Source organism: Delphinus delphis, chromosome 3, assembly GCF_949987515.2.
Source record: "Delphinus delphis chromosome 3, mDelDel1.2, whole genome shotgun sequence".
In the NCBI taxonomy this organism is placed as follows: Eukaryota; Metazoa; Chordata; class Mammalia; order Artiodactyla; family Delphinidae; genus Delphinus; species Delphinus delphis.
This window is the reverse complement of record NC_082685.1, coordinates 59,874,127-60,162,484: the sequence shown is the minus strand read 5'-3', so window position 1 is coordinate 60,162,484 and position 288,358 is coordinate 59,874,127. Positions and strand designations below refer to the sequence as shown.

General features: G+C 42.7%; 3 protein-coding genes and 2 pseudogenes across 10 annotated transcripts; 1 reads left to right on the top strand and 4 right to left on the bottom strand.

Moving 5' to 3' along the window:
* The first annotated feature begins 4,901 nt into the window (after positions 1-4,901).
* On the top strand, positions 4,902-58,758 carry SMAD5 (SMAD family member 5). Of its 5 annotated transcripts, none has more exons than XR_009518958.1 (9): positions 4,902-5,001; positions 24,558-25,111; positions 31,680-31,931; positions 35,288-35,407; positions 46,795-47,016; positions 48,781-49,037; positions 50,480-52,455; positions 52,789-52,827; positions 58,602-58,758. XR_009518958.1 is itself a non-coding variant. In XM_060008795.1 (7 exons), the coding sequence occupies exons 2-7, from the start codon at positions 24,709-24,711 to the stop codon at positions 50,621-50,623; spliced, it is 1,398 nt and encodes a 465-aa protein (XP_059864778.1). In that variant the 5' UTR covers positions 4,902-5,001; positions 24,558-24,708; the 3' UTR covers positions 50,624-55,538. The 5 variants fall into 5 exon arrangements, 1 of the variants encoding a protein (XP_059864778.1); XR_009518959.1 differs by lacking the exon at positions 58,602-58,758 and adding an exon at positions 55,377-55,538; XR_009518957.1 differs by having other exon boundaries at positions 50,480-52,827.
* A 4,927-nt stretch (positions 58,759-63,685) lies between these two features.
* On the bottom strand, positions 63,686-65,368 carry SMIM32 (small integral membrane protein 32). Its single transcript, XM_060006928.1, has one exon. It carries the CDS (start codon positions 64,773-64,775, stop codon positions 64,464-64,466), a length of 312 nt encoding a protein of 103 aa, XP_059862911.1. The 5' UTR covers positions 64,776-65,368; the 3' UTR covers positions 63,686-64,463.
* An 18,776-nt stretch (positions 65,369-84,144) lies between these two features.
* TRPC7 (transient receptor potential cation channel subfamily C member 7) lies at positions 84,145-206,725 on the bottom strand. 4 transcript variants are annotated; one of them, XM_060006924.1, is made up of 11 exons: positions 205,955-206,725; positions 174,356-174,538; positions 141,358-141,522; positions 135,849-136,065; positions 120,757-120,990; positions 115,144-115,408; positions 99,666-99,861; positions 94,145-94,366; positions 93,420-93,500; positions 86,285-86,360; positions 84,145-84,314 (listed from the first exon to the last, which is right to left on the bottom strand). In XM_060006924.1, exons 1-11 carry the CDS (start codon positions 206,705-206,707, stop codon positions 84,145-84,147), a joined length of 2,562 nt encoding a protein of 853 aa, XP_059862907.1. In that variant the 5' UTR covers positions 206,708-206,725. The 4 variants fall into 4 exon arrangements, with proteins under 4 accessions (XP_059862907.1, XP_059862908.1, XP_059862909.1 ...); XM_060006925.1 differs by lacking the exon at positions 141,358-141,522 and having other exon boundaries at positions 205,955-206,719; XM_060006926.1 differs by lacking the exon at positions 174,356-174,538 and having other exon boundaries at positions 205,955-206,719.
* Positions 179,922-180,426, bottom strand: LOC132421614 (small ribosomal subunit protein eS4-like; annotated as a pseudogene).
* A 10,303-nt stretch (positions 206,726-217,028) lies between the features above and the next one.
* Positions 217,029-217,605, bottom strand: LOC132422081 (neuronal vesicle trafficking-associated protein 1 pseudogene; annotated as a pseudogene).
* Between the last annotated feature and the right edge of the window lie 70,753 nt (positions 217,606-288,358).

The window sequence follows — 288,358 nt, the reverse complement described above, 5'->3', positions numbered from 1 at the left end:
TTTTGAATTATGGTTTTCTCTGGGTATATGCCCAGTAGTGGGATTGCTGGGTCATATGGTAATTCTATTTTTAGTTTTTTAAGGAACCTCCATACTGTTCTGCATAGTGGCTGTATCATTTTACGTTCCCACCAAAAGTGCAAGAGGGTTCCCTTTTCTCCACACCCTCTCCAGCATTTATTGTTTGTAGACTTTTTGATCATGGCCATTCTGACCGGTGTGAGGTGATACTTCATTGTAGTTTTGATTTGCATTTCTCTAATGATTAATGATGTTGAGCCTCTTTTCCTGTGTTTTGGCCATCTGTATGAAAATATATGTTTTTAAAATAAGTGCTTAAATATCACTTACTACGTGCCAGGCACTGTTCTAAGTCCCTAACAAGTCTCTATTCATTTAATCCAAATAATAATCCTATTAAGTTAATTTTACTGTTACCTCATTTTACAGATGCCAAGACCGCGAGGCAAAGATTGGGTAAGAAACCTGTTCAAGGTCACACACGTAGTAAGCAAGAGAGTCTATGTTCAAACCGGAAGTCTAGCTTTGGAATGCTCACCACTACGGTTTTATCTAGTTTAAGGGCATCCTGGAGAACGAGAAGTTTCTGCCTCCTTCCCCTCTCCCCAGTTCCACAACACTTCCAGATTTTCACCTGCTGCTCTGGATTTGCAACGGAGTGCACATGTGGTTTGGCTCATCAGAGACTATGTGTCTGAGGATGAAAACTGAGAATGTAGAAGCGGGGAGGTCAGTTGAGTTAACTCAGAGGGTGTTTGCCATCAGGAGGGACAGATGCTGTTTAAGTCAGGAAGAAATGAGCGTTCGCTCCAAGTCTTGCTTTAGAAAGCCTCTTTGTTTTATGACTCTGGGTGCATGCAACCCTTTTAATTTTGTGTTTTGGATTCCAGCCATAGCAGGCCTTCTTTAATGTAACAGATGGCTGGAGACGGGCAAGCGGGTTCCTACTCTCTACATGAAGCAACCTTCCCTAGAGAGGAATCTCGCAATTATGTTGCTCTGCAAAAGAGAGGAGAAGAAAAGATTAAAATGGACACATTAAATTTACACCACACGTAAAGTAACCACTGCTTTAGGCATCTGCAGACATTTGGAGGTCAGGAAAACTTTTGAAAATCTGATGAAAGCTACAGACCTTTTCTGCAGAAACTTTGTACATAGGTATATATACAGAAACGTGCATGTTCATTCCAGGGGGGCTCCTGGAGGCTCTGATGTCTATCCCTGAAGCTTCAGGGAGTCTCTGGCCCCAAGATTCCTGTGCTTCCAGGGGAGACAGCTGTTACTCTTTTACTTTACTTTTCCTTTTTTCGATACATTAAGATTCTCAAGTTCTGTGTTGTGAAAATAAAGGACCTGTGGACTATTAAGGGATCATTTCACACCAGGACACTCACATTTTACTGGAAAAAAATCCTGTCAAGTATTGGATAAAGTCACTTCAGTGTATTCTCTGGTTGGCACAGAACCTTGGCTCATTCTGTTAAAAACTAACGAAGTTTCTTTTGAAAATTGTAACATGATTTTTTTCTCTCTGGGATCGTGGGGTATGTCTTTGCAGATCATTTCTTTGGGACTTCACTCTTCTCAGAACTTTTCTCAGTTTAGCTCTGCCTTCTACACCGTTTCCAATATTAAGGATGTGGGGTGGGGCTAGTTTGTCAGTTGAAGAGCACAGAATTTTCAGAACTTGGAAAGGTGGCTTTATTGTTTCCTGGACAATGTCCAGAGGAGTCACACAAACTTAGACATTTCTTCTTTTGATGTCCACTTGCCACGACTGTGTGAGGAAGTGAGAGGTTTCTTAGGTGGCTACCAGGACCCTTTATGGATCTCTGTGATGTCATTCACTGATACTTCCACACTGGGTGACCCCTCTGAACATCACCACGTCCTTCCACTTCTACTGGGTGTGCACTGGTCATTTAGGGAGAATCTTCTGAGCTATAGCAAAGGGTCGGAGTGAGATCTATATTAAATATATGGAAACCAAACCCAATTCGCCTCAATTACCCTACATTTAAAAATAAAAGTTTAAAAATATGGAAAGACTGAGTTAATTATTCCAGTTCTTCTTTTTCCATATATACTCCCACATTTCCTGAAAATTATCTCCATATTGGATCTGCAAAATTCAGGGTGGGAGTAGGTCATTGACCAAACATTTAGGCTGGTTCTTTACATCAAATGAATAAATAACACAGTTATTGGAAAAATTCAAAGAAAGGGCTCATTTTCTCCCTAAACATCAACTCAACTAGAGGGAAACTGTTTTGGGCTTAAATCAGGGTTTGTGAACCTCAGCACGATTGATATTCTGGACTGGATAACTCTTGGTAGAAGGAGGCTGTCCTGTGTATCGTAGAACGTTTAGCAGCATCCCTGGCCTCTACCCAGTAGATGTCACTAGCACCACCCTCCTAGATGTGACAACCAAGATTGTTTTCAAATATCGTCATATGTTCCTTGGGGGCCACAGTCACCCCTGCTTGAGAAGCATTGGCCTAAATTATCCAGAATTAGGTTTCTCTGTAAGTAATATAAAATTGAGTACTGAAGCTGCTTCTGTTTGATCTTTCTGATCAGGTGAATGCTAAACTGAAAAAGCAGATTGTCTATTTTGATGCCGCACTAACTATATGTATCTGTTCAGGTCATCCTGTTCTGCATTTGCTTTTAGATCCCATTTGATTGCCCAAAACAGGGACTTCCTTACTCCTTTCCTATGGCTCTGACAGGCCTGTTCATTTGCTGTTTGATAATCTTTTTCACTATACAGATCTTTAATGAGCTGTCTGATTTTTTTATGCCCTTTGAGGTCTGGGTAATGTCTCAGTTCTTTGGAACTGAGTTTGCCTTTGGAAGGAGTTTGCCTTCCTGTCTTCTATGTTATCATCTGTTCCGATTTAAGACCTTAGCTGAGCCTACACAGCAACTTGGAGAAGTTGGTGTCTCTGGTTGATTTGATCAGTATTTGGACACATAGTTCAGGAAGCAAAACTGTTGGCTTTGAGATCAACATGTGATTGTCAGAAGGAATCCCGTAATCACAAATTGTTCTCTCCATATGTGGGTGCAGTGACTGCAAGACAGCAAACAGTTTGTTTTGGGAAGGATTTTACTGGCTGTTTGAAGGCAGGAGTGGCTGAAACATACAAAATATTTAAACCAAATTTTTATGTCTTATAATGTTCAACAAAGCTCTCTGCAAACATCAGTTCTGGGAAAAAAATAAAAAAGGCATCCTCCAAGGCAGGGTTGTGGGCACTTTTGGGAGTTGTAAAGCCATGCAGGCTCCAGAAATATGTGCTTTCCAAGGGCTGGAAACTTCTGAATTAACAACAAGTAATCAGTGAATGTGACAAAGAGTTAAAGTACACAGACTTTACTTTCACAAAGTTTATGATGTAGTAAAGAGTTTTAAGACGTAGACCTGAGATTGCAAACTGATGGCCAGCAGGCTAAATTGGGACCATGGATTTGTTTTACTTGGCTTGTACAGGGTTGGCCTCTTGAATGTCTAAGAAAGAAAAAAGAGTAAAAGAAGTTGCTAAACTGAGATTTTTGTATTAAAATCTGGATTTCCAGCTGTTTTTGAAAAATCAGAAGATCTGCCAACACTGGGTCCTTATTCCCACATTTCCCCATGGTGACATTTGGCTGGAGTGAAATAGCAGCTGCTCTCTCTAGTTCCCCACCCTGGCGCACTACATTCCCTCACCAGGCCTCTGTCCCTATCTGAGATGACTACCATTAATGCAGAGACTCGGACAACATTCACCACGCCTCTTCACTGTGGAAACAAACTGCTAAAGCCTGGAGCAAAATAGCAGATTCCCATTTGTTTCAGGAGAGATGACCCTGGCTCAGGCCACCTTGGTGGCACTAGAGGCAGTGAGCAGCGGTCAGATTTGGGATATATTTTGAACATGGCATTGGTAAGATTTCGTGATAGTTTGGTTTAGGGAATGAGAGAGAGGATTTGAAAATGACTCCAATTTTGATTTTTATTTAGATTAATTTATTTCAAAAGCAAACCTACAGTGGAATATTGGAAAACCAGGATTGAACTTTTAAAATGAAAACAAAATTATTTAAAAGTTTTTCTTCACTAGTACTCTCCGAATTGGGTGCCCTAGATGGTACTATTACCCTTTTCTGGGAAATGCTGACACTTTGGGGAAGAGCCCCAGTAACTACAAAAAGAGAATTCGGCTCTTGCCCCCAGAGACGGAGTAGACGGACATCAGTCTATGGATGGCCTCTGTGCACCTCAGTGTCCCCACCTGTCCAGGACGGTGTATCTTGAACTACTGGGGTGTCAGTACGTGGGCAGGCCTACTTCAGGGAGCAGTGGGGGATGGTAGAGGCTCCAAGATTTCCACGTGGGAGGGGGCTTAGGGCATCCAGTAAGAAGCTGCAAGATGTTCAGAAGCTTGTTTTGAAGCTACTTTTTCACAAAAAGAGGACTCTCTTCTCTCAGATTTATATTACAAATCATTAAGAGTAGCAAAGTTGCATCCGAAGATGTTTTTATTTACACTTTATACGTGACTGGGAAAATCTCCAACTGTCCATGTCGAGGACAATTATTTTATAATGTGGGTTGATTTGGTTAGTGGAGACTACTAGTGGCTATCAGGACGGTGGGAACTAGCCGACTGCCATTTCTGGGGCTGGCCATGGACGAGAGAAGCCTCCGGCAGATCGGAAGCCAGAGTTTGCGGGCACCGAGCCAAGCGCGGTGGCTTCCTTCAGCCGCTGTAGCTAGGAGGCCCTTCCCTCGGTGGGTCCCACAGCGGTCACTCGGCGGCTTGCGCGCATGCGCCGACCCCGCGGCGTCCTCCCCGGCTCCTTCCCTCCTTCATCCGGGTCCTGGGCGAGCGGGCGCCGTGCGCGTGTCCCGCGGCCAAGCTGCTAATAAAGTTGCGCTGTGGGCAAGCGCAGCTACGGCGCCGGGAGAGCGCGCGTCGCCGGCCCGTGAGTGAACGTGGGGTCCCGGGAGGGGCGGGCGAGGGGGACCGGGGTTGCAGGCTGTACCCGGACGCGGCTCAGCCCTAGCGGCCGGACTCGGGCCGAGGCGGGGGCGTGCGGCCGCGGGCGGAGCGGAAACCACCCGCCTGAGGGGCGGGAGGTAGGCCGAGTCCCGGCCTGCCGGGGTCCAGGCGGGCGGCGGTGGTGCGGCCCGTCTGGCTGCGGAGGCCTCGCCTGCCCCGGGGCGTCCCCGGACTGTGGCGGGAGGCGTTCGGGACGCCCTCGCGGGGATCCCCGGCCCCCCTTCTGTCCGGAGAAGCGGTTTGTTCTCCCTCATCCAAGCGCCACCCTCAGTACACACCCCTGGTAGAATTGCCGAGCTCGGCGGAGCAGCCTGGTCGGCTACATTGCAAAGCCGTCCAGTGGCTTGATGAATCCGTGCCGCCGTCGCTTTGTGTTTCAAAGATAAGGATCTACGCTTATCGGTGGAAATTACACTCTGGGCAGTTGTGACCTGCTGCTGCGCTCAGCTGGTAGTTAGACCCGGTTTCTGCCACTTGCCATGCCAGTTTTCATTATTGCAAAGATTTCTTCTACTTTATGTAAACTTTAGCTGCAAGGAAAACGACTAGCGAGGTCTGTTTGCCTTCACCATATTCACCCCCTACTGGGGTCCTTTACTTCAGTGTCTGTACTCATATTCCGGTCTGTCCCCCTCCCCCTCCCTCTTTCCTGCCTTCCCCTTTCAGCTGCTGTTATTACGTGGAGTTTGGAGCCTAAGCTTTGAAAACTCCCATGTGGCGCCTGTCTTAAGTCGGAGCATGCTCAGTAGCCAAAACAGATTTTGGTTGCAAAAAGAACTGGGGCGAGGATAGTCGATTATTTGGACGTTTGCCCGCTTCCTAACAAAATGTTCCAATTCTGGTTTGGATGGCATTGGAGAGTGGAGCTGTAGGCCAGCCTAGAGGTGAGGAATGCCTGAACACCCTGGGCCAGATCTCTATCTTGATTGTAGAGACATTGTTTCCTGACCAGCTGGAGGTTTAGAGAGAGACTGGGGGGCCGGGGGAAGCATTCCTGGCTGCCTGTGAGTTTATATGGGTGTGGCACTCCCTGTATCTTGTTTACCTTATCTTTCTGTGGAAAAAGTTTTGAAGTCTGGTTGGGTTTGTCACATCATGCCTGTTGCCTAGCACCACCAAAAGTGTTCTTATCTAACAACGAAGACTGGATAGGTGGAAGGTTGTGGGTTGGCCTCACAGAAGTTGAGGGGAAGGGATACTTGAGTTGCTGTTTTTTAAATTCTTATTTATTTATTTATTTGTTGATTTGGCAGGTGAGTTGTTATAAATTCTTTTTTAAATTCTGTTTTTAAACGGGAGTAGTTAAATTTCCTTAGAGTACCTGAATTGCCCAGAATGAATTAGTTTTTAACTTTAATTCGAAAGCTGAAAGGTTGAAAACCTTAATCCCAATAGATTAGTAACTTTCCAAGCAGTTTAAAGTTGCTGCTAGATGCCAGTTTTGTGCGGAAGACAGTACCTAGACATGATGTGAACATTTATTGATCTGAATATTTTTATGCAATTAGTGTGTTCCAGATTCAGTAAATAGGAATTATTTATAGATCTGAACAAATTATTTTATATTCTTCCTTTTACCGCTACTTTGGTAACTTTTTTCCTCTAAGGTGAATCAGAGGTTACAAGAATATGAAACAGTTCTTAAGAAACAAGTTAACAAAGTGTAACCTTCATAAAGGTTGTATTTATTATATTTAGATTTTTTAAATTTAACCTTTGCATAATTGTCTCTATAGCATCCTCCGTTCTTCCCTCTCTACCTTGCTGCTCCCTTAGTCAGTGTGCCTTTCCTTTTCACATAGCTGCTGTTATCGCATACACTTTACCCCTTTATTTTTGTTAATAAAATCGATTTGTCATTTGTGCTTCCATTCTTTTCCAATCACAACTGAAATAGGCAATAAAAGTTTGATGAACCTTCCCAACTAACTTTCCTCTTAGATTTTTAAATGCATCCATATGATATGGTCTAGTTAAAAGAAGAGAACAGTGAACGGGAAGAGAAAAGAATAAAATATTTTGTAGGTTCTGTGCAGATTTGATGGAATTATCTACTTGTCTGGTTCACTGCGATAGGCTCCACAAAAATGGGTTTGTTGATGTGTGTTGCATTTCTTTCCCCTCTGGCAAAGTCAGTTATTAATTTCAGAGGGAGACAGTGGCAGAATGTTGTTACTAATGAGGTTTGAATCAGATTGACTGGTTATGTAACATGTTGCTGGGAGTATTATTAAAAGTTGCCTTCTGTAGCAAGGTAGAGGCAAGTAAATTCTGCTTACCCTCTTCACTGGGTTTTAATTCTTGGCTGAACCTGAAGGCGCATTAGACTATAACCATAATTATACCTGGGCAGCCTGTCTGTTTCCTGTTTTCATCATGAACCCAAACATGATTTGCAGTGATGATCTTTTTTGTCCCTTGCATTAAGCAGAGGCAGTATGTTTTCGCCTGCTCCTGAAAACAGATTTGTAACTTGGTCAAATCAAAGATACTGGCTTCTTAGTGTTTTGAAGACTAGGCAGTAAAATATCAAAGTTTTTAATTTCTTTGTAACTTGAAATGCTATCTTAAAAAATCTGTTTCACACATATTGTTTAATTGTAAATTTTAATGTTACCAGTAGTTTGTAGAGTCTTTGAGTAAGAAAGCCCTTTTTGTTTATGACTTACCAGTGTTTATTATTAACCAGATGTATATGTTGATTCAGGCAGTGAGCCACGCATTTGGGTGAATTTCATAGCTGACTTGAGTACTCTTCAGGATATAGCTGCCTTTATTCCCCTGGTTTATCAGTCTTCCCTGTTCGCTTTACTTCTAGAGGGTCTATGTTCTTTGTCTCTCTTTTTTTGTGCTTCATACTAAGCACAAAAAAGAGACTGAAATAGTTTCTTTACTTCAAATGTTACAGGTGCTGTATACCCTGTGGGTTTGCCAGTGTATTGATAAGGTCAAAGACATTGGAGAAGATTTCCTTTTGTTAGGGACAGTCTTATTAAAGGAAATCTTATAAACAGCCTGGGGGATGATTCTTATTTCTACCGGTCTGGATATTTTGGAGAAAAGAACATCTGGGAGGATAGGACCCAAGAAGACTGTACAGAGATAGTACGCATTCTCCACCAAAGATGATGATGAATGACCTCACAAAGTCTCTCCATGTTTTTTTACACCTTGTTTTTCTACTTCCAAAGTTAATAGAATAAAAGTAATTGAAATTCTTAGTGCTGGATTATCCAGTTCATTGCCATTACCTAGATCTCTGAATCTGAGAGGTACATTTACTACTTGGAAGGTTAAGATATAAAATTCTCTTTGAAGAATTGTTAAAAACTAGATTGTTGTTAGGACCAGCTAGTTTTTTAGTCTCATATTCTAACAGCTTTTATTGTTTCACAACTTTGAAAAGATGGCATAATTACAGAGTTACTAGGTTTTTCATAAATAATCAGCTAGTTCTAGGCTCTGTAGTTTTGATACTTTTTTGCCTTGGGCAGCTAGGTGGGAGATTTTTGTTCCTTTTCTAGTAGAGAGGTGGTTTTAGTGACTTTTCTTATTGTATCCCTAACTTGGTTATGATAGTATTTTAGAAGAAGGAATTCTTTATTAGATGGTTCTGTGTGTGCAATACTATAGTTGTAATTCACTATTGGAAGATGGTTGCTAAAGTACATATTTTGTAAATAGGGTTTGCTCTTGAATTCTTTGGTACACCAGTCTCTGCTTATTTTATATATATATACGTATATATATACATATGTATATACATATATATATTCATATATATACGTATATATATATATAAAATTTACAGACCGTTATACTTTGGAAATTTGAAAATGGCCTTATCTGTTGTGAGATTTAACTGGATTTTTCTTTTTGGTTTCCGTTTATGTTGTTTCGTTATTACTGAAAATAATAGTCAGAAAAAAACTAGTGTCACCTTCCCACCTTTCTTTGAGCATAGCAGCTGGAGTCCTGTGAACAGTCTTACACTTTTCAAATTTAACTATGATCTCAGAATATGGCTGGTACTTTCAAGGCAAGTTTTGTTCTGTTCACTTCTGTTTTCATGATGTGTTAGGATTTGCCTAGCATCCTATCTGGTAGGCTGTATAACTTGAGATCTAGTTATTCTGGTTTGTGTATTTCCAGGAAAAGGGAGGTGCTGCAGAACTTTTTCAAAGCTAGTCTTTTGTTGTCTTTCCCCTTCTTCACATCATTCTGCCCACTTAGGTGAGTAGGTGACTTGACCTCTGGGGTACACATGAGGTATCTGGAAAACATCTTCATAAAGCATTGGAATATATGTTATGTACACAAGTTAGCACTTTGTACTCCAGAGACACATTTTATAATGTAATGATTTGGTATCTGCCCTTGATGATTTTATAATTTAAAGGAAAGCACTATAAAGATTGACCAGCTCTGTGTCTATTCCTGTGCCTACAAGCCTCTACAGGTATACTCAGACACATCTGGCAGCAATGTCAGAAATCTTGCAGGCTCTGGCGGTGAGTGATACATCTAGATCAGGCTCTGCTTAATTAGAGGACTTAGAGGAGCAGGCGAGGTTTAAGGAGTGATTAAAAACTGGGAAACAAAAGTCTGGATGTAGGAGATAAAAAAGTAGAGACTTGTGTAGTCACAGAGAGAGACTAGGCGAGAGTATTATGGTGTGAGAAGTGTCAGGGATCATGAGTTCAGCTCCTGAATGGCTTTGAAATCCACTGTGAGAACTTTGGATGTCTTTGGAAATTGGGAGCCACAATTGGGAAAAGTGGTGATTTAAGTGTTTCTCTAGGAAAATGATTTTGATTTTACGATTGTGAGTGTATTTCCTCCTCTTTGTAGATGTTCCAATAAAGAATAGGATTTCTGAATCCAGGAGAGTTTTGGAGCCAACGTGCTCTTGGTTTCTTTCTGTTACTTGAGTGTAGTCATGGATGTGGCTTACGTGCTTTATAGTAATTGTATACCTAGATCTAGGATTGGTTTGACAGTGGTGGTGGGGTGTCTACTTTTGCTGATACTTGGTGACTAAGGATGTTAGAACCACAGGGGTAAGACATTTTTAAAGCTTTACCCCTGCCAACCACAAAATGTTATCTTTGAATGTATATAGGCAAGTGACTTTCTCCCATTGCAGATGGTCCTAAGGGCCTTGGTTCTCAAACCTACTGCAGAACCTGGGACGCTTGTTAAAAATATGGGAGGTAGGGCCCTACTCTCAAACCTAATGAATCTGAATTCTGTGGAATGGTTATGAGGAATTTGCTTCTTTAAAGCCCGCACCTGTAATTCTTCTGTGTAGGTTTGCCTGAGACGATGGTGGCTTGTGACCCATATGCACATTTATTTGCATGGGTTGATGTGTTCAGGAGATTGCCTTTTGGCTAACAGTGTTGGGTGAAATTTTTGGATTGGTTTGCTTGCCTTTTATTTTGGATTGAAGCAATTAGAGAGATGTCGGAACAGAAAGTGAAGGAGCTGTTTCTATGAATTTACCACTGAAGTCTGGGCATGAGCAGTGTGTGTCTATGTGTCTGTCTGTCTGTTTGGGGGAGACTGTTGAGGGAAGTTTGTGTGTGTGTTTATGGCAGGTCGGAGGTTCTACTCAGGTAGTTTGAAGTAAGAACAAGACTTTTGGTTTTTTGACTTTAATAAAAATTCATTTGAATGGAAGCCTGGTAAAGTTTAACAACATTTTATTCATGCACTTAATGTATGTAAAATGTAACTCCAGATCATCCTTTAGCTTCCCTATCAGCCTTTCCCAGACCATTTGATGACAAATCCTATTCTTTGGGTAGCCCAGGCTGACGCCTTGTAATCATTATTGACTCCTCTGTTCTCACATTCCCCGTTCTCTTCCATCAGGAAACCTTTTGTCTCCCAAAACATGTGAAATTGTCCATTTCTTACCACCCCACTGCTGTCACCCTGTTCTGAGCCATGATCATCTCTTACCTAAATTGCTTCAACTCTGAACTGATCTCCCCGCTTTTTAGCCCTGCTGCCCACCCCGCCCCCATTATTCTTAACATGTGGACCAGAGTGATTCTTTAAAATAATAAAAGTCTGAAAATGTCATGTCTTCACTCAGAGTTCTCAAATGGGTCCACATTTCACTTACCATAAAAACCAAAGCTCTTATCATATCCAGCATGGCTCTCTTACCTATTTGATCCCATTCCTTGTTTTCCGCTTCTTGTTTACTTATTCTCAGGCTTCATGGTCTTGCAGTTAACTTGAGTGTGCCAGGCGTGCTCCCTCCTTGGGTTTTTCACATTGCCTGTTGCCTTTGCCTGTACTAGTTTTCCCCTAGGTATCTGCCTGGCTTACTCTTATTTCCTTAAAGTATTGACTCAGTTGGTACCTTCTCAGAGAGGCTCAGCCCAGCCACCTTAAAATTACACCTCCCCCACAGTGCTGCCCATCCACCTTCCTCTAATTTATTTTTCTCCATACCATTTTTCACCTAACAAACTATACTGTATCACTTACTTATTGTCTTTTGTCTGTCTCCCTCCACTGGAATGTAAGCTACATGAGGACAAGGATTTTGGCCCCCTTTATTCACTTGTATATTCCAAGCTCCTAGAATTCTAATTCAATAAATAGACTTTTGAATGAATAACTTGAATCAATTTAACAAGTTCTCTGAATATGCTTAGTACTGTTTTTTAAAAATTACATTCTAGTGGGAGAGACAAAAATCAAGTAAACCAACGAATAATTACAAATTGGTAGTACAGTGAAGGAAATGAATATAGTATTGGATTAGAGATTAGGGAAAACCTACTTTATATAGAGTTAGATGATCAGGGAAGGTCTCTGGGATGATAGCTAAAGCTGAAGCCTCAGCAATGAGAGAGCTAGAAATTAGTGGTTGGAGCTTGAGGAAAGTGGTCCAGGCAGAGAATGGCATTTGTAAAATCTGTGAGGAATCTGTATGGTACAAATGCCATACAGATCCAGTACAGGAAGGTAAATGCTTTTGAAAAATAAATTCTTACTATTATTTATTGGAAGCAGAAAGTATTTGCCCCTAGTTTTTGATTGACTCTTAAATTTCAGCCTCCAAATTTAATTCATGTTTATTTTAAGATGTACAGAATCGCATGAAGCAGAAAGTAAAAAGTACCCTGAACCCCACCCTACCCCCATGGCTAATATCTTTTCAAATGCTTTGTATTCACGTTCTCTTTCATTCATTAGACAAATATTTATTGAGCATATGTATCACTAGGCTTACAGTGATGAGTGAGACAGATATGGCTCTTCTCATTTACATTCTTGCCAGGTTGTACAGGTAAATGTAAAAACATAGATATGTTAAGTGCTACGAAATAGAGGTATGTGAAGGAGTAAGTGTGTATAATAGGGGAATTTCACCTAGGCAAGGTAGTCTGGGAAGGCTTCCCTGAAGAAGGGATGCTTGAGCTGAAATAGAAGTAAAGTGTGTGTGTGTGTGTGTGTGTGTGTGTGTGTGTGAGTGTGTGTATGTTTTGTAATGTGATAGATTCTTTTGTAATGAATGATATCTCTTAATTTTATAAGATTTTCATTTATGGTTGAGATGCCAGTCTTTTTCTTTGGATTTCCAAGGTACTGCTCTGTATTGTTATTGTCCAGTTGATAGTTGCAGTTTTTCAGAAGAATTTCAGGGAACCTAATACACACAGGGATTTCTGAAGCTCATAATTAAATCCCAGTTTTCTTTCTAGCTGTCTGAAATGACAAAACACATTAGTGAAAGAGTCATCTAGTTAGGTCTTCGTAAACCAGAGGTGAACTATAAAAAGCCAAGGTAGGGCTTCCCTGGTGGCGCAGTGGTTGAGAGTCCACCTGCCGATGCAGGCGACGCCGGTTCGTGCCCCGGTCCAGGAAGATCCCACGTGCCGCGGAGCGGCTGGGCCCGTGAGCCATGGCCACTGAGCCTGCGCGTCGGGAGCCTGTGCTCCGCAACGGGAGAGGCCACAACAGTGAGAGAGGCCCGCGTACCGCAAAAAAAAAAAAGCCAAGGTAATAGCAGATAATCTATGTGTTCACAGTTTTCTTAAGTCCCTCCAAGTTCTGATGTACGAAGTAGCACACATTCCTATCTACTCAGTTACTGGCCTTCTGTGCTTGCTGTATGTATTTTTTACTCTGTTTTAATACCCCATCTCTATTGAGTATCGTATGGAAATCTATAGTAAAACTAAGTGATGTGCTAAACAGCATGTGAAGCTCTTCATAACATCTTCTCTTTTTCCCATTATTCTTTATGATCATTGAGATTACAGATAGTATCTTTTAAGCCTCAGTTCCTAGCACAGAGTATTCCTGGCTTACTAGGCACCCAATAAATTTGAATAAATCAAATTCAACTCTTCTCTTTGTATCATCCTCCAAATTTTTATATTCATTCCTCCTGTCTTGAGCTTTAAGTGTCACATCTGCTTGGACTTGGATCAGTACTTGCTTCCTTATACCCCTCCACCATCACCTTTTTGCTTCATCTTGGCAATAACTAGAATTCCCCTTTTTGGGTGAGCGGTGTCTAATTCTTTCAGCTATTAAACCTTTACTTGCTTTTTTTTTTTTGGCTGTGTATGTGGAGTCTTAGTTCCCCGACCAGGGATCGAATCCGCGCCCCTTACATTGGAAGCGCAGAGTCTTACCGCTGGACTGCCAGGAAAGTCCTCAACCTTTACCTTTCTTGACTGCCCCGTTTCTCTTCTTGGTGGTCAGCAAGTCCTATGGATTGTTTATCTGTAATGTCCCTCATAACTCTTCCTTTTCTATCTCTACTACCGTCACTACCTGGTCTGTGTACCACCACCCTGGTGCGGCTTCCTCTCATAGTTGGATTACATGTTTTCCATTTACCCTCTCTGCCCCTTTTGCTTAAGTCTTTACTTGGCTATGTGCTATTGCCATTTTTGTCTTCTCAAAATGGCTCTTTGAATATGTCTTTCTGCTTAGATAGAACTCTGTACTGCATATAGGATTACTTCTAGCAGCCTGACTCCTTTGCCTTATATTGTCTTTCTTTGTTTGGCTCTCATTCTGTGGTAGTATCTTTCCCTTTAGCTTCACGATCTAGCTGATTGTCTCCTCCTAGTCTTTCTTGCCTCATTTGGCTTAATGATACTTGGTTTTCCTTATTCTTTTCCTTTATTACCAACTGGATCATGAATTACAGATTGTCATATTCCTTTTTGGATCTTGTGATAGTCATTCCTAAAATCTGTGCTAATATCATGAGCAATTATCCACACCTAATCATTAAGGCTTTTTTTTTTTTTTTTTTTGCGATACGCGGGCCTCTCACTGTTGTGGCCTCTCCCGTTGTGGAGCACAGGCTCCGGATGTGCAGGCTCAGGGCCATGGCTCACGGGCCCAGCCGCTCCACGGCATGTGGGATCCTCCCGGACCGGGGCACGAACCCGCGTCCCCTGCATCGGCAGGCTGACTCTCAACCACTGCGCCACTAGGGAAGCACATTAAGGCTTTTATTCACTTAAGTGGTGTGTGTGTGTGTGTGTGTGTGTGTGTGTGTGTGTGTGTGTTTGGGTGGGGGGAACAGGGAGCCTGTCAGAGCTAGGTTATTGTACATTTGCTGAGCCCTCCCCTTTTTGCTGTCACCAGCCATTTGAAGCACAGTTAATTCCTTCTTAAGCAATCGTATTCATAAGTGTGTAATCTTTTCACCTTTTCCTCCCTTGTTTTCCAGTTATATTGGCATAATTCCTCTTCCTTTCTGTTTTTATGGTTCCCCTAAATAGGTAGAAGTTTGAAAGTGATCACTAGATATCATTATATTCACTCAAACTGCAATACTGATGAGAATTGACTTACTTTACACAGATTATCCTGTGTATTTCCTAATGGGATATTAGATTTTGGGGGATTCTCTGGGTTTTAAGCTAGAAATAGAAATTCTCTGAAAGATATCTTGGGCATTGTTCAATTTAGTTTGTGAAATTTGTTTGTTTGTTTTATTGACTTCTTTGTTAGCCTCCTGTGCATTGTTTTAAGAAGACTTGGCTTTTAAGAAGGCTCAGTTAATATTTAGCATTCAAAAAGGTTGGGTTAGTATGACTCCAGAAGAGCAAAAAGAAAACAGAATTTGTCTTCTGTGCCCAATTATGCTATTGAAATATGGCTTTAACATTTATAAATAATAACTATTTTGAAAGAGCTTCTCGTGGAGGTTTATTGCAAAAGAAAATAATTCCATGATTTAAGTTCCTTGAAGCCTACTGATATTTTGGTTTTTGTAGGAACGAAATAAGTCACCTTTAAAGAGTAATAACAAATATTTTACTCCCAATGGTGTACTTTAGGAAAGCTTCAATGTATTAGGTGGCCCAGGATGAGGATGACAGAGGCACAAATAGAATTTGCTCAGAAGCCAGATTTTCATGTAGGGTATTGTCTTACATATCTGGGCTGTTAAATGCATCTTCTCTTCTACTTAGAAGAAAACTCGGAGGTAAGCAAGCCCTGGAGCACTTGAAAGTACCAGAGGTACAAAATACGTACCCTGTGCTAAGTAGGTCCTTTTGGAGTTAGAAGAAAAGTTCATTTTCCTTAGGTAGTTTATACATCATTAGGTAGTAGCCAAGCTTCTCCAAAATCAACACTCAGGAATGTGGGAGAAGCTGTGAGGAATGGAGAAAGGGGAGGCAAGAAAGGAGAATGAGAATAAGAAAGAAGGGAGAGCAGTAGTACTGGTGGGAAGTGATGGGGAACATCAGAAAAGACTTTGGGACAGGAGGAAAGAAAAAGCTGCCTTATTTCTTCTAGATATGCATTTTTCCCAGCTCATAATATCTCTGAAATTGGTATGTGTCTTATAGCCGATGGCATCTGAATATTGGTTTCGGCTAGGTGGCAGTTTTGATGTTGTCATTGCCCGTGCATGATGTCTGCCTTTGCTGTTTTCATTGCTGTCATTTCTTTCATTTACACCCTCTGGGAAGATCAAGGAAGCAGCAGTATCAAAACTTGCAGGATGGGTGTCAGTGGCTTGAACAACAATCCTGGAGTAATATTGGAACACTCTTCAGACCTACAGTCTTGATGGCAGAAGGATGATATTATGAAGAAAAAAATCTAAGCGATGAGAAAGCATGGTGTGATAGTTTAATTTGTAGCCTTTTCTTCCTTCAAGGTTCATAAAATAATGGAACCTCTTAAGTAGATGGCTTTGTATATTTGATGAAGTAAAGTAGCCCAGGGCTTCCCTGGTGGCGCAGTGGTTGAGAGTCCGCCTGCTGATGCTGGGGACACAGATTCGTGCCCTGGTCCGGGAAGATCCTGCATGCCGCGGAGTGGCTGGGCCCGTGAGCCATGGCAGCTGAGCCTGCACGTCCGGAGCCTGTGCTCCGCAACGGGAGAGGCCACAACAGTGAGAGGCCCGCGTACCGAAAAAGAAAAAAAAAAAAAAAAAAAGTAGCCCAGCTGTGTATTTAAAATCCTGAGCCTGATGTCAAAAAATTTCATGATTATTGCAATAATAATGACTGCAGTTTCCCTTTGCTCAATATGTACTATGCCAGGCATTAAGTGTGTATCTCATTTAATTCTCAGAACTGATACTCATTATACAAAATAGGAAAAATGGATATTTAGGTGTGTTAGATTCAGAATTTGAACCCTAGTTCATTAGACTTCAAATCTGGTGTTTCTGTTTGTTACATTACGTATATTAATATTCCTGTGTAGATTAGCCTTATTGTATGTATCTAGTCAGTTTTCTTGTTCTACCACCTATGTTCCAGCAAACTGAACTGTAGTTTTTCCCCGTCCTGGTAGATAAAAACTCTGATTTTATGTCTTTATCAGAATAGCATTTATGCCTAAGATATAGCTACTTCATGCTTTTTGTCTCCTTCCACTCCCTTCCCCCAAGGGCCATCCCCTGAATTTCTTTTAGCATCCTATACACCCTAGGGGATCTGCCATTCTCCATGGTGTATTGCAGATAGGAATGGGCACATCTTAGTTGATTATTAATTTGTAATTCTTACAGTTAAGGTCTGGACCTGATTTATCTTTTAACCCTTTAGCATCTAGTTGAGTGGCTTGCCCTTTTTAGGTACACTCAGTAAGTGTGTGTTGTATAAATAAGAGTATAAGTCTGCTCTTGAGTTTAGCATGGGTGGTATATACTTGTGCCTCAGTAGACCCTGAAAGCATTGTAGAAAGGGAGTACAGAGGACCAAATTTAACTACCCAGCAATCTGTAACCTCTAACGGCTGAAGTTAGTGAATATAGCCTTTTTGGACTTCTCTATTACTGGGATAAGTTTAGAGATAATATAGAAGAGTATTGTTGTTGGTTGTGAACACAATCAGCTGTTTGAATTGAGGGTGGGTGTTCTCCATGTTTCTAAATTCATTTTATTTAGTGAAAGGCAAAGGGGGTGCGAAAAATTGAACCAACTTTTCAATAAGAGATTTAAAATTAAACCTTTTGGTTACTCGAAAACCTAATCATACTCTTATTTTCAAAGGTATTGCAAGTTCACTTGGGACTCATATTACATATGCTAGTATTTGCAAATCAAAAAAATTATTATTTTACTCTATTTTTTGTATACGTAATGAAAAAATTCTATCGTAATGGAGGACTTTTGTGAGGGTAGTAAAATAAATCTATTGCTCTATCCCAAGCACTCTGATACTTTTATTTCAATTTGTGGACCAATATCTGATTTTAAATATATATTTTACAGAAAAGATGACAGGAGAAAATTGATCTATCACATGGGTACCATAAAACAGTTTTACCGGGACTTCCCTGGTGGCACAGTGGTTAAGAATCCGCCTGCCAATGCAGGGTACATGGGTTCGAGCCCTGGTCCGGGAAGATCCCACATGCCGCGGAGCAAGTAAGCCCGTGCGCCACAACTACTGAGCCTGCGTGCCACAACTGCTGAAGACCATGCACCTAGAGCCCGTGCTCCACAACAAGAGAAGCCACCACAGTGAGAAGCCCACGCATCGCAACAAAGAGCAGCCCCCGCTCGTCGCAACTAGAGAAAGCCCATGTGCAGCAATGAAGACTCAATGCAGCCATAAATAAATAAATAAAATTTAAAATTAAAAAAAAAAAGAAAAGCTTATGCTATATTTAGGTCTTCATGAGCCAATGATAGTTGGTTCAGGAAAACACCCATTCAAAATGAAACCACTTAAAATGCAGACCAGTATTTCATACTGAATTGTGAATAAAAGGTCTGATTCGGACTTTATCTTAAAAACTTAAAATTTTGGAAAATCATTAGATTATAATTGTAAACATGCATTAAGTTTTATAACGAACAAAGACTGAATTGAGTATGGATAGGCTTAATTTTTCTCACAAAACAATTTAGTAGCATGATATGACATCCTTCATGTTTGACATTTGTGGTACTAATATTAAGAGCATTTTTATTTTTGTGAAAATATTCATTAAAATATTTATGGATTTTCCCATGGACTTCTGTTAATCCGTTGACAGTGAAGTTATTATTGCTTACTGATAACTATAAAAATGGTGAATTTTCCAAACTCACTGTTCATCATAAGTGCAAACCACTGCAGGAGTACTGTCCATCTGGGTCATATTGCAATATTCCTGTGGGTCTCAGCGGCAAAGGGAACCGTACATCTGACGCTTACGTTGCTTGATGGGCCATGATTAATAAAGGAGTCTCATGTTCTTTGACAGTATGCATGAAACAACAATAGACTTATTTGTTTATAGGATAGTAAGGTAAAATTAAATCCCAGACCTTGCATCTTTTGCTCTCATTTTAATAAACTTTATGAAATGTCACACTTTTTGCAGAATTTGCAGTTTCATTTGTGGTTTAGAAGCTGTTACAGTAAGGGAGATGCTAGTGAACTAATTATAAGTGATCAGTACACTAGTAAATTTTTAAAAGATTTTTTAAATTGAAGTATATCTTAAAGTATACAAATCTTATGTGTATAGCTCAGTGAACTTTTATGTATGTGTACATCTATACCACCATCACCCAGATCAAGATATAGAAATTTTCTAGCTCCCCAGAAGGCTGTCTTGTCCCCTCTTAGTAATATTCTTGCCTCTGATGCCATAGGTTAGTTTTGCCTGTTTTTGAATGTCATGTAGTTGGAATGATAAAATGTGTAATCTTTTGTATCTGACTTCTTCAGTATATCAGTGAGATTCATGCATGTTTTACATGTGTGTGTTCTTTTTCATTGCTGTGAAGTATTCTGTTGTATGAATTTATTACTGTGGTTTATCTACCCACTCTACTGTTGATGAATATTTGGGTTATTTCCAATTTGGGACTATTACAAATAAAGTTGTTATGAACATGTACTTGCCTTCGGGTTGACATAGCACTTGTTTCTGTTGGATATATACCTAGGAATGGAATTGCTGGGTCATAGGGACCTATGTTTAGCATTAGTAGATGTTGTCAAACAATTTTCCAAAGTGGTTGGGCTAGTTTATATTTTTGCTAGCAATATGTAAGAATTGTTCTGATTGTCATGAACACCTTCTCTCTCTCTCTCTCTTTTTTTTTTTTTTTAAGTCTAGCTATTCTGGTAGATGTGTGATATCTCACTGTCTTTTTTTAAAATTTTTAAAATTTCTTTGATAACTAATGCTGTTGAGTCCATTTTACCATCTAATGGCAATTTTGATATCTTTTGTGAAGTGCCTGATCAGGTCTTTTACTTATTAATTAGTGAATTTTTATGATCAATTTTGCTCCCTTTTTTAACTTTAGATAACAAGTACTTGGATTACTTGCGCATACCAGTTATGCAGTTTGGAAAGTTATAAAACATTTTTAGAAAGAATTCAATTAAACATGTTTAAAATTTTTAATCATTCCATATTTAAAGAAGTGAGTGCAAAGTTTGTCCCTTCCCCTTTCCCAGTGCTAGAAGTTCATGTGTGAATAGCATGTTTGAGTTTATAAAGCATCTATTACATGTATGTATATGTGTGTTTTCAATACTTCAGGCACACATTATTTTATTACTTCATCATTTTAATGACTTGGGAACCATCATCCCTATTTTATAGAAAAATTAATAGGCTTAGAAAGAGTGATACCTGGTCATGGTCATATGCCTAGTAAAGGACAGAATCTGATCCTCTTCTGTTTTCATTACATTGATAATACTTAAATTAAAAATAGTGCATTTTTGAGTTATAAAATATTTAAATGTAGAAAAGTAGAGAAAATACTATATGTGATGATTTGTCAGATTTTCTTCAAATCTAGTTTTAAAAGAAACACAGCTAAAGCTTTTCCATGTGTTCTTCCACCTTCTTTCTTCTTTCACCAGAGATAGTCAGTATTCAGTATCCTGAGGTTGGTATGTATCATTTCCATGCATACTTTTATTCTCTTACTATATCTGTGCATGTCCATAAAGAACTCCTTTTTTTTGTTTTAAATTTTACACAGTTGCTCTTATAAAGGTATATATGTTTTTACAAATTGCTTTTTTTCAACTCTCTACTCACTCACTTATTTAATAAATAAGCACTATTCTAGGTCCAAGGGAATATGATGATGGATAAAGAAGACAAGACTACCTGCCTTCTAACATTTCTGTGGGGAAGGCATGTAGTTAATAAATAAAATTGATATGATATCAGATTATTATAAATGTCATGAAAGAAAATTGAACAGGACCAGGGGATAGAGAATGATGCAGGAGTGGGATGTATGCTATTTTAGATAAAGTGGTCAGGGAAGTCCTTTTTCAGAAGGTGACTTTTGAGCAGCTGAATTAATTGAGAGAGAAAGCCATGTTAAGATCTGGGAGTGGAGAATTCCATGGGAGGGAACATCAAGTGCAAAGGCCTTGAGGTAGAAATGACTTTGGAGCATTTGAGAAATGGAAAGCCTTCAAGTGTGGTTGTGTGCAAAGTTAGCTAGGAGAATGCTAAAAATGAGTTTGGAGGAGAAGCCAGAGGCTGGATCATGTAGGTCCTATAAAGTAATGTTAAAGAATTTGGATATTGAGTGTAATGGGAAACTGCTGGATGATCTTTGAGCAGAGAAATGACGTAGTTTGATGTACTCTTAAAAGATTACTTTTACACTGGAATTCTGTGTATTAGAAAAGAATATGGAAGCTGTTTCTATATAGGTATGGAGAGATCTTGAAGATAACGTTTATACATTTTTCTGTACCTTGCTTTTTTTCTTTTCAATATACCACTATTTGTGTGCAAAAAAGGTTATGATTATTTATATATCTGTATTTGTGTAAAATTTCTCTGGAAAGACATAAAAGACAATACAAGAGGGATTGCCTGTGAGAAGGGGACCTGAAGATGGGCAAAACATAGGAAGGAAGCTGACCACTCTGCACTTTACATAACAGGAAAATATTTTTAAATTGTTAACAGAAAGTGTGTACATCTTCAGTATTCAGCCAGCCAAATTTTCACAAAGTGACTCTCTCATAAAATCACCCAGAGCAAGATGAACTTTACCAGGATGGCAGAAATCCTCAAGCTCCCTTCCAGTCAATACCCCCACTCTTCCCTTTAAAGGGTAACCACCATCCTGAGTTCTAGTAGCATGCATGAGTTTCACCGGTTTTTTTGTACTAGCACTCTTAACTCCATTCTGTTCTATAGTAGATAATAGATTCTCTCCTATTTTATTTATTTCTTTAATTTATTTGGCTGCATCGGGTCTTAGCTGTGGCACTTGGGATATTTGTTGCGGCACGTGGGATCTTTCCCTGCGGGGCACAGGCTCTCTAGTTGTGGCACGTGGGCTCCAGAGCACGCAGGCTCAGTAGTTGTGGCTCACGGGCTCTAGAGCGTGTGGGCTTAGTTGCCCCGCAGCATGTGGGATCTTAGTTCCCTGACCAGGGATCGAACCCGCGTCTCCTGCATTGGAAGGCGGATTCTTAACCCCTGGACCACCAGGGAAGTCCTTCTACTATTTTTATCTTAGAATTATGCCTTTGTTAAAAGGTTAAAAAAATACAGAAGCATATAGAACAAATCATGCAGGACCCCTTTCTATTTTGCTTGTCTTCCATTCCATGCCTCTCCCCAGAGGTAACTGCAATGAATAATTTAGTATGTAGCCTTTTAGTCCTTGTTTTGGGTTTATATACACAAATAACTTTCCCCTTTTTTCTTGTTAGTACATAATATGGTTAGTATTTAATAGTAATAGTGATACTAGGTTAGTAGTTAACATTTATTAAGCACTTTCTGGTGGTTAACTACTAATCTAGTATCTGGTCTTAAAGCTCCTCTGCTTTTGTCTCTCCGTTCTTCAACATATCATTGCTCATACATCTCTCTCTCATACACATGCACTACTCTGTTTAGCTTCTGTTATATTCTAGTATTACAGAATAAGGTCTCAGTCAGCCAGGCCTATCTGCTCTCTATCCTAGGAAATGCTCTCTTCATATCTGCCTATGGATTTTTTTACTTGTGCCCCTTTTCCTTTGAAATTTTCCTTCTCATCTCAGACAACCAAACCATGCCTTTACTTTCGGACCCAGATGGCTTATCTTATATCCTTAATGTTGCTACAACTGAAATAAGCCTTTCTTACAGTTTGTTTAACTCATAACACTTTATACTCTGTGACCTGTTACTGAAAAACGTGCTTTCATCTTTTTGTTGTATTTCTTTGGTTTAAGGTAGGCAGTTTTGCTTACCTGATGAAAATTATCCTGTGTAGCATTGGGAAAGATGTCCTGCATAGGGTTAGGCATATCCATCCATACATAAGGAGTATACCTTCACTTCCCTGTACCCTTCCTCCCATGGTTCCAGCATGGCAGTCTGGATAGCCAGTACTGAGCATCTGAGCACATGTGACTTCCCAGTGGCAGCAGGTTGAGTGGAATTTGAGTTTAGTGAAACAGGGTGTAAGTTGTTCTCTGCACTCTGTATAGTCTGGCCTTGCAAGTAGGGAGAAGTCAGTCTAATTGAAGATTGTGCAGTTCCTAGTGACAGGTGCCAAGAGGTTATGATACAGGTTTCTTGGGTGTGGTGTACAGTGTGAATAAATGCTTGCAGCTCTTAGCCCTTTTTGATCAATTAAGCACTTTTTAAAGGAGGAACCGTAATGTTCCATAGCTCTACATGTAACCCTTTTCTCCTAAAGAGGAGTCAGTCAGTGCTCCTATACTTTTCCTTTTCTGGATCAGCACCTAGAACAGTGCCTGGCACTTAGTAGGCTCTTACTAAGCACATATTGAAAGAATGAATCAGTTGGCTCTTAAGATGAAATTATTTGGTATATGACTTCTTTTTTTTTTTTTAAAGTACCATCATGGCTGTTCACAGTACATGGCGACAAGCAATCAATACATATTTGTTGAATTTAACTCTGTTTTATTTTACTTTATGTTTACCTGAGTTTTAACTGAGCACATGTGTTCTTTCCTGGGAAGATGCACCCCAATCCAGAATAGGCTTGATGCTAGAATTTGCTAGTATTTGTCAAAGACAGAGCGTCAGCATTATTTGGCAATTTTAGGCATAAGAAAGGAAGCATCTTTTGTTACTGACATCCTTTTTCCAAACATTACTCCTGCTATTTCACTAGCTATTCATTGTCTGTGGTTGGCTGTATAGTGACCACAGGGGATTGTACCACTCTTATTGGTGGAGTACCACTGCATATTGCTTCCTCTTGTCACCATCACCAAGGGCTTCTTCAGGGTGTAGAATGGTGGTCTGTCTGGAGCAGGTTCATTAACTTAACATGCTTAAAATATCAGAGAAGGCAATAGGAATTATGAAATTATAAACTATCTTTTTTGGGATTAAACTTTGAATTTATTCTCTTTAAATCTAGCATTCTTCATTTTAAAAGTAGATACCTCCCATTTTTCTGGCAGTTAAGTATGTTATAATTTAGTTGAGGGTTTGGTACATCTTACGACAACTTCTAATAAAATTTGCATCTATAATAATAATGTGACTTGAGTACTACTATGACTTTTGCCCAAATCTTACAAGTCTGTGGAACATTTTAAAGAGAATAATGACCCTAGGGAAGAGCTAGATTTCTCTTAAGACTTTTGTTCAAATCAGGATAATATCATGTTCAAAACTGACACAGCACATAACCTGGATATCAATGAAGAAAAGTACATTAGAATCAAACCTTAGATTTGGGGGCTTCTGACCGAAAGAAATAAAGGTCTAGAGGCTGTTTTTTTTTTTTGGTTGGGGGATAATACATAGAAAGTAGAGCACCCTACTTTGCTTTTGGTTATCATTTGGCATTGCCAGTGAATTACTTGTTCATATTATGAAGAAGGAAGTGAGTGGTCACAGGACTAAGAAAATTTCTCTTTCTAGACGTAGGTTTTTTGTTTTACTTTGTAATCCTTTTCTGCTGTTATTTAAAAGTAATATGCTTTTCAAATTATATTGATTTAAATGTATGTTAATTGCATTCATTTAAATTTTCCCCCTTTCTCTTTCAGGACTTGAACCAATGAAAGAAGCTTATGGCACTTATGAAGATAAATGTCACTCCTCCCTTTTTAATTGGAACTTTTCTTTAGGACTTGTATATGACTTTTCGCTTGTGATCTGACTTTGAGTTGCAGGAAGGTTTCTGAAGAGTTAAATCAAATGACGTCAATGGCCAGCTTGTTTTCTTTTACTAGTCCAGCAGTAAAGCGATTGTTGGGCTGGAAGCAAGGTGATGAAGAGGAGAAATGGGCAGAGAAGGCAGTCGATGCTTTGGTAAAAAAGCTAAAAAAGAAAAAGGGTGCCATGGAGGAACTGGAGAAAGCCTTGAGCAGTCCAGGACAGCCAAGCAAATGTGTCACTATTCCCAGATCTTTAGATGGACGCCTGCAGGTTTCTCACAGAAAAGGCTTGCCCCATGTTATATATTGTCGTGTTTGGCGCTGGCCTGATTTGCAGAGTCATCACGAGCTAAAGCCATTGGATATTTGTGAATTTCCTTTTGGATCTAAACAAAAGGAAGTTTGTATCAACCCATACCACTATAAGAGAGTGGAGAGTCCAGGTAGGTTTTAACTCCTCTGGGAAAAATTATAAAAACTTTTCTCTTTCTGATTTGCATTTGACTGAATTTAGTAATTAAGAAGGTTGTTTTAGCTTTATGTTTCCTTCTTAAAGATTTTAATCTTGGGAGGAGTACTGGATTTTAAATTGAGCTTAATATATGGATGATACAGCTCCCAAGTGGCTTGTTCTAATTCATTGTTCGCTGTAAGCAGCCAGTCGTATATACACTCTGCCATTCCTCTATTTTATCTGAAGTCTAAGTTCTATGTGTGTACTACATCCCACTCCTTTTTGTTTATTTTTTATTTATTCCAGCATTGTATTTTCCCTCTCTGCTAGACTTTTTCTGAAAGCATACAAGCATGTCATGATACAGCCCAACTTCAAATAAAAGTTAAGAAAGAATTTCTGTCTTGACCTCAAGAATATGCCCCCACCTTCAGTCTACCTTTTATAGTAGTCTCCATGTTTATTATCTCCACATTACTTTCTTCCTGTTCTTTCTTGATACCCCTCTAGTTAGTCTTCCTTCCCTACCATTTGACTTGTCAAATTCACTAATGACTGCCTTGTTACAGATAGAGGGGTCATTCATTCTCAGTCCTCATCTTACCTGCCCCATCAACGTCATTTGATACAGTTGCTCTTTTTCCCTCCCGCTCAAAACTTTTTTATATTGGCTTCTGAAACATTACACTCTCCTAGTTCTCCTACCTCACTGGCTGTTTTTGCTTAGTCTCTTTGTTGGCTGTTTTCCTGTTTTTACAGGAGTCAGTCCCTGGACTTTTTCTCCATCTATATTTTTCCTCTGTGTACTTTTATGTTATCACATGTCCTAAAACTATCTATAAGCTTATGTGCACATTTTGAACTCCAGAGTCAGCTTCTCCTGACTCTGTATCCAGTTGCCTACTTAACATCTCCACCGGAATGTCTAATAAACATCAGATTTAATATGTCTAGATAGGACTTTGGATTTGTTTTTCCCACTAAGTCTTTTATTTCCTCCAGTTTTCCCAGTTGAAGTACATGGCACTAGCATTCATGTAATTGCTCCCTAGAAGTCATCTTTTATTTCTCTCTTAGGTTCTGTGTTTGAGCTATGAGCAAATGCTGTTTGCTGTACCTTCAAAATATATCTTGAGCATATCATCTCACCATCTCTAACACCACTACTCTAGTACAGACCATCATCATCTTTCACCTTAAGTAGTCTCCTAATTGGTCTCTCTGTCTTTTTTCTTTCCCTCAACCCATTCTGTTTTCTATTATAGCATCCAGAGTGATCTTTAGAAAATATATATCAAATCATGTCAGTCCCTGCCCAAAACACTTTAAAGGCTTTCTGTCACATTTAGAGCAGATTTCTACAAGGGCTTACATAAACTATCCTCAAACTTCCTCTGTTCCTTGGACTTGCCATATTCCTGCATCCAGGCTTTTTTCCAATGCTGTTTCCTCTACTTAGAGTACTCTCCCCCCAGGATCTTTTCGTGTCACATTTTCTCATTTCATTTAGTCCTTGCTCAAATGCCCCCATCACTTCTTGACTCTATTAGGTATTTATTTTTTTTATTGACTGATGTGAGAAGTACCTTCCTCTGGCTCATTCTGTACTGCATTCCCAGTGCCTAGAATAGTATTATTAACTTGAACTTAGTAGGGAGTGCTCAGTAAATTTTTTTTTGTATTGACTGAATTATATAAGCTGAGATACTAGCTGGGTACATTAGTTATCTATTGCTGCATAACAAAGTACCACAAGGTAAGTGGCTTAATACATGTTAATTATCTCACAGTTTCTGTCAGTCAGGAGTCCAGGCATGGCTTAACTGGGTCCTTTGCAAGGCTGTACTCTAGGTATTGGTCAGGGCTTGGGTCTTACCAGAGGCTCACCTGAGAAAGGAGCTCCTTCCCAGCTCATGTGATTATTATCAGGATTCAGTTCCTTGCAGGCTGTTGGACTCTGTCTGGTTGTTGACTGGAGGCTGCCTTCATTTGCTTGCCATGGGACCTTCTTCATAAGTAGCTCACATTCATGGCCACTTAATTCTTCAGAGCCAGTAAGAAAGTGTCTTCTTGCCAGAAGGAACATTGTATTCTTGTGGAATGTTATCACGTACATCCTGTCACTTTTGCCATATGCTCTTGGTTAGAAGCAAGTCACAGATAATATACTCAGAGGGTGGGGGATTACTCCAGGGGTAAATACCCAGAGGCAGGAATCAGGGTAGCAACCTTAGTCTGCGGGCCTCGCTGGATTTCACTGAAGATAATATAAGAGCCCAGTATGGTAAAAAAGCTATAAAAATAACATTGATTGTGGAGACTAGCAAAAAAAAAACAAAAATAGTAGTAATGGTGCTGTCAGGGAAAGTTCATTTTAAGGGCTTTAGAGCTGCCAGGTGGTATTTGAGGTGATTCTCAGTTTCTTGTTGAATCCAAGGAGAGCTGTAGCCTGAGGAATTGATGAGGAAAGGAAGATGTGAGGATTTAATAGAGAAGTGTAGTTTGAAAAATTCCCAGGCTTGATATTTGCTAGAAGTTGTTGGAAAGAAAGTCAAGGAATTTAGTGTATTCCCCCATAGCTAGGGTGTGTCCAATAATCAGTCAATAGAAATGTCTTATTTTTGTAATATGTTTTTCTCAGGTGTGATTCATTCTGTAGAAAAGACTGGGGCTTAGGCCTGGTATGCTTAAGCAAGTTAAGCAGCTGTGGCACAGGATGGATCACTTTATAGTATCAGTATTAATAAAGTCATAATTATAGTAACAGTAATAGTAATAGTAATGAACATTTATTGAGCACTTAAGGACGAGACACTTTCCTAATACTATGAGGTTATTCCTTCATAGGGTTAGAAAATGGTACTAACATTTTACAGCACTCTAAGTTTACCAGTAAGTTTACAGATAAGGAAACCAAAACTTAATAGGGAAGTACCTTATATAAGATCACATAGTTACTTATAGGGAAGTAACTTATATAAGATCACATATAGTGGAGCCAGAAAGTATTGCAGAATGGTAAAAAAAAAAAAAGGATGGAAAATAGTTGGAAAGTGCTAAAAGAAAAATAGAGGGCCAACCCAAGTGATCCAGTGTTTAATAGGCAGTATTGTCTACTGGTTAAGACTATGTTCTGGAACCAGACTTTCTGGATTTGAATCCTGACTTTACCAATGCTATCAGTGTGACCACAGGCAAATTAATTAGCCTTTCTGTGACTTTGTTTCCTCATCTGTAAAGTGGGAATAATAATATGTACTTCAGGTTAGTTACGAGAATTAGATGAGTTAATGCATGAAAAGTGCTTAGATAAAACATTAACTGGCTCAGAATAAGTTTCAAATTAAATATTCCAATAAAATAATACATTCTAGAAATCAAGCATTGGAGAAAATGGGAAGGAGAAAATTATCAAAGAAATCATACTAGAACAGTTCCCAGAACTGAAAATTGAAAGGGCCCAGTGACTGAGTAACCAGAACAAGGGGCAGAAAAAAGACCCACACATGAAATTTTAGCATATCATGGATAAAAAGAAGATTTTGAAAGCTCTCAGAGAGAAAAGTCAGGGCACACAGAAAAGACTGGGAATGAGAATACTGGATTTCTCAATGCAGTTTTAGATTCTAGAAGAAAATGAAGCAGTGCCCCCCAAATTCAGAGAGAAAAAGTTATCTATTCTGGAATCTGTCTGCAGATAAACATAAGACAAGATATTTTCATATAGGCCAGGGCTCAAAATTTCTCTTGCTTACATCCTTCCGTAGGAAGCTAATAGAGAATGAGGTCCAGGAAATGGGATCCAACAGGAGAGAAGAGAAGGGGAAGTCCAAGGACCTCAGATTTGTAGGAGACTTAAGCAGCAGCCAGTCTAGATTATAGCAAAGGATGGAGGATCAGGGGAGAAAGTGGAATCAATAGATTATTTGTATATTTGTGGGATCTGGAAAATAATATTGATGGGAATTTGATAGATCTGTTGGACTTCTGGAAATTAGTGGTACAGACTTGAGATTAAGCAAATGAAGGACCAGGGCAATAATTAATAAAAACATTGTTCAAGGAAAAATATAATCATAATATATACTTGTATTTATTATTTATACATAATAAATACAATTCAGCAGTGAATTGTATTTATATAATTTGTATAACATATAAAATATAAACCCTGGATATTGATTTAACCAAAATTTTTTATGTGACTTTATTGTGGGGAAGGGCAAGGGGAGTGGGATAGAATGGTTTAAGAAAGCTACTTCATTTGCCACAAAAGCAAGTCTACGAATAATGTCTTGACCAACCAATAACAACAGTATAAGCATATTACTTAGTAGTGCACAAAGTGAATGTTAGAAGAAATGGCTAAGAGTTTAAATTTGTTGTCTCTGGAAGCAGTATAGGAGGAGGCTTAGAAATTGTTCTTTTTGTTTATAATCTCTTGTAGCATCTATTTTTTTAAACTATCCATGTATTATTTTTGAATGAAAATTAAATAATTTCTAAAAAAAAGATGTGTATAGATAATATACAAGTAAGAGAGAAATCAGTGATTTTAGTTCTGCCTCAAAAAAAAAAAAAGTAAAGAAATCCTTACTGGATTGAACTCCTAAGTAGTTATTTCACTAAGTCTTTCAGATTACTAGCCAGCTACACATAGACATTCTTACTGTCTCATGCCCTACTGTCCAGTGGCATCTGTCCCATCATTTTGTAAGGGGAACAGCAGTTAGTAATACACTGTAGAACAAAGCGATTGTAATCAGATGTTAACTACATAATCACAACACTAATTCAGTAAAATGAAAAGAGATAAAAAAACAGTACAAATTACAGAGCTTCTGATTCCTCAGGTTCATTCTTACTTCAGGGAGGGGAAGTGTGACCCAGTTAACTTAAAAACAGATTGATTTTGTTCCTGCTGACTGATGTCAGAGTCAAAGTGAGATTTTCGGAAGTGAAATTACACTGACAAATATAGGAAAGTTATAAAAGAGATGAATTAGTACCGTAAGAGTTTAGAGAAATCAGGTTTGTTTCAATTTCCTGTAGGGAAAGGTGATCAGATATTTGTATGTGGTTGACACTTGGGTCTTTAGAGAAATTGAATATTTGAATAAAGTGAATGTGCTAAGAAAAAGTATATCTCTTAAAATGTTTAGGCTTTCTTGTATATATTTTCATTATTTTCATTGTGGTCGTGTTTAGAAAATATGGTTATATTTTCATTATGGTCGTGTTTAGAAAAATTATTTTGAATGGAAGACCTCTACCTAGGAATTGTTAACTGTTTTCAGTTGGGAAAACTTTACTGAAGAACATAAAATGCAAGATCTCTCAAAGAAAGAAAGGTAAAATGTCCAAAATTGGAAACATGGAGGCTTTCAGGGCATGTGCATAGCTAATCTCAACTTTATTCTCTAGTCTTACCTCCCAGTTCAGTGCTTAGGCCACCTGACTGTTCTTATCCATCTCCTCCTTTACATTCTTTACACTCTCCACCCCTAGCACTTCCGTGTGAAATGCTTCCAGGTCTTTAAGGTCCAATCAGATGTTGTCTTTTCCATGGTATTTTGTTTGATTCCTTGCTAGCTGGGAATACTTACCTCTGTTCAACTCCCAGTGCATTAAGTTCTCTGTATTATTGTTGTTTTTATCTATTTTTTAATTTAAAAAAAATTTTATGTTATATTAATCCATTATTTTATTTCAAATTAATATTAGCTTCTTATTTCATTAAAAGCATCCACAGTCTTGAATGGTAAAGAGCAAACATGCAAAGCAGTAATGTCATGGAAATAGCTACCTTGGTTGCAAACTAAGAGATGATACTTTTGTGCACACGGTTCAGGATGTGTTCCCTGTTGCATGTAGACAAAGCAAGACCAACAGCAGTAACATCTAAGGAGATGATGGCATATTTACCTTTTTTTTTTTTTTTTGGCGGTATGCAGGCCTCTCACTGTTGTGGCCTCTCCCGTTGCGGAGCACAGGTTCCGGACGCGCAGGCTCAGCGGCCATGGCTCACGGGCCTAGCCGCTCTGCGGCATGTGGGATCTTCCTGGGCTGGGGCATGACCCGTGTCCCCTGCATTGGCAGGCGGACTCTCAACCACTGCGCCACCAGGGAAGCCCCCCTTTTTTTTATAGGTATAGTTGATGTACAGTATTATATAAGTTTCAGGTGTACAACATGGTGATTCACAATTTTTAAAGGTTATACTCCATTTATAGTTTTTATAAAATATTGGCTATATTCCCTGTGTTGTAATTATGGTTGTTCTTAAATGTGCTTGATCTCTTATAGAATAGGAGTGATATCTTCTCTGCTTTGGATGTTCTGTCTTCTAGAGTATTTTATATAGGCTGAGTACTTAGAGAATTTTTGGTTTAGTTATTTTGTAAATATAGATTCAAGGTTCTACAAAGCAGCCCTTCCTAAAAATAAATTGTTTTAAAAGGTTTACAGTCTTCCCTGAAGACTTTCTGTCTTTCCCTTCATGTGTATGAGATGTTTTAGTCGTTGCTGACAGATGACTTTTGATTTTTGTCTTTCAGTCTTACCTCCAGTATTAGTGCCTCGTCATAATGAATTCAACCCACAACACAGCCTTCTGGTTCAGTTTAGAAACTTAAGCCACAATGAACCTCACATGCCACAAAATGCAACGTTTCCAGATTCTTTCCATCAGCCCAACAACACTCCTTTTCCCTTATCTCCAAATAGTCCCTACCCTCCTTCCCCTGCTAGCAGCACATATCCCAACTCCCCAGCAAGTTCTGGACCAGGAAGTCCATTTCAGCTCCCAGGTAAGATTATTTGTTTTATTGATACAAAAAAATAATTCCTAAGAGTTAGCAGTTGTTCTAATACTGCTGATCCTCTGGGTGAACTGTTAATATGCCAAGAGCCAACTATTTTTGACTATTCTTTGGTAATTGTTTGACTTCCAGAAGAGTTTGGAATTTTATTTTGCCAAGTACCATAAGTTTAAAAAAATGTAAGTAGACATTTTTCACAAAATATAGAAACAATCCTGAAATTTGTATAGAACCATAAAAGACCCCGAATAGCCAAAGCAGTTTTCAGAAAGAAGGACAAAGCAGAAGGCATCACACTCCCTGATTTCAAACTGTATTACAAAGCTGTAATAATCAAAATAATATAATATTGGCATAAAAACAGACACATAGATCATTGGAACAGAATAGAGAGTCCAGAAATAAACTCATGCAAAAATGGTCAATTATTGGGTGGGCCAAAAGGTTTGTTCAGTTTTTTCCATAAGATGGCTCTAGTAGCACTTAGTTGTCTTTAACTTCAGTTGGAAGAGTTTTGTTAGATTGTATTTGACAGCCGTCATATCAGCATGCATTTAAAAAGAGACTTATCAAAATTGGTCAGTTTTTGTGCAGTCATTTTAATATTGAAGATGGAAGGAAAAAAGCAACATTTTCAGCATATTATGCTTTATTATTTTGAGATAGGTAGAAATGCAACTGCAACGCGTTGGAAGTGACAAGTGTTGGTGAGGATCTGGAGATATGGGAACTCTTGTGCACTGTTGGTGGGAATGTAAATTAGTACAGCCACTTTTGTATGGAGTTTCCTCAAAAAATCAAAAATAGAACTACCATGTGATTCTGCAGTTCTACTTCTGGATATTTATCCAAAGAAAACAAAAACACTAACTCAGAAAGATATCTACCCCCACCATGTTCATTGCAGCATTATTTACAGTAGACATGATTTGGAAGCAACCTAAGTGTTCACTGATAGATGAATGGATAAAGAAGATATGATAACACACATACACACGCAGTGGAATATTATCCAGCCATAAAAAAAGAATGAAATCTTGCCATTTGTGACAACATGGGTGAACCTTGACAGCATTATGCTAGATGAAATAAGACTGAGAAAGACAAATACTATATGGTCTCTCTCAAGTAAGATATGTGGAATCTTAAAAAATAAATAAGAAACGAAGCTCACAGATACAGAGGACAGATGGGTGGTTGCCAGAGGTGGTGGGGGAAGTGGATGAACTGTTTTTATTTTTTTTAGTTTAAATAAATTGAATTTTTTAAAAAAGCAAACACAATTTGGGGGAGATCAGAGATTACCCTTTAAGAATAATGACAATAAAATAAGATAGAATTTAAAAATTGCACTCCCTCCTCCCAACCCACCTTCCCTCTCTCATTGCTTGATCTTTCTCTATAGCATGTATTACAATCCAGTATAGTATATATTGTCTTTATTTACAGTCTGCCTTTCCCCAGCCTCCCCCGTCTTGACTATAAACTCCATGAAAACAGGGATTTTATAGCATCTTTTGTTTATTGCTACATACCCAGTACCTATATCAGAATCTAGTATGCAGTAGATCCTCAATAAATATTTGTTAAATGAATAGACAAAGTTATAGCAACACATAAATACATTTACTGCTAACTATAGATATAACCATGTGTCAAGTGGTTGCCAGTGCAGCTTGAGAGATTGAAGCCAAATGGTGTTAATTTGAAAGGTTTCATAGAGAGGAGTCCTATATACAGTAAAGGCAGTGTGTAGTAAAAGCTTATCAAAAACATAAAGACAAAATGACTGATGAATGTGAAGTAAAGTAGCTAATCTGGAAACAAAATGTTGTTAGATGTCAATTGACCATTTATTGGACCAAATTACTAAATCCATATATACCATCAGGCATTAAAATTAAGTTCTACCAAAACAAGAGCAGCAACAAAGGAAGTAGCTATATTTGACGTAAAGTTAAATATTTTCGTATAATTTATAATACCAAGTACCATTTATCAGGTGCCTTTTATGTAACTAATACTGTGATGAAAGATACCACATTAAATTTAATCTTCAGAACAACCAAGTGAGATAGATTTTTTTTGTTTTATGGATGGAAAACGAAACTGGTATTAACCCCAAGAGCTTAAATACCTTGCGTAAGGTCGCACAGCTAGTAAGTGGGGTTCAGGCCCACGTTTCTCTGACTCTAAAGTGTGTGCTTTTTTAACTTTGCTACATTGCTTGTCAAATCATTTTGTACTTCGGTAGGTTAAAATGAACCCCAGTTATCTTTAATTAGGTAACTGATGCACCGATTTGCCTGAAGAAGGATCATAAGTGGATTTTTAAAGTTGCTAAATTTTGGTAATGGCATGCCTGTCTTATGTGAGTAAATCGTGAGGTCACTGTGTCAAGAAATATTGGGATGCCTACTGTTGTAAGTAGGGTCATATGTAAATATATACTTTGTAGTTTCTTTACTGCAGTGAAGTAGCAATTGATGAAGTTGTATTTTGTTGTGTTGTGTTTCTTTGAAGAGGATTTCAGTTCCAACTGTTTAACTTGCTGTTAGGTGTTTGTTCAAAAACTAATTTTCATCCTTTGTCCTAGATTCAGTGCTGACTGTAGCTCTGTCTCAAAATACATCTTATACAAACGTTGAGGTGAAAAACAAGTTATATTCAGTATTTACAGTATGAGACAAATAAGTATAGCTGTAGCTTTTATAAAGGTTTTCAACCACAAATGTTGGAACTCAAAAGATATTCTAGTTAACTTTCAGTTTCCTAAGAGCCACTTAATAGGATTTAGCCATTTAATAGGACAGAGCAACCATTTTAAGACATTGCAGAAGAATTAGACAGCTGCTGTTAGTGTTGGCAAATTTTGAAAGAGCATGGTTTTATTTTCCAGTTTTAAATAACCATACAGTATGTGATGATCTTGATAATTCAGAAATGTCTCTGTAGATATCTATCTAAACAAGGATAATCTGTGGCCTTCAGATTGACCTGTAGTAGTTGCAGTTTCTCTGAGCATATGATTCTAAGCAAATGGAGGCAAAATTCTTGACCCTGAATTCTATTTTAGTGAATTTTAGCACTGATCTTACTATCCTGGATTGAAACAAATTCATGTGGACCTGCAGTAGGTTTCTGGTAGCTAATGGGTGTGCTGTCTTTTCTCCTTTTCCCTTGCCCTAAGGTAGCATCCTACATTTTTGTGTGTCTCTGATGTTTAGTAATGAATCCTGCTGGTAATCTTAAGAATTTACAGATGCGTTTAGATTAACTTTGAGCAGGATGAAGATTTTAACTATTCTTTTGGGACTTAACTTGTCTCATTTTCTTCCTCTTAGCTGATACTCCTCCTCCTGCATATATGCCACCAGATGATCAGATGGGTCAAGATAATTCCCAGCCCATGGATACAAGCAATAATTTGATTCCTCAGATTATGCCCAGTATATCCAGCAGAGGTAAGAGAAATACAATACTTTGTTGTTGCTCTTTTTTTTTTAACTTCTTAGCCACTTTTAACAACCAGCTTTATTGAGGTGCAGTAATTTATTTTTTAAATTTATTTTTTATACAGCAGGTTCTTATAAGTTATCTATTTTATACATATTAGTGTATACATGTCAATCCCAGTCTCCCAGTTCATCCCACCACCCCCCCACACACACCCCCACCGCTTTCCTCCCTTGGTGTCCATACGTTTGTTCTCTACATCTGTGTCTCAATTTCTGCCCTGCAAACTGGTTCATCAGTACCATTTTTCTAGGTTCCACATACATGCAATAATATACGATATTTGTTTTTCTCTTTCTGACTTACTTCACTCTGTATGACAGTCTCTAGATCCATCCACGTCTCTACAAATTACCCAATTTCGTTCCTTTTCATGGCTGAGTAATATTCCATTGTATATATGTACTACCTCTTCTTTATTCATTCGTCTGTCGATGGGGATTTAGGTTGCTTCCATGACCTGGCTATTGTAAATAGTGCTGCATTGAACATTGGGGTTCATGTGTCTTTTTTTTTTTTTTTTTGTGGTATGCGGGCCTGTCACTGTTGTGACCTCTCCCGTTGTGGAGCACAGGCTCCGGATGCGCATGCTCAGCGGCCATGGCTCATGGGCCCAACTGCTCCGTGGCATGTGGGATCTTCCCGGACCGGGGCACGAACCCGTGTCCCCTGCATCAGCAGGCGGACTCTCAACCACTGCGCCACCAGGGAAGCACTCATGTGTCTTTTTGAATTATGGTTTTCTCTGGGTATGTGCCCAGTAATGGGATTGCTGCGTCATATGGTAATTCTATTTTTAGTTTTTTAAGGAATCTCCATACTGTTCTCCATAGTGGCTGTACCAATTTATATTCCCACCAGCAGTGCAAGAGTGTTCCCTTTTCTCCATACCCTCTCCAGCATTTGTTGTTTGTAGATTTTCTGATGATGCCCATTCTAACTGGTGTGAGGTGATACCTCACTGTAGTTTTGATTTGCATTTCTCTGATAATAAGTGATGTTGAGCAGCTTTTCATGTGCTTCTTGGCTGTATGTCTTCTTTGTTTTTCTTTTATTTTTTAAATTAAAAAAAATTTTTAACATCTTTATTGCAGTATAATTGCTTTACAGTGGTGTGTTAGTTTCTGCTTTATAACAAAGTGAATCAGCTATACATATACATATATCCCCATATCCCCTCCTCTTGTGTCTCCCTCCCTCCCTCTCTCCCTATCCCACCCCTCTAGGTGGTCACAAAGCACCGAGCTGATCTCCCTGTGCTATGTGGCTGCTTCCCACTAGCTATCTATCTTACATTTGGTAGTATATATACGTCCATGCCACTCTCTCACTCTGTCCCAGCTTACCCTTCCCCCTCCGCTTGTCCTCAAGTCCATTCTTTATGTCTGCGTCTTTATTCCTGTCCTGCCCCTAGGTTCTTCAGAACCATTTTTTTTAAAATTCCAGATATATGTGTTATCATACTATATTTGTTTTTCTCTTTCTGACTTACCTCACTCTGCATGACAGACTCTAGGTCCATCCACCTCACTACAAGTAATTCAATTTTGTTTCTTTTTTTGGCTGAGTAATATTCCATTGTATATATGTGGCACTCTTCTTTATCCATTTATCTGTCGATGGACACTTCCATGTCCTGGCTGTTGTAAATAGAGCTGCAGTGAACATTGTGGTACATGACTCTTTGAATTATGGTTTTCTCAGTGTATATGCCCAGTAGTGGGATTGCTGGGTCATATGGTAGTTGTATTTTTAGTTTCTTAAGGAACCTCCATACTGTTCTCCATAGTGGTTGTATCAATTTACATTCCCACCAACAGTGCAAGAGGGTTCCCTTTTCTCCACACCCTCCCCAGCATTTACTGTTTGTAGATTTTCTGATGATGGCCATTCTGACTGGTGTGAGATGATATCTCATTGTAGTTTTGATTTGCATTTCTCTAATAATTAATGATGTTGAACATTCTTTCGTGTGTTTGTTGGCAGTCTGTATATCTTCTTTGGAGAAATGTCTATTTAGGTCTTCTGCCCATTTTTGGATTGGGTTGTTTGTTTTTTTGATATTGAGCTGCATGAGCTGCTTATAATTTTGGAGATTAATCCTTTGTCAGTTGCTTCATTTGCAAATATTTTCTCCCATTCTGAGGGTTGTCTTTTCATCTTGTTTATGGTTTCCTTTGCTGTGCAAAACCTTTTAAGTTTCATTAGGTCCCATTTGTTTATTTTTGTTTTTATTTCCATTCCTCTAGGAGGTGAGTCAAAAAAGATCTTGCTGTGATTTATGTCATAGAGTGTTCTGCCGATGTTTTCCTCTAAGAGTTTTAGTGTCTGGTCTTACATTTAGGTCTTTAATCCATTTTGAATTTATTTTTGTGTATTGTGTTAGGGAGTGTTCTAATTTCCTTCTTTTACATGTAGCTGTCCAGTTTTCCTAGCACCACTTACTGAAGAGGCTGTCTTTTCTCCATCGTATATTCTTGCCTCCTTTATCAGAAATAAGGTGACCATATGTATGTGGGTTTATCTCTGGGCTTTCTTTCCTGTTCCATTGATCTATATTTCTGTTTTTGTGCCAGTACCATACTCTCTTGATTACTGTGGCTTTGTAGTATAGTCTGAAGTCAGGGAGCCTTATTCCTCCAGCTCCGTTTTTCTTTCTCAAGATTGCTTTGGCTATTCGGGGTCTTTTGTGTTTCCATACAAATTGTGGAATTTTTTGTTCTAGTTCTGTGAAAAATGCCATTGGTATTTTGATAGAGATTGCATTGAATCTGTTGATTGCTTTGGGTGGTAGAGTCATTTTCACAATGTTGATTCTTCCAATCCAAGAACATGGTGTATCTCTCCATCTGTTTATATCATCTTTAATATCTTTCATCAGTGTCTTATTGATTCCTTCTAGTGTATTTTTCATTTCAGTTATTGTATTGTTCATCTATGTTTGTTTGTTCTTTAATTCTTCTAGGTCTTTGTTAAACATTTCTTGCATCTTCTCGATCTTTGCCTCCATTCTTTTTCCCAGGTCCTGGATCATCTTCACTATCATTATTCTGATTTCTTTCTCTGGAAGGTTGCCTATCTCCACTTCATTTAGTTGTTTTTCTGAGGTTTTATCTTGTTCCTTCATCTGGTACAAAGTCTTTACCTTTTCATTTTGTCTGTATTTCGGTGAGTGTGGTTTTCCTTTCACAGGCTGAAGAATTGTAGTTCTTCTTGCTTCTGCTGTCTGCCTTCTGGTGGATGAGGCTATCAAAGAGGCTTGTGCAAGTTTCCTGATGGGAGGGACTGGTGGTGGGTAGAGCTGGTTGTTGCTCTGGTGGGCAGAGCTCAGTAACACTTTAATCTGCTTGTCTACTGATGGGTGGGGCTGGGTTCCCTCCGTTGGTTATTTAGCCTGAGGTGACCCAGCACTGTAGCCTACCTGGGTCTTTGGTGGGGCTAATGGCGGACTCTAGGAGGGCTCACACCAACGAGTACTTCCCAGAACTTCTGCTACCAGTGTCCTTGTCCCCATGGTGAACCACAGCCACCCCCCCGCCTCTGCAGGAGACCCTCCAACACTAGCAGGCAGGTCTGGTTCAGTCTCCTCTGGGGTCACTGCTCCTTCCCCTGGGTCCCGATGCGCACACTACTTTGTGTGTGCCCTCCAAGAGTGGAGTCTCTGTTTCCCCCAGTCCTGTCAAAGTCCTGCAATCAAATCCCACTAGCCATCAAAGTCTGATTCTCTAGGAATTCCTCCTCCCGTTGTCGGACCCCCAGGTTGGGAAGCCTGATATGGGGCTCAGAACCTTCACTCCAGTGGGTGGACTTCTGTGGTATAAATGTTTTCCAGTTTGTGAGTCACCCACCCAGGAGTTATGGGATTTGATTTTACTGTGATTGCGCCCCTCCTACCTTCTCATCGTGGCTTCTCCTTTGTCTTTGGATGTGGGGTATCTTTTTTGGTGAATTCCAGTGTCTTCCTGTCAATGATTGTTCAGCAGTTAGTTGTGATTCCGGTGCTCTCGCAAGAGGGAGTGAGAGCACGTCCTTCTACTCTGCCATCTTGAACCAGTAATAATTTATATACCATAAAATTTATCCATTTTAACTGTATGATTCGATGATTTTTAGTAAATGTGTAAAATTTTACACCATCACCGCAATCTAGTTTTGGAACATTTTCATAACCCTTTAAAAATATCCCTTGTGCCTATTTGCAGTCTATCCCCTCCTGTCCCCAGCTCCAGGAACCTTCTAATCTGTTTTCTGTACCTGTAGATTTGCCTTTTCCAAACTTTTCATAAAAATAGAATCACAAATTGTGTTGTTTTCAAGATTCATCCATGTCGCACCATGTATCAATAATGTTCTTATTGCTGAACAGTATTTTATTTTATGGATATACCACATTTTGTTTACCCATTTGTCTGTCGATGGACATTTGAATTGTTTCTAGTTTTTGGCTAGCATGAACAATGCTGTAATCAACATTTGCAGATAGGTCTTTTTTTTATTTTTCTGCGTCACAGGGTAAATTTAAGTATTTACGAGAAACTACAAAATTACTGTAAAGTGAAAGCACCATTTTACATTTTTACCAGTACCATATAAGGGTTCTAGTTTCTCCATATCCTCCTAAGACTTGTTATTATTTATCTTTTTGATTATAGTTATTCTGATGGGTGTGAAGTGGTATCTCGTTTGTTTTAATTGTATTTCCCTAATGAGTAATGATTTTGAACATTTTTAATGTACCTAGCCATTCATGTATCTTCTTTGGCTTATTTAAATCTTTTGCCTTATTTTTTTAATTGGGTTGTTTGTCTTATTGTTGAGTTGTAAGAGTGCTGTGTATATTTTAGATAGAAGTCCTTTGTTTGTCTTATTATTGAGTTTTAAGAGTTCTGTATATATTTTGAATAGAAGTCCTTTTTCAGATATGTGATATGCAAATGTTTTCTCTCAATCTCTGGATTGTCTTTTCATTTTCTTAATGGTGTCTTTTGAAGCACAAAAGTTTTTAATTTTGATGAAGTTATCAATTTTTTTCTGGATTATGCTTTTGGTGTTACATCTAAAAAATCTATGTCTATCCCAAGGTCATAAAAATTATTCTCCTGTGTGTTCTCCTAGAAGTTCTTTAGCTCTTATATTTATGTCTATGATTCATTTTGAGTTAAGGTTTTTGTATGTTAACGGTCTAAATTCATCTTTGCGCAAGTAGACATCCAGTTGGTTCTAGCACTATTTGTTGAAAAGAGTATCATTTCTCTACTGAATTGTCTTGGCATCTTTTTCAGAAATCAGTTGACTATAAATTTAAGAGTTTATTTCAGGACTCTCAATTTTGTTAAGAGTTTATTTCAGGACTCTTAATTTTTTGTTGCTCAAAAAATTGATCTGTATGTCTGTACTCACCATCTTGATTACTAAAGTTTTATAGTAAGTTTTGAAAACAAGAAGTGTTAGTCCTCCAACTTTGTTCTTCTTTTTAAAAATTGTTTGGCAATTCTGCATTCTTTGCATATTTTTATATCATTTTAGTATCAGTTTGTCAATTTCTGTCCCCCACCAAAACTCTTCCTTGGACTTTGATAGAGGTCACATTGACTCTTTAAATCAACTTGGGGAGATTTGCTGTCCCCTTCTAGTACACAGACATGGAATGTTTCTCTTTTCTTTTTAAATTTATTGCTAGGTGTGTGGAAGAATTTTTTAATTTCGAGTTTGGATTCTTCATTGGTAGATAGAAATAAAATTGATTGGATGAAGGCAGTCAAAAGGCACATACTTCCAGTTATAAGATAAAGAAGTACTAGGGATATAACGTACAACATGATAAATGTAGTTAACACTGCTGTATGTTATATACGAAGCTGTTAAGAGAGTAAATCCTAAGAGTTCTCATCACTAGGAAAAAGTTTTTTTCTGTTTCTTTAATTTTGTGTCTATATGAGATGATGGGTGTTCACTAAATTGATCATGATAATCGTTTCATGATGTATGTAAGACAGATCATTATGCTGTATACCTTAAACTTGTACAGTGCCATATGTCAATTGTATCTCAGTAAAACTGTATGAAAAAGACTTAAAAAAAGACTTGCATCACCTGCATCTTTGATTGCTTTGCCAGTTTGAGCTGTAATTTTAGACATAATTTTTGCTACAAAGATTTAAAATATAAGAGCATTTTAACCACTCTAAAGTTTAGAAATAGGAACTTGAGACAAATTAGATTTTTCTAATAGAAATATTCTGAGCCTAAAGCCCTAAAGGAGAGTAAGGAAACCAATTAACTTTAATTTAAATAATCATGTCTTAAGTAGTGAATGAACCAAGGTCTGTTGTTAAAGAACAACTGTATTAAATCCCTGAAAGGTTAGTTTCAAAATGGCATTAATGCAGTGGTTTCAGGTCTAACTAATGAAATAAATTTCTGTTGGTCACTATAAAAAAAATTTTTTTTAATTAAAAACATACAGTTGATTTTTGTATATTAATCTTGTAACCTGAAATCTTCTGAATTCATTTATTAGTTCTAGTGGTAGGTTTTTTGTGTGTGCATATGTGGATTCCTTAAGGTCTTTTAAATATAGGAGCATGTCATCCATGAATAAAAAATAGTATTTTTTTTTTCTATGCAATCTGAATGCGTTTAACTTCTCCTTCTCTCTTCTTATTAAAGGGCATATATGAAAAACCTATAGCTATCATAATTAATGATAGAAAACTGAATTACTTTCCACCTATAATTGGGAGTAAGACAATGATGTCGGCTTTTATTACTTCTGATCAGTATTGTTCTAGAGAGTCTAGCCAGCAAATTGTTAGTTCTCTTCTATTCCTAGATTGAGAATTTTTATCATGAATGAATGTTGGATTTTGTCAAAAGCTTTTTCTGTATCTACTGAGATGATCATGTGAGTTTTTTGTTCTTTTTTTCTAGTAATAAGGTGTATTACATGAATTGATTTTCTGATGTTAAACCAACCTTGTATTCCTAGGATAAAACCCATGTGGTCATGGTGTATAATCCTTTTTTATATATTGCTTGGCCAGGTTTACTAATATCTTGTTGAGTATTTTTGCTTGTATATTCATGAAGGATATTGGTCTGTAATTTTCTTGTGATGTCTTTGTTTGGTATTGCTGTCAGGTAATAATGGCCTCACAGAATGAGTTGGGAAGTGTTCCCTCCAATTTTTGGAAGAGTTTTTGAAGTATTAGTATTATTTCTTCTTTAAATATGTGGTAGAATTTACCAGTGAAGCCATTTCGGCTTGGACTTCTATTTGTGGGAAGATTTTAAATAATCGATTCAGTTTCTTTAGTTATTATATTGGTCTATTCAGAGTTTGTTTTTTCTTGAGTCAATTTTGGTAATTTGTGTCTTTCTGGGAATTTGTCCATTTCATCTAAATTATCTAATTTGACAAAGTTTTTGGTAGTATCCTTTATAATCTCTCTAATTTCTGTAGGAGTTGGTAGTGATGTATTAATTCCTGATTTTGGTAGTTTGTGTCATGTTATTTTTTTCTCGTTGGTTTAGTTAAGGGATTGTCAATTTTGTTTACCTTATTTATTTATTTTTTTTTTGCGGTACGCGGGCCTCACTGTTGTGGCCTCTCCTGTTGCGGAGCACAGGCTCCGGATGTGCAGGCTCAGCGGCCACGGCTCACGGGCCCAGCCGCTCCGCGGCATGTGGGTTCTTCCCGGACTGGGGCACGAACCCGTGTTCCCTGCATCAGCAGGCACACTGTCAACCACTGCGCCACCAGGGAAGCCCTTTGTTTATCTTTTGAATGACAACTTTTCCCTCTTCCATTGAATTCCACTCTAATCTTTATTTCCTTCATTTTTCTTGCTTTGAAGAATGCAAGTTTACTTTTAGTTTACTTTTCTTTTTGTAGTTTCTGAATCTTACATTATTAATTTGAGTTGTTTCTTTTCTAATATGGGTGTTAAAAACTATTTCTTTCCCTCTAATCACACTTTTAACTGCATCCCATGAATTTTTATTTTTGTTTGTCTTTATTTTTATTCAGTTGAAAATATTTTAAAATTTCCGTTGCGGTTTCTTCTTTGACCCATGGATTATTTAGTAGCATGTTTATCAAGTTCCAAATATTTCAAGATTTCCCAAATTTCTTTTTGTTGTTGATTCCTAATTTAATTCTGTTGTGTGCTTTGAACATATTTAGTATGATTTCAGTTCTTTAAATTTGTTGAGACTTGTTTTATGCTTGTTTTTGTATAGCCTGTGACCTAAGAATGGTTTCTAGATTATTAAAGAATTGTTAAGAAGAAGAAGAATATATGACAGATAGTACGTGGCCTGCAAAACCTAAGGTATTGCATCCCACTTGGTCATGGTGTATAATCCTTTTTATATGTTGCTGGATTTGCCCATTTGGGTGGGTAGAAAAGGTTTGCCAACCCTTGGCAAAACATATAGTCTCTTTTAGGCAATACTCCATGTGCCTTTGAAAAAATTGTATATTCTGATGTCGTAGGGTGTCATAGGATCTCTGGATTTCAGTTAGATGAAGCTGGTCAGTAGTGTTCAGATCATCTGTATCCTTGCTTATTTTCTTTCTAATTGTTCTATCAATTATTGAGAGTAGGAGATTGAAGTCCCCAGCTACTACCGTTGAATATTTATTTCCACTTCTAGTTCTGTTAGTTTTTGCTTCTTGTACTTTGGGGGCTCTGTTGTGTACAATTCAGTAGCATTGAGTACATCCACAGTATTCAGCAAACCATCACTCCTATCCATTTTCAGAACTTTTTCATCATTTCAAATAGAACTCTGTACCTATTAAATAATGACTCCCCATTCCCCCTCACCTTACCCCCTTGGTAACTACCATTCTGTAATTTACATTAGGATTCATTTTTTGTACTAACATTCTTTGGGTTGTAACAAATGAATAATGACATGTAGCCATCATTATATTACCATATAGAATAGTTTCACTTCCCTAAAAATCCTCTGTGCTCTGCCTGTTCATCCCTCCCTCTCTCCTAACCCCTGGCAACCACTGATCTTTTTATTGTCTCCATAGTTTTGCCTTTTCCAGATGTCTTGTAATCGGAATCTTACAGTATGTAGCCTTTTCAGATTGGCTTCTTCACTTAGTAATATACATTTAAGTCCCCCACCAACCATGTCTTTTCATGGCTTGATAGCTCATTTCTTTTTAGTGTTGAATAATATTCCATTGTCTGGTGTACCACAGTTTATTTATCCATTCACCTCTTGAAGGATATCTTGGTTGCTTTCAAGTTTTAGCAGTTATGAATAAAGCTTCTATAAACATCTCTCTGCAGTTTTTGTGTGGACATAAGTTTTTGACTCCTTTAGGTAAATACCGAGGAACACATGTGCTGGATTGTATGGTAAAAGTTTGTTTAGTTTTGTAAGAGGTCAACAGACTGTCTTCCAAAGTGGCTGTACCATTTTACATTCTCACCGGCAGTGAATGAGAGTTTCTGTTGCTCCTCTTCTTCACCAGCATTTGGTGTTGTCAGTGCTTTGGATTTTGGTCATTCTAATGGTTGTGTAGTAGTGTCTCTTTGCAATTTTAATTTGCATTTTCCTGATGACATGTAATGTGGAGCGTTTTTTTATATGTTTATTTGCCATGTGTATATCTTCTTCAGTGAGGTGTCTGTTCATGTCTTTGACAAGTTTTTCTCATTACCTTGTTCATTTTCTTGTTGAGTTTTAAGAGTTCTTTGTATATTTTGTGTAACAGTCCTTTAACCAAATGTGTCTTTTGCAAATATATTTTCCCATTCTGTGGCTTGTCTTCTCATTCTTTTGATGGTGCCTTGGTGTTGTATCTAAAAAGCCATCACCCTATCCAAGGTCATCTAGATATTCTCCTCTGCTATCTTCTAGAGTTTTATAGTTTTGTATCATAGGTCTGTGATCCATTTTTGAGGTAATTTTCATGAATAGTGTAAGATGTTGTGTCTAGATTCATTTTTTTGGCTGTGAATGTCAGTTGTTCTTATACTATTTGTTGGAAAGACTATCTTGTATCTATTATTGGGGAAGTAACCAAGATCCTTCATCAAAGATCAGTTAACTATATTTATGTGGATCTATTTCTGGGCTCTCTATTCTGTTCCTTTGATCTCTGTTCTTTTGCCAATACCACACTGTCTTGATTCCTATAGCTTTATAGTGAGTCTTTAAGTTGGATAGTGTTAGTCTTGCAGTTTTGTTTTTCAATATTGTGTTGGTTGTTCTGGGTCTTTTGCCTCCTCATGTAAACTTTAGGATCAGTTTATCAATATCCACAAGATGATTTGTTGGGATTTTTATTGGGATTTCATTGACTCTGTAGATCATGTTGGGAAGAACTGACATCTTAAGAATATAGAGGCTTCCTACACATGAACATGGACTATATATCTCTGTTTAGTTTTTCTTTGAATTCTTTCTTTAGAGTTTCATAGTTTCCTCATATAGATTTTATATCTATTTTGTTTGGTTTTTACCTAAATATTTAATTTTTTGAGTGCTGATATAAATGGTAATGAATTTTTCATTTCAAATTCTACTTGTTCATTGCTGGTATAGGAAAGTGATTGACTTTAGTATATTAGCCTTACAACTTGCAGCCTTGCTATAAGTGCTTATCAGTTCTGGGAGTTTTTTTGTCAGTCATTTCAGATTTTCTGCATAGACAATCTTGTCGTTTGAGAACAGACAGTTTTATGTCTTCCTTCTCAATCTGTATACCTTTTATTTCCTTTTCTTGTCTTAGTGCCTCAGCTAGGATTTCCAGTGTGTTGTTGTAAAGGAGTGGTGAGCACATCCTTGTCTTGTTACTGATCTTAGCAGAAAAGCTTCTAGTTTTTCACCATTAAGTATGACGTTAGCTGTAAGTTTTTTGTAAATGTTCTTTATCTCAAGTTGAAGAAGTTCCCCTCTATTCCTAGTTTGCTAAGAGCCTTACTTAGTTTTTTAGTTCAAATTTTTGTTTAAAATAATTTTACAGATACTGGTATAGTTAAGTCTTTCAGTTTGCTGAAACAGAGGTTTGTCATCTCAAATTTAAACCTGGATTAGATTCTGCTAGAAAAATAACTTAAAATGTGATGTTGCCTATCCGTGTAGATGTATAATTTTGAAAATTGTTATGATCAAGGCATTTCTGATGTTTGTTTTTTTGAAAACAAACATACAAACAGACTGAAAGTCAGGAAGGACAGTGAGACTAAAGTGAAATATCTGAAAATTTTCTTTTTCATATAGTGCTTGGGTTGGGTTAAAGGAAACACAGAGCCTGGAGTTTCTGATAATCATTAAACATTTTTTCTGTCTGGTTTGTTCACAGATGTTCAGCCTGTTGCCTATGAAGAGCCCAAACATTGGTGTTCAATTGTCTACTATGAATTAAACAATCGTGTTGGGGAAGCTTTTCATGCATCTTCTACTAGTGTGTTAGTAGATGGATTCACAGACCCTTCAAATAACAAAAGTAGATTCTGCTTGGGATTGTTGTCAAATGTTAATCGTAATTCAACAATTGAAAACACCAGACGACATATTGGAAAAGGTACTTTTGTCATTTTCCTACATTCAGTTGAATTCAGTCATTTGTTGTGCTTGCTGTGTAGTCTGCATTGTGTAAGGTTCTGGGGCATACAAAGAAGCTTAAGGCATGGTCCTGCCCTCAAGTTGGAGATGTTGAAGAATGTATTAAGTAAAGACAGACTTCTTTTCTTTATCCTACCTATTTTTTCTTCATAGTACTTAGGGTCTGAAATCATACTATTCTGTGTTTATTTTTTTAATTTTCAGTCTTTTTGACTGAAATACAAGCTGTACAGAAATTTGCATTGTTCACAACAATATCTTCAGCAACTAGAATGCTGCCTGGCTCATAGTACATACACAAGAAATATTTGTAGAATATATGAATGCTAGTGAAGGATTAAAATTTTTAAATTATGGTATTTGTGGAATATTTTGGGTTGAAGACTTGAAAGAATTTCCATTATGTTAGAGGAACAGGGTTACTGGTAGGATATCCAGTTTGAATGACGTAAGTCTTCAATGGCTTCACTGCCACTTCTCCCACCTTTTAAATTCAGGTAACAGGGTTTTATTTATAATTCATCCTGCAAGATAGTTGCCACAGCAAACAAGGAACTTTTCACATTGCAGTGAAATGTCTCATGCATCAAGTGGTCAGAAAGGAAACCTATCCCAGGTAGAGCTGTTTGCCTCTCTTTTAAGAAGTTTTGTTTTTACCATTTGCTACCTTTTGCTTCTTTGACTTGAGGAAGTCTTGGTCCAAATTAGGAACAAAAGGTAAATAACTTTAATTGTAAAATGATTTCTTATAGAAGAGATTCAGAAAAATACTATGTCCAAAAATAAGTTGGAAAGAAAGTTTCCATTCTTTTTTGACAGAACTGTCAACTTGCCATGATTTTTTTAGGTAAAATGCCTCACTTCTATGCATTGATTTTTCATTCTGCAGTAGAATAATTTAAGAGAAATCTACTTGGTGAATTCTTAAATTCTAGAATCATTTTCCTCTTTTTTCCCAGTATACAGTTCTAGGATCCTTTCTTCCATGGCTCATTTTTATTTGCCCAGAAGCAAAACTAGTTTTTAATGTCATAGCCTGAAACTAGTCTGTGACTCACATGTGTGTACTATGATGGTCTTTTTAGTACTATTTGCAGTAGAGAAAAGTTGGGAACAACTTCAGCTCTAGCTATATAATTTGAATTTTTAAATATTGAACATTCATATATTATTTATATATATTTTAAATACCCAAAACATCTTTTTAAAGGAAAGTAAAATACATCTGCCATTTAAAGGCTTTTCCTATGACCTGAAATTACATATGTGACTTAGCTTCTTTTTTTTTAAATGCTGCAGACCTTTCCATTAGCAAAAAGAGTGCAAAACTTTTTGCCAAACAGCTATTCATGATACTTGATAGCACTAAGAATTCCTTTGAAAGGACTCATCATAAGGTGCTTTTTGGGGATTTTTTTTTTTGCCATTGCTTTCTTTCATAGAGATGATAAATGATTGTTGGAAAAGGAAAAAAAAAACCTGAGAACTGATAACCTAATATGCTGCCAACTTGAGGCTTAAGTCTTAGTTATTTGAGGATCATTTTAGATTTAGGCACATTAACCTCTTGATTATCTTTGGCAGCATAAGGCCATCTAGTGGTAGCTCCTGTCTGAAGACTTGCTATAGTGTAGTGGTTATTCTTGGTTGCACCTCATACAACTTCCTCGATTTCATTATACTGCTTTGTTAAGTTTACTCTTGTAATGCCTGTCTTTTTAAGGTGTTCATCTGTACTATGTTGGTGGAGAGGTGTATGCAGAGTGCCTCAGTGACAGCAGCATATTTGTACAGAGTAGGAACTGCAACTTTCATCATGGCTTTCATCCTACCACTGTCTGTAAGATTCCCAGCAGCTGCAGCCTCAAAATTTTTAACAATCAGGAGTTTGCCCAGCTTCTGGCTCAGTCTGTCAACCATGGATTTGAGGCAGTATATGAGCTTACCAAAATGTGTACCATTCGAATGAGTTTTGTCAAGGTGAGTGGGTTGTGACCTGTAGTTTAATTTGAGTCACTGTAAATATGTATATTATATGTCTGTAGGTTATAATTTTAAAAAGTCTTTGTTAAATGAAAGGTAGTAACTATTTTTTACCTGATTTAATAGGTTTTTAAATAAAATTCTTGAATTTATAACTTAAACCACATGATTGGTCTAAGATTTTATTTTATAATCCAGACATTATAAAGTGCTCAGTATTGATATTGATATTGAATAGGGGCTGAGTTTATAAAAGAATTTCAGTTAAAGGCTAAATTGCTAGAAAGCATTTAATATTAAAATTGCTTTTTAAGTTTCTTAGCTTCAGCAGTTTCAATCATTATTGGATCCCATTAGGTTGATGTAAAGAATTCTTTACCATACTAAAATTATTTTCCTTGTTTTAAGCTCTGTTATTAAGGATTTGAAAAGTTCAAAGAACTTTTCAAATTTATCATTTGCTCTTGGCCTAATTTTATTGGTATTCCAAATGATGGTGCATAAGCAAAATTTAGAAAGAATTTTGGTGTTATATTTCAGCAACCTGTCCTGTACCTGCTTGTTCCTTAAGGATTTAGCCAAAGAAGAGCAATTGTCAAATGCTCTGTGTACGTTTTTTTTCTTTTTGGCCCACAGCCCCACAGCCCAGTGTTTTCTTGCTATAGGCTTTGTTATAGGCCTGTTTATGCAGCAGTTTATCAATAGCCCTGAAGGCATTTCCCTTGCCTTCTATAGAAACATGGCTTTTGCATATTCAATTTAGTCTCCCAATCCACCCTCATCACAGCTGCTTACTTTTCCTGGGCCAGGACTACTGTAAGCAGTAAAGCAGAGAGCTAGTTAAATTCAGGCAAATAGAAGTGGAAAAATTCTGTTTTACTCTTTGGAGTTTTAGGCTAAAGTGGTCCAGCTCAATTCATCCCAGTAATTTCCCATCTTAAAGGATAATGATATGTGACTGCCACTTTAATTACATTTGTATGCATTGATCAGATTTACGCCTTATCTGATGTTTAAAAAAAACCCTGAAAATCGAAAGCTTTTTGTTTACAAAATCTGATGTGAACTTACATGAGGTTATATTTGAGTTTTATTTATCCCATTAAGAGAGAATCTAGCTCACTGCAGGAATATTAATATTTTAATTATGAGATATTTTACCATTATTAACTTCCTAAAAGTAATAAAAAAAAGAATTCTGAAACATATCTTGTTCCAAGGGTTTCTATTAAGGGATTATATGTTATTATAATGATGCAGCTATTGTGTTGCTTTTAATTTCATGGTGAATGCTAAGATTGGTTTTGTGATAGTTTTTCCTTTAGGTATGTCTGTATATCTCTACTGTTAAAGTTTATTTTTGTTAGTGTGTTGAAATTGGTTTCGACTGGTTGACAATTTAAAACGTGACTTGCCATGTTATCTGTTCATTTTCATAGGGCTGGGGAGCAGAATATCACCGGCAAGATGTTACCAGCACCCCATGTTGGATTGAGATTCATCTTCATGGGCCTCTTCAGTGGCTGGATAAAGTCCTCACTCAGATGGGCTCCCCTCTAAACCCCATTTCTTCTGTTTCATAGTGTAGAAGTATTCTTTTTCAGTTATATTATTAGTGGACTTGTTTTAATTTTAGGGAAAATTTCAGTACAGATACTGTGAGCTTACATGGAAAACAGATATTACAGCTTATTTTTTTTCTACATAATTGTGACCAATACATTTGTTTTTGTGATGAATCAACATCTGTTTGTATTCATGTTCATGTGATTAACTCTCAAAAGTGTTGTGAAAGATGCAAAGTGAGTATTGTGCCCCAGTTCAGAAGTTTGGCATTGATCTTAAACTGGAACATACTTTTGCCTTATTGTCCCAGCAGTTTTTTTATTTGTTAAATTTTTTTGGAAAAGTAATAGATCACATGATGAAAATTATAACAGTATAAGAAGGTGTTCAATGAGAGTCTTCCGTTCTATTCTTGATTCTCCAGAAGCTGTACTTTTACCAGTTTCTTAGTCCTACCAGCTTTAAAAAAGTGTAATTCATTGTTTTATAAAAGCATATGGTAGGGGCTTAAAGGAAACTATAAAAAAAAAGTCGTTTATTTGAAGGAACACTATGCACTGCTCTAACAGGTAGTGTTCAGTAAAAGCCAAGTGATAGTTTTCTAAGTGACATAAAATTTACATTTAATACAGCTAAATGTTTGTCAGTGTATTGTGACTTCACTCAATATTATCTTTTGTAAAATATTTCCTTTTTTTAAAAAAACTTACTGCAAACAACGGATCTCCAGTATATGTCATTTACTCAAATCTGTCATAAGTACTACTTTATAGCTAGTGACAGTGCATGCACGGCCTTGTTCAGTTGTGTTTGCTGCTTTTGGCCAATGTTGCAAGAACTCTAATTTTGACATGCATTAATCTTTTATTTTGCACTTTGATGGGTGATAGTTTTTAGAGTAACCTTTTGTGAAACACACTCAAGTGACTTGGACTTACATGTTCATCCTTGCTTCCTTGGTACCCCTTTTGTATTAAACACTGCAATTTATAGATTACAGTTATAGGAAGTTATGCTTTTTCTAGCTTTTGTTGTATTTTCAACCTAGATTGTAAGACTGTTATTCTGTAGCTCCAATTGAAGGTGCCTTTTTAATTCCCTGCAGGATGATATTAATGTTGGAAAATCATGTACTTCATCCCATTGCTCTTACTTGTGTCTGTTTCCCCATGCAAGGACCTGTGTCCTGTAGCCATAGGAGCCTCTTCAGTCTGGCCCCAAGGATGAGGCCACCTGTCTGATGCTTAAATGAATTGAGCTAGCTGATTTGAAAACATTCACATATCAAAGAATACAGACTATTCTCTCAGTTACCATGGGTGCTCTTTTTCCATTTTTTTTAGCACCTATGTGGATACCAGTCTCCACAATCCTCAGAGAGGAAAGACATGAAAACTCTAAAATATTCATTTAATCAGTCATGCTTAAGGGCTTTGAGTAAAGGACTCTTAACCTCTTTTTCTAGGGAGCAGTCAGATGGACACTTAGTTATGGCATGAAGAACAAATACACTATTTTGGAAAAAAAAAATCACCTAACTTACCTATTAGAAGAAGCTTATTTTCCAGTGCCTTTTAAAAATATGTGGAGCCATGTCAGTCTTCTGTTTAAAATGTTAGTTTCATTTGACTTTCTACTTTGCCCTTTGTGCTCTTATGAGGAAAAAAATGCATTTTTTGAGTAAAGGAGAATGCAGTTCCTTTTGTTTTCCATAACATTATTTATTGCTTTTATAAAGTGCAGCCAATGGATGGTTTTAGTTCTCTCAGATGAAGTGCCATATGTGTTCCAGCTCACAGTCCTTTGCTAAGTAAAAGGAAACTTTCTGACAGTCACCTGAGCCTTAAACGTAAGTTTTACATGACATGCATTCGCAATCTTCCAGAATTGTGTCAGCCACACGAAAGAGGTTTGTTTGCTTAGTGATAGAACTTAGCTACTTACATCATTCTTCTACTTAACAGGCTCATGGCACAATCTTTGGAACAAATTTGTAGAATAACTACCTAGGTTGACTGGCAGATACATGTAATCAACTTCAGTGGGCTTGAGCTGGTGGAAACTATTGAATTGTTTTATTGATGCTTACAACTGAGTTAATTAAAAATTGTTTTTATTCATGTAACAGCCTTTAGAGTTAGCAAGATTTTATGTGATTGGCTTTCTCTGTGTTTTCTCTAAGGAGCTGTGTCTCGAATGACAGTACTGAAGCAATTAACTGGTAAGAGTTTCATATAGAAGTATAATTAAGCCTGTTGTATTTCCTAAAAGTTGTTAACTCCACATCCCTGAGTTTTATATGAAAACTTCATTCAATCCAGCTGGTCCTATAATTCCTGAGGCTGCTCAGTACAGGAATGGATGGGAAATAAAAATTAGCCAGTGAGATTAAAAAAACTAAGTAAAATTCTACCAATGAAAAAAGCACCTCTGAAAGAAACCATTTCATAAAATTACAGTTTTAAGCTTTCATTTAATCTCCAGAATGGTTTATAGTCAAATTTATGAAAACATCATCACAACCAGAAAAATCACATTTTATAGCATGTACAACATTGAAATAAATACATGCCAGCTGAAAAGACAGAGTCTGGGAATAATAAAACTACAGCCAGTTTGGTAAATGCAAAAAGAGGAATAGAATCGAAATTAATCTCAGTAATGTATTAAAGCAACAAAAAGATGCTGACTGGAAAAAATAATTTAAGAGGTGCATTTGACTAACATCTCTACATAATTACCTGGCTTACGTTATGGAATATAAACTAGTAGGCATGTTACTGATCTACTGAAGTGAACGTTTTTTCTTTAGAGAAAATTTAAGGAAGACATCAATCTAAATGTCAAATATATATATCAGACTATAAATCACTTTTTACATTTTCTTGTTATGTAAGTAAACTATCAGTATGATAATAGAATTGTCTGGGTTTCTGAGGTGAAATCCACAGTAAGATTACTGTCAATAGGTAGTTCAATAAGTTATACTTAATAGTATGGAAAGAGGGTGTAGCTATTTTATACTTTTCATAACATTTGAGAGTAAGACATTCTTTTAGGATGTAAAATGATCAGTAAGTATTCAGATTTGGAATCTATTGTTAAGATAAGGACTGGGGCTCACATTATATAACCTTCAGTATTATCTTAGAGTACCTGTGGGAAACAGTTCCCCTGTAATAATGTTCTTTTAAAGGAGAAAGTTTATACAAAAATGAAATCATGCCAGTAGCAGAGAAACTCTAAATTCAACTTTGATAGTACCTGTTTAAGTGTTGTATTTCTATTACAGAGAGCATCTAATATACCATTTTAGTTCCATTTCTTTATACTTTTTCTAGTTGCTTGCTTAATATTACTTTGGATCATTATCATTCTCCTACTTAAAATATATTAATATCTTTTATACTTTCTGAAGAAGGAAAAATCTTTTGATAATTATTAAATTCAGCTTCCGATGATGATTTAAATTTTGGACCTATTAACTCTTAAGAGGCTCAGAGCTCTTCCTTGTCTTATTAGTTAAATCCTCACTTAATCTCTCTGGTAGGAATTATGAATGTGTGTCCTCATTATACCCATCAGCTAGATAAGCAAGAATCTTTTAAGGTAGTAGATAGCCTGCTGGTTTTAGAAGTGTTTGGTGATTTTCATTGGCAGGAGTTTTCCTAAGTATTGGTTTATGGGCATCTCCTCAGATATTCAGTAGCGCAGCTTTTTGGGTGGTAATCTCAGGTTTGATGCCTGTTTCAACCCCTGGAGAGTAGCAGTTTCCTCATTAAAACAGGTGGGACTGGGGAGGTTTACTTCTCACAGAAGATGCATGTATGGAGAGAGAATTTGAGGCATTTCTTCTACGTAAACAATTCTAGTCAAAACCTGCTAAACAGAAACTTAGTTCTTTGTAATTCACTGGATTGAAGTTTAGCATGTCCTAATTACAAGAGGTAAGAGTATTTGTCAAGCCTTTGTTATATTGGATTTTTCATAATAGAAACTTCTCTTCTAAAATGCAGTTATTATGATTGAGGTGTTACCCTAAAATTGGATGATTTACAAAAACCAATGAGAAGGATTTTACATATCAAATTTTTTAAAAAATAAGAGCTTACGCTGTAATATTTGCTGTAGCAATTGCTGTAAAACATGTGGTGAGTTGTTTTGTTGAAAAGATCTAGTCTCAGAGCAGGATTCTTCTGTTATTTATGACAGAGTGAAAAAGGTTTGTGTCCAAAGAATTCAGTTCTTAAAATTCCTAAATTCGTCATAAACCATTGTCCTTTAAGGATTTATTTGAAGATAACTGTTTTTTAAAAGTTTGAAATTTTGTGTAGAGGTAGATTTTGTTTTACCCCGTTGATAGGTAGTACCTTCTTAATACTAGCTGGTGTTAGCTATAACAGAACTCCAGTGAGGCCAAACAATCCCAAGTAAAGAAGAAGTCTTTTAGAATCAGATTTTCCCTTCTAATACCATTGGAGATGATGTTGCTTTGATTTATTCATAAAGTATTTTAACTGTAGGGACTCTTGGAGATAATAGTTGGGCAAGTGCTTTTCTTTTCAACGTGGTTGGTTAAAGTTGCATTTTGAAAATCACTTATGCTAAAATTCGGTAGGACTGTAATCATGAAAACTGGGTATTTGTGTGTAATCCTGCCCATGTTCTCTTAAAAAGATATTTCATATGCAGATGATAAAGACCAAATCACTGGCTGCACTCTAGGTCTGCTTCTTACTTGTACTTGTTCTCCTTCTGTTTATGTTGTAGAAAATGAAATTCTAGCAACATGCTTCAATTCTGTTATCTTTTTGATACTTATAAAAATGTATTAGGTTTTACTATATTGTGCTTTTCAAAGCCATAACTCTTAAGAACTTTGTTTTTGGATATTGTTTGCTAATACTTTATTTTAATAAATCTCAAAATCTGCTTAATGTGTGTTTTTATTTGTTTTGGGGGCTATTCTTTTTTGATTTAACATGTTTCATTGAGTGAAGTTATAAAAAAGGATGAGATTATCAGTTGCTGTGACCGGCTGTGTTATCTGTTTGTGCACTAGCGATAGAAATTGAATATACTAGGCCTTTCCACCCAGCATGAGGTTTCCTCAGAAGGATCAGTATGTTTCTATTCTGTTTATAAGAGAGTTGATGTGTTTTTCTTTGTTAGTTTAGTTTTGTTTTGAAAAAGGATTTGAATCTAGAGTCTGGGGTTTTTTAGTTTAACCACTAATTTCCCTTCCCTAGCTCTATCTAAAATTAGAGGTCTTGACCAGATGATTGAGAGACAGAATAGTTGTTAGCAGAGCTGGCTTTGGAGTCTGCTTGCCTGCATTTGAGTCCTGGACCTCAGAGCTTCCTTAACTCTGTGCCCTTAGGCTTAACCACTCTGTGCCTCAGTTTCCTGATCTGTAAAGTAAAAGTCTACTCGTAGGATTTGGGGGAAGTTTAAATAAAGTAATACAAATATAGTACTTAGTGCCCGCCACATCAGAACTCTTTTGTTGTTATTATTATCATAACCATCATCTCTTACATTTCTGCTACTTCTTTGAATCAGAGGAATTATTTCTGATGCTACTTGACCTTAGTAGATTAATCCTTGATTACCCACTTTGCGAATTAGCCTTGTTTTTCTTAATTTTCTCCTTTTAAAAGAAGTTCAAAATCACAGATTAGTTTTGTCATCCCCACCAAATGCCTGCCTACTTTTACTACCTTCTGTGTTGTATATACAAGAAGTACAAACTTATTCTAATTAGAAGGGGATGGTGAAAATCCATGTGTCCCCACTAGAAAAACCCAAACTAAATATTTTAACCTGAAAGAATAAATATAAAAGCTCTTATTATTCTCTTTAGAGAAAAGGCTTCATCAAAAGAATCCATATCTGCAAATTGCAAATCAGTTTCTTCTTATGCTTTTTTTTTCTTTTTTTTTTATTTCAAGTGTAAGGCGTTTAGTAGCAAGTTCACTGTTTTAGAAGCATACTTTAAAAACATTTGTTCTGGCAAAAGATTTCAGTGAACAGTGAGAGGTGGTGTTGGCTTCTCTCAGATTTAAGATAGTTTTCAAATTGCAATAGCCAAAACAGTTCAGGTGACAGGGATCAATTGTGACATCGGCTTCAGTTTTCTTTTAGACGCGAGAACTCAATGGCTAATGCTATTCCATATTACAGCAGTTTTGATGCAATTCATATTTTATAAATATTTATAAGAAGGCTATCAGCGGGCTATAAGAAAGTATTTCCCCCTCCCATTTAACATTTTAAATATTACTGTGTTTTTTGTTGTTGAATTTGTAAGCCTATCTTAATAAACTGACTTTTGTAAAAAAAAAAGTCCTGTGTTCTTTCCGTCTAAATCACTTTTTGTGGTTGTATTTTAAAGGGGCTATAGGGAAAATATAAGGAAGAGTTTTTGGCAACTTGCTTAACTATCTCCATCTTAAAGTATGTTGCATGGGGGTGGAAGGAGAATTCAGGTTGGTGGTTAAGATTATTATCAATATTGTTTCAAGTGGACATGTGTTATAGTTGCTGTGAGGGGTGTTTCTTGAGGCAGTTTTTTGATGTTTGGGATGGATTTTGAAAGCCTTCTTACACTTTTTCTTAATCTCTTATCCCTTTCCTGTCACCTTTTATTTCATTTTAAATAATAGTTTTATCTGAGATAAATGCTGAGAATTTTAATAGTACAGAAAAGTATGAACTAAAAATCCCAAACCAATAGTGAACCACTAAACATCTGTGCATGTATCCTTCTAAACTATTCAGGTAGTCATTCTACATCAGTCCTTTCCTTTCTTTGACAAGAATTTAGCTGATTATGGGTGAAGCTATAGCTCCTTTTTTGAAAGGGTTCTAAGAGAAATTGGTTTGGTTCCAAAGTGTTTCTTGAATTCTGTATCCCCAAGAGAGCATTGTCCTCTGAGCTGTCTCTTGTTTTGTTGAATGGCAGACCTTTCCAAAACATATTACATCAAGCTTAGCTCTCCAGATATTTTAATGAGACTGCTGAAGTGACAGAAGAAGCCAATTGGGATTAATCTGGGAAGGCTTTCAGAAAGAAGGAAAATAAGACTTTGGAAAAGAAGGAGAAAGAAAAAAAAGTTTTTCATTCTCCGTAGCATTTATCACCGTCCAACATCCTACATGTTTTATTTCTCTACCCTGTTTATAGACTGTGTCATCTCATGGGAATGTAAGCTGTGGCCAGATATGTGTTCCCACTGCTAGAACAGTTTTTGATATATTGTAAGCAGTCGAATATTTGTTGAATGAATGAGAGTACTGAAACCAGATATGATTTTTTTATACTAGAATTTAGCTTTAAAATATGTAATAAGACAATACTTAATTGAATGGATTGGAGCTCAGTACTTTATTAGATCTCTTTATTACCCACCTCATAGGAGAAGAAAGGGGGAAACTCAACTAAGAACGTTCATATTTATTCTTTCTCTTTGAGCTTTTGGACCTTTGCCCCAAAGTTATCAGGCTCCTGGATTGTTGCTTAGAGAACCTACAAAATTAACAGGCAACTTGGAGCTTTAACCTGTTGACATTTAATATTTTCCCAGAGAATCGAAAGAGCACAGTTTCCTTGATGTATTTGACAAGAGAAAATAACAACAACAACAAAAAAAGTGTGCTTTTTAGTTCATGGCTTACAGGGGCAGGGGCGGCAGTGTTAGATTTTAGTGCCCTGGTTTAGATTCCATAATATCACCCCCAACTGCTGTGCCTGAGGGTCAGGCCTTTAATTGCATTCAGGTGGGGCACCCTATGCAGTGCCTTTGAGAAACAGAACAGTGACCTGTGTTTGTACTTCAGAATAAAAGATTAATTTTGCTAAAGAGAGTGCGTGTGTGATTGTGGTGGGAGAGAAAGCAGAGGAGGGTTTGAAGGGCTATGCAGACATTAGTTAAGATTAATGGTAAACATCCCTTGGTTGTCTTTTCTTTACATAAAATTCTGTGAATTTTACAGAATTTGTTTAGGCCAAGTTAATGATGGCAGTGAAGGTGAAGATGATGAATGCAAGCACAAACTCGTTATGTATGAACAGGGAGCCTGCAAAGATGATCTTCATATGAAAAGAAAGGTGCTGTCCTTTTACTGTCTGTTTAATAAACTGCTAGACGTTTACCATACCCATTTTCTCTCCTTAATCGTTGAACACCTCTGTCCAGCTGCATACCACATTTCCCAGCCTCCCTTTCAGCTGTGGCCAGTCATGCAACTAAGCTATGATCATTGGCATAATAGCAGAAATGATACGTGTCATTTTGGCATAATGCTCCACAGAGGAGCCCTCTTGCTTTTTCCCCCCTTCCCTGTGGCTAGAATGCAGATAGCATGGCAGGAACTAGAGTAGCCACCTCAAGGTGGACACGGGAGCCAAGGGATGAGGGCGACAGAGTTGTGCTACTCTTGGAAGGTTATGTGGAAAAGAAACTTGGAGGTGGGGAGTGCACTTTGTTGTAACAGTCAGGCTGTAACCTGGTGAGTCCTTACTTGCTTCTTCACTTACTCTCACCAGACCTTTATTGCGTGCTTACTGCAAGTCAGGCTCCAGGCTCGGCCGCAGAGCTGTCGCAGGGAGTCATTCCTGCCCTCATGGAAAGGGAAACTATAACATAGTTTAGTGGTTTCAGTCTCTATCTAGTTAGGGTTATTTGATGAATTTTGGAGGGTGGAGGAGGGGCAGAAATGGAGAATCAAGAAGACTTTAAAAAACAGGCTCTACTCCTGTTTTTCCGAATATCTTGATTTTTTTCTGGTCCTACGTGAGCAGTATCAGGTTGTTTGTTCATTTGTTTAACTGATATTTGAGGGCCTATTAGATGTCAGGCTGAGGAAAAACTGAATAAAACAAAAATACTTTCTCTCAAGCATCTTCATTCCGGTTGATGGAGACAAAATAAGACAAAAAATATATAGGGTAGTGGTAAGTTCTAAGGAGAAAAAGTAGGAAAGGAAGATTTGAAATGTCAGGGGTGGGAGAAGGAAGATTTGAAATGTCAGGGGTGGGAGAAGGAAGGTGGTTGAAGGTTTAGATCCAGAAACCAGAGACGGTCTCATTGAGAAGGAAATCTCTGATCAAAGTCCAAGAAGAGGTGAGGGAGTCAGTATGTGAAGTAGTGATTTAGTTGATTCTTAGTCAAGGCAATTCAGAAAGCATGTGAATGACATGGTAAAGAACTCAGCTTCCCTGCAGGAAAAGGAGTAATTCAAGCAGAAATAGCTAAAGGTACAGACTTTTAAATTGCACATTCTTTAGTCTCTGCAGGATACAATAATAACTGAAGTGTTACATAGATGGAGACAAGAAATGTCAGTTGCTAACAACTTGGTGGATTACTACCTCCAGGAAACAGGCCAGTTGGAGGCCTGATCAATGAGGAGTGTTCAACTCAATATTTCATCTGATGCAAGTTTAGTTTAAGGCAGCAAATCAAAGGTGAAGTGTTGGGATGAAGAACCCACAGGCAAGAGTTTACCTTAACGTCTAGCTGTCTTTCCATTATATTCCAGTCAACAAATACTTACTCAGTGTCTATTTTGTGCTTAACGCTATGCTGGGCCTTAGGAAAGCAGCAGTGAGCAGAGCAGGCACATGCTGTCCCTGACCTCCTACAGCTTACACGGCAGTAGAGGGGAGACGTTAGGCCACGAACTACAACACAGTTACTTGATGGCTGCGGTAAGGGACCTGATCGGCGGCTGTGAATGAATGTAACTGACCTCCTCTGAGAACTCGGGCAGATCCATTTTGAGGAAGAGATAGAGACCTGAGGGATGAGGAGGCATTAGCTGGATGAAGGAGGGGGGACAAGCAGCTTAGGCAGAGAGGCTTTAGGGATCAACGGGCCACTGTGTCTTGAGCCTGGAGTGCAAGAGGAGTGTGAGGGGATGAGGCTGGAGAGGTTGGTGGGGGCCAGAGGATGCTGCATCTTGTAGGCCAAGGTTAGAGTTTTGTTTTAAATCCTGAGAACAAGGAGAAGCCAATGGAGTGTAAGCTGGGGCTGGAGGCAGATACTGTGATCGGACGCGTGCTTTGGAGAGAGGCAGAAGTGAATGCTGGGCTTTGAATTCAGGTCACGTTGGTGGAGATGGAGGGGAGTAGATGGAGCAGAGTGGTGTCTAGGATGGACTGCACATGGGAAGATGAAGAAGAGTTCAGGGTCAGGATGACCACCATGTGCTTTTTACTTTGGGCAACCAGATGATGGCTCAGTTTACTGAGATGGAGAAGACTGGAGGAAGGTCTAATTTATATGGAAAGGTGATGAATTTTAGTCACTGAGGGAAAGCAGTTGCTATTTTTGCTGCTGCAAACACTTTTGAAATGGTCACCCTGATGGCGAATAATAAGGATAGCTCACATTCGAGCACTTACCACATGTCAAACATGAGCTGAACGCCTTACCTCCAATGTCTCCCACAATGGTGAAAATCCCGTGAGCCAGGTACTGTTATTGTCTCCATTTTACAGATGAGGAAGCAGGTTTTCGGAAATCGAGAAGCATGAGCGTGGCATGGAGTGGATGGCCAAGGTCAGGTTACCGGGCTCCAGGACTCTGGCTCTTGGTCTCTACATTATGCTGCTTCTCCTGGTTCCTGGCATCTTTAACCACTTCCCTAATTTCCACCCTACCCACCCTCTTACTCCCCATCAGAAATGTCTTCTCAACCCTCTCTCCTGCCCCAGTGACTGGTTATGGAAGAGCAGCCCAAAAACGTGTGTCATAGGTCCTATTCCTCAATTTAGCTTGCAGGCCCAGCCCTTCCAAGGTAATTCCAAGACATCATGGGCTTGGTGGAAGAACAAAGGGCAGGAGGATGTGTGTGCATAGATCGACCTTCCTGATACCCATCTAAATGTCCAGTTACCACGTTATAGTCCACTTACCCTGCATATCAGCAGAAGACAGACATGAACTCAGCTACATCCTTTCCAGAGGAGAATCTGGGTCTAGGTCCCACATGACAAAGGACCCATTACTGCTCAACTAGTCTAACACTAGCCTAGAGATGAGAATGAAATTATTTAGGGTCACAGCCCTGGCAAAAAGCAGAACTCTAGTCCAGTTCTTCATACTGACCCTGCTTGGTTTCTAGATTCCAGATCTACACGGCACAATTCCTTAGGAATTTCTTCCAGAAGTACCTGTTCATTTGAAGTGGGCAAACCTTTGGCTGAGGTGGCTAAGACCACTGAAACCCTGTAGAGACATCAGAAAGATGGTTTCCAAGTTATCTCCATCTTAGCATTTTTTAGCTTTAACCTCTTGCTGCCTTGGGACAGTGTTGTATTACAGGATCCCAAGAACCTCCTGGATCACTCTGGCTTCAACTGGTTCTGGTCCAGGAACTTCAGATGACCTCTGAGCCAGAAGTCCACTGATAATCCCCCCCACCCCCGCATTTTTTTGTGGTCACAGTAGAGCTGTGGTGAGAGCACATCCTGTTTGTGGGTCAGCTTCTCCCTTCGGCAGTGCTGCCTCAAGCCTAAGGCTCAGTTACAGTAACAGCTAATATTTGAGTGCTAGCATGTTACACTGATTATATCATTTGACATTCAACCCTGTAGAGCTAGGTGATATAATACTCATTTCACAGATAAGGAAACAGGCTAGGATAGATTAAGTAATTTGCACAGGTCACACAACCAGTGAGCAGTGGAGCTGGGGTTTAAAGCCAGACAGACTCCAGAGCTTGTGCTTCTGACCACTCTGCATACTGCCTTGAGATCTATCCATGGGGAGATGTGGAGGCGGAATACGCTATCTCTACACTAGTCTCTTACCCCTCACAGACCCCAGACTAAAGCTGGAGGGTCCCGCATATCAGCAGTGTGTGATTTCATTATGCCAGCCAGGGCTCTCATACCTCCTTAAAATTTATTCCATTTTGTCTTCTCTGCAACCAAGGGTCACATGGATTAGCTGAGTTACCATTACTATAGGCTAGAAAGGTTTAGCTACATTTCCAAAAACCAAACTGTTCTGTGAGGTTATCATAGAATTAGTTCCATTAGGGCTTGGTTGGTGTTAGCTCTCCAAGACATGGGTAATCAAGCCCAAGATGAACTGTCAGCTGCTCATCTCTGCTGCTTCATGGGATAGGAGCAGGAGGGGATCTTGGGCACTGGCTGAGGAGGAGTGGTGGTGAGGAGCCCTAGCCTGAGACTGGAGCCGTAGCAAGTCTTTTCCCAGCCTCAGCTGGGGTCCTTAGATGGGTTTCAGTGTCAACCCTCACAAAAAGTTTGTAGCACTGTGTGCCTGTATGCATTTTGCCTGACAGGCGTCCTTAGTATTCTTCAGATTCTCAAAATCGGAGTGACCCCTAAATGGTTTAAAACTACTCGATTAGATAATCTACCAAATCTCCTTTAAGTCAAACATTCTCTAAGCTCCGGTGTCCTAATGAGCCAGGTGACTCCTGAAACTTTTAAACCACCGTAAAGAATTCTCCCTAGAATTAGATTAACTTTGAAAATGGTCAAGGTTATCACAATTCTTTCTATTCCCTCTCAGGTTCTTTGAAATCTGCTCCTCCAAGCTGGGCTTATTCATCCATTGCTTTCCTGCTGTGTTTTCCAGAGCTGGCCTCCCTGTCTACCTTGGGCAGAAGTGCTGAGCAGCTGCCCCCATTGCCTGACCCTCAGGCCCTTCCTTCACCAGGTGGTTCTGGTCCAGAAAAGGCTCCTGGAAGGGCTCAGGCCCAGAGAGGCTCTGAGAGCGACGGAGTGGATGCCAGGTGGGAGGAACCACCCCACAGGGAAGGTCTCCATGGAGCCCTATTAGAGGGAATTTTTTTTTTTTTCAGCAGATTAGGCAGCAATTCCTCTTTGAGACCCACTCGGAAGACACTTGCCAGAGCAAGTAACTGACCCTGGGGAAAGGTGGAGCTGGAGAGGAGCAAGCATCATTAAAACTGACCTGGGCCACAGGGAGGTGGGAGGCGCGCTGCGCTTGGGTCTCAGCCTCAGCTCAGGATCGCCCTGCCCTTTATCCCCCTTTCCCAAGTGGCGCAACCAATGACCAGAGCGTCCTCAGCACTGGGTCTAATTCGGTGAGGTTTTATTGTAGAAATGCGGCCTCTGGAGATGGAGGACACTATTTCCTGACCACAGGGTGCTGCAGGTGGGACCCTGCGCCTCTAGACCGGCTCCCCCTTTGCGCGTGCGGGCAGAGAAACTGGGTCCTCAGACCCGGGCGGGACCCATTGAAACTCGAGTCCCCTCCTTCCCCAGGGGACGAAGCTTCCGAGAGCCATCATTCCCAAGTCCGGCTGAGTTCACACTCAGATTCTAGTGGGACTCTCGGTGCAAAGAGTGGGAGAGGTGGTAATAGCCGTAAGAAGACGGCTGCAGGGCCGGGGACTCCGGACAGGCAGCTCCGGGCTGGCTGCGCGCTCGGGTAGTTGCGCGCTCACAGCGCCTGCCCCTTGGGTATGCAAAGTAGGGAAGTCAGCGGGCGGCGAGAAAGGCTCCCTTGTACGGGCAGGAGCGCCGTCTTGCAGGAAGGCACCCCCTGCCCGCCCCCCCCCCCCCCCACCCCTTCAGCTGGGCCCGCTGTCCAGGGAAGAGAGAGTCCTCCAGGGAAGACAGAGTCCTCCAGGGAAGCAGAACCTTAGTTCCCTGCGGCCACGAGGATCGGGACCTTCTACAGCCTCCTAACGCCTCCTACTCCCTTGACGCCCAGGGTGCTGCTCGAGGGCGGGAAGGGTGTTGGGGTCAGGGCGCAGTGTTCCCAGGGGCGTCAGATGCACCCTGCCTGGCTCACAGCGACTGCTGGTGGCGAGACCGGCACCGGGCGCCTGCCGGCGTGGCTGGCTCCGCCGCTACACCGGCCGCATCTTCCAGGGCGCGCGGGCGTCCCGCAGCGAGCGGTCGTGGGGCAGCGCGGCGAAGGCCGAGTGGCGCAGCTGGCAGCCGATGAAGAGGACGACGAGCGCCACGGAGAGCAGCAGCAGGAAAAAGAGCAGCAGGTAGGTAGGCAGGTCGGGCTTGGCGGCCGCGCCGTCCCGCATCCCGCGCGCGGTAGCTAGCTCCAGCGGCAAAGCGCCCTCCGCCTTGACCGTGGTTGCCAGGGCCAGCGCGCCGCCTACCGCCGCTTCGGGGCCGCCCGTGGCGTTGAACACGTCGCCGTACATGGCCCGCGGGGCCGCCGACCCCGGCCCGACCGCCTCACTTCGCTTTGCGCCGCCCGGCGCCGCCCCGCGCTTCCATGGCGTGCCCTGCTCTTCCCGCTACGGGTGACTGACCGTGAGCCAGGTGCCTGCGGGGTCGCCGGAACCGCGGAGCCCCCGGGCCGCCGCCGCTCCGTAGCCAGCCGCGCTCAGCTGCCCTCCCCGTGGGGTGGTGGACCCCACGGTTCGGAGCTGGACGGCTCGGCGCCCGCGACCCCCGGACTTTTCGGGTTTCTCGCCGTCGCAACCCGCGGTCCCGAATCAGCGACCCGGGTTTACGGCCGCCCTCTCAGCTCGGACCCCAGCTCCGGTGAGCTCCGGGCTCCGGGGCGCCCCTGGGCTACAGCGGCGGCGAAAGCTGAGTGGTGAGTGTGGCCGCAGCTCGGGATCCCTGCTGGGCGCCGCCAGAAGCCGAGTGCACAGAGGGCGCAGACAGGGAGTCCTCCGCGTCCTCCCGCGCTGCCGCCGCTGAGTCTCAGAGCAATTCTGCAGCCTCGAGTCCCTGTTGAGATGCCGGGTGTGCGGAGAACCTGTCCCCGCTGGCTTCGGCTGCTGCGCTCCTGTCTCGAGCTGGAGACTGAGCTCTGAGGCGGCCCGCGCGCGCTCAGGTCCAGGGCGGGGGGGTGGGGGGGTTGGAGGGGGGCGGGACTGGCGGCGGCTGTCCCCGGGGAGCGGCTGCGAACCAATGAGAGCGAGAGAGGACAGGTATGCACACCCCCCCCCCCCCCCCCCCCCCGCGCCTGGCCTCACATCACTCTCGGACAGAAGGACACACAGAGAGGGAGGAGGGAAAAACACAGGGTCATGGAAAGACAGACAAAGAGACGATTACAGACCTGAGAATAGAGACACACGCAAAATAGAGACAATATGGACAGCCAACCGGTTCAGAGACCAGACTCAGATAGGCATGGATACCTGTTTTTGTTCTTGTGGACATTCTCCTTCCAGGCACAGCCTGGTTGGCTCCAAGTCCCAAGACTGGGTAGTTTGGGGAGGGCAGGGAGGCCCTGGGTAAGGGCAGAGGGCTCCCAGACAAGCTGGGGCTGGTTCCGTGGGCCCAGGCTCCTCTCTAGCTGAGGACACATGTGCTTCCCCACCATGAGCTCACTTTATCAGCGCCCTTGGCCTGTTCTGCTCAGGCACAGAGGGCAAGAGGAAGACGTGATGCTGGCAATGGCCCACCTGCCCTTGGCAGCCCTGGCAAAGGCTTGGTGGCCAGGACAGGGGTGAGCAGTCAGCAGAACCAAGGGGTGTCTCCTTTCCAGGAGTCCAAACTCTTCACTTCCTTTGCGAAGTTTTCCAAGCCCCCCAGATTAGAATGGGAACCAGTGGCCTGGCCACCGCAGCCCCTGCACTCTTCAAGAAGCACTGACTGCCCTGGACTGTCATGGTCTGGCACGAAGCTCAAGGAGGCAATCGCCCTCAAGGTTCTACAAGTGCAGGGTCAGGAGGGAGTGTGCCTCCTTCCATTTTGCACCCTGGGCACCTCAGTCCTCACCCTAGTCCCAGCTCTGAGACCCCTACAGGGTCAGCCAAGGTCACAGCCTTGTCTCCCTCCCCCACACCTCCTTCCGCCATCAAGGGGTACAGGATGTGGGAGAGCTTGGTGAGCGCCGGCTGCAGGAACCTGTGGGAAGATGAGTTCGTTATTCGCCTCTTCCCCACTGCACCTCGCACCTGCCCACAGGCTTAACAAGAGCAAGCAAGGTGTGCAAGGCCATCCTCGGCCAGAGCGCATTCCCACAAAGCCCAGCTCAGCCCAGGAGAAACGCCTCTGCGAGCTCTTTGTATAACACTGAATTGTGGGCCTGTCCTGACCCTACAGAGGGTTTGACTGCTTGCTAAGTGAGGTGCAGAAATGCTCCGGAGACCCTCCTCAGTGTTTTCCTGCAGTTCCATGGACAAGGCCTGTGGGGAGCCTCCCTGAGCATGGGGGTGGGTGTGGGTGTGAGGTGGAGAGTGGGACCTGGCAGGACTTAGCATGACCCCATCTGCCCACCTTGGTCCTGGGGTGCTGCCCAATGTGCTCCAAGGGCATAGGGCCCTGAGCCCCTGTGCCCGGCCGCTGCTTAGGCCAACTTCTCATCTTCCAGATGGGAAAGCTGGCTCCGAGAGGGGCAAGGTTTATCCATGTTAGCACAGGACAGCCTCCACGTAACAGTGATGCAGCAGCCGTGGATGTGGGCTGCTCGGGCAGGGAGCAGAGTCCCTTTCTCTGAAGGCCTGAGCTATTTGGGATAGCATTTTACTCAGCCAGCAGGATCCCAGGGACATTATGTGAAACCGGAAGAAGCTTCCTCAGGGACACCGTCAGCCAAGGGGAGAGGCAGCATGTGGATTGGATGGAGGGGATTTTATCCAGGTGAAGCCCCTGCTGTCAGTAACCCTCTGGGTCTTGGGTTTTTTGTTTGTTTTTTAAGGTACAACAAAATTAAAATTTTCTTTTTCATTAAAGATTGTGCCCATCTGAAAAATATAAAATGAAGAAAAACATCAAAATATTTTTGGTTTGTAGCTTAGTTTGTGGTTTGGCCTGGAACTTCCTGCATATGTTTGTGTGGGGAGTCATGGTGGCCCTGCCGACCCCCGGCTTCCTCTCCACCCTGCTCATGAGGTCAGGTAAGACAACCAGGCAGTGGCAGGAAGGCTGGGTGCCTCAGCTGGGAGGTCCTAAGTGGAATCTGGGCCAGGCCTCAGCCTTTTGGGCTATAAAGTAAGGGTTTATGGTAAGTGATTTTGGTTTCCAAAATTGTGCTGTGATCATTCAGGAAGTGGGCAAAGAGTAAGGGGTGTCTGCAGAGGACTTGGTGTGGATGGAGGGTCACTGCAGCTCCATTGCTCCTGGTGGGGCAGGGAAATCTCTGCACCTGGGGTCCCTGGCAATGTGCATTCCTTCGTCAGAGCTGCTGCTTTTCATCATCATTTTGCATTTTGCAGGCCTTGCAGCCTGTGAATGGAGGAACTGGGACTTGAACCTGGGCATTGGGTTCCAGAGTCTGCAATGGAGGTGGTGGGCCACCTCCAATTTAGAGCAGTTCTAGTAGCCACGGTTCACACCTCTTTCCATAGGCCAAGCACTTGCTGCTCACAACCTGTGAGACAGACACGCTAGCACCTCCATTTTCCCAAGGAGGAAGCTGCAGCCCCGAGGACTGGTGTCACCTGCCAAGGTCACACGGCTGGGTCAGGGTGCCCTGGAGCCTCAGACTTGGCAGTCTGTTCTCATCTACTCAGTCTTAAGCTGCTTTTGCTAGTGAGAAACTTAACAGAGAGTGTGGTCAAACCGTCTTTCCTGTTGGTAAAGTTGGAGGAGGTATCTTGCCCTTTTTAGGGGGTCCTTTGGTCCCAAAGTGGGAGGGCACTGTTTCTTTTCCAAAAGATGTTCAGAGAGGATGGTCACGTTCCCTGAACATCCCCAGGCAGGAAATTAAACAAGGTTGGTGCTGAGTAAATGCAGAGATGAAGTTTACACAGCTCTTTACACAAGCCAGAGCGACCTTCCATTAGGAAGCTTTGTGTACCCATACATTTAAGTCTCGGGAAAGATTATAAAGGGCCTTGGAGGTTGGCTTTGACAGGCAGAGGTCACAGGGCTGGGATCCCTGCGGGACCTCTTCCCCATTACGTGGTCGCTGAGTGACACACGCTCCCTCCCTGCTGGCCTGTCTGTGGAGAGACCAAGAGAGGCGAGGCAAGGGTGCCTTTCCTGCTGCGATGGGGCCATTCGTTAGCTGTTAAATGGAAACTTGGGAGACTGCAAGCATTACAGCCCCAGGATTTCATAAACGGCTGCACCGGTCCTTGGTGCCTGGTAAAGCTATTTTTATTTCTTCTGCTCACTAGGGGAATTATTATTAAAGCACTCAGCATCATCAAGAGGCTGGGGTGAAGATCAAGGGTGAAGTGTTGCTGTCTGAGGTTGGAGTTCATTGCTGCTGGTGTTGGTTTCCCTGTGTACTGTGAGTATTTAACCGCTGGAGTGGAGTGGTCTCCGCATCCTCTGTGAACGCTGGTGGTGCCCTTGCTTGCAGACTTTTATTTTAACCATCGCCCTTGGCAATGTTTTTGTTTTGGTTTGTTTGGGTTTGTGTGTGTTTTTGGTTTTGTGTTGTTTGTTTTCGTTTTTGTTTGATACAGATGGCTTTGGCAACCATAGTGATTTGTGACTGAAGGTTGCATTTTAGAATGTCCATTTTAAGAACTGAATAGCAAGTAGGCCAAGCCCAGGCTCTGAAATGAAGTGATTTTCCAAATGGAAGCAGACAGCAGTGGGTTTGGAGAATGGTCATGCCAGGGCTTTCGAGGGGTTGCAGTCTGGTTTGTGAAACAGGAAAACTGGAGAAAGGGTGGGGTATGAGGGAGAGACGGTTCTGGAAGGAAAGAGCGCACAAAAGGTCTCCAATCCCAGAAAGGGCATCTCCACCTCTGTCTTCTGATCCCACGGGCCTGTGGGTCTCTTAAGGTCAGGGGGTGAGATGGAGGGTCAGTGACATGATTCACGGGCTGCCTGGGACCTGGGTGTGCAGGCTGTGGGTGCTGGCTCTGTCTCTGGTGATGGGGTGACTCTGGACATTTTTTGGACAAAGTCTCACTGGTTAGTGCCTCAACATCCTTCTCTTTGGTTTCAGTGACATGTGACCTCGCCTGCCTTTCTGAGTCCCTCTGGCTGTGTGGCCTCCAGCCAAGTGGGTTCCAGTGACACAAGGCTTGCAGGCTGCTAAGACATATTGCCACCCCCGGGCGCCATCACCTAGCCTCCTGTGGGAAGGACAGGGGTTTGCGTGAAGGTGAACCTGCACTCCTGCTGCTGCCTGGGCCTGACCGGGTGTTGGGTGGAGTCAGAGTAGGGTCATTGCACACTAAGGAACAGGCCACTGCTCTGGCCAAGAGTGGGATGTAGGCTGAAGCTGGCATGGAGCCAGCCCATGCCAAAAGGAATGGGACTGTTGTTTGAGATTAGTAGCCAGGCTCAGGGGTACCTGGCCTTCTGGCTGGGGCCCTCTGGTCCCTGTATCAAGGCAGGGGGTACCTGGCCTGTGAGGTTACACTTGGAGGGACACTGAGAGCCAGAGGGGATGCCTGGGGCCCAGAAGTGGTGACCGGCAGCAAGGCAGGGTGGGGGTACGTTCAGTCAATTAAGAGGCCCCCCAACCCACCCCATCTGTGGCATGTTGGAGAACTACTTCATGCAAAGGTCTGGGGCTTGGTGGTGAGGCCAGGGCAAAGGAGCTCACTCAGGAAGAGCTGGCTCTTTTTGGATTGAATTGCCTAAGGTTTGGTACGCATACATCAAGTGGCATGCAAGATTATTTTAGATGGCACGTGGGTACGGCATTAAACATCATCGAATCACACAATGCGAAAGTTAATGTCTCATAATCAGCTTTAATTATTCTGATGATGGCAAGAGGAAAAATCCAGTTTGGTCCTGTGTCAGTCTGGATCCTCTGAGAAGCACATGCAAGAGATTTACTGGTAGAAATGCCTGTTGAGGATAAAAGGTGTGGGAGCTGGAGTACACTGGGAGAGCCTCCAGGTAACAGTGCGGGTCTGACACCTCTAAGAGGAGAGGGGTAGGAAGGACTTGGTAGGAAGCACCACAAGCTAAAAATGTCTCATGCGGGCCAGTGGGCGGCCTGTCAGAAGAGCCCCGTCAGGCAGGATGTATGCAGCTTTGCGGAGTTGGGCTCAGAGCGTGGTCAAGAGTAGCATCATCTGTCCCCTGCTGGGACTGGTGACCTTTCACATGGGGCTCTTGAGGCCTGAAGGAAGGGACAGCTGCCAGGGGTTGAAATCCTAGCCAGACTCACCTCTCCTCAGAAGCCCCCCTCCTCGCCCCTAGCCCCTGGTAACCTTTCCTCTCTGGCCTCGCCCCCCGACAGTCTCCAGCTATTTACTGATGGCTTTGACTGGGTACCTCAGATTCAGAGTCTTCCAAGGGTGAGAGTTGCACCCTTGGGTTCTGAGTCTGGGCTAAGGTCAGAGCCCTGGGTCCCAGCCAGACCCCCTCAAAGCCAGTACTTTGTTTTTGTGGTCAGTGGTATGAAGTTCACGTGTGTCCTCTCATTGCCGTCGGCATTGCCGCGGGGGCTCCTACGGCCCAGGTGCTGAGCCCGCTGCCCTGCCCTGTGCTCTGTGGTCCATCCTTAGGGGCAGATGCAGGTTTTGTGGAGCCTGCAGCTCCTGCATCTCAGGGGCCCTCTCTGAGAACAAGAGCACAATATTAGGTTTTTTTGTTTTTTTTTTTTGTTTTTTTTGCAGTACGCGGGCCTCTCACTGTTGTGGCCTCTCCCGTTGCGAAGCACAGGCTCCGGACGCGCAGGCTCAGCGGCCATGGCTCATGGGCCCAGCCGCTCTGCGGCATGTGGGATCTTCCCGGACCGGGGCACGAACCCGTGTCCCCTGCATCGGCAGGCGGACTCTCAACCACTGCGCCACCAGGCAAGCCCCCAAATTAGGTTTTAAAGTAAATAATTATTTAGAATGAGAAAGAATCAAAATAAACGAAAAAGCTGACCAAGATCCAACGTCCAGGAAAACAATCCAGACTGGCTTCTGGGGCCATACGACTCAAACCACAGTTCCCTTCCATCATCACATTCCTCGGTACCCGGTGCTTGGTGACAACTCCATATCCGGTCCCCCCTCTGACCCTGCACCTTCGTGTCCTGACACCTGTGAGCTGAAGTGGTGGGAGTTCTCCTGGGATCCCCAGTGGAGGGCTGGCGGTACCTTACCTCTAAAGTAACTGGAAACCACTTAGTTACATGCACTAACACTTGGAGGAAAGGTATCTCCAACTTGGCCTCCTCTCAGCTGGATTGCCCGAGTTTCCACGTTTCCTTCAGTGCCACCCAACCTGAGGAAAAGTGTGATGGGGGCATTTGTAGTGGAAAACAATAGTCTTAGCTGTTGCTTTTGCAAATTTTATAAACACATGACAGGTCAATGTGAACTGGGGCGGGGGGGGAGCTGAAGCTTAAGCTTCATTGCCTCACCGTAAACCCAGCTGGATCCATCCTGAACACGTTCCTCTGCCAGAGGGAACCTGTTATCCTTAGGTCACTGTCCGAGTCAGTGACCTACAGTGGCTCCCACTGACCTTTCTAAAATGAAACTCATTCCCCTTGATTTTTATTCTGGTTGTAAAAGTAGTATTTGGTCATTACTGAGAAAATATAAACAAGGGTAAAGGAGACAATGAACGTCATCCTGGAGCAAACCCTGCAGGCAAGCAGTAACAATTTAGTTTCAGTCTTCCATCCTCTACTAGGGGTTTGACAGGACATTGAGACAGGTTGGAATGTCCAGACGCCAGCACGTGGGCTCGCATTGTGCTCCCCCTTTCAGCCTGGCTGGTTATGTAGCACGGGGAGTGACAGGGTCCAGATCCTGGTCAGAGGCTATGAGCAGATGGGACCATGGATGTGGGGACAGGCCGGAGAAAGACCCCCTGACTGAAGAAGCAGCACATTGGTGTTAAAGAATGTGCTGATTCACATGAAGAAACCTGAGAGAATGTCCTTTTTGCTCTGTCAGTTCTTCACAGGGAGGGAGGGACAAATATGCCCATGGCCTGATTCATGAGGAAATGTGATTATTTAAAAAAAAGTTTTAAGTGAGAGAACTGAAGCTGTCCTTTAAGTGGCATTTTCAAACCTAAATTAGAAACTACATTAGCATTGCCATTTGATGCTGAGGCACAAGAAGTTTGGCCTGTTCCTCCCCTGGGGCTCAGGCTCCCAGGTCAGAAGTTAGGGGGCCTCCATCTGAGAAGGTTTCTTCTGGAGAGTCATGCGTGGTCCCTGCACCTCAGTACTGCTGGGGAAGGGGCTTTTCCCACCACTCCCTAAGGAGGCTGCCTGCAGGCTGTCTCTGCTGGATGGGAGAAGTGGGCTGGATGACTGGGAATCATCTGGTCCTTCTTTGAGAAAGCCTTTAAAATGACACTCCCCCAGATACAGTGTTGAGTGGATTTTCTCAACATCTCAACTGCAACCAAAGAGGGAAAACAGGAAGATGCATGGGGGTGTTAAGGGCATTTGAGAAATGACAGTCCCCCATCCAGCCCGGTGGGGTCCTGAGTTCACCGGCCCGGGCAAGTAAGGGAGTGTCCTGCACTGCCCCACAAGGGTTGCTGAGCCGTGGGGTAGTGTTCTCCAGGGACTGGGTCTGTGTCCCCTTATGGTACCCGTTCTCCCCAAACCCCTTCACAATCACCTGGGAGCTTTTAAAATGCAGGTTCTGTCTCAACCCTGAAGATTTGAATCTAGCATTTGGAGCTGGGAGTGCACATGCGTGTTTGTGTGTGTGTGTGTGTGTGTGTGTGTGTGTGAGAGTGAGAGATATGTCCTCAAGCACTGACCAAGGCGTCCTCCTGCGTGCCCTGACACCTGTGATCCTTGCTTGCAGGCAGACGGCAGTCAGACTGCCCAACATTAACTGCCTCAGGGAAGGGATGACAGATTTAACAAAGGAGTCAAATTACTGGTTTTTGAGTACCAAAAGTCTAGGCCTTGGTATAAAGTTTGGAACAAGACATGATGAGTGAGGGCAGGGCCGTGGCTGGCACATATGGCACCTGTGGGTGAATTGTGAGAAGGTGCCTTTCTGCTTGCCAGGGCAAGGGCAGATTTTAGCCTCTGGTTGTGCCCTACCCCACAGCAGGCCACATTTGTGCAGTGCACACACTGCTTAACCTTATGTGGTAGCCCTTAGAAGAGATCTCCCTGATTTGGGGGCAGGGCCGGGAGGGAGGTGAGGAGAAGAGAGCTGGTGGGAAGACGAGGCGACCTTAGATGCTGGTGGGTCCCTGAGAAGGGAGCACAGGGGCTCTCTGCCTTGGAACAGAGAACAGAAATGCAGAGGGTTTTGGGGAACAGGGTGCGGAGGGAGATAATAGATAGCTTTCTTGGGTAGAGTCCTAGGGAGGCAGAAGCCCCAGAGTGTGGATGGCTCCCCCAGCCCCACCGGGTGCGAGGTGGCAGAATAACTCCTGCAAGCTCAGCTTAGCATATGTGGAAGTGCCAGGGGAGGGGGCACAGCTAGCTTCCTCCGGCTCTACAGCGGTTGGGAGACAGAGGAGGGCTTCTGTGCCAGTGCTCCAAGGAGGCCATGAGAGTGGCAGGACGTGCCTGAGGACGTCTTTGGGATGGGAATGAGGGTCTGTGTGGCAGGGGCTTGCAGGGCTGACCTTTCAGAAGCAGAGAGAACAGCGGTGGTGGACACCGGTGCAGGGAGGACCACCCACCTTCAGTCCGCAGAATTTAGCTCAGGGCCAGGAAAGTAGGTGTGGGGACTCGGAACTGAGATTTCTACCACTTCAGGGGCAGGATCCTTGCAGAAATCGACTCATGGAAAAGTAGCGGGACATTTCTTACCCACTTGAGGTTGTGGATTAGGACTGATATAATATGCAAAGAAAACCATAAGTAAATACCTCCTAATAATGATCTCTGCATGGTAGGATTAAGGGCAATTTTCTTTTTCTCCTTTTTGAGTGCTGAGGTTTTTGAAAATTTTTCCAGTGACCATGTTTGCTTATTTAAATGAGAATAATAATGTTTTAAAAACTGTAATTTGCTTTTTTATCTCTCTCCCCTCTCTGGGGTCCTCGTTCCTTAAGTGCCTCATCCGTCACACTTCCTTCAGCCCCTCTGAGCCTCCTCCCTGCCCCAACCTGGCAGGCACTGGCTGAAGGTGGGGCTGGAGCCCAGGAAGGTAGCGGCCCTAGTCAGGAGTCCTGGAGTCATGATGACACCGACAACACCGTCACCAAGGACACTTTCCTGTCCTCTCTGCACCCACTTGAGAGGACAGCCAGGGTGGAAGAGATACTCTTATCATTTTTGGCGTTGGGGAGATTGTCTCTCCTCCCCCCCAGGTAGGAGGGTCTAGGCTGGGCTCTGCTGAGCCAGAGGGTGAGTGGGCTGGGCCTTTCCACTGTCCAGACTCCCAAATGACACCCTTTCCCAGAATCTGCTGCTCGGGCCCCTCAGAGCCCTTGCTCGAGAAGGCCCATGTGGGCCAGTCAGGCCATTTGGAGAGAAAGGGAGAAGATGCTAAGCCAGTGGGCCCCTTTAAGGCATCCCTGCCTGGGAGGGGGGCCGGGATGAAAATAGAGCGGTGGCCGGAGCAGGGCTTAGTGAGCTGGAGGGAGAAACGTGCTGATTATTAAAGACCGAATTACCTGGGTCTAATTACAAACACACTTAAGCAGCACATTTCTTCCTGATACACAACAGAAGTGGCTCAGATTCTATCACAAAGAGTCGGAAAGGGTGATAAAAATAAAAAACGGATCTCAGCCGTGTGTCTTTCCCCGCTCTCCCTCCCTCCCCCAATTAGTTGTGGTGGGAAGAGAAGTGGACCTCCCCCCGCCCCCCAACCAACTTGCTCAGCCTGGTGGGAGCTTGGAGCGTTCTCCCTGCCATTTCTGTTGGCAGAACCCGCCTGCATGGGGATGGAGGAGATGGAGGGATGAGGGGTCCCTCCCAGGACATCCAGGAAGCTTGCTGTCCTCACTGGGGCAGGTTGTCTGCTCAGGGATCTGCTCTCTGACTCCAGGTGAGCCCTAAGGTCGCAGGACAGAGGCATCTCTCTGCCTGTGCCCCCGTGCAGGCATGACATTTCCTCACCTCCAAGAAACAGGACACCAAATCCAAACAAGGCCATCCCTGGAGAATGTTATTACCCAGCCCCTGTTAGTGTTTCCAGTCCCTTTACTGTGTTTTCACTTCATAATGATGCTGTTTGATAATGGTTATGCAACATAGGATAGAGTGGGGTTGAACTGCCCATCCCTACTTTTTTTCTTAGTGCCTCCAATTTTTTATGCCCCATCTTTTCTACATGTCCAAATGTTACACATCCTTCCAAAACTTCACCTTGGTGAAGACAAGAGAGCTAGCAAGAGCGCTAGACCACGAGTGCCCATCAGTCAAGCAACTTGATAACTATACTGTTTGGCAACGGGGCTTCTGTAGCAATGGTGTCCAAATACAGTCGACCCTCAGGAGCATCTTAAAATATAGATTCCTAGGCTCACTCCCTGTCTGGCAATCTACAGTATCAGCAAGTGTCCCCAGGGATTCTGAGGCAGGGAGTCCTAGGACTGCACTGAGAAATGCCCTGAAAGACTTGTCCCTCCTGCCCCAGGCTGCCTCCCAGGACAGGGCTTCTACACATGTTGTCCAGCCGAAGGGCACCCCTCCCATTCATCTGTGTTCATGGGCACCCACCCTGCACCCAGTCCCGTTCACCAGGCTCAGGGGCCCCGGGGGTTGAACTTCCACTCAATGGGACCGTTGCATCGCATAAGCTCTTTTCTATGCAAAGAGGATAACAAATCCTGCCCTGCCCACCTGGCTGGGTTGTTGTTTGAATTAAGTGAGGTAAGGGATGTGAAAGTGCTCTGAGAGCTGTAAGGCTGGGAATCGAAGGGAAGGTTATCTGTGCCCGCTAGGCAACGATTCACTGACTGTCTTGTGACATCGCCTCTGTACTGTCCACCACGCTTATTAAAAATCTCACAAATCTACTTAACCACTCCCAGCCGAGGGCTTGGCTTCGCTGACTGGCTGCATTCAGCTTGTTCAGCAAAGCCTGCCTCCTTCCACAAGATGGCCAGAGCGGTGTTGTTGGTTTCTGTTGGTGGACAGAAACAGGATTTCTTTCCAGGTGGAGCAAAGCTGACCTGGGTAGATGGGAGCCCACACTGTGGCTTCATTAACACTTGCTGACTTGTGTTCTTGGGCTGTTGATTGAGGCCCCAGGAGTAAGTCATTCTCTTGGGGTGAATGGGTAAGATTCCTCTCCTCTGGTGGGGGGACCATGCTTTGGTTCCTTTGTTTGAGTTATCTACCGCTTGGGTGAGACGCCACCTCCAAACTTAGTCTTAAAACAACACTCTATTGTTTCCCGTGATTCCGTGGTTGACAGGCTTCAGCTGGGCGGTTCTGCTCCCCGCGGCTGACCCGCTGCCGAGCCTGCTCTCAGTTGGGAGCTTGGCTCCACTGGAAAGGACCAGAGGCTTCTCACCCTCCCAGGTTTCTCTCCACACGGCGTCTGCACAGTGAGTTGTGCAGCCGAGCTCCTCCACGACGTAGCAGCCGCCTACCACGAGGACGAGCCCCTGCTTACGGAGCCGCTGCTGGTGCTCAGCCGGACCCCCCGAGTCACAGGACCAAGCCTAGCGTCCACGTGGGAGGAGAAGAAGCAAAGGCAGGCGGCCGCAGAGGCATGCGTCCTGGGGGCCCCTGATGTGCTAATTCCCCACAACCTCACTTTCTTTCTTGGGAAGTCACCCCCGTACATCATAGAAGAGGGCAGCAGCCAGGCTTGTGTTTACCTGCTCTCTTTCCACTGGCACCAGTGTTGCTGGGCTTGGAGGCCTGGGGTGTGACTTGGGGAAGTTCCAGAGACCCCCCGCTCCTATGCTCTGTGCCAACGGTGGCTTCTGTCCCTGGGCGACCACAGCCTGTACAGAGGAGACTCAGAGGCCTGACAGGTAAGCAGTTTCTCTGTTACTTTCTGCAGTAGCACAGCTGCACACGCATGCTGCCTCTTGCATGTCAGTTCTGGTCTTCTCTTTCAGGGGGTGGCCTCCGCAGAGGCCTGTGGGAGCCCCTGCACAGGCTCCATGAAGATGGTGCCACAGACCTTGTCACTCTTCACGTTTGCTTGGGTTGCCTCAGGTCTCTGCCGCCAGGGGACCCGTGTGACAGCGTGTGGGGGGCCCTGCCTCCTCTGGCTGGAGAGTGCTGGGAGCCAGAGCTCATTCTCACCTCCAAACCCCTCTCCTCATGTCTCTGACCAAGTGGTGGGCACCGGGGGTGACCAGCGGGGTCTTGGCGTGGCCTCGGGTCTCTTCAGAGCTGCGGGCACCTGGCCCGGGGCCCTGTGGGTAGATGTGCACCTGGGCTGTGTGGGGAGTGACAGTTCCCTTGGTTTCCTCACACATCTGGGCTTTTGTCTCAAACCTTCGGCTCCGTTTTCTGGAAGAGGTCCCTTCTGTTTCACCTCAGGCTGAATCTTTCATGTCATATGTATGTATGCAGGGAGAGGACAGACTGGAGGGTCTTTAAGAATCAGCAAAATGGTATTTCTACCCTTTGGGAGAAAAATTGAGGATGTGTCCAGAGTGACTAGAATACTGATCTGTACCAGCCTCTCGCTGCAGCCTCAGCACAATGGGAATCACTCACCTCTGAGTCGCTGCCATTCACCTGGAGGCTCGGAAGTCCCAGGGCGCAGGAACCACGTCCATGTGTCTTTGGAGGGGAACATCATGAGACACTCTGGCCCCCCAGCCCCATGGCCTTTGCTGAGGCTCAGAATACACATTCTGTTCATGCTTCTTGTGACAGACAGTGATGATGCTGTGAGCATCTTTACGTGAAGACATGTCTGAAAAAGCAGCTAGGCTCTCAGAACATTCACCTTCAGCCGGGCTCCACAGGCCTTGGGGGCTTCTAATTTAGTTCTGCAGGCTGGGGAGCCACCCGAGGCTGTGGTTTGCGGGGATGTCTGTCTTGTGATTGATTGGAGCTGAGAGTGAAACCCTGGGGCTCTGTTCTGTTGTACCCTTGAAGTGATCAGGAATTGCTTCCTCCCTCGAGGAGACTGGCCCAGCTCCGGTCTGGGGTGGTCACTGCTCCCCCAGCACCACCAGTCTGAAAACCCTATGAGTCACTGGTACAGCTGCTGGGATTCATGCTACTCTCAACGACCTAAGCTCACCGATAGCAGCACAAGTCCCCCAAATCCAGTATTGAGTTGTATTGTTACTTATGTAACCTGAATAGTCCACTTCACCAGCCTGCACCTGCAAGTAAGGCTACATTTCCTCCTTAGAGCAGGAACCTCATCAGCCAGAAACTGGTTATCCTCAAACTCTTTGCTGGTTATTTTGGGGGTTTCTGAGTGGTTAGCCCCCCAAACAAGGGTGATAACTGTAGTCACTATGCCCGCTGCCTCGTCCCGCTTTCTGCTTTGGCCCCCCTTGGTCTCCCCACTACTAACTGCCGGCAAAGCTGTTGAGATGTGCCTCACTGGGGCCACTGTCCATCACAGAAGTGCCCAGGGTGCCAGTTCTGGATCCTCTCCCGGTCCTGAGCTGCACCCATCACCTGGGCCCCAGAGCAGCCAGTATGTCCAGCGTCTTGTGGATTCACTCTCGAACAGTTTAACCAGACTGATACCATCACCCACCACTTCTTTAGAGTCTCAAGAAGAATAACCCTGACAGTTTCTGGCCCTTGCTCCTCTAACTACAGAAATGCAAAACAGCCCCAGGGGGAGGATGGGGCAAATAAGTCCTGGAGTCATTTCTGTGTTCATCAGGATTCTGAGGATGTAAATGACATCCAGAAACCCAGTAGAAACTAGCATCAACAAACATGAGACTTTATCTGGCAGCAAAGCTGAGAAGGCTTCTGGAACAGTTCCTCAGATGTAGGAAGAGCTTCAGGAAGAAGGGTATCAAGGGTGAGAATGTGGCACACCTCCCCTCTCCACCTTTCCTCTCTTCCCTCTCCCTCTTTTTTTCTCCTCTGCCCACTCCCCTCCAACCTTTACTTCTTCCCTCTCCTTAATTTCTCATCTGTGACCTCATTTGCAGACAGCCTGTCTGTGTGGCAGGGAGGGGTCTACTGGTGTCCCAGATTCACATTCCCCTGTGCAGCAACCCTACTGGAAAAAAAGATCTTTCTTTCTCAGTGTGCGCATAGATATCTCAGGGCAGGCATGTGATCACCCGGCTTGGGGCTGTGTTGGTTTCAGGGGCATGGGGTACTCTGGTAGGTTGTGTTGAGGTTGGGGTGAGATCTGTTTCCAGCCAAAGAGGGGTCACAGCCACTACAAAGCCTGCACGCCCGTGCCCTCCCCCACTCCACTCCTGCCTGCCCTGCCTTCCTCTGCTTTATCCACGGGCACACAGGGCCCTGGAGGTGGTTGGGTGGAAGCGGCACAGTTAGCAGTGCTATCTACCCTGTGAGTGTTGAGTCTGCGCTCAGACACCTGAACGGGTCCTGGCATGCTTTTATTTGCATATACGAGGCCTTCCCTGGCCTTCTGCTTCCCCAGCGCACTGCTGGGACGGCAGGCCGCTGGCCTGGGAGCGTGTGGGGTCAGTGCCACGGGACCCACGGCCTCGTCTGTCAGTGGGCACAGCTGATGAGCTCGTCGGGCCCAGTTATTCCTGATGCAGACACTCTGAGGACGTGGAATCCGCACTTTTTAATCGTACTGTAATGAGAGTGCCCTCCACGCCTGTCCCGCTTGCTCCGGGGAGCCCCATCCTTCCCCCTCCTGCTCCTGCCTCCCTGGATGCCTACGGAGGGCGGCTGGGTGAGGACCTGGACTTCCAGCTGTGGTCCCAACTCTATGGCCCTGAGCACTGTTCCTCCACAGGCAGGGCCAGGCTGCCTTGGCCTCTCAGCTCTCAGGCCCTCCCCTCCATCCCTCTCCTGCCCCCTCTGAGGGAAGCAGGGCTGGATAGGGGAGAGCCCTAGCTCCTCAAACACCGCTTCTCTCAAACGTTTTGATTCTTTCCTCAATCCTCTCTCTTCTTTAAAGACTCAGGCCTTTGGGAACCTAAGACCTAGACACCTTTCTTTTTTCCCTGCGGAGGTAAAGGGCCTGGGACATCCCTGTGGCTTGACCGCGGTGGGAAAGCAGAGGGAGAAACCCGGCTCCTTTACCTAGGAAGAGCCAGCCAGGCGGCCTCTGCTTCGAGGCTGGGGACCCTCGGAAGCTTGCTGTGTCTGCAGAGAGGGCGGAAGGGGGTTTGCTGCCTGGTTAACCAGCCTGGGTTGCTTGAGGTCCGCGTGCTTCTCCTGGAGTCCCTTCTCGATAGTAGATCACCCTTCAAGGGATAAGAGGAAGGGATGGGATAAACATAGAATGGGGCGTGGCCTGCCTGCCACCGCGGGATCAAAACTCCTAATTCGTGTCAGCCCCCCAGAGCCTCAGGCTCTACCCTTTACAGAAGCATTAATGAATGCTTTCAGGAGTGACAGGCCGTGAGGCTGCTTATTTTTAACCAGACAACGGAGGCTGAGCTCCTGAGTGGGACAAGGTGTCTCAGTCTCCCTGAGGCAAGCAGACCTGGAGGTGTCTGTCCCGGGCTTCCCAGGCCTGCAGTCGCTGGGAGGAACATTTGCAGAGTCGCACCCAGGTTAGGGAATCTCCTTCGGCCTGGGCTGCTTTGGCCAGTGTTTTGTCTCCTGGGCCTCCTTGGGACGGAGGGAGGTGCTCTGTGATGGGCAGAGGAGGCCGGCTGTGCTTTCTCAAGTGTGTGAGCTCTCCTGCTTCAGAAATAGCTCTGGGTACTAATTGGGGGTTTTTGCCCAGGAAGTGTTACTAGGATCTGTCAGGTCCTACTAGGAACCATCGGAAGGTGACAAGTCGCTGGAGACCTTGACGCTTAACCACTGGTTACCCAGAAACCTGGACAGGGCCGCCTCTCCGGAGCCCCACAGCACTGGGAGACAGGTTACAAGCATACACTAAAGTTACAGACTAAATAATGACTGTTGTGTAGAAGGCTGCGAGGGGACGGATCGGGTGCTTTGGGAAGTGTGAGTCTGGGGGGGCCTGGGCCCTTTCTCCTCCCCCTCTCTGTACTTGTGCCTTTCCCAGACTCCGTTCCTCTGTCTCCTGTTTCGTCTCTCCAAGAACTGCTTCTCCTGCCTGGCTAATTCCACAGGAGCCAAGGAAATGGGGGAAAGTAAGGGAGGTTGTCAGTGCCTGGAAAACCACTAAGCCCCTGCCTCCGGTTCCAGGCTGCCAGCTCTGCCAACCCTCAGTCCCAAGGCCTCTCCAGCAGCTTTCCATGAAAGAGACGTCCCTCCCCGCCTCCACCTCCCTCTGGCAGCCATGAATCCGTTCCTGGACTACCGTCACCCCCCCAGATGTGGCAGCCAGGGCCTAACGGGCGCTGCTAGTTTTCGTTCCCAGTTTGCAGTTACTTAGTGGGACTTGTTTTCCTTTATCTCCTTAAGGGGCAAATTGGAGACTTGGGTTTGATAGGAAAAGATCACCCCAGGACTTGAAAAATAGGGTTGCCAGCTGCCTCTGGTAGAAAAGGCAGATAGGGAAATTGAATAATGCATCTTAGAAATGTTTATTAGCATTCCGATGGTGATAAGTGAGGGATCTGAAAGGAAATCTTCCACAAGTGTTGGTCATTTGTCCCCTGGTTAGGGAGGCTGGTGTGCTCTGTGGGAAGAGTAGTTGATTTATCCCCCACTGGACACATATGTGTCTCATCCCCGATACTTAGCAAGGGACCCGGGAGATTCTGCTGAAGGGATTCAGTCATCATCTGCAGGCTTTTGGGGGTGGTGGTGGTGGAGCATGGATGAGCCTTTGAGAAAAGCTGCAGGTATTCTCTCCATAACAACGCACCCTCACAAAGACAAGCTCACAATTTGATGGGCACTTCAGGATTCGCAGGTTCTTTGAAATCCATCCATGGACCTGCACATAGACCCCAGGTGAAAAACTCCTGGACCAGAGTTTACATCTGTAAGGCCCCCTGCACATACATGTGCCCCCGATCCCTGTCGGACGCCTCTGCTACCTTCTTGCTGAGCACTGGGTACTGGTGCCAGGAAGGCCTGGGTTGGAGTCCCATTTCAGGGCCACTTCTCCAGTCACCCATCTTGGCTGCCAAGGCCCAACAAATGTGGGCTTTTTTCCCCCTAGAAATGGGGAAGATTTGGCAACACTGGGCCTGCATTCCTTAGGGCAACAATTAGCTGGGCTTGGTGTCTGTGCCTGCTTTAGGTAGGGCATGGCTGTCTGGGTTGTCATGGCCTCTTCCCGCCACCTCAATGCTGGGACCAATTCAGTTCTGTTTATCACCCCAGTTGATCTGCACTTTTCTTAGAGCAGAGTTAAGCAAACAGTTTTATCTCTGAAGTTATACTGCGTATCACAAAACACAAGTCTCCTACATACGCATATAGAAAACACTCATATATGCACGTGTACACGCACATACCTGTTTGGCCCATCCAGGTTGTCTGCAAGGCATCTGAATTTGTGACCTGATCCTCTTCCTCCTCGTAGGGTTGCTGTGAGGGTTCAGTGGACTGATGCATGCAGAGCCCTCAGCACAGTGCCTGGTACACAGCAAGTGCTCACTCAGCACATCCAGCTGGTGTTACTAGTAAGTGACCCTTGGGGCCCAGTGGCATCTCCTCTAGCCCGCTCAGAATGGGCGTTGCTCGGGACTGGGGCGCCCTCTTGTGGCTGCTCTCCCTACTCACACCTAGGCCCCGCCGGAAAGATTTTAGGCTCCTTTCATCAGGCTCCCCTTCCCCTGCCACTCAAGGGGAGAGCGGGAGAGGTGGGATGGGAGAAAACGTTCCGCTTCCCTCACCATTTCCTTTGCCTCCTTCTTGACCTTGGGGAGGTTGGGGTCACTAGGTCTGGAGACAGGAGGAGACGCTTGGAGGTGGGGGTCCTGGCTGCGTGACTCCCATGGGTGGTACCTGCCCCCTCCCACTTGCTCATTCTCCTCCCAGAGCAGCAGATGCCCAAGGCCACCTCCAGAGAGGACGCAGGACAACAGGAGGGCAGCACATCCACAGAGGCTTCCCAGGCTATTATGAGGTAATTTTATTTCTTTCCATTTCAGGTAAAAATAGTAAATACAAGATAATTTTAATAAAGGTAAAAATACATCATTTGGATTTTGTCGTTGTTCTCTGAACAGTGCTACCTACAGTACAATTTTTGATTTAGGATTTTTAAACCTTTTTTTTATATAAACAAATAGAGCGATTTTGCTATTAGGCTATCTGTGTTCTCATCTGGCACTTAAGAATAGATCACAGGTCACCTCCCAGTTCCTTTGGATGTATGTGGGTGGCGGGGAGGGAGTGAGCAGGGCTGCATGGGATGAGGCATGATGGCCTCACGAGCCATGAGCCATCCAGGATGGCTTCCTGGATGCAGACAGCGCTGCGGTCCGTGTGCAGTGGGAGGGCACGAGTGTGCATCCGAGATGGCCTTTTCCTGCGCTGGCCACAGGGACATATGTCACTGTGACTGGCCTGAAGGTGTCACATGCATGGGGGGGGCACTTCCTCCCCTCCTCCTGTGGTCTAGTTTCTCACCCAACAGCCTAGATTCACAACAGTTCTGGGTCCAGGCAGGCCACTGGGCTGCGGATGTCAGCAAGGCTGATCAGGACAGAGCCAGTTGGTCCCCTTAGAGTCCTAGAGGAGTGGCCCAGGGCCCTCCCAACCAGGGCTGGTGGCCAGGGCTTCCCGCCTGGCCTTGGAATGCTGGTAGAAGTCACAGGTGCCGATGCAGGCTGTTAAATGTCTTTGCCCTTGTTCGCCCTCAGGTGGTCTTTGTTTAAGTTCTTTCCAAACTTCTCGCTGAGCTGTTGGATGAGGTCTGCCAGCTCGCCGGTGGCTTGAGATTTCTCTTCAAGAAGCTCATAGCGCAGGCTGGAGATATCTTGCTTGATTTCCTTCAGTTCGCCTGCAAGGACAGATGAGATTTTGGTGAGATGAGCCTGCTGAAGGGGCTCAGCCCATAGGCATTTGGGGCGTGCATCCTTCCCACAGAACGTCAGACTACTGGTCCAGCCCACCAAGGGTGGAGGTGAGGGGACGGGAGCTCTGTTTTGACCTAAATCCCACTCAGCTTCTACCGACAAAGGACCATTCATTCATCTGCTTAAGACCCCTCTCCCATTCCTGGTCACGCTCTCCATTAGGGGTTCGGGGTAGATGGAGAATCAAGATCAGGTTGTGACCTGCTAACACCGATTTATCACGGTTGTTAGAATGCTGGTTTTGGAGCCATTAGAAGCAGATTTCAAGACTCTAGGCAACACCCTTGTTAACTGAAACATTTTTTTCTCATTATGCTCCATGTTTTGTTCTGTCGTCTCAGGGAGGAGAAACTCCCAAGTGTCTGAGGGGATCAGCTCAGCACAGTGGCTGCGGCTGTGGAGCCAGGCCTCCTCACAGGGGCAGAGTCTGTCCGCACCACGCAAGCAGCATCCCTCACCGGTGCACCACGGTAGGCCTGCCTTCTCCTCTTTCTCTAGCAAGGGACCACCGGTAGGGTCTTCCGCTTCTTTCCACAGCGAACCGTGTGGTTAGAAATCCACATGGGCCTGGGCTGTGGGAATCTTCTTATTAAGCACAAAGGGAGTCGAAAGGTTCTCTCCTGGTTTGAGAGATACTGGACTTGGCTCAAGTGTCACATTAGCCATGCGTGTTTTTTAAGTATGCCTTATACACAGAAGATGCAGAGGTCTTAAAGGTACAGTTTGGCCAGTTTTGACAAAGGCATACATCCCCTATTTTCTTTCCATGGGGGCTTCTTTGGGCCCCAGTTTCATGGTGTGATTCTAGTGGCGTGAACCTGGGCAGCCCCACCTTCTATGATCAGGTACCTTCCTGTCAATCACGTTACACGCTGTGGGGAGCTGGCTGCCATGACACCCGGCAGTTTTGTATCTGAGACCCAACAGTAGGGGTGGGTAGGTGGGCTGCTGCTCGGCTCCTAGACAGTGTCAGCCCCCGGGGCCATTCGGTCATTGCTGACCTTGAGGCCGCACTGTGGATGTCCCAGGATGAAGCAGAGGGTCACTCAATGACTAGGCTCCTTCCGGAGGCCCCTGGGGCCCTGGCAAGGGAGAGACTTCATGACTTCACTCTTGCGGGAGGCTCTTTCTAGGTGGCAAATACTTGTCCCAGGTGTCTCATGAAGATTAATTACCTGGTGTATGGTAATTTGCTTTTCGTTTAAGAGTAACTGCTTAAAATAGACTGGAAGATAACCCACACGGGGAAAATAATGTAGTTTGCAAACTTCAGTGCGCATCAGGATGACCTGGCATCCTTATCACGATGCAGACCCCCAGGCCACGCCGATGCATTAGGTCCCGGTGGGCTCTAGATCCGCATTTTTATCAAGTGCTTCTGAGGTGGGGGATTCTTTGAGAAACTGCTGGTTGGTAGCTTCTTAGAGCCAGGAAGTGAGACAGGACAGAACTAGCTAGAACCGGGGCTGCCGCAGAATCTGAAAGAGGTGTACAGTCTGCTGCTGTCTGTATGTGTGCTCAGGGGATGAAGAATTCGGGGCCATCCTGAGCTCCAGGGACATGAGGCCGACTCACGGCAGCCGTGACTGCACAAGGCAGAACAGCTGTTGTGAGCGGGGCTCCACGCCCTGTTGCTGGTGCTGAGGTGGAGGCGCTACACGCCAAGACTGGGGGGCGGCTTTAAGGTCAGAGCTAAGGGCAGCCCCAGCTGATGGTCAGCCAGGGGACAGAGACCCCAGTCCTACAACTCCGTGGACCTGAATTCTGCCAACAGCCCAACGAGCCTCCCCAGGGCCTCCAGGCAGGGACGTAGCCCCACCGCCAACACCTTGACTTTAGCCTGGTGAGACCACGTCTGGCTTCCGCCCTGCAGCAGATGGATCCAATCGCTTACCTTCATTGACTTCGTCATTTTCTCTATCCACCTGGGCCTTCAGGACATATCTTTTTATGAGCCGTTTCATGATTTTCTGAAATGTGAACATAAGGAAGGGATCAAACCAGCCCAGCTTCTGTGCTGTAGGTGTGAGTGCCTTCCCTCCTGCAGGGCGCCTGTCAGCACGGGGGTCCTCCCTTGTCTGATGCCTCACTTTCGAGGGGTGCCCTGCCTAGTGGGGAAGGTTCCAGTATCTCTGGATTCAATACCACCTGAGCCCGGGTTGTGAAAACAGGGTACTCTCAGTGGCAGAAGGCCCAGCCACGGAGAGAGACAGAATCACCTGAGATCCACGGGCACTGCTTGAGGGTCCTTAGGCCTGCCTGTACCCTGGCCTCTGTGACCTTAGCCCATCATGCCCTCTTCTCGGGGCCTGAGCTCCGAAACACTTTCTTGTATTTCAACAACTGATGCGATCACGGGGCAGTAAGGAAACCTTAGCAGGCCAGTGCCGGTGGAGCCGCCTCCGTCAAGCTGCTGGGCAGGAGGGGAGGTTCGCTTAGCCCACAGTCAGGACCAGGCACGGAGGACCAGTCCACTGTACTTTGGAAAATTCCTACCAGAGGCAGAGACAGATACAGCCTTGGGAGGGTTGGCCAAGATACCGCTTCCCTGAAGTCTCACCACATGCCCAACACTGTCACACTGTCAGTCACGCTGGAGGTCCCACTTATTATGCAGATTCTATGAGCCAAGGAGGCAGGAACACACAGTTAAGAGCCACCAAGAATAGAGCCAAGTGTAAGAAAGACCGCAGGCGGTGAACTTTGGATTTTGCCAGCTGGTCGGTCCAGGGTTCCTGCGATATCGCAGGATTTAAAAATGTTCTGGTGGCCGAGCCTTCTGAATCTGTTAGGAGCCAAGCAGCACCGTGAAGGGGGGGCTTCCCTGCTCCTCGGCGTCCCTTCTGGTGACCGACTGGCCTGCTCACTCTGAGGACCGAGGGGACAGAGGTGGCATTTGCTAGGTTGAAGGGCCCCGAATTCTGTCCCCAGCTTTGCTGTGTGAGGTCAAGCAGGTGGCTAAGTTCTCTCTGACTACCTGGGCTCAGGAAAAGCTTCTTGCAAGTAGAAGAGAAGTGAGCTGCCGGGATGCAGAGAGCTGGAGGATGGATCTCATCATTATCACCAACTGGTGGTCCCCTCAGGGCCTTTAATGGTGACAGCCTTGCCAAGGAGGCGTCTCCAGCCCTGTGATTCCATGATTCAGTGTCCCGGGACACCGAGCTCTGAGCCAGCTCATGTGGGCCACTTCTGCCCCTCCTCAGCCCCTGCTGGTGGTCCGCTTGGCTCTGTGGTTTGTGTCGTGCTCTAATTTCAGCTGAACAGTTCATTAGTGAGTTGCCTTCATGCTGCTGCTTCTCTGAGAGGCCTGGGTCTTGTCCTGTTGGTGGTTAAACTGCAACGCTAGATTTCTCACCGATGGTCTCGTAGTCAATAAGGCAGGTCACCTGAGTTTTAAGAATCTGTGCCTTTTGTGGGACTCGATGCTCTTTTCACTTTGAATTGGAAGAACAAAACAAAATCAACTTTGTCCTGAACCAGTTCTCATGGGGGAAAAACCCCAACAAACCAGATACCCAAGTATCTGACATTCTTACTGAATAAGAAATTTGGAAGTATTCTACTGCAAACTTTCAGGCCGACATAAGACAAAGGGATCTAGTTAAAGTTTGTTGCCTTTTTAAAGGAAAACGTCAAGAATTAGAGGTCCTTCCATTTCTGGATCCATCAATTAAACAGACTGTATATTTATGACATAAAATTATAAACCAGAGAATGGAAGTGGAGAGCTCCCTTTTCTGTGATGGAGCCGAGCAGAATCCTTTCATAGCTACGGCAGCAGCTGTCATCCTCCTGGCTTCACGCACACATTGTGTTTTAGTGCAACATGATTAAACTGATGACTTTAAAAGATTTCATAGTATGTGTTTATTATTAAGACAAATTTGTTGAGTACTTCCTGCAGCCCAGGAGTTGTGTTATCCTCCTTGACAAAATGACCTCATGGAATCCTCCCAGAAACCAGGTGAGATGGGGGTTGTCGTCTCCATTTACAGATGAAGTCCCTGAGGCTCAGAGAGCGAGGTGACTTCTCCAGGGTCACACAGCCAGAAAGTGGCAGATCTGGGATTTAACCAAAATGGAAACCAAAGCTGGGGCTTCGTCCAAGCTTCAGAAAAAGGTTAAGTGCACGATGGTTTTGGAGATGAGATGCAGGAAACTGGCTCCTGTTGGTCACAGGGGCTTGGACTACTTCTGGGTACCAGTCTGTCCTTTACAAAGCACAAGGTCTTTTATGCAAGAAGAAGCCTCAGCTAGATTTCAGAGGATGGATTGCTAGCCCGCAGAAGAGGGTCACTGGTATGTCATTGTCCTAAATGCCTGAGGCTTGCTCTTGAACCCTGGCATGCTTGATCTGAGCTGTGGTTTCTGCAGATCTGCAGCTCCAAGGGGAGAGCAGCAAGGGTTTGCTTTTAAGCCTCTCACCACAGATTAGGATTTTAGAGGTTTAATGTGGAAGCAGAATCGCGTGAGCACAGCAGACATGCAGGGACCCTCTAACCTTCCTCCGCACCCCAGGAGTGACATGTACCTTAAGCGAGAACAGTGTGACCACCTGTTGGTTGCTTAGAGACTTCATGCTCTGATGATGCCCTAGCCTCCCCTCTGGCATATGCATGTTAGACCACTTGGGATCTGTGGGAGCAAGATGCCAGTCTCGTCCCCAGCAAGTCTGAAATGGTTAGAAAATGACCAAAGTTCTCTTAACATGGATGCTACAGAGGATCTCTGTTTGCAGAAAAGATGGACATCAAAAGCCTCCCCTACTTCACTATGTGGAGGAAGAGCATGGTCCTTTGTGATGAGTTTGCGACCCTTCCTGGCCATCTTCCACAGAGTTTTCACTTCATGGAGATAATAAACTTTTCCCAAATTAACACGCCCTCGTCAGTGCCAACTTGGCCCACTTTGCCCTGAGGCATTTAGCAAGTACTGGAGATGAGAATAATCAGTGATCTTACTCAGGAAAAATAACTAATACTGAGGTACCCGATGGGTAAGAATGGTTGTGACACCGAGACCCACATCCAGGGAGGGAGGCACACAGTTGCTCTGCCCAGACTCCAAGAGCCAGGTGGCCTCTGGCTGCTGCTGGTGAGGAGGGAATGGAAGGGACCGCCAGGGCAGTCCCTGTGCAGCCAGGGCAGCTGAAGACAGAGACAAGGAAGAGAATACACATGCTGAACATGGCAAACAAAGTAGCATCCCGAGGAAGGCAATGCTGCCACCTAGGAACAGAGAAATTGAGGAACATTTGGAAGAGAATGGACAAAAGGGATCACAGGACAAGTCATCTGTTAAACTGGGGTTTATCAGACCCCAGAATGGAAGAAATCAGCACTGGCAAGCTGTCTATCCTGTTGGCTTTAATCTCTACAGAAAAGGGCATCTAGAAGGCAAAAAAGAGGACTCCCCACTGGGCTTTGGGGAAGGGATTGCATCATAAAAGTTGGGGCTCTTTTCAGTGGTAGACTGTGTCTAGATCCTACGATGCGTTTGTGATGCAGCTCGTCTGCTTTGCCCATGAATGAAATGTATCCTCAGAGACTGAGTATATGAAGTCTGTACACACCCCAACAGGTGGACATGCCAGATGTCTTGGAACAGGTCAAGGGTAGCTTTGATAGGAAGCACACTTTGGCCATTTTGCTGGTATCATGGTTTTGTTCCATTGTTTGGTCTCATGTCCACAGAGCCCAGATTGGAAAGAAAAAATTACAAAAGCAAGGAAGCAATTTTGTGAAAAATGACAATTCAGACCCCTGGAAGCCTAAGAAAAGCAAAGCACAGAGAGCCTCTGGAGTTTGCAGGAACTGCCTCCCCTTGTAACAGAGAGCCCTAAAAAGTTGAAGGAATGACAAGCTTAAAATAAACACCCAACCTGCTAAGGGTGAGCAGTCAAGCAGATGCACTAGAGACACAAAGGAAACAAGCTTAACAACTACACACGTATCAACGGCGGGGCTTTTATCTTATCGGGATTGCTGCAGAGTGTCTCAGAACCTCGATAGTGAGAGGCTGACAGCATACGGGCTCTGAGAGTTGAAGGCTGTGGGTGCAGCCTGGATGGTAAGAAAGAGGGCGTGAACTGGGTTCCTCACATTCTTGGCACTTTTGGAAGTTGCTTTGAGAGGAAAGCAATACAGCGTGGAAGGCCACCAGTGGGCCCAAGAAATCGGTTGAGCCATTTTTAGATCCCTGCCCAAATCCTTCGTTCTGTACCGGTTGCTGCCCCGTGATAGCAAAAGCACCCTCCGTTCCTAGCTTCCTCCCCACAGTCTCAGATAGAGCTCCTCCCAGGGCCTGTCAGACACAGACAGGGCAGGTTCTGACACTGTGAAGAGGAGTAAGGGGCCAGTGCCCTGGCAGCGTGATGGGGTGCAAGAGGGGTGCCCTTCTGAGTCAGACAGATCTCACTTCAACCATCCGTGTGACCTTTGCCACGAAGCCTGAATTCCCTCATCTGTTCAGTGGGGGTTACAGACCCTGCCTCTCTCACATGCCCTAGTGTCTAGTCTGATCCAGCTGCCTGTCGGTGTCAACTCAACGTTTACTCCTATTTGAGCAGATGATAGCTCAGGAAGATGCCCAGACTTGACCTTGAAGGACTGAGCAAGGTGCCAATGTACAAATGCAAGATGCTTTCTGCTCCATCCACTGTCCTCTCAGCCCTCTCCCTCTGACGCCCACTGGCCCAGTTTTTCTGTCTTCTTTCTGGTGATAACGATTTGAATAAGTCGCCCGAGGCTTTTCTTGCTGGATTCACAAAATACAGGGTGAGCCTGCTTTCCCAGGCCATCAGTAGCCTGAAGCTGCAAACCGGCTAATCTGTGTAATCATAGCAGGAAGCTCTCCGGGAGACTGAAGGCTGCAGGGACTCAGCCAGTGATGATGAAAGACAGAAATGGGATTGCTCAAGACTGCTGTGGAACAGGGCCTCGTTCATAAGGGATTCATCCTGGGTATAGACACTCACCACATCAGCTGCCTTCCTTGATATCAGCTGCTGATTCTGCTCAAAACCCAGGAGAGATCTGGCCCTAATCCATTAGGGTTTTCTTTTCTCTTCTTTTCTTTTTTTTAAATAATTTATTTTATTTATTTTATTTTTGGCTACATTGGGTCTTCATTGCGGCACGTGGGCTTTCTCTAGTTGCGGCGTGCAGGCTTCTCATTGCGGTGGCTTCTCTTGTTGGGGAGCACGGGCTCTAGGCGCGCGGGCTTCCGTAGTTGTGGCACATGGGCTCAGTAGTTGTGGCTCGCGGGCTCTAGAGCACAGGCTCAGTAGTTGTGGTGCACGGGCTTAGTTGCTCCGCGGCGTGTGGGATCTTCCCCGGGCCAGGGCTCAAACCTGTGTCCCCTGCATTGGCAGGCGGATTCTTAACCACTGCGCCACCAGGGAAGCCCCTGCTAGGGTTTTCTATCTTTTCTGTGGCACAGATAATCTCTACTTCTCTCCGAGAAGCTAAGAAATAAAAATCCTTCCCCTGACCAAAGGATTTGGTCCTGTAAAATAAATCAAAGCAGATCAAACTGGTCAGGTCCAATTTTGTGCACAATTAAAGACAAGACTTGCCCTTTGCCAATTTTTAGCCCATGTCATCTGTTAAAACTATAAGTACTATGAGGGATGAGCTGTTTCTTAATTGTACACTTAACTCCTCCTAACTGCACAGCTGGCTTCTGAAATATGGATGGAGATTCAATTAGAGACCTGTGTCTGGAAGATGCTAAGTCTGTAATGGCTCCCTCGGCGATAGTGGCACCAGGGTCATATCACCTTGGCCTGAAGGAGCACTCAGGACAGCTTCAGATTTACATCTGATAGGAGATGGTCAACATGGGTAAAACTGCTGGTCATTGGGAGTGGGCAAGCAAGAAAAGAATGGTCTGCACTTTTATAATCAATAACCTAGTAATAACCATTTATCACTGGCTGATGCAAACGGATACAGAGATTTTGCATTAATTTCCAAAAGCAAAGCAAGATCTGTACGCACATAAGTTCTCCTAATTTTTATAACAACAGACTTTGCCTGTGGGCAGTCTAAGGTCAGGTGCTTACCGGAAACATCAATATCCACCGGGTTGCTTAAGACAGATCCCTGGGAGCCATCCTGCGTGCCTGCCTCTCCCTACCCGGTGCCCGCTGGTTTGCATCACGTCCCTTTGGCGATGCATCCCAAACGTATATTTATTTATAAATATATAAATATATATTGAGTCAGTCAGTATATTGAGTCAGTCAGTCTTTCTCCCTCACCCTTCTCACACTCCAAGTCACCATTCCTTGTACCTGGGTGACTGTCACATCCTCCTCACTGGTCTCCCTGCTTCCACTCTCGTCCTCACTGGTCTCTTCTCATTATAGCAGTTAGGTAGTCTTCTTAAAGCATAAATACAATTTTATCATCTTCTCCCTCCCCCAAGTTAAACTCCTCCCACTGCCTTCCTGGGTACATCAGAGTGAAATCCACCTCCTGACCTTGCTCCAGGCCCCTGATTTGGACTCTGACCTCATCGCCCTCCCCTCTCCCCTACTCAGAGCTCTAGCCGCTGTGGACCCACCAAGCTTCTCCCCTCTAGCTTTTGCTGCTGCTCTTCCTCTGCCTGGAAGGCCCCACGTGGCTGCCTCCTTCTCATCTCTGAGGTTTTAGCTAACTGTCCTCTCCTTGAAGATACATCCTCTGACAGCCATATCTAAGCAGGGGCTCCCTATTTTTCTCCATTTTAACATCTGATTGTTTTCTTCTTGGCACTTTTATCAATTTGAAGTTACATATTTATTTGTGCGTTTACTTGCTCATTGTATCTCTCCCTCTATGGACTGGAAGTGCCAGTAAGATAGGAACCATGTCTGTATCCCCAGGAAGCAGCATGGTGCCTGGCATACAGTAGGCACTCAATAAATATTTGTCGAATGAAGGAAGGAATGAAGCTGTGTTCTGGGGGGAGTGACACAGCCATGTGACTTAATTGGTGTCTGAACGGAGTCCGCTTCTGCCCATACCTGGGAAACGGGTGGTTACCTGATATCTGGTGGGCTTGCTGTAAGTGTTATTTGCAGTCAGGTTTTCAGAATTCCTCATGCCAGCCTGGTAGCGAGTCTTCTGGGGAAAAAAAATAGAAAATACATAATATATAATACATAATCCATGATACACGATTGTACATACATACATGCTAGGACTCGAACAGGACCTGCATACGGGGCTGTCTCTAAAATGAGGACCCTCAGGAGGTCACTATACCCACTGCTGCTTGGCTTTCTAGAACGTGTTCCTGGGGCCTCTAGTTCTGTAGGATGTCAGTGGGTTACAAATTACTGTTTGGTCAGCTTTGTTTGGAAAGCACTCAGTTAAAGTGATGTGGGTGTCCTTCCTCCAAGACTCCCCAGAGATTTTAATATGCTAATAATTGAGAATCTCCAGGAGCAGGAGATAATGGGCAGGGAACCTTTCTTCCCAGTCATCATGATCCAGATACTTTCTGGGAAGAGCTAATCTGCTTCCCAGTCCACTAAGGAGTCCCTCAGTGGGGTTCCGGCTCGGCCCGCAGGAGGAGGGGCACTACGGCCGGCCGGCTGCCCCTGCTGGGGCTGCAGCTTTGCTGACGCGCTGGCTGATTCTGGAAAGCACGGGGTCCCTCCGGGCTCCTGACTTCCTTTGTATCAGGGGCACCATCTGAATCAAACACACAGCTCCCCCTCCCCCTCCTGCTGCCTCTCTAGCCCCGTAAGTCCCACGCTACCTACCCTGAATTTAGAATTCAGCATGCCCATTTCAAGGTCATTTTCACAGCTTTTGGCCTTAGATTTGCAGAGTTTTATGAGGCACATCTTGATTCTCATTATGAGATAATAAAATGATTTAGGACTTGGCACTAGATTAAAAGGAGCAGGTAGAGTTCTTCCTTCATCAAAATAAGACAGCCAGAGCTTTGCTCGGGCAAACTTCCACTCCACATCTGCATCCTCCTGTGAGGCAAGGAAAATAACAGCACACCATCAGAGGCAGTGCTATCCGACAGCACATAACGTCAGCCGCAAAGGAGAACCACACAAGGGCATTTAAATGTTCTCAGAGCCACATTATAAAAAGTAAAATGAAACAAGTGAAATTAATATCAGTGATGTTTTTTTATTTAATCTGATAGATCCAAAATGTTATCATTTCAACATGTAATCATTATAAAAATTATTTATGAGATAGCTCAGATGTCCTTGGCATACCAAGCCCTCGAGATTGGCATGTATTCTACCCTCATAGCACATCTCAATTTGGACTGGCCACATTTCGAGTGCCCAGTACGTGTGGCTCGTGGCTACCATGTCAGACACCATCATGTGTTTCCTATTAGAAAGTGTATTTCTCATGGGTCAGAGTGCTGTCAAACGACGTTACGAGGTCTAGTATATGTCATTCAAGGGGGGCCACATTTCGAGTGCTCAGTACGTGTGGCTCGTGGCTACCATGTCAGACACCATCATGTGTTTCCTATTAGAAAGTGTATTTCTCATGGGTCAGAGTGCTGTCAAACGACGTTACGAGGTCTAGTGTATGTCATTCAAGGGGAGCAAACCTGATGAGCTGGCAGCAGGTCGTCTGGCCATGCCCTCTTCCCTGGTGGTGGTGGTGGTAGATTTAAAGCCCAGATCTGTTACTTCTGAGTTGCGGGCAATGCCAGAAACGCTGAGTGGGCCCCCCTGAGAGGTAGCAGGTGTGTGTTTTCTGTAGGGAGGCGCCTTGGGCCCCTGTCCCAGGAGGGTAGTCTGAGGCCAGGAAAGAGGCGTGGGGTTTGGAATCAGCTAGACCCCTACTAGCTGTGTGATGTAGGCAGTGGTCTTGGGCTCGCTCCTCTGCTCATGGTGATAGCCTGCTTCCCGCAGCCCTGAGGTCGGCACTGAATATGTGTGCTGTGGGCAGTGGGCTTTTCTCCACACGGGCCTGAGCTACACTTCAAGGGGTTGTGAGCCCAGCAGGGGCCCACATGAGGCTGCTGGGATGTGCCAGGAGAGTATAAGGTCATTACCAGCAGGCTTGTTTTTACTGAGACCCCCTCAGCACCTGGCCTGCTCTATGGGGACATGCTATACAGGTCGTTTAGACTGGAAGCTTTGTGAGGACAGGGGTCGTTCCTGGTCTCGGCTGTACAGCAGAGAGGTGTGGGAGGGACTGCCGACCTGAGAGGGAGGGTGATGCACTGGAGAGAGCACAGGCTCCGAAGCCTGGCTGGGTTCAAACCCTGCCTCTGTTCCTTACTAGCTGTGTAACCATGGCAGGTGACTTAGCTGCTCTGAGCCTCAGTTTCCTCACCTGTAAAATGAGGATAATAAAACCTACCTCATAGGCTCTTGTGGGAGTTAAAGAAGTTAATGCGGGAAAAACAACGTCAGATACTTAGTAAACCCTCAGTAAGTATTATTTGTATCTCCATAGCTTAATACATTGCCTGATGTTCAACCTTCAGTCACTCAGCAAACCTCCTACTATGTGCCCACCTAGCGCTCACCTACTGTGTGCCTGGCCTGTGCGAGGTAGGTACTGGGGATGGCAATCCTGCCCTCCTGGGACATGCAGCCTGGCCAATGACACGAGTATGTTAACTCATCAGCTCTTTGTATCTAGAGCTGGGCTAAGAGCTGGGGGAGGCGCTGGGTGCTGGGGGTCCTGCCCCTGGGGGTCAGGGAAGGCTGCCCTGAGGGCTAGCATTTGAGCTGAGATCCAAGGGGTGAGTAGTTCTCAACCAGGTCAAGTGCGGGTGGGCTGGGGTGGAGAAGAGTAGCAGTTAATTAGTGGAGAGGCAGTGAGAAATGTAAACAACTCTTCCTAGGCAGTAAAGAGCAGGAGACAAAGAGGTCCAGAGCTGGAAAGTGAAATGGAGGGAGGATTGTTTGTAGTTACTTTTTTTTTTTTTAAAGATCAAGAGATGGGACTTCCCTGGTGGCACAGTGGTCAAGAATCCACCTGCCAACGCAGGGGACACTGGTTTGAGCCCTGGCCCGGGAAGATCCCACATGCCGTGGAGCAACTAAGCCCATGTGCCACAACTACTGAGCCTGTGCTCTAGGGCCCGTGAGCCACAACTACTGAGCCCCCATGCCATAACTACTGAAGCCCGTGCGCCTAGAGCCCGTGCTCTGCAACGAGAGAAGCCACAGCAATGAGAAGCCTGCGCACCGCAACAGAGTAGCCCCACCCCTGCTCGCCGCAACTAGAGAAAGCCCGTGCACGGCAACGAAGACCCAATGCAGCCATAAATAAATAAATAAATTTATTAAAAAAAGAAGATCAAGAGATGCATTTAAATGCTGACAGGCAGGATTAGCTAGAGAGGGGGAGAGGGTGAGGATGTAGGTGGGGAGGGCTAATGTGCATTGGCTGATCCCGAGGAGGAGAGAGAGTAGGGGGCCAGGGTACATGGCTGGGGCTGCTCAGGGGAGAAGGCCTGTCTGCCTACAGGAGGACAATGGCGGGGGGCGGGGGAGGGGGGGTGTGGCAGGCACAGAGGCAGGCAGGTCCATGGATTCGGATGTAGGTGCTCAAGATCTGTTGAATAAATAAGTGTTCTCCTGTAAGAACTTACAAATACATACTTCATTAAGGTTCATCATGACCATGAACACTAGGCACGTCCCGGCAGCCGACCTTAGGGTCCTTGTACACGAATCGTAAGACGGTGGGGACGTTTGCTCTCCCCAGACAAGGAGAAGCCCAGCGCCCAGTGGGCTGCAGTGGGCTCTCTCTGTCACCTGTCACCGCCCTGTGGTGGATAACTTGACGTCATAAGCCGTGGGCTTGCTCACTCCTGCCCCAAACTAGTGGGCATCACTCATGCTAGTCACGTGACTTCCCATGTTATGTTCATTTGGACCAACGCACAATGTGCTCGATAGGATGGGGCAGAACATCTGGGGTGAGTGCTCCAGAAACCCATGTATTCCAGGGACCATCTGGTTTCTCTTCCATGTGGGGAAGCTGAGGCCCAGGAGGGCAGGGAGGGTTAGTTAGCAACAGCTCAGTAGTCACATAGGTGACCAAGTCTGTAAAACACTTAAATATATATATATATATATGTTGTTTGTCTGCTGACACAATGCTGCGTTCTCCTGTAGGTGGCGGAATGGCAGGGTGGTGAGGCTGGGGGCTAAGACAAAGGCTGCACGCTGGCTCACCTCTTCCTTTCTCCTCTTACCTCTTTTTCTTGCTCAGCCTACACTCTTGCAGCGCAGTGCTGAGTATACCACATTGTTTTATCCCACCCTGCCTTGGCACATGCTGTTCCTACAGTTTAGAATACTCTTTTGGAGGGATTTTATGGACCAAAGCTTTCCCCTAAAATTCATATGTTGAAGCCCTGACCACAAGTATCTTAGAGTGTGATTATATTTGGAGAGAGGGCCTTTAAAGAGGTAATTAAGGTTAAACGAGGCTGTAAGGGTGGGGCCCTAATCCAATATGACTGGTGTCATCATAAGGACAGGAAGAGATACACAGAGGAGAGGCCCTGTGAGGACACAGCAAGAAGACAGTCATCGGCAAGCCAAGGAGAGAGGCTTGAGAAGAAACCAGTCCTGCCAGCACCTTGATCTTGGACTTCTAGGCTCCAGAACTGTGAGAAAATACCTTTTTGTTATTTAAGCCACCCAGTCTGTGATATTTTGTTGTGGGAGCCCTAGCAAACAAATACATGGAAGTCTTAATTTTTTTCTATACACAGATAATTGTTTCTTATAAAAGACTTAAGTACAGAGGTATACCAAGCAAACGCGAAAGTCCTTTCAAATCTCCTTTCTTGTTTCACTCCCCTCCCCAGAGGATACCCTATTTCTACCTTTGCTTTCTGTGTCTGCACGTTTGTATTATTACGTACATGAGACTTGCCTATGGATATTTTTCTACAGCTTGCATTTTTTCACTTAACAATATCATAGAGATTTGCTCTGTCAGCACAGAAAGGTCTTTCTCAATGTTTATAAACAGTATTTTAAAGTCTGTGCTATATCAGTTTATTTAAATATTCCTATATTGATGGACTATTTCCAAGTTTTTCTTGTAATGAACATCTATGTAAAATCATATGTCTGCACGGATTTGCTGAGTCAAAGGGTCAGTGCATTTTATTTTGTTTTAATGTTGCATTTACTTATTTGACTTTTAATAGGTAGAACAATGACATGATTTCTAAGCATCAGAGCGTATAAAGAGAAAGCCTGTAAACCCACCATGACCTCTAACCCCTACCTCTCAACAGGCGCCCCTTGCTGTGCCCTTCTTGTGCACCCTTCCAGGTTAGTTTTCTTTTTCAAATGATTATATGATCAAAAAGGAATACGTGTTCCTTTTTCTTCCTCTCTACATAGAGTACAATATATACATTGTTCTGCAACTTGCCATTTCTCTACTTACCATTATAATTGGAGGTCTTTCCACATCAGAATATAGAGAAAGTCCTCATCCTTTTTAAAAGCTGCACAGTTTCCCACTGTTCAGATCCATCATAATCTATTTAACTAGATTCCTAGTAATGCTCATGTAGTTTGTTTTTCATTTCTTGCTGTTCCAAACAAGGCTGTAATCAATAGTTCACGGTTTGTGCATTTTAGATTTTGGTAAATTGCCTCCTGATATACTGTCTTGACTCCTTTGTCTGTCTAGCAAAACAAGGCTTTGAACGGCCTTCAAGTATCACCTCTGCAAGCCTCGGCGCCCCCATCGTCATGCACTCTCTCTATTCTGCACCGCCTACACCTTCTAGGACTTCTCTGGGTGCACTGGCCCCACTGCACTGTAATTTGTTGATTGATGTATCTGTTTTCTCTCACTGGACTGAGTGAGAATCTCTTCAAGGGCAGAGATCATGTCTTGGTTATCTCTGTATCGCCAGTGCCTAGCACGGGCTTGGCTTTATTAAGTAGGTACTTAATAAATAACTCGGGAGAGGCAGAAGTGAATGTAGGGTGGAAGAAACAGTCATTCCCATTTGCCATGGGTCACCTGCATGCTGTCCTGAGGGGACACATGTAAAAGAGGAAAGATTCGTGACCCTGTTTCTTTCTGCCCTCATTGGGCCATTGCATGCATGGTGCCTGCCGTGTGTCATGGCAGGTTAACTGGAAGTGCTTCTTGGAGCGATCCAAGGAAAATGTCTGTTGTTTGCTGTTCTGGCTTCACATTTAATAACACATGAGCTTCTGACATCATTACCCCATTGCTGAAAACAGTGATGCAAATTAAACCGAGGGAGAGAGAGCATTTTCAATTAACTGGTCTTACCTCAATTTCCTGATACGAGTTGTTGATCATGGCTATTAGCATGTTGAGCAGCACGACCACCATGGTGACATTATAAACACCGTAGAGAACATAGCCAATGTTCTCGATGAATTTGTGGTCATATTTCAGCACCACCGAGATCACTTCAGACAAGCCAAAGATGGACCAAAATAAGGTTTTGAAGCTTTCTTCAACCCTGCAAGGAAACAGACAGTCCTCTCAGGAGGTTTGCATCTGCTGACACTTCTCACAGGAGAGTTGCCACTACCCAGACATCCGTGGTTACCCTGGAGTAGGGCTGGGGCTGCTAGCTGGTATCTGTACTCTGAAGTCATGAGATATTCAGGTTTCTAAGAAGACTTTGAAAGAACATGGTAAAGGGTAGACTCTTTCTTTTCCATTCAACCCTTTTATTGGGACCCTTGGCTGCAGCATCAGTTTTTATCTTGTTTCAATTACTTAAACATTTAAAATTAACCACCAGGGCAAATGTTTGTCCTTGTAGGTTATTAGCTTCAGAAAGCACACTCTTCCTTCAGTAGTCTCTTGAGTGTCTCTTCTCAGACTACCCAGCCCCACAGGAGAGGGAAGAGGATGGTGTTCGCTAATGGAGCCAGCATCATTGGCGACTGGGGCTTGCTGGGCATTTGACACAGGACAGCGCGCTTAAGCCCCGTGACCACCTCTGTGGTGGGCTGGCTTATTCCCTCCATTTGACAGCTGGAAGTACTGACTCTCAGAGCCTTCCATGCCTTTCCCAGGAGCACTCAGCTGGCAGGTGGGTGCAAATCCAGGCATGTCAGAGGTTTTCAAAAGCAGGTCCTTCTAACCACTATGCTTTACCACCATCCTGGCTCTGGGTAGTGAGGCCAGCCACATATATCGGGTGCTCTAAACTGGGGATGAATTTTCAGGAATGAGAGTGATGAGTCTGATGTGTCCATGTTGATCAAATTCACCAGGTAACTGCCCAAACCTCACCCTGCAGCTCACTCAAGGTAGACACTGCATGTACTGTAAGGGCTGCCCAGGGAAGAGCTGGCTTTTAGGACACTGCTCTTTGACACTTGAGATTATCAAGTCACCAAATACACTGGTTTTAAGAGTAAGGCCCAAGCACGTCTCACAGTCTATACTTTGTGGCTCTGACCCTATATCAGGTTTGTGACACAGAAATCAATTAGAAAGCTGGATTTTGGTTGGGTGGTTTAGAACATGCCTGTGTGTGATAATATCTGAATGGTTAAGTGCAGGTCTTTTAGTTTGCATCCAGAGTTTGGGTCCTATTATGAGAAAGCACTTTCTTTTTTCTCTTTAACATTTCAGATTTTTAGCACTTACCACAAATGGCCAGGATTAGCTAGATCTCGGGAAAAAAAAATCAGCGTTTTTTAAGGATTGGTATTTATTTGACAAGATGTACAAAAATACTAGTACTTGTCACTTTGGCTAAAAGTCCAACACTGACTTGCATGAATTTTCAGCTCTCCTGTGTGTGTGAGAGTATGTGTGTGTGTATGTGTGTGTGAGTGTGTGCGTGTACGTGTGTGTGTGTGTGTCTAGCCAGCTGTTTGCTCATTCCCTGTGCATCTCAGAGTCTGAAAACTGAACACTGAACTGAGTTTTTGTTGTCATTATTTGTTTTTGTTTTCTTTTAAATCTGTGAGTTTGGAATATTTAATTTATCTTAGTTTTAGTAAGAAGGAATTTAGTTAGGGGTTTAGCAATAAAGACTGGGTATCGAGCTATTATTTTAGAGCTCCAGATCCTGATGCTATTCTGAGAAAGGGGCAAAACTGTTTCCTCACTTGAGATGCAGCGTCCATTTTGTGTGAAAAAGATGCCGTTCAGCGTGTGGGCATGATTCACTGCAGGTATTGCCTTCCATTAAGAAGCAATCTTTCATTTATCACCCTAGTGGAAGGGGACAGTGGCAGAGAGAATCTAAAACCACTGAATGAGCCCCAAATCAAAACTGAAAGGAGATGGCAGGACATGATTTCTCTGACACTTGGTCCCTTCCTAGCAGGGTCAGGTGAAAACCAGAGGACACGCTGTCCAAGGGAGGGGCTGGGCAAACAGGTACTGGTGCAGGATAATGTACTTACCAGGAACAACTTAAGAAGTGGATAATACATCCAACTGAGGGACATTTGACAGAAATTCATTTTCCCTTTCTTAACTTGGAGAACCCCACAAACCTTTGGCTGACATAAATGAAGCAAGCAATTCTAAGCGGTTCTAGAACACATCCAGGGAAAACCTTCTGCATTTTGATGAGGGAAGATGGCCTAGATTCGGCATGCGTTTTGTTCTCATTTGCTTCTTGCTGTGAATTTTGTTACTAAGCTCTGATTTATCCCTGGTGCCTTCCCTTAGGCATTCTGTGTTAATAATCTGGAGGGGACAGAGCCAGCCCACTAAGCAGTATGTGTTCCAGTAAAAGAAGAATATTTACCGATCCCTAAACCTATGCCTTTGCCCCTCCTCTAACACCCCACCTCCACCCCCAAGGCTTGGAATGCTCATCTGTTCAGTTTGTTGTCTGGGTGTCAGACAGTCTTCACACCTGTTTCATTTCTATTCTATAGCTTCAGGATTCACCTCTGGACTAGTATTTGGTCATGACCTCCAAGAGAGTCTAATTACAAGTGGCCCAGACTCACTGGGATTGCCTGAGTGGAAGTAACCCCCCTCCAAAGCAATAATCCTCTGCATCAGGCTGGGCAGGAAGGGATCTTAGCCAAACTATGCCTTTTTAACAAACTCTTCTATGTTCTTTAGGGAGTGTCTATAGCCCTTGCTTCCTCTTATCATGGGGCAAAATGAGTTGCAGTAACAAAGACTTCCTTTAAGGAAAAGCTGGGTTCATTGTCTTGGATCATCCATAACGGCTAGATTCACTTTTGGGGTCTCTTGGGACTTTCATTTGTACTCACGCCCCGTGACATGAACTTTCAGTGGACTAACTGAATAGACTATTTTTGCTGTTGTTGTTTCTCAGAGGGGATATTATGGGCTGAGTTTATGTCCAGTTAGCTGGGCTAAGTGGTAAGCAATACACTATTTTATCCATAGCTCAAACCATCTAACTAAATAAATTCTAAATGGAATTGAAGCATTTAATGTTTAAAAACTACATAGTCAAAGCCAGAGTAAAATATTAGTAGTTATATAATCTTGGCCTGGGAGACGTTTCAAAACTACAGAGGGAAAGTTTGAAAGATATGCTCACGTAAAACTTTACTTGTAGATATTGAAAACATATTAAGTAAACATATAAGGCAAAAGACTGAGGAAAGGATTTGTATTTGCAACACATATGACAATGGATGATGTCTTTCTTACATAAAGAGCTCTTATAAATCAATATGAAATGATAGACATCCTTGTTGAAAAATAAAAGGAGGACAAAATCTTTCAGGAAAACTTGATGCTTTTTGTGGCGACAAGAGCTCCACAAGTAACTTGATAGGTCAGGTTTGTGGTGTCTTCTGGTTTAATATGTAGTGGGAAATAAGTGAAACGTGTCCTCACTGCATTGTGTTACGTTGACCTTGGAAACCTATAATAATATATGCTTAGAGAGAAGGCTGGCCTTGGAGAGGAGTGAGTAGTACATTCCTCATCCCAAGAGCTTGGGCACTGGAGCGAGCCCCAATGTCTTGTGAAGTAATGATGCTCTCTGAGTCATGTACCAACCATCGCCCATAATTTTCAGGAGCTATGGGATACAGGGCATGGTGCAGAAGACCAGTCACTGAAGAGGTCTGGGACTGTCTTTCAAGAAGAAAGTATCTTGCAGTTGACGTAGATGATATTCACCATGAAGCCACTTGTCTCACAAAAAGTCCCCATTGTCAGATAGCTGGTCTCTAGGCTAAATTTGAGGTTCTTTACTGATAGGGATGCTGGCTGCTCGTTCCATATCCTCCTCCCACCCACTCTGGCTCTCTACCAAGTTTGCCACAGATTCCTCCAATTGCGTCAGTCACAGGAATCTTCACAGAGATAGCCGGAGGAGTAAGAAAGCAAAGGTGCATACCTGGTTCAAATCCCAGCCCCATCATGTACCGGCTGTGTGAGCTTGGGCATCTTACAAAACCTGCTTGAGCCTCAGTCTGCTTATCTATGAAAGGGCTAATAGTACCTTATTATTAAGTTGCTGTGAAGATTAAATGGAGCAACCCATTTAAAGTGTATAGTAAGAGTCCAATAAATGGTACCTGTTATTTTTATTCATGTGTTTATTTGCCAAACATTCACTGAACTCCAGCTATGTGCCAGGCACCATACAGAGCAGGATGCAGGGGGCACAGAACTTGTTTATCTCTGTGGAGGTCCCCGTCTACAGCAAGCCCACGGGTGTGAGCCAGTGCTATAAGGCTGTGGGCAAGGATGCTCTGGTCGCCTTGCCCTACCCAGGAACACATACAACCCCATCAACCTTCGGGTGCCTCCACACAGGGCTGAATGGAGTTAACAATTCAGCTGCATAGTGACTTTTCTGAACAAGGCCCGTTTTCCTTCCTATCTGCAAGGATCATCACCAACCCTTGATTTCATGCAAATCCTCTTTCTGATTTCTCCAGCCTGTGCTGTCTTTGATTGTTTGACTTCTGGCTTGCAGTGGAAGGGGCTGAGGTTTCATCAATAGGCCACCCTAGCCTAAGAACTGCTCCTAATGAAGTCAAAGGGGAAAAGTGCCTGAGAGTGACGTTGAATAGATCGTGATTCACCCTCCTCTTACCCGGTGGGGGTGTGTGTGTGTGTGTGGGAAGGTTGGGGCTGACTTATCATGCAGATGGCAGGAGCGAGGTAATCCGTTCTCTACCAGGTCTGTCTCGCCTGGATAACAGCACTTTAATAACGGGTTGTCTGAAGAGGCAGTTGTGTATGGGCCTCAGAGAACAAATGGATTAACAAGGCGAGGGTTTGGGGCAATTGTTATGGAAATTGCTGCTGCTTCGGGGTGCCATGAGGCCCTCCCCTCAGTGTCATGGAACTCTGACCCCCACCCCAAACAGTTCAGTTCAGGGTTACCTACCCAAATCTGCAAGTAGCAGCCTCAAATTAAGCAGGAGGAATCAGCTCCTGAAAGGCTGTCTTCTCAAGTTCGAAGACAATAGCTGGCCTTGAGCTAGAGTTCTGCTGAAGCAGAAGCAATGCTCACTTGCCATCCCAGTGGGGACTGCTAGAAGGTGTTTGGAATCTAGAAAGACCTCCGCACCAGGGCTGTGCTTCTCTAATGCCCAGACCTGGAGACTGAGAGCAGTTGGACCAGCCTTGAGGGCAGTCAGGGCAAGAGTGTCCAATGCCTGAGGAAGTCTGGACCTCACCCCCACCATGGTCCTCTGAATCACCTCTTGGTTTATCCTGGGCCCTAAATGAGGCGTGATTTAGACGGTCCAGAAGTAGAAGAGTCTGGCCCCAGAATCAGGGCCGAGGAACTGGGACGCACAAAGCCCGGATTTATTCATACTGAGGGTCCAACTCTCCCCCTGATAGCCCGGTTGCTCCTTGAGGGCAGAGTTATGTTTTCTTCCCCCTTGAAACCCCAAACCTAGTGCAGAACCTGGCACACTGAAGGTGCTAACTAAATTCATTGTTCTTTGAATGAATGAGTCCCCGTTGCATATTCTGATTCCCTGTTCCTGATCCCAGTGTTGAGGTGAGGCTGTTGTAAAGCGGAGTACAGGTTCTGGGTTTAACTGTGAGCTTTTTGCTAAATAACTTTGTCTCGCTGTGCCTCTTTTTTTCTAGCTGCAGAATGGGAAAACAATAATCTCTACTTCACAGGGTTGTTGTAAATAAGTTAACAGAATGTTTGTGAGGGGTGCATAAAACACTGCCTGGCACAGGGCCTGAAAGACTCTTATACCCTACAATCAATTCTCAGAATAATCCTTTAAAAATATGAATCAGATCCTGCCTCTCTCATTTAGCAGCTTTCCACAGGCTAACAGTCAAACCTAGTCACCCAGCCAAGGCTCCCCTGACCTCACTCTGGCTCTCCCCTCACTCGGGGTGCTGTGCCCCTGACTTTAAACTTAATTGTCACATGGTCAGGTCAACCTTCTCCGACCATGTCTGAAGGAGGTCCGTTTCTCATTATTCTTTTGCATGACACTTTTATTTCCTTCCTAGCTGTCAGCACTTAACCTAAGATGTTCTTATTTGTCTATTTGTTTATCATCATCATCATTGTTATTATTTTGCCTCTTTTCCCGTTCGCAGAGCATTGTGACCTCCACAAGGTCACGACTGGCTCACGTCTCTGCCATCAGTGCCCAGAACAATGTGTGGCTCACAGTGGGGGCTCAGGAAACATCTTTTGTCAATGAATGGTTGAAGCTGGGAAACTGAGGCACGGGGTGATGTGGTCTTAGCTTGCCTCAGACCCACTTAACAGATGTTTTTCTGCTAATATTCTAGAGCGAACCCTGGACAGTCCAGTTTCCTGTCCCTGTCACTTTGAAGAATGACAGTTTAAACCTTATTCCCATCCTAGAATTGAATTTTAGTGAATAAAGGGTCAGAATTTCCCCGTTGAAGATGCTACACTCAGTCTTAGAATAAGATAGAGGACTTGAGTCCCTTGAGGATAAGATAGAGGGGAGTGCCTGCAAATATGCTGTGAAGGCCTCATCCAAAAGGGCACATTTTCTATGGACCATCAGGTCTTTTTCCTCAAAACTTTGTGGGCTTTCAGCCCGTTCCGGAAGCGCAAAGCTACCAGGCTTTTAAAATTCATGTCATGAATAAACATGAGGAGAGGGTATAAATAAACATTATATGATAGTAGAATGTCTGCTGTAATAGGTACAATCATTCTAAAGTAGCTCAGGGAAAGATCTATATTTTTATCACTTATTGGGGAATTATGTGAAGATAAGAAATTACATTAGACCCAAACTATCTTTTTGACACATAAAGGTCATTTCCAGATGCCCAGCCTGTATGAGCCTGACCTGGGCCACAGCATTGACCACTGCCATCTCCTCCATCAAGTCTCAGACCTCTCTGTGCTAGTGTCTCCACATGAAAATGGGCATAAAGAGTTCTCTCATTCCCCCCAAACCCTTATGCCTAACTTGAATTCATAAGATGAAAGGTGAGATTATAACTTTCAAATATGATAAAGTATGATGATAATGCTTCTGTATCAGGGATGCCCATATTTCAACACGGGCCCAGGATCCTGGGAAAATCTCTCCTCGTTAAAGCCCAGGAGGCTGACTGCATTCCACATTCGCACCTGCACACACATTCAGCATGCAGAGGCCACGGTCCCATGATGCTTTGCTGATTTCTCTTAACTGGCCATTGGTTATGATGAGTTTTATGAGGGCAGACAGTATAATCCAGCCTTGGCTGCCCTAGTGGGACCTCCTCTGCAGGTGAATCCTTGTTGGGGCTGTGGCCCTTTGCTATCAGAAGGCCCCTCTGGCTCATCACTCCCTTCTGGGTGTTTCTGGGTCCGTATGGCTCGCCTGACCATCTCCCTTTTCTCCCTTCCTTGGGCCAGGGAAGTCTCAGGCTCTTTTGTTTGTAAAACACAACATGGCATTTTTAGCTTAAGGGCCCCATTCACCCCTTCAGCAAGTCTCTGCTTGTCCCTTGGTGCTGAGGATGGGCCCTCTTTAAGGCCCCACTGCTCCTGCAGTCCTTTAGGATATGGACCACTTCAGCCATGCTTTTGGGAGGTAGATCTGAGTGTTTGACTTCAGCTCTGCTGGGTGTGGGTCCTGGGGAAGGTCAAAGCCCCTATATCTTTCCTGAATCACCAGGACCTTGCCCTCTTACCCATCATGCTCTCCTTGATTCCCTCCCCACATCCTTTTAGGGCCTTACCAATGTCAAAACCTGGAGAACGTCCTCCTTCTCCCCCCCTCCCCAGCCCCAGCCACGTGCAGGCAGTCACCGTGGTTCATCCACTCTAACCTCAGCCTCCTTCTCCATCCCCTGTCCACAGCCTCTTCATGGATCTATCAGCTCCCTTTGGGGCTGCATTTCCTTCACAACATTGGCTCAGTTGTAAACGAGCCCTCATTCCTGTGACTATTTGATTAATACCTGTCTTCCCAACCAGTCTGCAAGTTCCATGAGGGGAGGAATCCTGACTTCTTATGCTTCTGCTCATAAAACCCCCAGCACCAAGCTCAGGCATCCCCTCCCATCCTCTCCCATCCATTCCAACCCATCCTTTGCACCGTTGCCACAGCACACTTACTGAGGGCAGATCCGACCATGCTTCCTCTTTTTTTTTTTTTTTTTGCGGTACGTGGGCCTCTCACTGTGTGGCCTCTCCCGTTGCGGAGCACAGGCTCCGGACGCGCAGGCTCAGCGGCCATGGCTCACGGGCCCAGCCGCTCCGCGGCATGTGGGATCCTCCCGGACCGGGGCATGAACCCGTGTCCCCTGCATCGGCAGGCGGATTCTCAACCACTGCACCACCAGGGAAGCCCAGGAAGAGCTTACTTTTGGGCAGATTTCTTACTTGCACCTTGGCCATGGGGCTTTCCCCTCAGCCTTTGCTTTTAGCTCCTAGAGTTTCTTCTGCTCCTCTTTCTGTTTCTGCATGAATATCTTATCTCATCCATCTTCTTGGTCTGTTTCTTGGGCTGCTTTAGGGGCTTCTTCTTGCCACCTTTGTGGCCAGACATGGTGTTTGTTGTCCCTTCCCCAGACCCTGCCACTGGAAGCGGCTTTTGTTGTTGTTAAGAAAATTTTCACGTATTATGAGGCATTGAAACATCTGAACAAATCCACATCTGGGCAATGAGGCAGCTGCTTTCTCCTTCACTTAAAAATGCCCTTCTCCTTTACCTTAAACAGGCTGGAGTGCCCTCCTCCAAGACCCTCCATTTAGGGTCACCCCCTCCATGAAGCCTTCCCTGACCCTGCCAGGCAGAGTTCAGTGCTTCCTCCTCACCGTGCTGCCCAAGTACCCTTTGATGATGATCACATGGTGTAAAATAACTGATGCACCCCCCCTTTTTTTTTGGAATTCCCTACTTGTCTGTGCATTCCTCAGGGATGGGAAGATTGTCTTATTAATCTCTATGACGCCAGGGCCAAAACAGAACTTGGCATGGAGTAGCTGCTTCATAATGTTTGTCAAATGAATGAGCACACTTTGGAAAAGAAACCTGCTTTACCCAGGGGACAATCACAGGCTGATTATTGAGAGTTGAGATGCAGAATCATCAGGTTCTCAATGATAATCAAAATCTGAATTTAGTATGCTATTCTTTAGAATTTCGTGTCACAGGAAAGTGACCCAACTTTTAAAGGCACTCAGCTTCTACCTTAGAGCATAGGCCCTGGTATGGGAGTGGGGGAATTTCAGGTAAAGAGGTGGACGACAGGCTTGGAGCCATGCAGATCTGGGTTCAAATCCTCTTTTGGCTCTGTGGTCTTGGGCAAGTCCAATATCTCACGGAGCTTCAGGTTCTTGGTAGTAGTATCTATGTCATTCCGTTGTTGTGTGGATTAAACGAGAGGGCAGATCATGTGTCTGTCATGAGTTGTTCCACAGCAGGGTGGTGCGGTGGTCCTGGGGTGGTGTATGTGTGGGCAGAGTCTCAAGGAGCCTCTGCCTCAGCCCCAGTGCCCATCTCCAGGTTCACTGGAAGGAGGAACTGGCTTTCCTGCAGCCCCACTGAGGTGGGTGGAGCTGAGTCAGTGCCTTCTGCCCCTGGTGTGCATATGAGTCTCTCTGTAGGGTATGGAAATTTTCCATGACTGTCATGGAAAATAGAAGCTTCTAATTTTGCCTAGCACTGCTGAAGTTCCTTCCATTAAAATGATCCCTGGGGAACGGAATAACCTTAAGAGAGGTATTTTTTGATTAGCAGTGTCTCCACCCGGCTATGCTATGAAGCTGACTCCACAACAGCCTTTAGAAAAGATTGGCTGGGATCATCTTTTGAGGGTCAGGGCCTACATTTTTTTTTTTTTTTAATTTATTTTTGGCTGGGTAGGGTCTTCGTTGCTGCACGCCGGCTTTCTCTAGTTGCGACGAGCGTTGCAGTGCACAGGCTTCTCATTGCGGTGGCTTCTCTTGTTGCGGAGCACGGGCTCTAGGTGCACGGGCTTCAGTAGTTGTAGCATGCGGGCTCAGTAGTTGTGGCTGGCAGGCTCTAGAGCGCAGGCCCAGTAGTCGTGGCGCACGGGCTTAGTTGCTCCGCGGCATGTGGGATCTTCCTGGGCCAGGGCTTGAACCCGTGTACCCTGCATTGGCAGGCGGATTCTTAACCACTGAGCCACCAGGGAAGCCCAGGGCCTACATTTAATCTCCAGTCAAAATTAAGTGGGGGAGGCCAAGTTCACCCAAAGAGAAGACCAGTAGCCCATCCTGGGTTATGTTAGAGAGCCCTTCACTTCCCTGCTCTGGGTCCCTTCATTGCCCCCAGCCCCTCCCATTCTTCTTTGTGTACCTGTCCTCTTATGGTCACCAGTCCGAGTATAGGGAAGGCCACCCTTTTCCTACACATTCTCACCCAGCTGTATTTCATTAGTGAGCCAAGGATTTTTGTCTCTGTTTTTCCAACACTGAAACTAGAGTGCTGGACCCCAAGGTTTCCATATGATCTCTAAGCAGAAAGCCTTTGCCTATGGAACATGTGCATTCCAGCAAAGGTGGCTGCACAACAAAACTGCAAAAAGCAAATCCTATTTGTCTACTGACTTCCATGATAAAAATCAAAGGTATGTTCCCAATAAGAACAAAATTTCTAACAGTTGGAATTGAGAACTTTAAGACTCTTTGAAAGAAAATGCATTTTCAGGCGATTTCACCTCCACTTCCTTACCCCGTCTCAGGACACTTAGATTTTATACTCTGGGAGCATAAAACTGGTCTGCACACCTTCTCCTCCTCACCTCTGGTCATTTTGCAGTTTCTAACAGAAGTGACTTAGAGACAGTGAGCTGCCAGCTGGTGCCCATCTGTCACGCGCAGGCAGGCCCAGCTCACCACCCAATAACCCGTGCGCACACGTGCCCCTTTTCCTGCTCCTCCCTTCACGCCAGCCCCCGACACTGAAGCAGCTGTGAAACATAACCAGACCTTTGGTTCTGAAGGGAGAGGAGGCTGGAAAGTTGCCTCCTAACTGCTCCTAGGATTTGACTGCAGACCATGCTCTCCGCTGGAATCTGGCTACGTATTCTGACTGCACAGAGCTTGAAATCCTATCAATAACACACTCACTTAGGTTAACAAGCTCTTTTTGTTTTTCAGTGCGCAGAGCTGAGCGCGGTCTGTCTCCCCATCTGAGTAATGATGAGGTAGAATCAGGTCAGCATTTCTCCCTGTGTGGTCCTAAGACCACCTATATCGGAATCCCCCAGTGGATTGTTTGTGCTGACTTCTAGGCCTACCTGGAAAGGAGGTAACTAGGCTCTCTTAGGGGTGGGGTCCGGGAAGACTCAGGTTTAGCCATCTCCCTGGATGATTCCGGTGTGGCCTGCGAAACGCTGGTCTCAGTGAAGACTGTTCATACTGTGTGTTTATTCATACCTTGGGCAGAATCAGTTCAGTCTGTCTGTTTTCCTCTACCTCCCCTCACTGAGGTCTGCCAGATGGACGGGATGGGAATTTGGGGGTGGGGAGGGAAGTATGGTGATTCCGGAACTGGAACACACTGGAGGTTAGGGCGGGGCCTGGCTGAGGGCTGTGGGTCTGTTGCTGGTGGAGAAACCTTTCTTCTTCTCTTTCCTTTTGTCCCAGGTTGTCTCTCCCCCTTCCATCTGGGACAGGACTATAACTCAGTGGGATTCGGGTGGGACTGGCTTTTGTGAGCTGGCCTGGGCCCACACCCCTAGGTGAACAGGGCTCTTGTGAGACAGCTAGCTGTCTGTTGGTTCCTAACAGCTGACTTTCAAAGTGGACTCCCTTAGGGACCCAAGCTGTCCTTGAACATGGCTGGGGTGGGGTTGAGGGGGGCCAAGATAGGGGAAGAGTACCCACAGTGTGCTCCAGCCCAAATTTCCTTTCTGCAGCGTTGAGTCTTCTGACTCGATAGAAGCAGCTGAGAGGACCATCTTACCCTAGAGCTCTAAATTCCACACACAGACAGAGGGCGCCCTGGGGGTGGGCCAAAGGGATGATCTGGAGCTGGGCAGGGTGGCCCGGGTGTGGGCTGTTATGAAGCATTCACCAAGGGAGTCACTGGACTTCATCATCAACATTGCTGGCGCTCAGAATAGCTCTGCGTCCCCCTCAAGCACGAGCATCCTTTATCCTCCTGTGGCTTTTTGCTTATCAGAGAAGATCTCTGGGGGCTGGGGGTGGGGGGCGATACGCTCCAGAGAGCAGTCAAAAGGTAAGAGATGACATTTACAAAAATCCATTCTTTCCTCTCCACTTCACCACTCTGTTGACTGTTTTCCTGTTCAATCAAATCCTATTCACAGCTTCACATCCCATTTTAGGAGTTGCCAAGGCGATAAATATCCTGTCCTTTCTTTACTGTGCTTGCTCTCGCCTTTTTCTCTCCCTTGCCCATCCTGGAGAGCCTGAATCCTCTTTGGTTGGGTTTCTCACATCTAGAAAGCTCCATTCAGTTCCCAGCAATGGGACAAGCCAATTGCTTTGGCCCTTCCTCCTGCTGTTACCTTTCCCCATGACTTTTCCTGATCCCAGAGACTCCCTTTATAGATTGGCTGTGCTGTGTCCAGCTGAGATCTGTGGCCTGGACAGCCCTGCTCTTAAGTCATGACGTTTTTCATTTTTCATGTGTCGCGCTACCAACTTTCAGAGGGACTGTGGGCTGACAGTACAGCCTCCTTGTAGGGGGAGCAAAGGGGAATTGCACAGAACACCCAGGGCAGGAGAAATGGGACAGAGGTCCTCATGGTCAGATTCCTAGTCAACTGTTTATCCTACTGCCTCGAATCTGGCTTCCTTTCTCCTGTTGATTCCCTCATTCTTGTTTACGAAGCATTTAGTGAGCAATGCTACGTACAAGACATCGTGCTAGACTGGAAACACAGGAGGGACATCAGGGCTTACCACAGAGGGTGAGAGTCTGTGTATTGACTGACATCTTGACATCAATAAACGATGCATCCCACACTGAGTGTGTACAGTTAGCTTTGCCTCTAGCAGATCCAGAGCAAATTTGCTTTGAGGTGATTCAAGCTTATTTCATTCCTTCAACAGTTAATCACTGAGTGTTGGAGTGCTATAAAGTAGTCCAACTGATCCACTCACGCACTTGGCCTGATCTGGTGGGCAGTTGGTAGGCTAGGTCCCTGTCCAGAAAGGTCCTATAGAGCCAGTCGGTCCCCAGGTGTCCTTTCTTACAGCTCATCCTGCCCCCTCCTCCTTATTACTCATCATTTCCATTATGATCACTATTATTCATTGAAGGTTTATTATATGCCAAGCACTATATTCAATCTGATTTCTTCCTTTTGCATCTTTACGACAATCCTGTGAAGCTGGCCATCTTGGTATTCTCACTTCAGAGCTGGGGACATGAATGCCCAGGGGGCTTAAACACTTGCCCAAGGTCACACAGCCAGTAAGAGGAGAGCTCAGACTGAAACCTAGTCTGTCTGAGCCAGGGGTGTGTGGTGTGCTGAGACACAGAGCCAGGCACCCCTCGGGTGCGTTTCTCAGTGCTGGCCAGGCACCTGTTCTCTGTGAACACAAACTACTTCTTTGCCTCCGCGGGTAACAGCTTTTGTGCTTCAGCAGCATCAGAGGCCCACCCTTCTGGGCAGTTCTCCTCGGGCAGGGCAGCGCTGTCCACGATTCTGAGCTGAGGGGCACAGGGTCCATCGCACCTGGTCTGGGTTTTTCGAGTCATGGACCGTCCCTTGAAGGGTAATTTCTCTGGAAGAAGGGTCAAGTGGAGGCCCCTTGCAAGGTGAGACCTGCTCAAGGAGCCTGCACGGTACGGCTCCGCCACTGTCACTGGCTGGAAAATAAATTCCAGGCCGCTCAGGGGTTCTTGGGGACCAGTGTCCGCAAGTGCTTAGCCCTGTGGGTTCCAGCTGCCATGCTTGTGGCTGGAGACCTGACTGTCCTTCCCTCGAGACTCTGGGCCGGAGCCTGATGAAGGCAGGGAGCAGTTCTGGGACCAGGTGAGCCTGGGGCAGGACCTGGACTGGAAACGCTTCTGAGCTTCAGGCACTTTCCAGAATCCCTTCGTTTGTGTGTGAAGGTATTTATGCACAAGGGTGGGAAGTCTTGTTTCCATCTTGCCGGTGAGGCCACGGAGGCTCAGATCAATCAAATCCTATTCACAGCTTCACCTCCCATTTTAGGAGTTGCCAAGGCGACTTGTTGGCTTAGGGTCATTAGCTATGAAATGCCTGTGCCAGTGTAAACTCAGATTTGCCAGATCCTTCTACTGGACCACTGCTCACGGCTCCCGATGGCCCTCCAGGAGACCCCCTGGCATCCCCCAGAGGGGGGGAGCTCTGGGTCTTTGTGGACGTAGGCTCAGCGAGCTCCGACACCACCCCGTGAGGGAGGCGGCAGCTCCTTCGGGACCCCGGAGTCAGTCGGCCTGACAGTGCCTTGTCACTCGGTCACACCGCGTGCCTCTAGCCTCCCTCGCCTGGGCCTTCCCTGCTGCTTCTGAGGCACGTGGTCCTGCAGGACTTGCTCGGTGCCCGTGCACAGCACTGGTTTGCCCAGCCAGGCACGGAGAGCTGCTGACCTGTGCCCACAGGCAGACCTACCTCCCATGCTGTGCAGATATGGCTTCCCCGGGGGCGGACCTAGAAGTGTAGGTACACTAACGTTCTGTGGAGTGAATCTGAGTAATGAAAGACAAAAGACAGCAGATGGAGAAGGTCTGGCTGATAAATTATCTAATTCTATCCTGATGGGCTATTCTGAGACGTAGTACTATATGTCTCACCGTAGAAGTCTGTGGTGACCAAGTTGTATGCCTTGGTAGACGGTGGCCAGGTCAGCAACCTGTATGTGCTTTCCCTCCCCCCACACACGCCATTTCCTTTTTTCCTTTTTTCCTTTGATCTTATTTCATTTGGATTACAACTCCCTCTCTCCAGTGAAATATTGGCATGCAACACCTGCCCAGGGCTTTGTTTTCTAGGTAACATAGCTAAGACAATCATAATAGTAATAATTCCTTCCATTTATTTAATTTACTGTGTGGCAGCTAAATCAGCTCATTGAATCCTCACACTGCCCCTATTAAGCACGTATTATTAGTTGCCTCATTTTAAAGATGAGGAAACTAAGACTCAGAGAAGTTAAGGAACATGCTCATGGCCACACAGCATTGTAAGTGGCAAAGTGAGGATTAAACCCAGCTCTTCTGGTTTTCCAACTCCAGAACCTGAACTCGAAACCACCCTTGAATAAAGTTGCCTTTAAGCTTTAGAAATGCCAAGGAAACCCGAGTCTCTGTGAGGAGACACTTGCAAGAGGCTGCCAAGGATCCCTGGGAAGCCCGCAGAGCCCCCCAGGAGAGAGCAAAGGGGTACTCACGTTGTAAACGCTGGGTTGTACTTTGCACCTCGGTAGTAGGAGTACAGATTGAACATCCCAATCATGAAGGCCACAAATACCATGATGAAAATGACCATGAACTTGAAGATATCTTTCACAGTTCTCCCCAGGGAGATCTGCAGGGGCCCAAAGCTCTCGTTGGCTGGCAGGATGTACGCGATTCGAGAGAAGCTCAGCACGACAGCTATCGCATACAGCCCTTCCGATATGATCTGAGGGTCTGAAGGCCACCACTTGTCCCTGGCTAAAAGAAAATGATCCGGGTTACTCACTGGGAAACAGGATCTGCTCTGGAAGAGAAACCAGTTAGGCATCTTCAGAGGCCTCTAACCTCACCCCTTGCCATTCCTGCCCTTGTCTTTACATTAATCCTAATACATTGAAGGTGCCACCCTCCCTCTTGGAACATGCTGGCCCACCTGCCTGGAACACTCTCCCCTCACTTCAATCCCAGTCACCCTTCAAGACTCTGCTCAGGTGTCATCTCTTTCAGGAAGCCTTCTGTGCCCCGCACAGGCTGGGGCAGCCTCCCTGTACCCGTTGCTGCTCCTACAGTATCCCGTGTGCCCTCCTGTCATGTACTCTCCATGCTGCTTGCTATCCTATCTTCCTTCCCAGTGTCTGAGCTCCACAAGCAGGGGCTGTCCCATTCACAAGGAGGTGGTGGGGAGGCACACAGACTTAGAGTCAGACAGACCTGAGGTCCAAAGTGGCCTTTCTACGCAGTGGCTGTATGTAAAATATGACTCTCGGCAAGTCAATTAACCTTTTTGTTTTGCTTTTAAAATCTTTTATTGTCATTTAGAAAATTTTTAATATTTTAATTTTATTGGACTATAGTTGATTTACAGTGTTGTGTTAGTTTCAGGTATATAGCCAAGTGATTCATGTAGTTATACATATACAGATATTCATTCTGTTTTAGGTTCTTTTCTCATATAGGTTATCACAGGGTAGAGTTCCCTGTGCTATACTGTAGGTCCCCATCAGTCATCTATCTTATAAATAGTAGTATGTGTATGTTCATCCCAAGCTCCTGATTTATACCTCCCCTCCACATTTCCCCTTTGGAAACCATAAGTTTGTTTTTGATATCTATAAGTCTGCTTCTGTTTCATAGATAAGTTCATTTGTATCTTTTTTAAAAATTAGATTCCACATATAAGTGTTATATGATATTTGTCTTTCTCTGTCTGACTTACTTCACTTAATATGATAATCTCTAGGTCCATCCATGTTGCTACAAGTGGCATTATTTCATTCTTTTTTATTGCTGAGTAATATTCCATTGTCTCTCTCTCTCTCTCTCTCTCTCTCTATATATATATATATATATATACACCACACTTCTTTATCCATTCCTCTGTTCATGGACTTTTAGGTGGCTTCCATGTCTTGGCTATTGTAAATAGTGCTGCAATGAACATTTGGGTGCATATATCATTTCAAATTATGGTTTTCTCTGGATATATTTTGGATTGGGATTGCTGGATCATATAGTAGTTCTATTTTAAGTTTTTTAAGGAAACTCCATACTGTTCTCCATAGTGGCTGTATCAGTTTACATTCCCACCAACAGGAGGGTTCCTTTTTCTCCATACTCTCTCCAGCATTTATTATTTGTAGACTTTTTGATGATGGCCATTCCGACCTATGTGAGGTGATACCTCATCGTAGTTTTGATTTGCATTTCTCTTATAATTAGTGATGTTGAGCATCTTTTCATGTGCTTTTTGGCCATCTGTGTGTCTTTTTTGGAGAACTGTCTATTTAGATCTTCTGCCCATTTTTTTGATTGGGTGGTTTGTTTTTTTGATATTGAGCTGCATGAGCTGTTGGTATTATATATTTTGGAGATTAATCCCTTGTTGGTTGCATCATTTGCAAATATTTTCTCCCATTCTGTGGGTTGTCTTTTTGTTTTGTTGATGGTTTCCTTTGCTGTGCAGAAGCTTTTAAGTTTAATTAGGTCCAATGTGTTTATTTTTGTTTTTATTTTCATTACTCTAGGAGGTGTATCAAAAGATACTGCTGCGATTTATGTCAAAGAGTGTTCTGCCTATGTTTTCCTCTAAGATTTTTATAGTGTCTGGCCTTACATTTCAGTCTTTAATCCATTTTGAGTTTATTTTTGTGTGTGGTGTTAGAGAATGTTCTAATTTCGTCCTTTTACATGTAGCTGTCCAGTTTTCCCAGCACCACTGTCCAATTAACTTTTTAAGCCTCATTTTCCTCATCTGCAAATTGGGGATAATATCAATGTGGTGAGGATGAAATGAAATCATTTATGTAAAGTGCTTAGCTGGAAAACAAATTGCAGGCCACTCAGGAGTTCCTGGGGACAAGGGTCTGGCACACAGCAGGTGCTGATAAATGTTTGTTAAATGGCTGAATGAAATCCTAACCACAAGTTTAGCCATAAATCAGAACAAATGAGCTCACACGGGGGCCAGGAATCTGAAGGTTCTTGCCTGAGAAAATGCTCTTGGGTTTGGTTCCTCAGGCAGTGTGTGTCTGCGAGTTGCTCCCTGACTGAGCTAAGGCCCCAGAACTGGTGACCAGTCGTCCAGGTTTGCTATGACATCCCTGTTCCAGGTGGCAAGAGTCCTGGGACCTGTCTCGTGCTGGGGAGATTCTGCTTGTGGTCACTGGTGAGGGCCTAAGCTGCCCTGGGTATATTCCTTCAGCAGAGCAAACCTGTAAAGTGTTTCTATTGTAGTTCTAATGGTGCAAGGAGCAGCAGCTTTCTTTAATAAGCTGCCTTCTATGTGTCAAGACATACAGTGATTTTCAAGTGCGGGTAGAACCTTCCTCCTGGGGCAGAGTGTGTGTGTGGGCATCTGTGGTTGTCACAATGACTGGGTAGGAGTCTTATTGGGATGCTAATATCCTGCAATGCTCCAGACAGACCTGTTCCATAAGAACTGCCCAGCTGAACAAGTCAATTGTGCCCCTGTTGAGAAATACTAAGTGAAACTTAAACTGAGAAACATAGAGAAACCTAAATTAGCCCCTACACTTATATTAGCTGCAGTTTTCACAACAGCCCTGTAGAGGAGGTATTATTGCTGCCATTCTAAAGACTGGATTTGGGGTAAGTGGTCCTTTTCAGAGCCAGGTAAATGCAGATAGCAAGGATATTACATAGGGATTCTTGGCACCCCAAGGGAGATGGAAGAGAATAATTTTCTTCTTTATTTTCAAAGCTAGACTCTGTTAAACAATTATAATCATAAAGAGCAGTGAGAGATCTTTAGTAAGGGGAGCCAGGCCTCCGTTTGACACAGACTCTCATGTAGTGCATTCTAAATTATATGCAGAAATATATAAAGTTATAGACTTTATGTTCTCATCAAGGTCATAAAACTCAGAAAGACAAGTAAGGGGAACAAATGTATTTTTCCAATATATCTGTTGCCCTCCATGGATAAATAACACATTTGGATAACATGAAATAGGACTCAGATTCTTCAAACAGACGCCAAAAGGAATTCCTTTTTTCTCTCCCCTATAATTTATCATCTTAAACCTCAGTCGTAATAATAAAAGCCATTCCTATAATCAATATATTAAGATAGATTTAGCTGTTGTCAAACCCTGGTGACCCGGTCAGGACTTTTAGTGAAAAGTACTCTACTTTGACTGGCTTGTAAGAATTTTGATGGGTGTAAAAGCAAACAGCACTTTGATGATTCAGACAAAGGGATTTTCTTCCCCTTGGAGCTGTTTCTAGGAGAAAAATTGCCCTATTATAACCTGGAAAACACCTGCCTACTTGGTGCTGTAGAGGTTGGAAGGGAACCATTGCCTGGCTGACCACTAGAGGGCGCTCTGCCTCCATAACTGTGGCACAAGCACTTTGAGATGCAAAAGATTTCAAGGGTACCCGGTGAACCACAATGCAAGGGCAATAAACTGCAAAGCTTTGGGTTGGGTGAGACTTTAATGGGTGAGACTTTAATACAATCCAGAAAAGGAATAGGAGTCCTTTTAGAAGCAATAGAAGCAATAGGAATAGGAAAATTCCTATTCTATTCCAGAAAAGGAATAGAGGCAATACTGTGGTTTGAATCACAGCCCTAAGAAAAGTATTCAATGCAGTATCAAGATTCTTTCATCTTTCCTTAACGAACCCTGAGCAGTATAGAGGGGAAACTATGCAAACCCATGCTTCTAAAATGTCTGGATTTGCTAAACCAACAAATGAAGAGTGGATGATTTGTAATACTACAAGGCTCTCCATTTCTTAGTGTGTGTGGGGGGTTCCCTACCACATTTACATGTAACATAACCTGTGTAACACAATCTACATTGAATATGGGCAGCAACTCAAGTTTTGTGTTAAGTGGCCAAGCTTCTGGAGATCATTGCTGTACCTGATCATGAAGATTCTGTGGTCACACACACCACGTGTCTTCCATCTAACAGGGACATTTGACATTCAAACCTTTCCTGCCACTAGTGAGTGCCTATTAAATGTCCAGCTAATTTACCAGTAACAACAAATATCTATTGTTTCTTCTCCCCACTCATCTTTCTTTTAGTACAGAAGCTACAGTGATTGAGCCAGAAAATGACCCCAGAGGTAGTAGTGATAATAACTTGTTACTATTAGTGAGCATTTAATATTTCAGAACACAGTGCAAAATTCTTCATGTGCACTATCTTATTTAACCCTCGAAACAAACTTTCTGACATGTATTATCCCAGTTTTACATATGGGAAAATAGAGGGTCAGAAAAATTTAGTAAACAAGTCCTTACAGTAAGCTACAGAAATAGGATTTGAATCCAGGTCTCTCTAACTCCAAAGCCTGCGAACATAAACACTATGCCATTCTGCATCGTTTTCATTTCATGTTGGACCAGGATCCCTTGCTATCCAAGGCAGTAATGTATTTCTGGGAACATTGTAAGCCATGCCATGAAAACCTGTTTCTTCCTCTATAAAATAGGAACAACAACAACAAAATCCTTTCTGTGGGGCTGTTGCAATGATTGGAGTTTATGGTGTAAAATGTCTATACAGTTCCTGACACCCAGAGGATCCTTGATAAATGGATGCTTTAACTCTAATTACTAAAAATTCAATCTAGCATCTCACACTGTATGGCCTTGTGGTTTGAAAGAATTAAGGCATCTTCTAAGAACCTATCTTGCCATGAGAAAATAACTTTTGAACTGGGAAAGCAAGACTTATTTTTTCAGAAAATACAGGGATCCAATATGTAAGGAAAAGCTCCTGGATCCACATCAGAAATGAGATTTCTTTAAAAAAGAAAAGAAATAAAAGGATCGCCCCCGAAACGCTCCAAGAACCTTCTCAAAACAAATCCATCCTTTCCAACACAAAACGATTCATTTCTCGTAGTCACTAATTACACGTTCTGTTCAGCTGGTTGTATTGCAGGGACTAGGGCTTTCTTGGAGGGTGGCGGGGCGGTGTCTGCTTTGACAGTAGAAACCACCAAAGTTGGCCACACCCATGTTACAAACCGCCAGCTGCGGGACAAGCCACGCTGACGGCCCCTGGCCACGCCCCGGAAGCGCGCGGAGCGGAAGGCGTAGCCGAACAGCCGCCGACTGGACTCACCGTAGGTGAAGTAGGCCACTTCTGGTGGAAGTGAGACGTTGTGGAGCGTGTCGTCCTGCACGTGCTGGTCCACGTACACCTGGGCCTCGCTGGCCTTCAGGAAGGCCATGAACCTTGCGGTGAAGGAGGCCACGAAGATGGACAGCATTCCGAAATCCAGCAGGTTCCACAGGTGCAGCACGTACTCCCGCGGCCCCTCCTCCCAGATTTCCTTGCATTCGGACCAAATCATTCCTGCGGGAGAGTGAGAAGGTGAGGCTCATTTTGCATTTCCGGGCGTGTGTGACCATAGGGGGCACGAAGGGAACAGGGTACAGATGTAAATGTAGGTTCTTTGGAGCTGGGAACGTTGAGAGCCAGCAGCAAACGAAAACATGCCTTCAAAGGCAGATTTATAGTCAGGAAACCCACAGACGGCAAGAATTCGTGTCACCTGTCTCTCTGCTTGCAGCTAAACCATCTCCAGGTGAGAGGAGAGAGTTCTCATCCATTGATAGATTCTTAGAGGAAATATAGGAGAAATGTAATGGCTGACATTTATATATTTTAAGAACTGGGAGGTTATAAGGAATCATCCAGTTCTAAACTAGGTATAACGAAACTGAGGTCCAGGAATGGGAAAGGGTTTTCTGAAGGTCCCACATATGTCCTAGAACCCAGTTCTCCTAACTCCCTGATTAGAATGCTTTCCTTTATATTTCTACGAATTTTTCAGTGAACATTAGTTTTGGGTTAATAGTTTTTCTTTTCCTTACTCTTTTATAACTTATTGGATTTTAAAGACATATGTCTTCACTGTTACATGTTGATGTAGAAGTCAACGAGATGTTGCTGTTTCCCCCATCCCACCTCTAAGCCAGCCTCCTGAGGTAGCTGAGACTAACAACTGGGTGTGTATCCTTATATACCTGTACTATCCAGTATCGTAGCCACCAGTCACATGTGGATACTGAGCAATTGAAATGTGGCCAGTTAAATTGAGGGATGCCGTATAAGTAGAATACACACCAGATTTCAAAGACTTTTTACAAAAAATGTAAAATATCTCAGCATTTTAAAATCTGAAATGATATTTTAGATATACTGAGTCAAATAAAATCTCTTATTACTAATTTCACATCTTTCTTTTTATAATATGGCTATTAGAAAATTTTAAATTAAATATGTGGCTTATGGTGTGGCTTGCCTTATATTTCTATTGAATATTGCTATTCTCTCCCTTTATCTTCATTGATTATTAAATTAGTTTAGATTATTAAAAATTAGTTGGTAACGTTTTGAGCACCTACTATGTGTACATATTATATCTGTTATAATATATACACATTATGTACATGTATGTGTACATATTAACTCCCTCAAATCTTTGCAGTAACCCTATGAAGTACATTCTCTTATTATCCCAGTTTTACAGCTAATATTTCCTTAGACATAGTGAATTGTAATGTGCCCAGTTAGGAGGCAGGAGATCTGAAATTTGAGTCCAGAAGGTCTCCTCCTAGAGTCCCATGCTCTTGACCACTATGCTCTTTGCTTCTCCAGGAAATAGAATTGAGTTGAAAGCAGATAATGAAGAAAAAAGACTCTTGAATGTTTTCTAATCAACATCAGAGAGTTCACAGCTACTCAGACATAGGAAAGATTTGATTCAGAACTAGCCCATTCTGTGTTACGCCGTGCTACACTTCACCTGCATACTTAGAAGGTTAATATGGTAAAAGAATCAGTAACTGATTGGTTAGTGAAACAATTCCAGCTCTTTGACCACATATCCCCTAAAGGTTAACACTGCCAGCCCCTCGGCACTCCCCTGGCTCTCGTGCATCAGACATCATGGCCTGCCTTCCCAGGTTCCTCTTGCCTCTTCCACAGCTGTTTAGAGAAGTTGTGGCTTTGTTTGACGAAACAGATTCTAAGAGCTGCATGTCTGTATCACATTGGAGGGGGACAGCAGGAAGTGTCCCCAAACATCACAGGTCTGTTTACAAGACTACCCCCACCACACACACCTTGCTCCCCCCTTTTTTTCTTTAACAAAGCCATACTTCCCAAGCTTACACTTTGAAAATTTTTGTGGTAATTCAGTGAAGTAAAATTTCCTTAACAATGAAATGTACTTTCATCTGTGCCTGTTCAAATAGATATTTAAAATATGTTATTGGAAAAACCATTACAGGCTGGAAAAAATGTTGTTACTTTCCTCTATGCCCCTGCCCCCCCATTAAAATTCCTGATGTCTTAGCGGAACTGCTTTTTGCTGAGCTCTAGGAGAATTACAGGTTATCAATTATTTTAATTCAGGAAGCCCTGGGTTCAGTTCTACCTTGGTCACTCTTACTGGGTATGTGACCTTGGATAAGTCCCTTGATTTTCTTGAGGCTTTGGGCTAATTTCCAGCACTAAAAGCTCTATGAATCTGAAATGCAAATTATTTACAGTAAACTGACTTTTCTGACCAATACAGAGGCTCCTCATTGGGCATTGCAAATCACTTCCTCGCTGGTCCAATGCCCACATCAGTCTTCCTAGATTTACATATTAACTTACCCAGACTAATTTAAATTATTCCAAGTCCATGAGTAAAAGTAGCATGGGCCCAAGGGTTTGAGCAGCAGGAATGCTTAATTAAAAAAGAAATGTGTGAAATTAAGTACTTCAGTGAGTGAAATTAGGTCCCCTGCTTCCAGGGTGCTGAGGGTAGTTCAGCATTTTATATCCAACCTGAGCCCCCTGGACTTTTGCCTCTAGCATGTCAATCAGACGAGTATATAGAGCCCAGGGGCTTAGAGAGTAAGGATGTTGGGCAGTGGAGCCTCCTTCAGGCAAACTCTGCTTCACTGAGGGATGCTTGGAGCGCAGAGAGCATGGTCACTGATAATTAATGAGGATGACTAGCAGAGGAACAGGTTGGGAAATGCTGGGAGGCCTTGAGGGAAATGAGTAGCTTTATTTAGGCAGGTTCTAAGTAACGGCATGCAGGCTGCTGAGATGGGGCTTGACAGTTCCAAAGGTGGTTCACTCCCATTCCTGCCTCAGATGCTATTCAGAAGGGATCCCCCTTCAAAGTCCTGTTGGACTTAACTGTGTGCATTCCTTAAATGGCCATAGCCCCTTCCTCTACATAGGGCTTCTCTACACTGTCCCAACGCCCCCTAACCACATCTTGGGAGGCTTGTCTGTTGTTTTGGGTCAACTTCTGATCACTGGGTCAGGATATAGGTGTTCTGTTAACTCACAGGTGGGAGAATCTCCCTAGAAGCCCTCAATCCTCAGGCCCTAACATCCAAACACCATCTCAGTGGCAGGTCCTTTGCAACAAATCTGGGCCTCACACACATTCAGGGTTCATTTGTTTTCCAGGCAAGGAGAGGATATTAATAGATGCAAACATTTTCTAAGAAAGCTCATCCCCATCTCTAATTTTAGTAGCTGACCATCGTTGAGGACCTGCTAGGTGCTAGGCCCTGTGCTAAACACTTCTCCAACACTAAAGCTTCCTTCCAGCTTGATCGGTACCGACTGTCATTATCTCCACTTCACAGATGAACAGGCTCGTGTTTGAAGATGGCAAGTAAATTATCCAAAGTCACACAGGCGGTTCAGGACCTTCTTTCCACTGCGCTGTCGCTCACCATGGCGTCTACTAGGCACAGACTTACTCTCACTGGTCAGGAACTCATTTACCACTTAACGGACAGTGTTGAGCTCTGACTTTGTGCCAGGCACCATTCTGGGGATACCACAACCAAGAAGATGCTATCCCTTCCCCAGCAAGCTCGGTCTAGTGCTAGAGACAGATGTGTCCACAAACAGTAGTGCTATAGGGTGACAGATGCTGTAATAAAAACGTCCAGGGGACTGTTTGTGGATACACAGTGATAAGAGCAGTCAGTATTACAATCATGAGACCCAGCAGAGTGCCTGGCATAACATATATCTGTTGACTGAATGAAGGAGGAGACACCTGGCGTGAGGAACCAGGAGGTAGCAGGGGCTGAAAGGTGTTCCACATAGTGGCTGTGGATGTGAGGGAGAACAGGCTGTTGTAGGGGACTGCAAGAGGCTTCGTATGGTTTCGGGTTGGTGGGGGTTCGGGTTGGGGCTGGAGGTCGGCAGCAGGAGGCTTAGTGAAGGCCCAGTAGATCCTGAAAGGCCCTCCTTCAGGCCATGTGTCACCCTAAGCTAGTTAGCTCCTAGAGGTGATAAGTGGAGGAGCAACGTGGTCTGACTTGCGGGGAGAAATTTTGGCAGGTCGGCTGCAGTAGTCTACTTGGAAATCTTACCTAGATAAGTGAGGAAACCATCAAAAGAATGATTTAGGTGAGGAACACAGCCCATTTGATTTTGCAGTTTTATTCTTGGTCAAACCTAGATGTGTGATTCTGGAGCTAAGACTTAGCACTGCCCTCGAAGAGTCTGTAATCCTTGGTGGGTGACGTGAACGAGCAGCTTGATCCTCACATGTTACACATGTGAAAGCTGAAATTCAGAGAGGCAGAGCCACCAAGGCAGAAGGGACACAGTCAGGACTGGGCTTCTTGATAATCAGTCCCAATCTCTTTCCTTCTCTCCCTCTCTTTAAGTGTATTTTCCTACTGTGCTAGGCCTTTGCATCTCACTCCATCAATTGAGCTTTCAACTGGGGCATCTGTTTAAGAAAACACTGCCAGGTTCTCTGTAAGAGTTGGGTTGAGAGAGTCTTCATGACATAATTCTCTTCCTAGATGGAGAAATGACATGCATGGTGAAGAGGCTTCCTGCCCTCCAAGCTCCATGGCTTTGTGTGAACCACTAATGTTGTCACAGTCCTCTGGTGAGTGTCTGTATAGACACACTCTCCAAGTCACAAGCTGTATTATAAGCTCTTTCCTCTACCCCAGAGTGGCTGCTCATGATACAGGCAAGAAAGATATATTCCTATGGTATGAACTGATGTTGGAGATTCTCCAGGCAGAAGAATCTGTGATCTCTGGTTCATTTGGTACTCCCCAAAGCAAGTTGTCTTACAGCTCTGGAGAACACACACGCCTGCTAGCAAATTCACCCCTCCTTCCTCAGTCACGCTCTTCTCTTGGCTTCCTTTTTTTTAAGTTTTTTAAAAATTAATTAATTAATTTTAAAAAATTTATTTGTTTGCACCAGGTCTTAGTTGTGGCTCATCTTCTCCTTAGTTGCGGCTCGTGGACTCTTTAGTTATGGCAGGCAGGCTCCTTAGTTGTGGCTCATTGGCTTCTTGGTTCTGGCACGTGAACTCTTAGTTGTGGCATGCATGTGGGATCCAGTTCCCTGACCAGGGATCCAACCCGGGCCCCCTGCATTGGGAGCATGGAGTCTTAACCACTGTGCCACTGGGGAAGTGCCTCTTGGCTTCCTTCATACTGTGTCCTGGTTTTTCTTCTACCTTTGCATGTGGTCTTAGGCTCTTTGTGGCTTCCACCTCCTCTGCCCCTGCTTTAAATCTCCTGCATTTACAATCTAGAAGCTTCTCAAAATTCTGCTAGTAATCAAGTAAAGCATCGGGAGTTCAGGAAGAATATATTTCTGATTGGGTTTGACCCTTCCACAGAATTGTACAGCAGAAGAGGAACAACCTACATATCCAGTAGGGGTTTGGGGAAGTAATAGAGTATTGTCACACTATGTGGCCATTGAGAGAGGGCCTTGGGAAAACCAGATACCTACATGGAGCAAGAGCTACCAGAAGATGAAAAGAATCAACTACAATTTGTATGATTAGAGAAACATTAATATTAATTGAGACAGGCTGGAAACAAAGGAAAGTGTGTAGTATTTATTGTCAGAGATATTAACTGTTAGGAAGAAAAAGAGAAGGGAGAATGGGAGGACAGTGAGGGTGGACAGACTTGCAATTTTAAACAGGTTGTTTAAAAAAGTCTTCACTTTGAGGAGACTTTTTTCTTTTTTCTTTTTTTCATTCTCAGTTTCTTCTTTTTTTTAAATTTATTTTTTAACATCTTTACTGGAGTATAATTGCTTTATAATGTTGTGTTAGTTTCTGCTGTATAACAAAGTGAATCAGCTATACATATACATATATCCCCATATCCACTCTCTCTTGCGTCCCCCTCCCTCCCACCCTCCCTATCCCACCCCTCTAGGTGGTCACAAAGCATGGAGGTGATCTCCCTGTGCCGTGCGGCTGCTTCCCACTAGCTATCTGTTTTACATTTGGTAGTGTATATATGTCCATGCCACTCTCTCACTTCGTCCCAGCTTACCCTTCCCCCTCCCCGTGTCCTCAGGTCCATTCTCTATGACTGCATCTTTATTCTTGTCCTGCCCCTAGGTTCTTTAGAACCAATTTTTTTTAGATTTCATATATATGTGTTAGCATATGGTATTTGTTTTTCTCTTTCTGACTTACTTCACTCTGTATGACAGACTCTAGGTCCATCCACCTCACTACAAATAACTCAACTTTGTTTCTTTTTATGGCTGAGTAATATTCCATTGTATATATGTGCCACATCTTCTTTATCCATTCATCTGTTGATGGACACTTAGGTTGCTTCCATGTCCTGGCTATTGTAAATAGTGCTGCAGTGAACATTGTGGTACATGACTCCTTTTTTTTTGAATTAAAAAAATATATATTTATTTATTATTGGCTGTGTTGTGTCTTTGTTGCTGCTCATGGGCTTTCTCTAGTTGTGGTGAACAGGGGCCTTTCTTCATTGCAGTATGTGGGATTCTCATTATGGTGGCTTCTCTTGTTGAGGAGCATGGGCTCTAGGTGCACGGGCGTCAGTAGTTGTGGCACGTGGGCTCAGTAGTTGTGGCGCACGGGCTTAGTTGCTCTGTGGCATGTGTGATCTTCCCGGACCAGGGCTCAAACTTGTGTCCCCTGCATTGGCAGGTGGATTCTTAACCACTGCGCCACCAGGGAAGCCTGTGGTACGTGACTGTTTTTGAATTATGGTTTTCTCAGGGTATATGCCCAGTAGTGGGATTGATGGGTCGTATGGTAGTTCTATTTTTAGTTTTTTAAGGAACTTCCATACTGTTCTGCATAGTGGCTGTATCAATTTACTTTCCCACCAACAGTGCAAGAGTGTTCCCTTTTCTCCACACCCTCACCAGCATTTATTATTTGTAGATTTTTTGATAATGGCCATTCTGCCAATGAGGTGATACCTCATTGTAGTTTTGATTTGCATTTCCCTAATGATTAGTGATGTTGACCATCCTTTCATGTGTTTGTTGGCAATCTGTATATCTTCTTTGGAGAAATGTCTCTTTAGGTCTTCTGCCCATTTTTGGATTGGGTTGTTTGTTTTTTGGATATTGAGCTGTATGAGCTGCTTATAGAATTTGGAAATTAATCCTTTGTCAGTTGCTTCATTTGCAAATATTTTCTCCCATCCTGAGGGTTGTCTTTTCATCTTGTTTATGGTTTCCTTTGCTGTGCAGAAGCTTTTAAGTTTCATTAGGTCCCATTTGTTTATTTTTGTTTTTATTTCCATTTCTCTAGGAGGTGGATCAAAAAGGATCTTGCTGTGATTTATTTCATAGAGTGTTCTGCCTATGTTTTCCTCTAAGAGTTTTATAATGTCTGGCCTTACATTTAGGTCTTTAATCCATTTTGTGATTATTTTTGTGTATGGTGTTAAGGAGTGTTCTAATTTCATTCTTTTACATGTAGCTGTCCAGTTTTCCCAGCACCACTTATTGAAGAGACTGTCTTTTCTCCATTGTATATTCTTGCATCCTTTATCAGAAATAAGGTGACCATATGTGCGTGGTTTTATTTCTGGGCTTTCTCTCCTATTCCATTGATCTATATTTCTGTTTTTGTGCCTGTGTCATGCTGTCTTGATTACTGCAGCTTTGTAGTATAGTCTGAAGTCAGGGAGCCTGATACCTCCAGCTCCATTTTTCTTTCTCAAGATGGCTTTGGCTATTTGGGGTCTTTTGTGTTTCCATACAAATTGTGAAATTTTTTGTTCCAGTTCTGTGAAAAATGCCATTGGTATTTTGATAGGGATTGCATTGAATCTGTAGAGTGCTTTGGGTGATAGAGTCATTTTCACAATGTTAATTCTTCCAATCCAAGAACATGGTATATCTCTCCATCTGTCTGTATCATCTTTGATTTCTTTCATCAGTGTCTTATAGTTTTCTGCATACACATCTTTTGTCTCCTTAGGTAGGTTTATTCCTAGATATTTTATTCTTTTTGTTGCAGTGGTAAATGGGAGTGTTTCCTTAATTTCTCTTTCAGATTTATTGTCATTAGTGTATAGGAATGCAAGAGATTTCTGTGCATTAATTTTGTATCCTGCTACTTTACCAGATTCATTTATTAGCTCTTGTAGTTTTCTGGTAGCATCTTTAGGATTCTCTATGTATAGTATCATGTCATCTACAAACAGTGACAGTTTTACTTCTTTTCTGAATTGGATTCCTTTTATTTCTTTTTCTTCTCTGATTGCTGTGGCTAAAACTTTCAGAACTATGTTGAATAATAGTGGTGAGTGTGGGCAACCTTGTCTTGTTCCTGATCTTAGAGGAAATGGTTTCAGTTTTTCACCGTTGAGAATGATGTTGACTGTGGGTTTGTCATATATGGCCTTTATTATGTTGAGGTAAGTTCCCTCTATGCCTACTTTCTGGAGGGTTTTTATCATAAATTTGTGTTGAATTTTGTCAAAAGCTTTTTCTGCATCTATTGAGATGATCATATGTTTTTATCCTTCAGTTTGTTAATATGGTGTATCACATTGATTGGTTTGCATATGTTGAAGAATCCTTGCATTCCTGGGATAAACCCCACTTGATCGTGGTGTGTGATCCTTTTAATGTGCTGTTGGATTCTGTTTGCTAGTATTTTGTTGAGGATTTTTGCATCTGTGTTCATCAGTGATATTGCCTTGTAGTTTTCTTTCTTTGTGACATCTTTGCCTGGTTTTGGTATCAGGGTGACGGTGGCCTTATAGAATGAGTTTGGGAGTGTTCCTCCCTCTGCTATGTTTTGGAAGAGTTTGAGAAAGTTAGGTGTTAGCTCTTCTCTAAATGTTGGATAGAATTCGCCTGTGAAGCCATCTGGTCCTGGTCTTTTGTTTGTTGAAAGATTTTTAATCACAGTTTCAGTTTCAGTGCTTGTGATTGGTAGAAGGAGACTTTTGAACATAGACCTGAGTAAGTGAGGGAGTGAGCCATGGTGCTGCCTTTGGGAAGAAATTTTAGGCAGAGGGGACAGCCTAAGCTCAGTTTCTGAGGCAGAAACTGTTTGAAGCAAGGAAGCCAGTGGGGCTGAAAGAGAGTGAATGAGGTGGGAGGTGATGGGAGATGAGGGCATAGAGGTGGAGTAGAGAGGTGGAGGGCTTTGTAGGCCTTTATAGTGACATTGACTGTCATGCTGAGGGAGAATGTGATATCGCTGAAGAGTTTTGAGGCAAAGAGTGACAAAACCTGATTACATTTTAAATGGATCTCTAGCTCCTATGCTGAGCATCTACTGAGGCACAGGGTGGGAAGGGCAGAAGCAAGGACACCTGGACAAGGCCCTTCATCTCTTAGTGGTCAACCTCTCTGTCCATCACTGGGGGACCAGTTTGAACTTGTTAGGGTCCTAAAGTCCTGTTCAGCTCTAGGGCTGCTCCTGGTGGCAAGGCAGTCATGGTTTGTATAGCCAGTCTGTCCAAAGGACTGCATTCGTGAGTCATGGGGGAAGAGAACTGTGTGTTGTGTTTCTAGCTGCTCCAAGGCCTTCCTGGCAGTGCCCGGGAGTAGCATGTGAGGACTCGTTCAGTAAGGGCCTCTTACCATTTCAAGCCTCTCCGTGTCTGAGCAGAATATATCAGGTTGTGGACCTTAGGGTGTGCCAGCACAAAGAACACAGTGAACACAGTGCTCAATGTCTTCCTCTTAAAAGTTGTTATTATTATTAGCAGTATTTTATAATTAAAGAGCTCCAGAAAATAGAGACAAGATAGTATTAGTCTTATTTTATAGCTGCTTCCCCAGTATCTGGCACAGTGCCTGGTACATAATACAATGCTTAATAACTACAAAATATGGAGAAAAAAATTGAGAAAATAGAAACAACACTATCAGAAAACTTGCACGTTGTAGTCAGCACTGCATTTACCAAGCTACCTGCTCTGTGCCCTCAACTCCACCTTCCTCCTGTTAGAGTAGATGAAGTGTCCACACTCCTGCTAAGGGCAAGTCCTCTGCTTGCCTGGTGGATCCCACCCCCTCTTGCTACTCAGGAACTTTGCATCCAAAGTCAGTGGTCAAGTCTCAGGCCGCATGTTACTTGATCTGTCAGCAACACTCGACATAAGTGATCACTGCCTGGGTCTTGACACAGTGACTTTGGTTGGCTTCTGGGACACCACTCTCTTATCTCAGTCTCCTTCGCTGGGTAAGATACTTCTCATTTTCCCATCCTTGAAATATTGCTGTGCCCGAGGGCTTGGTCCTCGGGTCATCTGTCCACATTCACAGTTGAGGCATTGCATACAGTTTACTTTAAGTAGACTGACATGCCCCAATTTATGTTTCCAGCCCCATCCTCTCTGACCTTCAGCATCTGTATCCAGTTGCTACTTGATGTTTCCACTTGGAGATCTAATAGATAATCTCAAACCGAACTCTTGATTTCCATATCTACTGTCTCTCCAAACTGCTCCTCCCCTGGTCTTTCCTGCCTTAGAGGAACTCTCTATTATACCATTACTTGAGCTAAAAAACTTGGAATTTTCCTCGACTGCTCTCTTTCTTTCACACCCCACAGGCAATCCAGTAGTAAATATTATTGATTTTACCTCCAAAATATAATAACCGTCAACTACCTCCTCAAACCCAGCTATTTCCTGTCTGAATTACTGCAGTGGCCTCCTAACTGGTCTCCCTGCTTCTGCTCTTGTCCTAGAATCATCTGTTCTCTACACAGCAGCCGGTGATCCATTAGAAAATGAGGTTGTAGGATGTCACTTCTGTGCTCAGAACTGTCCAGTTGTTTCCAGTCATACTCAGAGCAAAATCTAAACTCGGTACCATGGCCTCCAATGCCTTGCATGATTGACTCTGCCTATCCTGTGACCTCATCTCTGCCATCTCCCCCTTATTTATTCTGCTGCAGCCACACTAATTTCTTTGCTGTTCCTCGAACTTGTCCAGCTTGCTCCTGAATGCAGGCCTTTAACACACACTGATCTGTCTTTCTGGAATGCTTTTCACCCAGATGTCTGCAAAGCTTGCTTTCTCTTTTCCTTTAGGTCTCTGTTTACATTTCACCTTATCAGAGGAGGGAGGTAAGAGAGCTTGCTCTTACCTGCTCAACTACTCTGGTAAGGTAAAATGTGAACAGAGACCTTAAGGAAGAGAGAAAGCAAGCTAGGATATTTATTCAACTTGTCTTCTCAGTCAAAGAAACTTGAATACTGACTGGGTATTTGAAAAGAAATGATTAGTTTTCTTTTATGTTTGTAGTTCTGTTTTAGGAAAAGAATCCTGATTTCTATTACCAATCATGATGGAGCAGTAAACTGGAAAAAAAAAAAGAAACTATTTTCAGACGTTGGAAATAGCAGAGCACTGTGATCCTTAAGAGAAACAAGCAAGGTAAGCCACATGATAGCCCTGTCTTTTATTTTTTTCTGGAAGCACATTTCAGTCTGCAGGGTACGGAGAAGGATTCCAGAAGCACAGAAGGCGATCCCAATGAGTTGAAGACACAGAGATTAGAGTTCAGGAAGGCTGAAGTGATTAGATGTTATATGGCAGAGTTCCAGAGAGAAAGGTACTATACAGAACCAAAACCCAAAACCAAACACAAACAAAAATAGTCCAGAAATGTACACAGGTGTCCTTTTGAATGTTCCCTGAACGCTAAGTCACGAATGCATAGAGTAAAACGCCACAAACAACGGCAAGAGAGCTGCAAGCTGAACAGTTTCTAGAGCTCACCCAGAGTGGAAAGATGTTTGAGCTCTGACCATCCACAGCTGAGAATCCTTGTTGATTACCCTGAGCATTTAGTAGAGACCCAGATGTGTGTCTCTATAGTACAAGGATAATCAATCCTTATGGTAAAGTTTTTCCAGGTCCACTCTAAGAAAGTTTGAAAAGGACCAAACTCATCTGTAAGAATTTAACAGCCTGTCAGAATAAAGCAAAAAAACTTTTTAAAGGAAGACAACAAAATCTAGATGCTCACCAGTATAACATGTAATGTGCCCATCGTTCAATCAAAAATTACTAACACACCAAGATGTAGGAAAATATGATCCATGTCACGAGAAAATTTAGTCAGTAACCCAGAAATGATAGAGATGATGAAATTAGGAGTTAAGGACTTTATAACAGTTCTTACTATAAATATGTACATTATGTTCAAGGATTTAAAGGAAAATACAGACATCACGAGGAAGGAAATGAAAGATGTAAAAGAGAACCAAGTGGAACTTAAAGGGTTGAAAAATATAATATTTAAAATGAAAAATTCAGTGGTTGGGCATTAAAGTCACAGATAATGGAGAAAAAATGTCAGTGAACTTGCAGCACAGAAAGATTAGAGAAAAGTAAAAGGAAAATTATCTTTTAGGATACACACAAAAATGTTTGTAGATGAAATTTTATGATACCTGGGATTGGATTCAAAATTCTACAGGGTTGAGAGAAGGGAAGTAGGATGAAACAAAAATTAGCTTTGATTTGCTAATTGTTGAAGATGAGCGATAGGTCCAAAGGGTTCAGTATAATCTTCTCTCGAAATTTGCAGTTCTTAAAATTATTCATGATAAAAGTTTGAAAAATATAATCTAGTAAGAAAAAGTAGTTAGAATCTTTCTTCTGTCTAAAATGTAACAGGAAGTAGGTCAATGAAAAATAAGTCTTCCCCTTTACAATACTTCTTACGTAATGGTCTTGAAAACTCAGCTTTGCTTTGATGGGTAGAAGCTGGGACCAGACTACAAAAGCTGGGACCTCTGTAGCTAGAGATGCTTCCCTCTTATTGGGGTAATACTCTGACACCCAGGAAGAGAAATATGAGGGTGCAGGAAGAAGTCGTGGGTCAGTAGGAGTACCGTGGTTAACATATGGTAGCACCCACTGAATGGGGAGTATGATTGGACTCACCTGTCTTCTATTTGCAGCCCAGGTGGGGAAATGTGATGGGTGAGCGATTGGTGCCATAAATACTTTGTTTTATCCATAAACCCAACATGTGAGTTGTTTTTTTTTTTTTAACCGTGTCATAGTTTGAGTTGCTATAACAAAGTTACACAGATTGAGTGGTTTATACACAACAGAAATTTGTTTCTCACAGTTCTGGAGGCTATAAGTCTAAGATCAGGTGCCAGCATGTTTGGGTTCTGGTGTGAGCCCTCTTTCAGGTTGCAGACTGCTTGTTGTGTCCTCACATGGCACAGGGAGGGTGAGAGAGCTCTCTGGGATATCTTTTAAAGGGCAGTAATCCTATTCATGAGGGCTCCACCCTCATGACCTACGCACCTCCCAGAGGCCCCACTTCTAATACCATGACATGGGAACTAGGGTCTTAACATATGAATTTTGGGGGATATAAACATTGAGTCCATTGTAAAGTTCCTAGTGTTAAAGTGCTTAATTTAGTTAAATTGAAGGTGGGGCCGGTATACTAGGGAGAATTGGGATAGACTCAACTGTGAAAGTGAAGCCACAGAACTTACTCTGCAACAGGCTTTAATGTTCCTTTCCAACTTGAGTACCAGTGACTCTACAAAATGAACCTTTGGCTACAGACTTGCCGGTTGATTAAAAAAGCACCTGGGAAGCATGGTGTGCTTTCCTGTCTCTGCCCTTTGGGTCAAACCATTCTTCTTCTCATTACCTTCTGCCTATTGAGAGATCCAGGTTAGAGACCATACTCGCAGTTGTTCTCAGTTTGGGGATCTATGGGATATTCTCCAATGGTTCAACTCTCGTGGCTCTCTTAGGCAATATCATTTAATTAGCACGGGGCATGTACTGGGCTGTCTTTTCAGGTATTTGTTCTTTTGTGAATTTGTTGATTGAAAGTACAGACACTTTGACCCTGAATACATTTTGACTCAATGTTTGTGAACATAAACATAATGAATATTATGCCAATATCGAATTTTTGTTAAGAAAAGCAATTGGGGGCTACCATTAGGACAGTTTAATTAATTGATAAAATCTTGGTACTGCATATATTTTTTGCCTTTTTTATTTTCAGTTTTGTTTTACTCAAAACATTCCCATCAAATTCAGATCTTTTTGATGTAAATCTTATAATTTATTGATCAAGTTTTGGTTATTTACAATATCACTGATTATAGTGTTTGCAGTTTTTTATTGTTTCCTACGAAATCTGATTTTTTTACCAATAAATTTTGCAGTTTTCAGTGTTAGAAAAATCTGTAACACAGTTGGCCATGTACAATTTTAGCCATTGCCAGTTTTATCTTATCTTGCTTATTTCTACTAGTAATAGTTCTTGTGAGTTAGGCAAAAGAGAGATAGCCTTTCTTGACTAGTCAGTGAGGTAATTTGGAAGGATTTCCTTGGCAATTCCAGTGGCAGACCTTGGCAGCACAAAATAGCACCACAAAGAGGAATTCCACAGCTTCATTACGTTCACTAACACAAATAATGAGAACACGTTACTCCCCTAACTTTTTAGATTTGTATTATTACTATTCTACTATGTATCAGTATTCAGTGGTAACAAAAAATATCTTAGAAGCTATGCAATCTTATACTTTTTTTCAGAGGCAGAACTTGATTTCCTAAGGCTTCTAGTAGACTATATTTAAATGAGCAAAACCATATGCCCCCCCCCCCCCACTTTACAGTCACTTTCAGTACACACATAAGGAAAGGTACAGAACGAATCTCCCCCAAACACCTCCTTTCAAAATTGGGATTTATATTACAGGTGTGTGCATCTTTTACACCAGCACATACAGAAGTTGACTTTGGCTTCCTTGCTGGTCATCTCCTCACCATTTTGTCTGCCAAGAGTGCATTCAAGAGGAGAGGAGGAGCTTCTGAAGTCAGGGTTTAATAATGTCCTGTTATAATTAGGGGAGGAGACATTAAAAGAGTGACTTGCTTACCCAAGACCCACTTCATGATGAGCATTTCTGTCCAGGAGAATTGTGTAGTTTTCACTCTGAAGATCTGTTTTGGGTAGTCTGTGAAGGTTTCATTGGGCAGGGTTTTAACACCTTCGAAGCGGTCTGATGCGTTCACAACTAACAATCCCAAGAAGATTGTAAAAGAAACTGCATGTGCTACAAATTTCATGAAAGGGCTCCTCAGGGTTCGTCCTAGCTGGAAACAAAAGATATACAAGACATGTTAATCTGGCAGCTCCAGGCAAGTTCAGGGCTCTCTTTAAAAGGCTTTTGCTGAAAGTTGAACCAGAGAATCCTCAGTTTTGGACAGAAGCTGCTAATTGAACCCAGACATTTTCTCTAGAGCTTTTATGTGAGAGGCTGCTTGACCAAATCCATTTTTCTACTCACTTTAATTTTTTCTGTTTAGAAGACTTAATGGGAGTGGTAAGAGAAAGGAGTAGAACACACTAATATGACATCATTTTACAACATCATTTTACAATCTGACTGCACAGCTACCCCCAACCATGTGGGTATGAATTTTATGCCTTGTGAATCTAGAAAAAAAATCTGTTTCAATAGAGTTCAGAATTTTTTAAAAAAACACTTTGGATATGCTCTGTTGCTCTTTTGTCTATTTTCTTGAGTTTTAGCTTAGATGACTTATTTTCCACATTTCTTATATCTTGGTAAATTTATTTAAAGCTATGCATTTCCCACTAGGTACTGCTTTAGCTATGTTCCTATAAATTTTGACATGTAGCATTTTCCTTGATACTCAGTTATAAATATTTTTATAATTTCCTGTTTGATTTCATTTTTAACTCAGAGGTTATTTAGTTTCCAGATATACAGGACTTTCCCCCCCTTGCTTTAAAAAATCCTGTTTTTATTGCAGCGTGTGTTCAGATCATAGCCTCTGTGATACTACCCTAAAACTATTGAGATTTTCTTTGTGGCCTAGTACATGATTAACTTGTGCAGCTGTTCCATGTGAGCCTGAAGTGATCCAAAAGATGCCCTTTTAGGGAGTAGGTATTGGTCACATCTTCTTATCCCTGGCTTGCCATCCAAAGGCCACTTGGACTTTTGAGGACTAAATTGGGGGCTGCACAGTCAGTCTTTGCTGACCCCTGTAAATGAATTCACTTGGGTCTCTTCCAGGTCACTGCTGTCACCCTCACCTAAACACCAACCCTAACCCCTCACCAGGTATACTGATAAGGCAAGAGCAAAGAGGGGAGTCTTTCCTGGATCTCAGTTCCTTCTCCAGGGCAAATGTTCAGTTATAGCCAGTGACTAGTTAATTGATGTTCATGTTCTGCCTCATTCAGGAGTCCTAGAGTGAAATGTCACCCAGCATGCAGAGTATTGGTTCAGCAAAAGATCAGCTATAGGATTTTCTCCTGGTAAAATTTCCCTAACTGTCATTATGTTCAACATAACATTTATAAATCAGATGGCTTGATGATGTTCTTTCAGTAGGCTTCAGTATGCTAATCATCCACGTTAATGGTGCCAGTAATTATTGTAACGCTCTAATGTCATAGAACCCATCTGTTGAAATTTAAAAAGATAATTTTAATCTTTGTTTTAAAAAAGACTGCGTTTCAAGTCTGAGCGTTGGAAATCCCTATTTGTGCTGGAAAGAACTTGTTCGGATTCACCTGCATTGTCAAATTGTCATATGGCACTAGAATAACTTCAGGAGTGTTGAAAAAGATGTTTACCTGAAAACTAAGGGGCCCACAAACATCTTACAAATGACATTTCTTAGTAGTGTTTAACCTTATTATTTACAAAATAGGGACTGTAGATTATTTTTAGCCATAGGTAGATGTACTAAATTCAGAATGTAGAGATTAAATATAAGGACAAATAAAATACCTTACATAAATTCAGTAAAAAAAAACAAAAAAACGGAATCAAACAATGTCTCATATTGACCTATGTGATGTCAAATACATACTTTGAATTTTTCCACATTTTATCTGACTGTGTTGGCATCTTGGAGCCCCAATTCCCAACCAAGATGCTGGGATACTTTGGTGTATACAGACGACATCCTTAGATAGTCATTGCATTGTTTCTTGTCACTGTGTCCTAGCTGAGGTAGTGGTGAGAGGCGAGGTAAGTTGGAGAATGACTGCAGAGTGGGGAGAGGAAAGGTTGAGGAGAGGGCAAGGGATACCAGATCTGTGTGTCCCAGCAGGGTCCCAGAAATGTCAGAAAAAGGTGGAGAACACGGAGGTAGACACAGCTCTTAAGGGATTGATGGCCAAGTTTCCCCAGCCCTTTATCAATGGGCTCTATGTAGCATCTTCCAATGACTACCTGGATGAGGACCTGGGGACACCTCTCCATCTTCTCATCTAGGCAAGGCACCTGATGTCAGGAATCTGCACGCAGCTGTGCCCATGGTGGCCCTGGGATTCCCCATAAGAGCTGCTTTGAGGAATTTAATGTTCTCTTTGTTCCCTCCTTCAAGTTGTTATCTTCCGGCAGAAGATGCATATGTAAAAATTATTGTATTTATTGCAGACGATAAGAAAAAACCCTGATAAGGCCCTGCAGTGATGTAGAAGGTTAACCTGGGCTCAGTCCCACTTGATTTAAGCCATAGGGAGGAAAAACGAGGTTAGCAATTGATGCACCTTTCCTATTTTTCTTCTGGGCTTGAAAGCATCTTTTTAACTGGTAAAACTCTGATAAATGTCAGATGAGATCAAATCATTTCAGGGATTTCCTTTTTCTTTTTTTTTGTGACATTCCATATTTATCTCAATTTTTTTGAAGCAAATTATGCTTGGGGTAAACTTCCTCCTTTCACAAGGCCACCAAGTGAACCAAAAGAAAGGAGAAAAGTCAACCAATATATACCAGCAGCTCTTAGCTGGGGAATCATTAACGCTGAGTCAGGTAACAGCGTTAGGTATAAAAAGAGATGGTAGAGCTTTGGAAGACGTAGGTCTTGTCCTCCTCTGCCTGAAGAGCAAAACTGGTGAGTCTGAAACATGGGCTAAAGCAGTTCTGTCATTACTTGGCCCTTATGAGCTGAGAACATATCGGGAAGTCCAGGCTTGCTGTACTCAGTCTCTGGCTCAAGCCCAGACTTCCTGGGTACTATTCTTTTACTCTGGGAAATAGGTGAATATGAGATAACTGAGTAGTGCTCCTGAATTAGCTCCAAATGAACTGCATTCTCAAGCCCTCAGGGTGGACACCTGCTTTTACTTGTTGACACACCTCTGTGTTCTGTGGCACTGGGCTCTTAGCCCACAAGTGTAAGCACCTAACTGGGACCTGGTAGCCAGTTGCCCACAAGGTAGGCCATGACTGCAGTAGAGCACCCAGAGAGTTTCCAGCACCTCTCCCCAGTCTGAACTTCCAGTCTTCCTCATCAAATGCCACCCTCTCTTGCCGCCAGCTGCCAGTGGCCACAAGCAAGGGCTTAGTGTACAAGCTGTTTTTTTGTCTTACTGGACATTCCAGGGACACAAAATGTCAGTCAGAATAGTCTCTGAACAGAGGAGAGGAAGCAGCAGCCATGGGGCCAAACTTTCCTGCAATCATTACTTCTAGAATATTCCAGAAGACACCATAGGTCTCACCCCTACGTTCCATGGTGGCATCAGTCTCTTGAATTTACTGGGTCCCCAGAAAGTCCGGGATTCCTCCCCCGTCCACACATCCTTCTTTTTGCATCCCATCTGCATGATATTGGCCAAGATTCTTCTCAGACCTACTGAAAATCTAAAAAATTTAGTCAGCAGCTGGCATATCATCTCTTTCTGAATATTTCCCCAGGCAGGTAGAGGCAAACCAATTTGCTGGTGTTGCTTAGTCCCAGTTCCCTGGAAGCTGTGTCACATTTAGTTTTACAGCAAAAGTGAGGATTGGCAGTGTTTGCCTGTTATTTTAATGATTGATGCCCTAGAATCAGTTTGTGGCTTAGAGAGTGTGGAGGCAGCATCCCTGTCCATCTCTGGATGAAGGCAATGATCTAACTTGCAGTACAGACTAGATAATACTACTATGAAAACAAGTGCCTAAAACAAATGACCAGCGCTAATCCAGTTTTCAATCTGGTTAGTCTTTTTTCACTCACTGTGCTTTTTCCAGCTCATGATAAAGGACAGAAAAAAATAGCCTTACCCTACATATGTATCATTTGGGGAATACCGATTTAGAAATCTGTGTCATGGTAGAGTGCCATAGAAACAAAATCCTCAATAGATATGAGGTTGAACACCACAAATATTCAGTATGAGGACTTTTATTTTTAACACTATCCTACAGAAGAAGGAGTTTGAGTCCTAATTTCTTTCTCTGACACCCCTCCTACTCTAAGGCAGTCAGTTCCTTGCATGCCTGGTTAGGTGCCCTCGTTAGCAGATCTGAAGTCTTGGGCCCATCGTCCTAGCATGAGTTTTGTCTTGGTGGAGTTGACAAGAGGATCCATTCACTGATGACACTTTTATTAACTGCCTTAGCTGATCAAATTCCCTGTGGAACTAATCTCCCTGTAGTCATATTTCTTCTACTGAATGTTGATTACCTAAGCTTAATTGCTTTTTTTTTTTTTACTATATCACAAAGTAAATGCAGCTTTGGAAACTTTAATGACCACTTAACCTACGAAATATATTTCCGAATTTCGACATGATTTGTTTTTATAGGCGCTAGCTCTTGCCTGAAGCTGGAGTGACTGCTGATGCCTTTTGTGGCTTTGGGTCAGATGGGCTGTAGGGAGGGTGGAACAGGAGGGGCAGCAGCTTGGCTCTTGCAGGTTCCACTCCTTGCATTACAGGCGGGCACCAGACATTCCCCCTTCCTGTGAGAAAAGAACCCAGCTTTGTACCTTTCCAGCTCTCCTCCTTTTTCCTTTGTCTTTTTTCCTTCTAGTGACCTACTTAGCTGCCCATGTGGGCCAGAACCCAGACAAGGAAGCCAGGAAACCAGGAAGATGTTGAGATGGGTCTGCAGTGCCCTAGTATGAGAAGCCTTTGACTCTCAGCTCCTAGTTGTTTCTCCTTTCTGAACCTGCTTAGAAAGTGTGTGCATCATAATGTAATTGAGAGAGTGAAATGACGTGTTGCATGAAAAGGCTTAGCGAAAAGGAAGTACTCAATAAATGTTGGCTCTTCCTATTATCGTTATTATAATTATTACTACTATGGGTTTGGAGGCCATGTTTAGGACATTGCATAATCAGAAAAGGAAAAGTGCCTTTATTCCCCCTTTATTCTGTTATTGATCAGATTATGCCTCGTGTGTACAAAAGTTTCCATTTTATCACTCCTCTGTCTTTTAAGAAAATGATTTTAAAAGGCAAATCTTAGCATTTTCCCTCTTAAGTGGTTTTCTACTTTTGTTGGGTCTCTCAGGGCTATTTTCTTTAAATGTGGGAAATGGTCAGCTGCATGTTTGGACAAAATGGACTTTAGGTTATGCTAAGTAGAGAGAAGAAATAACCGCAAAGACATGCACCTTAAGCAGTCTGTACCTTGCTGCACGGAGCAATCCAATAGGCTATGGCGAGAAAAGGGAGGCCTAGGGAGACTCCAAAGACAGCCAGGAATTTCACAGCGATAGACTGTTGACGTAAGCCTGAGAGATTTTCATACCACATGGTAAGCAATTGCTGTTGACAGTTAGGATGAGCAACGAACTGTAAAAACAAAACAAAAACAGAAACAAAATGCAAACAGGAAAATGGCATCAGTAGCACTCGAATGGTATATGACCTATGAGTAGCTCAGGGCTGACATGTTCCCCTGGGGAGGGTGGCCTGGGTGTTCGAGCCAGAGCAGCTAGGTCAGGTACCTGCTGGGCCCTTCTGACTTGGGGATGCTGGGGGTCTCTGTGCTATAAGCCCTCATAGGACTGGCCCTCATAGGACTGGCTGCATCAGGGCTTGGTAAGCTGAGGGCCTTGAGAAGTCTCAGGCACAGAAAACGACAGTCAGCTTCTGGGTAGATGCTTGTCTCCAATCCGAGGAGACTTATCTCTGGGCAGAGTTCATCTGGGAGTCAACATATTGGAATGGATGGAGCGTGAATGGGATTTTAGAATCGACATGCGTTTGAATTTTGCTCTACCATTTACTAGGCAGGTGGCCTTGGGCCAGCTACTTCACCTCTCTGAGCCTCAATGTTGTCCTCTGCAAAACAGAGCCTGTCACATTGTCTTGTAGAGTTAAATGAGATATTGTAGAAAAGTTCCTCTCTCTTTTCCTCTGTTGTCTAAGAAAAAGTTCTTGCAGTGGAGTTTCCAGAGGACATGTTAAAACTCCTCAGTATTTCCGCACTGGATTTCAGTGGTATTTGGCTTTCATCCCTGTTGCTTATTGTAGCATGCTGGAGCGCTGACACATCGTATCCCCATGCAGTAGCTTCTCACTGCCACCTCCCTCTCTTGGATCTGCCTTGCCCTCATGCCAGGTTACAAGGTGGGCCTTTTGTGGACATTTTGTATTGTTGACCTCACCCTTCTTGATATATGTTGGACTAGGGTTGGAACCCAGACTTAAACTGGGTCCATTAGGTTTTCTCAGCTGGCTATTTTTGTTTTTTATTCCTCTTTTTATTTATTTATTCATTTTTATACATCTTTATTGGAGTGTAATTGCTTCACAATGTTGTGTTAGTTTCTGTTGTACAACAGAGTAAATCAGCCATATGCATACATATATCCCCATATTCCCTCCCTCTTGAGCCTCCCTCCCACCCTCCCTATCCCACCCCTCTAGGTTGTCCCAAAGCACTGAGCTGATCTCCCTGTGCTATGCGGTTGCTTCCCACTAGCTATCTATTTTACATTTGGTAGTGTATATATGTCAGTGCTACTCTCACTTCGCCCCAGCTTCCCCATCCCCGCGTGTCCTTAAGTCCATTCTCTATGTCTGTATCTTTATTCCTGCCCTGCCACTAGGTTCATCAGTACCATTTTTTTTTAAAATTCCATATATGTGCATTAGCATATGGTATTTGTTTTTTTCTCTGTCTTACTTCACTCTGTATGACAGACTCTAGGTCCATCCACCTCACTACAAATAACTCAATTTCATTCCTTTTTATGGCTGAGTAATATTCCATTGTATATATGTGCCACATCTTCTTTAGCCATTCATCTGTTGATGGACATTTAGGTTGCTTCCATGTCCTGGCTATTGTAAATAGTGCTGCAATGAACATTGTGGTACATGTCTCCACATAATTTTGAATTATGGTTTTCTCAGGGTATATGCCCAGGCTACTTGAGACTGTGATCGAGAGAGGCAGTCTTTTAATTTACTGAGGAGTTAACATGTAACCTTCAGGGATCTGGGCAGCTCCCTTCCACTGTGTAGACTTAGTAGCAAAACAAGCCAGTTAAAAAGAGAGAAAGAAGGATGAAGTTGTATAGAAAGAGGTTCTATAGTGTCCTACCCTCTCTCAGGTCCAGCTCCACTCTGCACACATGGTCCACGAGACACCCCTAGATTCATATACAGCATCTTCCTTTTTCTGATTGATTCAGCAGGTTGACTTGAGTTGCTGTAACCAAACATCCTTTTTCTGCAAATATTTGGTGCTACTTGGCCATTTGTTTTTAGTTGATTCTGAGTCTTGGCCAGTAGAAACTGGTAATAGGCAATATGTAAGTAACATTTATGGGAATAAAGTTTACACTTGAGAAAATTATGCTCATTAGCTTATTTCCTCCCTGTGACAAAGGGAAGCCATTATTTGCTTTAGGCAGCCTGCTCTTTGGCCCCATCAGGATAGCCATATGCCGTAGGAGCTGGGACGCATGGACTAGAGCAGACAGACTGGGCATTCTTCAAAGAGACTGCATTTTCAGTAGATTACCCTGGATCATAATGTCCCAATTTTCATCCCATTTGCCTCATTGGGTATTAAGAGGATATATGCAGCAATTTCTGGGAAATGCAAAACATTCCCTTTTCATTATAAGAACAATATAAATAGAGCTATTTAAAAAATTCTCAACGCAGATGGCAACATCTTCTTGTTTCCAGTTTCTGGGAACTCACAGTAGCAACCAAATGATTTGCGAGGATGCTATCAAAGCTTCATTTGGCCCTGCAGCAGCCCCTGGTGATACTGTTACTCAATCATTAGCTGCAAATGAGGCTTTTTTGGGGTAGCATTATTGGATTCATGTCAACCATTGTGGCTTTTCCCTTCAAGAACAAGAGCAACAGATTCTCCTCAACCCAGGTAGGAACCCTCAGGCCCTCATATGCTTTCCTGTGCCCTTTCTGGCTCACAACAAAGTGGAGCAAACAACAGAATGTCATGCACATGTTTCAGTAATTCTCAGAGCCTGATCCCAGCAAGTCGACCCGTTGCAGGTCAACTTGCAGGCCTGGAGGGGGGGCAGTCAGTTTTGTTTTTCAACAGTTAGCCTTCCCTCGGTGCTGAAATGGTCCTGCTCTGGAGAAACACACAGTCTCATGAAGGAATGGAAGACCACTTGGCTCACCCTGTGGCTCCCTGCACTGTAGCTGCTCTGGAAAGACTCCCGTCCTGACCCCTGCCTTTGGCCTCTTTGTCTTTATCTGGGGAGAAGCCCATCCATGCTTCTTCTGCTGCCTCCTGCAGACAAATCTGCACAACAAATTGGGCAGCAGAGCAGGAGGGGAAGAATTCTGAGAGGGAACACAGTGGGAACAATTCCCACTCGCCCTTACCTGCCTCAGAGGACAGTGGTCCCGACTAAAACAGGGGGGTCTCTCTTGAGACTCTGTCCTCTGATTAGACCTTTGTTAGTTTCCACAGTGGCCTTTCTTCCTCCATAATAAAGCAACCTAGCTCCAAACATGCTATTTATTTGTAGACAGACTTTATAATACTCCCAGTAAGCTGACAGCAGCTGATAGCTGAAGCCCAGATTGTTATTTATCTTTATGTGGGCACTTTTCTGTATTGGTAGCAGGACTTCAAAGATAACTTCGTGACGCACAGTTCAATGTGTATCAGAGGATTTTTCTCCACTGTGCTTTTGAAGCACAAAGAAACATCATTCCTGACCCAAGGAAGATGAGAGTAACACGAGGCACACCATCAAGACACAAAGAACACCCTAACCAGAAGGGCACTCAGTCAGGGAACAAAGGCAGGAGCAGGGGGAGGTTTTTTAAAAGCAGGGTCAGAGAGGAACAGAGGAAGGAAAGCCCACAACTAGATAGAACAGAGTGCGAACTCAGAAAATCAGTGTTGTCTTGGGCCAGATTTCTTTGGCATCTGCCTCACAATAGGATGGAATGATCTGGATCCTAACAAGAGGATTGCCCAGGCCATTCCTGCCCCTAAACCATTCTGGACTGAGAGCATGGTACACATTTATGAAAGTTCTTCAAGGGAAGAACTGGTTTGACCACCTCAGCCTTCCCATCGACATGATTCACACTCTTCCTAGTAGGGAGTAGTGGCCTGGAGCTGAGACTGTTAAGGTAGGCTTACATGGAGCAGAGCAGCCTATCAAGAGAATACACGTCAGACCAGACCCACAGCTGGGATGGACTGTTCCAGAGGACTGGGTTGGGGCGGGGAGCTAAGAAGTTAAATTGCAAAGAGGGATAGGAGGGAGCTCTGAGACAGAATTCCCTATAATGGAGAAGGGAAAACAGGAGACTGGAAAACAGGACCTGAGGGTCAGGAGGGCCTAGAATTCATGTGGCTGCCGGTTCGTGAGTCCATCTCAAGCCAGTTATTCTGGTGGCATGTTTGACCAGCCTTCATGTTTAGTATAACAACATTTGTACCCAAAGCTGGTTTTATGTTAATATCTCACCTAAACTTCCTATTCCTCCCAGACCTTGGTGACACTGAGAATATAATGCTGGCATATGGGAACTTTTGGGCATATTGGCCAAATCTTGGCTCTTTCTTTGCGTTCAGTTGGTCCATGGGCTACTATTTTTCTTCTATAGCCTGAAGGAAAATTATCCCCTTCATTCTTTTCCCTGCTTTGTATTCATTTATAAGGACATATCTGATATTTTAAGAATAGATAGTTGTTGAAGAGCTATCAACATTCCTTAAGTAACTATTGAGTATTTTTAGGGCTGTTTCACGGAATATTAACATCCTTGGGCCATACATTCATATTACAACAGGGCTAAGACTTTCCTGATGGGGGGTGTTTAAGCGTGTGGACGGGTACATGGCTGCTTGGGTTCAAGTCCAGGCCCTGCCACACCCTGGCCATATGCCCTTCCATCATTGACTCTTTCCATGCTTAACTTCCTTTTTCTGTAAAATGAGGCTAATGATGAAGATTGAGTGAATAAGGATTTGTAAAGTGCTTAGGACAGTACCTGACAAATAGTAAGCGCTGTATTAGTATTTGATAAATAAAAATAAGCCTGTGACTCTCCTTTCCCTTCCTGTTTTTTCCTTTCCCTCTTCCTCTTGTTTCTCTGTCCTCCTCCTCACTCCCTGAGGTTCTACTCCACCCTCCTTATCTTTATTCTGACCTCCACATTGTTTTGGCAGATTTTCTTGAAGTGTTGTTGCCTTTGGAAAGGTTCATGTAGCCTGACAGGTGCGTGAGGACACTCCCTCTCTATCCAGTACCTCCCTCCGTATCCTCCAATGAAAGCGCTTTATCAAGGCAATTAGGTAAAAATGGGCTGGTCTCTGCTAGGGCAGTCAGGGTCACCATCCAGTCTACTCAGCTCCATGTTGATGCTCCCCCTCCACTCTGAAGCCCTCCATCAGTGAGGCGCAGTACAGGTTCCTGAACCTGCAGAAGTACTTCTCCTCCGTCCTCGATGCCCCTCCCCTCCTCCACCTTAAAAGCTGTTAAATCCTGCATTTCCCGTTTAGTGGGGAGGGGAAGAGGGCTACATTTGAGCTGAGGCTTTGAGGCTGCATGATTTCCATAATCCTTAAACACAGATTTTTTTCTCTGACACTGGGCCTCATTTACAGAATAATGAGATGTGGCAATGCATGATCTGATAAGCCGAAGAATAAATTAGCTGGAGAAAAATTTATGAAATCCAATGCTTATAGAGAAAATGACTTACTTTATACAGATAGACCATCAAAGGCTGATGTCCAATGTGACTGTGGTCAAGATTTTCCACTTAGCTCATCACTAGCCTTTCCGTCTAGAAATCTTTTTTTCCTCCCTCTGGAAACTGTCTACATAGGCAAAAAGAGACAGATTACTGTACCAGTTGTCAAGTGGCTGTTCTTAGTGTGGACAGTGAGACTGAATTAGTATAGTTCTGTGGTGCCACTTCCTGTCTGCTGCATCTCATGGGATTTGGTTCAATGGTGCTAATGTTCTTCCCTCCCATTTTGTCTTGGCAAAGCTCTCAAGTCATGGAAGTTGACGAGGGAAGAAGAGGAATGGAAATGTCAGTTGTTGACTAGTTTAGTTTGTTGGTTTGTCCATTCATTCATTCATTCATTCAACATATTTTTCCTCACTGCTGCCCCTTACCAGGCACTGTGCTCAGCACTGGAAATACAGAGAAGTTGCAATCCTTGTCCACAGGGAGCTCTCAGCTCTGTGAGTCTGTGCATGGAATAGGGCTGAGCAGTAACACCCACCAGTTTACAGAGTAAGCCTTCCATGAATGAGTGAACACCAAATGCTCATCCCATCAGTGTGCTTTCTCCTGGGTCCCTCCCTCTTGTGAGACCTACTATTGAGAGCCTCACATCCTTGGCACAGCTGGTTGCTTTGTCTACACTGATAACCTTCAGACTCTTCTTCTCTGTGCGGGCAGTTAGCAGAGTGGTTACATGCACAGGCTCTGAGGCTGGACCATCCTGGTTCAAATCCCAGATACGACATTTTCTAGCTGTGTGACCCTGGGCAAGCCACCTCACTTCTCCTAGCTTCGTGATCTACGAGAGAGGAAAACATGTGTTGGATGCTCAGTACGTGGCCTGGTACTTACACTTTAAGGTGGACATTGGTGTTACTGCTGCTGCTGTTCCTACTACCACTTCTGCTCTCCCTCCAGGGCTTAAAATAGTTCTCTTTGCTCTTCCCTTTGCTGAGTTTATCCATCAGCAGAGTGTTGAGTGACCATGTGATTTTAGAGTTAAACATTCCTGAAGAACTTAGTATGCTTAATTACAGGAAAAAAGAAAGCAGAAGTTGCCATTGTTTTATTAAGTTTTCAATCAATAGAGCATTCTAATATAGAACCAACATTGCCACCATGCCTACTGAACCTATTTATTTAGCCATGCAGCTCCTGAGAGGCCACTACAAGAGTATGATCCAGGATAGTTCTGGGTAAATGGTGGTGGAGAATGAGAAGGAAAAGGTGTGGGGCTTGGAGCTTTGGGTGGGTAACCCCACAATTCATACCTCTTTCAAGTAGCCTCTAAGCATGGGCACTAGACAAAGTAAAATGTTTTAAAATCACAGCTTGAGTGTTTTTTTACTGTTAATAATTTAGGACCTAGTCTATGAAGGAACATTGGTTATGTTATCTGTAATCTTCACAATAACCCTCCCCAAACGGATGTAGTATCTACATCCTCATATACAAATGAGGATGTATTATCATAACTATCTTGCAGTTGACGAAACTGAGGCTGGGTCAATTTAAGTCCCACAGCTAGAGAATGGTGTAGTCAGGGTTCCAGCTCAGGTCTGTCTGATTCCAAAGCCTGAGGTCTTTTCATGTGTAAGCTCCCCCTGAAATTCTCTTGATTTGGTTGGCTTGGACTCTAGCCCTTCCCGGTCTTAGTTCTTTACCATAAATAAAACAGTAAAAGCAAACGCTTATTGAGCACTCATATGGATCAGGCCCTTTGCTTGAGCACATTATGAACATTGTCTCATTTAATCCATTATGCCCATTATAGAGCTGATGGCACTGTGACTGTCAGATCCAAAGTGGACATTTCTTAACCACTTCCTTATACCGCCTCTCTCAACTGACGTTTCCTGCGTCTTTTCTGGGTCAGGTCTCTGGCATATTCTGTCTGCCAAGCAGGAGGGCCTCTCTGTGAGCCTACAGATTTCACGTGTGCTGCAGAGATGCTCATACCCCCAGCCAGAGTTTTGGGTGTCTCCTTTCACCCTGTGGCAGTGGGCTGTGTCCTCTTGGGGAGGACAGTTGATCTCTGACTTCCTTCTCCAGAGCAGTAGATGTTTTATGATAATCCCACGTCCACTCCATTTGCACTGTTTGGGTTGGATGGGAGGATGGAGGGTTAGGGTTAGATGGAGGGGATTTTGGTTGGGGAGAAAGGAAGCAAGTGAAAGGGAGGGAAAGGAAGGAAACAGAAGAACAGAGCAAAGGATGGGAGAGTAAGAGATAGAGTTTAAAACCTGACTTCCAGCTGCTGTTCCAGCTTCTGCTCATTTCCTCCCCATCCCTAGTCTCTGGCCAAACTCCAGCAAAGCTGTTCTCAGAGCCTTCCCAAGCTTGACCATCTCTGAGCCTCTGGTCAAGGTATCGCTGCAACCTGGAGTGCTTTCCTTCTCATCCCCCCATAGCCAAGTTTTGTCCAGCTCAATAACTGTCTCTTCCGTGAAAGTTTACCCTGCCCATTCAGGTGAGAATCTTTCTTTCTCTCCTCTCAAGTCATTTGTAGTCTCTCTCATTAATCGTAGTTATAATGCCTGTGTAACCCTCTACTGGAGAGAAAACCCCTCTGGAGGGCTCTTATGGTCCTTCGGGTGGTGCTTAATGCATGGGTACTCAAGCAGTGTCATCTGAACGAGTGAATGGTGCAGCAAGAAGTTCTCCAAGTTCAGACTGCAAACCTGGCGCCATCTAGAGGACCAGAGTGGCCTTCCAAACATGGTCCCTGTGGTGTGGCAGAGTCCAGCACTTGCGGCCATGTGACCACATCTGGAAGACACACATGAGTACAAGAGGCTGAAAGTTTGCTTGCTATCCAGGAGACATGATGAGCAGATAGATGACTGAATTCATGTCTCCACTGGAGTTGGTCTCACTGCAGAAGTGCCAGGAGATTGGAAAATGACGACAACAGCAGCAACAACAACAACTTCTTCATTTCCAGAGGTAACTGAGCTAGGAGTTCAAAGATCTTACCAGGAAAAAATTCATACCATCATCTGCAGGAGGTGCCCAAGAGTGGAGCCAGGGAGGCAGGCGGGGATTGGAGCTCAGCTCCTGGGGAGTTCTGCTGCTGTGTTTCACGTGCCTTGCCTCCACACCTGCCTCCCTCTCCTCACCTGTTCTGCAGCGCTGTCTTCAGAATCCCCCATTTGCTAACTGAGTGTGTTTTAAACACTCCCCTCTTTGCTGGGAGATTCCATTTGGATGCCTGCACAGATGGCTCTCGCTCGATTCCAGCTTCCCCTGCCTTCTCTTCCACTTGTGCATCTGCTAGCCCAGCCAACCCTGGCGTGTTCTTGGTTATTTACATAGCGGAGGGTCCTGCCAGGTAGCTGCTGATTGAGCCATTCTGGAAGTCTACAGGGCAGCAAGAGGAGATGGGCACTTCTGAAGACTCTTCGCGCCCACAGAGACAGAGATTTGATAACATCTTTTCATTTGAGTAGTTTGCTTGTTGTTCCCAAAGATAACTCTCTGTTCCTGTTTCCCAGGGTCAGCAGGACGTGGAAAATTCCTTGACCTCAAATTAGTCAAAGCTTGAATTTTCCGGATCAATAGGGATTACTTACACAAATGCCCCAAATTGGTAGGTTCTGAGGACTGTATCTGTGACTCAGCAGCATCCCTCTTGCCAGGAAAGAATGATTTTCTCATGAAGCAGCCTGTGCTTCAGTCTTTGGGGTGCAGTGACCCAAACAAATGGTTCTGGGCTTCTCCCAGAGCTCTGAGCGAGCCATTTCCTGAGTGCAGACACAGTGGCAGCGGGCCTTGGCTGGCCCTCCTGGAGGCGAATGCTGACTGTGTGATTTTCTAGTGCTCCTGGGAGTCCTCCCACAGCACTGAGCCCTGAGGGTGCTGATGAAGTGACTTGGTTTCCAGTCTGGCTGTGTTGTCATGGCCAGAGTCACACTGTGTGTGGACGCAGAGTGAGCTTCCAGCTGGCTCCAGATGACTGCCTCTGCTCTTTCACAGTGTCACAAAGAGGCCACTCTCCATTCCTGGGCAGTGACTCTCTCGACCCCACTTAGGGCTGTGCCCTAGCCTGAAACTAAAGGAGAAATGGAAGCAGCTTCTAGCAAACCTTCTTGGATTATCTTTAACTACTCACGCTCCCGATCACTCCCTTCCACCCAAACTGCTCTACATACTGTTCCTAAACATGGCCTGTGTAGTAGCCCTCATGCCTGTTTCAGGGAAGGTCCATCTAGTTTCTCTCTGGTTCAGTTCCTAATCAACCTTCAACATCCAAGTTTCTCTTTGCTTTCAAGTCCTACTAAGTCCTTCAGCCCCCTGAGATACCTTGGACTTTTCTGGGTCTTGTTGTACAGCCAACTCACTTGACAGTCATGGTCATGGGTCAAGCTGTGAATAGCTGTATTATTGTGTTTACATCTGATCTCTTCTGCTGTTTTTAAGCTCTTTGAGGGAACCAACTGTCTTTGTATCCCCAGGAGTGTGCAGCCTTATGTTTTGCACATAGTAGGTACTCAGTAAACATATTTTGAGTGATAAATTGTACTCTTCTGAAGCCTCTAAGATCTGCTCCGTCATTTTCTCTGTGACTCATATTCCCAGAATGATTTCTAAATATAACACATCCTCTCTTACTCTCAGGGTCTGATGAACATTTAACTGTCTTCACGTCTTTAGTAGAGGGCAGACAGGGAGAGATGATGAAAACTAAACCAGGCTCTTGTCTTCTTGTGCAGGAGAAGATTGAAATGGGAGGCTGAAATAGGGTTCGAGGATTCTCTTTTGGATTGAATGAGGGTTGTTTAATTTCTATGTATGGCATTACCAAACTGACATCAATCTGGAAAATATTTATGTAATAAAAATAGTAATAACTATTATCATTATAAAGAGTAGCTAATGTTTATTGATTATCTATTCTGTGTCAGGCTCTTTGCTTAACAATCGCTATTATTTAACCCTCATATCAATTCCTTGAGATAGATATTGTTATATGCCTATTTTAAATATGGGAGCATGAGACACAGAGAAATTAAGTAACTTGCCTATAAACATGAAGGTGATATAACAGGGTATGGACTTGAAGCCAAAGACAATGTTTTGAACTATTATCCTGTATTTCCACAAGGCAGATTTTAAACACCAAAGCATGAGGAACCACAGTGATTTCTCCAAGCTTACAGAGGCCAGGGGACCTCCTGATTCAAGTTGTTGCTAGACCTCTGATCTCTCTGTGCTTCTGCCTGTGGGCCAGCCAAGGGCCAGTAGAGATAAAAATCAGGAATACGCAAGGGGAACGGCTTGAAGCCAGCTTCCTCGACAACCTCATCTTCCTAAAAGGAGCGAGTCATCATGCTAAAGATGAAATCCTGGGCTCTCTCTCCTGCATACAGACAAGAGTGGCAACAACTGATTCAGCCGTGGCTCAACTGCCTGGTCAGCACTTTGCTAGGAACCAGGTTAATGTGGACGTCACCTAAGCCCTGATTCACAGCCTTGAAACATACAGACTCCAGCCAAAAACCCGCTTTGCTAAAGGATCTTTTTAGGATCTCCAGCCTCTTGCCATATCCCACCTGATGCTGACATTTTACTAGGAAGAGCTGTAGTTTCAGATAATTCTTTGAGCCTGAGAACTTGATAATATTCCCAAGTTGGATCCGTAACTCTTGTCCCTTAGATGCAAGGTCGTAGAACATGCACAGGGTCTGGAGTCAGCCCATCTGGCTGCCAGTCTTGGCTTTACCACTGATAAGGGACAGGGTAGCTTAAGTTCTCAGGCCTCAGTTTCTCCATTTATAAAATGACCATAAGCGTGACTAACCCAAAGGAGGTTTCAAGGGTTCAGAAAATGCACTTCCAGCTTTTGGCTTATGGTTCAGTTTTCAAGTGCCACAATACTGTTTTGTTGTTGTTGTCAATACAATATTTTATTTCTGTATTAAAAGTCAGAAATGTAAATCATTTTTATCTTAAGCCCTGTCCAAAAAGTTATGTCATGCATTAAAATTTTTAGTCATTCAAAAGTATGTCACTTACAGAGTATTCATCTATATATTTCTTATGATTCTTAAGTAGAGAAAGAAATTTGATTATCAATAACAGCAAAGTTTTCCTGCAAGAATAATTCTAACTCAAGTTCAAAGACTTCATCAACTAGGAGAACATACATCCAAAGGTATTGATATTGATCCAGGAAATCAACATCTATATACTCAATTAAACAAAAGAAGACAAAGACCAGAAATGCTTTCTTGAACTATAAACACAGCTTCCAGCCAATAAAAAATTGTAGTCCTAAGTTGATGGAGCTAGTGCTAAGTGGTAGGGTGAAGTAGTCATACATTTTTCCAGAAAATTTTCTCCAATTATGGAATGAACTATTAGATCAGTTGCAGATGAAAGAATCAGAGGGAACTGTCTTGAGTTTACCTATAACTTTCTATTATGATTCCCAAATTTCCAGGTTTCTCTTGCAGAGTAATGTGCATATAACTCAGCAATGATTTATTTCATACACTTTGCTTTTTAAAATCACACTTTACGTTTTACTCTTATGTAATTATTTAAAAATAACACTTAAAATTAATTTCTCTCCTACAAATATATTGTTGATGTATGTGTAACGTGTATTTTGCCCATGTTTTCGTTTAACTTGATGCTTTTATTTCTATATAGTTTTAAATTTGACACATGCTTAGGATTTTTGTGTCACTTTTTTAAATTTATGAATTCTCAACACTTAAAGAATGTTAGTATTACCAGTATTTTGATGATAATGAGAAATGCTGAAATAATGGCATAACCATTTGTTGGAGAATTAGAAGTAGCATGTTTGTGACCCACATGTTCCAGGTATTGGCAGCTGGTGAGCACAAACCTAGCCCCGTCGGTAGGCATGCTTGCATCCATCCACCAGACAGATAGTAAGTGCCAGTTGATACTGTGCACCAAGCATTTTCAGACACAGAGGACACAGCAGTGAGCAAGGTGGTCAAGGCCTCTGCCTCTGGGAAGCTTGTTAATTCCCAGATCTTGATGGTTCGTAGCCCTTTCAAGCTAGATGGCAGGGATTTTTTTTATGATTGCCTCTTCCTATATATTTCTGCTTGATTCCAGTATCCTACACAAGTCACTTTATCCGTCACTAAATGTTTTCTGAGCTGTTCCTCGGTGGCTGGTCCAGTGCACAGGCACAGCTGTTCCTGGGCCTCTGCAGCCCTGCTCTGGCTGCCCCACCATCAGCTCTCTGATCTCCTGTTCTGTTTGCATTGAAGCCTCCTGGCTGGTCCATGCCTCTGAAGAGTGTGTCTATCCTTCCGCTCTCTGCTCTCAGGGGCTGACTTTCTCCTGTAGTTCTGCCTCCGGGCTGGTGGGCTCCCCCTGGTGGTGAGCGCTGAATTCCTCAGGACTTTGAATGTCTCCTTGGCAGATGGGACATCTGCTTCCTTGGCAGAGATGACCACTTGCTCTCCATCATGCCTGTCTCCAGATCTCCATCTGTTTACCCTAGAAATGTCTGTCTCCTCTCACGCTCATCTTTTCTAGAGGGCAGCACCCCAACAGAGTCTCTGGAAGTGATGCCTAGGGTGAAGTAATACCTTCCATTGTCCCGCAGTTTCTCCTTCTCAGGGTTCAGGCCTGCCTGATTCTGCTTCTGAGATCCTAAGTGGAGGATCATTGTCACATTTCGTTTTACCTCCATCTGGCTATATGAGTTAGCGTCCCGAAAGTGGGATGGAGAGAGGTGTTAATCCTGAGCCAGTGCTCTTAGCTCCCTACACACAGCTCATCTCGGCTTGTGGGGAGGCCAGGGACGATCTGAGGACCACCGTCTGCTGAGCCCAGAACCCCTGCTTATCCCTCACACTCAGGTCTTGGCCAGACTTCTCCTCTCTTCTAGGAACTTTTCTCTCAGACCTTCCTTAAAAATTAACCTTATTTCCTGCTCTTCCACCTTCTGGCACCGACCTGACCAACAAAGTTAAGTCCCGTGTAGACAGTGTTCAAGTGCTCTTCCATGTGGCTCTGGGCCCTGTGCAGACAATAGGGTGTGTCTGTTATGAGCACCCCTCCCCAACAACCAATGTAATTGTTCCCATCTAGAGCACACAGAGAACTTTTAAAGGGTGTCTCCTAATCCCATATGTCATACTGCTTCTTTCTGTCCTCTGATACTTTAAAGGACATTGGTACGTAGACAAAAAGCCGGGCACATACCTTAGCTAGATAATTAGTAAATGTTGGGTTCTTTTCTCTTGGTGCCTGCTGTCACCCAAGGCTTCCAGCCTGAACATCCTCAGTTGGTCCTTTCCCTTCTCTCGGAAATGTGGAAATCCATCACACCCCAAACACTGGGAAACATGCAGCGTTAATTTCTGGTGAAGGCACATTCTGGTCAGGCAGGTGACCGCTGGCTCTGTGTTCTTAGATGTCAAATGAGGGGTATGAATATTCAGCAACCAATGCAAAGGTCCCCTTGACAATGTGTTTGGTATTTGAAGAGACAGTCGTCTCCTTTGTCATTCAGGGGCTAGTGATATATATATATATATATATATAGAAAATTTCTTGATAGGTTGAGTTAATTTTGGTCGTACTTTGAATGCTGGTTTTTATCAACCTCTGGCAAATAAAATCTCTTTAAGCATGTTCATATTCTTTAGAAGTGGAAACTGAGTCTCATAAGTTATCATGATATATTTAAGGTTACATCTATGTATACATAAATTTATGTCCATCCATCCATCCATCCAGAAAATACCTACTGAGCCAGATAGCAGGAACACAAAGTTTGCAAATAATGTCTCTCAGTATTGCTCTCATGACCCTCAAAGTCTACTTAGGGAAACAGACAGGTAAGCAGGCAAATTCAGTGTAGCTCAATCAGTGCCATAACAGGGGTTAGCCGTGCATGCCATGATACAGCAGCCCAAGAGGGGATATGGAGGGGTAGTGAGAAAAGGCTTCCTGGAGGGAAGATTCTCGAGCTGAGCCAGGAAGGCTATAACCAGGCCACTGAGAGAGTCAGGAAGGGCATGTTGAAGAGAAGCAGTTGCAAAGAGTTTGGGCTCGGGAATTAGACAGATCTTGATTTAAATCTCACCTCTGCCTCTGAGCTGAATCTGTTTCATCTGTAAATGGGGATGGCATTACTGATGGTTTACATGGAATGAATGCATTCAAAACACTTCACATGGTGAAGGGGACAGATTAAGCACTTAATACATTATGGTTGTTGTTATTGTTAGTGATGCCTTGGAGCCTGATGTGTCAGGAGAGGTGTAGGTATCTCAGGGTGAATGGACCATTGGGGAGTGATGGGAAATGGGAGCCTCTGAAGGGGTCTTGCCTCATGCTAAGATGGAAACTAAATATGACTTGGAAAAGCCGGTACCTGGGGAGCTAGAGAGAGTTGTAATAGACTTTCATTTTTAGATATATGGGCCAGATGCCCATAGTGTAGATGGTATGTGCACACACATTTGCCCCCACTTACGCCCCTGCTGTCCACTCATTTACCAAAGAGCAGAACAACGTCATTTAAATTACATCGTCAGTCTCAAAAGGCTCCAGGGCCACCTGATTCATGGAACCTGCCTAATAGACAATGATAGTAATGTCCAGGATTCATTTTGCAACCTCTTTAAATGTTAATGATCAATAATGGGGAAAGTTCCTGGGCCAGTTGTGGGTTTAATTTAATTTACAAAGCCACCTGGAGCTATGCAGAATACTTTTTACATTTTTTCCATACCAAATTTGGATAGCTTCTAGTCACTGTAATCTCAGACGTATAGCAAAGACACTACCCTAAGGTCTGAGAATCTAGAATGGAAGCCAGGTGACCTGGGTAAAGGGACAGGAAGGGACAGAGTGGTAAGCAGAGGGAAGACCTCTGTTTGGTCAGGGTGGTCAAGGAAGGCTTTGGTGTGTTTCAGGAAGAATGAGGCTGCCAGTGGGCTGGATCAAAATGAACAAAGAGGAGAGTGGCAGGATGTGAAGTAGGCAAGAGCTAGATTATCCAAAGTCTGATAGACTTGGGAAGAAATGTGATGTTTGTCTAAGCATAGTGGGCAGTATTGGTCTGGCCTCTTGTCCGGCTGAAGGAGGCTCAGTTCTTAGCAGAAATCCATCCTTCCTAGCCAGATAATGTCTCTTCCTTGTTCTTGGGGAGATGGGGGAGGGGAGGTTACAGAATCCACCATCATTCTTGCACTCTCATCCTCAGGTCACTGAGTGTTGGACAAGCAGTCTCTCCTCGGTCCTCACCTCTTCTCTGCCTTGATGCTCATCCTCTGCTCCTCTCCGTTCTCTGAGGAAGAAGCCTCTCTCCTAATCACAGCTGTGCTCTCACCTGTGTTCCTGACCTTCCCTATGGCTCCCTGACCATCTGAAGCCTGGCTCCTGAACCCTGCTGCAATGGATTTCTCAAAATTTCTTCTCATTGTCCGATCTGCGAGTCTGTTCTGTGTCTTCCTTCCCTCTGACAGCTCTGTAGTCCAGGCGTAGCCTACCGCCTGCTGAATCATAAATGCCTTCTCCCTTGACCCCCTCTGTATCACTGGGTGTCTATATAACCTGCCTGGGAGAATCGAGCCTGTCTTGTTTTCTTGGCTGAAGGCTCATCATGGGAGAATGAGTGGCGTTTTGCCTTCTACCTCCAGAGGAGGTGGCCAGGAGGGTTCTAGTGAGCCAAGTGGTCCTAGCTCAGGGGGAAATTCACAGTTTCTGGGGGCTTTAGGGATGGCTTTGAAGACCATATGCTGGCCTTATTTTCGGATCAAGGCCCAATGAAGGGGAAGGGCTAGAGGGGAGGAGGGTACCTGGTGGTGGAGAGATACTTCCTGAGACTAGGAGAGGGGAGTGGGCTTCGGGAGTTCTCTGTGGGGTGTAGGCATCAGGTTCTACTTGAACTGTCTGCCCTGGAGGTAGAAGGACCCCCAATAGGGGTAATTTCAGAGTGCTAGTATTGACAGTGGCCAAGAGGCTTTTTTTTTTTGCGGTACGCGGGCCTCACTGTTGTGGCCTCTCCCGTTGCGGAGCACAGGCTCTGGACGCGCAGGCCCAGCGGCTATGGCTCATGGGCCTAGCCGCTCCGCAGCACGTGGGATCTTCCCGGACCGGGGCACGAACCTGTGTCCCCTGCATCAGCAGGCGGACCCTCAACCACTGCGCCACCAGGGAAGCCCCCAAGAGGCTTTTTTAATGGAAGTTCAGGAGAGGGTCCCGGCATCAGTCTGACCTAGAGATCTTGCTTCACTGGCAGCTCCATGAGGGCAGGGATTCTTGTCTGTTTTGTTTTTATTATTATATTCCCAGCACCTGCTATAGTATCTGGGATACAGTGCTCAAAAAACAAACTGTTGAATGAATAAGATGGAGCCACGGCTTGTGGACAGATGGAGGTGATCAGTGCGTCTTAGGGGTATCAGGTGTCCGCAAAGAGAAGGGCACAGGCTAAGAGCCCTCTTTGGGTATACAGGTGAGTCTTCAGGACTGTGATAAGACACAGAGGAGGACGCCCTAGACTGACTGAGGCAGGATTTCCTGGCAACCTGGGTGTAGGAGACACTGGGTTAGATCTGACATGATTTAGAAAAATTTAAAAATGATAAGAGCCAACATTTATGATGCACCAGACATTTTTTAAGTAATTAATTTAATCCTCACAATAATCCTGTGACATAGATACGATGATTAACTTTTTTTTTCAAATGAGTAAACTGAGGCATAGACAGGCTAAATGACTTGTCTAAGATCACACAGCCAGGATGTGAACCACCCAGGAACTCTCACTCCAGAGTTTCTTCTATACCAAGTAGCAGTTAAGATGTGAGATTTCTTACCCCTGAGAGTCATGAAGCAAATTCATACTGGTTATACTTGTTTCTTCACTAATTACATAACTTAATATTGTATATACATGTATAATACTATATGTAAAATTTTAGTAATATAATAAAATAATTCTGACAGAACAGATTATGGTTAGAAATAGATAATTTGTTTTCTAGTAATAGAGTATAACAACTTGGAGTGAGCTGTGCCTTGTCTGCCAACCAGGTAATACGTAGCCAGCTCCCTAATTACTAGTACCTGCTACAGATCAGGATAACTCCTGAAAGATAACATTTGTGATGTGCTATACTAGTCCACATTTATACAGTACTTGCTACGTACTGGAACTTTATAAGGCAAGTATTATTACGCCTACTTTAGAGATGAAGCAAGAGCAAGGTTAAGTGATTTGCCAGGGTGACCCCAGGCTGTCTCACTCCACAGCTCATGATTCTAACCACTGCGCCACACAGAATGTTTTTTTCCACATCATGTGGAAAGGTCTGTTTTTCAGTAGAAACATTCATTCTTTGATTATCTGGAAGGGAGTCAATTATTTCAGGAAGAAGTCTTTAACAACCACGTAAAGAACCTTTAGGATATGTGTACACTGTTTACGAATATACAATTATAATAGAACACTGCATATACGTATATGTATATGTAATGTATATGTCTCCCACCCTGTCGGTTTTCACTGGGCAGTGGTCTGTTATCAGTTAAGGATTTGTAACTAGTGCTAATGGATTTGGTTGTTGGAATTTTGTTTTTATAAATCCTCCCTAATGGGTCTTAATTTTACTAAATGCCAGCCTGATGGTCACTGAAAGCAGCTTCCAAATTAGCAAACATTAAAAAATTTCTTTTAATGTTTAAGAGTGCTCCCCACTCTTCCCCTTTGGGGATCCCACTGATAACCTCCTAGGCAGAGAGAGCCGGTCTTAGCCCTGTGGGTCTCAGCACAGTGTGGTAGTTAAGAACAGAGGCTTTGGGACCAGGCATGTAAGTTGAAGTCCCTGCCTGCTTCTTACCAGCTGTCTAATTTTCAGTGACTTACTCTCCCTCTCTGGGCCTTGGTTCCTTCATCATTTAAATGGGGAAAACATGACTGAGGCTTCTGTGAGTATGCAGCATGCAAATGACGAGTGGGAACAGGATTGGCACTCAATGCCACAGAGCTACTCTACGTGCCCTTTTTTTTTTTTTTTTCTTTTGCAGTACGTCGGCCTCTCACTGTTGTGGCCTCTCCCGTTGCGGAGCACAGGCTCGGGACACACAGGCTCAGCGGCCATGGCTCATGGGCCCAGCCGCTCCGCGGCATGTGGGATCTTCCCAGGCCGGGGCACGAACCTGCGTCCCCTGCATCAGCAGGCAGACTCTCAAACGCTGCGCGACCAGGGAAGCCCTCTACGTGCCTTCTTTCTGAGCATCTTCTCTCCTTGTCTTCTGGGTCCTGATTCTTTTTTCCCTGTCCTCTGCCCAGTCCTTCCCTCCATCCATGTGGGCCCAGGGCTCTGAGGTACCCCATCCTACTGCAAAGTCCTCCAATCTCCTACATAGCCTCCAACTTCATCCCTCACCTAAATGAAATCTCTGTTAGGGCAACTTAGAATCTGAGTAAAGCAATTTCTCCTATGGTAGGCCAGACTCCCACAGAAGCTTCTAAGTTAAACTTGTGCCCTGGGTTACAAAGTCCTGTTTTTTACCTCCAAAAGAGCAGTTACACAGATTCCTTTCTTTCTTGGTCATAGCTACCACCTTACTTTATTTAGGCCCTCATCACCTCCCCCTGGTTTATCTAAAAGCATCTTAGGTAGTCCCCGTCTCGTATACACCATCACATCTTGCTACCTACAGCCCTGACATACCATTGACTTGGCCACACATGTGTAAAAGTTTCTGTATTGCACAAGAGCCATACACGTCAACACGGAGAAGATGAAGGGTCCAGTATGGAAATGCTAAAGGATATTGGTGGTGTGGTGTAGTGAGTGGCTGTGGGCAGGGGGAATTCACGTAGGAAATGCTTATCTGCCTAGTGACCAGGGGAATGAATTTAAAAATTTGCATAGGATAGTATTTTACATCTCTTAAATTAGAAGAAAAAATCCTAATAATACTTCATGCTGGCAAAGTATTGATGAAACCAGTTTAGTTGTATAATACTGTTGACATTGAGAAATAGTATTGCCCTTTGGGAAAATAATTTTTCAGTGTGTTTCACAAATATTTATGTCCTTTGACCCGGTAGCCTCACTGTCAGAAATCCAATTTTAGGAAATAACAGAAAAGAAGGAAAGAAAGTGACATGTATGGAGATGATAGTAAAATATAAATAATGACAAGTGAATGTATAGCTAGTGGGGAGTAGCCGCATAGCACAGGGAGATCAGCTCGGTGCTTTGTGGTCACCTAGAGGGGTGGGATAGGGAGGGTGGGAGGGAGACACAAGAGGGAGGAGATATGGGGATATATGTATATGTATAGCTGATTCACTTTGTTATAGCAGAAACTAACACACCATCGTAAAGCAATTATACTCCAATAAAGATGTTAAAAAAAAGTGAATGTTTACCAGTAGAGAAGATATAAACAATGGTACATCAATGTTATGCTGGCATAAACATGATAATTATAGGAAACTGTTTACTTTGTAATGCTTGGTAAATCCAACCACAAAATTAGTTACCCTATAAGTATGTATTATAAATACATGCCTACTATGGGAAAGAATGGGAAGAATGTTAAACAAATGAAAGCAACTGACATATGAGGCATATGAATGTAGTCTATTCCTTTCCTTTTAAATATTTTTCTTATTGTTAAAATGCTATTTGTACAATAAGTAAAATTATCAAGGTAAACTGCAAAGACAACTCAAGGATTCCCTTTCTGTTACGGAATGAAGGCGAACACTTCAGCATGGCTTCTTCACAGCCCATCAGAGCTGGCCCTGCTTCCCCAGCAGGTCGTATTTCCTTCAAGCCCAGTCTCCTGAACAACGCCCCCCGCCCCCCCCCCGCTCATTTTTGTCCCCTTCACCCCAGCCTTTCTTCCCATGTGTCCTTACCCTGACCACCTCTGATTCTCCAAACATTATCACAGCTTTGTGCTTTGCCCCACTGTTTTCTCCATCTGGAATCCCCTTTTCTTTGGTGCTCTGACCCACCTTTCAAGGTCTGACTCAGAAGCTACCTATTCTGCCTCCCTGAGGGTTTCCAACATCATTTTTTGTCTAAATTAATCTTTCCTTTCCTTGTTAGACAGAGGGCTGGAGTCAGAAGTGTGTAGCCCTTTAGGATGTAAGCTTCTGATGGCAGGGGCTAGGTCTTTTATTTTATTTATTTATTAAAAATTTTTTTTATAGGAGGTTCTTATTAGTTATCCATTTTATACATATTAGTGTATATATGTCAGTCCGAATCTCCCAATTCATCACAGGCGCCCCCCCCCCCGCCACTTTCCCCGCTTGGTGGCTATACATTTGTTCTCTACATCTGTGTCTATTTCTGCCCTGCCAACAGGTTTATCTGTACCATTTTTCTAGGTTCCACATATATGTGTTAATATACGATATTTGTTTATCTCTTTTTGACTTATTTCACTCAGTATGACAGTCTCTAGATCCATCCACGTCTCTACAAATGACCCAATTTCGTTCCTTTTTATGGCTGAGTAATATTGCATTGTATATGTACCACATCTTCTAGGGGCTAGGTCTTTTAATCTACAGATTTAGCTGATAATAGGTGTCACATGATTATTCCCTCCTTCAAGCTTGCAAGTCGGCCTGTTCAGGAAGAGCTAACACCTATCAGAGGGGAAGCAAGCAAAGCAGTCAGATGATGATGTATCCAATGGTTTTATTTTGGAGTAATACATATAAAAAGATTAATTGGGGCTTCCCTGGTGGCGCAGTGGTTGAGAGTCTGCCTGCCGATGCAGGGGACGCGGGTTCGTGCCGCGGTCCGGGAAGATCCCACGTGCCGCAGAGTGGCTGGGCCCGTGGGCCATGGCCGCTGGGCCTGCGCGTCTGGAGCCTGTGCTCCGCAGTGGGAGAGACCACAACAGTGAGAGGCCCGCGTACAGCAAAAAAAAAAAAAAAAAAAAAAAAGATTAATTGATTTGTAATTTCTTCAGGATGCAACTTGCTGGCCAAATTGCTACTGATTTTATTAAACAATGGTATTTTGTATTTAAATGACCTTTAGTTTTAAATAAAATAAGGCTATTAGTTATGATCTGAGTTTCCGTGGACTCTGTGCCAGTAGTTGTAGGACTTTAAGAATGAGACAAACCATGCCTAATGTCTAGTAGCTCATCATGGACTCATTTCCTATTTATCTCATTTTGTTTCTCAAGAGAACCCTGAGTTTCCTCAACAACTTTTAGGAATGCATCTGACCTTGAATGTGGGATTTTGTTGTATTTGAGAAAAATGAAAACTTGAGGAAAACTCAGGTATGGTACATTCATTCACTCAGTCATTCATTTATTCAGTAAATATTTTTGAGTATCTTCTGCTTGCCTGGGTCTGCTCTAGGCTAGGAATACAATGGTGAGCTACCACCACAGAGCTTACTGTGTTGAGGGAAATAGACAATAAACAAGTAGACAAGTGACAAATGATATTTGCTACAGAAGAGGGCACTGGGATAGAGAGTGGCTGATGAGGGAGGGAGTCACAGGGCAACACGTCTGCCGTGCTACTCAGTGGGGCTGCACTGAAACCACGCCTTAGCTTAGCTTCTCCTGCCTAGTCCTGCTTCTGCCCCTTCATTGCAGGCTTCTCACTCACTTGCACAAGGACCCTTGTCTCCAGCTCTGCTTCTGGAAGTGATGATCACTAGCCTCAGAACTCCCTGGAGTCAGGGACTGTGCCTTTCTTGTTCACTTTTAGGTGGAAGGTTTAAGTGGGAGGCTGATGTGATCTGACTATTTCAGAAAGTCCTCTGACGGTTGCTTGTGCGTGTTGGTGAGGAGGAGGGGAGGGTGAGGTCAGAGGCAGATGGATCAGTTGGAGGCTACTGTAGTAATCCAGGCAAGACAGGACTATGGCTTGGATTATATAAATTAAAGCATCTCTATTAAGCAAAGGTTTTCATCCACAGTTACACTTACAAGACTCCCCTTCCATCAAGAAATTTGTAGGTGACCTTAGGCAGATGAATGTTAATAAAAGAATAATGCATTATGGTACATAATGGGAGGAATATATAAAAGATTAAATGCTCGTTAAGACTCTGAATCCATATATGAGCATTTAGTACCGAAATAATGAGACGGAAATGTGTAGTTGGTCTTTAGCTTAATTGCTGGAGTTAGTTACAGGTCCTTGGGCTGGGGGGACTGTAATTTCTAAGATCTGTTTGACGGGGATAAAAGTGACAATTTGAAAATGACTCTTGTTCTTTCCACTTTGGGCTGGTAACTGCATTTGGTTTGCGTCCATTTCTTGGAGGCAGTGGCGACTTATGTTCCTTCGTTGAATGCTCCTCAAATTCCTCTCTTCCTGTTAGTCCCTAACTCAGAATGTAATAATAATCAGCCTCTGAATACCTTAACAAATGCATCACATGATGGATATAAGGATAGGTAAACTAAGGCTGCACAGCTTAGGAAACATGATAACCGAGAAGAAGAAAAATGCTTTAAAGGATTATCCTTCCATGCAAATATTTATATATTCAAAGAGCTGAACAGAAGGCAGCAGAATAACCAAAAAGGCAGTAGTTGTTTTGTCTGGTTGTGCGGACTTTGAGGAAGTGAAATCTCTTTTGCAAATGTGCAGTAGTATTTGCTCTTTAGAGAAAATTGTGTCAGATGATTCAACAGCAGGCCTGAGGAAGGGCAGAGAGGAGGCATCAGACGCTCTGCTTTTCCCTCTTAAAGCTGAGCCAGGCGGGGGGGTGGGGGGTGGGCAGATCAGCAACTCAGGCCAGTGAGTGGAGGAGCACTCCTGAGGCTCACTGTGGAACACTCAGTGAGCTGAGCTCCCCTGTGGAGGACAGAGGCCCCATTGCCTCTCCCTGCCGTGTGGGGCCATCCTGAGAGCCACCTGCTGCTCTCCTCCATCCCTAAGACTGCCAGGCCAGAACCACTGTTAACGGCATCTCTGCATAGGAAGAGCTCTTTTCCAGAGTTACAGACCCAAAAGGATACACAGGTTGGCAATGGAGGGCATGGAGATGATGGCCCCATACTCTCAGGCCAGCCTGGGACATCATCTGAATTCTGTTATGTGGATTTTTGATCGTGAGGGGAATTACAGATGTTTGGAGTACATTAAAGCCTATGGCTTCACATTTTACACCCATCTGTCTATTCATTTGCTCACCCTGGAGACTGCACATGATGTGTAGGGTGAGTACTATTTCTCAGTCTCCAGAGACCAAGATGAATGAGGAGAGGTCCCACCTGCCAGGAACTCAGTCTTTACAAAATTTAGAATCATTAGAGAGCCTTTTAAAAACACAGTCCCTGGGCTCCCACACAGGAGACTTGGATTAGAAGCTCTGTGGGTAGGGTACTGACATTTTTTTTTTTTTTTTTTACAAAGCTCCCAAGTGGTTTCCTTTATGTAGCTAAGTATGAGAACTTAATTTGTTCTAGGGAGATACATTGAGTTTGATTTCGATCTAACGTTGGGTTTGGTCTAGACAGATGCAGTGCATCCTTGGGGAACTACAATCCCTGTCCTCAGTGGTTTCCAGTTAAGGGGTTATAGCCTATATCCTGAAAACTATCCCAGAGATTCTCAACAGGGAATGATTTTGATTCCACGTCTTCCTGTGGAGACATTAGAGACCGTGTCTTGGAGACATTTTCGGTTGACAAAACTTGTGAGGAGGGTGCTACTGACACCTAGTAGGTAGAGGCCAGGGATGTTGCTAAATATCCTCTAATGCACAGGACAGTGCCCACAGCAAAGAATTATCTGGCCCCAAATGTCAACAGTGCTGAGGTTGAAAAAGGCTGCTTTTGTCTTAAGGGTAGTTTCTGCTTGTGAAACCAACATGGCATATAGTTTCCATTAGCTAGCATTATGCACTAACTGTGTTCTAGCTACATTATGTGTTAATAAACATTGATTGTCATTTATTAGATACTATTGTTTGTCCCCACCGTACAGATAAGAAAACTGAGCCCCAGAGATGAAATAACTTATCTAAAGCCACCTATCTAGTAAATGAAGGACTTGGGATTTGCACATGTGTAGTCAGGTTTCCAGCCATAACAGTACACTGCTGCCCAACAGGTTTTATTTTTCTTCTCCTGAGAGTTTTTCCAGGCAGAAAAGGGGTACATACATACTTGCGTTATTTCTTCTTAGGATTGTTGCTTGAGAAAAACAAGACTACTTTTCCTAGGCAAAAGATAGCCGCTCTGAGCCAAGAGATTAATGGACGTTGGTCATTTTTGTGCCAGCTGGGGCCACGAAAGTGCTGAGAGGAATCCCCGAAGAGGACACTGATTGATGCTTTCAATACCGATGGATTCCAGCAGCGTTTGGCAGCTCCTGGACATCCTGCAGCACAGTTTGGGGTAGTGCCTGACCAGCCAGACTGTGTTTGTGACAGCTCTGGTCTTCTTAACTCTGAGCATCTGTTGAAATGATGCCTCAGCAGGAAAACACAGTGGGAGAATGTCTGCTCAGAGCATGTGAGCGTCTGATTGGCCTCTCAGGCGTCCTCTAGAAAGCCCCAGTGTCCCCACATTCCCTTTGCTCGCTGGCCCTGTGCTCTCTGCAGGCGGAGGAAATGAAACAGAACCCCAGTAGAGGTCAGCTGCTGTCTCTAGTGTCCCTACCTGTGGTCACCCCACTAGGGTGAGGGGTTTCAGCCAGTTGTGCATCTACTGCTGAGCCTCATTGTCTCTCTTAGCACAGATTTAGGCCAGGAGGCTTTTGAGGGTTGGAGTAGCATCTGCCTTATCCAAGGGGCTCCTGCAGGCCAGCAGGTTAAGTAATTTGAGACAGGTTACTAAAGCCACATATTAGTAAGTGGAGAGTGTGAGCCGGCATGCTCCTGGCCATGACGCTATAAACTGCTACACAACACGTTCTGTTTTCTTCTAATGGGAGTTTTTCCAGGTAGAAAAACGGGCCAACTTATGGCATGACTGTCAAATGTGCACAAGATGGTGATTTTTGGAGGAAAGAACAAACAGACTTATGCTGTTGTTAGAGGCCCTGGCCCAGCTTTAGACAGGGTGGTGATGCTGGGGGAATGTTCCCCCCACACCCCTCCCCTCTAAGGTTGCCCCTCCCTCCTTGGTATTCTCTGTGGGCACATTTTGTGCACTTCTGGGCTCCATCTCTATGAAGGAATCTTGAAATGAAGTTCACAGGAGGGAATTGAGGTTCATGGAGGACACTGACTTGGTATGTTACCATTTTTGGTAGAGATTTTCCATTTTTGTTAAGAGCACAGGCTGTTGCAAAGAATTTACAGTCTCTAGTATTGGCTGGGCTATTGGGTCTACTGTTCAGCTCTCTCTCCTCCCATCTCCCACAGAATTTTTCTCAAACCTTTTTAAAGAAAATTTTTTCAGGTTGCCTTCTACCTCAGAGGGTGATTCTGCTTCCGATTTATAGAGACGTTGATGCTTTTAATATTAATTTCCTCAACTTTTTTTCCTGTTGGTGGTCATTAGTGCTGTTTACCAAATAGCTCCATTTTTTCTTCTCCTTTCAAACACATGGCAGGGTTATTCAGCACTTCCTGGCCCTTTTGTGGTGGGGTGGGTGATGTGACTAATTGTGGACAGTGAGTTGTAAGTAGAAACAATGTGTGTCACTTCCAGGTGAAAGCATTTAATTGCTGATGTGAGACTCTCCAGGGCTGGATTTCCCTTTGGCAGGGTGGAAACATTTGAGATGGTGGCATTTCTATCAGCCTGGGTTCCTGAGTGAATTCCTCTGAATTCTGTTGCAAGATGGAAATAGGATGAGCAATAAATAAATGTTTTTGTGTGTGTGTGTGTGTTAAAAGCCAATACAACTTTGGTTTTGCTTGTTAACGCAGCATAACTTCACCTGCCTTGATTAATAGTCTGTCCCTTTTGCTCAACAATATTGCTGCATCCATACCGACCCTTTTTTTTTTTTTTTTCCGGTACGCAGGCCTCTCACTGTTGTGGCCTCTCCCGTTGCGGAGCACAGGCTCCGGACGCGCAGGCTCAGCGGCCATGGCTCACGGGCCCAGCCGCTCCGCGGCATGTGGGATCCTCCCGGACCGGGGCACGAACCCGCGTCCCCTGCATCGGCAGGCGGACTCTCAACCACTGCGCCACCAGGGAAGCCCCGTACCCACCCTTTTTGCTTTTCAGCCTTTCTCAGAGGCTTTCTATCCTGAGAAAACCACCCCTGATTAAATTCCTCTGATGGCTTCCTATTGTTCCTTAAAAAAGAACAAAAACAAAATCCTTCAGCATGGTCTACAAGCCTCTGGTTCCTGGGTGCCTCTGTAGACTCATCCCACACCCCACTCTTCCTCATGCCTTCTGACTCTGCCACGTTAACATTCTTTCAGTTCCTCTTATAGGCTGTATTTCTTCTCACCACAGGGCCTTTGTACAGCTTTGAACATGTTTTTTCCTGCCAGAAATGCCCTCCCCACCTCTGGCTAACTTTTCTCAGAGCAAGCGTTGAGTTCTTCCGAGAAGCCTTTATTGACCTCCCCAATTAGGTCATATCTGCCTTTAGAAGTTGTAATACCATGTTTTTCTGCTTCATAACACTGACTTCAGTTGGAACATTACAATTTATTGGTGTGATGTTCTGATTAATATCCATCTTCCCCACCATGGTTCATATCACGTCATTTTTATTCACTACCACATCCCCAGTGATTAGCACAGCACACTTTGTAGTCACTCAGAGAAAGCTTGTTAAATGCATGAATGAGGATATATAGTCATAGTGTCCAGTTTAGTAACCACTGGCCACATGTGCCTATTGAAATTTTAATTAATTAAAAAATTAAGAATTCAGATTCATAATTACATTAACTGCATTTCAAGTGCTAATTAACCATATGAGGCTAGTGGCTACCATATTAGACGGTAGAAAACAGAACATTTCCATCATCATAGAAAAGTCTATAGGATAGTGCTGGCAAGATAAAGTCCAAGTTCCTTGTGCGTGGCATATGATACCCTCAAGGATCTGCTGCTGAAAAACTCTCCAGTTTGTTTCTTTCCCACAATAGCACAGCCTCAGCCACATCCCCCTCTAAACATGTTCCTTTCATAAACGTGCCACTCTTCCTAAGATATCGGTGGCTTTTTAACTTTAACCTCTCTCTACCTGAATTGCCATCCCTTCCAGAACCTCTCATCCTTTAAGCCCTACCTCAAGCATTTCCACTTCTGGGAAACATTTCCTGAGGTCTAGACTGAGCTGGTCAGTGCTTCCTCTGACCCCCGTGCTGCCCCCTTCCCATTCCTGTTTGCCTTGCTCAGACAGGATTGTGACCCTTTGTTCACACATCTCTCTCCAGTGCTACATGAACCCCCCTCAAGGACAAGGCCTGGGTCTTCTCAGTCTCTCCAGTGCTGAACACAGAGCTGGTGATGTAGTAGACATCAGTGAATGTTAGTTAAATGATGAGTCAGCCAGTGAATGAAAATCACAGGGGATATTATTTCCTGAGTACAGCAGTGTGAAGAAAAAGGGAACTGTGTTACTAAGTAGGGCTAGTGAGGGTTCCGCCTGCATCCTTCCCCCTCCCATGGTCTTGTCCCAGGTCTTTATTTCATGTGATCTAGCTTTCTGGTCCAGGAATCACCCAGGAGGTTGGCAGAGTCAGGAAAGGGCACCTCTGAAATTCTGGGATCTGGAAGGCTCTGCTGAGTGGTGCTGCTTCTTGAGGAGAGTGGGTGGGTCTCATCAGCTGGAAGGAAAGATAGCTGGTACCATAATTGCATCCTCCAAATCAAGCCACATGTCAAGACGCTAGAACTGGGGGCCACCTGGAGTCTGAAAGAGGCAACTGCTATGAACTCTGCTTTGCGCAGCTAGCAACGTGCAGAGGCTGTTGCCGCTGTGGTCAGAGGCTGTCTGTCTGCACCTTACCCACCACACTGATGGCTCTCTGAGGGCAAGACTGTGTCTTACTTTCCTCAGGATCCCCTGCAGGCTGATCAGTGACTGTAGGGCTTACAGGCCATGGCTAAAACACTTGTCAGATTAAACTAACCACCCTTATTGGTGACATTGCCTAATAATAGACATGCTTTCTGCAATGACAGTGATATAATTTGGACAAAATATTCATGTGTTCGCATGTTTTTTGGTAGCAGACCTTGGCTTAATTATGTCCAGAGGGACCTCCATCTCCTCTACAGGTGGAGTTAAGGCTTCTATTGTAGAAAATAGGACCTTCCAGGTCTCTTGTCTCACTCTCCTTTGGCGCTGTGAACCTGGAGGACACACGCCGACAAAGTTCTTTCAGTGAATGGAGATGCAGCTAATCCCCGTTAAGGCCGACCTGAAGTCAGGAAGGAGGAAGAGATGACATAGGGGAGAGAAAGGAAAATAGCCTCACTGTAAGCCTAGAAATGAAGAAGCGATAAAGAGGAGAGAGAGGAAGGGATGAGAGTGAAGGGCTCCGATGTGAGCCTTCAGTTAGACAAGTTGGAAAGGGCATGAAGCATCTTGTCTCTGTAACCAGTCAGTCAGCAATGACCATGTGCCAGACACTGCACTGATCTTCCTTTATGGGTGCAGACTGGGCCAGCTGAACCTGAATGGATCACAGACTGGTTAGGTCTTCCCAGTTGGTGTGACTCAGAGTCTCCAAGCATTTATTTAGAGTTGCTATGCAGGGGGAGGGGAGCGTCTTTAAGAAGGATATTTATGCATGTTCCCTGGAGACAGAGCTAGAAATGGAGGAATCTGCAAGACGTCTGTCACTCAGGTTGGCCCTGGGGGAGAAGACCAAGGCCTGTATATATACTGGGGCTGTAGGCCAAAGCTGGAGGGATTGTTTTCTTTATCTGTGAAGCATAGGTAGAGTTGCTTCTGGGCTTAGCTGTGACTCAGTATGGGGAAGAAGCATCCTTGCTTCTTCATGAGGCATGCTTGGCTTCTGAAGGGACTGTGGCCTGTAAAGGCTTAGGGGGACTGAGGTGGATAACAGAAATGTCTTAAGTAATGTGAACACTGTCTCTAAGCCAGTGCAAGAGACATTTATACCCACAGGCTGGTGAGGCCTGGGGCTATTTGAGGCACACATGCTTTATTCCATTTGATTCTTATAACAATTCAATAAAGTAGGCATTATTAACCAAGCTTTATAGATGAAGGAAGTGAGACACAGAGAGGCTAAGTGACTTGCTTAAGTGACCCCATTAATAAGTGGTTGGACCGTGATGAACTTTTAAGGGTACCTTCTTAGCCACTTCTCCAACACTGCCTTCCAAACACAGTGGGAAGGCTGAGTCACCCTCTTAATTAAGGCAGAAGTCACGGAGAACAGCCATATCCTCACAAGGCCTTTTGGTCTTTGGGGGAGGAGTTTTAGGCTATAGGGATGATGTCCTTACCCAGGGGGACATTTCTAGCATTCTCTGGGAAGATAACAAAGGACAAGCTAGGGAATATCTCTGGGGATAAAAGGACCCGTCTAGTCCCAAGGAAGGGGGAGCATAGCATTACTGAATGACAGTGATGATGCTTTCCTATGGAGCTGTAGAGACCTTTTCAGTTTCCAAAGCATTTACCCTCATATCAGTTCATTTGAAAGTTCACAGAAACCCTCTGAAGCAAAAGCATATATGCCTATCTTTCAGAAGGGGAATGAGGCCCATAGAGCTTCAAAGACTTATCCAAGACCACGTGGTCATTAAATGTAAGAATCATGCTAGAAATCTCCTGACATCCCCTTCATCATTCCTTCCTCTTTACCAGATGGTCCCTTGTGCCATGGTGGGGTAATTGTCTTTATGTAACAGAGGCTGACATTATGGCTGAGGCAGCCAGAGGACCAGACATGAGGGTGATGCCCGAAGAGAGGCAAACATTCAAATGAAGGACATGAGCTTGGGTGCAGTACCAGCCACAGAGTGGCACCCATTTCACTCAGATCTATGCATTTCATAAATATAAAGGCTGATTCTGTATTAGAGTTTCCCAAATACTGTTACATGGAAAACTAGTTTTACCAGATGCTCCATGAGAAAGGGAGTTCTGTGGTCAAGTAATACACATTGTACCCTTCTTCTTTTAGAGTAGCAATGCATGATCAAGGTTCTATAATGTCTTTAAGCAAAGAAATCTTTTTGACTCTGCTTAACTCAAGGTCTCTAAATTTATTTGAACTCAAAAACTTTTTTTAAGGTCACCTATTAGCAGCTCATGGAACTACCAAGAACAACTAGTTTGTTTTAATCACTGAATTAATGGTTTCATTTGATATGTGGCAGAGACTTAGGAATTTTTTTATGGTTTTATATTCCAGCCTTATGACACATATATATGTCAGGTGTAAATAAGCCTTGGTGCTAGCTGTTTCATAATTAAAAGACCCAGGTTTAGATTGTGCCCATGCAAGCATTCTAAGTTTCATAAATTAAAAATGAAATCTCATTATAATATCAATAAGATTTTAAAATATTATGTATTTTCGCTGGTAATTCACGATAGAATAAATGTCAAGGAAAACTGTGAGTCTGCTCTCTATGATGGCATATGTGGTTTGAGAGAATTACCTATTGGAGATTTTTGAAATGAGCAAGGCTGACATTTTATGCAGGTCATTTATCATCTTCCTACCTATGGATTGCAGCAGACACTTGACATTCATGATGAGTGTTTCTTGAGACCTTTATGATTCTCCTAATTAGCAAATACCACTAGAGTAAATAATTTCCCTCACAAAACCTCTTTATTCTGGCCAAAACTGTCATGTTCATAGAGTGTTTTCACTTTTTCTTCTCATCCATCACTAGGGCTATTTTGTACTTGGTAGTTGACAATGAGAAGGAACATATAGGCTCTGAAGTGGTAGCCAGACTCTGGACTTGCTCAGTGATTTACCCTCAGTGACTGTGTTGCTCAGTTGGATTTATGTTTCAGAAAAATGGTGAATGCTTGCATTTTCATGGGCTGTTGGAATTGCTTGTGAATAGCCAAAACTGTGAACGTAAATCTGCAAATGCCAAACATCGTCTTTTCTTTGGGGTGTCAAATACATCTTCACCTTTCACCCTGTGTTGGGAAGCAGGAGAATACTGTGGCTTGGGGAAGGAAGGAAATGGTAGAAACTCAGGCTTGTTACCATTCATTACCAAGCAGTCTCTTCCGCAGGGTTTCTTTGAACCCCAAGATCATGGATATCTCAGCACCTTTAGGAAGGGATTGCTGTGCTTTGCTGAAGCGCCTCAGTGAGCCCTTGAGATAAGCTAAAAAGTGAGTTTCCCTACACTAAGTAAATAGGATTGTACATACTTGAAACTGCAGCCTGACTCCTCCCCTCCTGTAATTCTATGCTTCTGAAGATTAATCTAAGGCCACATTTCCCATGATTTATCAATTTTATCTTCAGGACTCAGAGTCTTTGAAAAAAGCTCTTTTTCCTAGAATTTTTGATTATTATTAAAAGTAAAAGGACAGGAAGATTTTTATCAAACTTGGAAGCTCTCTCTAGATGAATACCACAGATATACATGGTTTCTTGAAGGATGGTTCATCCTACACAAATTAAGATAATCAGACAAGAGGGGAAATGCCAAGAGGCCAATTTGGGGGCATTGGAAATCCCCCCCAGTAGTCACCCTGTAAAAGAGCTGGAAAAAAAAAACCAAGCCCTTGAAGACTGATCAGCCATCTTGCTTATGTGGAAAGCACATTGGTATTTAAGCATATGGCTCTTTGGAGCTCTGCAGTTTTCATCAGGATGAATGATGTCGTCTAACATAAGAGCAGATTCTAAAGAATCCAGAGTATATCCAAAGTGGAACCCTAATTGAATTTTGCTCCTTAGGGACTCAGTCTGACCAGCCACTGTGGGTGTGAGGGCTACTGGGTGCTGGTGGCCATTAAAGACACCTTGAGGTTGATTGAGGAGCTGGGACTTACTCTTTTGAAAGTCTAGTCATGCTTCCTATTAAAGCTTTTCATAAGCCTTGAGAGTGAAATTCCTCTGAGCCTCCCAGAACCGTGGATCCCACAAATCCTCTACACTAAGACATTTTCTACACAAGTCCCCAGGCACACAGGGAAAGCTCAATAAATGCTGTTCACAGAGCTGAGTGATATGTTTTTCATGAAAGCTTGGGAATCGGCCTGCTAGCTGATGGGAGCGTTCACTGTAATCTTGTCCTTGCTAGTGGCTTGGAGGTTGAGAATCTGCTCTTTTGTTCTCCAGGCTTGAAGCCTGTTCACGGAGTAACTGTCATGATTCATTTCTCTCTCCTGGTGGGCTGGGGGTGAAGGAAGGAGCTCTGAGCAGTCCTGCAAGTCTGGAAGTTCTGGAAGTTCCCTGTCTAGAGGCAAGTCGGGTACTCAGTGTTGTTACCATCCCCTTGTGGGAACAGAAAACAAGCATGAACACAAAGGTAGGCCAGCAGCCCTGGAGCTGGGAAGGCCGGGGGCGGTGGGGAAGCTTACCTTCTTGACTTCGTATTTAATGGCGAGTTTGATCCGGCTCAGACTTGGACGGTGGTGGTCGGACCAGACTTGGAAGTTCACATCACCATTTAAAATCGCTTCCACCTCTTCTGTGTCTCGGCACAGGTCCAGCACGCCCACCACAAAATCCTTGCATTGCATAGATAACTTCCTGTAATCGTTCTAACAGAATAAAGAGAAATCAGGGGTGTGTCACACTGAGCCCCACAGGTGGGCTTGCCTAGCATAGCAGTGTCGCTCAGCAAAGCTGTGCGCCAAGCGCGAGCTTAGAGTGCGTTGGAACCAGAGGGTGTGCTGGATCCAGAAGGCAGGGCACAACAATCTAGAGGGCATCTTCTCTAAGCCAAGAGTCGTCAAGGTGTGCTCCTCAGCCACCTCTATCAGAGTTACCTTGGGTGCATGCTATAACTATGATTTCCAGGCCCTGTTGCAGACTCACTGACTTAGAATTCCTGGAGATGAGGCCCAGGAATCTTTTAACCTCGTTCTCTAAGTAATTCTGAAGCCTGCCAAAGCCCACCCTGAGCTCTTTGAAAGCAGCAGTTCTCCTTGCCTAATTCTGAGCCAAATCTGAGGGAGGAGTGATAAGGAAATGCACTTTTAAGGCTGATGGAAATATCACTTAAATCATTTACTACCGATCTATAATGGCAACTGCTCTACGCAGGAAGTTTACTGGAAAGATACGGCTGATAGGCTAAATTTGGGGGGAAAATGTACACAGGTGTGCTTTCTTTTAACGTGCTGGAAAATCTGCTTGTAAATTATAAATTTAAAAATCAAATGTAATTTAAATCTAACAGAATCCTTTCCTACCACAGATCCTTTTGTACAGCAAATCATGACACCTTAAATTACTTGCCTGTTGAATAATCATTTTCAGACCTTGACCTCCTTTTTGTTTTGTTTTGTTTTTTTTAATGAGTTGCCTCTGGGTTTCTCTCATCTCCTCCCTAGGCATACGTTTCTAAATTATCTTTCAGAGGCTGACTGCCTTTCCTAGTGACATGCCAACTTCTCTCTCCCCTAAAACACACTGCTTCAATTCCAGATAATGATCCGAAATGTTGGACAAAAGAATGTTTCATGTCACCTTCAAACCACTACGCCCCCAAAATATTTTCCCCTAAAGGCTTCCTGATTGGTTTCTTAGTTGAAACAAGTCTATTCAGAAGCAACACAAGAACCAAATGTCACTTTCAGAGTTAATCAATGTCGTAAGCCCTGAGAGTGGTAAATAGTAGTTGGTAGATAGGAGTTCAGTTTTGCTTTTCCAGAACCTGGATTCCTCAGCACATAGATGGGAGACTGAAAAACTGCAGAAGCTCAACAATTTTTCTAAATTAATGATTCGTTTCTCCTTGCAGCACTGCTGCTTCAAAATGTCCCTTTACGTTAGAGAAAGAAGTAAGTGTTGATAAATGTTTGTTTGCTAAAAGGAAAAGGGTCAAGAAAATGTTTTCAGACAAGAGTGGCTACCCTTCATTTCTATATATCATTTAGGGATAAGCAGGGTGTTTTGGAAATGCTGGGTAGAAAAATGACGCTCAGCTCAGGCAGACTGTCATGGGCAAGTCAGACTGTGCCGTCCCAGAGCTTCTGCGCATTTCTGGGTTCAGTGCAGTTCAGAACAGAAGGTACCACTTCGTTAGAGACTTTCACTTCCCTGGGCTCTTTCAGCTAGCCGGGCCATAAAAAAGGGAGACACACCAGAGCAACCCAAACGGCTGGTTTGGTTTTGCCTTCTGTATCAGTCTGCAAGGCAACATGCCTGGTGTCTGCAGATGGCTGGAGGAGGCAGGCCTGGGCCTGCCAGGAAGACAGAGGTGACATGGACATGGGTAGATAGGACATGGAATAGATGCAGACGGGAGGGTCATGCCAGGCCCAGGCCTCCCAGAGAGAGCCATGGGCGCACATCTCTGCGGAGTTGTGATGATTAGGAGAAATGGGTCAACCCTGAGCTCAGCGAGCCTTTGAGCCACACTCCTCAACTTGAGTTGGAAAGATGAGCCATATACCTAAGACTTCACAGGTGCCCTTTTACAAATAATTCCATATTCCTGCACACTGAAGTCTGCCAGGCCCAGTGGGCGACAGCTGTTCTACCTCCATCATCTTACTTAATCCTTATAAAAACCTCATGTTAGAAGGACTGTCAGCATTTCCAGCTCACAAGCAAGAAAACTGAGACTCAGAGAGAGAAACTAACAGGCTGAATCCACTTTTCCTTATATTGGTCACTTACTCATCTCTGGTTACTCTGTCACCTTCCTTGAAGATTTTAGCTTCTGTCTTACTGTCGCTCTCCCAACATTAACTGCTGTTGTTATTGGTGGTTTCAGTACCCAAGAAGATGTCCCTTCCATTACCCTGCCCTCTCATTTCCTTGACACCATCTTTTCCAGTGACCTTATCCTCAACTCCACCTCAACCATTCATTCTCTTAGTTATTCCCAGTAACTGCAGCTCCTCCACGACCCTAACTTTAGGTCTCCCTCTCTCTGACCACTACCTCCTATATGTCCAGCTTTCTTCATCTGGGATCCTAATTCTAGCAGTCCTTTGATTCCATGAAACCTACAAGCCATTGACCACACCACCTTTTCACTGGTTTTCATCCCCCTCAGGTCCCTGTCTCCCTCCTTGCAGAGCTTCTCTTTTATGGGTAGTCTTTATCATCATCCTTGCACACAGCAACTCTCTTACCCTCCTATTTTGTCCTCCTCATTGGATGAAAGCCTGACCTTGGTTGCGTCTAGCTCTCCACTACTCTGCTCCCGCCTCTGCACAGTTAACGCGGCTGGAGAGCACACACCTGCACCGAGCAGGCGTGCTGTAAACTCACTACCTCCAACCTCAAGCAGTCCACGGCGCTCCTGGGCAACTTACCCTCCCCCCTGTCCCAAACAAGCGTTTCATACCTCTCTAGTCTCAGTTTTCTAACACTTCATCCCCCTCCTAGTTTCCTATTTTACTTGGAAAATAGAGCTCATTGGAAGAGAAGCTTCACATGTTCGCACCATCCACATAGTCTACTTTCATCTGTGCTCATGGACTCTCTTCCCTCTTCTTACTCTTGCTGCTCCTATCTAAGGCCAGCTCCTCCACTTGTGTGTTGGATATCAGTCCCCTACCCCACTCAAGGACATGGCTCCTGCGCTCTTCCTTTCTCTCCCCTGCACTGTTAATTTCTCCCTTTCTCTGTTGGCTTAGTATACGACCGTGTTGCTATTGTCTTGTCTTAAGAAGGAACTCCTCTTGACTCCACTTACCTCTCCAATTACTACTCTAGTTTTCTGTTCCACTTTATAGAAAAACTCCTCATTAGACTCGTTTACACTCATAGTTGACAGTTGTCCTCCTTACACTCTTTCTTATTCCATTCAGTAAGGCTTTCACCCTCTACCCATTGCCTCCACTGAGACTGTCCTTCCAAGGTCACAAGTGACTTTCATATGCTAAATCCAGTGGTTGGTTCTCAGTCCTCATCTTACATGACCTGTTAGGTGCTTTGACATAGCTGATCACTTCCTCCTCCTTGATACACATTCTTCACTTGGCTTCTAGCATAACATACTTTTCTGTGGTTTTTCTTCCTGAATGAGTACTTTTGCATCTTTGTTGATTAATTCTCATGTCCCTGATGTCTTAGTTTTAGAATGCCCCAAAGATGTGCCCAGTCCTTTGAATTCTCCTGTCTGTTTACACTCATTGCCTTAATGATCCTGTCTAAGATCATTAGATACCATCCATATGCTGAGGACTTCAAATTTTATGTCTTTAGCTCGGCCTTCTCTCCTGAACTTGAGTCAAATATATCCAATTACCATCTTGGTATTTCCACTTGGATGCCAAATAGGCATTTCAAACTTAATGAAACTAACTCTGGACCTGGTCTTCTCCACCTTGTTAGTATTCCCCAACTTCTCAGTTGTCCAGGACAAAAAATCTTGGATTTATCCTTGATTCCTCTCTTCTTCTCAAAACAGACATATAATTTAGTAGCAGATCCTACCAGCTCTACCTTCTAAAAAAATATATCTATATCTATCTATCTATATATATATAAAAGATCTGACCTCTTTTCACCAATTCTACTATTTCTACCTTGGTCTAAGCCATCATCATTTCTTGCTTGGACTAACCAAGAGACTCTTAACTGGGCTCCCTGATTCTATGATTCTGTCCTGGTCTTCTATAGTCTGTTCTCCATACATCAGTCAGACATTTAGGAAAAGTAGTCAGGTCATGGCACTGGTCTGCTCAAACCCTCCAGTGGCTCCCCATCCACTCAGAGTAAAAGTGGATTCATTATACTGTCCTATAAGGACATACATTATCTAGCCTCTCCATTCTCTCACTGATTTCATTTCCTGCGGTTTTCTCCCTCCCTCAGTCCACTCCAGCCACTCTGACCCCCCTGCTATTCTTCAAACACACTTGGCATGGACTAGACCTTTGTACTAGTTATTCTCTTTACTTGGAATGCTCTTTCGCCAGGTATCTACATGAACAACTTTTTTAACTCCTTCAAGTCTTTGCTCAAATGTCACTTTCTCAGAAGACTTCCTTGACTGTCTTTAAAAAATTGTAACCCTTCTCCATTTGTAATCACCCTTTCCTGCTTTTTTTCTTCATAGTACTTATGACTATATGACGTCCATACATGTTATTTATTATAATTATTGTCCGTATCTTTCACTAGAATGTAAGCTTCTCGAGGGCAGGAATCATTGCTGTTTTGTTCACAGATATATCATTAGAGCCTAGGATATTTCCTGGAACATGATAGGCACTCAGTAAATGCTTGTTGAGTCTATTGGAGCAGTGCACTTGTCTAAGATGACATAGCGACTGAGTGGTAGAGCCAAGATTCAAGACAGGTCGGTATGACCCAAATCCTGTGCTCTTCCCTCTCACCATGCTTCCTCCTCTTGGTGAGCAGCGTGTTCCCTTCTACTTAGCACACTTAAAACTAGAGACTTAATTGGGGCTGACTCTCAACTAACTTGGAGAAATAAAGGGTGGGCTGGGATATGGGTATTTGAATACCCAGCAGATTCTTTAGTGTAGTAGATGAATGCACAGGTTTTGAAGTCAGAAAGACCTGGAGTTTGAACTTCTTTTTTTACTACTTGTCAGTTGTGGGAAATAGAACAAGCCATGTAACTCTTCTGCATCTCAGTTTTTAATCTGTAATACTATACATACCATATAATGATTGGGAGAATCAATACCAAAACAATGTAAAATGCTTAGTGTAGTTAACAGGAAATAACACAAATAACAAAATAAATAAAAACCTAAATAAATATTGATAATAAAAATAAAGCCTGTAAATGGTAATTTTAATTAGTTACCACCTTATTTTGACCACTGATTTCAAACCCTAGACCTCTTGCTTTCTGTGGTTTTTAGTTACTGGACTGGGAGCAAGACTGGCCCTTGGAGAGGAGAACACAAAATGCTGGAGAAACCCTTGATTCTTCTCTCTCTCTCACTCATGTCTAATCCATATATTAAAAATATACTCTGAATTTGTTCACTTCTCTTCATCTCTGGTGATCACATCAGTCCTTCCCAGGGTAGCACCTCCAGTTACCACACGCAGGTTATCAGTATTGAACTTGATTAAATCTGTAATCTTGCCCGTCCCCACATCAGTCTGAATGATGTTCACCGTGATGAGATCAGAGTAGTGGGTAGTGTCAGCATCACGGCTTACCAAATGAGAGATCTCTTTTTGTACCCACAAAGATCTTTCTCATTTTGCACAACTTACGCTTGGCCTCTTTAGGAGTAATACAGTGAACAACAAAGTGACCCTTGGTGTGATAGTCAGATGGAAATTTTCTCTAGTCTTGTCAATACTGATGATATCCAACAAACCAGCAGAGTAGGTTATATCAGTGTGGACCTTGCCATCCATCTCAGTGAACTGCTCTATGCACATCTTCTTTACTTAATCTCCTGTTAGGGCATACTCAAGTCTCTTCTTAAAGAAAGTGACAAGGGACCACTATTCTTAGCTTGTGGGGACTGCTGGATGGACACAGTTAGCAAACAAGTCAGTTTGTCCAGATTAAGGGCTTTGAAGCTGCTACATGCTGCAGTGCTTCTTGGGACCATGAGCTGTAGCTGTGCTGGGCATGGAACAAAGAGGCCCTAGAGTTTTGCCTTTTCCAGAATGCCATATAAGTGGAGTCATATAGTATGTAATCTTTTGAGACTGGCTTCTTTCACTCAGTATAATTCCTTTGAGATTCATCCATATTGTTGTGTGTGCTAATAGTTCATTTCTTTTTATTTCACATCTACTGCATGCACGTATCAGATTGTTTATACGTTCACTCATTGAAGGATTTGATTATTCCCAGTTTTTGACAATTACGACTAAAGTTTCTATAAACATTCATGTACAGGTTCTTGTGTGAAGATAAGTTTTTAGTTCTCCAGGGTAAATATCTAAGTGTGGGATTGCTGAGTATATAGCAAGTATATGTTTAATTTTAGAAGAGCTGCCAATTACCACCAACCAATTATGAGAGTTCTGGCTGCTCCATGTTCTCTCCACGGTCAATTTATTTTCTGTATTGTGGTAGCTCATTGTGGTTTTGATTTGCATCCCCTAATGGCTAATGATATTGAGCATCTTTTTATGTGCTTATTTGCCATCTTTGTATCTTTTTGATGAAGTGTCTGTTCAAATCCTTTGTTAGTTTTTTTAAAAAACTCAGTTTCTTATTATTGAGTTTTGAGAGTTCTTATATATATTCTGGATATAATTCCTTTGTAAGAGATAGGGTTTGTAAATATTTTCTCTCAGTCTGTGGCTTATCTTTTCATTCTCTTAACAGTATCATTCAAAAAATAGAAGTTTTAAATTTTGGTGATGTCCAAATTTATCACTTTTTATTTTATGATTATGCTTTTGGTGTCATAAGCTAAGAAATCTTTTTTAACACAGGATCTCAGATGTGTCCTCCTGTGTTTTTGTTTTCTGTTTTTGACATTTAGGCTGAGTTTTTAAGAAATGATTACAATAAAAGTTTTCTAAGCATTGTAGTATTTCATTAAATGGTTACAGTTACCTTATAAAGCTGATAGTATAATATTATTCCCAAATAAGAGGAGGACAGAGAATTGATCATTGGATATAGCAACTTGGAGGTCATTGGTCACCTTGATGGGAGCAGTTTTGAGTGGAGGGTGTGACTGGTGAGGATTAAAGAATGGGAAGAGAGAGAAGAATTGAAGCCAGTAATACAGACAGAGAGGAGTTTTGAGGAGTTTTATTAAACAGGAAGGCAGAGAAATGGATAAGTAGCTGGTGTGAGAAGTGGAGTCAAGAGAAGCTTTCTCTTTTCTTCTCTCTCACTCTTCCTCCCTTCCTTCTTTCCCTCCTTCTCCTTATGGGAGAAACCATAATATTTTTTATGTTGATGGGAATTTTCCAGTAGATAATTATGCTGGTCATTGTATATGATATCAGTATATCATTGTATGAATCCAGTAATTCAACAGTGTATATGACAGAAGATTAGGTATAGTGTATAAATAGAGGAATGAATTTGGATAGAATCACATACGGTTTATCTGTGGTGGGAGGGAAGGTCAAGTATGTGAGTGAGGATGCTAGTAGATGGATGCATTGGTGGTAGGACTCTGTAGACATTTTCTTTCTATTGTTTCAATTTTTTTTCTAGTGAAATAGGAAGAAAAATTATCAGCTGAGAGTAAGAATTGGGGAGAAAGTGATGGAAGTTTGAAGAGAGGAGGTCTGAAATAGATTTTAGGGAGATTTAAGAGTGAATTGATTAAGGAGACAGGATATTATTGCTGAAGAACAAGAGCCCATTTGAAATTCATGGTTAGAAATTTAAAATGAGACCAGCTAATGTGGTTGATTCTCTGTAACCACATTCACCTCCCTGGGTGCCAGCAGACAATTAGATTTTACCAGGATTGTATTTTTTTTGCCAAAAGATAGAAGAAATCAAGAGAGAGGCAGTGGAACTGAGCTGTATGTGGGGAAGATTGTAATGATAGTCCGTGGAATTGAGGCTGGTATGAAGGGAGACAGGACTTTCAGGGGAGAAGGAATGTAGAAAGACCCAACTATATGTTGTCTACAAGAAACCCACTTTAAACATAAAGTTGGTGGTTTCCTACAAAATGAAATATACTTTTACCATATGATCCAACAGTCGTGCTCCTTGGTATTTACCCAAAGGAGCTGAAAACTATGTCTACACAAAAACTTGCATACGGATGTTTATAGCAGCTTTATTTGTAATTGCCAAAATTTGGAAGCAAACAAGATGTCCTTCAGTAGGTGAATGGATAAATAAACTGTGGTACATCCAGACAGTGGAATATTACTCAGTGCTAAAAAGAAGTGAACTATCAAGCCATTAAAAGACATGGGGGAGCCTTAAATGCATATAGCTAAGTGAAAGAAGCCAATTTAAAAGGCTAAAAAATACTGTGTGATTCCAACTATATGACATTCTGGAAAAGGCCAAACTATGGAGATAGTGAAAAGATCACAGTGGCCAGGGGTTGGGGAGTGAGAAGGATGAATAGGTGGAACATAGAGGGTTTTTAGGGCAGTGAAACTACTCTGCATGATACCACATGGTACATATATGTCATTATACATTTGCCCACATTCACAGAATGTATAAAACCTGGAGTGAACCTTAATATAAAGTATGGACTTTGGCTGCTAATGATGTGTCAGTGTAGGTTCATCAGTTGTAACAAGTGTTCCACTCTGATGGGGGATGCTGATAATGGGGGAGGCTATGCGTGTGTGAGGGCAGGGAGCTTATAGTAACACTCTGTACCTTCTGCTTGATATTGCTGTGAACCTAAAACGGCTCTAAAATATAAGGTCTATTGAAAAAAAGATGGTTAGATTAGTGAGTTGGAAGTCTTGGGGGTAGGCAAAAGATTGACAGAGTTGGGATATTAGAGGGAGATATAAAAAATTGAGCTAGTAGTCAGAGATTATGGCGAGTTTGCATTGATTGATCATGACAGGTATAGGCTCAGGTAGGCTCATCGTGACTAAAGTAAGACCACTGGAGGAGATGAGCTCATAAAAGTGAGTCAGGGCGTTAAAAGGATGGTCTATGAATATATTAGAGCATCAAGAATTTAAATAGCAGTAACTAAAGCCATGGAGAAATGACAGGGATTGACCCATTGTTGCAGATTCCAATGATATGGAATTATGGGTGACATAGTCTGATGAAATACGGTTCAGAACTCAGTGTTCTTAGCGGGGAGAGAAGGAGAAAGGTCTGGAAGTCATAAGGAACAGCAAGAGAGATATGTGCTCCCTCCCCCCCTTCTCTAGGCCCAGTGGTATGAGGACTGTGAGAGGAAAGCCAGCCCCCCGCCTGGGAGGACTGCAGGGGAAGTGTGTCCTTAGGGGAGCCTGTCTGCAGAAAGAGCAAGAAGGTGACACATCTCTAAGAGCAGGGGGCAATGACACGGGGGGTTTTGCTGAGGGGAGACTATGCATTTTGGAGGGTGAAGTAGGAGCGTATCTGGAGATGAAGAAGCGGGGTGTGAGGACAGAGCGGGGTATACGAGGAGCCTTGTGGAGAATCAAGTGCAGGTTCTGAGGGGTTACCTGGGAGGCAGCAATGACATAAGAGCGTTTAAAACAATTACTGAAATTATATTGTGAGGATTTAGTGAGGTAAAGCAGGTGAAGTGCATGGCATGTGTTGGGCACATAGGTCTGGATCAGTACAGTTTAGCCAAGAAAGGACTTCAGAGCCTCATCCTGCCCTCCAGCCCTCCTTTCTGCACATCTCCCACTCAGCTGATGGACGAGAAAACTGAATGTTAAGATTTAACACACATGGCTGAATCCTTATTAATTGTAACTGGAGTCACTGAAATAATTAATGGATGTGAAATGCAGGGTAAGAACCTGAGCCTAGTGCTCATTATTGCAGATGAAAATTGAAGAGTTTCAATCCGTGTTTTAGCTTTCATGCATACACTTGATTGTTTCATTAACCTTCACTATATAAATAAGCCCGGGCTCCGGAGGATCATAAAAGGCAAATATCCTTCAGCATTTAATTTCCATTTAGGAGCTCAGATCCAAGAAAGGTGGTTCAAGTCCAGCACATGAATCAGCTAGCCAGCATTTCTTGCCTTGGCTTTCCCAGGGGGATTTACACAGCCCCTAGGTCCTCAGAATCCAGGGTTCTGACCCCAGGGTGGGGTGGGTAGGGCTGGCTCCCTGCTCCAGTGACCCTCTCAAAGGCGTGACTCTCAAACTCTGACACTGGTTACTCCCTCCCTCCTTGACTTTATTATCTGTTCTCTGCAGGAGGCCTCCCCTTATTCTTCCCAGACTTACTCCCTGCATTTCCTAATGGGTTCTCTGTGTCCTAAGTGTTTCAGAATTTGGGAAGGGTGATTGTGTATGAGCCATTGGTGATCTTAGAATTTCTTGGGACGGGGCTGATCAGTCTTTGCATGAGGGAGATGACTGGGTGATTAGTGTTTGGTTGGGCTCTAGAATCAGAGCATCCGAGTTCAAATCCCAGCTCTGCTGCATACTGTCTTTGTGTTTGCGTGTATAACTTAAGCTTCCTCTGTGTTCTAGCTTAATCTGTATAATGGGGATTATACTGTTTTCTGCCTCATGGAGTTGTTGTAAACTAAATAAGATTATCCGTATAAGTTGCTTAACACAATATGTGACAAGTATCAGGCAATATTAAGATGCATGTGGCTTGTAGGTTAGCAGAGAGTGTAAACATGGAAAATTTGTCTTTCAGGGTGTTGGTCTTCAAGTGCCTTTTCTAACAAAGCAGACACACCCATTGTTGGATTTAATTTCGCAGCTTCACCTGTGTCAGTCCTCAGGTGGAAGGTGCAGGTAGCAGGACAGAAGCTCGGAGCAGGGCATTGGAGCAGAGTCCTTGATAATTCACAGTGAAGGTGCAGGCCCCTGTGCAGGTGCAGGGTGCTGAGCTGAATCTGCGGGTGACTGCACCGCCTTTCTTAGCCAGGCAGTGTTGACAGTGTCTCTGTTGATACTTGGGCTTCCATCCTGATTTTTGGTTTACTTAACTGGCAGCTACTGACATCGTTAAGGGGCTCCTTAAGCCATCACCATGACGCTGTGAAGTCCCAGAAGTCATGGATTGCTCTGCTTGTTGGTTTTATAACAAGTCCCCTCTGATGGATTCAGACGCTTGCCTAAGGAGAATAGAGGCTGTCTTTCAAGGAAACAGATGAGCAACTCGAGTATTTTATTCTAATTCAGCAGGTATATTTGAGCACCCACTGTGTGCCAGGCACTGGGGATAGAGACCTAAATAAAATACAATCTTTGCCTCTGAGGAACTCAGGGTCTTGCTAGAGAGAATGACAAGTGACTAGGTAAGGACCACAGGGTGACGTAAGTGTCTTGGGATATGCCACCCAACTACAAATATGGGGGACTTCTAAGAGGAGGCAGAGTGTGAGCCCTGAGGATGGGTAGAAGCTAACAGGGGTGAGGCAGGTGTGGGGAGGAGAGTAACAGGAAATGGACGTTCCAGGAAGAGGGGCTGGCAAGTGCAAAGGCCCAGAGGCCAGAGAACGTTCACCAACAGGTGGACTGTGATGGGTATCAGCTACTTTACCCACAGATGGTTACGCATAGGTTATGCACATTATCCAGCGTTTTACATAACTTCTCATAATTAAATAAACACGAACACGCTCATGTATCCAGAGAGGAATTCACATACACTCTGCACATCCTTATCCAGATTAAAGATGCTGCTTGGTTCTCATTTGCTGAGCTCCCAGAAGAGCCCTTCCTCAGCTTTCTGCTTTTTCAGCTGGAACCACAGGGAACAGACACAGGAAGGCAGGTCTGCCTGTGTGAACCTTGCCCCACCCCAGCGCTTCACAGCTCCAGGCCTCCCTGGAGGCTCCAGGGCTCTCTTCCCTCGCTCTGCACACTCTCTGTCTTTGTCTCTCTATCTCCTTCTCCTTTCCCTTTCTCTCTCTTTCTCACACATCACTCTGTCAACCACAGGTCAGTGCTCCATGGTAGAGGGATTGCTCAAAGCTGTGACTCAGGAAATTAGCCAGGAGGTGTGAGTTGAAAGAGAAGAAGGGACCCTCAGGAAGCTCCATGGTTCGCTTACATAGAAGCAGCCCCACCTTTCCCCTGCCTTCCTGTCCTACCCCCGCATGGGGTCGACCTAAGCATGATCGGTTGGTCTCTGTACCCATTAGAATGGGAGGCAGTATTAAAGCATATGACTTACAGTTTTTGCTCCTGCGGTGTTACTTATTGAATGTTTCCTATGTGCCAGACCCTGGGCTGAATGCTTTACATATTTAGCTCATTGCATTCTCATGACAAACTAGGAAGTAGATACAGTTATCATTCCTCTTTATAGAAAGGGGAACTGAGGCCCAGAGACTTCAGTGCAGCTGGGATTTGAACTTGAGTGTGGCTGACTCCAAATTCCATAATACTAACACTGGGAAGTGCTCATCTGATAAAAATACCAGCTGCTCTGGCATGTGCTCTAAAACCCTGAGCGCGACCCTGAAGGGGCAGGTTCAGGGTCCTTCCTGGTGAAGAGGAAGAGAGAGATGAGGGCCTGTTGCTAAGAGTCAAAGGTGCTGAAACCGTGTGAGGCAATACCCTGTGTATCCACACCCAGGGGCAGGCCGGGAGTAAGACTGGCTGAGCCCAGAGAGCTGAGTTTGCCCCGCGCTCTAAGTTACCAGCAGGTGCGTTGGCATCAGAATGTTGGGGGAAGCCATCCCTAATGGGATGTGCCATTCCTGTTGCTCCCAAGGCCCTAAGCCTCTTATTTAAGTGCCAGTCTGTCCACTCCCCCCACATCCTTTTCAGTCTTACGACTTTCACCAAGGGGCCATCCACCTCTATTCTGTAACAGGTCCCCCTCCCCCATGCAGGACCACTGTCTTCATGGTGAGAAGTTATGGGAATGGGTGGGAAGCAGAGGGTCTGCAGAATTTCCCCCTGCGGTGGCTGGGACACCTTGCAGCTCACTCCTCAGATACACAGAGAAACTGAGAGTGGCGGGATGAGGCTGCATTGCTTTTGCCATCTGAATTCCAAAGTGGGCAGCACGGTGACTGCTGTCCATGGTGCACTGGCTTTTAGCAAGCATGATGTTCGGGTCTGTTTGCTGTGTTGGAGCTGAGGCATACTGTATAGCTGCAGAGTGATGCTGAGTTAACAACTCTCTGTTCCTCGATCCTTCCAAAGCTTTCGTCCACAAGCACACCTAAGCCACTTTGGTCCGTGGATTGGTTCATAAAAGAACTCATGTATTCATTTATTTATTCATTTAATCAACAGAAATGAATAGCGCATTTACCCCATGCCGAGCACTGTGCTAGCACCCTGGAGATAAATGAGGAGCAAGGCAGGCATGGTCTCTGCCCATTAGACCTGCGTTTCTTTACATTCAGCCTCATAGTAATTCCTGGAAAAACATTACCTTCCAAATAAACCCCGTTGGCAAGCAGTAGAAACAGTAAGAGTCTGTTAGATGGAAAGCTTGAGTGCTTTCCAGTAATCCATCCTTACAAAATGTTCCAGCCAGTTCAGCCTGTGCTTACTGTGCTTTCTGTGTCCTAGAAGCTGTGCCCAGCTCTGGAGATGCAAGGAGAAGTGAGATGTGGTCACTGCCTACCCATGGTGAGACTAGACGTAACTCAGTTGTTCTAATATTATATGGCAGTGCTGGCCGCTCATTCAACAAATAGTCATTGAGTTCCCACCCTGTTCCAGGCACTGTTCTCAGTCTTTGAATACAGCCATAAGCAAAACAGACTCCCTGCCCTCGTGGAGCTTATGTTTTACTGGGGGCCTGGGGACTTCAGGTTTCTGTTTTACATTGGTGGTTAGGCAGGAACTCCCTGAAGAGGTGATTTTGTACAGAGGGTTGGTGAAGGAGGGAGCTATCTATGTAGATATATATGAGGAAGGAGCACTCCAGACAGAGGGTCACCGGTACAAAGAGGGAGAAGAGTGCAAAGCAGAAGAGGGAGAGCATCTGGTGTTTCTGAGGACCAGCGAGGAGGCCAACTACTGGGGCAGAGTGGGTGAAGAGGAGAACGAGGGAAGAGGTGAGGCCAGAGCAACTGCAGGAGACAGATGGCCAAAGCCCCAAGAGGCACTTGTAGCACTGTGGCTTTTTCTCTGGTGAGATAGGGAGTCACTGGAGGGTTTCAAGAAGTGGCGTTAGCAGGATCTTCTGGTGTATGCTTGAAGGGAATCACCCTGGCTGTTGGGATGGGATGAATTGTAAGGGGCAAGAGCAGAAGCCTGAAGACCCAGTAAGAGGTTGTTGCAATTATCCAAGGGAGAGATGAAGGTGGCCTGGACCAGAAAAGTAAGTGCTCAAGGGGGAGAGAAGTATACAATTCTAGATGTCTTCGAAGGATAGAGCCGAGAGGATTTATTGATGGATTGGACATCAAGAAAAAGGAAGAGAAGAGTTAAGGATGAATGAGGTTTTTGGACCAAGCAACTGGAAAGATAGTTACCATTTATGACATGAGCACTGTGTTAGATGAGCTCTTTGTTTAGCAGATGTTTCCTTCCTCCTTCCCCATCTCCTTGAGACGAGCACACTTCCTTCCCCATTGGTAGGGAACTTGGTCATGGACTTGCTTTAGTTCATGAAATTACAGTGTGTGACCCTTAAACTTAGGGCTTAAGAGGCATCATGTATTTTCCGTTGTCTCTGTGGGAGTTCTGACCTCTGCCCTTGGAGTGCCCTTGGTTTCCACTGTCCATGCAGCCTGGATCCCAGAATAAGACATGTAGAGCAGCCTCCTCCTCTGACCCAAAGACTTGTGAACCTGACAATAAATGTTGACATGTAGACTGCTGCGTTTTGGGGTGGTTTGTTACACAACATCATTGTGGCAATAACTGACTGATAAAGGGACAGAAGTAGGCTGAGTGCTTCGGGACATCATCATCAAAGATGGGCTCTTAGCCCTGCCTGGGTATTCAGGGAAGTTGCCCTGGAGAGAATAAGTTGTGACTGGATCTTGAAGGATAAATCAGAGTTACTGAGTTCAAGAAGTGGAGGAAGTATATTCCAAGTTGAGGACATAGCATAAACAAAAGCACAAAAAACATGCTATATGAATATACAGGAAACTATGCAAGTAGAGGCACAGGGCAGCAGAAGATGAGTCTGGGGAAGTAGACAGGACCATGGAGGGCCATGGAAGGTTTTGTCCTCCATGATAATAAGCTTGAACTTCATTCCACAGGCAGTGGGGAGGCACCAAAGCTTTTTAAGTGGGAGAAAGACACGGTCTGATTTGCACTTCAGTGGGATCCTTCTGGCCCTATGTGGAGGACAGCTTCACCTATGTGGTGGAAGCTCTTGTGATCATCTGATCAAGAAGAGTGGTGGTAAGGATGTAGGGATGAAAATGGATTGGGGATATATTTTAAGTTTTAGTACCAGCAGGATTTAAGGTACAGAAGGAAAGCAAGAACTCAGTATGTGGTGTGCTTTGGATGTCAAACGCTGGAAGGAAATTAGTATCTGATGGGATTATAACATGGTAGTATCTGATGGGATTATAGGTGAATTTTCTTTTTCTTATAAACAGTTTCATTTTCTACATTAATTGCACATTTACCAACGTAAGCAAAAAAATTGGAGTGAGTTATAATGTTTAAACCTGCCTGTTTTCCTTTGGGTGAATTTGCTAAACCCTTAAATCTCAGTGCTGGAGAGGAGTATTCACCTTTGGTGCTGTCTTGGCCAGGACTGCAGTCTTGTCTATTTGATATCTAATAACTTTGTTGTTTTTAAATATCAAATTAAAAGGAGATCCAAAATGAGATTCAGAGCAAATATGACCTATGCATCTTATTTGTACTTACCGTATATTGTGAAAACATTTCAGAGAAACACTAATTTAGAATTGGCATTAGCAGATAACATACCCTTCCAGAGGATTATGTCATGATTCACCTGATTATAGATTCAGAATAGTAAATGTTCAGGAAACTTTTTTTAAAGAGTAATTATAGCACAGCATATGTATAGAAGTAATTTTTTAAAAATTTACTTGTGATTGCTGAAAAATGCTATTGATTAAGAGGGTCTAATGACTAGATGGCAAGGTAGGAATTAAAAAAACGTAGAGACCTGCTAATTATAAAACAAAACCCCAAAACCAAATTAGGCACATCAGTACTTATGATTTCTCTGATCAAAAGAGCATACACCGTTCTTTTCACCTCAGTGCCTTTGTCCGTTGTGTTCCCAAGTCTGGACTGATGCTCCTCTTTACTTCCTCTAAGAACCCTACTCTTCTTAAGACCAGGCGGAAGGTAACTCCAGGATGGCTTTCCTGATATCCCTGGGGAAATCCACTGTTTCATGCTTGGGCACCCACTGCATTTTATTCTTGGGGTCCAGTAGACCTGTCAAAGTGCTCTCTTTGACAGGTATGACATGTTCATAGTTGACTAATTAACTTCATTCATTTGTATATCTCAGCCCAGGGCATGCCACATTATAGGACTTGATAAATGTTGCATAAAATGACCATACATATACTCTGATTCAAGAATTTTATTTATGGGAAGCTGAGGCACAAGTAAGTGCTGGTGTGTGGCTACCAGGGAACAGATCTAGGAGGTGCGAATGGGGGTCTATTCTTGGCTCTCAGAGATGGTCTTGGAGCCAGACTTGCCTGTTCAAGGCTCATTATCTTGTGCATAGCAAACTGCACTGACTTTCTAAAAGTCCCGGAAGACACGGGTAAAAGATGAGTAAGTGATTGCATTTAAATAAGTTCAAATCTAATCAGGAAAATAAGATTCTAGTTTTTTGACTGATTTCTCCAAAGAATGACTTAATAACACTTGGAAGTAGGACTTAAAGCTGTTTTGTAAAAATATAAAAAGAGAGAGACCAAGGCTTTGATATGCTTTCATTTCTCTCTACAGCTTCCATTGTTACCTATGTGCTGATGAGTCCCAGGTTTTTACCTCCAACCCCAACCTGTATTCTAAGGAGCAGATTTCAATATCCAACTGCCAAGTGGTCGTCTACACTGGTAAGTCCCGCACACACTTCAAACTCCGCATGCCCCAAGCTGAACACATGGGTCTTCCAAACATCCAGACCCGATGTTCTGCTTTCTGCTTCAGGAAATAGAGTCCCCATCCACTCAGCCTCCTGAGGTAGAAGTCCTGGGTTCATCTTTGTCTTTGCCAATTAGTTACCAAGATCTGTGGATTCTGATCTAAACAATCTCTACTGTCTGAGCCCTACTGCCCACACTCACAGTCGTGATCTTAATTCAAGTCCTTAGAATTTGGTCTCTAGGCTTTTGAATTAGCCTCCTGATTGGACTGTTTACCGACAACAGTTCCTTCTACCCTGATGCCAAACCACTATCCCCTTGGTTAAAAAGCTACAGGATAAAATCCATGCATCTTTATTACCATATTTCAATATACTTCCCTAAGATTAGCCCCCTTCCCTTAAACCCATCCAGCTGCACCTGTCCACCAAGAACACTGGGCCATTCACGCCTCTGCACATGGTATTTGTCTGCCTTTATGTCTTTCTTTCTCTTCTCCATTTGCCAAACTCATCCTTCAAGAAGCACTTCAGAATATCATCTTTTCCAGGAATCCTTATCTCACATCACCAGGCAGTTTGCTGCGCTCTTCTTCGTGTTCTCATAGCATATTGCTCCTACTCTACTATGTTCTGTTTATCCCTCAACACTCCAGTCTCTCCCATTGCTTTGAGGACAGAGTTCAGGTCTCTTCCACACTTGTAGACCTAGTACCTAGTACAGTATCTGGCACACAGAAAGAAGACCACCATTTGCTGAAAACCATTTAACCATTCTCAGTCCGTTTCCTCAACTGTAAAATGGGAATAATCATCTCTTCTTAAATCTCAACTTAGATGTTGTTTATGAAAATGCCCTGTAGAAATGAGAAGCAGAAAGGCCTAGAGAAGTGGGGACTCAACAAGGGATTGTTAGTAAAAGTACCTGGTCTTATGCATGAGGAAGATGAGCTGCAGAGAAGTAAAGTGACTGAGCCAAGGTCACAAGTCAGTTCCTGGTGGAGCCCTGGGTCTCCTCACTCAGCAGCCCCCATGCTAGCATTGCCCTCGAGGATCGTCTTTTATGGTGGCAAATCACCTGTGTGACATATGCTGTGCCCTGGGCAGAGTATGACCACAAGGCTCCAAGCTATTTAGTTCCCTCAAGTAATCTCTGAAATCTGACTACCGTGAGCACATGCCTCACATATTTGCTTTAGGTAAAGAAAAGATCCAACCCTGTGTTTAAAATCTGCTTTCTACTTTTGTAATCTTAGAGGGAATACCATTTGGGGAAATAAACTCTTGCTCCTAGTTTTTTTAAGCCAAATTAAAACATATTTTCCACATTTCCTGGCTCTCATCTCCATGCTTACATTAAAAATATCAGGTTTAAGCACATAAAAAATCAAGTTTCTGATGTGCTGCGGGAAGGTATTAGGTGAATTCTTTGGAGAATAAACTTTAAGCAAAATTAATAATCACCAGAAAAGAGAACTTGTCATCAGAAAGATTCTTGAGCTACTGCTTTCAAAGTATATGTAGGAGTAGCTGGAGAGAGCTATTAACTCAACAGGTAAAGCCCTGGTCTTCAACATGTATCAGTAAAAGGTATGCTATCCTTCCCCAAAATGCAAACATGAATTCTGATGCCCCAGGTCCAAGCACCTGTATTACTGTAAATGGAAGTGTATTGTATTTCCAGGATGTGTGGGGGGGGGGGGGTGAAGAGAGGAAGAGAGAGAGAAGCTTAGCATCTCAGCATGGCCCTTCTTAATGTTCAAAGCATTTATCCATCAGTAATTAGTAAACCTGGTCTGCAGCCCAGAAAGACAGGTCATTATTATTAATTTCACACTGTAGGTATGGGAGATGGAAAGAACATCATAATGTGAAAGATAATCATGCTACCAAGCATTTGGGGAGTGCTTTTCTGTTTGAGAATTGATGGTATTTAGAAAATTTTAGCCTCAGTCATTCTCACATCACTGTAATTTTAGGACTAGGTACGCAAGATTAGTTTCCTTATTTTTCCTGGGCCTTATACCATTCTGCATCTGCGATGACCAGAGCCTGTACTCCAACTCCTCCAGGCGCCTGGGGTCGGCAAGAATGCAGACGGTACCATACCACCTGATCTGTCTTACTGAGAGCTGATGGAAAAGTCCATGGCCTCCTAGTGCTAAGGTAATACACGTTTTGAAAGGAAGCCTGTGCCAGGATATTAAAAGAGTGTTTATTATCCCTGCACTGTGTTTGAGTGTATAACACTTACAGTAGGTACTGATCACATAGTTTATAAATGAGAAAGAGAGAGAGAGAGAGAGAGACACTAGTTCATCAATGCCTAGCGAGATTTCTGAATGATGGAAACTTTTTTCCCTTTGCAATCAAATGCAGTTCTCTCAGTTTTCCTAATTGGTACTAAATGGAACTCTACCTGGAATCCAAGAGCTGCTATGGTATTTTCCAGCTTCTTACAATTCATGGGCTTGAAGGGTAGCAGAATCTGCCACCCTAAAATGGGCCACTTTGTCATAAGGATTCTTCTGAGCTAAAGGCAATTAAGAAGAAGCAGATACAAGAAAAGCTCTCTGCCCTCTCCTACTTGGCTAAAAGCAGAGCATAAATTTGTAAAGGGTGTCCCTTCTCCGCTCTCTACCAAGGAAAACAGATGTTAATCACCAGAGACTAGACCCTTACCAGCCCAGAGACGGCACCAGAGGTATCTACGCAACAACCTTGTTAAAACTAGCTCTCATCTACCATTAGTTTCCCCATATATTTACCTTCCCACAATTTGATGCCCCTAGAAGCTCAGAGTTCTTTTCTGTTGTCTTGTCATGTGTCTAAAAATTTATCCTTTTGTTACGATGTTATATAAGCCCAAGTTCTAACTACCCCTTTGAGTTACTCATCTCTGAGTTCTCTCATCTGTTTGCATGATACACTTGAAAAAACAGCAGATGCAGAGAGAGGCTTTCTCTGAATGCCCCTTTTCTGCCTCAAGACAGATCCTCCAGAAGGAACTTGATGGCCATAAATCCCTTCCCTGGGAGCTTCTTGAACCAGGGAAGATGGGCTCTTGTCACAGGAGAGGAGGTACTATACCCAGACAGACTTGGTCACAAACTTTCATACCTCCCATCTATTCTTCTATGCGCCCATTCGTGTTTCCTAAAATTCATTTACTCTCCCCTAAAAGGCCTGCACCCCTGCCCCCATCCTCCATACCTTTCCCTATTAGATGGTATTTAATCCTGAATTCTAAGCCGCTTCAGAGAGTTACTCATTTTTCCCTGGGTATTTCTCATGTATACACAAGGTATATGTGCTTCTCTGTACTTGTGTTTGTTTTTCTTTTGTTAGTCTTTATCACAGGGGTCTCAGCTCTGCACTCAGAAAGGTGGAGGGAAAATTCCTTCCCTACACAGGCAAATCTGTCTCTCCCTGGGCACGACTCAGAAACCCTTCTTCACATGGCCCTTCCTTAGTCCCTGGGGCCCAGCTTCACCTCATACTGGTCCACAGGAGTTCTGTGATGGGGCTCAGAGGTTTAGTTTTCATGAGTACGTGTAGGCACTCTCAAAATCATCAAAATGACATGAAGATTATTTTAAGTTAAAAACATCTGAACAAACAGTAACTAAACTTCTTTTGCTAACTTGAGGAGAGCCTCCCAAAAATACAGTTGCCATAAATCCCCTCTGTGGAGGGGCTGGGGGCGTGGTTTACAGCCAGAAAGGAGACTGACCACCTGGATGAGAACAAACTTCACGAACTCTCAAGCCTTCCCTTTGTATCCCTAAAAGCCCATGTGTTTCCTAAACATCCTGTTTTTCCTTAAACCCTTTTCTCCTCTTCCTTACCCTGCTAGGTTGGTATATAGACCCCTGTCTTTAGCTGTTTAGGGAGCCACTTCTTTTATGCACTTCTGTGTGCCTGTGAGTAAACTCGGTCTTTTCTCCTGTTAATCTGTCTTTTGTTAGTCAATTCACAGGCCCCCAACCATGGCAACCTAAGATGGTAGTGGAAAAGTTTTCCTCAGGACACATGACACTAAAATTTTCTAGGAACTGTTATTTGTAATGTGTTGATATCACATGGGGGAATGCCACAATATTTGGTGTAAATACATTAAATACATTGAAGTGGGTGCTTTTCTTGGGGCTGAGGGAGAATAGGGGGTAAAGTATGAAGGGAAACAAAAATATGATAGTAATGATCCATCAAGTAGTTGTAGTATTAATTCAATTTTTGTACCTGGGGGTAGAGGGAGCACTAGGAGCAAACGCGGGCATCTCGCCGCTGCGGCCTCTCCCGTTGCGGAGCACAGGCTCCGGACGCGCAGGCTCAGCGGCCATGGCTCATGGGCCCAGCCGCTCCGCAGCATATGGGATCTTCCCGGACCGGGGCATGAACCTGTGTCCCCTGCATCGGCAGGCGGACTCTCAACCACTGCGCCACCAGGGAAGCCCAATGCTGACGTTTTTGTTCCCTCTACTTTTCTATATTCTCTAAAAGTTTTCTAATCCGTGTGTTTTATTTTCATTATCCCCAAACCCAACACTTGAAAATGTTTTTCTCCTACTGGATAGGGGTCGTGGCCCATTACTGTCTCCCCTATTGCTTCTGTCAGCTACCTCCCACTTCTTAGCCACCCTGCCTCTCCTAGACACACACACGCACACACACACACACGTACACACAACCTACACACACGCACAAACGCGCACACACATACACACACACGTACACGCACACGTACACAGACGCACACACACGTACACACACGGAGACACATACACACATGTACACACTCACACACGTGCACACGTACAAGCACACACGTACATGCACACGTAAAGATGCACACACGTACGTGCACACGTACACAGACACACGTGCACACACACGGAGACACACACGTACACACACACACACACACACACACACACAGTCTTTTACAGAATTAGCCTGTCTCAGCTTGTGCCTTGGTCAGTAGAACGCATCAGTAGTCTCTGTCCTTTCTTCCAGAACGACCTCCTAGTTTTAGGACTGTTTTTGGTTCCCAGAATAACTGACCTTTGCACTTTTATCCTGCCCTGCTCTGTGGGTCTGCCTAGATTCCTGGTGTCAGCCTTCCTCAGTTTCTCAACCTGCTGCTACCTATTGTATAGGGTTGAGTAGTGTCCCCGCCGAATTCACATCCTTCCTAGAACTCCAGAATGGTACCTTATTTGGAAATAGGTTTTGCAGGCATAATTAGTTAAAACAAAGTCCTACTGGGATAGAGTGAGCCCTTAATCCAAAATGACTGGTCCTTTTAAGAATGTCCTTACAAGAAGACGGCAAGAGACAAACACACAGGGAGATCACTATGTGGCAACAAAGGCAGAGATTGGAGTGACGTATCTATAGGCAAAGGATTGCCAAGGAAGCACGTATCCTACCCTGGAGCCTTCAGAGCCAGCATGGCCCTGGTAACACCTTGATTTTGGACTTCTGGCCTCCAGCACTATGAGAAAATAAATTTCTGTTGTTTTAAGTCACCACATTTGTGGTACTTTGTTTCAGCAGCCCTAGGAAATTAATATATCCACCTAGACTCAACTGGGATTTCACCAAGGAGGATTCTGGGTACCCAGAAGAGCCTCATCTGCCTGCAGTATCCTCCTGGTCTGGTATTCTCAACATCCAGAGTCTTGGAGGAAGACGAGGGAGCGGTCTCCTTTGTGCCTTTATTTGTGATAAAATGAGCTCCAGTTGAACACAAATCAGAGATGAGATTAGATATTTTCCTCTACTTTAATGTAAACTTTACTTGGGCCATGCAGCAAGCACAGGGAGAAAGATGTCTTGAGAATCTGCAAAAGCGCAGTGGAAAGATTGAAATCTAGTGGAAAACTTTTTATACTGGGGCTATCACTTCTGAACCCACTTTCCGATACCTTTGTGCTGGCGGTGCTATGCCGTGAATAGTTTGGCCAAGCCTGAGGCACACCCTTCTGTACCTCCAAAGTTCAAGGTAGAAAATCAGAATCCTCATCACTGTCCTGCCCTCCTGCTACTCCACTGGGCTTCCACCTTGGAGAAGAAATAAAGAACTGGCTCTGTGCTCCCTCCCCTCCCTGTGTCTCTCTGGAGAGCACTGAGAGGCCCTAGGGACAGAAGAAGTTCCTGGGACCTCCTAGATAAGACAGCTGTCCTGGAAACAGCCAGGAGCCGTCTCCTTCTCTGACTGTGCTGTCACTCCAACTGCAGTGAGTCACCTGCTGGTTGAGATGTGCTGGTCCTTCTGCCACTCCCCCCGCCCCCTTCCTGGGAGGACTGCCCCTTCCTACAGCAGTTGTCCAACTCCTGCCAGTCTTGTCCCCTCCCAGCCACTTAGTACCCTAGGCAGAGTGGATCTTCCCAAGCTGAGTCACTCACTCACCTGCTGAAACCTTCAGATAGCTCCCCATTCACCCTACAGTGAATTCCAACTTCTTACCGAGGCTGCCAAGGGGTAAGGCCACGGCTGAGTGGTTCTTTAGCACCTCTGTCACCTGTCACCTCTTCTGTTTACTCCCTATGATAGGGAGCTAGTCACAGTTCTCTACACAGGCCTCTCTTTTCCGTCTCTTCACTAGGCTTTTTCACGTGCAGTTGCTGTGCCTGGAACCATCTTTCCCATTCCCTGCTGTCTAGCTGTCTCATACCCTCCATTTTCATTTCAATGTTGTCATCTCTGAGAAATCGTTCAACACATGCACACACTCACACAGAGTCAGCTGTCCCAGTAAGTCAGTGCGTTTAAAATTGCTCTTCTACTGCTTAGCACTCAGCATGATTTGTAAAGCTATTTGTGTGATTATATGAAGAACGCCTGTCTCCCCCACTAGACTGTAAGGTCCTGAGGGCAGGAACTTATCTTTTCATCATTTCATCCCAGCACCCAGCCCAGAGCCTGGCTCATACTAGAGGCTTAATTAAGTATTTTTTGCATGAATGCTGAATTTTCAGATAGCTCTGTAACTAGGGTCCATCCAGTTCTGATATTCTACAGGTCTACAGACCATATTTCCATCCACCCTCCTGACATATATTTTCCATATTTAATCTACATGTGAATTTGCTGCTAGTAAAACACATGCCTCCCTGTTGTTGGTATATTATGATTAATTTATATATAGAACTGTAACTTTTTTTCAGGGAAAAACTCTACATTTTCATCATTTCCTTTTGATATAATTTGTGCTACTACTCATTGCCTGATATCCTCTAAGAACTGCCTCCATTTTCTCCATATCTCTGATATTTCAGACTGATAGTTGCACTTGTATAGGAAATGATTTTTTCTCAGTTTTTGTGTGTGTAGTGATGAATCTTTAACACAGAGATATTTTTCAAAAAATAATCTCCGTCTGCACTTGGCAGGAGCTCAGCTTGCCCATTTTCTCCCTCCCCCTCTTTGCAGCCTCTGTCTTTCCTGCCCATGTTGCTTCTTTTCACAGCAATATTTTAGCAGCACGCCAGCCTTCTTCAGTTTCAGTGGTCTGCATTTTTCCAATTGGAGAATACTCCCTTGACCTATTGTTAATCATGGAGCTCATACGTACAGCCTGTACTTTTTCTTATTCTGGAAATATCTTTGGGATTGGGGAGGGATTAGCAGAAATCAGGAAGACCCTCTGAACAGAGGAGGTGTTGAAATTTAAGTTGTGTTTATTGGGAAGAAAAGTTGTGGTGCTGAAAATCCAGTGGGCTTTGGGGAACAAAAAGGGATTCCCCACTGCGATCTCTGGGGAAAATTATGTACTTACTATGGGTCAGGTCCTCTTCAAAGAGTTTTATATTCTTCATCTCATTTAATCCTCACCAACACCCTCGGAGGTCATTATTCATTAAATTACTCACTGACTCATTTTTTACTGAACTAATATTTACTGAGTACCTAATATGTGCCAGGACATTCTGGAGGTTGAATAGGATGAGGCATTGAAAGCTCATAACAATGGGGTGAATCGAGATGTCATTTACAGAGATTAGGGGTAAGGGCAAGTGTTTGGGTGGGGAAAACAAACATTCCATTTCCCACACGTTGCAGTTCTTTCCTAACACTTGTTCCCTCCCCCATCTCCATTTTTCAAATAAGAAAACAAACTTCCAACAGATGCCCAAGATTGTATGGTTGCTAGGAGAAGACTCTGAACTGGAACCCAGGTCATTCTGATTCTGGAGCCAAGCTCTGTGCTTTCGACTCCATAGCCTTGAGAAAATGAAGCATGGCTGCACTGGGTGCTCACCCAAAGCCTGCCCCCTCTCCTTGTCCTCGTCTAGCATAGTGGCCTCCTTTTTCCCATCTGAATACCTGTCACCCAACTTACACTGTCTCCCTGTATTTTAGAGGCTAATACTCTTGGCATAAAGAGTAGAAGAGGAAAAATCATTTAAGGCATTAGTTGTGACCCAATGAAAAACTGTCATTAAAGGACACATTAATTAGCTCATTTTCCTGTGATGACTCATTAATGAATGCTCTGGTGAAAGTGCTCTTCCAGACACTTAGGTAGAAAAATAGAAAAAGAGAAAGCTAACGTGGGCAGAATCACCTGTCTCTTCTCCTGGGATAAGCCAGTCCCTGGATCTTTCTCTCAGGTATGGAGACCAGCGCACATGCTCTGGCCGCATTTTACCTGTGCGTGCTTAGTGGGGGGGCTGTCCCATTACAGCTCATCACCTGACATCTGTGATCTATCTCTTCTGTGCTTACATTCTGCATCCTCAGATGCTCAAGCAGAGGGATTGGGTGACACAGTCAGATCCCTGAGGGTCTTTTGGATGGTATATAAACGAGTGCTTTGAGGAGGTTTCTGCCTGATTCTCTTAAACAACAGCAAAAACAACTTGCTTTTAAGACCTGTAGCCTTCACAGCTTAAAAATATTTTCCCAAAGGAAAAGGAAACAATTTTCAAGTCATTTCCTGCATATTAAGCAGGCATTTGTTTATACTACCAGCCAAGCTTTCAGACTTCAAGGAAGTGTATTTTCCCAGGATGTTGGTCTATAAAATTTAAAAATCCTAAAAATATTCAAAGCATATGAGAAACAGGTGCAAACACAGATTCCTCCGGAGGCTGGGGGCAATGGGCTTGTTCAGCTTTCAGTACTGCCCGAGGCCCAGAGAGGGCTTTGCTCAAGCTTCATGGCTCCAGACTCCAGGGTTCAGATGTGTTCCACAATACAAAGTCACTCCTTCACCTTCTCCCCTTCTCTTCCCTTTTCCATTTTGGTAAGTTTGCAAGCAAATTGCAAACTGTCATCTCAACATCTTTACCTTCACAATGGGATCTCACTAGAGATCGTAGCAGGTGGCAAATTGGTCCGATTTATCATTATTTGCATTTTTAATTTGTGGTATTTTAGGCCCAGAGAGTTTTTTATGGGTCTTAAAATGGCAACAGAAACCTTGATACATAATTCATTATCTGTTTTTCGTAATGCGTGTAGTTAACAACCCATCGACAAACAGAAAAATCATCAGCACTTCAAGCAAGATGAAGTTATAGCTTTAGCTTTCTTTCCCCCCTACTCTTCCCCTCTGTGGTCTCTAAGAATAAATTGCTTGTATCTGAAGCACAGTCTGCAGCCGCCATGCTGATGTGTTGTCAACAGGAAAAGCCTTCTTAGTAGCAGCTTATTATTCAGAATGACCAAATCTTAAATAACTAAGGTAAAGTGTTTGTTGGGCTTCCACAGTTTCTTGACTTGGGAACACTGGGTACTTTTTCAATTTAAGCAAAAGGTGAGAAAGCAAGAGGAATACCTCCAATCCTGATCCTGCTTTCTCTTTCCTTCCAAACCCCTAAACCTCCCTCTACAGTATTCCTTTGTCATACTTTCCTTCCCCATCCCCTCCCCACTCCCACCAGACATTGCTGTTGGCATAACTCTAAGTTGGAAGAAAGAGAAATCCTTTTGAAACACATCTGTAATCCTTTTGAAATAACAGCTCCACAGATAAACGATACACCTAGACAGGATGCCCAGGAATTTGACTGAGAAGATACCAGCAAAATAAAGGGGACCTTGAGCAATTTTATCAGAAGGATGATCAGTGAAGAAAACCATGCAGGCTAATTCAAGAGAAATGTAAAGACCTTATTGTGTTCATGGTGGCAGAGCTGTAACTCAACTGAGATAGGCAGATTCCTTATTTTTCCAGGCTACTCCAGGCACCTCTACACAGAAAGCCCGTTCCATCAGGATGAAACACCTCTGAAAAGTCTATCCGATAGAGTTTCCCTTCCTTTGTCTCCTACTGTGTAGACAAATCAGTTAACCAAAATGCCATTTGTGGGCAGTGCTCCAAGATGACACGTGTTCTGTTCTGTGTGGGCAAGACCAGGAAAACACTCTCTGCCCTCCAGGAGTTGAGTGGTCATTGACACCAGACGGTGCAGCATATGATTGGTCTTCAGTTATTTAACGTGTGTTAGTTTTCAACCACCTTGTAATCTTTAGAGCTTCCTCATTTCACCAGGTCCATCACATACCTCTGTTAAATGCATAGTTGTTGGAAGAGTTTAAATCATAGATAAAAGTAATCACTTGCTTCATCAGTGATACGATTATCCTTCCAGGATTTCCTTTATTCAAGGATTTATGGAGTGCTTACTAGATTACCGGGCACCATTCATGGCATTAGGGAGGCCTCACTGCCACGTCAAGTTTTAATATCTTTGTAGACCCAAGAAGCTTAGAGAGACGTAAGAAAATACGTGCATAATTTCCACACTACAAATAATGGCTTGCTAGCAGGCACCTGACTCCAGCCAGGATTTACTGGAGACCTTGACATTGGCTCTACTTATTGCTAATGACTAAACTTTCTTCTGGTGGTAAATTAAAAAGACTCTAAAAACAATAGCTTGGGGCTTCCCTGGTGGTGCAGTGGTTGAGAATCTGCTAATGCAGGGGACACGGGTTCGAGCCCTGGTCTGGGAGGATCCCACATGCCGCGGAGCAACTAGGCCCGTGAGCCACAAGTACTGAGCCTGCACGTTTGGAGCCCGTGCTCCGCAACAAGAGAGCCCACTGTAGTGAGAGGCCCGCGCACCGCGATGAGGAGTGGCCCCCGCTCACCGCAACTAGAGAAAGCCCTCGCACAGAAACGAAGACCCAACACAGCAAAGATAAAGAAATAAATTAATAAACTCCTACCCCCAACATCATCTTTAAAAAACACACAAACAAAAAAACTCGATAGCTTGGGCAACTGAATCCAGGTTTTCCTGCATGATATTTTCTAGTCAGGAAGAGTCACTCCCAGAATGAGTGTTTTAGAGGATCTGGAGGACGACTTATGACATCTCCAGTGAGAACCTGATAGCTTTTTTATACAGTTGATGGCACTGGGTCACCTCCATACCACATGGCTGCACTCATCAGTGTGTAGTCCCTCTAAAGCAGAACAGACTCCTGGAGAGTCCATTTTAGAACACCTCACTTGCTCTTTATTCTTTTATCGCAGTTCGACTTCCCTCTTGCTAATAAGCTGCTCTTTTCTCTGGGAAGATTTATAATGCCAGGAATGCACATGTAAGGACAGTTTAATAAATAATAAAGTTCTAAAGGAAGGCTTATGTTAATTTATAATGCACCATTTGTCGACAATCTGAAAGACATTATTTCAAACAGAGGTAACTAGGGGGATGTTAATAGCCAGCAAATGTATTTATGCTAACTCTTATTCATTGCATTGTAGAAAAGATTTGTCATTATGTTAGTCATGTTCTTAATTGTACATAATTTTCATAATTTACTTTTTTTTTTTTTTTGCGGTATGCAGGCCTCTCACTGTTGTGGCCTCTCCCGTTGCGGAGCACAGGCTCTGCACGTGCAGGCTCAGCGGCCATGGCTCAGGGGCCCAGCCACTCCGCGGCATGTGGGATCTTCCCAGACCGGGGCACGAACCCATGTCCCCTGCATCGGCAGGTGAACTCTCAACCACTGCGCCACCAGGGAAGCCCCATAATTTACTTTTTAAATCAAAATATCATAGTAGATGCTTTCAACAAACTTCCAGTTCTAGATTATTATATATACTAAAATATGCCAGACTTTGGGTTTTAGTAAAGAAAACAAATGGCTCAGATGTACTTCCAAATGTTAGTCTAGCATCATTTTATTTAGTAAGGCTGACATGCTCCCAGATTCCAGATAAATAGAGAATTGGGCAATTATCCAGATAATCTGATCCAAAAAACATTTTTTTGCTTGAATTGTTTTTTTCTTGGGCAGAAATATCTAAGTTAATTGGCTTAGCCATTTCTTTTATATGCTTGTGCATATTCAGTCTGAAGCCTAGGGAACAAGCAAAATTCCACTAAGCTTCCTTGGGACATCACTGGACTTATTGCTGGTAGGTGGAGTTTATTGTACAGAAACAAGGAAATGAGAGGCAATAGCCACATTCCTTGGGAGCTTCTTTGGTTAATCTCTACATCTACATCCACCAATTTTTCTAGATGAGGCTATGAATGTTACAGGGTTTATGGAAGTGGCTCCAGTTCAGTACATGGATCCAAGGTAAGGGGACAGATGGAGTGAAATTAGTTTAATTACAGGATTTTTCATCTCTTCATCATTTGCAGTGCCCTGCAGCTTCCTGTAAGCCTGGTTCTTCAGTGCCTGGCTCTGGGTGATCCCATTCCTACAGAGAGGCTTCAATGGCCTCATGCATGCACAACTAAATTGTCCCCCTCTTCAGTCTCAGTGTCTCACACTCCAAATCCTCTAATTCATGTTACCTACCAGTCAAGTAAATTTCCAAAACCCTAGCTTTCATTTTAGTCTCCAAATCACAAACTTTCAGGGGCTCTCCATTTCTAAGAGGATAATATCCAAACTGCTCAGCTTGACATGCAGGGTCCTCTGAGGTCTGCCCACTCATCTCTTCAGCTTTCCTTCTGGTGCCCCTACAGGAAGTCTTTATTGTAGTCACATGGAGTACCTCATCAGTCCGCTGCCTGCTGTGGGCCATTCTGGACCTCACCTTCACTTGCCTCCTCTGAATGCCTACATCTCTCTTCCCACTGATTCAGTTCCTTCTGCTCATTAAAGCCTAGCCCAATTCTGTTTCCTCCTTTGAGATCTTCCTGAACAGGATGGTCCATGAGGCCTCCTTTGCTGTGAGTTGGTACCAATCCTTCGCCACCTAATTGTGTCCCATGCAGGGGCAACTCTTGCCCTGACATCTTATTTGGACAATGAACTCCTTTCCTGCCGGTGACATCTTGTGTCAGCCCAACATGTGAAACCTTTTTGCATGCTTCATGGCATCATAGGCTCTGACTGAATGGCAGGATGAGAAATTATGAGCCCAGTTGTATTTTCTACTCTTTCAGCCACACCGTCTGCAGTGGAAAGTATCTTTCAGATAGAGACAAGTGAAACTCTGAGAAGCCCAATGTATGAACAAGGCCTCTGGCTCACAACTTCCCAGAATGGCTAAGAGCTGGCTCTGGGGTCTGAGTGCCTAGATTAAAACAATGGTTTTACTACTTATTGGCTACATGATACCTCTCCACCTCTGTGCCTTCATATAAAATGGGCACAATAATGGTACCCATACCAATGGTTGTTGAGGGGATTAAACATCATATAGGTAAGGAACTTAGTGCTTGGTACACAGTAAGTGCCCACTAAATATTTGATTTTAATTTATTATTAAACTGTCAAAAGAATTAGGTCCCAGTTTTCTCTTTCAGGGGGAGTGACAGTTGACAGTAAAAGCACAGGACCACTATTGAATAATGGACTTTGGAGGTGGGTCTCCATCTCCTGGACTAACCTGGCAGTTCCAAGCATTCTCAGGGGGTGTCGCCTTGGGCCCATCTACTGGGATGACAAGCCCAACTCTACAGAGAGTTTTATTTTTATTTTGGTGTACCTCCTCCTCAGCCCTTTGACATAACTGCAAGCCTTTCTCAATTCAGCAAGCTATTGCTATTGAATCTAGGATCAACACAGTAGTCTAGGATGGGTTAGAGCTATGAACAAAACAAATGTGAAAACTGTACAGGTGAGACAATCAAGAAGTCCAAGACCTGGACTAGGAAACAACCAGAAGTATGCTAGACATTCCTGAGCTGCCTGGGGCAGAGCTGAGACACTTACACTAGCACCACAGTATAATCTTGCCTGTGCGCTGCATGTCTTCTACTGTATGGATTTGCATTTACGTCACCTCTTGACCACATTTATGTGGTTTCAAATATTTCACCTAATGGGCTGCTTTTCCTTCAGGCCTACATCTGCCACACCTTGAGGAAGTTGCCTTCCTCCCTGTGAGCCTGAATAGGCAAGACCCAGTGTTAGACCAGAAGACAACCCATTTGGCTCCTGGACACACCTGGAAGAGCCCACAGGGCAATCTGCCTGCAGGGTGGTAAGTGGGAGAGTTACCTTGAATTCAGTCTCAATGTTGGCTAGTCTGGCTAGCTCATTGCTTAGCTCCAGCGCGGTGAGGACAGGGTCTTCGCTGGACAGGGACAAGTAGGCAGCACTTGCCAGTCCCTTGTAGGCATTCATGCGGGAGCGCGAGTGGCTGAAGGAGTCCTTCCGCTGCTTCTCAGTGCACTCATTGCACTTGCAGAAGTAGTCGTGGGGCCGCTCGATGCGCGCGCCCTTTAGAAGGAGGATATGCACGATCTCATACTCCTGGCAGTGGGCCGCCAGGATGATGGGCGTGATGTCGTGGGAGAAGCGCGTGCCGTCCTCGTCGTAGGCGTAGAAATCGTCGTCCCGCAGCTCCTGCTCCAGCGGGCTGAGCGTCAGGCGCTGGCCCTGCGCGAAGGCCGGGTGGCTGAGGATGGCCTCCACGATGCGCACGTAGCCCTTGCTGATGGCCAGCAGCAGCGCGTCCCCCACCCGCGCCAGGTTCTCCTTCTTGAGCAGCAGCTCCGTGACCTCCAGGTGCTCGTTGCCCACTGCCAGCTGCAGCGCGTTCTGCCCCATGTAGTCCACGCAGTTGAAGTTGAGGGTCTTGGACTCCTCCAGCATTTTCCTGACCACCGGGATGTTGCCATACTCAGCCGAGTCCAGAAAGCGCTCCTCTTCGGGCGTCAGGCTAGTGCCCTTCTCGTTGAACATGTAGGCGGGACCGCGGATGGCCTGACGGCGGCCCTTTTCCCTCAGTGTCGTGTGCCGGCGCTGCATGTTTCTGAAGGTGCTGCTTCCCAGCCTGTGGGGTGATAAGGCAAAGATGCTAGTTACTCTCCCAGGATCCTGCAGGTTCCCCAGGGGCAGAGCAAACAAAAACTGTTGAGATGAAAAAGAATATCGTGATTGGAATATTTTGAGAAGTTATGAAATCTTGCTAGAAATTATTGTCCTATCACTGAGATTAAGACAAATTTCATAACCCAAACTATTCTGATACTAATGGAAGAATATTGGTTAAGTTACACAGCAGTCTATCCGCCTTGGGTGGAGGAGTGTCCGAAAAGCTGAAATGTGGGTTTAGGCCAAGCTAATGGTGGACGTGGAGAGCGTGAGGTCATGATGTGGCGGAAACAGGCCGAGGGCTGTATGTTTTATTTCCATTTGTGCAAAGTTGAGAATGTCACTTAACTTCTCTGTGCTTTAGTACAATGGCTTTTCTGTGCTTTTACCTGTACAATGTGGATAACTTTTGTGGGCCATAGGGTCCGTAGGAGGATTAAATGAGGTAACGTGCATGTAGAAAGTACTCAGTCCACGTGAGTTTCATTGTCCCTTCCTGCCTGTTGATGTGCCTACTTCTTCAGGGGTTCTGCCACAGAAATGGCCACCATGGATACTGCTGCCTTTGCTTCAGGTGTATTACCCCACTGAGCTCCCACACTATGACAAAACTGCAGCAACATGCAGGCATGGCCACACACCTCTGTTTCAGTGCTATACTATAGCGGGACTGTGCTTTCGTGCTCGTCCCCATGCAGACTGAGCACCTACTAAAGGGCAAGTATTGCACGGAGCAGGCCTAGACTCATTGCTGCTTACTGATGGCCGCTGAAGCAGCCTTCCTGAGGAAATTCAGCCACAGTTTCTTAGGATCAAACCTAGATTTTTATGTGGATAGAAAAACAGGTTAATTTATATGCTGGGTTCATTTCTTTCTTTTTTTTTAAAATTAAATTTAATTTTTTTATACAGCAGGTTCTTATTAGTTATCAGTTTTATACATATTGGTGTGTATATGTCAATCCCAATCTCCCAGTTCATCCTACCACCACCATCGCCCCCCCGTAACACCACACTTCCCCCCTTGGTGTCCATACGTTTGTTCTCTACATCTGTGTCTCTGTTTCTGCCATGCAAACCGGTTCATCTGTACCATTTTTCTAGATTCCACATATATACTGTATGTTTTGGAAGCACATTTCAGGAAACAGTAATGGAGTTGGCCATGACCACCATGCTTGTTCACAACAGATCTTGCACTATTTGTCATTTATTTTTGATCTAAAAAAACAGTGAAACTTTTGACATGTCCACCAGAAACAACACATTTAAATAACGTGGAAAAAAATGTCCATGAATGTCTTTTTTCTGTTTAATCATCTTACACACTTAGTTTATCTAACTGGCAATTTCGTAAACATATACTTTACTGTCAAGATTCAGGTTGAAACATAATTATCTTAAAAAGATTGTGAATGAAAATGTCATAATTGGACTTGCAAGGTGCGACGCCAGCCCTCCTCCTAGCCTTTCCTGCCTGTTTCTTTTTTTTTTCTTTTTAACATCTTTATTGGAGTATAATTGCTTTACAATGGTGTGTTACTTTCTGCTTTATAACAAAGTGAATCAGTTATACATATACATATGTTCCCATATGTCTTCCCTCTTGCGTCTCCCTCCCTCCCACCCTCCCTATCCCACCCCTCCAGGCTGTCACAAAGCACCGAGCCAATATCCCTGTGCCATGCGGCTGCTTCCCACTAGCTATCTACCTTACTACGTTGGTTAGTGTGTATATGTCCATGACTCTCTCTCGCCCTGTCACAGCTCACCCTTCCCCCTCCCCATATCCTCAAGTCTGTTCTCCAGTAGGTCTGCGTCTTTATTCCTGTCTTACCCCTAGGTTCTTCATGACATTTTTTTCCCTTAAATTCCATATATATGTGTTAGCATACGGTAATTGTCTTTTTCTTTCTGACTTACTTCACTCTGTATGACAGACTCTAGGTCTATCCATCTCATTACAAATAGCTCAATTTCGTTTCTTTTTATGGCTGAGTCATATTCCATTGTATATATGTGCCACATCTTCTTTATCCATTCATCCGATGATGGACACTTAGGTTGTTTCCATCTCCTGGCTATTATAAATAGAGCTGCAATGAACATGTTGGTACATGACTCTTTCTGAATTATAGTTTTCTCAGTGTATATGCCCAGTAGTGGGATTGCTGGGTCGTATGGTAGTTCTATTTGTAGTTTTTTAAGGAACCTCCATACTGTTTTCCATAGTGGCTGTATCAATTTACATTCCCACCAGCAGTGCAAGAGTGTTCCCTTTTCTCCACACCCTCTCCAGCATTTACTGTTTCTAGAATTTTTTTTTTTTTTTTTTTGCAGTACGTGGGCCTCTCACTGTGGTGGCCTCTCCCATTGCAGAGCACAGGCTCTGGACACGCAGGCTTAGCGGCCATGGCTCACGGGCCTAGCCACTCCGCCGCATGTGGGATTGTCCCAGACCGGGGCACGAACACACGTCGCCTGCATCGGCAGGTGGACTCTCAACCACTGCGCCACCAGGGAAGCCCTGTTTCTAGATTTTTTGGTGATGGCCATTCTGACAGGTGTGGGATGATATCTCATTGCAGTTTTTATTTGCATTTCTCTAATGATTAATGATGTTGAGCATTCTTTCATGTATTAGTTGACAATGTGTATATCTTCTTTGGAGAAATGTCTATTTAGGTCTTCTGCCCATTTTTGGAATGGGTTTGTTATTGAGCTGCATGAGCTGCTTGTAAATTTTGGAGATTAATCCTTTGTCAGTTGCATCATTTGCAAATATTTTCTCCCATTCTGAGGGTTGTCTTTTGGTCTTGTTTATGGTTTCCTTTGCTGTGCAGAAGCTTTGAAGTTTCATTAGGTCCCATTTGTTTATTTTTGTTTTTATTTCCATTTCTGTAGGAGGTGGGTCAAAAAGGATCTTGCTGTGATTTATGTCATAGAGTGTTCTGCCTATGTTTTCCTCTAAGAGATTGATAGTTTCTGGCCTTACATTTAGATCTTTAATCCATTTTGAGCTTATTTTTGTGTATGGTGTTAGGAAGTGTTCTAATCTTATACTTTTACATGTACCTGTCCAGTTTTCCCAGCACCACTTATTGAAGAGGCTGTCTTTTCTCCACTGTATATTCTTGCCTCCTTTATCAAAGATAAGGTGACCATATGTGCGTGGGTTTATCACTGGGCATTCTGTCCTCTTCCATTGATCTATATTTCTGTTTTTGTGCCAGTACCATACTGTCTTGATTACTGTAGCTTTGTAGTATAGTCTGAAGTCAGGGAGCCTGATACCTCCAGCTCCATTTTTTGTTCTCAAGATTGCTTTGGCTATTCCGGGTATTTTGTGTTTCCATACAAATTGTGAAATTTTTTGTTCTAGTTCTGTGAAAAGTGCCAGTGGTAGTTTGACAGGGATTGCATTGAATCTGTAGTTGCTTTGGGTAGTAGAGTCATTTTCACAATGTTGATTTTTCCAATCCAAGAACATGGTATATCTCTCCATCTATTTGTGTCATCTTTAATTTCTTTCATCAGTGTCTTATAATTTTCTGCATGCTGGTCTTTTGTCTCCTTAGGTAGGTTTATTCCTAGATATTTTATTCTTTTTGTTGCAATGGTAAATGGGAGTGTTTTCTTAATTTCATTTTCAGATTTTTCAAATTAGTGTATAGGAATGCAAGAGATTTCTATACATTAATTTTGTATCCTGCTACTTTACCTAATTCATTGATTAGCTCTAGTAGTTTTCTGGTAGCATCTTTGGGATTCTGTATGTACAGTATCATGTCAGCTGCAAACAGTGACAGCTTTACTTCTTCTTTTCCGATTTGCATTCCTTTTATTTCTTTTTCTTCTCTGATTGCTGTGGCTAAAACTTCCAAAACTATGTTGAATAAGAATGGTGAGAGTGGGCAACCTTCTCTTGTTCCTGACGTAGTGGAAATGGTTTCAGTTTTTCACCATAGAGGACGATGTTGGCTGTGGGTTTGTCATATATGGCCATTATTATGTTGAGGAAAGTTCCCTCTATGCCTACTTTCTGGAGGGTTTTTATCATAAATGGGTGTTGAATTTTGTCAAAAGTTTTCTCTGCATCTATTGAGATGATCATATGGTTTTTCTCCTTCAATTTGTTAATATGGTGTATCATGTGGATTGATTTGTGTATACTGAAGAACCTTGCATTCCTGGAATAAACCCCACTTGATCATGGTGTGTGATCCTTTTAATGTGCTGTTGGATTCTGTTTGCTAGTATTTTGTTGAGGATTTTTGCATCTATGTTCATCATTGATATTGGCCAGTAGGTTTCTTTCTTTGTGACAACCTTGTCTGGTTTTGGTATCAGGGCGATGGTGGCCTCGTAGAATGAGTTTGGGAGTGTTCCTCCCTCTGCTATATTTTGGAAGAGTTTGAGAAGGATAGGTGTTAGCTCTTCTCTAAATGTTTAATAGAATTAGCCTGTGAAGCCATCTGGTTCTGGGCTTTCGTTTGTTGGAAAATTTTTAATCACAGTTTCAATTTCAGTGCTTGTGATTGGTCTGTTCATATTTTCTATTTCTTCCTGATTCAGTCTCGGCAGGTTGTGCATTTCTAAGAATTTATCCATTTCTTCCAGGTTGTCCATTTTATTGGCATAGAGATGCTTGTAGTAATCTCTCATGATGTTTTGTATTTCTGCAGTGTCAGTTGTTACTTCTCCTTTTTCATTTCTAATTCTACTGATTTGAGTCTTCTTCCTTTTTTTCTTGATGAGTCTGGCTAATGATTTATCAACTTTGTTTATCTTGTCAAAGAACCAGCTTTTAGTTTTATTGATCTTTGCTATTGTTTCCTTCATTTCTTTTTCATTTATTTCTGATCTGATCTTTTTTTTGTGTGTATGTGTGTGTTACGCGGGCCTCTCACCGCTGTGGCCTCTCCTGTTGCGGAGCACAGGCTCCGGACGTGCAGGCTCAGCAGCCATGGCTCACGGGCCCAGCTGCTCTGCAGCATGTGGAATCTTCCCGGACCGGGGCATGAACCAGTGCCCCTTGCATCGGCAGGCGGACTCTCAACCACTGCGACACCAGGGAAGCCCTGATCTGATCTTTATGATTTCTTTCCTTCTGCTAACTTTGGGGTTTTTTTGTTCTTCTTTTTCTAATTGCTTTAGGTGCAAGGTTAGGTTGTTTATTTGAGATGTTTTCCGTTTCTTAAGGTAGGATTGCATTGCTATAAACTTCCCTCTTAGAACTGCTTTTGCTGCATCCCATAGGTTTTGGGTCGTCCTGTCTCCATTGTCATTTGTTTCTAGGTATTTTCTGATTTCCTCTTTGATTTCTTCAGTGATCACTTTGTTAAGTAGTGTATTGTTTAGCCTCCATGTGTTTCTGTTTTTTTGTTTTTTTTTGTTTTTTTTTTGGCGGTACACGGGCCTCTCACTGCTGTGTTCTCTCTTGTTGGGGAGCACAGGCTCCAGACGCACAGGCTCAGAGGCCATGGCTCACAGGCCCAGCCGCTCCGCGGCATGTGGGATCTTCCCAGACCGGGGCATGAACCCACGTCCTCTGCATCGGCATGCAGACTCTCAACCACTGCGCCACCAGGGAAGCCGTCTCCGTGTGTTTGTATTTTTTACAGATTGTTTCCTGTAATTGATATCTAGTCTCATAGAGTTGTGGTTAGAAAAGATACTTGATACAATTTCAGTTTTCTTAAATTTACCAAGGCTTGATATGTGACCCAAGATATGATCTATCCTGGAGAATGTTCCATGAGCACTTGACAAAAATGTGTATTCTGTTGTTTGTGGATGGATGTCCTATAAATATCAATTAAGTCCATCTTGTTTAATGTATCATTTAATGCTTGTGTTTCCTCATTTATTTTCATTTTGGATCACCTCGCCATTGGTGAAAGTGGGGTGTTAAAGTCCCCTACTATGAATGTGTTACTGTCGATTGCCCCTTTTATGGCTGTTAGTGTTTGCCTTATGTATTGAGGTGCTCCTATGTTGGGTGCATAAATATTTACAATTGTTATATCTTCTTCTTGGATCAATCCCTTGATCATTATGTAGTGTCCTTCTTTGTCTCTTCTAATAGTCTTTATTTTAAAGTCTATTTTGTCTGATATGGGAATTGCTGCTCTACTTTCCTTTTGATTTCCATTTGCATGAAATATCTTTTTCCATCCCCTCACTTTCAGTGTGTATGTGTCCCTAGGTCTGAAGTGGGTCTCTTGTAGACAGCATGTATATGGGTCTTGTTTTTTGTATCCGTTCAGTCAGTCTGTGTCTTTTGGTGGGAGCATTTAATCCATTTATATTTAAGGTAATTATCGATATGTATGTTCCTATTCCCATTGTCTTAATTGTGTTGGGTTTGTTATTGTAGCTCTTCTCCTTCTCTTGTGTTTCTTTCCTAGAGAAGTTCCTTTAGCATTTGTTGTAAAGCTGGTTTGGTGGTGCTGAACTCTTTCAGCTTTTGCTTGTCTGTAAAGGTGTGTTCCATCCAATCTGAATGAGTTCCTTGCTGGGTAGAGTAATCTTGGTTGTAGGTTTTTCTCCTTCATCACTTTAAATATGTCCTGCCACTCCCTTCTGGCTTGCAGAGTTCTGCTGAAAGATCAGCTGTTAACCTTATGGGGATTCCCCTGTGTGTTATTTGTTGTTTTTCCCTTGCTGCTTTTAATATGTTTTTTTTGTATTTAATTTTTGACAGTTTGATTAATATGTGTCTTGGCGTGTTTCTCCTTGGATTTATCCTGTATGGGACTCTCTGTGCTTCCTGGACTTGATTAACTATTTCCTTTCCCATATTAGGGAAGTTTTCAACTATAATCTCTTCAAGTATTTTCTCAGTCCCTTTCTTTTTCTCTTCTTCTTCTGAAACCCCTATAATTCAAATGTTGGTGCATTTATTGTTGTCCCAGAGGTCTCTGAGACTGTCCTCAGTTCTTTTCATTCTTTTTTCTTTATTCTGCTCTGCAGTAATTATTTCCACTATTTTATCTTCCAGGTCACTTATCAGTTCTTCTGTGTCAGTTATTCTGCTACTGATCCCTTTTAGAGTATTTTTAATTTCCTTTATTGTGTTGTTCATCGTTGCTTGTTTCCTCTTTAGTTCTTCTAGGTCCTTGTTAAATGTTTCTTGCATTTTCTCTATGCTATTTCCAAGATTTTGGATCATCTTTACTATCATTATTCTGAATACTTTTTCAGGTGGACTCCCTATTTCCTCTTCATTTGTTAGGTCTGGTGGAGTTTTACCTTGGTTTTTCATCTGCTGTGTGTTCTTCTGTCTTCTCATTTTGCTTATCTTACCGTGTTTGGGGTCTACTTTTTGCAGGCTGCCGGTTCGTGGTTCCCGTATTTTTTGGTGTCTGTTCCCAGTGGCTAAAGTTGGTTCAGTGGGTTGTGTAGGCTTCCTGGTGGAGGGGACTAGTGCCTGTGTTGTGGTGGATGAGGCTGGATCTTGTCTTTCTGGTGGGCAGGTCCACGTCTGGTGGTGTGTTTTGGGGTGTCTGTGGCCTTATTATGGTTTTAGGCAGCCTCTCTTCTAATGGGTGGGGCTGTGTTCCTGTCTTGCTATTTGTTTGGTATAGGGTGTCCAGCACTGTTGCTTGCTGGTCGTTGAGTGAAGCTGGGTGTTGGTGTTGAGATGGAGATCTCTGGGAGATTTTTGCCGTTTGATATTACGTGGAGCTGGGAGGTCTCTTGTGGACCAGTGTCCTGAAGTTGGCTATCCCACCTCAGAGGCACAGCACTGACTCCTGGCTGCAGCACCAAGTGCCTCTCATCCACACGGCTCAGAATAAAAGGGAGAAAAAGTGGAAAGAAAGAAAGAGGATAAAATAAAGTAAGATAAAATAAAATATAGTCATTAAAATAAAAAATACAAAATATTAAGAAAAAAAATTTTTTTTTAAGTAAAAAAAACAAGCAAAAAAAACTGGACGGACAGAACCCTAGGACAAATGGTGAAAGCAAAGCTATAGAGACAAAATCTCACACAGAAGCATACACATACACACTCACAAATAGAGGAAAAGGGGAAAAAATAATATATCGTTATTCCCAAAGTCCACCTCTTCAATTTGGGATGATTTGTTGTCTATTCAGGTATTCCGCAGATGCAGGGTACATCAAGTTGACTGTGGAGATTTAATCCGCTGCTCCTGGGGCTGCTGGGAGAGAGTTCCCTTTCTCTTCTTTGTTCGCACAGCTCCGGGGGTTCAGCTTTGGATTTGGCCCTGCCTCTGCGTGTAGGTCGCCTGTGGGTGTCTGTTCTTTGCTCAGACAGGATGGGGTTAAAGGAGCAGCTGCTTCGGGGACTCTGGCTCACTCAGGCTCGGGGGGACGGAGGGGCACGGATTGAGGGGGGAGCCTGCGGCGGCAGAGGTCAGCGTGATGTTGCACCAGCCTGAGGCGCGCCGTGCGTTCTCCCGGGGAAGTTTTCCCTGGATCACAGGACCCTGGCAGTGGCGGGCTGCACAGGCTCCCGGGAGGGGAGGTGCGGATAGTGACCTGTGCTCGCACACAGGCTTCTTGGTGGCTCCAGCAGCAGCCATGGCGTCTCATGCCCGTCTCTGGGGTCCGCGCTCTTAGCCGCGGCTCGCGCCCATCTCTGGAGCTCCTTTAAGCGGCGCTCTTAATCCCCTCTCCTCGTGCACCAGGAAACAAAGAGGGAAGAAAAAGTCTCTTGCCTCTTCGGCAGGTCCAGATCTTTTCCCGGACTCTCTCCCGGCTAGCCGTGGCGCACTAACCCCTTCAGGCTGTGTTCATGCCGCCAACCGCAGTCCTCTCCCTGGGATCTGACCTCTGACCTCCGAAGCCCGAGCCTCAGCTCCCAGCCCCTGCCCGCCCCGTCGGGGGAGCAGACAAGCCTCTCGGGCTGGTGAGTGCTGGTTGGCACCGGTCCTCTGTGCAGGACTCTCTCTGCTTTGCCCTGTGCACCCCTGTTGCTGTGCTCTCCTCTGTGGCTCCGAAGCTTCCCCACTCCACCACCCGCAGTCTGCACCCGCGAAGGGGCTTCCAAGTATGTGGAAACCTTTCCTCCTTCACAGCTCCCTCCCACTGGTGCAGGTCCCGTCCCTATTCTTTTGTCTCTGTTTATTCTTTTTTCTTTTGCCCTACCCAGGTACGTGGGGGAGTTTCTTGCCTTTTGGGAGGTCTGAGGTCTTCTGCCAGCGTTCAGTAGGTGTTCTGTAGGAGTTGTTCCACGTGTAGGTGTATTTCTGATGTATCTGTGGGGAGGAAGGTGATCTCCGCGTCTTACTCTTCCGCCATCTTCCCCCTCTTCCTGCCTGTTTCTTACATCAAAGGAGTTATATCTGTCCCACAAAATAAAAATTAAAGTAGCCTTGGCTTACCAGCAATTACACTTTCACTTTTCTCACCCAGCTAATTAAAACTAAGTAGCTAATATGGCTGTTGGTGCAAACTTATTCATAACAGATGTGAACAAAAGGGCCAGTAGGTTTCATTCCTACTCAGCCCATCACAGAGCAGATGTACTAGCTACAGGGAGATGGATTCTGCAACCTGTGGCCCCGGATCCCTTCTTCCCAGAGTCCCCACCTCACATGCTCTGACCCAGTCCACATGCACTGAGGGAAACATGGCTCCCCTGCCCAGTGGGTACCCTCTGTACTGAGAGGGAGCCTTCTGCCCACAGCAATGTCCACGGCCCGAGCCAACCTACTGCAGCGCCTGCACACTCAGTAGTGAGCACGGGGCAGGTGAGGGCACAACTGCGACCTGATGGCATCTTTCCTTCCTTCCCTCTGCTGCTCACTATGGTGCGTCTTGACCATTGGCACTATTGCCATTGGCAGGAGGTAGGAAGAAACGTGCAGTACATCTTGCTCTTAGCAAAGCAAGGGATCACTCTAGATACGGCTATGGAGTCAGGTTTGCAAACAGCAAGGTAGTTAAAAAAAAAAAAATCAATCCCACAAAGTGCATATTTATCTGAAGTCGAGAATCCCTTGCATATCCAGTGTAAATTTATTTTTTGACAGCATCCAATAAATCCCAGTAAAGTCGCTAAATTAAGATTCTTTAACATGGCAAGTGGTGTCAGAGCTCTTTAAGCAATGCTGATATGCCCTTGATTTTATGCCATGGTGGTCGGCAGGCAGCTGTATTTGCAAAGCGGCATTAGCAAACAGAAGCAGTTGCACCATACCTGAGTAACCTCTAAATTATCAGTAATTCTATTTAATGAAATGTCCCTCAGAGTCCCTTTGTTACCTTCCAGTGACACTGTAAGGAACCTGCCCATCTCGCTAAGCAGATTTCTCAGCAGCCTCAGTCTCCTGCTCTGAGAGCTTCTCTTCGGACAGAACTGACATCCACGGCGACACCGAGTGGGTGATGCTCTGCTTGGCCAGGTTGTGGTGGTTGATGACGGTGTAAAATTTCTCCCGGACGTTGGAGTCTTGCTCCGCATGGTAGCTCTCCAAGCCTCCTGGGATGCACTGGGTGTTCTTGAGGGTGAAGCCATCGGGACAGGCATGATCATAGTTGTACATCTTGTAGACGACCAGGAAGATGACACAGGTGAGAAAGACCAGGGCAAAGAAGACCAGCACAGACACCTTGAACCTCTTGGTAACACCCTCAGTGATGCTGACAGTGAACTTGGCTATCTTGGGAGGATGTGCTTTGCCTTTATTTCAGTCAGGTTCATTTTCAGTCTTAGTTTTCACGACCACCTTATCCAGGGGCGGGAACTGCAGCTGATTGACATCAAGGGGCGTCATCAGGGGGGTGGTGTCGAAGCCATCCTCCAGCAGCGGCTGCTTGGTGCCCTTCTCCGTGAAATTGTTTCCCACCTTCACCATGGTTCTGGGAGACCCGAGGCTGCCACCCCACGCCTGGCTCTGGCAGGTCTGGGCTCCGACTGTGCTCTGAGCCTCCGTGTTGCCCGCTCCCGCTCACAGCAATCTCAGACGAAGATCTTGAGACAAGTGGGGCTGAGAGACAGGCTTTCAAGTTGAAAGTTCTAGAGTTGGAATCCTGGCTCCACCTTTTGCCAGCCTTGTGACTCTGGACAAATTACTGAACCTTTTAGTTTGTCAGGCTTTTAAAATGGCAGACTGGAGATAATAATAGCTGTCGTGTAATTTGAGCTTGAGCTGGATATCCCATCTCTAGCTCACTTGGACTCCTTGAGCAGGTTCCCAGTTCAAGATGCTTTAACTGTAAAGTAGAGAGTCTGGACCAGGTCCCTAAGTCTCTACAAACTTGAACCTCTCAAACTTTTTTGTTCTCCAGTTGGCCCTACCCACATTTGCTAGCCTCTTTTTCTAGTCTACCCACACTCATATTATTCAAATAATATTAAAATGGCATACATTTCAATAAGAAAGTATCTGTTCTAAAGAGTAAGCACTTGGGGGTTGGTTTTGAACTATTTTCCATCTTCCCAGTTGTCTTTTTGTTATTGGTCATGTCTCCATGCATTGAGTACTTCACTGAAGTCATTTGTAAAAGATAAACAAAAGTAATCACAGAAGAAGTCTTTTAAAATATACCTAGTATTTTGAGATTAAAAAAGAAAGTATTGTCATTCAGTCTTGTGATTTTTAAAAATTTGGGCTCTATTTAGTTTTCTGCTCATTTTACCTTCTGATGTGCTCAAACCCTTCTGGTGTTAGCTCCTTTTGGGGCCCCAATCTGGTAAAAAGCAGAGACTTGGAGGTCAGATTTGTACTCTGATCCTGCTTAGGCCTGAGTCGCACTTCTTGCGAGAAGCTGCTAAACTATTCAGTGGAGCAGCTTCTTCATCTGCAAAAAAGTAAAAGGAATAATGGTGGGCAACTCCTTCAAAAGGCAACTGTGGGGGCTTCCCTGGTGGTGCAGTGGTTGAGAGTCTGCCTGCCGATGCAGGGGACACGGGTTCGTGCCCTGGTCCAGGAAGATCCCACATGCCGCGGAGCGGCTGGGCCCGTGAGTCATGGCTGCTGAGCCTGCGCGTCCGGAGCCTGTGCTCTGCAATGGGAGAGGCCACAACAGTGAGAGGCCCGCATACCACAAAAAAAAAAAAAAAAAAAAAGGCAACTGTGGGTGATAAATCCTGATAGAGTGCTCCTCTCTTCTTTAGGAAGAGCTTCTGAACTGCCATCCACTTTTCTAAATTGTACGTTGATAAAAAATTGCTAGGGAGGATTCCCAGAATTCAAGTTTATGAGCCCCTCCTGAGCCCATTTCTCTCAACAATGCCATCATTCCAGGGAGGGAGGGTGCTCGTTGATGCCAATGCAGACCGTAGATTGAGATTCCAAAGGAGATCTTTACAGGAGAGGGAAAGACTCACAAATTGGGCACAGTGTTTATTATTATAAGTTCTTTTAGAAGGAGAGGAGGTAACTGAGTTGAAAGCTAAGCAGTCACCTCTTTTGTGTCCCCAAAGGGCTTTGTTTCAGAAGAGGATGTGAACTCAGTTTCAAGGTCTGTTATCTGGGGACACACACTCAGGTGGGAATTAAGCCCACAAAAGACTAAACCTCTTTGTCATGGAATTTCTCAGCCTGTCCTGTGATGATGCTTCTCCCTTCTCAGGAGCACCTCTCTGGACTTGCCGTCACAGCTCAACCTGAGAAAAGACTCAAGAGCACCTGAGCAGTGTTTCAGAGACGTAACAGTAACTGTCCTAGCAGGAGCCGGAGCTGGAGCTTCATTCCACATCACTTTTCCACTGGAGGTCTGCTCAGGAGGGAGAATAGGTCAGGTGCCAAGGTCAAAAGTACACAACTGTTACACAGCAGTGAGCCGTGGAGAGATTAATTCAGAGGAAATATAATAACTACTGAACCAAGTCAGAGCAGAGAAAAATTTCTCAAGGAACACATAAGTACCCAGTCTAAATTCAGAGTCCATATGGATGTCATAGACGCTGTAGCCTACAAACTTAAAGGACGTTAAAGCATCGTTTGTTAATTCCCTTCATTAACAAACATAAAAAACAAGATGTTAACGTTCTCATTTTTAGGTGGAGAAACTGAGGTAGATGAAGCAAAATGACTAAACCTCAGGGCAGATAATTTCTGTGCAAGAGTTGCACATCATATAAATCTTGATGTTTCTGTAATAATCATGTTTTATCAAAGAAAAAAAAATGTGTGTGGCTAGTATTTGTCAGAAGTTAAAATGTCTTTATTACTTCCCATGCGTTTTCCTGAATGACCTTGAAAGCAGACACTCAGATATAGCAAGAAATAAACAAGCCTTTCTTTCCCATCCTTAAATACCTCAGCTTTGACTTACATTTGGATGCTCACAGAATTGTCAGTTCAGCTCCTTTCCTTACAGAATCTGGTGTTGATGAAACATTATGGGCCTTCAAATCATGTATGCATACAAGAGTATACTGGGACATTCCTACTCCATGGGATTACTCTTAACATAAGGGGTTTCACAGCAAACCCTGGAGCTACGTGAATTGATTCAGATATTGATGGAGGCCTTTTAACCTCACTGGGAGTCTTATTAGCTCCGATTTCTATTCTAATGATACTTTCAAAACATCTGTTTTATTTTTTCAGCTTTGTTAAGGTGTAATTGACAAAATTATAAAATATTTAAAGTCCACATTGTGATGATTTGATATATATTTATATGTTTTGGTTAGAACATTTAAGTCCTCTCTTAGCAGATTTCAATTATATAATACAGTGTTATCAACTATAGTTACGATGTTTTACATTAGATCTTCAGACCTTATTCATCTTATAGCTGAAAGTTTGTACCCTTTTACCAACCTCTCCCTATTTCCCCCATTTAAACATTTATATACCTATGAAAATACTTAGCCACTGTATCCTTGCCATTTAATCTTGACACAATACATAATCAGGCTTTAGCCATACTTTTCATATGGGTTGGAAAGACTCCACAAAAGATATGTCAGAAAGATAGTCATTTGGTCCACAATAGCTGGAGGACAAAGCTCACACTCATGAATCAGATGTGTTGCTCTGTTGGACTCTGGGGATCCTGTCAGTTTTACTGCCAATAATGAGCAAAATGATTCTCCCTAAAATGCAGTTAGCATTTAATTGCCCCTTCTTTAATTTTTTTCTTAAAAATGAACTTTGAATGCACATGCCTTTTTATTTGCATATATTATTGAGATAAGTGATCAAACTCATCAAACACCTCAATTAAGATACTGTGTATCTTTTCCATTTTCCATAAATGCATACATTGACATTTGATGTCATTGAGAAGGGTTTCAGTGGAAACAAAACCATATTTGAGAGGAGGACTGATTATTAAACTCCCTCTTGATCCCTTGGTTGCTATTTTTATCAAGCTGCTCTTACAGATGCATCAGCCAGTCTGAAGGAAGCCAGATGTCAGTGATCCATAAAAAGTATGAATTCTACACCCTAAGTCCCGCTGCAAAAGAGCATGACCACAGCGCCTTTTGGAGACAGGGACTGTGGTTAATTACTGATGAAGCAAAGGCCACACTTAATCACAATGTCTTTTTAGCGATATTTGTTGTAGTTTTTATAAAATTGCTACATGCACCGTAGGTCTTTGTAGAAATTATCCAAGCCTGAAACGAATTTAGTCTGTAACATTCCACAACTTAGAACCAGATAAAATCCAGGAGTCAGGTCAGCCATCCAGGAAAACCTAGTTCTGGTCTGTATATCCTCTTTCAAGTGTACATATTGTGAGTTTTAGTTCAGAGCAACAGTGATGAAATAGTCAAGTGATTTCGAGTTTTCTCCTAAACCTCAGTTCCCTTGCCAGTAGAAAGGAAGTGTTAAAATCCACCCTCCATGGGCCTCAAGACTACAGTCAAGATGAAATAATGTGTATCAAATGCCCTGGATACTGTAAAGCCTTATACAAATGTCCATGACAATAATGATGAACACCTTACATATCAGTACATTTAAGTAAATGATTATAAATTGGCTTACATTTTACTCTACACTGATATATAAAGCTTAGCTATTTTTCTAAATAATAGCTAGAGGTAACATATATTACACATTTGCCATGTGCCAGATACTGTGCTAACTGCTTTATATGAGTTGTTTTAAATTCACACAAATCGTATGATAAGCTTGGCTATTGTCCTTAATGACTAATCCTAATGATTAACACTTATTACACATTAACCACATTGCAGGTACCATGCTGAGTACTTTACATGCATTATCACTTTAAATCCTCATAAACTGTATGATATATTTGCTATTGTCATTCCCATTTAACAGGTGATAAAGTGAAGCTCAGGTAAATTAACTTTTGCCTATACAACTTGTGAGGCTGAATGATTTGTGAGTGGTAGACCTACTGTTAGGAGTCTAATCTGTCTGATTTCAAAGCCTGTGCTTTTAGCTGGTATGCCACTGCCATCCATCTTCCTCATGCATTTTTTCTAAATTTCCTTAGACTGTAAATTTTCCCTCTAGAGTGCAGGATCCTTGAGGGCAGGGGAATTACTTGTTTATATGGTATATGTACCTGGCACCCGATGCTTGGCATATGGTGCATGGTCAAATAACGTAATTCTTAAATACTTGACTTTGGGTTGGTTATTAAAGAAGGCCAATAAAACAGAGGTATTAATGTTTACTAGCGTCCTCTTTCTTACAAATACAGGAGCCATGTAATCCTATAAATACTGTTTCCTATTTGTAACTGACAACTTTTAAAATAAGGTATGAGTTGCAAAGGAAAAATTAGTTTCCAATTAGCTGCACTATAAATAATGGCCCATAAGTTGCTAGGTGAGACTGCTCATATCAGAGGGTATATTAAGTCTTTTTGTTTGTTTGTTTGTTTGTTTTTGTATTAAGTCTTGTGGGTGACTTGGGCAGATGACTGAAGCAGGCGTTCCCACTGCTTCAGAATACTCCTAAATGTTTTTTAATGTATTTCTAAAGGCATCCAACTTATTTCTAAAGTATCATCTTCCTTATTTTGTCAAAGCTGAGGTGAGATAGTACGTATAAATTACAGTTTTGTAAGTGCTCTAGTAATAATTGAATAATATTAACTATTTTAGTTTAATACATTTATAATAACTGTGGATTCAAAGCATTCAAGTTCCCACCTAAGCTAGTGAAAATAATTTGCTTGTGCAACACATATATTTTGAGTAAAAAAGATATTCACTTATTTACTCCATGAATATACGTGAGTTCATATTCCTTGCCAGTCAGGTCCTACAGGAAAGAAGCAAAGTATCCTTCTGCTACTCATTACAATACATGATATTGAGACATACTTTCCAAACACTTCTGCTAATCTGGCATTTTTTTTTGCCATTGCATCTTGGATTGAAAAACATTATCCAGTGTTCCTGAATGTTAATAAATGATTTTATCATCCATTTATCTTTCACCAAATACCATCATTTAGAGAAGAGGTTATTCTCAGTATTTTCAAACTACCCTATGTATTAGCCGTGCAAGTATAACTAGTGCTTTGTGTGTGCTTCTTTTATTTCATTTTTCTTTTTAAATCCTCGGTGGTCTATTTGGAACTAGGGAGTTGTGAAACTGAATATCTATATCTCATTGTGTATAGCTCCAGGTAGAGCTGAAACAGTAAGTTCTAATAGTTACATATTTTTTTTCCTCCGAAGATTTGTCTTGGAATACAATAGATATGTGTAACCTTTTGATTGTTTATTGACCTCTGTGACAAGAGTCTGAAATAAACATCTAGTACCAAAAAAGTAAGAGAGGCTCTTAAATCATGAAATGCAATACTGAGAAAAGTAACATGCTGAACATTTATCTGGGGGTGGGGGGCAGTGTTGATTGCGTTTCCTAAGCAAGAGATCCTCTCATCCAGGCTACCACATGCATGTGTAATTAGCCTCAATGAGGCTTCACATAGTTTTGAATTTTTTCTGGGTTAATTACTGCCTAAAGGAGTTAGCTCAAGTGTTTTTAGAAATAATTGTTTTGAACTTATAATTGTGACATAGAACCTTAGTAAATTGTTAAATAATTGAACCAATGTCATTGTTTAAAAGATCTTAGAGAGTGAGTTTGAATCATATCCATAATGAATATTCTGGATTTAATGTGAATTCATTCATAAATCTGATGTGTGCCCAGTGCTTCAGAAATAGGACCCACCAGCAGGTGGCATTCTGAGGCAAAAATTCACTGAATGCCACCAGACAGGGTCATTCATTATTGCCTCTTTCAAATCTACCCTAAATCCATTAAGCCTTTAAGTCGCAATTAATGGCAGTAGCATCCTGGTTATGTCTACCCAATTATACTTAAGTGAATTTACAACTTCAAAGTTAAAGAGGGAGGTTCTGTGTTCCAGAGTTTCAAAGCTTGTGCCAAAGCCCTGACAGATTACATCTCTTTTAAGAAAAGCATATTTGTTATGCTGAAATGGTTGTCTAAAGGACATGCTTTCAACAACGAAAAGGAACGAAAGGTAATAGTCTCCTTCCCACCTGTAGTTCTTTAGTGGTGGCAACTTATTAGGATATAGCTTTTTCCTCCTCATACCCCTGTATTTATATTAAGATAAATACAACCACAAAAAAATCAAAAAGCTCTCAGTAGTGAAGTAGGAGGAGAAGAGACAACATGCATACTCTCTTATAGGAATAAAACTACACTCTAGCACAAAACGGCTGGGCTACCAGCATGAGTTGCCTATTTCTAAAAGGCTTTGTAAACTTAGACTTTCAATGAAAAAGTAAACAAAAAAATTCTCTACCAACCCAGCAAATAAGAGACTTTAGATCCAGATTTACATCTAAAAATCTAAGCAATGCACAAGAGGGAGAGGGCTAATAAAAGTTTAATTCCATATTTCAGCGAGAAAACAAGCTGTACTGGAAAAATCATTATGAAAGAATCATCATAGCTGCTTACATTGAGGGTGAAATACGCAGGCTTGTCCTTCTCTAGATGACCGGAATCCGGTGTTGAGTCGTGGGAATCTGGCTCCCCATGGGTGGTTTGCCGAATAGATGCCACTCTCCGTGGTGCTGAAGTATGAAGCTGGTCGAGTGAGTGGAGTTGAGAGGATGTGAAAGCGCACTCCAGTGTCCTTTGTGTTGTAATAGTAAAAACTCGCCTTCCGTGGCAGACCCGCTTTACTGTTCTTTTCCTAATCTGGGGGAGATTTCCCAGGGAACATGACGGAGAGGGATCCGTGTGTGAGACTGGCACGCGGTGTGGTGATGGGTTCTTATAGTCCCCACCCCCTCTCCAGTAGCTTTGAAAGGGAGGTAGCAACTCTGCCTTCCTACCACAGCTCCAAAGGATTTCTGCCGGCCCCCACTCAAGCCCCAGAACGGCACATAACACACACACACACACACACACACACGCACACACGCACGCATGCACACACACACACACACACACACACACACCTCAATTATATAAGGTAGCAGGTTCTGGCTCCCGAAGCAGAATATTCATCTGTTAAATGAAAAATGAGGAATGAACTGGTTTTCTACCTGTTGTATCTGTGTGTGTTTACAGAGGGAAGGAGTTGAGAAGAAAACTAGAACCAGAGGAACCTTAAGAATAACAGAAGTGGTTTACTTTAATAAGCTTTAAGGTCACACCCCACTTTGTCTTATGTGAGTGATGCATTTTCTAAATGTAACCTTTTGTTTCTTGATCTTTTAGCCATTGTCTAGGGTCAGGAAGAGGTCAGTGATGTAGAGCAAGTCTGATACTAGTAAACAGACTTTAAAAGGGTTAGCTTTCATTTGTAACTTTGCACTTTTTGAAAGGAAATTCCTAATGCAAAAACCCATTTCCCCACATTCCACCCTCTCACCAGTTGCTTTGTTAACAAATGATCTATGATTTTTAAACACCAAGGTATTTTGATGGCCTCAATGGAGAGAAACCTCCTTAATTGAAATATTACCTGTGTGAGAGAAACCAGGATTACTCCCAGGATCTATCTGGGTCACTGAACAATGAATCAGAAGGCTTATTGTTTGAAACCAACTCATGGTTAACAACTGACAGTCTGTATACTTAGGATTAAAGAGTTGGCTTCAATATATTTTGCACAATGTCATTCTAGGTTTATATGCAAATCAGATTACATTGGTTCATTAACATGCTACTAGCATTTTCTCTGCATATAACATGGTATGTGGGAAAAGACCCCGGAATTTTGATTCACTTATTAACTGTGTCACCTTGAGCATAATAACCTTACTGAATCTCAGTCTTCTTGTATGTAAATGGTGGGTGAAAATGGGTAACAATGCTTTTTTCCAAATGCATGCATTTAAGAGATGCGTAATAAGTTTGACTGTTCTTCCTCCCCTCCTTGTTCAAGAGAAGTTAATTATCTAGTTAAAACTCTAAAAAGCTTGACAACAAACTAATTTGATTCCTATAAGCCTCTACACAAGTTCTCCAATGTTAATGATTGTGGTTTATTGGATAAAATACTATTTTAAAAAGAAATTTCCTTAACATGAAGACTTTTTCTTTAAAAATTTTGCAGTCTTGAGGGCAAGGGAATGTTATTTTTAATTAGAATCAGCAACAAATACATTTAACTCATTTTGAATAAAATGTTAATAAATTAAGAGCTATTTAGTATTACATTTTTTTGTAGAAAAAAAATGTGAAACCAACAAAAGTGTCTTACACAATCCCAGAGTTAGAAGATTAGCTATGACACTGATAATACTCCTTTGATTGGGATCCTCTTCATCATGATCAGTGAAGCAATACAGAATAAGATACTCTTAATTATAAAATACTTTATGAAGACTACTAGGTTGTGGCTTTTAGTTGATAATGATGGAGATGAATTCTTATTATATTTGTTTTGAATACATAACCAAGATAAATTGTGACATGAACTATGTACTTGTTTCCACTTATGATGAGCTCATAAAAAACCCTGCATATTTTAAAAAATGTGCTAATGACAGTACAACAGTCATATATATGGAGGAAATGAGCTAATTATTTTATAGGTATATAATTGAAGATAGGTCAGAATCAGCTCTTCAGAAATGATGGGATAAGATGATGTTTTATGAAGAATCTAACTTGCAGTGTACACATTATTAGAGAGCTTTATCACTTCTGGAGGATATTATACACAACATTTGGTTCAATGGGTAAATACTTGTAATCTGAAAAAACTTATGTACATATCAAAATATTTTCAATATGTAAAATGCAGAAGTAATTAGGTTCTTACTATCAACAGTGAAAGTTCAGAAGATGATAGATGTCTAAGGTTCCTGTGTAAGGTCTCGAGCTTTGTTTTTTCCTAGGCTCATAGCAGAGTACATAGCACTTCTTGTCAAACTTCTTGTGTTTTAATTCCAAATATTCCATTCCCCAATGTGTCCCTTAGTTTTATCACCTATAAAATGAAGGTAATAAGAGTCCCTCACTTGTAGAGTTACAATGAAGATAAAATGAGAGAACTCACATAAAATGCTTATAGCAATGCCTGGCACAAAGTCAGAGCTCAGCATGTGTCAGCTTCCATTCTTTTTTTAAAACAAAAATTTTTTTGAGTTATAATTAACATACAATATTAGAGTAGTTTCACCTGTACAACATAGTGATTCGATATTTTTATATAAATGCTCACCACAGTAAGTCTGGTGACCATTCATTGCCATACAAAGTTGATACACTGTTCTTGACTATTTTCCCTATGCTGTACATCCCTGTGACTTATTTTTTAATAACTCTTAGTTCTCTTCATCTATTTCACCCATTCCTCTATCCCATCCTCTCTGACAACCACCAGTTCTCTGCATCTATGAGTCTGTTTCTGTTTTGTTTATTTTGTTTTTTAGATTCCACATAAGTGAAATCATATGGTATTTCTCTTTCTCTTTCTGACTTATTTCACCTACGTAATACACTGTAGGTTTCTCCATGTTGTTGCAAATGGCAAGTTTTCATTCTTTTTTATGACTGAGTAATATTCAATTGTGTGTGTGTGCGTGTGTGTGTATATGCACACCACATCTTCTTTATCCATTCATTTATCGATGGACACTTAGATTACTTCCATATCTTAGATATTGTATACAGTGCTGCAGTGAACATAGGGGTACATATATCTTTTCAAAGTAGTGTTTTTCTTTTCTTTGGATAAATACCCAGAAATGGACTCACTGCACCATATGGTAGTTTATTTTTAGGAAACTCTGTTTTTTATGGGAAACTCTGTACTGTTTTCCATAGTGGCTGCACCAGTTTACATTCTGACCAACAGTGTATGACATCCTCACTAAAACTTGCTGTTTCTTGTCTTTTTGATAATAGCCATTCTAGCAGGTATGAGGTGGTTTTGATTTGCATTTCTCTGGTGATAAGTGATGTTGAGCACCTTATCATGTGCCTGTTGTCTATTTGTATGTCTCCTTTGGAAAAATGTCTGTTCAGGTTCTCTGCCCATTTTTTAATCAGGTTGTTTACTTTTATGATAGTTGAGTTTTATGAGTTCTTTATATATTTTGGAATTTAGCCCCTTAGCAGATATGTAATTTTCAAATATCTTTCTCAGTTCAGTAGGTTGCCTTTTCATTTTGTTGGTGGTTTCTTTCGCTGTGTAAATGCTTTTTAGTTTGATGTACTTCTGTTTGTTTATTTTTACTTTTGTTGCCCTTGTCTGAGGAGACATATCCAAAAAATATTGTTAGGACAGATGTCAAAGAGGTTACTGCCTATGTTTTGTTCTAGTAGTTTTATGGCTTCAGGTCTTATTTTTAAGCTTTTAATCCATTTTGAGTTCACTTTTGTATATGGTGTAAGAAAGTGGGCCAGTTTCATTCATTTGGAAGTTGCTGTCCAGTTTTCCACCACCATTTATTGAAGATACTGTCTTTTCCCCATTGTATATTCTTGACTCCATTGTTGTAGATTAATTGACCATATGAGCATGGGTTTATTTCTGGGGTCTTTATTCCATTGATCTTTGTTTTTGTGAGTACCATACTGTTTTGGTTACTGTAGCTTTGTAGTATAATTTCAAGTCTGGGGACATGATACTTCCACCCTTGTTCTTCTTTCTGAAGATTGCTTTGGCTATTTGGGGTCTCTTGTGGTTCCATACACATTTTAGGATTATTTGTTCTAGTTCTGTAAAAAATGCCATTGGTGTCTTGATAGAGGTTGTATTGTATCTGTAGATTGCTTTGGGTCATATGGGCATTTTAATGATATTGATTCTTCCAATCCATGAATATGGCATATTTTTCAATTTAATTGTGTCATCTTCAATTTCCTTCCTTAGTGTCTTATAGTTTTCAGAGTAAAGGTCTTTAACCTCCTTGGTTGAATTTATTCCTAGGTATTTTATTCTTTCTGATGCAGTTGTAAATGGGATTGTTTTCTTCATTTCTCTTTCTAATATTTCATTATTAGTATATAGAAATGCAACAGACTTCTGTGTATTAATTTTGTATCCTGCAACTTTACTGAATTCATTTATTAGTTCTAATAGTTTTTTGGTGGAGTCTTTGGAGTTTTCTATATACAGTATCACGTTATCTGCAAATGACAGTTTTATTTCTTCCTTTCCAATTTGGATGCCTATTTCTTTCTCTTTTTTTTTTTTGCCTAACTGCGGTGGCTAGGACTTCCAATAATTTGTTGAATAAAAGTAGTGATAGTGGACATCCTTGTCTTGTTCCTGATCTTGGGGAAAAAACGTGCAGCTTTTCACCATTGAGTATGATGTTAGCTATGGGTTTGCCGTTTATTGCCTTTATTATGTTAAGGTATTTCCCTCTATACCCACATTGTTGAGAGTCTTTATCAAACAGAAATGTTGAATTTTGTCAAGTGCTTTTTCTGCATCTATTGAGATGCTCATATGATTTTTATCCTTTGTTAATGTGGTATGTTACACTGATTGATTTATGGGTGTTAAACCATCCTTGTAACCCTGGAATGAATTCCACTTGATCATGGTTTATGATTATTTTAATGTACTGTTGAGTTTGGTTTGCTAATACTTTTTTGACAATTTTTGCATTTATTTTCATCAGGGATATTGGCCTGTAATTTTCTTTTTTTATTGTGTCTTTGTCTGGTTTTGTTATCAGGGTAATGCTGGCCTTGGAGGTCTTCCTCCCTCTTCAGTTGTTTTTGGGAATAATTTGAGGGGAGGTATAAACTCCTCTATAAACGTTTGGTATATTCACCCGTGAAGCCATCTGGACCTGGATTTTTTGGGAGTTTTTGATTACTGATTTCATTTTGTTGATAGTAATTCATCTATTCAAATTTCTATTTCTTCATGATTCAGTCTTAGAAAATTATATATTTCTAGGAATTTATATATTTCTTCTAGTTTGTATAATTTGTTGGCATATAATTGTTCATAGTATTCTCTTGTGATTTTTTTTGTATTTTTGTGGTGTCAGTTGTAATTCCTCTTTCATTTCTGATATCATTTATTTAGGCTCTCTCTTAATTCTCGATAAGCCTGGCTAATGGTTTGTCAATTTTGTTTATCTTTTTAAAGAATCAACTTTTACTTTCATTGATCTTTGCTATTGGTTTTTAGTCTCTATGTCATTTTTTTCTGCTCTGATCTTTATTATTTCTTTCTTTCTACTAGTTTTTATGTTTGCTTGTTCTTTTTCTAGTTTCTTTAAATGTACAGTTAGGTTGTTTATTTGAGTTTTTTCTTATTTCTTGAGGTAGACCTTTAGTACTGTGAACTTCCCTCCTAGAACTGCTTTTCCTGCATCCCATAGATTTTGGAAAGTTGTGTTTTCATTTTCATTTGTCTCAAGGTATTTTTTGATTTCCTCTTTGATTTCTTCCTTGATCCATTGATTGTTTAATAGCATGTTGTTTAGTCTCCACATGTCTGTGTTTTTTCCAGTTTTCTTCTTATATTTGATTTCTAGTTTCATACTGCTGTGGTCAGAAAATATGCTTCATGTGATCTCAGTCTTCTTAAATTTATCAAGACTCATTTTCTGGCTTAACATGTGAAAAATCCTGGTGGAACTTCCATGTGCAATTGAAAAAAATGTATACCCTGCTGCTTTAGGATGGAATGTTCTATATATATATCTGTTAAGTCCATCTGATCTAATGTGTCGTTTAAAGCGAATGTTTCCTTGTTGATTTTCTGTCTGAATGATCTGTTCAATGATGTAAGAGGGGTATTAAAGTTCCCTACAACTATTGTATTGCTTTCTCTTTCTCCCTGTATTTCTGTTAATATTTGCTTTATATTTTTAGATGTTTCTCCTCTGGGCTCATAAATGTTTACAAATGTTATATCCTCTTGTTGGATTGATCTCTTTATCATTATATAATGCCCTTCTTTGTCTTTTGTTACAGTCTTTGTTTTAGAGTCTGTTTTGTCTGATATGAGTATTGCTAGCTTTCTTTTCTTTTCCATTTTTATAGAGCGTCTTTTTCATTCCTTCACTTTTAGTCTGTGTTTTTAGAGCTGAGGTGTCTCTTGTAGGTAGCATATAGATGGGTCTTATTTTTTTTGTTCCTTCAGCTACTCTCTGTCTTTCAATTGGAGGAGTTAGTCCATTTACATTTATAGTTAATATTGACAGGTATCTACTTATTGCCATTTTGTTAACTGTTTTCTGGTTGTCTTTGTCATTCTTCTTTGTTCCTGTCTTCTTGGTTTCCTCCTTTGTTGTCTGATGGATTCCTTTAATGTTGTGTTTGGATGCCTTTCTCTTTATTTTTTTCTGTACCCATTATAGGTTTTTGGCTTGGTTCATATGTATAGACCTGTAAAGGTAGCTATCTATTTTAAGCTGGTAGTCACTTCTTTGAAGGCATTCTAAAAGCACTACATTTTTACTCCCTTCCCTTTGTTGTTGTTTTTTTTTTTTTTTTGCGGTACGTGGGCCTCTCACTGTCGTGGCCTCTCCTGTTGCGGAGCACAGGCTCTGGACATGCAGGCTCAGCGGCCATGGCTCACGGGCCCAGCCGCTCCATGGCATGTGGGATCTTCCTGGACCAGGGCATGAGCCTGTGTCCCCGGCATCAGCAGGCAGACTCTCAACCACTGCGCCACCAGGGAAGCCCCTTCCCTTTGTTTTTGATGTAATATTGTATACCTTTTTATTTTGTCAATCCTTTACTTATTGTAGTTAGAGTTGATTGTTCTATTTTTGCCTTTTTACCTTCAATCTAGCTTTTTAAGTGGTGAATCCACTGCCTTTACTATATATTTGCCTTTACCAGTGAGATTTTTTTCTTGTATATATTCTGATTTCTAGCTGTGGCCTTTTCCACTCCAAGAAGACCCTTTAACATTTCTTGTAATGCTGGTTTAGTGGTGATAAACTCCTTTAGTTTTTGCTTGTCTGGGAAACTCCTTATCTCTCCTTCAATTCTGAATGATAATCTTACTGGATAGAGTTTTTTAGGGGCTGGGGCCAGGGGCAGTTGCTGGGGAGTACTGCACCTAAGGCCACCTTGATGGGATGGATGGAGCTGGAGTGGGCACAGGCTGGGGGGAGTCGCAGGGGCACTCAAACAGTGGTGCTTACTGGTGCCTCTGGCCCTGGAGAGGGTTTTAGAAGTTCCCTGCCTGTTGGCAGAAGCTCTGGGGTTAGTGAATGGATTACCTTCCAGGAAGTCTAGGTGCCTTTTAAACCCCTATTTTTTTTTCCTGTGTTCCAGGGTGAGTGATTCTGCGCTCAGGCCCCTCAGCAATATTCCTCCCTACTGCAGGTTGTCTCCTTTAGGGATGGGGTTCCTTTGGATACCATGCCTCCACCTTTCCTACCCATTTCTATGTGGTTCTTCTGTGTGCAGTAGCTGTTCAGTCAGCCCTCAGTTCTTCTTCAGGAAGAATTGCTCTATATGTAGGTGTAGATTTGGTGTGTCTGTGGGAGGAGGTGAACTCAGGGTCTTCCTACAGCTCCATCTTGGACCCCTCCTGTCAGCTTTCATTGTTGCTTAACAGCTCAGTCTATAACTGAGCAGTGAATGAACTATTGATCTGTGGTTGTCAGACTTTGTATGCTCCAGCCTGTTAAAAATATAAATATACAAATGTCTGGTGCTCCTTCCCCAGAGAATTTGCATTTTTCCCCAAGATCCTCTGGTGATTCTGATGCAGGTGATTCATAAATCATACTTTGAGGAAACACTGCTCTTGTCTGTTGGAAGACTAAGCTGTTTCAGAAACCACAGCCATGAATATGAAAGTCTATTTCAAATGATTGAATTCTTTGAGACACACATTGTCTCTTTTTTCCCCCTTTCAGAATGTTCCTTAATAGTGCATGCTACTTTGGTTGTTGGACAGACCTGGCTATTTATCCTTGATAGGAACAGCAATATACTGTTATATAATATAAGCATACTTCTTATACTTTTGATTTAAGAAAGTGATGCAGATCAGTCTCATAGAAAAAAAATCCTGGTTGAAATTGCCAGAAGTCACTATGTTAAGCTCATATTCAAAAAGAACAGGGGATCTCTTTCTTGTTTTGGTTGATGGCAGTATCACTACAAAACTTCTGCAGAGTGAGCACAAGATGTAGTCAAAATCCTATGCTCTAGACTGTGCTCAAGCCATGAAAATCGTGTCTTTATTTGCAAGCAGGTGGGAAGTGACTAGAAATGGCACAATATCTCAAAGTGATGATGAGAATAATGCTGATCTAATCCTATTCATTTATGCATTTTATGGCAAATTACTGACCTTCCAGTTTGAGCTGTAACTTTTGGATTTCAATGGTTGTACCTTTACAGGATTTATATCAGCAATAATCGACCAGTAGCCTATGAAAGTTCTCTTTAAAAACCAAACAGAAGCTAGTATGAAATGATTATTAACACACAGGAATACTCTTTTAAGGAAGGACTTGCGTGGAGATAGCAGTCAGCTGATAGAGTCCAGCTGTCAGTTCCTTCAGGGTCTGCCTCAGCTGCAAAGAGCCATCTTATTTGAGGCCACATATTTTCTTCAGCAGCCTTTATCTGGTGACTGAACGAGTTGGGAGTATACAGGCCATTTTAGGGACACTCTTCTGAGCAATACTTATTCCATAACTCACTGGTATATTGGCCAAATTATCATAGTTTGATTTCTCCCTCTGCCAGTCATTCTTCCTCTCTCTTCCTTTCATAAATGTTGATCTCTAATAAGTATCTTTTACCTCAAACTCTGTCTCAGTGCCCAGAGAATACAACCTGCACTAATTGGTGACAACTGTGGTTTAAGAAAGTAGGTGATAAAATGGATTTTGAAGCTGTATCACCACTATCCAGATGTCAGTGTGGACCCCATCGTGGGTCACATGTGAAGCACATACAACTCCTGGAACAAGGTAATGGTCCTAAACTTCACCTGTGCTGAATTGGGAGGTTGTACTGGTAGAAGAGAATACATTAACAGGTGTGATGTGTAATGTATTTGAAACTTACAGGAGAAACTTACAGGAGAACCTTACAGGTATTGGATGGCTGTTAATAAATGCCACTGATGCCCAAGAAAAAGATAATGAGTGGATGAGGGTGTATAATAGGCAATTGAAATCCAGGTGTGAAAGCCAGAGGACCTCTTGGTTGCATACCAAAGAAGCTCTTATCGACTCTAGTGGGAGGGTAGAGAAAGTCAAGGTCTGAGCCTAGCATTAATACTTAGAGGACTAAGTTTCAGAGATGATTAAATGCCCAATGAAATTAGGTCTGTCAGGCTGAGGTTAGCACGTTGGTTGGGAAAATCCAGGACTCTGATGGGATAAAGATGTCTGCATAGATTTCTCTGAAGATTGTGACTTCTCATACACCTCTGAACCCTCTGAGACTGCAGACGTGGCCCACTCATCCCTGTTAAGAGCAAGTACCCACCATCTCACACTGGAAGGCATATATAGGCCTCACCCCTGAGGGTACCATATGCCTGCCTTAGGACTCACACCACCTTCCCTATTGCCCACAAGGCCTATAACTAGGGTTAAGTTATACCCAGGATCTGAGTTGACATTAATTCTAGAGACCCATAATATAGCAGAGGATGTTCTGAGGTAGATAAAGCAGGAAAGGGATGATGCCCCAAAGGAGGTACAAGAACTAGCCAACATGTACTGGAAGGGGTCAGGGGAGTACGTGTTGGACTGCATTCTGAGGGTGCTTGATCAAGAGGGCCTGAAATAAAAATTGGATAGTAAAGAGTTTATTGACTCCTGAATTACAGGATTTAACATTCTGGCAAGGATCCCAGGAGATGTCATGAAGTTACTACTAGGCTGGTCCCTGGAAACATGAAAACAGCAATGACTCACAATACACAAAGTTGAAATGACAGAATTTCCATGTCAGAGGTTGGAGGAAGGGAATAAAAAGCTTGTAGATGTGGGGATGCCGTAACTGTTGTTTGGATAGAAAGCCCATGATACGATTATGTTCATGGGATCTAGAGGACACATCTTTTACTAAGGGCATAAGGAATGCATTTGTTAGAAAGGCACCAGTATCACTAAAATTTTCAGTGTGGTTCTTTTCTGTAGACCAAGGCTGGTAGTAGGGTAGTTGTTATAGAACTTGGCTCGCTGATAGCAGTGGGCTTAATAGAACCCTGAAACAATGGAGTCAGGTGTACTTAAACATCCCAAGCCAGGCTGTTGCAATATTGTAATGACCAGCAAGACTGGAGGGTCAGTCCAGAGTATAACCTATAGAGTTATAGAAATTGTTAATAGAAAACAGTACCTGTAAGGACAAAATAGATGGGTAGCTGACTAAGATGCTATTCAGTTTATGCCTGTAGAACAATCAAGAAGGGATAACTAGTAGGCTGAGTGTGTTACTTTAATAAAAAGTCATGATACTTTAATAAAAAGTCATGATCCTAAATGTATATTACTTAGTGAAAGGAGCCAGACTGAGAAGGCTACACACTATATGATTCTAGCAATATGATGTTCTTTAAAAGACGAAGCTATACAGACAGTAAAAGGATCGGTGATTTGCAGGGGTTAGCAGGGAGGGAGGGATGAATAGCCAAAGCACAGACGATTTTTAGGGCAGTAAAACTATTCTTCATGATACTGTAATGGTGGATACTTGTCATTACACAATTGTCAAAATGCATAGAATACATGACACCAAGAGTGAACGCTAACGTAAGCCGTAGACTTTGGGTGATAATGATGTGCCAGTGTAGGTTCGTCAGTGGTAACAAATATACCACTCTGGTGGGGCATGGTGATGGTTGGGGAGGCAGTACATGTGTGGGGGGCAGGGCATATATGGGAACACGGTACTTTCTGCTCAGTTTTGCTGTGAACCTAAAACTGCTTTAGAAAATATAATTTTTTTAAAAACAAGGTCAAGGGCTTCCCTGGTGGCACAGTGGTTGAGAGTCCGCCTGCCGATTCAGGGGACGCAGGTTCGTGCCCCGGTCCAGGAGGATCCCACGTGCCGCGGAGCGACTGGGCCCGTGGGCCATGGCCGCTGAGCCTGTGCGTCCGGAGCCTGTGCTCTGCGACGGGAGAGGCCACAGCGGTGAGAGGCCCGCGTACCGCAAAAAAAAGAAAAAAAAAGAAAAAACAAGGTCAAGATTCCTTACCCAGTTTCTGGATCTGATCCAATTTTCAGGCCTGGAACCCACTGATTAAAGAGGTGGGAAAGAACACCTAGGATCTTTACATGGTAATGATTCCTCTAGTCCTTCCCGAAAGGGTCCTATGGTCATTTACCTGAACAGCTTTGCACTAGGGAAAAGAGAAATGGGAATGAATGCCCAGGCATTTTGAGATCTGCTGGATGCAGTGTCTGAGTTGACATTAACACCCAGGGACCCAAAGCCTCATCATGGCCCCCTTGTTAGAGAGGTAGTATATAATGACCAGGCGATAAATGGAGTACTGACCAACACTGAGCTTACAGGAGATCCACTGGGTCCATGAACCCACCTGATGGCATTTCCCTGGTCCCAGGATATTAAGTGAGTTTGGCATACTTGGCAGATGTAACCTCCACATTAGGCTGTAGTCATGTGGGGTAAGAACTATCACAGCAGGGAAAATCAAGTGGAAGGCTCTTGAAGCTATCCCCCATACCTCTTACACAGATAGTAAAGTAAAAAGCAATAGGGAATCCTGGAGAAGAAAAGTAGTGCGGATTAATAGCACTCCTTAGGATTTAAAAAACAGAGGTGTTAGCCCTAAAGGTACCTCCATTTAATTGATCAGTCTAGCACCTGAAGAAGCCCATGGTCCCAGGGTGACAACTGTAGGCTACTGCGAGTTCAAGCAAATAGTAGTCCCAATCACAGCCTCTGTACTAGATGTGGTATCTTTATTGGGGTAGATTAATAGGCCTCAGATATGTTGTCATTGTTTTGGAAAATACATTATTTTCTATCCCAAATCATGAAAGAGGATTAGATATTCACATTGAAGAGACAACAGTATATATTTATAGTTTTGCTTGAGGACTTATACTAACTTTACTGCTCTCTGTCATAACGTAGAACAAAGTAATCTGGACTCCCTAAGCATACTGCAGAACATCATATTGATTTATTGGATTGGAGATATTATGTTTACTGGGCCAGATGAGCCACAGGTGGTCAGTATGTTGGAGGTCCTGGTAAGACACATGTATTCCAGAAGGTAGAAGATGAAAACTGTGAAGATTTATGGGTTTCCATGTATATAACATATTTAGGGGTCCCAGAATCAGGAGCATACTGGTACATTCCTTCTCAAGTAAAAACAAATTACTGTGTCTTGCGGTCTTCTATCCAAAGAAAGAAGCACATTGATGGGTAGGCCACTTTGGATTCTGGAGGCAGCAAGTTCCACATCTGAGGATTCTTCTATAACGTATTTTTTTTTTAACATCTTTATTGGAGTATAATTGCTTTACAATGGTGTATTAGTTTCTGCTTTATAACAAAGTGAATCAGTTATACATATACATATGTTCCCATATCTCTTGCCTCTTGCGTCTGCCTCCCTCCCTCCCTCCCACTCTCCCTATCCCACCCCTCTAGGTGGTCACAAAGCACCGAGCTGATCTCCCTGTGCCATGCGGCTGCTTCCCACTAGCTATCTATTTTACGTTTGGTAGAGTATATATGTCCATGCCACTCTCTCACTTTGTCCCAGCTTACCCTTCCCCCTCCCCATATCCTCAAGTCCATTCTCTAGTAGGTCTGTGTCTTTATTCCTATCTTGCCCCTAGGTTCTTCATGACCTTTTTTTTTTTCTTAGATTCCATATATATGTGTTAGCGTACGGTATTTGTTTTTCTCTTTCTGACTTACTTCACTCTGTATGACAGACTCTGGGTCCATCCACCTCACTACCAATAACTCAATTTTGTTTCTTTTTATGGCTGAGTAATATTCCACTGTATATATGTGCCACATCTTCTTTATCCATTCATCTGTTGATGGACACTTAGGTTGCTTCGATCTCCTGGCTATTGTAAATAGAGCTGCAATGAACATTTTGATACTTGACTCTTTTTGAATTATAGTTTTCTCAGGGTATATGCCCAGTAGTGGGATTGCTGGATCATATGGTAGTTCTACTTTTAGTTTTTTAAGGAACCTCCATACTGTTCTCCATAGTGGCTGTATCAATTTACATTCCCATCAACAGTGTTCCCTTTTCTCCACACCCTCTCCAACATTTATTTTTTCTAGATTTTTTGATGATGGCCTGTAGGGCGCGGTCAGCTAACTGCTACGCGGCAGGAAGCTGAAATAAGCTGAGTCATCCTTCCTGTGGCCACTGCGCTTGCGAAAGTAGCGACCTATCCGATGCTGGCTCACAAATCGCACCATCGGCGAAAGCCAATCACAGAGCGACACATGTTCTTAATCCCTATATAAGCAGACTGCTATAGGATTGCGGGGTCTTCCTTCCATCTTTCTTCAACCAAGCTGTGCTCCAATAAAGTGTGATACGAGAAGAATCTTGCGTGTGGCGGCTCGTTATTCTGCTGGTTGGAAGCGGCCCGCTGCAATGGCCATTCTGACCGGTGTGAGATGATATCTCATTGTAGTTTTGATTTGCATTTCTCTAATGATTAATGAAGTTGAGCATTCTGTCATGTGTTTGTTGGCAATCTGTATATCTTCTTTGGAGAAATGTCTATTTAGGTCTTCTGCCCATTTTTGGATTGGATTGTTTGTTTTTTTGATATTGAGCTGCATGAGCTGCTTGTAAATTTTGGAGATTAATCCTTTGTCAGTTGCTCCATTTGCAAATATTTTCTCCCATTCTGAGGGTTGTCTTTTGGTCTTGTTTATGGTTTCCTTTGCTGGGCAAAAGCTTTTAAGTTTCGTTAGGTCCCATTTGTTTAGTTTTGTTTTTATTTCCATTTCTCTAGGAGGTGGGTCAAAAAGGATCTTGCTGTGATTTATGTCATAGAGTGTTCTGCCTATGTTTTCCTCTAAGAGTTTGATAGTGTCTGGCCTTACATTTAGATCTTTAATCCATTTGGAGTTTATTTTTGTGTATGGTGTTAGGGAGTGTTCTAATTTCATACTTTTACGTGTACCTGTCCAGTTTTCCCAGGACCACTTATTGAAGAGGCTGTCTTTTCTCCACTGTATATTCTTGCCTCCTTTATCAAAGATAAGGTGACCATATGTGCGTGGGTTTATCACTGGGCTTTCTATCCTCTTCCATTATCTATATTTCTGTTTTTGTGCCAATACAGTACTGTCTTGATTACTGTAGCTTTGTAGTATAGTCTGAAGTCAGGGAGCCTGATTCCTCCAGCTCCATTTTTCGTTCTCAAGATGGCTTTGGCTATTTGGGGTCTTTTGTGTTTCCATACAAATTGTGAAATTTTTTGTTCTAGTTCTGTGAAAAATGCCAGTGGTAGTTTGACAGGGATTGCATTGAATCTGTAGATTGCTTTGGGTAGTAGAGTCATTTTCACAATGTTGATTCTTTCAATCCAAGAACATGGTATATCTCTCCATCTATTTGTATCGTCTTTAATTTCTTTCATCAGTTTCTTATAATTTTTTTCATACTGGTCTTTTGTCTCCTTAGGTAGGTTTATTCCTAGATATTTTATTCTTTTTGTTGCAGTGGTAAATGGGAGTGTTTTCTTAATTTCACTTTCAGATTTTTCATCATTAATGTATAGGAATGCCAGAGATTTCTGTGCATTAATTTGGTATCCTGCTACTTTACCAAATTCATTGATTAGCTCTAGTAGTTTTCTGGTAGCATCTTTAGGATTCTCTATGTATAGTATCATGTCATCTGCAAACAGTGACAGCTTTACTTCTTCTTTTCCGATTTGCATTCCTTTTATTTCTTTTTCTTCTCTGATTGCTGTGGCTAAAACTTCCAAAACTATGTTGAATAAGAGTGGTGAGTGTGGGCTACCTTGTCTTGTTCCTGATCTTAGCGGAAATGCTTTCAGTTTTTCACCATTGAGGACGATGTTGGCTGTGGGTTTGTCATATATGGCCTTTATTATGTTGAGGAAAATTCCCTCTATGCCTACTTTCTGCAGGGTTTTTTAAATCATAAATGGGTGTTGAATTTTGTCAAAAGCTTTCTCTGCATCTATTGAGATGATCACATGGTTTTTCTCCTTCAGTTTAATATGGTGTATTGCATTGATTGATTTGCGTATATTGAAGAATCCTTGCATTCCTGGAATAAACCCCACTTGATCATGGTGTATGATCCTTTTAATGTGCTGTTGGATTCTGTTTGCTAGAATTTGGTTGAGGATTTTTGCATCTATGTTCATCATTGATATTGGCCAGTAGGTTTCTTTCTTTGTGACATCTTTTTCTGGTTTTGATATCAGGGTGATGGTGGCCTCGTAGAATAAGTTTGGGAGTGTTCCTCCCTCTGCTATATTTTGGAAGAGTTTGAGAAGGATAGGTGTTAGCTCTTCTCTAAATGTTTGATAGAATTCGCCTGTGAAGCCATCTGGTTCTGGACTTTTGTTTGTTGGAAGATTTTTAATCACAGTTTCAATTTCAGTGCTTTTGATTGGTCTGTTCATATTTTCTATTTTTTCCTGGTTCAGTTTCACAGGTTGTGCATTTCTAAGAATTTGTCCATTTCTTCCAGGTTGTCCATTTTATTGGCATAGAGTTGCTTGTAGGGTCATGTTGTGTATATGGTGTGATTGGAAGGGAGTCCTCCTTCCAGAAAACCAGACAATTAATTCCAACAAGTACTGCCTCCAATTCGATCACCTGAAAGCAGCACTCAATGAAGAGCGTCCAGAATTAGTCAATAGAAAACACATAATCTTCCATCAGGATTACGCAAGACTGCATGTTTCTTTGATGACCAGGCAAATACTGTTATAGCTTGGCTGGGAAGTTGTGATTCATCCACTGTATTCACCAGACATTGCACCTTCAGATTTCCATATATTTAGGTCTTTACCAAATTCTCCTAATGGAGAAAATTTCAATTCCCTGGAAGACTGTAAAAGGCACCTGGCATAGTTCTCTGCTCAAAAAGATAAAAAGTTTTGGGAAGATGGAATTATGAAGTTGCCTGAAAAATGTCAGAAGGTAATGGAACAAAAGGATGAATACATCATTCAATAAAGTTCTTGGTGAAAATGAAGAATGTGTCTTTCATTTTTACTTAAAAACCAAAGGCACTTTTTTGCTAACCCAGTATATCCCAGGGTCCATGAAACATTTCCAGCTTTGAGTGCATCCCAGAGCAGGAAAAGTCTACAGCAGGACCAGGTTGTAGTGCAAGTAGCCCCACTCTTGGGCCACACACTCTGGCAGACCAAATATGATTAGGGGTTATCATTGATGGGAAAATATGTCATATATAGTTTGTGTTAAGCCCCAGTGAGAGAATCATAATGTAAACCTTTCGGGTTCTGGAGCATGGCCTTGCCATTTGCAGCGGAAAATTTTATACCATTTGAAAAACAACTTCTGGCATGCGACTGGGTCCTGGCAGTGATGGGTCATTTGGATCCATTAGTTTGGATCATGGCCAAACTAGTTGACTTTATGTCCAGAACTGTCCATCATGAACTGGGTCCTATCAGATCCACAGATCATAAGGTCAGATGGGCCCAGGAACAATTCATTGAAAAATGAAAGTGGTATATCTAGGACTGAGTAATATCAGGACCAGAAGACACATGCAAAATGCATGAGCATGAGCAGTAGCTCAGATGCCCATGGCATCCCCCAGTGTGGCCCAAGTGATCCTTCCTCAGCTTATACCAATGGCTATATGGAGAATTTAATATACCAGTTGAAAGAAGTGGAGAAGACCTGAATTCAGTATACAGATGAATTGGCTTCATATATGGGTACAAGTCAAAAATGGTAGCTACACCAGAATCTCATTCAAAGATGGCCTTGAAAGATAAGGGAAGTCCTCTCAGTGCACAGAGGATTGGTGGACCTGGTTACCCCTTTTGCGTGGAAAGAGAACTAACCTGAGATTAAATGTATGCATACTCATGGACAGTACGGAGTGGGTTGGCCAGCTGATCAGGGCCCTGGAAGGAGAAAGAATGCAAGATTGATGACAAGAAAGTCTGGGTTAGAGGGGTATGAATGGACGTATGAGAGTGAGTATGAGTTGTGAAGATCATTGTACCACATGTTGATGTCCACCAGATAGTATTTACCATGGCAGTGATACTAAACAACAAGTAAACAAAATGACCTGTCCAGCTGATAGCAGCCAGCCTCTGTCATCAGCCATCTCAGTGCTGACACAATGGACACATAAATGATGGTAACAAAGGATATGCAAGGCCTCAACAGCCTGGACTCCCATTTACCAAGGCTTGTCTAGCTATGGCTACTGCTTAATATCCAGTGTGCGAGCAACAGAGAATAATATTAAAATGACACCATTAATCAAGAAGACCAATGATCCTGTAGCTGGCAGGTAGACTATGTTGAACTCATTTTATTCTGAACGGATTCACTGTTTATTTTCACGTCTCACAGAAATGGACATGTATTTTGGGTATGAGTTTGCCTTTCCTGTCTGTATGGTCTCACCCAGCACTACTGTCCAAGGGCTTATAGAGGGTTTGATTCATTGGCATGGGATCCTGTGTAACATAGCCTCAGACCAAAGGACCCCCCTTTTTAGCAAAGGAGGTTCATGAATGGGTCTGACCGTGAGATTCACTGGCCATATCACATTCTACTCCACTCATAAACTGCTAGCCTGATAGATCATTGGAAGCTCAGAGGCAATGCTCTACAGGAGTGAGATGCCATCTTTTAGAATGCTTTGAATTAATGACCTTTATATGGCGTTGTATCCAGTAGGAAGAATACATGAACACAGGAATCAAGGGGTGGAAACAGTAGTGACCCCATTTACTATCACTCTCAGTGACCTACTGAGGGTCATTGTGTTTCTTTTCCCCACAATTCTGGGTTCTTCTGGGTTAGAGCTCCTGCTTCCCAAAGGGAGCACACTTTCTCAAGGGCACACAGAAAGAACTCCATTGAATTATAAGCTTTAGTTTTCACCTGGGCACTTTGACTTCCTTCTGTTTAGGGACCAAAAGCAAGAAGAGGAGTCCCGGTCTTGGTGGGGTAATTGACTGATCATTTGGAGGAGATAGGGCTGGTATTACACAAAGGAGGAAGGGAGGAGTATGGGTGGAACTGAACTGGTCCACTTGGGCCTATATTAGTACTCCCTTGCCTAGTGTGGCTGTAAGTGAGCTGGTACAGTGACCCCAGCCAGAGGGCATGGTAACCGTAGGTTCAGGTCTTTATGGCTGAAGGTCTGAAGCACATTAATAGGTAAGCAGAGGTGGTGGTTGATGGTTAATAGAATCTAAAAAGGATAGTGGAAGGAGAAAATAATGAGTATCTCTTGGGACTCTGAGACCCACTTCTACTTCAGGCACTGTAGTTATCACATTAATATCTCTCTTCTAAGCTTCTTTTAGGAGGAGGGGCACCCCAGACCCCTGGAGAAGCTTCTCTTCCATCGTGTGTTCAGTAGGGGATTGGAGTAGAAAAAGGTGGGGATGGCAGCTTCCCCAAGGAAGGACTTGCTGCCGGCTGAGAGTGTCAGAATCAGCAGTCTCCACATTTCAGCTCCATCAGAGTCTCCCTCAGCTCTAGAGGCCCACCTTGCCTGAGCTCCCGTCCTTGTGGGGGGCGGAGGGGACCTATTTCTGGTGACTGACTGTGGGGGAGTATAGCAGCCATTATGGGTTGGCACAGGACTGTACTCACTTCACCACTTCACAGAGCCCTGCTAGGCTGGCAAAGGTTTGATCAGGCCTGCATTTTCCGTCTGCCCAGTGCTACTTCCTCCTTCATCTCATCACAAGTATTTATTACAAAGAAACATCTTGGACCCCAAACGCTATCTCTGATCTGTTTCTAGAGAACCGGCAACAGATGATTTACAGGGATAAATAAATCACGAATCAAAATTAGACATAGTCGAAAAAGAATAGGACGTAATAAGGATAGGACATGAACTGCTTGATTTAAGCTAACATGCAGATATCTCTCTGAGTCCTATTCACAGGCTATAGACAGGCTCCAGGTCTTCTAGAAGCCAAAGTGAAATAAAAAGCCAAGTAGCCAGGGGAAACCATGCGATCAGATGAAGGGCAACAATTCCTCATCCTAAGGGTAGAAATTTTTGTTTTTTTCTTGAGAAAGGACACTGTGTAATGAAATGAACAACCTTAACAATTACAGTTGTGCTGCATGGTTAACTAGGTGGCGCATCCCCATTTGTTACATTTATCTTAAATGGAATTACAATCAATCACATTATCCTAAGCAGGTTTATGGTTTGTCACTCACGCTCCTCAGGCTCTGGATCAGTGGGCATGTATTAGTCATTGGGACCAATTATCCAAGGGTGTTTGATTAAGATGGTTTTATTGGAGATGGAGTGTGCAGAACCACGATGACTAATGGTGCCTCATGCACTATTATTTATTTCATCCTCCTATGCACCAGAATGTTTTTGCTTGAGCTGACTTATTTACCCTTTTGATTCTCCTTCCCCCAAATGGTGATGCTGTTCAGTGCAGAGGAGGACACAGGCAAGTAAGAGAAGGGAGGAAAGAAGAGGAGAAAAAGGAGAAGAAATAAGTGGAACATTGAAAGGCCCAGAGAATCCTACAGCTGGAGAATTCTTTCTTGAGTACCTGAATCACAAGTCAGCAAAGCGTTTGATTTTGAGCCCTTGATTTTCTATTGAACAGAGATACATTACCGGTTTCTTTACAAGAAAGTGATCTTATCTCATTGGACTAATTCTGAGAATAAATCATTCCTTCAAAAAATCAAAGTATTTCTTTTATGGCAACTAACAAACCTTCAAAACTGGGGTTATATTTGGATTTTGCTAGATTAGGTGTAGAAGTAGTGTAATGGGTTTCTTGGGGTATAAAATAGATCATTAGATTTATTAAAGTTCATATTTCTAAAAACATTACATTAAAATGCAGCACCTAGAGAAATTTTAAATGATTAAAAAGAAATTTTTGCCTCTGAGTATCTAAACTCCTGCATTCATTGTATATGGCTTATAATTTTTCTTTTTTAAATTCAGTTTTAATTCTTTTAAAATGAAAAGTAAATCTTTTTTATTCAGTTGTTTCCAGTTATTACTTTTTTTATCTCATTTTCAGTTTCTTGGATGCTTCTGATTTCTGCAGAGCTAATTCTATTTTTTAAATCTTTCTAGTTCCATCCCCACACTCTTGATTTTCCCGATCCTTCTTTATCCAAAACATATACAGTTGTCCCTTGGTATCCATAGGGGATTTGTTCTAGAACTCCCAGGGTTACCAAAATCCACATATGCTCAAGTCCCTCATATGAAATGGTGTAGTATTTGCATATAATTTACGTAAATCTTCCCGTGTACTTTACATCATCTCCAGATTACTTATAATACCTAATACAATGTAAATGCTAGGTTAATAGTTGTAAGTACAATATAAATCCTTGTAAATAGTTACCTGCATGCAACAAATTCATGTTTTGCTTTTTGGATCTTTCTGGAATTTTTCTGTTGAGTATTTTCTATCCTTGGTTGGTTGAATCTGCGATTTTGGTACCCGAGGATATGGAGGGCCAATTACATATAATAAAAATCTCACTGATTCAGATTAATTTCAGGAGCAATGGTTTGAACTAAGAAGAAGATTGTATCACAGTCTGTCTTCAAACCCATGTATGCCTTTACATTTATTTACTTTACGTATTGCTGGAATGTTAATAAATTACATGATATCTTCTGGGAATTTATTTTAATGAAAAGATAAAGAATTCTTATATTTTTCACTGAGTATTATGCTGGCACTTTGCCCTCAGAGCAGTTCTTCCCCCTTTTCCATCACCGTTTTATTTTGCAAGGGATTTAATCTCTGCAGGATGCATTTCTCAGGCTCCCATTAGCTGGCTTCCATCTGGGTGTGGCCAATCAGAATCATTGGTGGGAGATTTGAGGGCAGGAGCTAAGGGACATTTCTATGCTTGTCCCTATGCTTAGGCAGCAAGTGCAGCTCTTGGAAGGCTTCAGGTCTCATTGGACTGACTGCTATGGTTTCTATATTTGCTTGGTGGCCCTAAACCCTGGATTTCAGGAACATTTTCTTTTTCCTTTGATGCTTTAACCCAGAGCTGATGATGGTTTCCTGTGGTTACCAATCTCTGAGCTGTTTCATTGCCCCCTGTTTGACTTCTCAGCTCATCCATCACTCATAAAACTAATTCTCAAATTCCTTCTGTTTTGGAAAATATGGACTTCTAAAATAAATGGTTTGGGGACAACTGAATAGTCATTTGGAAAAAAAAATAGCCTATATCTCATACCCATTGCTGAAACAAATTCCAAATGGATCAGAGATCTAAATGTAAAATATGAATCCATATAATAATAGAAGAAAACAAGGGTGATTTATCTCTTGAACTGGGCATGAAGAAACTTTCAAACTATAATCCCAAATCTAGAAACAATAAAAGAAAAGATTGATAATATCCATTAATTAATAAATAATAAATAATAAAAAAATTTTTACATGGCAAAATACCACATGCAAAGTCAAAAGACTAATAAAAAATCAAAAGATTTATGGCCAAAGGGCTGATTTCTCTAATAATAAAGAATTCTTAAAAATCAATAAAAAAATCACAAAATATGATATAAAGTGGACAAAAACCCCAAACAGTTCACAAAAAATATAAAATGGCCCTTAAATACAAGAAAAGATATTCAACATTACTCATAATAAAATGCAAATTAGAACTTTATTGAGGGACCATTTCTCATCTATCAGAATGGTAAAACATGTCAAAATCTAGATAACACATTTGTCAAGGCTGTGGAAAGTCAGTTACTTTCGTACATTTCTGGTGGGAATGCAAAATGACAACAACCCCCCTAGAGGGGATTTGATGATATTTAACAAAATTATATATGCATTTACCTTTTGAACCAGAAATCCCAGCTCTGGAAATTTGTCCTGAAGAAACACCTCCACAAATATGAAACAGCATATGTGTAAGGTTTGCATTCAGGAATGAGTTGTAATAGCAAAACATTCCAGTTAATCTAAATGACCATTCAAAGGAAAGTAATCGAATTAAATACAGTGCTCCAGACAATGGTATACGATGTGGCCAAAGAGGAAGAATGAAGAAGCTGTCTCTGAATCCACGATATAATGAAGTGCATATAATAGGCTACCTGTCATGTAGGAAAGAAGGGGAAATTCCTCATTCTTCCAAAATGAAACAGGGTATATCAACCAGATATCAATGAAAATATTTACTTACAGGGTATGTTGGGATGGTGTGGAGAGGGTATAGGGCTGAATGTGAGATTTCTCTTAGTAGACCATTTTTATGTGGTTTTAATTTTGAACATGTGAATATTGTAAATATTAAAAAATCTAACAAAACATGAAAAGGCGGACATTAAATTTGAATAAGTGAGAAATAACCTACTTTATGTCAAATTGATAACAATCACACAGAGAAAAGAATTAAGTAACCTGAACACAAGACTTTGACTGTATACCCTAAACAGAATGTATTGTAAAGTAAAAAAGAACTGTTGATACAAAGAACTATTGACATTTGCTTAGCAGCTTTGTTCTTGATGGTAGTATTTGGTGGTGTAATTCTGAAATTGTTTTGTGTGTATAATAGGATAAAGCAATTGAGTAAATGTATTGATGTTTTGGGGAAGCAGAGTTTTTACTTTCATAAGTGAGGACTAACATAGTGTTGGATTTCAATAAGAGTTATCAATATGAGCTCATTTATATTATTGGGTTGGCCAAAAAGTTCATTCAGGTTTTTCAGTAACGTCTTACAAATGAATGAACTTTTTGGCCAACAAAATGTATTGTATTATAGTATAGTATATGTTTTGATAGATGACAGGGACACTTGTACACTTCCTAGTTCTGTTTGCTGAAAGGAATTTAAGCAAATCTGCTTCAGTAGCAATGAGTACAGCTGGCACCTAGATCTGGATTTCTAAATACCAGTCACCACTAAAGTGCTTCCTAGAGAAATGGGTATTTCCAGGCCCAGAGCAGGGAATTTACAAGGTAAAACTGAAAAATCTCATATCAAAAAGCAAGTAAGTGCACAAGGACTAATAGGTTCATTACAAAGAAAAGTGCAAAAGCTGGCTTGAGACAAGTTACACATCAAAAAGAATGATGATAATTGATTGTAACATGTTGAGTAAACTGAATTCATGAGTTCCTCATGTTGAGAAGAGAGAAAGAGAGAGATACAAAGAGAGACTGAGAGAGAAGAAAAGCTCTTTTTATAAAAGAATGCTAGCTAATAAATGTAGGTGGGATAACACTATTAGGAAATAAGTGTTTTCACTCCAATTTAATAAATTATTAGTTATCAGTTAATTATTAGTTATTCCAACTAGGATGATCAGTGAATGCTGAAACTATTGGGTTAGAGATTGTTGAGGGATAGGTTATTTATGTGGTCTAAAAGTACATCCCAGAGATTATTTGGGGTAAAAGGAAAAATATACTTTTATAATGGACATATCTGATGTTTCACACCTTAACCAAGTAATCAAACCTGGCATCTCTAAAAATGGAATAAGCTAACATTATGTGCCTCCTGAAGTAATGAACTGAGATGTATGAAACATCATCTAGGTAGTATATTTGCTAAAAATATTTAATCTAAATCTTAGGTCAGTTTTGGTAAGTTGCATTTTTTGAGAGATTTGTCCATTTCATCTAAGTGGTCAAATTTATTGTCATAAAGTTATAATATTCTCACCCTTTTAACATCGGTAGATTTTTCAGTGATGTATAATACTTCTTATTAATAATATTGGTAATTTGTGTTCTCTTTTTTTCTTGATCAGTCTTAGTAAATGTTTACCAATTTTTTTTCAAGTAATTTTTAACTATAATTTTCTCTCTTTCAGTTTTATCAGTTTCTATGCATATTTATTATTTCACCCTTTCTGGTTACTTTGGGTTTGACTTTACCTTTGGTTACTGACCTAAGACCTTTCTTATTTTCTAACATAACTATTCAAAGTTATAAATTTCCCTTTAAGCAGTGCTTAGCTGTATCCCACAAATTTTGAGATGTGTTTTCAATGTTATTCAGTTTATTTTCTATTTTATCTTAGAATTTTGTCTTTGACCTATGGATTGTTTAGGTGTACTGCTTAATTTTCAAATATTTGAGAAAATTTAAAATATCTTTTTGATATTAATTTCTAATTTAATACCAGTGTGGTCAGAGGACATCCTGGGTAAGATTTCAATCCTTTGACATTTTCGAGAGTTGCTTTATGGCCCCCACATATGACTTACCTTGGCAAATGTTCCATGTGTACTTGAAAAGAATGTGTATTCTGCAGCTGCTGAAAACTTAAATCTAAAATGAGGAAAATAATAGGCATATGTAGAATCTGGTTTATTCTACAGACTAACTGGCCTGGAGTCTTCAAAAGTTAATGGTGTAAAAAAACAGTTAATACACAAAAACATTCAGACTTGTCTAGATTTAAAAAGACTAAAGAGCCAAAACAGTAAAGTATATGAACTTTAAGTGGACCCTGGATCAGAAAGTAGAAAAACAATGGAAGTATAGAGTAGCATATGAACCTTGAGTGGATCCTGGATCAGAAAGTAAAAAAACAATGAAAGACATTTTGGGAACAGTTGAAGAAATTTAAATATGGACTGAATAACAGATGATATTATTGAATCTTTTTAGGTGTGATAATGCATTTCAGTTATACTTATAAGAGAATCTCCTTATTCTCTGGAGATGGATGCTGAAGTATTTAGGGGTGAAGTATTTAGGCATGATGTCTGCAACTTATTTTCAAATGGCGAAGAGAGAGAGAGAGAGGGAGGGAGAGAGACGCCAAGTATAATCATTGGTGAATCTAGGTAAAGAGAATGTGGTTATTCATTGTACCATTCTTTAGCTTCTCCTTGGGTTTGAAATATTTCAGAATGAAAAGTTGGGAGAAAAAACCTCCCTCTGTGTAAATAATCAGGGTAATTTTCATTATTCCTAGTTAGACCCTACTAATAAAAGCATCAGGTACATTGATTTAGTTCTCAGCACGACCAGTAGTATTGTTATCATCACTGTTTTGCTGTGCCATAGAGAAAAATAAGGTTAAAGAATGTTTCCAGCATTGCAAGAGTAGTAAGAGCAGTAAGAGGGGGCTCAGGGGCTCAGACTTGAGTCTCATGAACTCCAAAGCCTGAGCTCTAAACCTCTACCCCATCTTTCTCTTACTTTGACCTCCCAAGTGCTTGAATTCCTAATTTTTTGGTTGATACTGTTACCTTCCTTTGCATAATAAGTGTTTTCCCCATTAGGTAGACTAAAGTTAAACTTCTGCCCATTCTGTATCGGGCTTATGACTGTCAGAGCAAAAATTAAAGAGGTAAGAGAGACTTTATTCAAGGTTACTGCAGTAAGAAAGAGAGACTAGAACCCAATGAGTTCTACTCTGCTGAAACAAAGGGCTGGAAAGATTTTAAGAGCTGGGATGGTGGGTGGGGAGGGTCATAGGCCATCCATGTTTGCTAATTGACCTTACCCAAAGGAAAAGTAAACTTTCTGTATCTTCATGGCAGAAAGTAGTTCTACAACTTGGAACAGGGTGTCCATGGGAAGTTAGACTCCATCCTCCCACAGAAACTAGGAGATAAGGGAGCTGTCTCCCCTGATGTTTATATTTCAAAGGGATGGCTCCGAGGTCCTTGAGAAAGATAGTACAGGCTTGTAAAATTGGTTAAGAAGCTTTTTAAAAGATTTACATCTCAAAGAAGCAGAGAAAGGGTTTGCAATTATAAGTTTTCAAAAGTAAATGCTCTAGGAAAAGGGAAGCCTATCTGAAGTTTAGTTAAGTTGGAGGAATTATAAGGCCATTTTGGTCATGACAATGCAGATTTACAGGGGTCTGACTGAGAGCTGTGCAACTTGTGTTCTCACCCCAGCCCTCACTCAGATTCCCAACTTTCCCTTGGTCTGCTCATGACTCTACACAAATCCTTCTTCTCCTTTTGAAAATGCAGAAGTACTTCTCTTCCTCTGCTCATACATCTTTCTTCTTCCCACCTTAGTTCTGCCTGAGGATAATCCCTTTACAAGCCCATGATTCTCTTCTCTTACTTTCTTCCTGAACTTTTAATCCTCTTCTTTCCTCTTCCCCTTCATTCTTTCTGGGGGTAGGCCATCTCTTGGCTCCCTTCCATTTCTAAGTCTCTATGGGTCTCTGACTCTCTCTCTCAGGGTCCACTCAGGAAAAAGGAAGTAGGGCTATACCAATGCAATAAAGAGTCTAGCTCTTCTCAGATGTTCATAAAAGGCAGTGGTTGAAAAGATTTTCTCCAACTTATGCCACAGGAGTAGCAGAGTGAATTGGTGATGGGCAGGAGTTATGGAATTTGCAACATACTGTGTAGCTTTGAGTAAGCTTGATAATTTCTCTGAGCTTCATTGCATTTGTTTCCAAAATAGGACTGATATATATAATTTTAACCATAAGAGTTAACTAAGGTGATGGATATAAATCCACAGTGTCAAGTATTGATATTTACTAACTTATCACTGTTTCTTTGGAAAAACAAAATAAGTCTGCCTACAGAATGCTAATAACTGCGTTGAGAAGATCGAAGGTGACATTTTCTCAGGTGAACTATCTGATCACTCCCCTCTTGTGCTAGATCTGCCCTCAAAAGTAAGTGTGGTAGTTTTGTATTGTGTCAATTTAGCTAAAACTAAAGTTCCCAGAATTCCTTTCCCTGTATAATTCTAAATCATTTGGGCTGTGTGAGGCATTTCACAGGAGGTGTGGCGGGTGGAAGTGAAGCAGCAGCCATGTTCTTTATGCCTAGAAGGTCAGTGCAGGGCATGGTACTGGTATAGCCCGCTGCATCTTCTCACATGCTGTAGCTGATCTCCTGGTTCACCTCCAGCTCCTGCTGCCTTCATGCTTCTCTAACTCCTGGACCCAGACATGTGATTAGTTCTTTGATGAAGGGCGCCAGCTTCCCCTGCAGGATACCTCCATCATCAGAGTAGGAGCTTGGAGGCAGTGAGAGACTGCAGTGGGTACTAGTCCTTTCTGCTCATCCTCATAGGTTCCAACTTTTCCTTACTTCCCCCATTTCCCATCTGTCTTCTCTTTCTGATGGTCTTGTCTGCAGATTTAGGCTCTAGTACCAGAAGAAGGTAGAATAGTTTCACATAGACTCTTTAACCTGTTCCACCAATTGTGTAAAGTCAAATCTCTGATTCATCTTTTAATGTATCTGATCTGTCATAGTGGTTTTGCTTCTCTAATAGAACCTTGTCAGATATAACAGGTAATGAGTTTCATCAGAGCTGCATAGATCAGGCTTGATATCTCTCAGTGACTAGGACAATTCAGTAAAAGATGACCATTTCCTGGGGTGTAAGAAATGAGGCTCTGTCCCTGGGCCTTTAAGATCTCCTTCCTTGTGTAGTATGTGGAAATATGTCTATTTTCAATTCTGACTCCTTTGAATCAGACTAATTCTAAGATGGTGTTTTCGCTCCATCAGTGATTACAAGCTATAATGATAGGCTTTCCTAATGTGGTGACAAAATATCACAAAACTTTGCAGATGTTACTTTGGTAATTTCTAATACAGACATTGAATGATTTATACAATCTGTGTGTCAGACTGCCAATTTTCACATTTTGAACATAACATGTAAAAATAGTATCTTTTACAAGATAAGATATGCAGTATAAAATATAATAAAAAAAATCATTCGTCCATATGTTTGGTAAAAGATAGTCGAGTCTGAATGCTCTCTTTATCTGTTTTAAATAGGGAAATTGGAGAGAGAGTTTCCTTGGGAGCCATGAATTGCCAGAGAAACCAAGTGGGAGAAACTAGAAGCTATTACTTTGGTTGGCCTGTTCTACTGTAATGCTGGGTTTGAACTTTAATCAGTGGCTCAGATTTGAAAAAGGGTGCCTGTGCCAGGACAGAAGGCATAAGAGAAATTCACTTTGTGATGCTGAGAAGCAAATGTTCCTAAATTAATAATACCAGTGGTAATAGCTAAACAAAATTAAATAAAACCTAAAAACACCCCAAACATTAGCTATTTCTTTGTAGTCTTTATGCATAGTACTGTGTATTATCTTAATCCTCATACAGCCCTATGAGAAAGGCACTTTCCCTTCTAACTATGAGGAAATAGAAGCACAGAAAGACTGTTTCACTTGCCCGAGGTCACAGGCTGGTATAATGAGTTAGAATCCCCATTAGGGTCTGGTTGAGTCCATAGTCTACATTGTTAGGTGAATTTTCTTTACTGTCATGGGAGAGGCCATTCACTGGCTCTCTTTCCAAGCGCTTGGCAAGCTGTGAAAAACCTGTGAGACCTGTACGTATGGACTTTGAAAAGGTGTCCTTTTGCTATTGGTTTTTAATGTTATTGCCTTGTAGTTAGAGAATTCACTGTTCTGTATCGATAGCTTGGTAGAAACTTCTTTTGTGGTCCAGAACATGGTCAATTTTTGTGAATTATCCATATGTACTTGAAAATAATGCATCTACTTTATTTGTAGGATATGTCTGCTGGATCAATATGGTTTATTTTGCTGTTCAAACCTTTTATCACCTTATTTATTTATTTTTGCCTGCTTGATCTTTCAGTTTCCAAGAGAGATGAGGTAAAATATCCCATGATGATTCTTTGATCAATTTCTCATTGTGAGTCTACTTATTTTTCTTATAAAAAATAAGTGACTATGTGGTTCATTTATACGGGATCAGGATTGTCATATCTTCCTGATGAATTTTAAGTTTCATCATTAAGTAAGATCCTGTTTTATCCGTAAAGATGCATTTTGCCTTAGTATAATTTGATATCAGTATTATTATATCATGTTTCTGTTAATAGTTTCTTGCTTTATCTTTCTTTACCAAACTTCTAAAAATATTATAAAAACAGGTCTGTGTGTGTGTGTATATGTGTGTGTGTGTGTGTGTGTGTGTGTGTGTGTGTGTGTGTGGTGGGGTGCTTTGCTTGGTTTTGGGAATTAAGTTAATTCTGAAATTTATGCAGAGCAGCAAAAAGGCAACGATAGCTAAAACATCCCAAAGGAGGGGATTGGCCTAGCAGATAGCAAGATTTATTTTAAAGTTATAAAAAGTAATTTAGTGAGTTATTAGTATATGGATAGAAAAATAGGCCAATGAATCTGAATAGAAAATCCAGAAATAGACTTTGTTTTCAGACAGACTGGAATTGCAGATTAGTGGGGGAAAGGATAAGCTTTTCAATAAATGGTACTGGGCTCATTTACATATTGATTTCCTTCCTAAAATATGACAATAAGTGAAGATGAAAGTTCAAACCGTATAACTTTAGGAGACAATATTGGAGAATATATTATGACTTTGGGGTAGGAAATGACTTCTTAAAATGGTGGCAAAAATTCCAAACTAAAAAGGAAAGATTGTTACATTTGACTACAATAAATTAAAATTTTTTGTTCATCAAAACCTGCTATAAACAAAATTAGGATATTTGCAATACATGTACTTGACAAAGAATTAATGTCTAGAATATATAAATAACTGCTCAAAAACTCAGTAGAAAAATGGACAAAAGATAAACTGATATATCACAGCAGAGGAACCTTAAGTGGCCAATAAGCATATGAAATGATCAGTCTTGTTAGTAATCAAACAATTGCAAATTAATACCACAATAATACCATTTTATATCCATCAGTTAGTAAAAATTAAAACATCTGAAAACATCACATTTTGTAAACAACTTACAATACCTTATGACCCAGCAATTCCACTCCTAGGCATATGTATATATACCCTAAAAAATGCTTGTTTTTGTGCACCACGAGACTTGTATAGGCTTTTCATAGCAGCAATGTCTGTATTCATAAAGACCAGAAATAACCCACATGTCTATCAATTGAGAATGAACAAATAAATTTTGGTGTAATTATACAATGGAATACTAGGTAGCAGGGATTCTATATCCCTGTGACAGCTCTGTTCCATGGAATACTGTATCCCTATAATATAGGGCTGTGTCCCCCTCAGGAACCCAGGGTTCCTGAGAGGATCTTAAAACCGCAACTCCCAGTCCCTAAAGCTTATGTATGGTCCTACACTCCCTTAATCCACCATGACAGTTCCTTCCCCTTACTGCTTTGCTTATTCATTTCGGAACCTTGGGGATTTCATTTTGTGTCTTTGACATTGATCTTTGTGAAAGAATTTTACATTTTGAATTTTAAATTTTGTGAAGAATGTTTTATGAAGCATTTCAATGATTTTATAGAAGAAGGAGGCTTTTCTGCATCAACAGTGTCACAAGAAGCCACTGCCACCCATCTGTATTGACTGCCTATTCTAGGATTCAGTGCTTTGCTATAAAGTCATGTTGCTTTGCCCAAGTTCGGCTGTTCAGTCTGCCAGCAGACAGGAATGTGTTCTTCATGAAATCCTTTTAGAGTTCTATTCTATTTATAAGTTTGTTCCTCTTACTCAAAAAGACATACAGAGTTTACAGTTTAGAAATATAATTATTTCCCCTCTCTTTTAAACATAGTTCTGTTACTTCCACACCAGCCTGTTTGGTGACTTACCATGATAAAGCCATTTTCAAAAGGCTTTTCTTATATCAGGTATCTTGGTGCATGTGAAGAATTATTTTCAGCTCTTCTAGAGGGCTGAATGTAGAGTTGTGAAAGGAGACCAGGAATGACAGCAGAGGTATTCTTAAATTACATCTGCAAAACCAAGATTTTAGAATGCAGTCATAAGCTTGAACATTTGCCCTCCCCTCCCCTCCCCTATATACTCCTCTTTCACCTCCTTCTCCTCTCTTTTTGCATTAAGATTTTTTATTGCACTCTAACATCTAAAACTCTTAGAAAAGTATAGACGACAGAACACATCCACCTGAGAATTATGTAAATTTAGTCATTGTGGGGAAGCATTTTTGAGATATCTTTGATACAATATATTTGTTTCCATTTGAAATTCCATTCCAAATTTGGTGTGTCAAATGCTGAAACTCCCTCATTTCCTTATACCCAGTCTCTATTTTTTTCTCCATTCTTTCCTTTTCATAAAACACAAGAATCTGCCTGGAGTATCTCCCATTAATAGAAAGCCTTATGATACTTGAATGACCCCAGAAAAAGAGGTTTGAGACACTTTCTCCACAAAGGCTATTTGCCAGATACCATCCCTGATTCTAGCCTTTGATCCAGGACAGATAAAAAAGAAAAATTTTCAGATTAGCTATTGGTATATTAAAAGTTGCCTTATCTTTAAGACCTTTTGGGTCATGCAAGCTACTACTTCATTTTAAACTCCAGATTAGATGTTCCTCATCTGATATTACAAATCCAAAAAAATAAATGAGCTGCAAGCACAAGAAATATAAATAAAATTATAGCACAGCACGTAATCAGTTTTCTCAGAATCATTAATAAAAAGTTAAAAGCAGTCAGAGGAAAATGAGACCTTGTGTACAGAGAAATAAAGACACCAGAAAATTTCTCATCAGGAACGATGAAAGTGAGAAAAAAGTGGAAAAGCATCTTTAAAGAACTGAAAGAAAAATACTGTCAACCTAGAATTCTATACCCAGTAAAAGTATCTTTCAAAAATGAAGGCAAAATAGGGACTTCCCTGGCGGTCCAGTGGTTAAGACACCATGCTTCCACTGCAAGGGGTGCAGGTTCGATCCCTGGTTGGTGAACTAAGATCCCACATGCTATGTGGCATGGCCAGAAAAAAGAAAAAGACATGAATAGATAAGTAAATCCTATGGAGAATATCGATATTTAAGGAAAAAAATGAAGGCAAAATAAAGATGTTTTCAGGCATACAGAAGCTGAAAGAATTCACCATGAGCAGACCTCCAATACAAGAGATATTAAAAGAAGTCCTTCAGACAGAAGGACAATGATACCAGATGGAATGTATATACAGGGAAAAAGCACACAACAAATGGTAATTACATAGGTAAATATGATTTTTTATTATTTAAATCTCTTTAAAAGATAATTGATGACATAAGCAAAAACAATAATGAATTGGGGAGTTTATAATACATACACACATATGCAAATATATGACAAAAATAGCATAAAAACCTAGCGGTGAGAAATGAAAGTGTGCTTTTGTTAAGTTCTTATACTCCGTATGAAGGGGTATAATATCACTTGAAGATAAACTATGATAAGTTAAAGATATGTACTATAAACTCCAAAGAAGCCACTAAAACAGCAAAGCAAGAGTAACAGCTAATCAGCCAACAAAGGAGATAAAACTACATTATAAAAAAATACTCAATCCAAAAAGATGCAGAAAAAGAAGAAAAGCGAACAAAGGACAAAGGGGACAAATAGAAATAAAAAAGCAAGAGGAAAACTTAAACCTAATAGTTCATATTAAATGTAACTACTCCAGTAAAGCAGAGGTTATGATATTGGATAAAAAAGCAAGACCCAGTAATATGCTGCTTACAAGAAATGTAAAGGCACAAGTAGGTTAAAAGTAAAAGAATGGGAAAATGTATATCTTGGTAACAGTAGTCAAAAGGAAGCTGGAATGGCAATATTAATATCAGACACAGTATATTTCAGAAAACCAGGGATATTACCAGGGATAGAAGACAAAGAAGGTAATTTCATAATGATAAGTAGGTCAATACATCAAGAGGACATAACAGTCCTAAATGTTTACATGCCTAACAGCACAGCTTCAAAACACATGGCAAAACCTGATAAAACTTCAGGAAGAATGAACAAAAGCACAATTATTGTCAGAGATTTTAATACCCCCACTCAAACACACAGGCAAAAATTCCTCAAGGACATAGTAGTCTTGAACCGCACTATCAACCAACCTAAGTTGATTGGTATTTATATGACTCTCTCAATATCAATAGAATACACATTATTTTCAAATTCACACAGAACATTTACCAAGATAGACTATTGGGCCATAAAATTAGTCTCAATAAATTTAGAAGGATTACAATATGATCTCTGATCATAATAGAATTAAATTATAAATCAGTAACAGAAAGATCTGTGGAAAATCCCCAAATGTTTGAAAACTGAATAACATACTTCTAAATGACACATGGATCAAGGAAGAAATTAAAAGAGAAATTTGAAAATATTTTGAAATGAATTAAAGTGAAAAAAAACGCTATATGACAATTTGTGGGATGCTGCTAAACAGTATTTTACTTAGTGCTATTTATAGCACTAAACATCTATATTAGGGAAAAAAACACAAATCAGTGATCTCACAAATCAATGATATCCACCTTAAAAACAAAAGCAGAAAAAGAAAAGCAAGTTAAACTAAAGTAAGGAGAAGAAAAGAAATAATAAAGTTTAAAGCAGAAATCAGTGAAAGAAAACAAAAAAAAGAGAAAAATCAAAATGAAATATAATACTACATGTATTTGACAATATCAATAAAATTAAGCCTGTAGCCAGACTAATCAGAGGAAAGGAAGACATGTGTTAACCAGCATCAAGAATGAGAGAAATGACATCACTGTAGATTCTACAGCTATTAAAAAGATAATATGAGGGCTTCCCTGGTGGTGCAGTGGTTAAGAATCCTCCTGCCAATGCAGGGGACACGGGTTCAAGCCCTGGTCTGGGAAGATCCTGCATCCTGCAGAGCAACTAAGCCCGTGTGCCACAACTACTGAGCCTGTGCTCTAGAGCCCACATGCCAAAACTACTGAAGCCTGTGTGCCACAACTACTGAAGCCTGTGCAGCTAGAGCCTGTGCTCTGCAACAAGAGAAGCTACTGCGATGAGAAGCGCACGCCCCGCAACGAAGAGTAGCCCCCGCTCGCTGCAACCAGAGAAAGCCGCACACAGCAACGAAGACCCAGTGCAGCCAAAAATAAATAAAATAAAAATTTTAAAAAGGATAATATGGAATTGTTATTAACAGCTTTATGCCCATAAATCTGACAACATAGTTGAAATGGACAAATTTCTTGAAAGACTCAAAATACCAACATTCACTTAATAAGAAGCAAATAAACTTGAATAACCCTACTTAAGATACTGAATTTTTACTTAAAAATTTACCCATAAAGAAAAATTAGCTCTCAGATGGCTTTCTGGTGAATTCTACTAAACATTCAAGGAAAAAGTTGTACTAATATTATATGAACTCTTTCAGAAAATTGATGAGGAAGAAACACTTCCCAACTAGTTCTTTGAGGCTACCCTTAACTTGTTAGCAAAACCAATTATCTTGTTAGAGAAAGTCATTACAAGAAAAGAAAACTACAGACCAATATCCCTTATATGAGCATTTTAAACAAAATTTTAGCAAATTGTATTCAACAATATATAAAAAGAGACCAAGTTGGCTTTATCCTAGGACTTCAAAGTTGGTTCAATGTTTAAAAATCAATGTAATTCATCATATTAATATCTTAAAACTGAAAAGCCATATGATCAACTCAGTATATGAGAAAAAGCATTTGACAGAATCCCAAATCTATTCCTGATAAAAACTTTCATCAGAGTAGAAATGGACTACAGCTTCCTCAACTGAAAAGATGTATACAAAAATACCTACAAGAGACAAATACTTAATGATGAAAGGCTGAAAGCTTTCCCCTTAACAACAGAAACAAGACAAGGATGTTTGCTCTTATTGTGTCTTCTCAGCATTGTACAAGATGTTCTAGCCAGTGCAAACAGGCAAGAAAAAATAAAAAGCCATCCATATTGAAAAGTAAAGCTGTCTTTATTCACAGATAACATTTTTGTCTTTGTAGAAAATGCAGTGGAATATACAAAAAGCTTCTAGAACTAACAAGTAAGCTTAGCAAGGTTGCAAATACAAAATCAATATGCAAAAGTCAATTATTTTTCTATTTTAGAAGAAACCAATTGGAAATTGAAGTAAAAAATATTGTTTGCAATAGCATCAAAAAATGGAAAATACTTAGGGAGAAGTCTGACAAAAGAGGTGAAAAATCAGTACATCAGGAAAAACTAAAGTAGTCTTAAGAATGTTGAGAGGTATACTGTATTTATGGGTTAGGCAACTAAATATAATACCATTGTTAATATAATACCATTGATCATCAGCTGTTGTTAAATGACTGTTCTGCCAAATTATTTCACAGACTTAATCCCCAATAAAAATCCTACCAGGCTTTTTTTTTTTTAAATGGTAGATGTTGACAAACTGATTCTAAAATGTTAATGGAATTTCAAAGGACCTAAAATAGGCAAAACAATTTTGAAAACAAGAACAAAATTGGTGAACTAAGACTTATTATAAACTCACTGTAGTTAATATAGTATGGTATCACTGCAAAGACAGACAAAGAGAAAAATGGAACAGAGTAGAGAATCCAAAAATAGACTCACATATATATGAGGAACTGGTTTTTAATAAAAGTGCAAAGGCAATTCAGTGGAGGAACAGTAGTCTTTTCAACAAATGGTGCTGGAACAATTGGGCATCCATATGCAAAATAAAACTAAACAAAAAAAAAAGGACTTTGATCCTGCCTCACACCATATGAAAAATTAATTCAAAATAGATAATAGACCTAAATGTAAAACCTAAATCTATAAAAGTTCTAGGAGAAAGTATGGAAGAAAACCTTTGTAACCTTGAAATAAGCAAAGATGTCTTAGATATGACACCAAAAAGATGATCCATAATAGAAAAAAATTGAGAAATTGTACTTTATCAAAATTAAAACTTCTGCTCTTTGAATAACACTGTAGGAGACTGAAAGCACAAGCTAGAGTCTAAGAAACTGTTTACAAAACCGATATCAGATAAAAGTCTTGTATCCAGAATAGGTGAAGAACTCTGAAAATGCAAAAATAAGAAAACAACCCAATAAAAACATGGGCAGAAGATTTAATCATACACCTCAGTGAAGAAGATGCATGGATGGCAAATAAGCACTTGAAAACCTGAACAACATAACTAGTCGTTAGGGAAATGCAAGTGAGGATCACAATAAAGTACTTCTACACACAGATTATAATGGCTAATATTAGATTGACCATATCAAACGTTGGTGAAGATGTGGAGGAACTGGAATTCTGCTTGAATACACTGCTTGTTGGAATGTAAAATGGTAAAAGCACGTTGGAAAACAGTTTTTTAGTTTCTTCAAAAGTTAAACATTACCTATAACGTATGACCCAACCATTCTGCTCTTAGGAGTGGAATATACCTGAGAGGAATGAAAGCATATGTCCATACGAAGACCTGTGTACAAATGTTCCACACAACTTTATTTGGAAGAGTCTAAAAATGAAAACAACCCACATGTCTGTCAACAAGCAAAAGGATAAACATACTATGCTATATCCGTCCAATGGAATACTACTCAGTAATAAAAATAATGAACTACAGATTCACACTATTATGACTCTCAAAATAGTTATGCTAAGTGAAAAAAGTCACACAAAAATAGAGTACATACTGTATGATTGCATTTATCTAAAATTCTAGGAAATTCAACCTAATGTAGAATGATAGAAATAAAACCAATGGTTGGTTGCCTGAATTCATAGGTGGGGGTAGAATGGGGAGGGGGAAGAGAGAGGGATTACAGAGATGTATAAGGCAACTTTTGAGGGTAAATATGTGTTCATTACCTTGATTGTGGTGATGGTTTTGCAGATATATAGATATGTCAAAAATTATGAAATTCCCTGAACCAAGATGGCGGAGTAGAAGGACGTGCTCTCACTCCCTCTTGTGAGAACACCAGAATCACAACTAGCTGCTGGACAGCAATTGACAGGAAGACACTGGAACTCACCTAAAAAGATACCCCACATCCAAAGACAAAGGAGAAGCCACAATGAGATGGTAGGAGGGGCACAATCACAGCAAAATCAAATCCCATAACTGTTGGGTGGGTGACTCACAGACTGGAGAACACTTATATCACAGAAGTCCACCCACTGGAGTGAAGGTTCTGAGCCCCACGTCAGGCTTCCCAACCTGGGAGTTCGGCAATGGAAGGAGGAATTCCTAGAGAATCAGACTTTGAAGGCTAGTGGGATTTGATTGCGGGACTTTGACAGGACTGGGGGAAACAGAGACTCCACTCTTGGAGGGCACACACAAAGTAGTGTGTGCATCAGGACCCAGGGGAAGGAGCAGTGACCCCATATGAGACTGAACCAGACCTACCTGCTAGTGTTGGAGGGTCTCCTACAGAGGCGAGGAGTAGCTGTGGCTCATCGTGGGGACAAGGACACTGGCAGCAAAAGTTCTGGAAAGTACTCCTTGGTGTGAGCCCTTCCAGAGTCTGCCATTAGCCCCACCAAAGAGCCCAGGTAGGCTCCAGTGTTGGGTTGCCTCAGGCCAAACAACCAAAAGGGAGGGAACCCAGCCCCACCCATCAGCAGTCAAGTGGATTAAAGTTTTACTGAGCTCTGCCCAAGAGAGCAACAGCCAGCTCTACACACCACCAGTCCCTCCCATCAGGAAACCTGCACAAGCCTCTCAGATAGCCTCATCCACCAGAGGACAGACAGTGGAAGCAAGAAGAACTACAGTCCTGCAGCCTGTGGAACAAAAACCACATTCACAGAAGGATAGACAAGATGAAAAGGCAGAGGGCTATGTACCAGATGAAGGAACAAGATAAAACCCCAAAAAACAACTAAATGAAGTGGAGATAGGCAACCTTCCAGAAAAAGAATTCAGAATAATGATAGTGAAGATGATCTAGGACCTTGGAAAACCAGTGGAGGCAAAGATCGAGAAAATGCAAGAAATGTTTAACAAAGACCTAGAAGAATTAGAGAACAAACAAACAGAGATGAACAATACAATAACTGAAATGAAAACTACACTAGAAGGAATCAATAGCAGAATAACTGAGGCAGAAGAACGGATAAGTGACCTGGAAGACAGAATGGTGGAATTCATTGCTGCACAACAGAATAAAGAAAAAAGAATGAAAAGAAATGAAGACAGCCTAAGAGACCTCTGGGAGAACATTAAACACAACAACATTCGCATTATACAGGTCCCAGAAGGAGAAGAGAGAGAGAAAGGACCCGAGAAAATATTTGAAGAGATTATAGTCGAAAACTTCCCTAACATTGGAAAGGAAATAGCCACCCACATACAGGAAGCTCAGTGAGTCCCGTACAGGATTAACCTAAGGAGAAACATGCTGAGACACATAGTAATCAAATTGTCAAAAATTAAAGAGAAAGAAAAATTATTGAAAGCAGCAAGGGAAAAACGACAAATAACATACAAGGGAACTCCCATAGGGTTAACAGCTGATTTCTCAGCAGAAACTCCACAAGCCAGAAGGGAGTGGCATAATATACTTAAAGTAATGAACAGGAAGAACCTACAACCAAGATTCCTCTACCCGGCAAGGATCTCATTCAGATTCGATGGAGAAATCAAAAGCTTTACAGACAAGCACAAGCTAAGAAAATTCAGCACCACCAAACCAGCTCTACAACAAATGCTAAAGGAACTTCTCTAAGTGGGAAACACAAGAGAAGAAAAGGACCTACAAAAACAAACCCCAAATAATTAAGAAAAAGATAATAGGAACATACATATCGATAATTACCTTAAATGTGAGTGGATTAAATGCTCCAACCAAAAGACACAGGCTTGCTGAATGGATACAAAAACAGACCCATATATATGCTGTCTACAAGAGATCCACGTCAGACCCAGGGACACATACAGAATGAAAGTGAGGGGATGGAAAGAGATATTCCATGCAAATGGAAATCAAAAGAAAGCTGGAGTGGCAATACTCATATCAGATAAAATAGACTTTAAAATAAAGAATGTTACAAGAGACAGGAAGGACACTACATAATGATCAAGGGATCAATCCAAGAAGAAGATATAATAATTATAAATATATATGCACCCAACACAGGAGCACTTCAATACATAAGGCAAGTGCTAACAACTATAAAAGAGGAAATCAACAGTAACACAATAATAGTGGGGAACTTTAACACCTCATTTACACCAATGGACAGATCATCCAAACAGAAAATTAATAAGAAACACAAGCTTTAAATGGCACAATAGACCAGATAGATTTAATTGATATTTATAGGACATTCCATCCAAAAACAGCAGATTACACTTTCTTCTCAAGTGCACACGGAACATTCTCCAGGATAGATCACATCTTGGGTCAGAAATCAAGCCTCAGTAATTTTAAGAAATTGAAATCATATCAAGCATCTTTTCTGATCACAATGCTGTGAGATTAGAAATCAATTACAGAGAAAAAAATATAAAAAACACAAACACATGGAGGCTAAACAACATGTTACTAAATAACCAAGAGCTCACTGAAGAAATCAAAGAGGAAATCAAAAAACACCTAGATACAAATGACAATGAAAACACAACAATCCAAAACCTATGTAATGCAGCAAAAGCAATTCTAAGAGGGAAGTTTATAGCTATACAAGCCTACCTCAAGAAACAAGAAAAAGCTCAAATAAATAATCTAACCTTACACATAAAGGACCTAGAGGAAGAAGAACAAACAAAATCCAAAGTTAGCAGAAGGAAATAAATCATAAAGATCAGAGCAGAAATAAATGAAATAGGAACAGAGAAAACATTAGCAAAGATCAATAAAACTAAAAGCTGGTTCTTTGAGAAGATAAACAAAATGGATAAACCATTAGCCAGAGTCATCAAGAAAAAGGGAGAAGGCTCAAATCAATAAAATTAGAAACAAAAAAGAAGTTACAACAGACACGGCAGAAATACAAAGCATCCTAAGAGACTGCTACAAGAAACTCTATGCCAATAAAGTGGATAACCTGGAAGAAATGGACAAATTCTTAGAAAGGTATAACCTTCCAAGACTGAACCAGGAAAAAAATAGAAAATATGAACAGACCAGTCACAAGTAATGAAATTGAAACTGTGATTAAAAATCTTCCAACAAACAAAAGTCCAGGACCAGATGGCTTCACAGGTGAATTCTATCAAACATTTAGAGAAGAGCTAACATCCATCCTTCTCAAATTCTTCAAAAAAATTGCAATGGAAGGAACACTCCCAAAGTCATTCTCCCAAAGTCCACCATCACCCTGATACTGGAACCAGACAATGATACTACAAAAAAAGAAAATTACAGACCAACATCACTGATGAATATGGATGCAAAAATCCTCAACAAAATAGTAGCGAACAAATTCCAACAACACATTAAACGGATCATGCACCATGATCAAGTGAGATTTATCCCAGAGATGCAAGGATTCTTCAACATATGCAAATCAATCAATGTGATATACCATATTAATAAATTGAAGAATAAAAACCATATGATCCTCTCAATAGATGCAGAAAAGGCTTTTGACAAAATTCAACACCCACTTATGATAAAAACTCTCCAGAAAGTGGGCATAGAGGGAACCTACCTCAACATAATAAAGGCCATATGTGACAAACCCACAGCAAACATCATTCTCAAAGGTGAAAAACTGAAAGCATTTCCTCTAAGATGAGGAACAAGACAAGGATGTCCACTCTCACCACTATTATTCAACAAAGTTTTGGAAGTCCTAGCCATTGCAATCAGAAAAGAAAAAGAAATAAAAGGAATACAAATTGGAAAAGAAGAAGTAAAATTGTCACTGTTTGCATATGACATGATACTATACATGGAGAATCCTAAAGATGCCACCAGAAAATACTAGAGCTAATCAATGAATTTGGTAAAGTTGCAGGATACAAAATTAATGCACAGAAATCTCTTGCATTCCTGTACACTAATGATGAAAAATCTGAAAGAGAAATTAAGGAAACACTCCCATTTACCATTGCAACAAAAGGAATAAAATACCTAGGAATAAACCTACCTAAGGAGACAAAAGACATGTATGCAGAACTATAAGACACTGATGAAAGAAATTAAAGATGATACCAACAGATAGATATACCATGTTCTTGGATTGGAAGAATCAATATTGTGAAAATGACTATACTACGCAAAGCAATCTACAGATTCAATGCAATCCCTATCAAATTACCAATGGCAATTTTTACAGAACTAGAACAAAAAATCATAAAATTTATATGGAGACAAAAAAGACCCCGAATAGCCAAAGCAGTCTTGGGGGAAAGAAACGGAGATGGAGGTATCAGGCTCCCTGACTTCAGACTCTACTACAAAGCTACAGTAATCCAGACAATATGGTACTGGCACAAAAACAGAAACATAGATCAATGGAACAAGATAGAAAGTCCAGAGGTAAACCCACACACCTGTGGTCAACTATTCTATGACAAAGGAGGGAAGGATATACAGTGGAGAAAAGACAGTCTCTTCAATAAGTGGTGCTGGGTAGAGTGGACAGCTACATGTAAAAGAATGAAATTAGAACACTCCCTAACACCATACACAAAAATAAACTCAAAATGGATTAGAGGATTAGAGACCTAAATGTAAGACCGGACACTATAAAACTCTTAGAGGAAAACTTAGGAAAAACACTCTGACATAAATCACAGCAAGCTCTTTTTTGATCCACCACCTAGAGTAATGGAAATAAAAGAAAAATAAGCAAATGGGACCTAATGAAAATTTAAAGCTTTTGCATAGCAAAGGAAACCATAAACAAGACGAAAAGACCACCCTCAGAATGGGAGAAAATATTTGCAAATGATTCAGTGGACATAGGATTAATCTCCAAAATATATAAACAGCTCATGCAGGCTCAATATTAATAAAACAAACAACCCCATCCAAAAATGGACAGAAGACCTAAATAGACATTTCTCCAAAAAAGACATACAGATGGCCAAGAGGCACATGAAAAGCTGCTCAACATCACTAATTATTAGAGAAATGCGAATCAAAGCTACCATGAGGTATCACCTCATGCCATTTAAAATGGGCTTCATCAGAAAATCTACAAACAACAAATGCTGGAGAGGGTGTGGAGAAAAGGGAACCCTGTTGCACTGTTGGTGGGAATGTAAATTAATACAGCCTCTATGGAGAACAGTATGTAGGTTCCTTAAAAACCTAAAGATAGAATTACCATATGACCCAGCAGTCCCAGTACTGGGCATATACCCAGAGAAAACCACAATTCAAAAAGACACCTGCACCCCAATGTTCATTGCAGCACTGCTTACAATAGCCAGTTCATGGAAGCAACCTAAATGCCCATTGACAGACGAATGGATAAAGAAGATGTGGTACATATATACGATGGAATATTACTCAGCCATAAAAAGGAACAAAATTGGGTCATTTGTTGAGACGGTGGTGGATCTGGAGACTGTCATACAGAGTGAAGTAAGTCAGAAAGAGAAAAACAAATATCGTATATTAACGCATATATGTGGAACCTAGAAGAATGGTACAGATGAACCGGTTTTCAGGGCAGAAATTGATACACAGATGTAGAGAACAAACATATGGACACCAAGGGGAGGTAGTGGCGGGGTGGGGCATGGTTGTGGGATGAATTGGGAGATTGGGATTGACACGTATACACTGATGTGTATAAAATTGATGAGTAATAATGACCTGTTGTATAAAAAAAAATCATGAAATTGTACTCTTGAAGTAAATGCCGTTTATTGTATGTCAATTATGACTCAATAAAAGTATTAAAAAAACCAACGTGGAGAGATTATTTTCATCCTCAATGTATTGATGAAGGAACTGATGTTTAGCAGTTATCTTGCTTAATGTCACAAAGGGAAAAAAAAAATCCAGCTTATGTGTTTTGCATATTTTAACTGAATCCTTATAGCAATTCACAAGGGTATCTTTTCCTTGTCCCATTTTACAGGAAAAAGCAGAGAACGATAGAATTTAACTAACTTGCCCGTCGTCACATGAGTTGTGGTTAAGCTAGGCTCTGAACCCATATCTCTGTGCTTCCAAAGTTTGTGTCTTCTTACTGCTGTGCATCTTGACATCTTTGGGCTCTAGACGTGATCTCCAAGTTCTTACATTTTAAAAAGAATGAATCAGCACCACTAAGCCTTGAGAATTTCACACCTAAAGAAATGCCTTTGGCTTTAGGCATAGAAGCATGTCTGAATCCTCCCCAATACATGATGAATGTTTATGCGTGCATGGCACACTATTTGATATTCCTGATATTGTGAGCAATTTCCCGTAGGCTAACTGCACCTCCAGCCTTTCCTTGGCATTCAGGAATGCATTTTAGAAGTGGGTCAGTTAGAGTGAGGCCTTGTTCATTTAACTTTTTAAAAGCAAATAATGTATAAAGTTCACTAATTAAAAATAACAGCTAACATTTGTTGAATGACGGACACTCTCTGAGCACTTTATATATATTGTCCTGCTTATCCTCGGAAAGCCTAAGAGGCAGGTATTAATATTATATATTTTTTAAAATGAGGAAACTCAGGAAGTCCCTGGCGGTCCAGTGGTTAGGCCTCTGTGCTTTCACTTCCGAGGGCCCCCGGTTCAATCCCTGGTCGGAGAACTAAGATCTAAGATGCCACAAGCCAAAAAAAAAAAAAGAGGAAACTGAAGCTCAAGGAGGTTAAGTCACTTTCCCAAGGTCATACAGCAAATCTGTGGGGAAGCCTGGGATAATAATTACTCGAATTCCAGAATGTGCTTATCATCTATGCTAAACTGCCTTGTAGTATTTTAACTGTTACTTAAACTCTTTCCTCTAAGTGATTTGAAACATCCATGACAATAGATCATGGCAACCCATGGTGTTTGATCTCTGTGACTGAAAGAACTCTGGGCAGCCCACAGATCCCAACAGTCCTCAAATGGGACTCCGCAAACCTGGAAACATACTGCAGGCTCCTCAGGAGAAGGATATCTAGAATACCAGTTTGATCAAGAAGAGCTAACTCGGCCAGGGGAGGTGGAACATCAGTGACCCCTTTGGGATCACTGATTTTATCAGTGTTAGGATGGATTTGGAGAGCAGAGCAGATGAACATCATCTGTGTAAAAGCTTAGAAAATGGTATCAACACCTCTCCTGTCTTCGGTGCACACTCCTCTGAAGTGTTTGAGTCCAGTTCCTCAGACTGGAGAAAGGCAAGGAATAGCTGGACTGCTTCTGTCAGAATCACAGAATGCCTAGCTTCAGCTCCTGCTGCTTCTGGAACTGAACTCAATTTCTAGAACATTAAAAAAAAGCCCACCACAATTAATAATTAATATGTGGTCAACACATATTGAAAGTATAGGAAAACAATGCCCGAGATTTTTTTAGAACATTAAGGGTTAATTACCAGATGTATGATGGGAAGCAGTCTTCTTCAGACTTGTGTTTTATTTTGTTTTCAGCAGTGGGACCCATTTTCAAACAAGATCACATACATTTTAAGATGGATAAAATCTTTTTATTAATACAGATTGATTTTATATTTATACCATTTGTTTATACGTTTATACAGTCAATCGGTGTGGCCACTTTGAGGAACATAAATATTTGAAATTGGGCATTATGGTGGTGCTCCCAGGCTCACATTTACTTCAGCACCTTACTAAACTAGAAGGAAACCTTGGTGGGATTTTGGCAACATTGATGCAGAATGTTTTGTGAGATAGTTTGGAAGCTACAGGTATTGACCAAAAGGGCTGAATGATCCTAATAGGGGAGCAATTCCTATGACTGGAAAATCTGGAAAAAAACCCAGAAGGAGTTGGTATTGGATTGAGTCTCAGAGGTGGGGAAGGAATTGTTGGTGAAAGGTATGGGTACGGAGTGGGGTCCACGCGGACCATCTGCCTCCTCTGCGCCCTCCTGCACATTTGGCGCCTCATGTAGGTGGGTTCTGGCCCTTGGTACTGGCTGAGCAAGAGTCATCTACTGTTCCTGTGTGAGCTTCCTCCCTGTGGTCCCTTAGCCCTTCAGGTCAGGCTCTGTGACCCGTTCATCTCGGCCCTGTGTCATCTTCCGTGCTTTGCCAGATGCTCAGTACATTCTTACTTAATGAATAGGGTCCCAGGTAAGGGAGGGGGTCACAATGTATGAAGCAAGAGTTCATTTCTCCCCAGTTTCAAAAGGAGTATTAAGTTAGGCCCAAGGCTCCCCTCCTCCCTTGGCTAGCAAACAGTTTCTCGGAACTGCACTGAGTTCACAGGGGCTCACGGAGACTCTGAGTTTCATTTGGGAGCAGCCTGGAAGAGGAGCGCCACATAGGCATGTTTAGACACCTGTTTAGACTCTGTCCACACAAAGCCCCTGAAGCAGATAATTTTGATCAATTGAAGTGCTGATTCTCTTTTTTGCACGTTTCTTTATAATCATCCCAGAACCTTCCATAGGCACTTCGCTCTTAACTCTTCAAGTCACTGCCATGTCTCGTCTCATTCTCCAAATGAATTTACCTAGCTCCTCCTAGGAACCAGATCCTGCACTAGGTGCTTCAGGGACATCCAAAGGTTGGGGGTGTGTGAGGACACAGGCAGTAGGAAGGTACAAAGACAGCTCAGCACCCTCAGCTTACCCACAGTGGAGAGCTGCGGCAAAGCACAGAATAATTAACTGCCAAGGGAATTATGCTGACGGCTGATGCTCTGGGGGTTCAAAAGAGGAAGGGAAAAGTTGTAAGGGAATTTACAGAGGATGCAGGAACTGAAGAGGAATTTGGGGCATGGGAAAGCTTTGACCGTTGGAGGTGCACTAGACAGGCCGATGAGAAACTTGGAAGGGCAGTGCACACTCCGTGTTCAGCAGGCAATGGGCAAACTGGTCTAATAGGAAAGGAAATATTTTTTTTGATTGGACACCAAACATCATCATCAACAACAACAAAGCAGTGACAGTGAACACTTCCTGAACATATAATTCTTGTCAAACACTGAGCTAAACACACGATAGTTTTAATCTCAGTTCATTCCCACAAAACCTTATGAGGAAATCAGGGTTCTGCTAGCCTATGCGGTAGTTCTGGGGAATGAGAAAATGGCAGACACCTTATGGGAACGTGAGTTGGAGCAACTGGACAACTTTGTGCAGTGCACAACTGCTGAAGTGTACGTGGTGGTAGAAAGAATCACATGTATCAGTGAGGACCAAGCTCTGTGTTGAATGCTTCACACATATAATGACTTTCTGACTCCTCATAACTACCGTATGAAGGCTGTGCTATTCATTTCCCCATCCCATGCAGTTCCACTTAGGGGAGCTTAATGCTGGTACAGTAAGGTGGAGCCAGTTATGGAGGGTCTTGACTGTAGGCTTGGTGGGAAGTAGGGCCTTATTCGGTTGGCTTAGGAGACTTTTACCCGAGCCGCTTGGTGAGTCCCTCTCGAGGCCGTCCCAGTTGCCCAGGGCTCCAAGGTCTAGCCAGGGCAGGCTCCATCACCCACTTACCGTATTCTTGCCGAGAGCACGCCCATCTGTGTCCTCCATCCTGTGCCCGCTCTCTCTGGAGTCCCCCCTTCAGCCTCCTGCTTGTCATCATCACAGTCACCGGCCTTCCCGGGTGCCCCCACCTCCGGCTGGGGCGGTGAGCTCTCTGATCACTGTGCACACAGGCCCCGCGAGGGCGGGCACAGTCTCGCTGTCTCAGCACCCACAGCACTAAGCGCAGACCTTTGGACGAACAGCAGTTGTGTGAATATTTCCCGCGAAACGCGCTTCTCCTTCCGTTTACTCAGTTTAAAGAGGGCCACCTCTTTGGTTGACCTGGCGTGATGATACTTGTAGATGCAGACCTTGTGTTCCTGCCTTACTAGTGTCTACTTGTATCAGAGCTTTCACACCCTCCTTAACTCCTTAAGGGTTAATTAAGGAGTTCCCTCTGATGCTCAGCGTCACGTGCTGTTTCCTTGCTGCCGTCCAGCTTCCAGCACCGGCTGCCAGGCCACTGGACAGATTTGCAGAATTGTACTTTTGTTCCCTGTTTTGAATCACTGCTGAGCATCAATTGCTTTTTAAACCCCAGTCCTTCAGGCAGGAAGGGTGAGATTTTGGCTCCTCTTTTCCAGGCTGGCTGTACAAATCGAATTACCTTCAGAAAAGGGGCCTTGGCACTTCTTGTCCTAGATGAGGCTGTTGCTTTAGCTGGTCCACGCCTGTGTGTCCATCCTTGGGGTCATAACATTGAAATCTTTCTGTATTTACTGGTAAATAGCCACTGCTCCAAGCCCTTCATGGGCTTCCCTGCCACCCTGCTTGCCCTGGCCTGTCCCCTGGGATCTCTTAAATCTCTCCTAATCCAGCAACCAAAGGGTTAATGCTCAGCACTGGCAGAGCCCTAAGACTGGCTTCCGTTCTGAATGGCTAGTCCAGGGCCACACAGGTCGTTCAGGGTTTTGAATCTCACTCTTGTTTCCTGGCCAAGGAAAGCCCGACTTGCCTTCTTCCCTGGAGATAGGAGGGGCATTTTCATGAGAAGAAAAAGCTCCCATTCCAGGTGAAATGGGAGCTATTGTTTGTTTATTAAGCAGTCACTCTTTATCAGGCTCTGTGCTAAGCACTTCATCTGAAACACTTTAATTCTCTCAAATGTCTTTGGGAGGCCCCTAATAATGTTATGCCTGTTTTGTGCTTGAGAGAAAAAGGATCATAGAGGTCAAGAACTTGCCAGGACTGGCAAATGGCAAAACTGGGATTTGAACCCATGTCTGTTAGGCTGCCCAGTCCATGCACTGGGCTTTGAACAGTAGTCCTCATTTCATCTACTAGACTCAGGGTGGACCTCAAGGAGGACCTTCTTCAGTCACATCACTCCTCCTTGATGACTGCTTTGATTCTGGTGGGCGTACGTGGGCTCAGTGAAACACTCCAGGTCACCCTCTCACTGGGATTTGGCAGAAAGAGTCCCTCTTACTGTCATCTGAGTGATATCATTCCATCTCTTTGGCAAGCCTATGTGTAATGGATTCTTTAAGATAACATGCAGTGAATTATGCCTTCTTGTGTCTCTACCCCTTTGCAATGTGACTTGCTGTCTCACCTATCAAGAGGTGGAGTCTGTTTCTCTACCCCTTGACTCTGGATTGACCCTGTGGCTTGCTTTGTCCAAGAGGAATGTAGTAGAAGTGTTGTTCTGGAATTTTGCAGCCCAGACCTTAATAGGCCTTGTAACTTCTGCTTGTGCTCTCAAAACCCAACCACCATGTAAAGAAATCTAGACCGTCTTGCTCCAGAGAGCCCACTTGGAGAGGGAGGTCACCTGGAGGGGAACTGGGGCGCCCCAGCCCACTGCTAGCAAGCAAGCACCAAGCTCCCAGATGTGTGGATGAGGCTTTCTTGGATTTCTATTGCTAGCTGAGTCATCCCAGCTGACTCCATGTGGAACAAACACAAGCCATCCACTCTGAGCCCAGCCAACCCACGCTGTGAGCCTCAACACGGCTGCTGTTTTAAACCACTGAGTCTTGGAGAGCTGTGTGATACAGCAGGGGATAAGTGATGCAGTATATAAAGGCAGAGGAAAATTCTATTAAAAGTCAAGGCCTAAAACACTTGTTTATAATTGTTCGTAACTTTTTATAAGTAAAAGTTAACAATTTATTACACAGAGAAATGTCATAAATACCAAGGAAATCAAAGAGGACCTTAATCTATGGAAATTATTAAAATTAACCATTTGGTACCTAAAATCTCCCCAAAGTCAACAGCTAAGCCAGAATAAAAGTTGTCCTTGAGAAAATCTACAAATGATCTTCTTTACTTAGACATTTCCTTTTAAATTACCCGATTTGTTACTCTCTTAATGCAGTTGCAAGATGAAAACATAAATGTTAGAACCTACGAAGTAAGGTGGATATACCTCTCCATTGTCTTCCTTGGAACAGGCACTTGGACATGTCATGGATCTTCATACATATGTATATCATACCTCTATACACCTTTAATTCAATTTAGCAAGTGCTTATTGAACACTTACTATAAGTAAAGGTAGAGTCATATCTGTATAAGCAGAGAGAGAGAGTCTGAATGAGATCTGTGCAAATTCCCAAAAGACTTCCAAAAGATGTATTGAATCTCCACCTTCTTCAGAACTACTAAACAGTTCTAATATTTTCTGACCCCAGCTTCTGGAGTACCAGTTATTTAATAGAATCTAAATACTTGTTGAACGAATAAATTAATAAATGACTAGAACAGTTGAAAAAAGGGGGCCTAAATGAAGGAGAATGAGAAGAATAATCCAGGAGCAGAATAATCTAAAAAAGTAATAATCTACCTCTGGGTGATGGGAGTTGGCTGAGTGTTCCTCGGTCAGGAAAGTTGTTCTCTGCAGAAAGAGTTTCCATATCTTAAGATTTTCAGACACCAGGCTGGAGGGAAGCTGAGCTCAGACAGATATAGCAGCATGTGAAAATTAAGCATGATTTTTAGCTGTGCTTTAGTGTTGGGGGTATAGTCCTGGCTATAGGAAATGCCAGTCCTGGCCTCTGCCCTGGACAGACCGCCCTTGTGGTTAAAGTCCCAATCACAGACAGCCCATTTCTAGGGGAGAAAATCAGGAATACAGAAATGGGCAGTGAGCATCTGGAAACTTCCCAGGACTGTTCCATGGGATAAAGGATTGAAGAGCCATTTAGTTTTTAGAAAAGACTTGTGGTAGATTTGAGGATTGTCTTCAGTATTTGGACTGCTTCCATGTGGAAGGGGTTCACCTTGCTCTGCATGAGCTCAGAGGGCAGAGGGAGGACTGGAAAGCAGAAGTTACATCTGTATAGGACACACAAATATAGTACTAAGTGGGGAAGGAGCACCAGATCCCAAGGCAGACTCTTTTCTGGAGAGATGTACTCCTTTTAGCTGTTTTTTGGCCCAAAGAAGTATGGCTTTACAGTAGGATCAAAGGATGAAGATATCTGAGGGGAGGCTTGAAGGTGGACTGAAAGACATCCTTACCAAGGGTATTAATAGCAGAGATTCTAGAGCCAGATGGCCTTCCTTAGAATCCCAGCTTTACAGCTTGCTCTCCTGGGCCAGTGATTTAGCTTCTCCTTGATTCTGTTTCCTTATCTATAAATGGGAATATTAGTAGAACCTACCACGTTGGGTTTTTGAGGACTAAATGAGTTAATATTCACACTTAGAACAGTCCCTGTACATCGGTGAGCACTACAGGGGTGCCAGCTGTTATTTCTATAAGAGGGACAGGAAGCGTAAGCTTGTTAGCCAGGTTACCTTCTCTCCTTTCATAAGGGCATAATGTTTACAAAGGTCTTTCACATGTAACAACTAACTTGGTCCTCACAACAACCGTATGCTATAGATAGTGTCGATATTATTATTCCCAGAAGATGAGAAAACAGGGTCAGCGTCATAAGTAACTTAGCAAGTGAAGAAAGAGAGTCCTGGCTCAGGCTCAAGCCTTTTGTCTAAGTCTAGCAGTCATTCCCCTGCACCAGATTGCCTCCTTCCTCATTTCCACTTTGGCAATACAGCTGGGCAGCAGTAGCTTTAGGATGAATCTGAATAAATGACCCATTTGATTTTAGAGGGCATAGTTATCTCCACATTCCAGCCAGACACTGAGGAACAATGCACCTGTGATTTATGCTGCAATATTTTCCCTTTAAAGGTAAATAATTAACCCATAAAGGAGGTTACTTCTTGGCACACACATTTTCCTTTTGTTATAAAATTTTCATGCCACATATTTCAGCTTCATTGATTGAAAGTCAAATTATGAGCCTTAGGGCAAAGGGAATATGAGGTTTCCAAGAGCCTTCCTGAAATTATTACCAGTTTCCCCATATTAACGTCCATGAATTTATCTCAGTGCGAGGGTTGATAATACAGAACATGAAATGATAAATATGTTCCCTGGTTTCTCACTTGCAAGAGCCACAGATGCCAGGAAAGATGCTCATTTTCTGTAGCTTCCCATGTTCCCCATCTCACTATACCTGTACTGATAAGCCTTTGTGCTTGGTGGCTGTTCTGTGGGAAGAGAGCCCTTCTATTTTCTAGTGAAAAAACTGAGCCCCAAGCGCTAGGACTTATCGCCTAAAAGATTCCACATTCTCATTTCTACGAGAGAGTCGAGTGAGATAATGTATGTAAAATATTTAACAGTGTCTGATCACATAACTGCTTAGTAAATGCTGAAAAAAAGAAGTCCTTTGGAAGAGTCAAGAGATCCATTCTGTTGGCTTTACCATTCTGCTACAGGGAGCTTTGCTCCCTCTGCCTCACTTTTCCACAAACTAGTTGATAGTCCAGTATGTTGTTTATTTCTTAAAATTCCAAACACTGTGAACAGAAATAGACATATTATTTATTCAACTAAAATTTATTGAGCACATGGTAGGTATTAGTGAACGAAATGAAATAATTGCTTTCAGAGAGCTCAGTCTGCTGAACAGTCAGGCAGTTTAAGGGGAGTGAGATACTGTTTTGGTGTATTTACTACTGTGTCTGGTTAGTGGGGTTTTTTTTTGGTCATGGCACATTTCCTATTCAAACTAGACCTTGAGGCATTCTTTGCCTCGGGAAAGGATTTTTTTTTTTTTTTTTTTTTTTTTTGGTCCTACTGCACATTCCCTATTCAGATTAGACCTTGAGGCATTCTTTGCCTCGGGGAAGGGTTTTTATAGCAGAACACAGAAAGATAAGAGTCAAGTCTTGGCTTTTGAGTTTCAAAATTTGTTTGAAAACTCAAGGCACAGACAGTAGTTTCAAAGGAAACTTCCAGAAGTTTCAAAGGGTCTTCCAAAAGCTTAGGAATTTAGGGTTCCAAAAATCTTCGCCTTGAAGAGTCTCAGAGGCTAGAAGATATAAAAACAATCAAAGTTTAGGATTTTTTTTCCGTCCTCCATAGAAGATAAAGATTTTCTGGTCTAAAAGAGGAAAACTGGAGGGAATGCAGTAGAAATGAACACTGGTGCTGTTCCCTCAGATGGGGCCCAAGACTCTCAGTGCCGAGTTCTAGGGAGGATGGGTGAGAAAACTGACAGTATATCCAGGTTGGTTTGGGGACAACCTGGCAGGGAGGGTATCTCCACTTAATTTTCTTGGTGGAACCTGGGAGGATGACAATACTCCTGCGTTGTTCCTTAACACTCAAGGTCACAGGGGCAGTGGAGATGGGTATGTGCAGTGTCTGGGGCAGGTGGCCTTGAGACGGCCTCTTAGAGCTCAGCATTGCATGGAGAACAGGAAAATGATTCCCATATACCCAAAAAAACACAGAAGGAACCAGATAATACCGGACATGGAAAGACAGATCTTGGACAGAGCTAAGACCTTTGTAGGTTGATAACAGAGGATCAGAGGTGGGTTGGGCTTCATCTCAGCAGATGTCAACATGAGTTAATGATGGCAGCTGAGGAACAGATGCCCCATCCATCTCTCTCCCTACCCCACCTGTGCTTCTGCACTCTATGAGGCTCTCAGAGCCTATACTCAAGCTGGGGAAATGTGGGGATTGGGAGAGGGGCCAAATTGGCTGAGAAAATCTTAAATTAACTAATATTACCCGAAGTGACTGAGATTATGATTTGGGAGCTTGAAAGGAAATTAAGTTCAATTGTCAAGCAACAGAGGAAAGGTGTGTTTTTTTGTGCATAATTTAGATTGTAGACAGATACTTTTCTGCCACACAGGCCATTCTGATTCAGTGTGATACTGGCAATGATGGGAAAAAGACAGGGCTCTGTGGAAGTTCATAAGAGGTCACCTGACCCAGCTTGGGGTGGGAGGGAGGGGGTGTCAGGGAAGGCTTTCAGAGGGTGATGCTTGAATGGAAAGCAGTAGGAGTGAGTTAGCCCAAGAAACTAGGCAGCGGTATTCCAGGAAGAGGAAGAAGCCACACAAAGGTACCTCTGTAGGTAAAATAGGTATGAAACATACCTATAGCATGAAACATAGTATTTTCTTTCTGGAAAAATGTAACTTGTCCTGTGACGTGAGAGTTAAAGCTGTGTATGTCCAGGATGGGAATGGATGAGGTGGTGAAGTTCTTATGTGTCATACTAATTTGGGGAGAAGAGGAGGGTTCTTTTGTGGATATTTTGAAACTGAGGTACCTGTACCCTCACACATGGAGGCCCAGGAGGCAGTGAGTAATGAAAATACAGACTTTCAAGTCACCAGCCTATATGAGGAGGTTGGTACCTTGAGAAGTTAGCAACCAACATGGAATGGACAGACACCAGGTTCTGAGTGCTAACTCTGTTCCAACCTTGTGCTCATTTCTTTGTGTGCATTAAATCATTCAACCATTGTGGCAACCCTTTGAGGTAGGGTTTATTATTACCTCTGTTTTATAAGTGAAGAAACTGAGGTCTAGAGAAGCTAAGCAAAGCAACTTGTTTGAGGTCACAGTCAGCACACGGCCTCGCTGGAATCAGAACTTAACTTTATCTGGTTTCAAAGCCTTTGTTCCTAACCATAAGCCACCCAACCTTGGGGAATCCCAGGAGAGTAAGCAAGGAGTTGGGGTGTTGGCTCCAGGGGAGAGGAAGAGGCCCAGTAGTGGTTCTGTCTTCTGAGAAACTGCTTGTGAGGACTTATTCCCTTACCTAATGGACTCCTTCTTGTTTTGGAGGAATGAGCTGGCCTATCATAGACAGCAGTTCATGGCCACCAGCAAGGGGCTGGATACCAGGCAGAGGGCGCCAGTGTCAGGGATGCTCATGCTGCAGTGTGCCTCAGTACCCCCAGGAAAGCCTTGTACCCCCAGAAACCTCTCAGTGTGGACCAGCAAAAGAAGAGCAAAGGTATCTAAGGCATAGGCCAAGGCAGTGCGAGAGAAAGCAGAGGGTGCAAGCCATCCTAGGGACGTGCCTCTCAGCCCAGGACCGCAGCAAGGTGCAGATGCCCTGACGAGGCCCATTTGGGTGATAGTCAGAAGCACTTAGAAGGAGAGGCCGTTATAGAGCAGCGGGATCCTACCTGATTGCTGAGCTTGCAAAGCTGGCCTGATGTTCCCCGGGGGAAGCTTTGATACAGTTTCTCACTTTGGAACGTTTACTTAACTAAATTATCCTGAAACATTATTTGCTTTGGACACTCCATACTTTAGTCTGATGTGCTCTGAAGAATTCTTTGGCACTTTCAACTTGTCCAGGAAGACATGGGGCAGGAGCGGGACAGAGAAACGAAACGTATGGCTTAGAAGTTAGATCCCCGGAGTTATGGGAAAAATGGCCTGGTGGTACCTCAACTTGGCCAGGTCTTGTGGAGAAGGGGAAAGAGACCGACACACCCTGGAATCAGATGACCTGGGTGCTTTGCCCCTCACTAGCTGTGGGGCCTTGGGCAAGTAACTTCCTGTTTCTGGGTCCGAGTTTCACATTTGTAAGATGGGTATATTACAGATGTTTAAGGGTTATTGTGAGGAGTATATGAGATGATGTGTGTCATAAGTTGTTCAGAAAAGCTCCCTGCACACAGTAACTCCTTCAGTTAGCTCCCATTTCCATGTGTAATAACCACTACATTCGTTGTTACATTTACTATTCTTATTGTTGATCTGTGGACACAGCTGTGGCGTTAGGTTGGGGAATCACCTTGTCCTCTGTCCTGCCTGAGCCTCTCTGAGTTGTCCCCAGAGTCAAAGGTGGCACTCCTCCCCTGAGGAAGGAGGACTGTCCAGAGGGGAGCAGGCTCCGGGGAGCTAAGGTTTTCTTTGCGTCACTTGGCCCTGAAGATGCGAGGGCTTCCCGGGGAGGCACTTTCCTGAGCAACCGGTGGGGAGGCTGGAGGGGAGCAGATTGTTCCAGCAGCAGTGATGGTGGTGCTGGGTCCCACACGGGTGCTGGGGGCGTGTGCTGATTGTTAAGCAATGGAGTCCTGCCTGAGACCCCACCTGCCTGGAACCAGGTGGAGGCTGTCCAGCCCCATGTCTCTGCCTCTCCCTGGACAAACTGTAGCTCCCAGAGGTTCTTCCAAGCCCATTCCCAGACTTCTGAGGGACTGTGGTGGGGAGGCAGGTCTTAAACAAACTCTTGGAGGGATAGTTCTCCAAAACTTGGTTTGGGGAGTTAGGATGGCAAAAGAGCCCAGAGCATGGGCTTCAAAGCCAGGCAGACGTGCAGTTAGCTTCTGACTTTGCCATTTATCAACCATGTGATCTGGGTGAGTTACTTTACTTTCAGAGCCTCAGTTTCCTTAGCTGTAAACAAGAGATAATTTTAAACTGCCTGCCTTTTGGAGAGAATAGTTGTGAGAATAGTGCTTGGCACGCAGTGAGTACCAATTAAATGGTACTAAAAATGATAGTCATTTAACAGATACTCATGTGATGCTCACTATGTACCAGGCACTGTTCTAAGTACTTTGCAGATATTATCTTGTTTAATATTCTTATGAGGTAGGTAATATAATTGTCTTTGTTTTCCAGGGGTAGAAACTGAGGCACTGAGAGGTGAAATAACTTGCCCAGGATCCCACAAATAGTCAGTGGATTTAAACTCAGGCAGTTTGGCTCCATATGAGTCTGTGCAGCCTCATGGTTACGATGATATTCCATGAAGGACAAAGGGCCTTGAAGGTATAAATATGAACTATAATGGAAAAGCCCCCTCCCCCGAAACAGTATGTTGCTAGCACTCACTGTAGTGAGGCTCTATTCCTTTAAGGACAGAATTAATCCACATTTCTAGTGACCAAATAGATGATCCTGGGCATACCTGGCTACCCTCTATCCCTAACTCCCCTCTAAGAAGCTCTTTCTCTTGAGTGATTTGGAAAACAGAGGACCATGGGCTTGGTCTGTGCATTTCCCTTTGTTTTCGACTTTGCTTGTGGGTTGGCTGGATGCAGCCTTAAAGCCTCATCTCCACTCCCCTACACACACACACACACACACACACACACACACACACACACACACACACACACACACACACACACACACACACACACACACACACACACACACACACACACACACACACACTTAGTTCCTCTGGGTCTGGAACAGTGAGAAAGCCCCAGTCTGGAGGACAAAGCCTGATTTGGTTCCAACGACCAAGTGTCTGCTTTGTTCTTGAGCTAAGTGCCCACCTCTGTGGCCGCACACCTCCCTGTACACACATTACCCTCATCACGGCCCTTTCCAGAGCAGTTGGAAATGATCTGCTTATATGAGAGAAATGAGGTGGAGAATTTCTTGCAAGAAAAGCAACCACATGAGAAAACAACTGCTCTGCTCCTTCCTGGGCCGAGAGGAAGACTGCGGCTATGGAGTCATCGGGTCTCTGGCCTTTCTGGAATGACCCAGAAAGAGTCCCAGCAGCCACTTCTGGTTGGGAGATTGTGTTACATGTCCGGGGAAGGGAGAAGGAAGAAGGTTCCTGTAATTAGGATGCCAGGGAAACCTCGGGCAGGGTGCTGAGTGTGAGGAAGGCCCCAGAGGCTCAGGCACTTTGAGGTTTAAAGAGATTTGGAGATGAGATGAGAGAAAGGGGGATTAAAAAAGAAGAGGAATGTGGGTGAGGAACTGGATCTCCTGTAATATCCTTTGTGAGAGATATGAATAGGAATTAGAATTGTGTTTTAATTAATTTTAGTTGTTGGGCTTGTTTCTTTGAATTCACCACTTAATCAAACAGGGGTACATGGTGGGCCCAGGACTTATTTTGGTTACATGTTTGTTTTTCCCTTATGCTGTGAAATTCTTGAGGGCAGGAACTGTGTCTTATTCATCTCCATATTTTTTAGCACCTAGGAGCCCAGCACAGAATAGGTGCACTTGTAGTGGGTTGAACTAGGGTGACCAACTTGTCCTGGTTCATCCGGCACCCTCCTGGCACCCACCTTCCCATGTTCTGAAGTCCTGGAAGTCCTGAGTCCCAGGCAAACTAGAATGGTTGACACCTTAGGCTGAATCAGTAAAAACTGAACCCTAATACTGATTCTCTGTCTTGCCCTTGGCTATCAAGAACTTGAGAGAGTAAGTGGAACGCCCAGTGGAAATTCAGTCCCACTCTTGGTCAGTCTCTTGGTGTTTGTGTATCAGAGGGAATGCTGTCTTCTTCCTGCATGATTCATTCTCATTGGGTGGTAAATGTACAGTGAGTCCAGCCTAGCTGCCAGGCCCAGCCTGACGGGTCTCTTTTAAGGCCCTTGCTATGTGTCCCACAAGCCCCAGCAGCTGTTGAGTGCTCACCACTGCTTTCTCAGCTGTGAACTAGAGGTCTACAAAAGTGATTCTTCTACTCTAAAAAAAACTGCCTCCATCTCAGTGTAGCATAAACAACTTCTTTTTGGTATCAGGGTATTAAGGAAAAAGGATTATTGAAGGTCCACCAATCCCAGAAACTCACAGAATTGTTTATTTTCTGAAACCCACTCTGCTTCTCTTACCTCTGGGCCTTGGAATATGCTATTTCTTTTGCCTGGCTTTTATCCTTTTCTTCACCTGCTGAACTGCTCCTCAATGTGACTCTCTCCAGGCAGCTCTCCCTAACTCCCTCTTCCATTGAGATCAGCCCTCCTACCACGTGCTCCCCAGAATCCTGGGTTTATCAGTCTGTGGCCTGTGCTCTCCCCTGTACTCTGAGTCCCCGGGCTATGTCCGAGGTGCTCTTCTACAAGCCACATCAGCCAAGCGGGTGGTAAAGGGAGCCCCCAGGACAACTCTGGAACACGTCACCTCTCAGAAATCTGTTGAATCCCCTGCAAATGAGTTTGCCAAAGATGGTTATGATTTGAACAGAAACCTTGGCTGGGCAGGTGCTACAAATGGATCATGGAGATGTGAAAAGAGAATAGCCAGCTTATCAGAGGGAGCTTAGAGCCCAGAAATCTGATTACTAGCAGGTACGAGATTAAAAGCCCCCCTCACATCTATTTTCGGCTGTTCTGCTATTATTCTTTCATTTTCTGGGGATAGAAGAAGCAAGGGATACTTACGGGGTCTCTGCTTGTTACATAAACATAAAAGGTGTTTTTACACTTTTCCTTCTCTAAGGACAAGCTAGAAAGGCGTCATGCAGTTCACCAGCTGCCCAGCCAAGTCCTAGAGGATAGAAAGCTGTCACACAGAAGGTCTTCATGCAGAAAAGAACACTGCAGAAAGAGCCAGAAGCCTGGGTTGTAGACCTGGCTTTGTACCATCCCATCTTATGACCTTGAGTAATTTTGTTTCTTTTGTGTTAATACCATCTTATGACCTTGAGTAATTTTGTTTCTTTTGTGTTAATAATATTCACTGTGTGTGCTAGTCAGCTCATATTTTATCTCATTTGTTAAAAAAAAGAAAATGTCTTGAGAAGTAAATCTACCGCCCCCGCTCCCCCCACCCCGGCCCCTGCCAATAGATGATGAACTTGTGATAAAGTGACTCTCTAAGCAGGGTTTGTATCCATTGTTATACAAGTAGCATGAGAAGTTGGGTTCAAACCCAAGTCCTTTTGACTCTACAGCTGAGCCTTTAGCCATGACACTGTTTCTTTTGGTCTCTTTATCTGTTAAATGAGGTCTCTTCTATTTATGTCATTCTCAGATACATGATGACAAACAGGCCATCCATATTTTTAGCCATACTCATGAATGGAAGCCCTGTCAGAAAAGAAAATACCACACAGGTGTCTTCTGACTTGGATGTTTCATGGAAAAAGTCTTAAGATAGCATCTTTATATCTTCCTCTAAGCTCACCAAACGTTTAATTTTCGTACATGTCATTACTCTGCCTGATGGAAACAGGAGTCAGCTGCATATTTCTGACATGTCTTAATGAAGTCACTGGAAAAGGCACTTTGCAAATGAAAAGGCAATGTGTGTGGGGAAATAGAGTGAAATCCTTCAAAGATGATGAAAGATGACACCCCTCCACGAAAAGGACTGGTCTTTTGGATGAAAAAAACTACTCCTCTAGTGTGCACTGGGGATTTCTGAGGCTACGTCAGTGCCAGGAGTGTTCCCAGGAACACTCAGGTATTTGATGGTATTCGAAATACCTGAAATAATTACTCTCACTCTCAAATCCCAGTAGAGTGTGATGATTAAAGCAGGAATGGTGGAGTCTGATAGCTGATAGGAAGGGGTTCAGATTTCAGATTCTGCGTGTTGATAGGAATCAGCCCTGTCCTTTTAGGCCAAGGGTAATTAACGTTGCTGCACCCCAAACCCTTTATCATCTGGTGAAGCCCATGAACCTCTTTTCTTTTCTTTCCTTTTTTTCTTTTTGGCTGTGCCTCTTGGTTTATGGGATCTCAGTTCCCCGACCAGGGGCTGAACCCGGGCCCTCGGCAGTGAGAGCGCGGAGTCCTAACCACTGGACCGCCAGGGAATTCCCCCATGAACTTCTTTTCAAATTTTGATTTTTAAATGATTAAAATAGAAAACATAAGATTTCATAGGAAACCAATTATATTGGCTATGAAAATATATAATAGAATAAATTTTGATATAGTAATATATATACTTCTTTATTAATGCTTTAAATAATGAGCTCTAGTGATGGACTTAATAGCCACTAATTTTTATGTGTGATGCATTCTTGAAATATATCGACTGTTAGTGATATAAAGATGCCTGTGCCTTCTATAGGTAAATATGTTACAGTACTATCAGTTCTTCTGTGGATAGTTACCTATGCTCACAATTGAAAGATATATTAAGTTTCAGTAAGAAGTTAGTATAAATGGTGATGTAATTATTTTCTCTCATCCAGGTTCATGGGCCCCACAAATTCTATTCATAGGAACATTTGGTCCTCTGTTCCATAGGGGCTAAAAGTCTATAAGATACATTTTCCAGTGAAGATCTCCTTTATGTTCTTCCAGTGGGAGAATGCTTGGGTACTTAGGTGCAGACAGGGAGAAATGGACTTCTTCATCTAGCCCTGGTGGCAGCGGCATCAGCCAATGACTGAGGAGGTCCATGAGCTCCTGAGGCAGCTGTACTGGCAGCTCAAGGGTTAAGGGCCCTGGATCAGAAAAGCGCAGGCTCTCAGGTGGGGCAGTTACTCCCTATAGTTTATTTTTGGGTCACAGTGAGAATCCCCTTTTGCTCCTCCAGCCCTCCCAACAATGTTGTAACTTAATTCTCTGTATTTAATCCCTCCACTTAAAATGTCTAGAGGGGCGTCTGCTTTTATATTGAATTATATATTAAAAAAAAAAAATCCCAACTCTATCTCTTACCAGTTCTGGTCCTCAGGTAAGTTAATGGACCTATTTATGCCTCAACAGCATAATACCTAGCTCAAAGGTTTGTTGTGAAAACCCAATGGTGCACATGGAAAGATCTCTTCCAGTATTAGCTGGGAACCTTTGACCTGATCAGCAGTATACATGTTAGGATGACATTTCAGAGAAAGTGAATTCATTGCCTGTAATTGATATGGAAATCAGATCTGGCTTGAAGTATCCCTTGAACATAGTTAAGTAGGATCATGTATTTGTTTATAAGGACAGTTTTAAAAAATAATGAAAAATAACATTAGAAAAAATAATGAAAACTACTGTCACTGCTGTTGTTCAGTCGCTTTTGCTCATCTCAAATGTGGCCCCTTGGGCAGTTAGGCTATAATGTCCATGATCAGCTTAGGCAAACTGAAACTCTTGCAGGGTTATATATAAAAATGACTGTAATTTCAGGTCACCTTAGACTTGTGGATGATCTCCTTCTTTCAATTTAAATGAAATAACAAAAATAGCCAATATTAAGTATCAAGGGCTAATTGCCTTCATCAAACTCAGAAAGGAGAATATTTTGTCAAACTACTGGAAACATATGAAGTATCTAAACTGAATTATTGGGTAGTTCTACAGATTTCCGAAATTTTTTTGTGGGCAAAAGATCTGTCAGAAAGATAGCAAATTCATGGGACTTCCCTGGTTGTCCAGTGGTTAAGACTTCGCTTTCCAATGCGGGGGGTTCGGATTCGATCCCTGGTCAGAGAGCTAAGATCCCACGTGCCTCGTGCCCAAAAAATCAAAACATAAAACAGAAACAATATTGTTAACAAATTCATTAAAGACTTTAAAAATGGCCCACATCAAAAAAGTCTTCAAAAAAAAAAAAACAAAAAGAATGAAAGATAGTAAGTTCTTGGTGGCTATATTGCCCACCACGAACTAGGAAGTGAAGGACGTAAGAGAACCCCCTGGAGAGGTAAAAGTTACAGTTAATGCATGCTGGTCATAGCAGAGATAGATAGAGACCCGAAGGAGAAACATTGGTTCTCCATTCAGAAACACTGTCTAGAATGTTTGACTTATTAAAAAGGAGAGAGAAAGGCAGAGGAGAGCTGTACAAGGGTACATAAGCAGTGTTCACCTGACCAGAGTAGAGGGAGCTTTAAGCAACAAACTTGGAGTATTCTGACTTCACCGATAAAACCTTCCCTGTGTAATGGAGAAAGGGGGTAGGTACCATGCATCTTGGCTGATGCCAGTCAACACTGGATTCATCCTCATGTGCAAACCCCTTGCTCACCAAGCAACACTGTGCTTATGATGTGGCTTCACCATGTGGATTTGCTTACAGAGACAGATGGGATGATAAAAGTAACATCAACAACAATAGCTAATATTTTCTTTAGTGCTTCCTATGTGCCAGGAATTGTTCTGTGTGGTTTGACACACGATAATCTGATGAGGAAGATTTTATTTTATTTTTGATTTATGTATTTATTTTTGGCTGCATTGGATCTTCGTTGCTGCACGTGGGCTTCTCGTTGTGGTGGCTTCTCTTGTTGTGGAGCATGGGCTCTAGGCACACGGGCTCTGGTAGTTGTGGCATGAGGGCTCAGTAGTTGTGGCTCTCGGGCTCTAGAGTTCGGGTTCAGTAGTTGTGGCACATGGGCTTAGTTGCTCTGCAGCATGTGGGATCTTCCTGGACCAGGGCTCGAACCCGTGTCCCCTGCACTGGCAGGTGGATTCTTAACCACTGTGCCACCAGGGAAGTCCAGGAAGACTTTATTAATATTTTATTAATATCTACATTTTACAGGCGATGAAACAAAACTGAAGTCCCACAGCTAGATCCTAGAGCTTATGACAGTTGGGATGATGAAAGGTGTTGCAATTGTTTCTTTCATGCACCTGTTTTCAGGTTTTGATCTCAAATTATTTTATTCTTTTTTGTGCTTTAGCGTGTGTGGAAACACTAAATCACCAAATTTAAGTGATGAAAGCTGATTTTGCTTTCTTGAAATACAGATTACATTTCCAGTTGGCTGCTTCAGAAATCCATTTAGTCAGTGAAATTGGTGAGTGGAAGCCCATACAGCCTATATTTTGAAATTCCCTTATCTGTAATTTCAAAAGCAAATCCAACAGGCTTATTTTCGTCTCTAATTAAGGTGTGCTTTTATCCACTTCACATGACCTCCTCTAGCCATGTCTGTCTTTAGATGATGTCACCTCTTTTATAGGACAGCATTCCATTTCGGTAGCCCAGGACCTGGTTTCTGTCACACTGCAGAGGCTTAACTTTGCAGCCAGACAGTGTTCTCAATGCAGCCCTATTGTGAGAAGAGGCTTAAGCCTAGTGGTTTCAAGGATGGGCAGATCCTTAACAGCAGCTCCTACCTGGTGTCCTGGATTCCTGAAGATGCACGTAACTATTAGCTGTTCACTCAGGGGCAGGCAGCGCTGGGGAATTTAATGGAGCGAGGATGAGGAATGATGGTACCCACAACCAAAGCTGTTTGCAATAGGCTATTTGTGAAATAGCTAGGAAGCTCAACTTGATTTTCTTGTCCGTTTCCAAGGGTTAGAAATGATATTGTTCCAAGGCAATTTTAAGACCTGGTAAGCATGCCACAAACAAGCAAAGGGTAATGATTTGGTTCCACAGTGATAGACCTGTTACAAGCAATGAAACCTGTCCCCAACTCTTCTGAAAAGACTGGAGTGGTTTAACACCCAGATGAGGGAGTGTGGCGCCGGGATGGGACAAGAGGAGCAAAGGGGATGAGAGAGAAAATACCATGCACATCGCCTAAGTGACCTAAAGAACGCGCATTCTGTCTTACCATAGTCATGGTCCTGTGGTAAAAACCTTTGAATTCCCAACAGAGTTTCTAAGTCCACTTACATTAGAGCAACCTCTATTCAGTAGAATGCCAAAAACCCAGAGACCTTCCATGTTCACAGCTGTAGGATTTTATCCCTGCACAAATGTTTCAAATAATTTGCCCGCATAGGGCAAGGTGCACACTCCTGAGAATTGGACTCAATTTT

Bases quoted from the DNA above. Each gene is read 5' to 3' on its own strand.
- SMIM32 (XM_060006928.1), bottom strand. From the start codon at position 64,775: ATGTACGGCGACGTGTTCAACGCCACGGGCGGCCCCGAAGCGGCGGTA.
- TRPC7 (XM_060006924.1), bottom strand. From the start codon at position 206,707: ATGCAGCGCCGGCACACGACACTGAGGGAAAAGGGCCGCCGTCAGGCC. The intron at 94,367-99,665 runs GTAAGACCAGTT...CTTGCCTCACAG, and splicing joins ACTCGTATCAGGAAATTGAG to GAGGATGCAGATGTGGAGTG. The intron at 84,315-86,284 runs GTAAGCGATTGG...CTGTCCTTGCAG, and splicing joins AAATGACGAAGTCAATGAAG to GCGAACTGAAGGAAATCAAG.
- SMAD5 (XM_060008795.1), top strand. From the start codon at position 24,709: ATGACGTCAATGGCCAGCTTGTTTTCTTTTACTAGTCCAGCAGTAAAG. The intron at 31,932-35,287 runs GTAAGATTATTT...TCTTCCTCTTAG, and splicing joins AAGTCCATTTCAGCTCCCAG to CTGATACTCCTCCTCCTGCA. The intron at 47,017-48,780 runs GTACTTTTGTCA...TGTCTTTTTAAG, and splicing joins CAGACGACATATTGGAAAAG to GTGTTCATCTGTACTATGTT.